The 273,262-nt window shown below is 55.5% G+C and overlaps 65 protein-coding genes across 65 annotated transcripts; 62 read left to right on the top strand and 3 right to left on the bottom strand.

The window, feature by feature from the left end:
- Positions 1 to 19,748: 19,748 nt before the first annotated feature.
- Positions 19,749 to 21,086, bottom strand: JKF63_04030 (uncharacterized protein; the record flags this gene model as incomplete). Its single annotated transcript, XM_067900025.1, has 1 exon — positions 19,749 to 21,086. One exon carries the CDS (start codon positions 21,084 to 21,086, stop codon positions 19,749 to 19,751), a length of 1,338 nt encoding a protein of 445 aa, XP_067755231.1.
- Positions 21,087 to 22,579: 1,493 nt separating this feature from the next.
- On the bottom strand, positions 22,580 to 24,295 carry JKF63_04029 (uncharacterized protein; the record flags this gene model as incomplete). Its single annotated transcript, XM_067900024.1, has 1 exon — positions 22,580 to 24,295. One exon carries the CDS (start codon positions 24,293 to 24,295, stop codon positions 22,580 to 22,582), a length of 1,716 nt encoding a protein of 571 aa, XP_067755230.1.
- A 6,943-nt stretch (positions 24,296 to 31,238) lies between these two features.
- On the bottom strand, positions 31,239 to 33,155 carry JKF63_04028 (uncharacterized protein; the record flags this gene model as incomplete). Its single annotated transcript, XM_067900023.1, has 1 exon — positions 31,239 to 33,155. The coding sequence occupies one exon, from the start codon at positions 33,153 to 33,155 to the stop codon at positions 31,239 to 31,241; it is 1,917 nt and encodes a 638-aa protein (XP_067755229.1).
- A 2,052-nt stretch (positions 33,156 to 35,207) lies between these two features.
- Positions 35,208 to 36,497, top strand: JKF63_04027 (uncharacterized protein; the record flags this gene model as incomplete). Its single annotated transcript, XM_067900022.1, has 1 exon — positions 35,208 to 36,497. The coding sequence occupies one exon, from the start codon at positions 35,208 to 35,210 to the stop codon at positions 36,495 to 36,497; it is 1,290 nt and encodes a 429-aa protein (XP_067755228.1).
- Positions 36,498 to 37,310: 813 nt separating this feature from the next.
- Positions 37,311 to 41,720, top strand: JKF63_04026 (uncharacterized protein; the record flags this gene model as incomplete). The annotated part of the gene is made up of 1 exon (XM_067900021.1): positions 37,311 to 41,720. The coding sequence occupies one exon, from the start codon at positions 37,311 to 37,313 to the stop codon at positions 41,718 to 41,720; it is 4,410 nt and encodes a 1,469-aa protein (XP_067755227.1).
- Positions 41,721 to 42,213: 493 nt separating this feature from the next.
- On the top strand, positions 42,214 to 42,573 carry JKF63_04025 (uncharacterized protein; the record flags this gene model as incomplete). The annotated part of the gene is made up of 1 exon (XM_067900020.1): positions 42,214 to 42,573. One exon carries the CDS (start codon positions 42,214 to 42,216, stop codon positions 42,571 to 42,573), a length of 360 nt encoding a protein of 119 aa, XP_067755226.1.
- Positions 42,574 to 42,946: 373 nt separating this feature from the next.
- Positions 42,947 to 44,104, top strand: JKF63_04024 (uncharacterized protein; the record flags this gene model as incomplete). The annotated part of the gene is made up of 1 exon (XM_067900019.1): positions 42,947 to 44,104. One exon carries the CDS (start codon positions 42,947 to 42,949, stop codon positions 44,102 to 44,104), a length of 1,158 nt encoding a protein of 385 aa, XP_067755225.1.
- Positions 44,105 to 44,704: 600 nt separating this feature from the next.
- JKF63_04023 (uncharacterized protein) lies at positions 44,705 to 46,768 on the top strand (the record flags this gene model as incomplete). Its single annotated transcript, XM_067900018.1, has 1 exon — positions 44,705 to 46,768. One exon carries the CDS (start codon positions 44,705 to 44,707, stop codon positions 46,766 to 46,768), a length of 2,064 nt encoding a protein of 687 aa, XP_067755224.1.
- Positions 46,769 to 47,530: 762 nt separating this feature from the next.
- JKF63_04022 (uncharacterized protein) lies at positions 47,531 to 49,279 on the top strand (the record flags this gene model as incomplete). The annotated part of the gene is made up of 1 exon (XM_067900017.1): positions 47,531 to 49,279. The coding sequence occupies one exon, from the start codon at positions 47,531 to 47,533 to the stop codon at positions 49,277 to 49,279; it is 1,749 nt and encodes a 582-aa protein (XP_067755223.1).
- Positions 49,280 to 50,253: 974 nt separating this feature from the next.
- Positions 50,254 to 52,779, top strand: JKF63_04021 (uncharacterized protein; the record flags this gene model as incomplete). The annotated part of the gene is made up of 1 exon (XM_067900016.1): positions 50,254 to 52,779. One exon carries the CDS (start codon positions 50,254 to 50,256, stop codon positions 52,777 to 52,779), a length of 2,526 nt encoding a protein of 841 aa, XP_067755222.1.
- Positions 52,780 to 53,643: 864 nt separating this feature from the next.
- Positions 53,644 to 54,204, top strand: JKF63_04020 (uncharacterized protein; the record flags this gene model as incomplete). The annotated part of the gene is made up of 1 exon (XM_067900015.1): positions 53,644 to 54,204. One exon carries the CDS (start codon positions 53,644 to 53,646, stop codon positions 54,202 to 54,204), a length of 561 nt encoding a protein of 186 aa, XP_067755221.1.
- A 471-nt stretch (positions 54,205 to 54,675) lies between these two features.
- On the top strand, positions 54,676 to 55,329 carry JKF63_04019 (uncharacterized protein; the record flags this gene model as incomplete). Its single annotated transcript, XM_067900014.1, has 1 exon — positions 54,676 to 55,329. The coding sequence occupies one exon, from the start codon at positions 54,676 to 54,678 to the stop codon at positions 55,327 to 55,329; it is 654 nt and encodes a 217-aa protein (XP_067755220.1).
- Positions 55,330 to 56,443: 1,114 nt separating this feature from the next.
- On the top strand, positions 56,444 to 59,674 carry JKF63_04018 (uncharacterized protein; the record flags this gene model as incomplete). Its single annotated transcript, XM_067900013.1, has 1 exon — positions 56,444 to 59,674. One exon carries the CDS (start codon positions 56,444 to 56,446, stop codon positions 59,672 to 59,674), a length of 3,231 nt encoding a protein of 1,076 aa, XP_067755219.1.
- A 753-nt stretch (positions 59,675 to 60,427) lies between these two features.
- On the top strand, positions 60,428 to 61,441 carry JKF63_04017 (uncharacterized protein; the record flags this gene model as incomplete). The annotated part of the gene is made up of 1 exon (XM_067900012.1): positions 60,428 to 61,441. One exon carries the CDS (start codon positions 60,428 to 60,430, stop codon positions 61,439 to 61,441), a length of 1,014 nt encoding a protein of 337 aa, XP_067755218.1.
- A 1,542-nt stretch (positions 61,442 to 62,983) lies between these two features.
- On the top strand, positions 62,984 to 64,246 carry JKF63_04016 (uncharacterized protein; the record flags this gene model as incomplete). Its single annotated transcript, XM_067900011.1, has 1 exon — positions 62,984 to 64,246. One exon carries the CDS (start codon positions 62,984 to 62,986, stop codon positions 64,244 to 64,246), a length of 1,263 nt encoding a protein of 420 aa, XP_067755217.1.
- A 1,782-nt stretch (positions 64,247 to 66,028) lies between these two features.
- JKF63_04015 (uncharacterized protein) lies at positions 66,029 to 67,363 on the top strand (the record flags this gene model as incomplete). Its single annotated transcript, XM_067900010.1, has 1 exon — positions 66,029 to 67,363. One exon carries the CDS (start codon positions 66,029 to 66,031, stop codon positions 67,361 to 67,363), a length of 1,335 nt encoding a protein of 444 aa, XP_067755216.1.
- Positions 67,364 to 70,587: 3,224 nt separating this feature from the next.
- JKF63_04014 (uncharacterized protein) lies at positions 70,588 to 71,922 on the top strand (the record flags this gene model as incomplete). Its single annotated transcript, XM_067900009.1, has 1 exon — positions 70,588 to 71,922. One exon carries the CDS (start codon positions 70,588 to 70,590, stop codon positions 71,920 to 71,922), a length of 1,335 nt encoding a protein of 444 aa, XP_067755215.1.
- Positions 71,923 to 74,866: 2,944 nt separating this feature from the next.
- On the top strand, positions 74,867 to 75,412 carry JKF63_04013 (uncharacterized protein; the record flags this gene model as incomplete). Its single annotated transcript, XM_067900008.1, has 1 exon — positions 74,867 to 75,412. The coding sequence occupies one exon, from the start codon at positions 74,867 to 74,869 to the stop codon at positions 75,410 to 75,412; it is 546 nt and encodes a 181-aa protein (XP_067755214.1).
- Positions 75,413 to 76,064: 652 nt separating this feature from the next.
- On the top strand, positions 76,065 to 76,814 carry JKF63_04012 (uncharacterized protein; the record flags this gene model as incomplete). Its single annotated transcript, XM_067900007.1, has 1 exon — positions 76,065 to 76,814. One exon carries the CDS (start codon positions 76,065 to 76,067, stop codon positions 76,812 to 76,814), a length of 750 nt encoding a protein of 249 aa, XP_067755213.1.
- A 3,709-nt stretch (positions 76,815 to 80,523) lies between these two features.
- On the top strand, positions 80,524 to 84,543 carry JKF63_04010 (uncharacterized protein; the record flags this gene model as incomplete). The annotated part of the gene is made up of 1 exon (XM_067900006.1): positions 80,524 to 84,543. The coding sequence occupies one exon, from the start codon at positions 80,524 to 80,526 to the stop codon at positions 84,541 to 84,543; it is 4,020 nt and encodes a 1,339-aa protein (XP_067755212.1).
- Positions 84,544 to 85,511: 968 nt separating this feature from the next.
- On the top strand, positions 85,512 to 86,825 carry JKF63_04009 (uncharacterized protein; the record flags this gene model as incomplete). The annotated part of the gene is made up of 1 exon (XM_067900005.1): positions 85,512 to 86,825. The coding sequence occupies one exon, from the start codon at positions 85,512 to 85,514 to the stop codon at positions 86,823 to 86,825; it is 1,314 nt and encodes a 437-aa protein (XP_067755211.1).
- A 560-nt stretch (positions 86,826 to 87,385) lies between these two features.
- Positions 87,386 to 88,747, top strand: JKF63_04008 (uncharacterized protein; the record flags this gene model as incomplete). The annotated part of the gene is made up of 1 exon (XM_067900004.1): positions 87,386 to 88,747. The coding sequence occupies one exon, from the start codon at positions 87,386 to 87,388 to the stop codon at positions 88,745 to 88,747; it is 1,362 nt and encodes a 453-aa protein (XP_067755210.1).
- Positions 88,748 to 89,974: 1,227 nt separating this feature from the next.
- Positions 89,975 to 93,046, top strand: JKF63_04007 (uncharacterized protein; the record flags this gene model as incomplete). The annotated part of the gene is made up of 1 exon (XM_067900003.1): positions 89,975 to 93,046. One exon carries the CDS (start codon positions 89,975 to 89,977, stop codon positions 93,044 to 93,046), a length of 3,072 nt encoding a protein of 1,023 aa, XP_067755209.1.
- Positions 93,047 to 94,092: 1,046 nt separating this feature from the next.
- Positions 94,093 to 99,873, top strand: JKF63_04006 (uncharacterized protein; the record flags this gene model as incomplete). The annotated part of the gene is made up of 1 exon (XM_067900002.1): positions 94,093 to 99,873. One exon carries the CDS (start codon positions 94,093 to 94,095, stop codon positions 99,871 to 99,873), a length of 5,781 nt encoding a protein of 1,926 aa, XP_067755208.1.
- Positions 99,874 to 101,552: 1,679 nt separating this feature from the next.
- On the top strand, positions 101,553 to 104,507 carry JKF63_04005 (uncharacterized protein; the record flags this gene model as incomplete). Its single annotated transcript, XM_067900001.1, has 1 exon — positions 101,553 to 104,507. The coding sequence occupies one exon, from the start codon at positions 101,553 to 101,555 to the stop codon at positions 104,505 to 104,507; it is 2,955 nt and encodes a 984-aa protein (XP_067755207.1).
- A 920-nt stretch (positions 104,508 to 105,427) lies between these two features.
- JKF63_04004 (uncharacterized protein) lies at positions 105,428 to 111,970 on the top strand (the record flags this gene model as incomplete). The annotated part of the gene is made up of 1 exon (XM_067900000.1): positions 105,428 to 111,970. The coding sequence occupies one exon, from the start codon at positions 105,428 to 105,430 to the stop codon at positions 111,968 to 111,970; it is 6,543 nt and encodes a 2,180-aa protein (XP_067755206.1).
- A 3,364-nt stretch (positions 111,971 to 115,334) lies between these two features.
- JKF63_04003 (uncharacterized protein) lies at positions 115,335 to 116,657 on the top strand (the record flags this gene model as incomplete). The annotated part of the gene is made up of 1 exon (XM_067899999.1): positions 115,335 to 116,657. The coding sequence occupies one exon, from the start codon at positions 115,335 to 115,337 to the stop codon at positions 116,655 to 116,657; it is 1,323 nt and encodes a 440-aa protein (XP_067755205.1).
- Positions 116,658 to 120,148: 3,491 nt separating this feature from the next.
- JKF63_04002 (uncharacterized protein) lies at positions 120,149 to 121,126 on the top strand (the record flags this gene model as incomplete). The annotated part of the gene is made up of 1 exon (XM_067899998.1): positions 120,149 to 121,126. The coding sequence occupies one exon, from the start codon at positions 120,149 to 120,151 to the stop codon at positions 121,124 to 121,126; it is 978 nt and encodes a 325-aa protein (XP_067755204.1).
- Positions 121,127 to 121,963: 837 nt separating this feature from the next.
- On the top strand, positions 121,964 to 123,193 carry JKF63_04001 (uncharacterized protein; the record flags this gene model as incomplete). The annotated part of the gene is made up of 1 exon (XM_067899997.1): positions 121,964 to 123,193. The coding sequence occupies one exon, from the start codon at positions 121,964 to 121,966 to the stop codon at positions 123,191 to 123,193; it is 1,230 nt and encodes a 409-aa protein (XP_067755203.1).
- A 2,812-nt stretch (positions 123,194 to 126,005) lies between these two features.
- Positions 126,006 to 126,758, top strand: JKF63_04000 (uncharacterized protein; the record flags this gene model as incomplete). Its single annotated transcript, XM_067899996.1, has 1 exon — positions 126,006 to 126,758. One exon carries the CDS (start codon positions 126,006 to 126,008, stop codon positions 126,756 to 126,758), a length of 753 nt encoding a protein of 250 aa, XP_067755202.1.
- A 732-nt stretch (positions 126,759 to 127,490) lies between these two features.
- On the top strand, positions 127,491 to 128,789 carry JKF63_03999 (uncharacterized protein; the record flags this gene model as incomplete). The annotated part of the gene is made up of 1 exon (XM_067899995.1): positions 127,491 to 128,789. One exon carries the CDS (start codon positions 127,491 to 127,493, stop codon positions 128,787 to 128,789), a length of 1,299 nt encoding a protein of 432 aa, XP_067755201.1.
- Positions 128,790 to 130,894: 2,105 nt separating this feature from the next.
- JKF63_03998 (uncharacterized protein) lies at positions 130,895 to 131,635 on the top strand (the record flags this gene model as incomplete). Its single annotated transcript, XM_067899994.1, has 1 exon — positions 130,895 to 131,635. One exon carries the CDS (start codon positions 130,895 to 130,897, stop codon positions 131,633 to 131,635), a length of 741 nt encoding a protein of 246 aa, XP_067755200.1.
- Positions 131,636 to 133,258: 1,623 nt separating this feature from the next.
- On the top strand, positions 133,259 to 135,475 carry JKF63_03997 (uncharacterized protein; the record flags this gene model as incomplete). Its single annotated transcript, XM_067899993.1, has 2 exons — positions 133,259 to 133,486; positions 134,096 to 135,475. 2 exons carry the CDS (start codon positions 133,259 to 133,261, stop codon positions 135,473 to 135,475), a joined length of 1,608 nt encoding a protein of 535 aa, XP_067755199.1.
- Positions 135,476 to 136,009: 534 nt separating this feature from the next.
- JKF63_03996 (uncharacterized protein) lies at positions 136,010 to 139,783 on the top strand (the record flags this gene model as incomplete). Its single annotated transcript, XM_067899992.1, has 1 exon — positions 136,010 to 139,783. One exon carries the CDS (start codon positions 136,010 to 136,012, stop codon positions 139,781 to 139,783), a length of 3,774 nt encoding a protein of 1,257 aa, XP_067755198.1.
- Positions 139,784 to 140,543: 760 nt separating this feature from the next.
- JKF63_03995 (uncharacterized protein) lies at positions 140,544 to 141,404 on the top strand (the record flags this gene model as incomplete). The annotated part of the gene is made up of 1 exon (XM_067899991.1): positions 140,544 to 141,404. One exon carries the CDS (start codon positions 140,544 to 140,546, stop codon positions 141,402 to 141,404), a length of 861 nt encoding a protein of 286 aa, XP_067755197.1.
- Positions 141,405 to 142,376: 972 nt separating this feature from the next.
- JKF63_03994 (uncharacterized protein) lies at positions 142,377 to 142,826 on the top strand (the record flags this gene model as incomplete). Its single annotated transcript, XM_067899990.1, has 1 exon — positions 142,377 to 142,826. The coding sequence occupies one exon, from the start codon at positions 142,377 to 142,379 to the stop codon at positions 142,824 to 142,826; it is 450 nt and encodes a 149-aa protein (XP_067755196.1).
- A 711-nt stretch (positions 142,827 to 143,537) lies between these two features.
- Positions 143,538 to 145,565, top strand: JKF63_03993 (uncharacterized protein; the record flags this gene model as incomplete). The annotated part of the gene is made up of 1 exon (XM_067899989.1): positions 143,538 to 145,565. The coding sequence occupies one exon, from the start codon at positions 143,538 to 143,540 to the stop codon at positions 145,563 to 145,565; it is 2,028 nt and encodes a 675-aa protein (XP_067755195.1).
- Positions 145,566 to 146,503: 938 nt separating this feature from the next.
- Positions 146,504 to 147,139, top strand: JKF63_03992 (uncharacterized protein; the record flags this gene model as incomplete). Its single annotated transcript, XM_067899988.1, has 1 exon — positions 146,504 to 147,139. The coding sequence occupies one exon, from the start codon at positions 146,504 to 146,506 to the stop codon at positions 147,137 to 147,139; it is 636 nt and encodes a 211-aa protein (XP_067755194.1).
- An 802-nt stretch (positions 147,140 to 147,941) lies between these two features.
- JKF63_03991 (uncharacterized protein) lies at positions 147,942 to 148,754 on the top strand (the record flags this gene model as incomplete). Its single annotated transcript, XM_067899987.1, has 1 exon — positions 147,942 to 148,754. The coding sequence occupies one exon, from the start codon at positions 147,942 to 147,944 to the stop codon at positions 148,752 to 148,754; it is 813 nt and encodes a 270-aa protein (XP_067755193.1).
- A 1,053-nt stretch (positions 148,755 to 149,807) lies between these two features.
- On the top strand, positions 149,808 to 151,694 carry JKF63_03990 (uncharacterized protein; the record flags this gene model as incomplete). Its single annotated transcript, XM_067899986.1, has 1 exon — positions 149,808 to 151,694. One exon carries the CDS (start codon positions 149,808 to 149,810, stop codon positions 151,692 to 151,694), a length of 1,887 nt encoding a protein of 628 aa, XP_067755192.1.
- A 2,099-nt stretch (positions 151,695 to 153,793) lies between these two features.
- Positions 153,794 to 154,609, top strand: JKF63_03989 (uncharacterized protein; the record flags this gene model as incomplete). Its single annotated transcript, XM_067899985.1, has 1 exon — positions 153,794 to 154,609. The coding sequence occupies one exon, from the start codon at positions 153,794 to 153,796 to the stop codon at positions 154,607 to 154,609; it is 816 nt and encodes a 271-aa protein (XP_067755191.1).
- A 1,128-nt stretch (positions 154,610 to 155,737) lies between these two features.
- Positions 155,738 to 156,550, top strand: JKF63_03988 (uncharacterized protein; the record flags this gene model as incomplete). Its single annotated transcript, XM_067899984.1, has 1 exon — positions 155,738 to 156,550. The coding sequence occupies one exon, from the start codon at positions 155,738 to 155,740 to the stop codon at positions 156,548 to 156,550; it is 813 nt and encodes a 270-aa protein (XP_067755190.1).
- A 19,611-nt stretch (positions 156,551 to 176,161) lies between these two features.
- JKF63_03987 (uncharacterized protein) lies at positions 176,162 to 176,608 on the top strand (the record flags this gene model as incomplete). Its single annotated transcript, XM_067899983.1, has 1 exon — positions 176,162 to 176,608. One exon carries the CDS (start codon positions 176,162 to 176,164, stop codon positions 176,606 to 176,608), a length of 447 nt encoding a protein of 148 aa, XP_067755189.1.
- A 2,635-nt stretch (positions 176,609 to 179,243) lies between these two features.
- Positions 179,244 to 180,185, top strand: JKF63_03986 (uncharacterized protein; the record flags this gene model as incomplete). The annotated part of the gene is made up of 1 exon (XM_067899982.1): positions 179,244 to 180,185. The coding sequence occupies one exon, from the start codon at positions 179,244 to 179,246 to the stop codon at positions 180,183 to 180,185; it is 942 nt and encodes a 313-aa protein (XP_067755188.1).
- Positions 180,186 to 182,646: 2,461 nt separating this feature from the next.
- JKF63_03985 (uncharacterized protein) lies at positions 182,647 to 186,519 on the top strand (the record flags this gene model as incomplete). Its single annotated transcript, XM_067899981.1, has 1 exon — positions 182,647 to 186,519. One exon carries the CDS (start codon positions 182,647 to 182,649, stop codon positions 186,517 to 186,519), a length of 3,873 nt encoding a protein of 1,290 aa, XP_067755187.1.
- A 1,504-nt stretch (positions 186,520 to 188,023) lies between these two features.
- On the top strand, positions 188,024 to 189,322 carry JKF63_03984 (uncharacterized protein; the record flags this gene model as incomplete). Its single annotated transcript, XM_067899980.1, has 1 exon — positions 188,024 to 189,322. The coding sequence occupies one exon, from the start codon at positions 188,024 to 188,026 to the stop codon at positions 189,320 to 189,322; it is 1,299 nt and encodes a 432-aa protein (XP_067755186.1).
- A 927-nt stretch (positions 189,323 to 190,249) lies between these two features.
- JKF63_03983 (uncharacterized protein) lies at positions 190,250 to 191,482 on the top strand (the record flags this gene model as incomplete). The annotated part of the gene is made up of 1 exon (XM_067899979.1): positions 190,250 to 191,482. One exon carries the CDS (start codon positions 190,250 to 190,252, stop codon positions 191,480 to 191,482), a length of 1,233 nt encoding a protein of 410 aa, XP_067755185.1.
- A 630-nt stretch (positions 191,483 to 192,112) lies between these two features.
- On the top strand, positions 192,113 to 192,904 carry JKF63_03982 (uncharacterized protein; the record flags this gene model as incomplete). Its single annotated transcript, XM_067899978.1, has 1 exon — positions 192,113 to 192,904. One exon carries the CDS (start codon positions 192,113 to 192,115, stop codon positions 192,902 to 192,904), a length of 792 nt encoding a protein of 263 aa, XP_067755184.1.
- Positions 192,905 to 193,535: 631 nt separating this feature from the next.
- JKF63_03981 (uncharacterized protein) lies at positions 193,536 to 195,173 on the top strand (the record flags this gene model as incomplete). The annotated part of the gene is made up of 1 exon (XM_067899977.1): positions 193,536 to 195,173. The coding sequence occupies one exon, from the start codon at positions 193,536 to 193,538 to the stop codon at positions 195,171 to 195,173; it is 1,638 nt and encodes a 545-aa protein (XP_067755183.1).
- Positions 195,174 to 196,231: 1,058 nt separating this feature from the next.
- JKF63_03980 (uncharacterized protein) lies at positions 196,232 to 196,672 on the top strand (the record flags this gene model as incomplete). The annotated part of the gene is made up of 1 exon (XM_067899976.1): positions 196,232 to 196,672. One exon carries the CDS (start codon positions 196,232 to 196,234, stop codon positions 196,670 to 196,672), a length of 441 nt encoding a protein of 146 aa, XP_067755182.1.
- A 373-nt stretch (positions 196,673 to 197,045) lies between these two features.
- Positions 197,046 to 200,303, top strand: JKF63_03979 (uncharacterized protein; the record flags this gene model as incomplete). Its single annotated transcript, XM_067899975.1, has 1 exon — positions 197,046 to 200,303. The coding sequence occupies one exon, from the start codon at positions 197,046 to 197,048 to the stop codon at positions 200,301 to 200,303; it is 3,258 nt and encodes a 1,085-aa protein (XP_067755181.1).
- A 1,206-nt stretch (positions 200,304 to 201,509) lies between these two features.
- On the top strand, positions 201,510 to 204,254 carry JKF63_03978 (uncharacterized protein; the record flags this gene model as incomplete). The annotated part of the gene is made up of 1 exon (XM_067899974.1): positions 201,510 to 204,254. One exon carries the CDS (start codon positions 201,510 to 201,512, stop codon positions 204,252 to 204,254), a length of 2,745 nt encoding a protein of 914 aa, XP_067755180.1.
- A 620-nt stretch (positions 204,255 to 204,874) lies between these two features.
- JKF63_03977 (uncharacterized protein) lies at positions 204,875 to 208,852 on the top strand (the record flags this gene model as incomplete). Its single annotated transcript, XM_067899973.1, has 1 exon — positions 204,875 to 208,852. The coding sequence occupies one exon, from the start codon at positions 204,875 to 204,877 to the stop codon at positions 208,850 to 208,852; it is 3,978 nt and encodes a 1,325-aa protein (XP_067755179.1).
- Positions 208,853 to 220,642: 11,790 nt separating this feature from the next.
- JKF63_03976 (uncharacterized protein) lies at positions 220,643 to 222,403 on the top strand (the record flags this gene model as incomplete). The annotated part of the gene is made up of 1 exon (XM_067899972.1): positions 220,643 to 222,403. One exon carries the CDS (start codon positions 220,643 to 220,645, stop codon positions 222,401 to 222,403), a length of 1,761 nt encoding a protein of 586 aa, XP_067755178.1.
- Positions 222,404 to 225,828: 3,425 nt separating this feature from the next.
- JKF63_03975 (uncharacterized protein) lies at positions 225,829 to 227,592 on the top strand (the record flags this gene model as incomplete). The annotated part of the gene is made up of 1 exon (XM_067899971.1): positions 225,829 to 227,592. The coding sequence occupies one exon, from the start codon at positions 225,829 to 225,831 to the stop codon at positions 227,590 to 227,592; it is 1,764 nt and encodes a 587-aa protein (XP_067755177.1).
- A 1,279-nt stretch (positions 227,593 to 228,871) lies between these two features.
- Positions 228,872 to 230,431, top strand: JKF63_03974 (uncharacterized protein; the record flags this gene model as incomplete). The annotated part of the gene is made up of 1 exon (XM_067899970.1): positions 228,872 to 230,431. One exon carries the CDS (start codon positions 228,872 to 228,874, stop codon positions 230,429 to 230,431), a length of 1,560 nt encoding a protein of 519 aa, XP_067755176.1.
- Positions 230,432 to 231,422: 991 nt separating this feature from the next.
- JKF63_03973 (uncharacterized protein) lies at positions 231,423 to 232,511 on the top strand (the record flags this gene model as incomplete). The annotated part of the gene is made up of 1 exon (XM_067899969.1): positions 231,423 to 232,511. The coding sequence occupies one exon, from the start codon at positions 231,423 to 231,425 to the stop codon at positions 232,509 to 232,511; it is 1,089 nt and encodes a 362-aa protein (XP_067755175.1).
- Positions 232,512 to 234,839: 2,328 nt separating this feature from the next.
- On the top strand, positions 234,840 to 235,979 carry JKF63_03972 (uncharacterized protein; the record flags this gene model as incomplete). The annotated part of the gene is made up of 1 exon (XM_067899968.1): positions 234,840 to 235,979. One exon carries the CDS (start codon positions 234,840 to 234,842, stop codon positions 235,977 to 235,979), a length of 1,140 nt encoding a protein of 379 aa, XP_067755174.1.
- Positions 235,980 to 236,938: 959 nt separating this feature from the next.
- JKF63_03971 (uncharacterized protein) lies at positions 236,939 to 241,930 on the top strand (the record flags this gene model as incomplete). The annotated part of the gene is made up of 1 exon (XM_067899967.1): positions 236,939 to 241,930. One exon carries the CDS (start codon positions 236,939 to 236,941, stop codon positions 241,928 to 241,930), a length of 4,992 nt encoding a protein of 1,663 aa, XP_067755173.1.
- Positions 241,931 to 243,049: 1,119 nt separating this feature from the next.
- JKF63_03970 (uncharacterized protein) lies at positions 243,050 to 244,237 on the top strand (the record flags this gene model as incomplete). Its single annotated transcript, XM_067899966.1, has 1 exon — positions 243,050 to 244,237. The coding sequence occupies one exon, from the start codon at positions 243,050 to 243,052 to the stop codon at positions 244,235 to 244,237; it is 1,188 nt and encodes a 395-aa protein (XP_067755172.1).
- A 2,169-nt stretch (positions 244,238 to 246,406) lies between these two features.
- Positions 246,407 to 249,178, top strand: JKF63_03969 (uncharacterized protein; the record flags this gene model as incomplete). The annotated part of the gene is made up of 1 exon (XM_067899965.1): positions 246,407 to 249,178. The coding sequence occupies one exon, from the start codon at positions 246,407 to 246,409 to the stop codon at positions 249,176 to 249,178; it is 2,772 nt and encodes a 923-aa protein (XP_067755171.1).
- Positions 249,179 to 250,697: 1,519 nt separating this feature from the next.
- JKF63_03968 (uncharacterized protein) lies at positions 250,698 to 250,910 on the top strand (the record flags this gene model as incomplete). The annotated part of the gene is made up of 1 exon (XM_067899964.1): positions 250,698 to 250,910. One exon carries the CDS (start codon positions 250,698 to 250,700, stop codon positions 250,908 to 250,910), a length of 213 nt encoding a protein of 70 aa, XP_067755170.1.
- A 2,624-nt stretch (positions 250,911 to 253,534) lies between these two features.
- JKF63_03967 (uncharacterized protein) lies at positions 253,535 to 256,765 on the top strand (the record flags this gene model as incomplete). Its single annotated transcript, XM_067899963.1, has 1 exon — positions 253,535 to 256,765. The coding sequence occupies one exon, from the start codon at positions 253,535 to 253,537 to the stop codon at positions 256,763 to 256,765; it is 3,231 nt and encodes a 1,076-aa protein (XP_067755169.1).
- A 3,920-nt stretch (positions 256,766 to 260,685) lies between these two features.
- JKF63_03966 (uncharacterized protein) lies at positions 260,686 to 263,364 on the top strand (the record flags this gene model as incomplete). The annotated part of the gene is made up of 1 exon (XM_067899962.1): positions 260,686 to 263,364. The coding sequence occupies one exon, from the start codon at positions 260,686 to 260,688 to the stop codon at positions 263,362 to 263,364; it is 2,679 nt and encodes an 892-aa protein (XP_067755168.1).
- Positions 263,365 to 270,676: 7,312 nt separating this feature from the next.
- On the top strand, positions 270,677 to 273,115 carry JKF63_03965 (uncharacterized protein; the record flags this gene model as incomplete). The annotated part of the gene is made up of 1 exon (XM_067899961.1): positions 270,677 to 273,115. The coding sequence occupies one exon, from the start codon at positions 270,677 to 270,679 to the stop codon at positions 273,113 to 273,115; it is 2,439 nt and encodes an 812-aa protein (XP_067755167.1).
- Positions 273,116 to 273,262: the final 147 nt, after the last annotated feature.

Raw genomic sequence — 273,262 nt, 5'->3', positions numbered from 1 at the left:
GGTCACGGCCTGACCCACTGCAACGCTCCACCGCGCACCGGTCGGAAGCGTCCGCAGACGGTAGTATCGTCCGTCATGTGGTGCTCGAAACACGAACTTGTTGCGGAGTGTCGCCGCGATCGGGATAGCGTCGTAATAAGCTTCGAAATCGATCTGCAGCATGCGGCGGGCGTATCGCAACCGCTGCCGCCTTCCGAGGCGGGTGTCGTGGTGGACGCGTGGCACGTGATGTGTCGGGATCACCCGGTTCAGCAGCGGCTCCGTGATGAGGCGCCGTCTGCCCTTCAACTCGGGCACCGTGAACACGTTCACGCCATGCACTCCCTCAGGCAGTTGCGCCTGGGTACCCAATTCGTTGGCAGGACACGGCTCGAATTTTCCCATGTCGACTGCCTGGCGGATCTCGTCCGCTGTCAGGGCGCATTTTTGATGGTCCGCGAGGTCCGCAATCCGTCATAGAAGCAGGGATCCAGGAAGCACTGGATCCGGCGAAGAAAACGCTTTGTGGAGGCGCGTTTTGTCGGCATCGTCAGCACCGCCTCCATGTCCAGCGGCGTGTTTTGTTTCAAGTGCAGCGGCCAGTGCTTTACCAGCGCCGGCCTTTCCGCCATCACTCGGACGAACCCGGACATGCGATCCACCATGTCCGACACCTCTTGCGGTGCAATCGCGAGGTTCGCACATGACGATTCCTGGGAGCGGAAACGAAACACCGAAGTCGCCGCTGCAGCGGGTCTGGAATAACGCTCTTCCTGCGTTTTCCCTTGCGGTCTCGGCCTCCACCGTAGGCTGCTGGCCATACCCAAGGTAGCGCAGCAGCGTGGCTTGTTTGGCGTGGCCTGATATCGTCATCAAGTCCTTCAGCGGGACACCCGCTTCCGCCATGCAGCGGAGTGCGCCTTTTCGAATCGAGGGCAGCCGTGCGCCTCGCATCTCTGTCCGCACCTCGTGTGCGATCCGCGACCTCAGCTCCTCCGAGTGAGGCGCGAACAACTCCTTTGATGGTTTCCGTTTTGCCATCATCTCTTGCAGCGTGGCTGCAAGGTCTCTGGTCAGCATCGACGGCACAGGGTATGGACCCCTCGTCTTGGCACCTTTTCCTTTGCGTATCGTCAGGGTGATTCGCACGCACGGCTCCTCCTCTGCGATGGTGGTCGCTCTTCTCCTGCTGTGGTGGTCCGGCTCCGCCGCGGGTGTCGGAAACACCGTCACGTCCTTCACACGCAGCGTGGATATGTCGCACGCTCGCGCGGCGAATCCCACATCATCGCCAAGAAAAGTGCAGCCCGAGGATGGCCTAGGCGAAGTCGGTCGAGGATTTTCTCGACCTGCATACGCGATACGAAAGGAGGCGCGTCTGGCACCGACTCCTTCATGAAGCGCTGCGCCGTGCCAAAAGCGCTTCGCCATTCCGGGTCGTCCTGGAGGCGAATGCCTCGCGATTGGGTGGAATAGAGCGGCAGGTCGCGCAGCGCACCGCTACTCCCGCAAACGCCTTCGCTGTCGTTGCCCACTTCCATTTGCGTGCCCGAGCGGTCGACAGGATCAGGTCGATGCACGCCGACGGAAGACGCATGAGCATCTGCTCTGAATTCATGCATTTTATGCGCGTCAGCCATCGTAGATGGTGTGCGCGCGTGTCAGCCTCACAAGACTCCATGCCAGCTGTGAGACGTGTGGCGGTTTCGCGCTGAAGAGGAACCAGTTTCTCGGGCAGGCCTCTGCTTCCTCTGCTTGCGAAAGAGGCCTGCCCTGCATGTTTAAAGGGTTTGAACGGATATCCTCGAGTGCTCGTTTCGCCTCCTCCGATATGTTCGCGTCGACATCGGCGTATCCATCACCTTTCCTGTTGCCAGGAATCCTGGATGTCTCGCCTTCATCGCCTTCATCGTTGATGTCCGGATCGACGTTCACTCCATCACCTGGCCATCTTTTCCGTCTGGTCAGGCGTGGCGCTGGATCATCCGAGCGACCTTGATGTGTCTCCGGCGTCGCACCTCTTGGACGAGGCACGTATCGGGACGCGTGGCGTGACGCACGCTGTGGCTTTGAGGTCGGGTAATGCGTCATCCCGGCGGGAATGTACACACCCACCGTCGCTTCCGACGCCACTTTTGTGAGGACGTAATAGCTCGGGTATCGCACCCCGTTCATGTCTTCCGGTGCCTCACGGAGTCTCGCTCCGAGGAGAAACTTATAGTTTCGTAACTGGTCAGATAACGCCGACATCGAGGGCCCTCGAACGAGATACAATTCGTCGATCGGAGGGTCCATCGACACCTCATCGGCTCCGTTCTCCTCACGGAAAATCACCTCATTCGGATCGGTCGGTGATGGATCCACGATGTGGATCTTCTTGTGGAGAAGTTTCAGCATCTCTTGAACACTATAGGGTTGCAGCGGTGTCAGTTTGTGTCGCACACGCTGCTGTCCAACGGCTGTGTCGCTCATACCGCGCGCGACACCATCGCCGGCTCTCGCCAGAGCCGTCGCAGCCCATAGGTGATCCAAAACAAATTCGTATACCCTCCTGGCGTGTTTGTTTGCCTCTGCGAATGTTTCTTCTATCCACTCGGAGATGCATTTCCCTTGTGGAGGTGGTGGTGATGGATTCGCCGGCACGTTTTCAGCTACACTCACGGTCGCGTTCGCTGGCATACTCCCTGGGATGTTCTCTGGGACAATCCTCTGCTCATTTTCTGATGCTTTTTCGGGAGTTTTCGCCGATGCGCTCTCAGGCTCGTGAGTACGATCGTGCGATGCGCCATCAGGCTCGTGAGCCACGTCTCGTGCTGATGCGCTGGTTGTTTCATTGACGGGCACGTTGTCCCGTAGTGCTGCAGCGCGTGCGTCGGCACGCGCGATCGCATCAATCAGCAGCATGTCCTCATCATCGGATGAGGGTCGCTTACCAGTGGGGAATGTGATGTGTTTTCTGTCACCTGAACTGGATCCACGGACATTTGTCTACCACGTTTCTTTGCAGCCTTACGCCTTGGAAGCGGAGCATCCATCGAGGACCTGTCCGGACGTTTTCGGGACGACGCCTGCGATGTCGATTTTCTCTCCTGTGGTGTGCGCCTCGTTCGCGCAGCTCGGTCCACGTTCCTCTGCATCCTGGTTTCCCTTTTCTTCTGTCTCGAAGATGGTTTTGGAATGCTCTGGACCGCTCGTGTGGTGCGTGTCGTTGGTCGTTTCCGATTCGGCGGAGACTTTTTCGACTGCTTTACACCACCACCTCCGTGGAGAGCGTCGCGTGATCCGGATGATTGGACTGCGTCATCCATTTTTGCACGCTTCCATGGCATCTTTGCGATTTCATCGTAAAAGAAATCTTTCCTAGACACCGGGTGGTTCGTGAGCACCTTTCTCATTTTCGTGAGGAAATAATCACGAGGCGGGTGATACTGCGACGCCGCATAAAATAGTCGTCGCAAACACCGTGGCAAATCACGACGGTGATCAACCATTAATTGTAAATAATGACTGAAAAATGCCGCGGACATGAACAACCCACAATCATTGCTATAGCGTTCCTGACGTGGCGAAAATTGTTTCACCAAACGCAAAGCTGGCCAAACCTTTTGAGGTTCTCATTGAGTTGTTGCTCCAAAATTGGGGATGGTGCGGAATCATAAAGGGATAACTGAATGCCTGTTGCATCCTCGTCGTCTTGCTCCAAAATGCCCGCTATCCAATGCTTCATAATAAAGATTGGAAAATAAACAAAGCCGTGCTCGCGCACCATCTTCGTAAGTTGTTGGGTTTTATCGCGGTCCAAGTACACCATTGTATCCGACGGAACGATGCGTTTTGGTGGGAGGTACTGCTCGTAAATGGCGTCGAGTTCTATGTTTGATGTTTTGCCTTCGAGCATGTCGCCGCCCCACACTTCCTTGCCGAATTCGCGGGCAATATTCGACATATTTTTTGGTGTGTGTGTGGATTCCTCCTTCAAAACGACGGCTGCCGTTCCGTCGCGCATCAGTTTTTGGATTTTCCTGCGGTTCGCCTCCGCGGTATGTGTGGCCTCTGCCTCCTGCGTTTCCGTTGCCGTAGCCGCCTCGCCTGCTACCATTTGAATAATTTCGTCCTTGGTAACTCTTGTAATTTGCGGGGGCGTCCGAGCGGTATTGAGTGCTTTGGCGCGTTTGCGCGCGCATGCGTTCTTTCATCATCCGAGAAACAAGCTCACGATCATTGGCATTGAGGGTGTCCAACTTTGCGTAAGAGTGGTGGCGAATTCATCCCAGCTGCTCAAGTCCAACGCTCCAATTGGTGACCCGTCCGTGCCCACAATTTGCGCATACGCAGCTCCACCTTCAAGCGGGTCACATTTATCGTCCTTTGAGTTCCGGAACGTGCTTTTGGGTTTTTTGGTGTAACCAGCGCCGCCTTCAAATTCCGCCTTTTTAGTCATTACTGCAGCCTGCGCTGTTTCCATAATGTCTCGCGTGAATCTCGCCAGGCGTGGCGTTTGTGGAAGCAATGGCTCGCTGACTTCTTGGATAATTTGTCGCCATGTACGCATCTGGGCTCCCATCGCCCTTGCAACATGCACGTTGTACCGGAAAAGGCGCGTCGGCTTGGGTTCGTCGAGAAACATATCGAGCCATAACGCGATCCGCTCCCTATCGCTCAATTCTTTCAGCTCCGGCCCGGATAGGCCGAGCAGGATTACCGCCGACGCCGCCACGACTGGTGTCACCTGTGATGCTTCGATTGCCGTTTCCAGTTTTCCAGGGCCCCTTCTAACGGGTCTCCCGTTGTTTGGCGTAGGCTCCGGAGCGCCTCGATAGCCTGTTTGTCTGCATTTTCCGTGTTCATGCATTCGCGGGCCGGTGTGTCCGCGTAGATGGTTTGCGCTTCCATCATGTTGTGTTGAATCCTCGCGTCACCGTCCAACGGCACCGTTCGGTCCCTTTCCTTGTCCTTTTCAAGACCATCAGCCAGGCGCACAAGCTCTTCGTGATACTTCTCCGCTGAAATGATCCCTTGTTTGCGGAGACCTCTCCACGTCTTCGCTCTAGTCGACGTTGGCTTGGGTTGTTCAAAAGAAACTGATGTCCACATCGCCCTCCTCGGTGGAAAGCGAAGCGATATCCGTCTTGTTGCTCATTGTTAAGCGCGAATGTTGTGAAGTACAATCGTCTTTTTGTGACGTGGCGGAACTTCTTGAACGGCTAGATGACGAGAAGCTGCGGATCTGCGCTGGGCGCGTGCGTACGGTATTTTTGTGCAAAATGTGTTTTTGTTTTCGTTTTTGCGTCAGAGACCGCATTAAACCCACTTAGATTACTTACTGGATTTGTATCCAATTCCAGAAGAGACAGAAGTAGAAGGAGAGAGAACGAATAATCATTCGGTAAAGAGATAACAAACATACACACATGTGACATCACATTTGTAGAAAACCACTTCAGGAGCATATCGGCACACAAGGTGCACTGGACCAAACCGTCCCGGGTACACCCGGGTCCGGGGTACCAAAAATACACCCGGACCAGACATCTCGGACGAAACCCGGACATGTATTCGTCAGAAACCCCCGCACCACACACTGCATAGCAGTGAATGTGCGTCACTCACTCGGAAAGCCGGCCGACCACATGGTACCCGACCCCCTCGCTCGGACCCCCCTCCCGTGCAGAACTTTCATCCATCCAGAAAATCATGTACCATTCGATTGCCTCCGTCGAAAAGACTTCGCCAATGGAACCCTAACCCTAACCCTAACCCTAACCCTAACCCTAACCCTAATGCTACCGACCTGTGTGAGATGTGTCGCGAAAGAAAGAGGCCGAGGGGAAGTGAGGGAGGCGTGGCCTGAGGTGGGGCAAGTCATGGCATGATTCTTCGCGACCCCGATGGGAAGCGGCAAGGCAGGCACGCGACTACAGCCGCGTGGCCGCGTAACTGGGGTTCCGTTCGTCCACCCTTCGCGTCCAGTCGCGTGTGGGACACGTCACGTCGTCTACATCTCTGTTGTGTGTTTTTTCTTGTGGCTTGGCACCGGTACCGGGGAAGCCCCCAGCACCGAGTGCCCCTTCATTTGTGCCAAAGGTGTGCATGCCAAACGGACATGCAAGAACAACGGATCACGGAAGAGAATCTAAAAACATATGAAACTACAAAGACAAATCAGCTCCGACTGAACAAACGGTGGTGCCCGAGGGAAAAAAGGAAGAAGCCGAGGCGAAACGAGCACTCGTGTTGTCAGTGGGCAAAAAGAGGAAGACAAGAGAATCTACTAAACTAGAGAAATCGAACAAATCAAAGAGTGACAGAAAACAAAGAAAAGATGCTGGGTGGATGACAAACGCCCCGCCGGCGTTCGTCAGAGGGTTATGGCGAACACAGCGTGAATCCATGCTGTGTTAAGAGAAAACTGGAAACAAGAGAATCTTTAGAGAAATCAATCATAAACGTTAGATATAGTTTTTCCATTTTTCAGGTCATCCTGGCTACCATTTCTTCACCCAGCGATGCCCAGCCATCAACTATTGAAGGCAAGATGGTTGCTTGGAAAACTAAAGAACTTTTAAAGAAGAATGGCCTTAATGGGATCAACGATTCCCCTTGTTAAAGCCCACGGGGTGTTGAAACGCCATCGGCATATGAGGGTGGATAGCTTTCCGCCACGATCCTACCATCTCGGAAGCGCACCCTTTCAACTCAGACCCGCGCCCTCTTTCTTGGAAAGACCCGGGCGCGGGGAAAGAGAGCTGGTCGAAACCCCCTCGGGCACATGTAAAAACACGGAATAAAATCACACTCGCGTGGCATTCTTGACCACCTTGAAAACAAACTGGTTTGCTGATCTGCCATCGTGTGGCATAGAACAGCTTAAACTGAATCAACATTTCTTTAAGAAAAACCACTTCACCGTGGACCAGACACCGTCAGGAGTTCCAGTTCTCAGGGTTGGGTGGGTGGGCGTTTTGCGTCAGAGACCGCATTAAACCCACTTAGATTACTTACTGGATTTGTATCCAATTCCATAAGAGACAGAAGTAGAAGGAGAGAGAACGAATAATCATTCGGTAAAGAGATAACAAACATACACACATGTGACATCACATTTGTAGAAAACCACTTCAAGAGCATATCGGCACACAAGGTGCACTGGACCAAACCGTCCCGGGTACACCCGGGTCCGGGGTACCAAAATACATTCGGACCAGACATCTCGGACGAAACCCGGACATGCATTCATCAGAAATCCCCCGCACCACACACTGCATAGCAGTGAATGTGCGTCACTCACTCGGAAAGCCGGCCGACCACATGGTACCCGACCCCCTCGCTCGGACCCCCCTCCCGTGCAGAACTTTCATCCATCCAGAAAATCATGTACCATTCGATTGCCTCCGTCGAAAAGACTTCGCCAATGAAATGCTACCGACCTGTGTGAGATGTGTCGCGAAAGAAAGAGGCCGAGGGGAAGTGAGGGAGGCGTGGCCTGAGGTGGGGCAGGTCATGGCATGATTCTTCGCGACCCCGATGGGAAGCGGCAAGGCAGGCACGCGACTACAGCCGCGTGGCCGCGTAACTGGGGTTCCGTTCGTCCACCCTTCGCGTCCAGTCGCGTGTGGGACACGTCACGTCGTCTACATCTCTGTTGTGTGTTTTTCTTGTGGCTTGGCACCGGTACCGGGGAAGCCCCCATAGCGCGCGGTTAGCCAGAAACCACTCTTGCATCTTTTCTTCCTTCGAAGTTCTTCATCTCATGGTGTGCGTGTGTGTGTGTGCGGGGTTGGTCGTCACACTTCTCCGCCCTCCTCGCGGGGCTGCTCTTCGCATAGCGGGCACCACGTTTGGCGGAGAAACGGCACACCGATGGGAGCTACACGCTCCACCTCCAGCGACCCCGTCGCGTCAACCCCAAAGTGGCGCGAGTAGGCGTCAGCCGGATTCTGCGCACCCTCGACGTAGAAAAACACTACGTCGATGCCTCTGTCATACCAGAGGTCATATGTGTACTCGAAAAGTTTGTTCAGTGCATAGCCTCTGCCGATGCCACCGAAACCGTTCAGGTGCTTTTGCGCAATCACAATCGCCCGGTGATCCGTTGCCAGCGCGATGCGTGCACCATCTGGAACGCGATGGTGTTCCACAATGTATCGCAGCATCAGTTGCGCTGCGCGAGGTTCCGCATGTGCCGAGTACCTCGCCTGGAACCGGTCCGTCTCGAGGTCCGGATCTCCTAGTTTGCCGTCCGGATTCCTATGGCATTGTTGCTGGTATTTTCGCAGTTTTTCCAGCACGCGGGTCGCCTCGCCGTCCTCACCGCAGAGCTGCTGCTCCAGGTCCTCGGTCCAACGTTGTCGATACGTCCACATTTCCGTGGCGCCGGCCTCGCGCAGGTGAAGGACCGCACCCCAGCCTTCCAGCGACGCGTCGGTGAAACACACCGCGTCGTAGGCCGCCTCGTCATAGGACGGGTGACGCTCATTCGATATTTTCCACCACTGGTTGTGCACAAGTGCTCCGCCAATCTCCTGGAGTGTGCGCGAAACCGCCGAGTCAATGTATGGCACTGGGTCGTCCCAGTCGAAGCCCCGGAACGTCAGACGGAATATGCCGCGGTAGGTTCTCAACAGCTTGAAGGCGCGAGCCGGGTTCACCTGGGTGGTGTGGAGTGCGAAAAATATCAGCGAGATCAGTGACGCCAAACTGCGAATCGTGTGGGAAGTTTTCCGCAGCGCAATCTGCATCTTCGCCACCGTCTTGACCGAGTTCCGAATCAGACGCTCATGTCCGTTCCACATGTATTCCTCACCGAGAAACACCGTATTGGCACCTGCCATCTGCAAGATCGCCTCGTCGGACATCACCTCCAACTCGTCACGGTTTGGTGATGTCATGAGGTTTGCCGCCTTGATGCGCGCCACGACCGCGCGCACCGCCATCAGGAACTCACGTTCCTGACCCTCTTTCGCTGCGATCAGAATGTTGTCGATGAGGGTGGTGATGGTGACTGGCGTGTCGATGTCGACGATCGTCCAGGTCACGGCCTGACCCACTGCAACGCTCCACCGCGCACCGGTCGGAAGCGTCCGCAGACGGTAGTATCGCCCGTCATGTCGTGCTCGAAAAACGAACTTGTTGCGGAGTGTCGCCGCGATCGGGATAGCGTCGTAATAAGCTTCGAAATCGATCTGCAGCATGTAGCGGGCGTATCGCAACCGCTGCCGCCTTCCGAGGCGGGTGTCGTAGTGGACGCGTGGCACGTGATGTGTCGGGATCACCCGATTCAGCAGCGGCTCCGTGATGAGGCGCCGTCTGCCCTTCAACTCGGGCACCGTGAACACGTTCACGCCATGCACTCCCTCAGGCAGTTGCGCCTGGGTACCCAATTCGTTGGCAGGACACGGCTCGAATTTTCCCATGTCGACTGCCTGGCGGATCTCGTCCGCTGTCAGGGCGCATTTTTGATGGTCCGCGAGGTCCGCAATCCGTCATAGAAGCAGGGATCCAGGAAGCACTGGATCCGGCGAAGAAAACGCTTTGTGGAGGCGCGTTTTGTCGGCATCGTCAGCACCGCCTCCATGTCCAGCGGCGTGTTTTGTTTCAAGTGCAGCGGCCAGTGCTTTACCAGCGCCGGCCTTTCCGCCATCACTCGGACGAACCCGGACATGCGATCCACCATGTCCGACACCTCTTGCGGTGCAATCGCGAGGTTCGCACATGACGATTCCTGGGAGCGGAAACGAAACACCGAAGTCGCCGCTGCAGCGGGTCTGGAATAACGCTCTTCCTGCGTTTTCCCTTGCGGTCATCGGCCTCCACCGTAGGCTGCTGGCCGTGCCCAAGGTAGCGCAGCAGCGTGGCTTGTTTGGCGTGGCCTGATATCGTCATCAAGTCCTTCAGCGGGACACCCGCTTCCGCCATGCAGCGGAGTGCGCCTTTTCGAATCGAGGGCAGCTGTGCGCCTCGCATCTCTGTCCGCACCTCGTGTGCGATCCGCGACCTCAGCTCCTCCGAGTGAGGCGCGAACAACTCCTCTGATGGTTTCCGTTTTGCCATCATCTCTTGCAGCGTGGCTGCAAGGTCTCTGGTCAGCATCGACGGCACAGGGTATGGGCCCCTCGTCTTGGCACCTTTTCCTTTGCGTATCGTCAGGGTGATTCGCACGCACGGCTCCTCCTCTGCGATGGTGGTCGCTCTTCTCCTGCTGTGGTGGTCCGGCTCCGCCGCGGGTGTCGGAAACACCGTCACGTCCTTCACACGCAGCGTGGATATGTCGCACGCTCGCGCCGCGAATCCCCACATCATCGCCAAGAAAAGTGCAGCCCGAGGATGGCCTAGGCGAAGTCGGTCGAGGATTTTCTCGACCTGCATACGCGATACGAAAGGAGGCGCGTCTGGCACCGACTCCTTCATGAAGCGCTGCGCCGTGCCAAAAGCGCTTCGCCATTCCGGGTCGTCCTGGAGGCGAATGCCTCGCGATTGGGTGGAATAGAGCGGCAGGTCGCGCAGCGCACCCGCTACTCCCGCAAACGCCTTCGCTGTCGTTGCCCACTTCCATTTGCGTGCCCGAGCGGTCGACAGGATCAGGTCGATGCACGCCGACGGAAGACGCATGAGCATCTGCTCTGAATTCATGCATTTTATGCGCGTCAGCCATCGTAGATGGTGTGCGCGCGTGTCCAGCCTCACAAGACTCCATGCCAGCTGTGAGACGTGTGGCGGTTTCGCGCTGAAGAGGAACCAGTTTCTCGGGCAGGCCTCTGCTTCCTCTGCTTGCGAAAGAGGCCTGCCCTGCATGTTTAAAGGGTTTGAACGGATATCCTCGAGTGCTCGTTTCGCCTCCTCCGATATGTTCGCGTCGACATCGGCGTATCCATCACCTTTCCTGTTGCCAGGAATCCTGGATGTCTCGCCTTCATCGCCTTCATCGTTGATGTCCGGATCGACGTTCACTCCATCACCTGGCCATCTTTTCCGTCTGGTCAGGCGTGGCGCTGGATCATCCGAGCGACCTTGATGTGTCTCCGGCGTCGCACCTCTTGGACGAGGCACGTATCGGGACGCGTGGCGTGACGCACGCTGTGGCTTTGAGGTCGGGTAATGCGTCATCCCGGCGGGAATGTACACACCCACCGTCGCTTCCGACGCCACTTGTGTGAGGACGTAATAGCTCGGGTATCGCACCCCGTTCATGTCTTCCGGTGCCTCACGGAGTCTCGCTCCGAGGAGAAACTTATAGTTTCTAAACTGGTCAGATAACGCCGACATCGAGGGCCCTCGAACGAGATACAATTCGTCGATCGGAGGGTCCATCGACACCTCATCGGCTCCGTTCTCCTCACGGAAAATCACCTCATTCGGATCGGTCGGTGATGGATCCACGATGTGGATCTTCTTGTGGAGAAGTTTCAGCATCTCTTGAACACTATAGGGTTGCAGCGGTGTCAGTTTGTGTCGCACACGCTGCTGTCCAACGGCTGTGTCGCTCATACCGCGCGCGACACCATCGCCGGCTCTCGCCAGAGCCGTCGCAGCCCATAGGTGATCCAAAACAAATTCGTATACCCTCCTGGCGTGTTTGTTTGCCTCTGCGAATGTTTCTTCTATCCACTCGGAGATGCATTTCCCTTGTGGAGGTGGTGGTGATGGATTCGCCGGCACGTTTTCAGCTACACTCACGGTCGCGTTCGCTGGCATACTCCCTGGGATGTTCTCTGGGACAATCCTCTGCTCATTTTCTGATGCTTTTTCGGGAGTTTTCGCCGATGCGCTCTCAGGCTCGTGAGTCACGACTCGTGGCTGATGCGCCATCAGGCTCGTGAGCCACGTCTCGTGCTGATGCGCTGGTTGTTTCATTGACGGGCACGTTGTCCCGTAGTGCTGCAGCGCGTGCGTCGGCACGCGCGATCGCATCAATCAGCAGCATGTCCTCATCATCGGATGAGGGTCGCTTACCAGTGGGGAATGTGATGTGTTTTCTGTCACCTGAACTGGATCCACGGACATTTGTCTACCACGTTTCTTTGCAGCCTTACGCCTTGGAAGCGGAGCATCCATCGAGGACCTGTCCGGACGTTTTCGGGACGACGCCTGCGATGTCGATTTTCTCTCCTGTGGTGTGCGCCTCGTTCGCGCAGCTCGGTCCACGTTCCTCTGCATCCTGGTTTCCCTTTTCTTCTGTCTCGAAGATGGTTTTGGAATGCTCTGGACCGCTCGTGTGGTGCGTGTCGTTGGTCGTTTCCGATTCGGCGGAGACTTTTTCGACTGCTTTACACCACCACCTCCGTGGAGAGCGTCGCGTGATCCGGATGATTGGACTGCGTCATCCATTTTTGCACGCTTCCATGGCATCTTCGCGATTTCATCGTAAAAGAAATCTTTCCTAGACACCGGGTGGTTCGTGAGCACCTTTCTCATTTTCGTGAGGAAATAATCACGAGGCGGGTGATACTGCGACGCCGCATAAAATAGTCGTCGCAAACACCGTGGCAAATCACGACGGTGATCAACCATTAATTGTAAATAATGACTGAAAAATGCCGCGGACATGAACAACCCACAATCATTGCTATAGCGTTCCTGACGTGGCGAAAATTGTTTCACCAAACGCAAAGCTGGCCAAACCTTTTGAGGTTCTCATTGAGTTGTTGCTCCAAAATTGGGGATGGTGCGGAATCATAAAGGGATAACTGAATGCCTGTTGCATCCTCGTCGTCTTGCTCCAAAATGCCCGCTATCCAATGCTTCATAATAAAGATTGGAAAATAAACAAAGCCGTGCTCGCGCACCATCTTCGTAAGTTGTTGGGTTTTATCGCGGTCCAAGTACACCATTGTATCCGACGGAACGATGCGTTTTGGTGGGAGGTACTGCTCGTAAATGGCGTCGAGTTCTATGTTTGATGTTTTGCCTTCGAGCATGTCGCCGCCCCACACTTCCTTGCCGAATTCGCGGGCAATATTCGACATATTTTTTGGTGTGTGTGTGGATTCCTCCTTCAAAACGACGGCTGCCGTTCCGTCGCGCATCAGTTTTTGGATTTTCCTGCGGTTCGCCTCCGCGGTATGTGTGGCCTCTGCCTCCTGCGTTTCCGTTGCCGTAGCCGCCTCGCCTGCTACCATTTGAATAATTTCGTCCTTGGTAACTCTTGTAATTTGCGGGGGCGTCCGAGCGGTATTGAGTGCTTTGGCGCGTTTGCGCGCGCATGCGTTCTTTCATCATCCGAGAAACAAGCTCACGATCATTGGCATTGAGGGTGTCCAACTTTGCGTAAAGAGTGGTGGCGAATTCATCCCAGCTGCTCAAGTCCAACGCTCCAATTGGTGACCCGTCCGTGCCCACAATTTGCGCATACGCAGCTCCACCTTCAAGCGGGTCACATTTATCGTCCTTTGAGTTCCGGAACGTGCTTTGGGTTTTTGGTGTAACCAGCGCCGCCTTCAAATTCCGCCTTTTTAGTCATTACTGCAGCCTGCGCTGTTTCCATAATGTCTCGCGTGAATCTCGCCAGGCGTGGCGTTTGTGGAAGCAATGGCTCGCTGACTTCTTGGATAATTTGTCGCCATGTACGCATCTGGGCTCCCATCGCCCTTGCAACATGCACGTTGTACCGGAAAAGGCGCGTCGGCTTGGGTTCTTCGAGAAACATATCGAGCCATAACGCGATCCGCTCCCTATCGCTCAATTCTTTCAGCTCCGGCCCGGATAGGCCGAGCAGGATTACCGCCGACGCCGCCACGACTGGTGTCACCTGTGATGCTTCGATTGCCGTTTCCAGTTTTCCAGGGCCCCTTCTAACGGGTCTCCCGTTGTTTGGCGTAGGCTCCGGAGCGCCTCGATAGCCTGTTTGTCTGCATTTTCCGTGTTCATGCATTCGCGGAGCCGTGTGTCCGCGTAGATGGTTTGCGCTTCCATCATGTTGTGTTGAATCCTCGCGTCGCCGTCCAACGGCACCGTTCGGTCCCTTTCCTTGTCCTTTTCAAGACCCTCAGCCAGGCGCACAAGCTCTTCGTGATAGCTTCTCCGCTGAAATGATCCCTTGTTTGCGGAGACCTCTCCACGTCTTCGCTCTAGTCGACGTGCTTGGGTTGTTCAAAAAGAAACTGATGTCCACATCGCCCTCCTCGGTGGAAAGCGAAGCGATATCCGTCTTGTTGCTCATTGTTAAGCGCGAATGTTGTGAAGTACAATCGTCTTTTTGTGACGTGGCGGAACTTCTTGAACGGCTAGATGACGAGAAGCTGCGGATCTGCCTGGGCGCGTGCGTACGGTATTTTTGTGCAAAATGTGTTTTTGTTTTCGTTTTTGCGTCAGAGACCGCATTAAACCCACTTAGATTACTTACTGGATTTGTATCCAATTCCATAAGAGACAGAAGTAGAAGGAGAGAGAACGAATAATCATTCGGTAAAGAGATAACAAACATACACACATGTGACATCACATTTGTAGAAAACCACTTCAAGAGCATATCGGCACACAAGGTGCACTGGACCAAACCGTCCCGGGTACACCCGGGTCCGGGGTACCAAAATACATTCGGACCAGACATCTCGGACGAAACCCGGACATGCATTCATCAGAAATCCCCCGCACCACACACCGCATAGCAGTGAATGTGCGTCACTCACTCGGAAAGCCGGCCGACCACATGGTACCCGACCCCCTCGCTCGGACCCCCTCCCGTGCAGAACATTTCAATCCATCCAGAAAATCATGTACCATTCGATTGCCTCCGTCGAAAAGACTTCGCCAATGAAACCCTAACCCTAACCCTAACCCTAACCCTAACCCTAACCCTAACCCTAACCCTAACCCTAACCCTCACCCTATGGACCCTAACCCTCACCCTATGGACCCTAACCCTCACCCTATGGACCCTAACCCTCACCCTATGGACCCTAACCCTCACCCTATGGACCCTAACCCTCACCCTATGGACCCTAACCCTCACCCTATGGACCCTAACCCTCACCCATGCGGACCCTAACCCTCACCCTATGGACCCTAACCCTCACCCCATGCACCACTCACCCTATGCACCCTCACCCCTATGCACCCTCACCCCTATGCACCCTCACCCCTATGCACCCTCACCCCTATGCACCCTCACCCCTATGCACCCTCACCCCTATGCACCCTCACCCCTATGCCCCTATCCCTATGCCCCTAGTAAAACAACTGTCATCATATACCGAAGCCCCCGCCAATGCGGCAGAAAACAAGTCCACCTGCCAAACCCCTCTCCCCTCCCATGCAACCATTCAAATGAATCGTCAGGGATCAAGGTGGCGCCCAAAGCGGCCCCGAAAATCTTCACCGCTCTTCGCAGTGAGGTTCCCCGTGGCCTTCGCAAGTGCGGAAAACCCTGTGCAACTAGAGCCCATAGCCTTCCAAGCACCGAAGCTGGGGTGAGCAGAGGTATTCTTTGCGAGACATACATGATGGGGTGACACACAAATCCGCTGTAGGAACGCAGCCCGTTTCGGTTCTCAGCGCCAGGGTCTTTAGCGACATCTCACCTGTCTTATATCCACGAAGAGCACCATTGGAGGATCAGTCGCCGCCACACAGACCGCGCACGAATTGGGTTGTCGGCGTAGTATCACGGCTCTCCTCTGGCGCACGATGTGCGGCCCGCAGCGCTGCCAGCATGCCCGGGTACACACTAGGAAGGCCAGCCCGCAGTGACACAACCACCTAGCACAGGGGTCACGCAAGCACCATACCAGGCGGCACAGCCGTTGACAATCCAGGGAGCACTGCAGCAGGAGCTCTGCAGACACGCCTGCGAACAAACAGGGGAACTTCCAGCACACGTGTGGCATACCAAGGGCCACCGATGTAGACCTGGCATCGCAACAGCGGAGCACTACTATTCCTTCGTTGTTGTGGGATGGTGGCCCTGTCGAAAATGGTCCCCAGACACTGCTGTTCAACGGTGACCCCGCCCGGATGTCGACTCAGAGGTAATACAGTGGCGGCTGCACCAATGGAGGGCGACATAAGAACAAACATGCCTACACTTTTGTCTTGTCTGGGGAGGGGTCGCGCCAAAACGAGAAAACGAGCGACAAAACAATAACCAATGCCACGCGTGGTATGGCGTATTGTGGATGGTACAGAACGGCGGCGGGTATAGCAGGTACAGCCCTGATTACCCCATGCCGCTTCCGTGTGCAGTTGCGCTGCAGATCCGAGGGAGCATGAGGGTGAAGAGATCATTTGTGCCAGCAGAGAAGATCAGCACCATGGACACACAGATAACATTATCGTCACCACAGTTGGGAAAGACATGTGGGTGTGTAGAGCATGCGGACGCATCTGTGCGTCACGCACCTCTGATGCACAGGGGGTCACCGAAGGAGGAAGAGGAGGGGGGAGAGAGAGATGCATAATGCAATACCGCTGTTGGGATGTGGCGTACGTATATTTATCTCGGGGACTCTTTGTCCTAATTTGCTAGAGAAAAGTTCCTTGTAATCGAAAATATGTCCTTTTGTTTCCATTTTATTTTCTTTTCTGCCCGCAACGTCTGGGAGATACGCACTGCCATCTCGGGTGAATACCTTTCCCCTTGCACTTGATATGGATGGCAACCGTTTCGCTCCACCACGCACGCACAGACAGACGGACACCTCCCCCCTCAAAAAAAAAAAACAAAAAAATAGAGGGCAAAGGGAGGCGGTGCATCGAGGAAGAGAAGCTTGAACAGAGAGCATCACTGGCCCAGTGAAATGATTCCACACGTACGCAATAGAGAGGGAGACAAGAAGGAGAGGTCAAGTCGGCACAGGTACCCTATAAGAAGAGAGAATATAAGGCACATGATAAAACAAGTGCTCTAAAATGGGGGGGAGATACAAAGAGAACTCAAGCAGGGAGAATTGCCGTTCATTGAAAACTGAGAGATTAAAAAAAAAGGGCACCTGCTCAACGACTTCATCTTGAAAACGCTCACCCATGCGCACAAGAGAGGGCAAATCCGCTAACAAGGAGGGGAACTCGTAGAATACAGAGAGGTGTTTGTGCGACGTCAAGAGAACCACACCAGAGAAGGGGAACAGCGACGGCGCCACACCCAGTTTAAACGGGAAGAAACATATACTGAAAGAAAAAAGAAGAAAGAGAGGAATTTTTTCAAGTAAAAAACAAAATGCACACAAAGCGGTTCCACGCGATGTGCGTCGCACCAACAGTTACAGTCGCTCCATTTGTGTGTACGCACCGTCCTCGGTTGATTGTTGTTGTTGTTTTTGGGGGGATCCTGCGAGCTTCCCCGTGAACTTTCGCTGAATTGCTCGGATGCCTTCTCAAAGCACGACGACTTTTCTACCGCTTAGAGAACATAGACTACGGCAGTCGCCGCCAGTCCAACCACAGCGGCAACGGTGCACTTCACCAAGACGGCACCGTTTCCGGGCAACACACGATTGCCCGCCTTGTTCGCGTGGAAGTCCGCTTGGCACTCTGTGCAGGCACCTTTCGTATAGCACTTGGTACATTTGTCGCGTTTGCACGAGCTCCTTACGCACACACTGCCCTCCATGTGGTAGCCTTCAGCGCAGTAATCGCACGCCCCGTTGTCTCCGCAGCTGTCACAACCTTCTTTGAAGCAGGGGGCTACTTCACAATCTCCATAAGTCTCGATGAAGCCCATCTCACATTTTCGGCACTCTCAAAGGCCTACCTTTTAGCATTGCACACAGTCAGAAAAGTCGCATTCGTGCGGTTTGCACTCCGATAAACGTTGGATATCGTATATACTTGGATACTTATTGCAATCCGTGCTGTTGATTTCACCGCACAGCTCACAGTTCTCGATTCAGCAGGCATTCATCGCCTCAGCGGAGGTGACGAGCACCGCGAGGGTCATCGAGACCATGAAATACTTCGCAAGGCTGGCGGGCATGGTGGTGAGAACCAGGTAGCGGGAGAGGACAGGAAGTAGTCTTGAGCGGTGAAGCTTTGCTTGATGGTGTAGGTGGTGGTGGTGGTGGAGGTGGAGGTGGTAGTGTGTGTGTGTGTGTGTGTGTGTGTGTGTGAGTGTGAGTGTGAGTGTGAGTGTGAGTGTGAGTGTGAGTGTGAGTGTGAGTGTGAGTGTGTGTGTGTGTGTGTGTGGTTTTTGTGTGCGCGATGGGGATGGGCGCGCAAGAAGGCCCTGCAAGCAAAAATCAAAACGGGCATGTGGGGTGAGAGAAATAGTGGAGTGCCAGCAGCGGGGAAATGCGATCAACGTCTTCAAGGCGGATGTGGTTCAGCTTTACCGTGCCCGTTTTCTTGTCCATGAGGGTGTGGGTGTGTACGCTGATTGGGTGAGAGCGACCCAGGCAGCATCGACGCGCAGCGCTTCATTGTAAACAGGTGAGTGCGTTCACCCGGCAGCAGGGGATGAGGCACACGCGTGCAGATAATGTACGCGGGGTTTGGGGCCCTCTCTCCCCAATCACAACACACGCACTACAGACTGTTCCTATCTTCTCTGGTTTCTCTCTTTCCCCCCAGTGAGGAGGGGAGGGGAAGGTCAGTCACAGGGGTAGTCGTAAACTACAAAAAAAAAGCCATCAGCAACCCAGGGGGATTCCAAAGGCGGTTCGAAAGAACACAAGAAAATAAAAGAGTTTCTCTATGAATGGGCACACACGCACACACACATACACGTGTCCCTGGCCGCCCCTGTCGCTCACGCAGGTGTGTCTAAGCGAGAGAGAGAGAGGCGGAAACGAGACTAAGGCATGCATGCTTACGCGTAGCCGTACAGGATGTGGCCGCGCTTGCGAAGCGCGTTCACGACGTCAGAGGCCGTCACGGTCTTCTTGCGCGCGTACTCGGTGTAGGCCGTGCTGGAGCGAACAATGTCCTCCACGTACGCCTTCAGCAGACGGCGCACCTCCTCGTAGATCTCACTCGAGATGCGCTTCACGCCACCGCGGCGCGCCATGCGGCGGATGCAGCCGTGCGTGATGCCGCGGATGTTGTCGCGCAGCACCTTCTTCTGGCGCTTCTGGCTGCCCTTGGCATCAGCGGAGCGCTTTCCCTTGGCCATGGTGGATGAGATGATGAGAAAAAAAACGATGGTGATGTGAGGCTACGAGTGATGAATTGTCTCTCCCATATGTGTACACGTGCGCTCACAAGAAGAAGAGAGTCAAAAGTGCGAAGAAATATACATGTGGAAATAGCCAAGGAAACTGCAGCGCCGACAGAGAAGGAATCATTATATTTGGGGGGCCTCTACATCTTCCTTGGATACGAGAAGGATGGCAGTCGAGGCCCTGGGGTGTTTGCAGAGCGTCCTGGAGGCGTGAAAATCTGACTTTTGGTGTGGGCACATACACCCGTAGCGCATGTAACGCACATAAACGGAGCAAAGAGTATTAAGCTCTAGTGTGTCACAACAACAGGCGCGAGGTAGCCATTCCCAGCGACCCTGAGGGAAGAAATACGGAATGGGTTTCCGATACGAGCTAATAAAGACGCTACACACAAGTGAGAATAGTCCCTACATGGCCAGTGCGCATGAGTCGCGTGAACAGATGGTGGAAAAAAAAAGGAAAACAGTTCTAGCAAAGCCCACCAAAACCAAATTTGCGCACTGGGCTATTAAATTCCTTTTCATGGAGACACATCGGAGAAACAAATTCAAGCGTGATCACAACCTCGAGCTCTCTGAGTTCACATATTTTGAAAACAGTATCGGTAGCAGCATATGCTGCAATAATAGGATTAGAAACTAATGCGCCCTTTCTCAGCACCAAGAAAGATGGTGCTTGTTATCATTTCTGCTGATGATCGGTAATTGCCGACACGTTAAAGTCAAGAAGGCTGAGGTTGTAGAGCCTGTGGACAGAGCGGCAGCGTCGAGCCTCACCCATATCGATGATCGTTTCCCGTCGTTGAGTATCCACAACCCACATATCGACTGGGAGGTTTCCACGGAAAGGTAAAGGCATGCGTCCCATATCCGTTTCAACAATTCGCTGATTGGGAAACCACTTGGTCCGACGGTACTCGAGACGAATCGGTTGGTAGTTCATCCGCGCGAACTTGAGGCTCTGCTGGACATAGGCGGTATACTTGTATAAACCATATTCCTTGCTCAATCTGTCAGCGTCCAGGTTTGCGTTTTCAATGTGAACATATCGGCCTCTTTTGGAACAGTAAACTTTAAATCCAAGCGCGTGCATGCGCCAAGCATAGTCGTGATCCTCGCCGTAGGCTGGGTAGTGGTTTTCGTCAAAGAACCCCACAGTCGCGATGGTGAGGCGAGGTAGGGCAAAAGTGGACATGTACGGTACGTGTGAAGTGTAAAAGACGCCGTATGTGTCTTCGAACTCCCTCACCATCTCCTCCGGGGGCATTGCCCGAATGCGATAGGGTAAAGAGGGTGCGGTAACGACAGGGGGTTTGTCGCTGCGGTAAGTAAACCGCGCATCAGCCACATTCTTTAGTGCCGTTGGTTCAGCCGCAACCTCTGCCTCGAGCTCCTTCATACGCGTCGTCTGGTTCTCCGTCTCCTTGTTCACCTTCGCGATAAAATCCTCGATGAGGCCTTGCCCGAAGCGCACATCGGCATTGGTGATGAATACCCACGGCACCCTCTCTACTGAGAAAGTGAGAGCGTGGCGTAGCCCTTCATTGACAGCTGCGGCGTAGCCAACATTTTCTGGGTGGTGAATTATAAAGAGCCTTTTATCCAGGTAGTCGCTCATCTTGTCGGAAAGACGGTCTAAGAGCTTGCGCAGAGGATCAAACTCGCCGTTGTTTATGAACATAATATACGTAATCGGAGCGGTGATGTTGCAAAAGAGAACTTTAATGTCCTGGTAGTCCAGTGTCACAGGTAAGATCACGTAAGGTATTCGATTAGAGTGCTCCTCGCTTTGCGAGAGGCGATCCGCCATGCACTGAAAAAAACGCTCATCGCTTATGAATGTCTCGCCGGGACGATGAGTATCTTCGAAAGTGACCAATACATCCCGTTCAAAGTACACGCATAGCGGTGCTAAATAAGCTATGATGAAAAGAAGTAGGTAAAGGGCTATCCGCACAGCTGGCCGCTGTACCACTCGATGCAGTGGTGAGTTAGAAAGGTGTGATTTCCGAGAACGCATCCTTTCTGATTCCCGTAGGGAATAGACCGTTGAACGGAACGATACGTCTCTGTGTCCCAATCGCTGATCCGGGGTCTGCCGCGTTGCATTGCAGCAGGAAAACATGAACAGATATTTTTTTGGAGGGCGGAGTGAGGGGGGTTGTGAGGAAGGTGGAGAGAAGATGAATGGATGGGAGCTGAAAAACACGTCTATTGATATTTCTCCGTGTTCTCTTCAGTCATCTGGCACACAGCACCCCGTGCAGCCTTCAAGATCGATATAGCAGTTACCGCTCCCATACACTCATGCAAATCTGTACATGTATTCACATACAGCGCACGCAGAACCATGGGTGTGAGATGGCACGAATTGCCTAGGCCCTTCGATCCCACAGACGAGTAGCGAGAGAGGGTACCCCACACACACACACACACACACTCGGGAACCGTTATAAAAACCGCCACGCACGTGGCGAAACGCATGAGAGTTGGCCTGCGATTCGGACGGCCCGTGATTTCTTTGAGTCTTTTCTTTGGGTTTTCCAACCGCTCTGCTCGCATCATTTCATTTACAACTTGGCCATACGCCCCGGGGACCCATGTCCACTCCAGCTCATGTGGTTTGATTGGCTTCTCTAGCGGAATGACGCTACTTGTGCGCCGCTCCCTGTCGCGCGACAGAGCGATGCGCATGTCCAGCGCGTTCTCGTCATTCTTGAAGGGACCCTTTGGGCCGTCGCCACGGTAATAGCCGAGTACCGTGCGGTACACAATGTAGCTCAGTCGATGGTACATATCGTGTGCGACCTGGTTACTCTTGCGGACAAAGAGGTCGACAAAGTAAGCGTTGTGCACAAACTCACTGACTTGTGCCAAGTCTCACATGAGTGTCTCACCTAGGGCCAAGCGCCGAAACGTTGGTGCCACGGACACGGCGGACACGTGCCCGTGATAATCCTCTCCTTTTCCCTCAACCTTGCCGAGGGTGTAGGCCATTGGGAATCCCAGTAGTTGGGTGCGTGCACATCCGTTGGCACTCGAGCCAGTGCGTCACATTACTCGCCATAGAAGGATGTGTCGTAGGTCTCCGTCAACTGGTCCAAATCCACAAAGTTGAAGCGTAGAGTGTCGTACAGCGTCACGAATTGAAAAGAGGTCATTGTGGCCCGGCTGTACAAGAGCAGCGTTGCCGTTCTCCTTTGTTCACTTATTTTGTTTTCAAACCCGCGCGTTGTGCACACGCATTCGAGATCCACAAGGAAGGGGATGAAGGGAGGGAGAGAGGGAGAGGAACGCCATGTTCCTTGCACACCATGAGGCGGAACAGGAAGATGAGAAACAATGGAAGAGTTGGAAAAAGGACGAGCCCCTGCCCGGTGTCGAATCCCCCTGACTTACTGGCAGTGAAGCCATTGTACCTTTACGTGGATCACCAAGAAGCCGTTACTTGTCGATTCCCTTAGTCAGCGCAATGCGGTCGAACATTACTCGGACTGTACTCTCATCTATAACTCAGTCTGCTGACTCGTGTTTTGTGGCTCGATGCTGTTCAAGAGCACGGCGGTCGGTAAAGGACTTGGGTGGCTGGCACAGGTTGCACACTAGGTCGGCTGCGGCGTCACCTGGAAGAGGAGATAAGTAGCGGAGGTGCTCCTCGTAAGCGTCGCAACTTTTGAACTGCAGCCCGCAAATGTCGCAGTAATCAGTAGCGCCTCTGTCTTCCAAGCGCATCTCGTCCAGGGCCATCGCCAGTGGGTCGCGTGGGGCCTCAATCTGCTTATGCACGCGCGCATACAGCGTCGGGGCCAAATGAGGGGCACTAGTGTGCTTCGCAAGCCGATGCTGACGCATATCCTCTTCTGTCTGAAACACTCGAGGAGGCTGGCAGGTCTCGCACCTCCACGTACAAGACGCTGCCGACGCAGCTTGGCGACGTTGCTCAGCCCCTGCCTTCATCGCGGCACCGTAACCAGACAGGTAGCGCTCGAGTTTCTTGGCTTCTCTCGCTGTCAAGGGGCGACCCAGAATCGAGGTATCCAGCTGAGGCGGTAGCATAGGTGCCATGGCTGGCGCCGCAGGATCAGAGGTACGACGATGCTCCTCTGCCAAGCGCTGTGCACGATAAAGACTGGCCCACGTGGAGCTCGGCAAGTACGGCATGAACGCCTCTCCACGATGCCCTGACGAGTGGGCAAAGCAAGAGCCCAGAACTACTTGCGCCACAACGCGGGCAACGAGCGTTGGGTGTAGGAGCGGTAAAGGTTGGTGCAAAAAAGTTGCAGAGCTGTTCACAGAGAAGTCCTCGTCGGTCGACACAAACGTGTCTATCGGCACGGATTCCCTGAACTCAGCCTCCCGTTTGACTGATTGAGCACAAGACCCCAGACTCGAATGTGCCACTGCCAACCACTCGGAAAAACTCTCCCTGCGCGGCGGATTCTCATCGAGGGATGAAGACCGCTCCGGCGTCCACAACGACACCTCTGCGGAGAGGTGGAGTAACACCTCATGCAGCTCCGCCTGGAACAAAACAAAGTAGTACTGGACCATGATGCCAAACGGAAATGCAGCGTCGCTCTGGTGACGGCGATTTGTATATTCGGGGAAGTCAGCGGCGCGAAGCAGCACAGCCGCAACGCAAATGTAACCGCTACGAGCCGCACAACCCAGCAAGTCCCACCGCCGCGCCTGGTCGTCGCAAAGGGTGACAACGATCTCTTGTGGAGAGTCCAGTGTCGCCGAAGCGCGGTAGAGTTCGCGTGCGCTGTGGAAGAAGTGCGAAAGGAGGGAGCGCTGTCTGTAGAGATCCTCGAACCCGATGTGAGGATTATTAAACATGAGGAGATGGCACGGATGGTTTCGTAGCGAAACTGGTGCAGACAAAAGCGAGGTCGCGTTCACATCGCCATAGTAGCGCACAGATACGCGCTGCTTTGCCGAAAAGTAGGCGAGAAATCCTACCGTCTCTGGGTACTTGCGCTGAAGCTCTGTTACATTGTCGAAAGTGGTGGCAATCACCCTCACCACAGACCCGTGCCGGCGCTCGTCCGGAGAAACATCACTTTGCGTCGCACGGCGGACAGCCGCGCTGCGGGACAGCCGTCTGATAAGCGCATAGGTGAAGCTCAGATTTCCTTCCCCAACGAGCAGAATGGTGAGAGGGTTGGGAAGCACAGGAGTCGCCGGACCGATCCTGTGGTTCGCCTCATCACCGATGTCCTCTTGCATACGATGCTCAGACAATACAGGAGCACCCCACAGGGGAGTTGTTGCCTTTTTCAGCTTCTTGAGGGTCCCCCCACCCACCCATCCACCCATCGCGGACGAATACAATATCGAAGATCAGCGCGCGCGAGCGCACGTGTGTGTTTGTGTGTTCGTATAACCAACGAGAAAACGAGAGCCAGGGTGCAAACCAGTCAGGTTCAGCTTTTCGTGAGCGGGTCTCGCCATTGCAGCAGAATGATCCAAAAGAACCGCACTCATGTCCTTCAAGATGAAGGAAAAAGCGGGGAAAGACCATACACGAAGAAAGAAAGGAGGGTTTATGGATCGCCACACACGACCCTTCTGCGGGAAGGGTCCCTACCTGAGGGTGTCGAACCCTTTCAAGAGTCACCCACCTTGAGGCATAGCACCTCTGTAAGACCCACCGTATCGTTTCCGCCTGTTGGCTAGTTTTTGTTTGGAAATACGCCTCAAGAGTTATCAGTGTCGTGCACATCAACACCCTTCGCCACCTCCGACACGCCAATCTATATTCTGCCTCGCCCCTATCTGCGCAATCCTCATCAGAAGCCATGAAAGGCAAACGTCATGGCGTGCAGGTGTGCAGAGTCGTAAAAAAAAAAAAAACAAAAAAACATCCCTGCGCGCATGCGACAAAGGGGAAATAGTATAGAGATTCAAGAGAAACCGAAAAGAAAAAAAAAGAGAAGTAGTGGACCAAGTACGACACGTGTGCGGTCATGCCGTTTCTGGTGAATATATGGGATACATCCTACTTGTTTGAAAATTGCGCTCTGTCGAAGTGATAGCTGGATGCCTGAAGTGGGTGATGTGGATGGAAACGATCGTCCCCGCTCTATGGCGCCTGAACCATGCGCTTGACTCGTGGCGACGTATTCGAAAATGTGGCACTGGGGGGTGCCTTGAAACGCATGAGGGACATGAGAGCCGCGTGTCTAGAGTGTTGCTTGGTGCGCATTTCGTGCCGCTCGTCCTCTCGTCGGGTGCGCCACTTGTTGTACAGCACACCTATATACGAAACGAAGCCATTGCCTTGGAAAACGAGATGACGGAGCAACCTCCAGGTGCGAATATTATTCGCAATGCGATCAAAGAGAAGATGAGCGCCGCGCCTGCTCCGCTGACGCGCCTTTTCAGGCAACTGGCGAATAGCAGTGCGGAGGGACAAGTCTATGCCAGACCCCCGCTGGAGACCTCGGCGGCCCCCGAGACAATGGGTAAGATCAACTGGCGCACAAAGTCGTTGAACTCACTGCCGAAGATGTACGCCGTTGTCTGCTTCACTTTGTCATGGACACACTGCTCTCCACGCGGTATCCACCAGCGCCCTCTGTGCACGCGCCCTTGGGCACCGCACATTTTGTGCGTCATTTGTCTGTGCACGTGAGCCCACATACACCCTGGAGATCCGGGTGGTAGCCCGGCTTGCATTCGATGCAATGGTGGATGTCAGTGTCACTGCAATCCACACAGCGTTCGTCAGGGCAGGCATCCAACGCAGCAGCGTAGGTGATAAACACCGCAAGTGTCATGAACACTAGCAGAAACGTCCTCAGACTGGAGGGCATGGCGGCGAGAAGTGGATAAGGGGGAGGGGGGAGAAAAGAAAATATGTTTGGGTGTGGTGTAGGCAATCGAGAGGAATTGGGCAGAAACGCGGTTGCGCGGAGATCGGAGACGAGCGTGGTTTGGATGTTGAGTCTTTGGCAGTCTGTGTAGCCGCACAACGAATGGAAACAGGAAAGAGAGGGGAGCCCATTTGGAGAGGCGAAGTGTGGAAAGACCGTCTCATGGCACCGTCCCTGGTGAGGTTGGCACTATCCGAGACCACACAATGCTTAAGTATAAACATCGGTGTGCATAACATAGGCAAGGGCTCGCTCTTTGTATAGAAAAAAGAATATACAGGCCAGGGATGTCAAGTACACCCATGACACTGGCTAAAAGCTGAGTGCGCCCCGCACTCCCTGTCAGGATACTTGCTTTTGCCTTTACAGTATCCCTACACATTTGTTTCTCTCTTTCCAAGTGCCCAAGCGCGCGGGAGGAAGGGAAACGCACGCGTACATGTGGACAGGTGTGCCCCACAGTGGAGAAGCAACGAACGCGCCCCTGCAGTTGACCTGCCAAGCATGTCTAATTCAGATTCCCTTTGGTTCTGGGCGTCTTTGACTGCCGCACAGGGAGAGGGGAGGGGAGGGAGTCTGCGTCAGTCACATCAAGTGAGGGACAACAGTGGGAGTGGGACGTGACACTCCGCTGCACTGCTGAAGCCGCACTTGGCGTCAATGTGGTTGCTTGACATTCGCTGCCTCTCACATTGGGGGCCTTTTGCCTCCTTGAGTAAAAGACAAATAAAAAACGACGACAGCGAGAAAAAAAACTCACGCGAAATGATGAGAGGGGGGAAGAGTAAACCGCGAAAGGGAGGGGCCTAGTGAGAAGTGGAGCATGCCTACCAGCAAGACTCAGGGCGGGGAGGGGAGGGGACATCGGTGTAGGAACCACGCGCACAGCCACCTAAACTCCTGACCGAAGCCTGGTGCCACGCGGTGCGGAGCGGGGGGTCGCCTCCTTTCCACTCTCCGCACCCGCAGTCACACACACGCACACACACACACACACACGCACCACCGCACTCCAGCGTCCACCGGGGACACTATTTTCCCTCAAGGGTGATGCGGTTCTCTCATGGTGGCGATAGACTCCCGTGCTTGAATAGACGGTGTGTGAGCGATACATCAACGGCCGGTATGCCTAGTGCGCGTCTTTTCTCAGACGACACGCGGCAGTAAAAGGGACCGTGCTGGATCACAGCAAGAAGAAAAAACAAGAGAGATGTGCAACCGGAGATCGCCGCCCCTCCTCTCCACGCACAAATGGCAAACACCAAAACATACACAGCCCTTTGCTGGAATCACCCCCCCCTCTCCAAGGATACCGACGTGCAGTAAAGGTGTCTCCTTGTAGCTTACCCTGGTGGCGTGCATGGGGGGGGGAGGGAGAGAAGCGGGAAGCAGTCAAAGAGAACAAAAAAGGCGCGTGCAGGACCGCGTGTGCCTCCACCTTTGCGGTTCTTGATCCCGTTCATCGCTTTCCCTTGCACCTGATATGCAAGCACACGCCACAGTCGTAATGGCATACGCTCCTGCAACACGGGAGGCGCCATGGCGGCCGCGCAGCAAGGTGATGCTTAGATGAGAGTACGCTGCACTCCGCCTGAGAACTCTCAGGTTGAACGTGACACTGACATGAGAACAGTGGAGACACAGTGAACGCATTATCGGCGACAATCTGAAGGAGGGGGAAAAAGAAGCGCGACGGCACAACGAAAGTGTACTGCAAAGGGTCCCACGACTCGAGGAAACGTGGCACGCCCCCGAACACATAGTGGTGTCTTGTGGCGAAGGACAACATATAGAGCGAATGCCCTTCTTCCACATGACCCCGTGTGTGCTTACAACCCAGAAAGTGAGGGGGGCGCAGCAGACATGTCAGGAGGCGCCACGTGAGACAGTGCGCTTCTTGGAGGTCTAGTCCGGACGGCAGACGGGCACTGTGTGACGTGCAGACGAAAAGAGAAAATGCAGAAGTGGGAAGGAGGAAAACCGGAAAAGAACACGACGACGCTGTAGCACGTGGACAGATGCACAACTACACACAGAAATGATCTTTAGTGCAAACGGAGTGGAGAGAGCAATGAGTAGGTGTGCAGGTCGCTGTGCTAGCGAGCAACGGCGGGCGCTTCTACACCCCACAGGACCAAGCGGGATGAGTGGAGGGAGATCAAAGGAACAAAAAAAAACGATTAATAAACCAATGGTGCACATACAAGCAGAATGAAAATTAAGTGGGAACACGGAGAGCTGCTCAACAACTTCTTGACAAACGCCAACGACACGGGCAATTCACATGTGTCACACATTCGTGGAAAGCGAATCTCCCTCAAGAAAACGCAGTCTTCGAGAGAGAGAAAGAAAGAGGGGGGGAGAAGGCGGGAATGGGGTGTCCGAAAAATGCGTCGTGAGGTTAATGAGAAGAAAAGAGCAGCGTTCAGGGGCGGTACGGCTCCGCATTGCTTTGATGGCGTGGCATTTGGCCCTCCCTCTCCCTCACACACACACACACACACACACAGAGAGAAATTAAGTGCCAGTCATATGGCACACCCCATGCGCCCCACATTGTGATGAAACACCTTTGCAAGGCAAACCAAGACACACACAAGATGGGATAAAAAAAAAGGGAACGTGACGAGTCACGTCCGGTGCGGCCCAAACACGCATCATTGGCGTGTCACCGTCACGTGCATCAAAATTGTGTCCAAACAAAGCACTGCGGCTGATCAAAGGAGCAGGGCTTGAGCTGGCAGCATACCAAACGAGCGGTGCGAGGTACCCCAGCTCTTTGAAGCCCTCAAAGTCCACTTACTAGATGGCAGAGCATGTTCAGAGATCCTTGATGCTGTGCAGGCTACTCCGTCGCGCAAGACTTCCTCCCAGGCACGAAACTCCTGCGAGCGAGACAAGACCTCTCCCCCCCCCCCCGCAGGTGTGGACCTCAAGCAAAAGCCTACAGCAGCCAAACAGCTCGAATGCCCAAGCCCGGAGAGTTCCTGGGCCACAAAAATGTGCGGCAGGAGGTTTCACCAAGTGGTGGGTCACACCCTCGGCGCGGTCTTCGATGTTCGACAACATCCCCTGTGTAGACCTCAAACCGAGAGTGGTTTGCCAACTCTGTAAAGTTGACATGTCGAGTTGAGATCCGGGGCGTCGCTGCAGTGATCCGTGTGAGAAGATGCGCAGCTTCCTCACGTGTAACAGCTTCGCGATGCGGAAGGGGATCGCGCCGCTAGTTGGCCAGTCTCCCCCCACCAGCTCCTAGAGCGCGCTGGGGTTCACCGGCCAGTGCAGCATAGACCACGTCCTCAATCGGCCGCATCACAACTACTTTTGTCGGCACAGAAGACATGGCTCTCAAGAAAGCGCGCACACAAGCAACGCCGTGCGCCTTCCCGCGGCAGGGCGCACCCCCCTCATCCGCTAGCCTGTGAACCCCGATACTCTCTCTCACCTGCCTCGGGTGAGCCAAGAGCGAAATACATGTGGGTGGCACTTGCTTTCTTTCTCTGTCTCCGCAGATCGATCGTGGGTAAGGGGGGTCACCGTGACGGCTTAACCCATCGCCCACCATCCCTGATTAGAGTCGCGCTTTCGAGAGGAAGAGAACGCAGCATTTGTGGAGGACGCCTGGCTGCGTCCAAAAGGGAGGCGATGGAAACGGAAAAAAGAAACGCACCGCGGCTGCAATCTCAGCGCCGTTAACCCGATGAAACAGTGCATCCACACTGCATCTCTCTCGTTGGTGCCTGGATTTCCTTGGAAGACTCCCTTGTGTGCCCTTGCCAGTAGCTCAATGACCGGCCCCATCTGTGTCCGTGGGTTCGCGTGTGTGTGTGTGTGTGTGTGTGTGTGTGTGTGTGTGGTTTTTGTGTGCGCGATGGGGATGGGCGCGCAAGAAGGCCCTGCAAGCAAAAATCAAAACGGGCATGTGGGGTGAGAGGAATAGTGGAGTGCCAGCAGCGGGGAAATGCGATCAACGTCTTCAAGGCGGATGTGGTTCAGCTTTACCGTGCCCGTTTTCTTATCCATGAGGGTGTGGGTGTGTACGCTGATTGGGTGAGAGCGACCCAGGCAGCATCGACGCGCAGCGCTTCATTGTAAACAGGTGAGTGCGTTCACCCGGCAGCAGGGGATGAGGCACACGCATGCAGATAATGTACGCGGGGTTTTGGGGCCCTCTCTCCCCAATCACAACACACGCACTACAGACTGTTCCTATCTTCTCTGGTTTCTCTCTTTCCCCCCAGTGAGGAGGGGAGGGGAAGGTCAGTCACAGGGGTAGTCGTAAACTACAAAAAAAAAGCCATCAGCAACCCAGGGGGGGGATTCCAAAGGCGGTTCGAAAGAACACAAGAAAATAAAAGAGTTTCTCTATGAATGGGCACACACGCACACACACATACACGTGTCCCTGGCCGCCCCTGTCGCTCACGCAGGTGTGTCTAAGCGAGAGAGAGAGAGAGGCGGAAACGAGACTAAGGCATGCATGCTTACGCGTAGCCGTACAGGATGTGGCCGCGCTTGCGAAGCGCGTTCACGACGTCAGAGGCCGTCACGGTCTTCTTGCGCGCGTACTCGGTGTAGGCCGTGCTGGAGCGAACAATGTCCTCCACGTACGCCTTCAGCAGACGGCGCACCTCCTCGTAGATCTCACTCGAGATGCGCTTCACGCCACCGCGCCGCGCCATGCGGCGGATGCAGCCGTGCGTGATGCCGCGGATGTTGTCACGCAGCACCTTCTTCTGGCGCTTCTGGCTGCCTTTGGCATCAGCGGAGCGCTTTCCCTTGGCCATGGCTGATCAGTTGAGGAAGTGTGAGGAAAAGTTGTGTGAGCTCGAGAGCGTGACGAGTCTTTTTTGAGTCAAAGAAGTCGAAATGTGTAAAGAAGATATATATTGACGTGAGCGAGGCAGAAGGACACGGGTAGGAGACTCTGAGAAACTACGGAAGACATCGAGAACTGGACATACGGATGGAAGAGAGGTGCGAAGATGATCAAGCCGCGCCAGCCATTTTGGTGCGGGTGAGTGGAACCGTGCAAGTTGGAAGATATCATATTGTTGGCCTTCTTGTCTTTGAAATACCATGTATGGACATCACATCTCGTCGTAAAGCGTAGATAGTACAAAGCAACACGACAGAACAAACTGAAAGGACAATAACCAAACCCAGACGCACCAGCAGCTGATGAGTAGGACAAGAAGTACAGCCCGAGCTGCGCGAAGGTGTGCAGCGCAGTGGCATTATAAAAAAAAAACGATGCACAGTGAAAGGAAAAAAAAGCAGAAAGAATGACGAACTCAGTCTGTCGAGTTGAGCAGTGGTTCGTGCTCATCAGGGACGTGATCATCGTCGGCGTGTGCACTCGGAGCGGTGTGCGCACGCAAGCCTAGGAGTTGCGCTCGCTCCGCAAGTGCCTGGTCGCAGAAGGACTTGTATTGAATGTGAACATACATATTTGAGAGAAGACTGGTGAGAAGAAGTCCACTCATGATAATAAAGGGGACAAATATACATTGCCGCCCAATGCAAATGTTGCTGTTCTGCCTTTTCGCCTCCCTCGTGTACCACCCGCCGTAGAGCACTTGGTTAAAGAGCACAGAGCTAAAAAGCGAGGAGAGGGACATGCAGTTGTAGTGGTTCGCGACATCCTTCGCGTACAGAGTGCGCATCACGAGCACCACAGAGGCCGCAGAAAAGCCGTTCCCCAGAGCAGTTAAGCCAAATGGGACCAGAAGCCACTCCTTGCGCATGAAGAGAAGCATGAGGAACGCCACCAGCAGAACCAGTGATGGAATAAAGAGCGCGATAGTCAGCGGAATGCGCTCCTCGGGTTTGCGCTTTTGCGTCCACACCTCCAAGATGCTCATGATGATTCGCCCCACCGCACTGCCGACACCGTTCATAACGGTGAGGAGAGAAGCAACCTCCTGCGTCATGGTAGTCTCGGAAGCGGCAGCGTACACAAATCGGGCATTGATGATGATGACCATCTGAGTACCAAAGATACAGAAGAGAGAGTACGCGAGAGCCCACAGCTTGAGCGTGCGGACGCTGTCGTAGAACGACGTCTGGTACTGCGGCGCAATGTGTGCAGACTCGTCAATGCTAGCTGCACTGAAAATGGCTTGCTCTGCAATGCTCGTGCGCGCCGTGTTGATGCGCATACTAAGTCGCTGCGCAGCTGTCATGTGGCGCCCGGGTGCGGCGGCAATGGCCACCGCCCGCGAGTCATTCTCTTCGGGCAGCTGCTCGACAATGTTGGCGCTACCCACGTCGAGCCACCGGTATGGAAGCGCAATGATCGAGTACAGTGCCACGACACCGATGGTGACCCATGCAAAGGTGAGCTTGTAGGGGTGACCCAGCTGCATGTAGGCCACAAGGGTACTCTGCATGGGGAGAAAAACAATGAGCAAAGCAACAAGTACGAATCCGTACACAAAGCGTCGCGGGGAAGGCACTTTCTCCAAGTACGCTCGCTTCGTGGAGAGCTTTTTGGCTTTCTCCGCATCGGTGAGATACTTCTCCTCGTAGCCCGTCAATTGATACGGAGGCAGCTCCACAAAAATAGTACAAAACAGCCCGACAAGGGCAGAAAATGCGGAGAGAAAAAAGAAAAACCCGGTGATGTCATTCTCGAAGAACCCTAGCTGAATGGCACCAAAAATAGCAGAGCCCAGTCCGATGAACGTTTTCATGACGCCAATCACAGCGCCGCGACTACTGGGAAACACACTCAGAATAGTCATGAGACCAGCAATGTCAAACATGGCGGTTCCCACACCGAGAAGTGAGCTAAATATTGTGAAGCGCATGACACTACCGTCTACAGCATCGGCAAAGGCCAGCCCAAACAAAATTCCACCAATGGGTAAAAACACCATTCCTATCAAAAAGAGCGGCCGCGGGCCATAATAGTCGTATACTCCTGCAAGGGGAAAGACAACGATACCGATTATGTTCGACATGGTGTTGATAACAGACATTTGCTCTTGAGTAAAATTGTACTTTTCTTGAAGCTGCCCAGAGAAGAGATTGTAGACGTAGGTAGTCGAGGTGCAGATGCACGCGTAGACACCGATGAGCAGCATAAAGAAACGCTTTGGTTCATTGATGGTTATGCTCTTGCTGGGGCGAAACCACTGTTTCTGCGAAGACCGCGTCTCCTGAAGGCTGTGGCGACCCTCTGCATAGACCTCTTCTGCTACCGACATGGCTACGTATGAACTAACGTGCAGAGGAGCTACAAGTGGACTGTGGGTCGCACGAACCAGAGATGATAATGCAGTGTCACAGACAGCTAGGCCAAAGATAGTCCTTCTCCCTTTTTGTGATGTATTGGTGAGAAACAGAAAGAGACGTGCTGAATCGTGTAACTATAAAACGTTTCCGGTTAACTGGCACAAAAACAAAAGTGAAGGCAGGGACGGGTGAAGAGTGCATAGGGAGAAGGGTCATTTGGTTCAAGGATAGTATCACCATGCGGGTAACATGCACAAAGCGAAAGCCTCGTATCGTTTGATCTGCGTAGGAAGAAGAAAAACAAGTAGTTCAGCTTGACGTCAATTCGGATCTGAACCGGTTCGCATTATCATATTTTTCACATTACTACCAAGGCCAGTGTACATGGTGAGGAGATGGAAGCGCGGAGACGTAAGTGTTTATAAGAGAACAACGCACACGGAAAACGCAAAAGGGATGCCGTCGTGTTTGTTCCCCCTCAAACCTGTTCCTCCTGCCGTAGAAGATCAGTTGAAAATCGTAATCCATGCCCTGAACTCTCCTACACGAGCATGGCGGTGGTGCCCAGCAGCGGCAGGACACCCAGTACAGCGGTGCTGAGTCCGTCATCGAGCTGGGGTATATCTGCCCCAAACCCCAGCCGCCACACGGCGCATCCCTCGCGGTGGCTCAGCCACCCTGCCGCCATGCCGTGAGAACTGGATGAGAGGTGCTCGCGTCACCAGCCGTGACACACAGCACGGAATACATTGCATCGCAGGTGCTTGACTCCGTCGCGACGAGAGGGTTGCACCGCGACTTTGGGAGGGGGGGGGGTAGTGGAGTAGAAAGGGAAGGGGGGAGGGCTGCTTGGTTTCTTTACAGAGCCGGCACGGGAGCCCGCCACTCCATTGCTACGGGGTTATCCAGTAGGGGCACGGAGCTGCAACACTAGTAGAAATACAGCAGATAAGCGTCTGATATTCCTCTGGTAAACACGTGGGTGCGACTTCCTGTAGAGGGGCGTGAAGCAATGCGTAGAGTAGGTACCTCTCACCAGACGTTTGGGTCCTGTGGCTGTGGTACCGTTCGCTTTACTGCTTGCCTGGAGGAGAGGGGGGGGGAGGGGGGACTGGAGGATCGCCTTGAATTTCCCTTTGGCACCGAGTACCGACTCATTTTTCACTCCAATGAAAAGAGATAAAGGTGGTGCTTTTGAGGTAAATATGAAGTCATGTCCTGTTCGGCATTCTGTATCGGTGCGCCAAAAGATGCCACGAGATATGTGAAAAAGATCCAGTTGCAGGGAGACGATTGCTGCCATGTGCACACTTGGTTGATTTGACTAGCCGGACCAAGTGTCGTGTACTACGTTTACCCAAAGGGGATGGCCACAGAAATCAAGCTCCCCCCTCGAGGTGAAGAGGGTTCTCTGAGATGAATGAGGTTCCATGTCTGAGGTGGATGCTCTACTGTTATGTGAAAGTGGCGTGCATCCGTTTCTTTGCTCCAGAAATGAAGCCCTATTCACAAGGACACGCTGAACGGTAGGCGTTGATCTCTCTGAGTCTTTGGGTGAACAGCAAGCCTGTTTGTTGCGTCTTTTTGCTGGCCTGCACACTGCTGTGGGTCGAGGGGTCTGTGCAGGCATCTTTGCCTTTGCGAGCGTGGACCTTACACCAACGAGTTCGGGGCTTTCAAGCTTCCGTGCGCTTTTGCCTTGAATACGCTTATCTACTGTATTTTACATGAGCACGCGTGCTAGCAGACGTAACTTTCACTCGCAGCTGTCAGGACCCTAGTTTGCTGGTGCGACTGTTTGAGTATACGGAGGAAGAAAAAGATCTGTCAGCGCCCCTTCATTAGAAGTCTATTTTCGCTTCCATTTGCCCACTCGCCTTTTAGTAGTTGGTGCCATATCCTGTTCCACTCGCCGCCCTCTCCCACTGACTCCTACCTTTTGCTCTTCCACACGGACACGATTCCAGCTTATCACCGTCACCTGTACCTTTTTCAATAGCTACCTGTATTCCGTGGCGAGAAAAATGAGCGTCTTCTCATCTATTCTTGGTGCTCCGGGCGCTGTTGGGGATTTCAAGTACATGAAGAAGAAACTTATTGGCACCGGCTCGTATGGCGAGGCCTGGTTGGTGGAGCGCCTCGGTGACAAGGCGATCTTTGTCGCAAAGACAATGGATCTTGGCAAGATGTCCTCGCGCGACCGCACGTACGCATACAGCGAGATCAGGTGTCTCGCGAGCTGTCACCATCCAAACATCATCAAGTACGTGGAGGACAAAGAGGAGAGTGAGCAGTTGCTCATTGTAATGGAGTTTGCGGACTCTGGCGACTTGGATCGTCAGATCAAGGCGCGCGCGACAGACTCCAAGCACTTTCAGGAACACGAGGCACTCTTTCTTTTCCTACAGTTGTGTCTTGCCCTAGACCACATCCATGCCCACAAGATGCTTCATCGAGACATCAAGGGGGCCAATGTGCTTCTTACCTCCACTGGTCTAATCAAGATTGGAGACTTTGGCTTCAGTCACCAGTACGACGACACAGTTTCTGGTGTTGTTGCAAATACCTTCTGTGGCACGCCGTACTACCTTGCACCCGAGCTATGGAACAACCAACGCTACAGCAAAAAGGCAGATGTATGGTCGCTGGGTGTCCTCCTTTACGAAATCATGGCACTGAAACGACCATTTACTTCCACCAACATGAAGGGCCTCATGGCGAAAGTTCTCAGTGGACACTACGATGCGCTGCCTGAAGTGTACTCGGGTGACTTTAGGGACGTGGTCAGCAAGATTCTTGTTTGTGATGCAGAGCAGCGGCCTAGCGTTCGGGATATCTTCCGCTTTCCTTACGTGCGAGAGGGTCTCAAGGTGTTTATACACACTATGAAGAAGAATTCACGGATCGACAACACGGTGAAGGATGCACTGATGGGCCATGCGACAGAGATTCTGTCTAGTGAGCTAGTCGAGGAGCCAAAGCGAACCTCTGTTGGTCAGATCAACAAGGATGTCTTTTTCGCCGGGTATCTGAACAAGCTGAAAGGCGGCGATAACCACTCATGGAAAAGACGGTACCTCCAAGTTCAGAAGGGTCATTTCATCATGTCCGACAAGGAGTCGGACACCGAGGGGAAGGCGCTGAGCCTGGAGCACATTCAGAGTGTGTGCCCGGTTCCGGTGGTTGTGGCGAAGCGCGAGCATGTCTTCGCGCTACACACCACGACTGGCAAGTCGATGTGGTTTGAGGCCGCGTCATTGGAGAATATGGAGGAGTGGATTCACGCCATTCAGCGCGGCCTCGGTGTTGCGTGACGGTTCGTAATGACAACGGGCGCTGTGCTTGAGAAAAAAAAATTTTTTTTTGGCGCGGTGTACTGGATGTACTCACAAGGCTAAGGTCAGGAGTCATAAAGCGAGCCGTACAGCCACCATGATTTCACTGCTGATGAAGTGCAACGTGCTTTTTTTCTGTTTCCCCGCTTTCTTCGGACTTACTTTCATCACCCTTTGCTTCTCCAAGGAATTTATGTACCCACGGCTTCCGCATCATCTTTATCGAGCTTCGTTGGTGCTAATGAGGTTTGACATGTAAAACTTGACTGATGGGTCGCAAATGGGCACGCTCAAGAACAAAGAAATGCCGAGAGGTAGTGAGGCATCCAGGTGCTATATATGTCACGCGTCATTTTCCCCGCTTACGTTATGACTTTTTCCTTCTTGTTTGCACAGGTGCTTACAAACACGTGAATCGAGTGCTTTCGCTGAGGTGCGATAGTAACGCATGGTATGAAGGCTACTGCACTGCGGTGGCGCTCTGCCCGCAGCAACACGGTTGTCTAGAGGGGTGTGGCGGTGCCTCTCGTGCTGGTGTCCGGCCGCACCTCCCCCTCTCCCGCCCCCCCTTGCTTAGTCGAGCATTTCGCTTTGTGATTGTGTCGTAGGCGCTTACCTGCCACTGCCATGGGTTTCGTAATCAATAAAAAAAGCGTTTCATTCCATGTTCTCTAGTGTTATATTGCACTCTCACATCCCGTTTCTCCCCCTCTCGATTATGTTCACTCTCTTGGCAGCGCTTGATGAAAAGTCCCTAGTTTCCATGCGTATGTAAAGCGAACGCGCATATCCATGATACAAACTACTGCACGAGTGATCGGGTGCAACGCACCAGCCACGTTCGCAGTGCATGGGAATCGCGTATTTGTACCAGCTGACAACGGCGTAGTGATTGTGGAAAAAGGAGACGAGCATCTCTGGCTTCCGTTTCCCAGTGGGAAGTACTCTATTGATAAAATCGCGGCCAGCCCGGCGGGTGTGTTGTGTGTGACGGAGAAACGCCTGCGTGTCGCGCTGAATTTCTTCGATGGCTCCTCTTTGCAGAGCCTCGGGGTTGTTGAAACAGATATCTCCGTAGGCGTCAATGATATCGTCTTCTCTACGCATGACACCGAGCTGTTTGTCGTTTCAACTGTTCCTGACACATCTGTGACAGTTTTCGTCCGAAGCACACGAAATGGCGTCTACAGTTTTGCATATCGCGTGCCTCTTGAGCACAACGAGGTGCCGAAGTCTCTAATCGCTGGCGGTGTGGATTCTTTGGTCCGCTTTACCATATGCCTAAACGACTGTATTGTAGGCTACACACAGGGAGACGACACCAATAGTTATCGGAAGTGCTTCTCTCTGAATGCGCACATAGAGATGGTGTGCGCATCAGGATCGAACTCGGCTTGCTACACGACAAAAGAGGGCTCCGTGCATGTGTTCTCGCATGAAAGCCAGTCGTGCCGAGAGGTCTGCGAGGCCCCTCTGGCAAAAGACGCAGCGTCAATGCTTGTGCGAGACGACACGGCGTTCATCTTCACACGCTCGGGTAACCTCCTCTCCATCGACCTGACTAACGGCACCCATCAGAGTTGCTTTCTTGGTTGTCTGCCCTCGTGCACATCTCGTATCGCTGATATGGACACAGGGGAGCTCTTGCTGAGTACGCAGACGGGCTTGCTCGCGGTGGTAGTTCCATCCGGAGCCGACCGTCGAGTTGTGAAGCCGCGACTCGTGAGGGGCTGGACAGAGTCCTCGACGCTCAAGTGCTTTTCTGTGAAGGGTGGGGCGACGGTTGCGTGGGTCTTACGAGATGGCAGTGTGTCCCTTTACGAGCATAACAATATCACAGTTTTCACCTCTTGCGGTGGGGGGAGGGCGGCAGCGGTGCATGCGTGTTTGCTCAACTCTTCCCAGATAGCGATCTTGCTCGGGGATGCGACCGTGTGCTGCTTCGATTGCGCTGCTGGGAAAGAAGTCTGGAGCCACAGGTTCTTGGACTGGACTCCTACCTTTCTGGAGGCGGATGGGTCTGGCACTCTAGCATGCTTTGGAAAGGGTGCTGTTGGGTTTTTGAAATACGTCGGTGACGGCGTGGAGAACCTTGGAATGGTTCGTGAGACTCTCCTTGCCTCAATTTCCTTGGGAAGGTGGGTCCCAGGGGAAGCAAGTCTACTGGTTGTGTGCGAAAATGGGGACGCCTTTCTTATGGAGGCGCCGAGCTATGGCGCGCCCGAGATAACGCACCCTGCAGAGACGTTGGTGCACAACTCTTGGCGGTTGGACTTCCCAATCACGGACGCACTCGTGTGCTACGTTTCCCCTGATACCCTTAACCTCTTTGTTCACTCAGCAGACCACGACTCCAAGGTGTACATGCTCGACCGCCAACAAGAGGGTGATATAAAGGTCTCGCGGCCTTTGTTTCTGATTCATGACCATAGCAGCGGTGGCAGCTGCCTTTTGCGTCTCAACGATACGACAGTGATTTCATGTGGCCGAGATGGGAGTATCGCCGCGCGTGATGTGACACCGTACCAGGTGAAAATGACCCCGATACCACCCTCCCGAGAGAAGCGGAAGTCGCTATGGACGCACACCGCGCGCTCGGCGTTCCGCGGCGGTATCACGACCGCGGCCACAGCCGATGCCGGCGAGGTGGTGGTCTGTGGTGGCGAAGACGGAGTTATCCAGTGCGTGGCATTGAAGGCGCAAGGTGCCCGGGCTACATGGCGGGAGCCTAGGTGGACGCACGCAGAGGCAGCGCGACCGGGGGTCGATGGCGACGTGGTGTCCGCTGTGCAAGTAAGCGACATGGAACCAGAGCGGGAGGCGCTTCTGCGCGAGATGGCCCAGGTGCGTGAGCTATGGACGAAGGCGATGAGTGACAAAGACGCTAAGGTCCCTCTTGAGGCTTTCTTGACGTCAGACCAGCGCGACCAGTTTGTGGCTGAATGCGAAAACGCCATCTTAGATGTGCGTGAACAACACTACTACCGTGGTATCCTGAACGAGTATCTCCAGGAGACCATCAGGAAACGCTGCTGCGAGGCGATGGAGGTAGAGCGCATAAAGGTGGTCAGCATGAATACACCCGAGCTGGAGGTCCACAACTTCCACATCCATTTCAGGACACGGGCCGAGGCGTCGCTTTCCCGCAAAGCACTATTTCTCCGTCAGCTGCAACAGAAGATGTCTGCTGGTCGACATACGCCACTTGGCCTGCAACTTGTGTCAAAGACGGCGACGCTCGAGGCTGGCGGTCCTCGCGGAGTAGAGGACTACGACGCCGCCATGTTGAGCGACGCAGATGCGTACACCCAGAGTCGCATGGTACTCCAGTCTTTCCTCGTCAAGGGGCGGTCGCTGGCGCTCAAGGACGCTTTCAACAGCCGCTTCGCTGACCTCCAGGACTTAAAGAGGCAGTCAGTTGCTGAGGTGGAGGAGCGAACGCTGCGCTGCGTCAACATTGGAAAGCAGTTGGGTGGTTATCCCGCACCGCTCTTTATGCCCGTCGTAAACCCCGAGGAGGACCCCAACTCACTATTTGTCGTTGAGGACAGGGAGCTGAGCGCCGAGGCGCAGGCACTCATCCCCCCTGCCAAGGGGGCAGTTGTTGTCTCTCTGGTGGATGAGGCGGCGTTGCACCTCTGGATGGATGGCCTGGAAAAGGAGGTTGAGCGACTGGAGGTGCACGTTCCGTTGCCAGACTTCGCAGATGACACGCGCGATACCTTCATTCCCCCGGAGGAGCGCACCGAGGAGCAGGTGCGCGTCATTGAAGCCTATGCCAAGAGACTCAAGGAAGAAAACGAGCGTGTCGAAGCGAAGAAGGAGGCGCTGCGGAGCGAGTTCAAGTCGCTCCAGGAAAAGAGCCGAGAGACGGCAGCGAGGCTAGATGAGCGGCTTCGCCAGATCCGCCAGTCCCGACTGAGCACGGTCGAGGAGATTGAAGAGGCGGATTTGCAGCTCAGCGTACTTTTTCAACACCGGTTGTGCGTCAGCGCAGCTCATGGACAGTACCGATCTTTGGCTCACAAGCGTGGGTCTCTCTGTGACAGACTGTCAGCCGCAGAATCGGCGGTGGCGCAGCAGAAGCGCTTGCTCATTGCAGCGCAGGCTAGGCTGGCCGCAGCGGTGAACAAGACGAGCGGCTACGCGGCAAGCGCCAGCTCTTTGGCACCCTTTGGCGATGGCGCCGCGGGTGAGAAGCTGCACCGGCGCTTTCTGCGATGGCAGCGGCGCTTCGAGGGCGGCAAGGCATCCCTGCCAGATGCTGACACGCCAGCGGCAGATTGCACGGCGGATCAGTGGGCAGCTTTCTGCGGGCATTGCCAGACGGTAGCTGAGCTACAGCAGCTGGTCGACGATGCCGACGCAGAGGTGCAGCGAGCTGTTGAGGACATAGAGGAGGCGCAGCAGGATCGAGATCGCATTGCGCATGAGGTAGATGTTTCGGGAAAGGAGATGGACGCCGTCCGCAGCAGCTCTGTGACACGTCTTCTCGATGTCTACGCTCTCTGGCGGCTGCACCAGGGCCAAGTGCAGGACGAAGGCGCCACGACGGCGACGGCGTTTTTGACCTCCAACCTGCGATGGCGCGATGACGTGGCGCAGTACAATGAACTTATCCGCCAAAGCGACGCAGAGAGTCGCGTGCTCCTCACCAAGATGTTTGCGCGCCGAAAGCTGATCAGGTTGCTGGAATGGGAGGGGGAGCGGCTGAAGTATAGTGCGGGGACTTTGCAGCTTGAGCTTCGTCAGCTGCACACCATCTGTGTTACTCGCCAGATGCAGGAGTGGCTTAGCGGCGACGCGGAGCTGTCGGAGGAGAAGGTGCTCGCAAAAATCCAGAAGCACATAGAGACTGTAGAGACGAACATGAGGCGAAAAGTAGAGGAGCTGAGACGCGTTGGACGCCGACTGAAGGGCCAGATCGTGGAGCGTGTGACAGAAAACACATTAGTCGGCGCCCAGCGCGACAGCCTCCACGAAACAGTGCACGCGAACGCGGCCGTTTTCCGGTTAATGGACACGCGCGCGGATGGTTCGCGCACTACTGCTGTGCGGGCAAAAGAAATATTTGCCACCAGCGAGCTCGAGGAGCTCGCGCGGTCGCAGCAGGAGGAGTTAGTTCGACTGAAACTCGAGGTAGATCGATTGCGGGAGCGGACGTTTCCGTCTTTTGCTGTTGTGTCAAAACAGACGCGCTAGCGATACCTTTTGCTCAAGTGCGTCCATGTATCATAATTGTGAGCGTGTCTCCCAAGATGATGTACATTAAACGTGGGTGCTGTTGTGTGCGTTTTTTTTTTTTTGCGGGCTGACTTCTTGTCTCGCGATTGCTATGTGTGCCTCGTGCGTTGAATGTACAATACAGAACGACACTAAATTCACCTCTGACTTTCTCCGAAATGGTTGACCAGCATTCGTCGAGCTGCAGGGGATCCTCCGCCATGGTGGTCGTGCGCGCCTGCTCTGCCAGCTGCTATGCATGGCGATGTGCGTCCTTTTTGTGTGTGTGTGTGTGGGGGGGGGGGGGGAGGGGCGAGGGAGGAGGAGGATGAGGGAGCACCTCCTTACACGTCTCTCTCTGCAGATGACAACAACCTATGTTCTCAGAGACTGTTTCTCGATGTTTTATCCAACTCCTCGCACATTTGTTTTTTTTTCTTTACCTTTTCAGCGCCTTGTGCTACAGAAATCGATGAGCAGGGCTAACCCAGCAGCGGCGGAGCGTGAGGTGCATCTTCAGAATGTGGAGGATACACTGAACCGCATTGCTCAACACAAAGGGGTGTTGGGTTACTTCTTCCTCGATCCACAGAAGGGGAAGATTCTTAATTTTGCGGGCTTTCATGGAAGCTTCAGGGAAGCGCATCGCTACGCTGACACTCTGAAGGGGTTTATTGACCTCACTACTACCACTGTTCGAACTATCGACTGGAAAGACGAGATGAGGTTTCTCCGCATAAGCTGCGGTACTGTCGATATACTTGTCGCACCAGATGCAAACAAGGAGTTCACGATGGTGGTCGTTCAGGAGGTCAAGGGGCGGTGCGCCTGAGGTGGGGTGTGATGATCTTGGGGCGCTCACAGCCAAGTTGATGTACATAGACCTCAGAGTGCAGCGGTGAAAGAAAGAATCTGAACAATAAACAGAGAGGCACCTGACCATCCTCGAGCTTCTTTCACGGGGGTTGATGTGAGGAGGAGGGGGGGGGTGGTGGTGCTCAAGACGCCCCACTTTTCCTGTTCCAGGGGACTTCGCCTTGCTGTTTCTCTTATTTATCCTATTTTTACCATCATCTTGATGGACAAGTCGCTTTATCCGTACTACTCTCAGTACTTGCCGGCTCCTCTGCGTGAGAGCAGCAGGCTGCACAACAACACTTTCCATCTTTGCTCTTTTCCTCCTCTTTGGTCACTCAGCGACGGCCATGTACGCTGTCAAGCCGTGGGGCCATGTCATCCTTGTGGGCAGCTGCGTCGGGACGTACGCCATGGGCATCGGCATGCGGTGGCGAGAGTCGAATGTGACGATTGTTGAACGGCGGCAAAGCCCATCGTACGAGCGCGCAGAGATGCGGCGCTGCGTGGTGACGGGTCAAACTGTGAAGCTGCTGATAGACTTGGGATGTACCGAAAGAAAAATCCTCTCGGTTCTGCGCCCCGCTCGTGGGTGGCGCTTCCTCTCCCCTGACCTCACACCTCTTCGTGAGGGGTCGACTTTTCCTGGTTGTGCGATCGGTGAATCGGCGTACCAGTGCACGGAGGGTGTGTTGCTGCGCACCCTCCGCTCAGAGTTTTTGCGCTTTGGTGGTGCCATTGACTGGGCTACCGAGGCGCACAGCGCCTACGAAAACAACGATGGCAGCGACACTTGGTGCTTGCGCAAGGACTACGGTCTCGGCACTAACGCGGAAGCCATTATCACCATGGCAAAGGCCACCCCCTTCACCGAAATGTTAGTTGCGCGCGACCCAAACCGAACGGCAGTCGTCTTTGACGTGGAGCAGGGTGTGTGTGAGCTCGATAGGCTCCACACGACCTATTTGTTTGACAAGAGGTGTGATGTGTCAATTGTGGTGGGAGGTGGCATTGCTCTGCATTGTTGGCGCACCAGCGCCAACGAGTGTGCTTGGCGACTCGTCCGAGACGTCAAAAAGCACTCGTCACTGGAGGCAACTCTCGGCGGCATGCACGACGCATTGAAAGCTATGGTTCGAAACTCGGAGCAGCGTAGAAGCTCTGTATGTGTTCTACCGGGGACCACACCTGGTATAAAAGACGAAGCCGCCCACTTTCGTGTTGGGCTCTTGGGTGATGGTCTCCTTCCCGTCGACCCCTTTGAGTGGAGGGGCGACAACGCCCGCTGCATGATTGAGGAGGCGTCGATAGTGTGTCGCCTTTTTTATGGCAAGAAGTATCACCGCGGAAACGTAGCTTCTTTACTACGCGGGGCCGAGCAGGACTCCATCTCGAAGCGGGCCAATCTACTTCAGCGCGATTTGCAGGACGCAGAGCACTTCCTCGCTGTCGATCCCTTGCTGGAGAACGAGCCGACGGTGCTGGAGATGCGCAGCGTCAGTTCATGAATACCACGTGCGAACACATATTATCGAATCTTTTTTTTTTTGCCGCCCCCCCCTTTCTCCCCGCAGGGATGAGCTTTGTTGCCACTGGCGCTTCGCATGACTTCTGGTTGCGGGTGATCCTGAGTTGATGACACGAAAAAAGCTGGTGTGTGTACAAAGTAGAGTTAAACCGATCTTTCTCCCCAGAGAGATCGTATTGGCACCGCAAAAAGGGGGGCATGCCGATCTTATTAGCTCCAGCTAGGTCACCGAAATACCATATATTTCACTTCCCGGTTGCATACTGGTTCCGTGTATTGATTTGTTCATATAGATGTTCCTTCCCTCAAGCTGAAAGAGGTGCGGTATTCCGCTCCACGCCAGAGCTATGCTCATCACTTGTGGTTCCTCTGGCTGTTCTTGTACAGCGCCTTACACCATCTCGCCTTCTCATCCTATCCGCTGTGTTTTGCAGTATCGCTGAGCTGACACGTACGTGCGCACGCACACACGTGCCCCCACAGCTTCCGCTTCATATCTGTTCTGTCATTTTTCACCATCGTCTGGTGAGCGCTCATTCTGTTTTTTTCCCCCCTTTATTTGCACTAGTATCTCGTGGCAATGATGCGCCGGACAGTTCTCTGCTGCCAGCGCAAGGTCGAGAAGCTGCTAGTGGCAAACCGGGGTGAGATTGCGTGCCGCGTTTTCCGCACATGCCGGGAGATGCACATCCGCACCGTGGCGCTCTTCTGCGAGGCAGAGAGGAACGCGAAGCATGTCCTAGAGGCGGATGAAGCTGTCTGCATTGGTCCCCCACCCGCTGTGAATTCGTATCTGCGTGGTGGGCACATCATCAGCGTGGCGAAACAGCTGGGCGTAGACGCGATTCATCCCGGGTACGGCTTTCTATCCGAGAACGCAGAGTTCGCTGACGCTGTCACACGCTCTGGCATCGAGTTCATTGGCCCGCCCGCATCCGCTATCTCGTCGATGGGGTCGAAGAGTGAGAGCAAGCGGATCATGGAGGCCGCAGGTGTGCCTTGTGTTCCAGGGTACCACGGTGAAAACCAGAATGCCCGTTTCCTGTCAGAGGAGGCGAAGAGGGTGGGATTTCCCGTTTTAATCAAAGCGGTTGCGGGTGGCGGTGGGAAGGGTATGAAAATTGTGGAGCGGCCCGAGGACTTTTCGTTCATGCTGGAGAGCGCGAAGCGCGAGGCAAAAAACTTCTTCAAGGACGACCGTGTCATTTTGGAGCGCTACGTGAAGCGTCCGCGGCACATCGAGTGCCAAATTTTTTGCGACAAACACGGCAGAGGAGTCTTCTTTTTCGAGCGTGATTGCAGCGTCCAGCGCCGATATCAGAAGGTTCTTGAGGAGGCTCCGGCGCCCCACCTCTCGACGGAGACGCGGCAACGCATTGGCGAGGTAGCGTTGCAGGCGGCAAAGGCAGTTGGCTACGTGGGCGCGGGAACGGTAGAGTTCATCTTCGACACCAGCACTGGCGATTTTTACTTCATGGAGATGAATACACGACTGCAGGTGGAGCACCCGGTGACGGAAGAGGTGTGCCGCATCAAGGGTGCGCCGCTGGACTTGGTCAAGTTGCAGATCAAAACGGCCATGGGAAAGCCGCTCACTTTTTCACAGGAGGACATCTCGTTGGTCGGGTCCTGTATTGAGGCGCGCGTGTATGCGGAGTCACCGGAAAAAGGGTTTCTGCCCGAGAGCGGCCCGCTAACGTTCATCCGGGAGCCGATTCAGGGGGTGCGTGGGTCGACACGCACGCGGCTAGACACCGGGTTTCGCCAGGGTGACAATGTTCTCATTCATTATGATCCCATGCTGGCCAAGGTAATCTGCTGGGGTCGTGATCGCAAGGAGGCTTTAACAAGGCTAAGGCAGGCTTTAGGTGAGTACAAGGTGGCCGGCATCAACACGAATATAGAGTTTCTTAAGCGATGCTGTGAGGCACCGGAGTTCGCGCATGGCGGCGTGACCACCAACTTCATCAGCGAGCATGAAAAGCAGCTGCTCACCGCACCGGCGGTGACTCCGGAGGTGGCGTCCATGGCGGCCACTGCTTGCCTTCTCCACCGCTGCGATAACTGGCGCGGCGCGTTTCGCCTCAATGGTGATACCAAGGCCACTGTACACTTCTTCATCGACAATGAGCTGGTGGAGGTGCGTCTACACACGGAGGGGGCAAACTACCACAAGATCTTTTTCACTGTGGGGAGTCATGTGGGGTCGTTTTCGGTCGGCTCTGGCCCTGTGTCCGCGAAGAACCGTGACCTCAAGAGCAGCGTGAACGATTTCACTTTCCTCTTTGAGAATGGCATGCGCCACACAGTGGAGGCGGTGGTGACGGAGGGCGACGTGACAATCATTGGGAGCTTTGGGCTGCATCAGATTCGCCTTCTGCCGCTGACAGAGGGCTTTGGCAACGATTTGGCTCTGGGGCGTAGTTCGGCAAAGATTTTGAGCCCAATGCCGGGCAAGGTATCGAAGTTTTTGGTGAAGAGCGGCGACTTCGTCGAGAAGGGCCAGGTTATCATGATCTTGGAGGCGATGAAGATGGAACATTCTATAAAGGCGCTGCAGAATGGCCAGGTGTCATTCTTTGTGAAAGAGGCGGATGTTGTCGGCAGCGACCAAGTGCTTGCCACTGTTGCGGCAAAGGAGTGATGGACCCAGGCCCCCGCTCTTGTTTCGCCCCTGGCATTCTGGAAGGAGTTTCCTCGATAGTGTTTTCTGTTTCGCTGTGGTTTTCACCACCCATTCTTACGTGTCCTATTGGTTAGGGTGAAATCGCTGTATGCGTCGTGTATTACTGGGGTGGTGGTGGTGGTGGTGGAGTGCGTTCACAGGAGTCGCTCCGACCTCGGTGCGCACAGCCTGGAGAATTGGGTGGATTCTCCATTACCTAAGCTGAACATCTTTACAAGAATCGCACGTCTGAAGCGAGTGTTTGACCTGTTGCTTCTGGGTATCCTTTCCGAGATCACAGTGAGGAGCGGTGGGAGTCGCCCATTCTGGTGGAGGTTCTTACACTTGTCGAGGATCAGCGCGGCACTTCACAAATGACATGCCGAACGGTGTGCTCCTCATGTACTGTTACTGAATGTACCCCCCCCCTTTTTTTGTTTTCTTTTCTCTTTGTTCATCACCACATGCTGACCTCGCTTCCTTTTGGTGGTGGTGTCTCGGGCAGGAACTCTAGCCGTGGCGCAGTAGTGTGAGGAGTACATTCCTCCTTTTTTTGCTTCACGGCGACGCCGCTTCCGTCTTCAGTGGCTTTTTCAGGTGTTTGGAATTCCACCCTCACCCCCCCGGTGGCTTTATTGCAACACTCTTCGAGTGAATGGATCTGCATCGGTGTCCGTTTCCATCGAATAGCCACCTCAGCGGAAATTCCAGGGGTCCTTCTCCCCTCCTCACCACCGAAAGATGTCTGCCGAGAGCGCGTCTGGGAACACTAAGATGCCCCCCACCGCTCCCCCGAATGGGGGGAGCTATGGTCTCCTATACGACGGCACCCGGTTTCACGTCCCAGATACCATGTCCGTAATTGACGCACTTCTGAAACCCAAGTCGTGGCGGAGTCCGTCGACGCTTATCTGGATCGCGGCCTGGCTCGCTGTCGGGATGACAGGGGTTCTCTACTATATTAACTGGCTGTCTGTGTGGTTCTTTTGCGCTCAGTTTGCTTTCTGGAGACTCGCGTACAATATCGGCATTGGATCCATCCTGCACTACCAATCACAGTACGGCTCTTTTCTAAAGGTTTACCGTCACATTGTAAGCCATTATCCAGTGTCGCGACGCCTTTTGGAGGCGTCTATCGTCTTCGCAGACAACACCGAGTACAAATTGGCCAGTTTCCCGGATGAGTTCAACGCTTGGATGCTGTTTCGACAGGTCGAGAATGTTATTCTCGCCAACGACCTTGTATCGTACTGCGTGCTTTCAGTGGTCTGCTGGGAGCAGATGAGGCTTAGCTCACTCCTGGACGTTTCCTGCGTTTTCTTCGGGTGCGCTTCTATCGCGTTCGCACTGTGGAGCAAGTACGACGCGCACCGCGTCGTCGGTGACTTCGCTTGGTACTGGGGCGACTTTTTCTTTCTCCTCGACAAAAGTCTTACCTTTGACGGCATCTTCCAAATGTTTCCGCACCCGATGTATACGGTTGGCTACGCCTTCATGTACGGCGTCCCACTCATGGCAAAGTCTTACACGCTCTTCTACATGAGCGTCTTGGGGCACCTGTCCCAGCTGGCATTTCTGGTGTTCGTAGAGAACCCCCACATTGACCGCACTTATAACGTGGTGTCGTCCCCAACACCGGAGGAGCAGCGGCGCGCTGCCGTACTCTATGGGGACGGCAGCAACGCCTACCTGGAGCGTAACGAGCTGGTGGTGCTGATGCACTTCAACATCTTCCGTGCTAGTGATCTGCTTCTGGCCTTGACGATCATCTACCTGCTGGCGACCCTGGTGTTACCCCTCCCAGCGTGGATCTACGCGGTTCACGTGATTTTCTGGCGGCTTTTTCACAACGGCTTCCTCGGTTACCTCCTTAAGCGGGAGTCGAGCGAGAAGTGGTTTTCTCGTCATTACACCTCGCCACGGTCCGCTTTCGATAACTGGAAGCGCATCTACAACGCGAGTGTCACCATCACTAACCTGTCCTACTGCCTCTGCGCTTACAAGTACTCCACTTGGACAATGCCCCTCTTCGGCGGGGGCGAGGCACGCATCTTTGTGGGGATGGTGGGTACACTGCTTGTCGGAATCAACGCGTATGTGAGTTGGAGTGTCTACCAAGCCATTGGCGACTACGGCTACTTCTACGGTGACTTTTTCATTGAGGACGTCCCGTCGAAGCTGAACTACAGCGGTATTTACCGTTATCTAAACAACCCTGACTCGTCACTCGGGATGTCGGCCTACTACGGGATCGCGCTGTTGTCCGGGAGCCCGGTCGTCCTGGTGGTGGCTGTGGTGTCCCACGCAGCTGCGAAGGTTTTTGAAGCAGTCGTTGAAGAGCCGCACATGCGCAAGCGCTACGGCGATCAAGTTCGAGAGGCTGGTGGGATGCAGATGGAGTTTATCCGCCGCATGAAAGCATCGAGAGCCGAGTATGAAAAAAAGATGCGTGCTATCAAGGGAAAGCTGGACGGTCGCAGGAAGGGGTGAGTAGACTATTTCTCCAGCCTCGGAGATGATGGCCGCTCTTTCAGAAGTGCGTGCTCTTGTTTTGTAATGACTTTGCGTGGTAGGCAATAAGAGCGAGTCCCCTCGAAAGCGTGAGCTGAGCAGCGGTGGAGGCTGTTTGACCCGGCCGTCATGGTCTCGGTCCTCTCAGAAGCACCTGTTTATCAAAGGACATACGAGAACTCGTGTGCTGGTGTTTATGTTCACTGTTTATCAGTTTTTTTTTGTTCAATCTGGAGCGTGCGCGATATGACAGCGGCCGCGCCCAAGGCATATCGTGTTTATTCTTTTTTTTTTTCGGGATGTCCTGACTGTTGCTGTCCACCCTTTGTTTTTTCCTGCTGTGAGGCCCCGATAGGAGAGGTGGATGTGGTGGTGGTGGCGCGGGATGGCGCATGGGAACGAAACGCATAATTTGATGAGAAAAGCACAAGAGAATGCCAGTGGTGTGTTGGTGGTTTTTGTAGTGTTGACGCTGTTCCGCGCTCCATCTCCGGGTGGTCTTGTCGTTCCTTTTTCTCTATGGGCCTCCACCGACTCCTGTCATTTGGAGAAAGTAGGGGAGTTCGGGAGAGCCGAAAACGACGACATATGCTCCGCACCGTCTCGCGCTGGGCACTTCAGCTTTTTTTTTCCACCACGTGATGACGCTGGGCGTCCATGTCGGATTCCGAGAGGAGGCGTGGTGATTAGGTCCATCGCTATGGAGTGTGTCTAACGGGGGACGCCTCTGTTGCTCTCTGCCTCTTCCCGCTTTCCTCTTTGGCCCATATTTTCTTCACGTATATCTGCCACAAACACTATCTGACGAACGACAAACGCAACTTACTCTTTTTAAAAATATTTTTTCTCAGTATAGTAACGCGTCAAACACGAAGACGTTGCACATCTTGCGCTGAGGGAAGAAGTGTCTTCTTCTCGTTGGTCCTCTCTATTGCAGCTGTGCTCTGTTTCTCATGACCTCTGCTCGCGAGGAGGCCACAGTAGAGGATGGGACCGAGATATCGGATCACTCTCACACCGACTACCCCCTAGGCATCAGTCGCCACAGTAGCCTGGCAAGCTCGCGCTTCAGCAGTCGTATCAGCTGGTGTTCTGGCACGCGTGATGTGGCGCAGTCGCTCGACGAGTTCCTTCGCAAGCAGCGTGTCATTCGGTACATGCAGGAGGAGCGGGAGCGCTCTATGCGGTCGAAGCTGCTGCGTGAGGAACACGATGCCTGGGTCCATTTCCGAAACTGCGAGCGGGGGGAACGTCTGACGTACATGTCCGAGCAGGAGGTAGCGGAGTTGCTGCAGCGAGAGGCGGAGGAGGCGACGCGTGAAAGCAACGGCGCGGACCAGCGGCACCAACAGGCCACGCAAGACGCGTTGCAGCGCCGACAGAGCATGGCGCGCGTGGGGCGCAGGGACGAGGATACCGTGCTGGTTCCTCCCAAAACTGAGGCTCCTGTAGACGAAGCTCGACGGGTTGAGCCGCGGGAGGCGTCGGAGAAGTCCGGGATCATGTCAGTGGCTGAACACGAGCGATGCCTCATCATGCAGCTCCAGCAGGGAGACGAGGGCCTGAAAGTGAAGTGCACACAGCTGACGGGGGAACTGGAGGAGTCTAGGGGTGCTGTTGCGCTAGCTCAGCGCTCTCAGAAGTGCGCCGAAGATAATCTGGCACGAGAGAAAGAGAAGACGCAGAGGGAGAAGATCACCGCCCAATCCAGAAAAGAGACCAACGGCAAACTTGTGAATGAACTCGCGGAGCTGCAGCAGAAACTCACAGCCATGGAGAGAGAGAAGAAAAAGCTGGAAGCTGCTAAGCTTCAGGCTGTGCGGGATGTAGCGCAGAGGGAGGAGGAGCTCGCAACTCTGAAAAGGCACAATGCCGAACTGGTCGCGCAACACTCAGCGCAGAAGGCTGCCGCCGAGGATGAGAAACGGAGGGTAGATCTCTGTCGTGAAGAACTGAAGGTCTGCCAAGACGCCCTGAAGAGGGAGCAGGCAGCTCGAGGAAACGCCGAGAGTCAATTGGAGGCGCTGCGAGAGCAGGCAAAGGCGCTCGAAGCGAAGGTGGCTGCCGCGAGAGTGCCAGATCCTCAGCAGGAAGCCAAGAACATGCGAAGGCTGAAGGCTGTTGCTGACGACGCTCGCATGGCGCTTGCCGATCTCCTAAAAGAACGCGAGGCGCGCGAGAGAGCTGAAGTTGTTGTGGCGGAAACAAAAGCCGCTCTAGCCCAAGAGCAGGCGGCTCGCGAGAAGGCAGAGAAGGACTTGCAGGTGGCTCTGGCGACGCCAACTGTCACATTGCCGCAACCGCAGAGGACTGAGTCAAATCTCAAGAGGCTAGCTGAGGCGGAGAGGAAGGTGGAGGAAATGCGTAAGGCACGCAACAGGGACGAAGTTGAGAAGGCCGCTCTCAGGCGTGCAATGCAGAAGCTGCAGAAAGACCGCGATAATGAGGCCGCTGCGCGGGCTCAGTTTGAGCAGCTGGCATTGCAAGCCGTTGGCGCAGAGGATCGCGTTCCACGGGAGGAGGTGGTGCGGTTGCGAAGGGAGCTACAGGCTTCGCAGAAAAAATGCGACACAGCGCGCCGGGAGACTCTGGCGTGCCAGCAGAACGCCGCGTGTGAGATCGAATCTCTTAAGGCGTGGTGCAAGCGTCTACAGGGGCAGCTGTTGCTCCAAAGTGATGATGAGTTCACCCCGCGGACGGTTATGCCAACGCCGCACTCTCGCACACCGCGCACGGGGCGAGGGCAGATGCCAAAGGTTCCCGCTGTTGCTCAGCGCCAGGCCGATGAGAAGGCGGCCAGCGACCAGCGCATTGACGAATTGGAGGCTGATGTGACACAGCTCCGGGAGGGACTCGAAAAGACCAGGCCTCGAGAGCTGTGGTCGTTCACAGAACCAGCGAAGGTGTCGAAGCCATCATCGGCGTGCACAACCGAGCCGATTTTTCCTTCACCAAAGACGTCCGCGAACGGAACCCGGCCTAAGTTGGTGAAGGAGCCGGAGGCTGAAGAGAAGATGTTAGTAGAGCGACTGGAGTGCCTGGGGGGAGAGAGCGCGGAAACGCGAAGCAAGTACAAGGATCTTATAGCATCTCTCGAGCAAGCAGAGGCCGCTCGCTGTGAGGCGGAGCGGCAGGTTGCGGCGCAGCGGGTACTGATTGAGGAACTGCAAAATAAGGAGTCTTCCCTCCACCTCCCCGCGATGGGAAACCGTGTAACCACGCTCTCCGAGCCGATTGCAGCCTCCTCCAATGGGAACATGACTGCACTCGGAGATCGAATCAAAGAGCTAGAGCGGCTGCTGATAGAGGAGCGAGCAGCGCGTGAGACAGCTGAGAAATGTGCTGAGGAGCTTCGGAAAGATGGCTCCACGTTAGCAACCGAAGCCAGGCCTTTAGCGACGCCCACAGAAGCAAGGTTTGCCACCAGTGGTGGGGGTGCCAAACACAAGCCACAGAAGGTGAAAGGGGGTTGCTTCTAGGGCAGTATCCTCCCCCCCCTTTTTTTTTGCGGGGGGGTTGTTCTCCATTGTACGACATCCCCTCCTCTCGTTTTCTCGGGCATTCCCTCTTTTTCTTCTCTGCAGCGGTGGTGTTTTTTTTTTTGTGTGTTCGAGGGTTTCACTGCTGTTCCAGTTTATCGTTTTGTTTGTTTTGTGGAATTGCAGAGCCTTGCGGGTTCCAGCTGTACCTTTTTTTTTCGGTAGGGGTGGGGTGGGGTGGGAGGGAAGAGAAGGGGGAAGAGCCCCAGCTGCTTCGTATTCACTACTTCCGACCTCCTTGCGTTTCGCTTCATACGGGTTTTGTCTGGTGTGTTTTGATGGAAGCTCCCGCGTAGTGCGCACTAATTGGACACCGGCCCTGCTTGGGACGGTGCTTTATTAGTATTAATTTTTGGTGCGCCTGAGGGTTCTCTCTCTCTCTCTCTCTCTGTGTGTGGCCTTTTCTGTTTTTGTCATGTGCAGTGGTAATGACAGTAGTACAAAGCACATATGAATAACCGTTTTATTTTCCACGTATTTCTATGGAGAGCACACTGCTCTGAATCCACGTTGTCTCCCCACCTCCCAACTCGTGCTTCTGCCAAGTAGACGCGATTCCAGTTTCTTTTCAACTTCCTGCAGAATCGACTTCACGGGGGTAGGCTTTGTGTCTTCCTGTCGTGTGGTGAAACAAGGAGTGCACGCATTGCGTTCCCCCTTTCCCACTCTCGCTCACTTCTCTCACTCTTTCAAGCCCTCAGGCCCCGAGGCAGCATATTGTTGCGACTCACTCGGATCGACCCGTACTGTCGTTGATGGCGTGCGACGGGGTTTCACATCTTTGTATTTGATTTGCCGATCAAAATGGAACCCGTTATGGTGCACTGCACACGGGAAAGCTTCGCCCGGTGTGCGCGCCAGAGATGCGCTGATTCACCATGGGAGCTCAGGTCAAAGTTTGACGCCCTTGGGACATCTGTGGAGTGGCTGGAGGCGACCTACAATGTCTGTAGCTCAGTTGAGGGGAACACAAGCCAAGTCCTGACCACAGTGTGCGTCTTCTTCAACCCCGATTTTTCCGTACCGCAGTTGGGGTTCTACACTTCTACTCTCACCAGCCTCGAGGATCTGCAGATGATGGTGCCAAACCTCACATTCGTGAATGCACCCGCGACTATGCCGGCCGTCGATGGGACACGAACGTCGCATAGGCCGCTCGCGAGCTTCTCTTGGTGTCAGGAGCTCGGCCAGCATATGTGGCTTGTGCACCCCTGCGACACGGAAAATGTGTTGCGCTGCAGAAGATACGACGGTGAGCAGGGAGACGTGCTTAGCGTCTTTTTGCGAGCCATGTCCGATTATTTCCCTCTGTTGCCGCTGTTGTTGCCGCACACTGAAGGAAATGAGGATATTGGTCGTGTATGACGAGGCACTAGGAAAAGCATGAGGTGTTCACGGAACCACTCCTCTTCCCCCCTCCCGCGCAGATCTGCGCGCTGCCTTTTTCACGCTTCGAGTTCATGCCCAGCGCTGCCTGTCAGCGTTGGCTTTCGTTTGCGCTGCCTACACGACGTGCAGCGGATCTGATCGCATCCCAGTACTTTTTGAGACTCTGAGTTTCACACAGCGCTTTCTACTTTCACTGAGGTGTCTCAGATGTGTTGCGTCTGGTGTCGCTCTTCTCTGGTTCTCCTCTTTCCTAAGTGTGTTTTTCATTGTTCCTCTTCCCTCTTCTCCCTTCTCTGTCTCCCCCCTTCTCTCTCCATGGCTTCTGGTGTCTTTTGGAAAGGTAAAAGTCTGGCGAAGCCAAAACATATCACCAGCACTGGCCAGCGTGGGCTTCGCGGTGCCCAGCCGATCGTTCACGGAGAGCTGAGCACAGAACTCTGAGAAATCATGCTCCGGTTCTCACGTCGCTTCCTCGGTGCGGCAGGTATTGGCCCGTTCGACCCGTATAAGATCCTGGGCGTCAATCCAGACGCCAGCAAGGAGGAGATCAAAAAAGCATACCACCGTCTGGCACTCCGGTTTCACCCAGACAGTGGTGCGGAGGGAAACTCAGCGCGTTTCGCAGCGGTAAACGAAGCCTACGAAGCCGTCAAAGACGGCAAGTGGAGGCAGAGTGTTCAAGAGCAGCAGAAGTCAGCAGAGAAAAGCGGTGGGGGTGGGTGGGATCCAAAGATGCGCATGTACGTCTACGAACAGCCGGGCTCGACGACAGATGGATATGTCTCCGGGGACACCGAGAAGTACCTTCGCTTCTTTATGATTGGCTGCTTTCTGTTTATATTCATTCGTGTCGCGCTCCTCTGGTTTTGGCCGGCCAAGAAATACCCCAGACTACAACAAAGCGGGCCTGATCGAAGCGGATCCGACGGCTCGGTGTTTCTGAGTTCAGTCGGCAATGAGGATATGCCGTCTGCGAGGCCTCACGGTGGTGATGCGGGCGATTACAGAAGCGGCTCAGTTCATGCAGATAGGGAGGTGGAGTACAGGTGGAGCGACAATGGTGCGAGCACCCCTCTAAAAGACCCATTGTCTCACAGATGATTCTGCTGCTAACAATTGTTTTTTCTCGAATGCCCTGATATTCCAGTTCGGGGGAGGTCAACACTTGTTTCGCCACTGGTACTCACAGTAGCGCACAGTTGGTGCCGGTACGTCCCTGACGCGATAAAATCTGGGTCGCGTTCAGCCGCCTCTGCAGACATGTGCATATGGCATCGTTGGAGATTTTGTTCTTCAGAACATGCCCATTCCGCCGTAGATGATCAGTTGAAAATCGTAATCCATGCCCTGAACTCTCCTACACGAGCATGGCGGTGGTGCCCAGCAGCGGCAGGACACCCAGTACAGCGGTGCTGAGTCCGTCATCGAGCTGGGGTATATCTGCCCCAAACCCCAGCCGCCACACGGCGCATCCCTCGCGGTGGCTCAGCCACCCTGCCGCCATGCCGTGAGAACTGGATGAGAGGTGCTCGCGTCACCAGCCGTGACACACAGCACGGAATACATTGCATCGCAGGTGCTTGACTCCGTCGCGACGAGAGGGTTGCACCGCGACTTGGGGGGGGGGGTAGTGGAGTAGAAAGGGGAGGGGGGGGGACTGCTTGGTTTCTTTACAGAGCCGGCACAGGATTCTGCTACCCCGCGCCGAGGCATCCTTCATCAGGCGCGACTTCATTGCAGATGCAGATACCGAACATAGTTGAGAAAGCAACAGCGCCTTTTCGCGTCAACTGAGGCGAGAGAAAGGAAAAGATGTGGTGACTTGTGCTTTCTTTGACTTCCCACAGCTTTTTTTTGAACCACGACGTGGCTGGTGTCAACCCACCTTTCATCCTCCTCGCGACGGACTCACAGTCAAGAGGCTTGTGGGCTATGAAACAAGGCGGTCGTGTGCTTCATGAAAACCGTTGGGCTCGTGACTGATTATTTCAGTCTGTGTCTTGACAGGTGCTCTTTCTGGACCACTGCCGCGCAGTCAGCGGACATCGAGGGCGGTGGCCAGCGCGCGTGCCAAGTGTGTGTGTGTATGTGTGTGTTTGCAGTATGATTTGCACTTCTTCTTTCACCCCCGCTTCTCCTCACAGTTTTCGTTTCATATCAACACAGATTGCGCTCTTTACTCCCCACCTGCACCCAATCAGTTGGACTCGCAACAATGGCACACATCGCTCATCATATCATCACACCAGCGGTAGCCCGCGCGCGTTACTCTGGGCATGTCCTCAGAAACGGCGTCAAATGTGTCATCGTGCAGGATGAGAACGCGACAATGCCGGCGGCGGCAATGTGCATTCATGCAGGGCAGCTGAATGACCCTGTGGAGCTCCCGGGCCTGGCACACTTCTGCGAGCACATGCTTTTCATGGGGACAGAAAAATTCCCCAAAGAGGACGAGTTCGACAGCTTTGTGACGAAGGCGAGTGGTTTCAGCAACGCTTTCACCGCTGACCAGGACACGGTGTATTACTTTAGCGTCAGCGACGGGAGTCTTGAGGGGGCGCTGGAGCGGTTTGTCGAGTTTTTCGCGGCTCCCAGCTTCAGTCCCGGCGCAGTTTCTCGCGAAGTGAACGCTGTTCACAGCGAAGACGAGAAGAACCACAACAACGACTACTGGCGTCTCGATGAGCTGATTCGCAACTTTTACAACCCGAAGCACCCACGCAGTCGCTACGGCAATGGTAACATAACCACCCTGCGGGACGAGCCACAGCAGCGGGGTATCGACGTGCGCGAGTCGCTCAAGACGTTCTACTCGCGATGGTATGTAGCAGGTGGGGCGACGATTGTGGTGGTGAGCTCGCGAACGGCGGACGAAGTCCTGAGACTGATCGAGGAGCCTCTTGCGCGGATGAAGCAGGGGGTCGTTCCGCGGCTCTCTGTTCTGGAGGCCGACGAGCATCTTTTCACCAGTGCTGCGCTCGGCTCTTGGACCAACCTGCGCACCGTGCGGAAGATGCGTGAATTGCGGCTGATGTGGGCAGTGCGATCGCCGTCGTCGTCGTGGCGCACGACTCCGTCGGCGTACATTTCTCACCTCCTCGGGCACGAGTGTGATACCTCCGTCCTCGGGTTACTGAAGAAGCGTAATTGGGCGACGGGCATGGTGGCTGGCGCGCATCGCGTGGATGACGACTTTCAAGTCATGGATGCCTCTATCACGCTAACCGTGGAGGGATTTCGGAACGCAGTGAAGGTGGTGGACCTGCTTTATCAAGGTATAGGCCAGTCGATCGCGCAGGGTGTGAACACCGAAGTGTACGAGCAGATGAAGGCGGAGGAGCGCCTCTTTTTTGAGAGCACTGATGTTTGCACGCCAGCGGATCACTGCATCAGACTTGCGCAGAACGCCAACGCGACCGATCTTGAGCACTGCTGGATTGGTGGCGACATGGTGCTTGAGGACGATCTGGAGGCGACTCTGGACTACGTGCGTCAATTGACACCGCAGAACTGTGTGGTGGTCATGCAATGGGGAGACATGCCAAGAGATGCAGATGCCGACACCTTGGCAGCAGCAGAAGAGGCTGAGGAGCAGGAGGAGGGGGAGGGGGAGGAGGAGGAGGGCGAAGAGGAGGAGGAGGGCGAAGAGGAAATCGAAAAGGAAGCGGAGCAGGCGGGAGATGATGGCGTGTCGGGGGAGGCTCTTTTCCTTTCCTTGCCGGACTTCGCACAGGTGCGTGTGAACCAGGTATCGCGGTTCCACAAAGTGCTGTACCAGACGGTGAAGATACCGGAGGAGCAGCAGGCACGTTGGAAGAGTCTCATCGAGGGGCCGTATCCGCCGGAACTGGCACTGCCGTCGAAGAATCCATTCATTGCCACGGACTTCAAAGTTCACCCGTCCGCGGCTGCGGAGGCGGTCGAGGAAATCGTCTCCCCGCACGCTTTGACTTATGTGAGGAGGGACCCAGGGCACCACAGAACGTTCAAAACGGCACTGCGGTGCAACGTCCTTTCACCGGCCGCATATGCGAGTCCGCTAAATCGCTTGTACACACGTGTCATGCGCGGTATTTTGTGCAACGCGATCACCGAGATGGCCTACTACGCGACGTTAGCGTCGCTCTCGAACGAGGTGATCTTGTCGGCTACCGGACTGGGCTTTGCAGTGGAGGGTCCCTCGCAGAGGCTATACGAGTTTTTCTTCGCAGTGGTGCGCAAGGCGCTGTCCTCTGAGGTGCTCCAGGGCACTGCGGAGGAGTACGCGACCTACCTGGAGGCAGGCATGCGAGGGCTCAAGAATGTGAGGATGGACCAGCCGTACAAGGTGCTGCTTCATATGCAGAAGAAGGCAACGCATCACACGCACTACTTTTTCGACGAGATGATCGCGTGCGAGCCTGTCGCCACGTACGAGGGTTACCGCTCCTTTGTCAAACAGTATGTGGAGGGTGGCTTGCTCTTCGAGTGCTTCGTTGCGGGGAATGTGCTTTCTACGGAGGAGGTGCGCGCAGTTTTCGTTAATCCACTGGAGGATCTCCTGTCACAGTTAGCGATCCCCGTTCCCTTGAAGGAGAGCATTCCTCGTGTGCGCGATACGTACGGCTCGCGTGCAGGATCCGATAAGACAGACGAAAGCGTTGTGTCCTCCTTCGATGTCCTCTCAATGCCGCCATCGAACCCAGCTGACCCAAACGCCTCTGTTGTAGTTGACATCACCATCGGCGAGGCTACTCCGCGTGTGGTGGCGCTCACACAGACTGCCATGAAGCTCCTGTCTTCCTCGTTTTTTAACGTTCTGCGCACGCGGGAAGCTCTGGGCTACATTGTTTTTGCCCAAGCCTGTGTCGAGTACCACACTGCGCACGCAATGTTCGTGGCGCAGAGTGCACTGCCAGATGTGGATTGCGTGTACCTACTCTCCCGTATCGTCGCCTTTTTGTCTGCTGCGGAAGCGCAGCTGGACACACTGTGCACTGCAGAGGAGGTCGAGACGGTGAAGAATGGTCTCATTGCGGCGTTGGAGAAGGTGCCCGATACCGTCGAGAGTGATGCCCGGCGTCTTGAGGGCGAGTATTTGGACTTGTCGAAGTTCGAGAGCCGCCAGCTGACGATCGAAGCTCTCTCGATTATCACAGAGGAGGATGTGAAGTCACACTTTCGGGAGTTCTTCTTCAATAAGCGTCGTGGTTGCCGTGCGTTGGTGCTGTGCATGAATAGCGCCCGCACCGCTGCAGTCGATGCTCTCGCCGAGCCAGGCAACCGCCACGTTCTTCTGCCGGGCGTGAGGTCCACTCAAGATGATGGTGGAGAGGCCTCAGAGGACATTGCGGCGCTGATCCTTCCCACCTTTGCGGATGGTGGCAGCTCTATCGAGATTACTTCATTCGCATCAACTGCGGAATATCAAAGAGGGCTGCCCGTCATTAAGTCTAACACTTATTAATGCCACGAAGACTATGACTTATTGGCTGGGGCAGGCACGAGGGGATAATTCTCCACCGTAGCGCTACCTCCCCCCCCCCCCTCCCACTAACCACCCACTGCACATGAAGTGTGTGTGGTGTGGCTGTTTTGTGGGGGAAAAAAAGGTACAAAGTTTTTTTTTTTATAAATATCTGCTGCCGCATTTTTGCCTGGCGTTCGAGGCAGCGTGCGCATCATGCAGAATCAAAGCAGAAGATACGGCTCAACTCCGCGGAGTGCCACCTGTACGTTTTGCACTGCACACACGAACGGTTCAATCTAGGCACTGTGTGCCTCACCGTTTCTAAATCACAGGGAAGCTGCCATATATATGCTGCGTTTGGCATCAGCGAGCTGAACGCGGCTCTCCCTTTGTGTGCGAGTGTGTGTGTGTGTTTTAATTCCTCGTCTTTGCTGTTTTTGCCAGATTTTTTTTTCTGGACCATCATTTGTTCTCCGCCTTTCTGTACTCGGCCACAGCGTCTGTCTTTTCTGTACTATTCAATCCGTGCGAGTAGCGAATTCCTGCTGCACCGCACGAGCCCGATCTCCTTTGAGCTCGTCTTGCTCTTCTCATTCCACTATTCGCGGCTATATTTGTCTTCCTCCCCTTCCTAGTCATCAGAGGTGGTGGCGTGCTCGTCAGAGGTGCGGACAAAGAAGGGAGCGGCTCTTCCCTTCTGTTTTCAGCTGGCCGTTAGCGTGGCTGTTGTTCTCTACGCTCGGTGACCTCATGGATTCGGATGAGGAGCCTCCGGCGGCTGCGGCGAACACGTTCTCCACGACGGCGGTGCGTGCCGTGTCTTCGTCGGTAATCCCCCCCGCATTGCTGGCATCGACAGTGGCTTACAATTGCGAGTTGGACTCGTTGACAGAGCTATCCGCGCACTTGAAGCAAAAATGCGAAGATCTGTCGACTCTGCCACCGCAAGTGCCGCCGGTAGTCTCTTTCTGCGTGGGCGGCAGCCACTTTGCCGTCTCTCGACCGCTTCTCGAGAAGGATCCCGGGTCGCTGCTGTTTTTCTTAGCAACACTCCACTACTGCGGTGCGGTCTCAGCTGAAAACGCTGCAGATCCGAGCGTCTGCGCGCGCACGCGCATCAGCGGTGAAGCGGAGCCAATGGCCGAGTCCGTCATTGAAATCCCCTGTAGAGATGCGCGGCTTTTCAGCATGCTCCTTAATTTGCTACGCGGTTATAAGAACGCCATACCAGAAGATTGGATGGACTCCTGCCGGGAGGAGGCCGAGTATTACGGCTTGACAGGTTCATGGAACACCCGATTTCACATCACACCATCGAAGTACTACTTTCGTATTCCACTGCACAGCTCTAAGCTCGTCTCCGACAGCGTTTTTGCTGTTGCAAGCGACTTCTTCACCACCGGTCAGCACCACATCGACTTCAGCGTTTCCCAGTGTGAACGCGTAGCTGTAGGGATGATAGGCTCAAACGTCGGCTTCGGGGAGGAGCTAGACCCGCCACCGCTCGATGGCAGCAACGGTGCTTTCTACTGGAATGACGGGAAGCTCACCTTCCAGCTTGGAGAATCGCGTATCGTGGAAACAGGGCTGCCGTTCTCTGCTGGTGCGATCTTGCGCATTATATTCGACGCCGATGAGCGGATTGTGCGGTGGATTGTGAATGGAGAGTACTGTGCAGCGATGGAGCGACTGCCGGCAGGGCGCCAGTACGCCTTTAGCTCCATCGCCGCCCGTAGCTCTCAGGTGACGATTGTTGCAACGTAGTTGTTGTGTTCGGTGTAGGTGGGTTGCTTGCTTCCATTTGTGTGGCGGGTGCTGGAAAAAAAAAAGTGAAGCGGGTGAGCGCACGCATGCTTTCCGAAGGCCAGGAGGCGTCACAGCCGGTGCGATGCTTCTCATTGGCGACTGGCTCATGAGCGCCGGTCGCTATCGCTTTAGTGTACCCTGACGATGGGATCGCTGGGGGAAGGCTGGGGGAGAGGTGATGCTGTGACGGGGCTGCGCTACGTCGCTGCTTTCTCTCGCTGCTGAGGTTGTGTGTTCACCACTTCTTTTTTCTTCGGGGCTCTATTGCACTGTGTCATTTGTTCCTGGCTTCTATGTGCGCCTCACGTATCTCTGGCTCTGACGAGCACCAAGGACTGAGTACCTGAGACGGCAGGACTGGCGGCGACGCCGGGCGGTGCGCCGCTTGGTGGTTTTCATTGCCAACTCCTCTACACCCCTGACAAGGGGAGGGGGTGACTCACTGTGCCTCTCGCGTCGCGGGCGCTTGTTCCCGTCGAAGGGAGACTATGCGCATACCAAACGATGCCGTCTTCGAAACGACATCTCTCGTGGACTCCTTCGAGGGCACCTGCGCTCCATTCGATTCGAAGCACACGCGGCTCAATGTGGCGATCGCGGCGCGACTGCGGACATTGACGCAATGGGATGACGAGGAGGACACCTGCTGCGGTCCCAGCATCAGGGCGTATGCCGCGACCATGGCTGTTCTCACCAGGTGGCGGGGGTTTTCAGAGAAGCGGCTATGTGCTTGGAGATTGATGAATGCTCAGCACAAGTGGAGGGGTTGGAGGGATCTTCCGGTGTGGCGACTGATACAGAGATCGACGTGAAGCATACGCGACTGCCCAGAGATGTACATAAATGACTTCAATGTCGTACTCAAAGCATATGGAAGCGGTCCGTGTCATTGAATCCGCGATATGGCTGCGTCAGCGTGCATTCTAGTGCACCGGAGATCAGTGCTACCTATCCACAGGAGTTTGCTGCACCTGCCATGCTGCAGCGGACATATCATCTGTGCGCCGAGACCCCCTTCCCCTAATCGTTGTCATCAGGGGACATGTCTCCGAGCGCGCCATGTAATGACCTCCTGGCGCACTCTCACTTACTTTGGGGTGGCCCGCTTGTCACTGCCCTTTGGGTTTTCTCCTCTTCTTTCTCATTTGTCCGCCGCATAGTCCCTCTCTTACCCTCCCCCCTCTCTCTCCCCTTCCCCCCCCTCCCAAACGGCTCCTTCGATGATCTCTGGGAGTCACCCATGAAACCATGACAAATTGTACGGAGCCGAGTGTTGACGCGCGCAACATCGCGCCGCGTAGCGCACATTTTCGTCTCCGTCTTTCTCATCTGTCCCACCGCTAATATTTTGTTCCTGCCACGTCTCACCGCTTCGTTTCACTTCGTCACGTGTGGCAGATTTTCCGCGCGTGTGTGGTGTGTGCGCTTTCTGTGCCAGGTCGGCGTTGCACCAGTTTCTGTGCAGTTTTTTTTTTCCCACACCCACATTGAGTGTCGACTATGCCGGCATGGCTCTTGATGGAGCCTCCGGCTGCAGGAGAGGAGGGGGAGAGGCGTTCCCTGTGCAGCGGCCTGAGCGGCGTTTACTCTGTTGGACTGCATGTGTGTGCGATATTTTTGATTCTGTTTGTGTCGCTGCTGGGAGTGGCGATGCCGATCATGACAAAGTACATTGCGCTGTTTCTCGACAACCCGTTCGCATTCACAGTTGGCAAGACGGCCGCGACCGGCGTACTGCTGTCGGTGTCCACAATCCATCTGATCCACGAGGGCGCCGAGGGGTTCCGAGAAGAGTGCGTGTACGACTTTTTCAAGGGATACAAGCCGTTTTACTTCCTGTTTGCGCTGGCTGCCGTGCTCATGATGCAGGCGATCGACCTTCAGCTCGCCGCCATTGCTGAGCGGTGGCTGAGGGCGAGCCAGCAGCGCGATGTGCACGGGATGGACGTGGTAGTTGTGGACGAAGACAATGACGCTGGCGCGGTAGATGGGAGCTCTGCGGCTGTAGCGCCTGAGGGCGAGGGACTTGTGGCCAACGCCGGGCCTACGCACCTTAATTTGCCGAATATAGAGTGGCAGGCGGCCTCGTGGAGCCCTGCCCACCCCGGCGCGGATGACTACAGGGTGGCCTTGATGAAGGCGAAAGCGTCCTCTGGTGACGTGTTGTCCTCTGGCCATTACTCCCAGGGCCATTCCCATGCGGATCACGACGCTCACGGCCACCAGCACCTGACGGTTGCGCCACCAATGAATATGGGCTCCATTCGCCGCGTGATCTCCGCTGTGTGCATGGAGTTCGGTGTAACGCTGCACAGCATCTTTGTTGGTCTTACGGTTGGGCTAACGACGGACAACCAGCTGAAACCGTTGCTTGTGGCGCTTGTGTTCCACCAGCTGTTCGAGGGCATGGCGATGGGGTCGCGTCTCGTGGACGCCGACTTTGCTGGCAACCTCGAGACCTATCTTGCCCTTGTGTTCTCCTTCAGTGCACCTGCTGGCATGGCAATCGGAACCATCGCCGTGTCGGTATCTCCAAACGCGATGTCCGGCAGCGGCTTCGCGACGATGATCGCCATCCTTGACTCCATGTGCGGCGGCATCCTACTGTACCTCGCCTTCACGCTGCTGCTGGGCGACTTTGTGGCGGACGTGAAGCACTACTGCGCGGATGGGCTGCCAGGCCGCCGCAGGAGAAAGATAGCGCTTTATGTCTCTCTGTGGGCGGGGATGGGTCTGATGGCCTATGTGGGCATGTGGCTGTAGGGCCACTCCCGGCATCATGTGTATTTAGTACTTTGTGTGCATGCGCGCGTGCGCGTGTGCTTCGCCTGCGCGCTGCTTGCAGGAAACAAGCTAGCGACCGAGCTGCCATTGCTTTTAGTGGTGGTGGTGGTGCTGGTGCTGGGGAGGACGCCCAGGCTTTCTTGTCTCCGTTGCGGCACTTGCGCTGCATGCCTGGAGCAAACATCTTATTTGTTTTTCTGTGTCTGCCGCCAATGTACGCAGATGTGGAATACGGCCGCCTGCAATTCGTGGTGAGCCGTTATCCGCGCTATTAGTGAGTCGTTTGATTAGCTTGGTCTGCTAAGGCTGCGTTGTGTGTGCGACCGCGGAGAGGCGACTCCTGGATTAACCAAGTGTGAGCTGTTGAGTTGCACACATTGGCTCTTCGATGTATTCACCGGCGTACAATCACGTACTGCTGTCCTTTGCGTCCTTTCCGGCGTCTGAGTGCAGCGTTGTGGTGGAGCTTAGTGATTGCTTTGAGGGCCCATGGTGTTGTCGGTGCTCACAGGCGTACGGCTCTGTGTATGCCGGTATTTGCTTCGTTTTCGATCTGCCCTCCTGTTTCTTCATTTGATGTGTCTGCACGGCTTCTTTGGTGGCGCATATCTTTACGCATTTTCCATGCTAGTTTTCTCCACAGCCTCCTCCCCCATGTGTGTATGTTTCTGTGTGTCTTCTCATGTCGGCAGCTCACACCACTTTCACTCCTCGTTCGTTCTCTGTCTCCCCATTTCCCCTCCCCTCCCCTCCCCTCTTCATTCACCGAACTGCCTCGAAATTACGTCCTGCTGGCGCCTTCTTCTGATTGTTCACGTTTGTTGAGACTGCAGATGCGTGTCCGTGTGTGTATGTGTGTGTGCGTGTGTGTGTGGTGGTGGGGACAAGTGCTGCACTTTTGCTGGTGCGTGCATGTGTACACGTGTTCGAGTTCGGGTGGGGACTGGCAGTATGTCTGTTTTGTCCACCTAGGGGCGGCGCAGATGGTGGTTCCTGCTCTGCCCTTCCCTACCCCGAGCCTCGCACGCTTCTTGACTACCTCAAGAATGCGTTTACTCAAGGTTGCTCTTGCGACTCTACCAATGGGGGGTCTTTTTTTTCTTTCCAAAAAGTCCGGATGTGCACATCGAATGATGTATGGATGCATGACGCCTATCCTCCACAGAGCACCACCATGAGGGTTCTGTGGACAGCGCGGATATCTAAGAGGCTCACCTGATCTTGATTTTGAAAGCGACACTGGGGAGTGGGATTGCACTAACGTGTCGCGCTTTTTTCCTTATGCTCCGCTTCCTTTGTTGACGGGTGCCCCGACTGTGGGCCCACCTGAAGAGTGCGCACTCTCTTGACGACCCAGCGGGGGGGGGCCTTGTGCGCAAGATGTATTCTCATGCGGTTTCCTGTTCCCCTACACCGCTGTGTACATAAATGACTGTTCTGTGCACTCGGGGGAGGGGGGGCGGACCGTTCCGTGAACATTTTCTGGACTAACGCCACCCTTGTTCCTGTGAGGCTCTTACACTCTCATCCTTCTCTTCCTGGCCTCTTCGTCTGGCTCGCCGCTCCTTCGCATCAGCCCAGCTCTCACACTCTCTGTTTGCCATCTCCTTGCGCCACGTTGCCGCACTCGTTTACTAGCCCACGCCGCAGTCTTCATACCAGGGAGTGCGCTCTGCTCTCGGATACGCAGTCATTTTCTTATACTTCTCTGCACCCAGCTGCACTACCCCCCAGCCAAGTTCTCTGACCCCAGCAATCACCATGGAGCCGGCGAATATCAGTGTGGAGGCCAGCATGAGGTACCTCACAGAGCTCGGGTATAGTGTTTCCGCTCCTCTCCACGCGGCGGATGCTCTCGCGGCCAATACCGAAACACAAGAGCGTTCGCTATGCGACGGCTTCGTCGGGTCCTATTCGATGGGCTTGCACGTGGGCTCACTGTTCCTGATTCTGTTCGTGTCGTTCCTGGGCACTGCGATTCCAATTCTCGGCAAGTGCATCCCGGGGCTCATGAAGTACCCATTTGTGTTCTCCGTGATGAAGTCCGCGGCGACTGGCGTTCTGCTGTCTGTGTCGACGATCCACCTAATCTTCGAAGGCGCGGAGGCTTTTGCGGAGAAATGCATCCCCTCGTCGCTGACATCGTACGGGCCGCTGTACTTTCTGTTCGCGTTGATTGCTGCGCTACTAATGCAGGCGCTGGACATGCAGCTGGCGGACATTGCTGAGCGTTGGATGAGGTCCAAACGGAAGGCAGAGGCAGCGATGACCGAGGCCAATACCAAGAACTGTGAGCAGTGCTGCGAGCTCTCAGCTAAGCTGGGGATCGAAGCCGCCTCGGGCTCAGCGCAAGCGGAGAGTCCCATGAACGTGCGTGCGGAACGAAGCTGCAGTGTTTTTTCTGAACGCGAGCGTGAAGGCAGAGAGTGCGAGGGCGATGTGAAGCGAGCGGCGCCCAACACTGCGTTCAACGAAGGTGAGGAGCCGGTGACGACGCTAATACATGATTACCCAGAGCGTCACCATCAATCCAGCGATTCTGGTGCTCACGGCCACCAGCACCTGACGGTTGCGCCACCAACGGACATGGGCTCCATTCGCCGCGTGGTCTCCGCTGTGTGCATGGAGTTCGGTGTAACGCTGCACAGCGTGTTTGTCGGCCTGGCTGTTGGGCTGACGACGGACAATGAGCTGAAGCCGCTGATTGTGGCGCTTGTGTTCCACCAGCTGTTCGAGGGCATGGCGATGGGGTCGCGTCTCGTCGACGCGGAGTTCAAGGGCAGCTTGGATATTATTCTTGCCCTTGTGTTCTCCTTCAGTGCACCTGCTGGCATGGCAGCGTCAGCGATCGCCGTGTCTGCGTCGCCGTCTGCGATGTCTGGCGGTAACTTTGTGGCGATGATCGCCATCCTTGACTCCATGTGCGGCGGCATCCTGCTGTACCTCGCCTTCACGCTGCTGCTGGGCGACTTTGTGGCGGACGTGAAGCACTACTGCGCGGAAGGGCAGAAGTACCGCACGCTGAAGAAGATTGTCCTGTTCGCAGCTGTGTGGCTGGGGATGGGCTTGATGGCGTTGGTGGGCAACTGGCTGTAAGGCCTATCTTCACCCCTCCCCTCTCCCCTGTCTGCGTAAAGTGTGATTTACACATATATTTCGTGGACGTGCGCTCCTTGGCGGGTGCGCTACACTCAGGCATCGGTGCGGCCCCCTTTTGTTTCTCGCCCGGTTGTTGTTTTCTTTCTGCTCTCTGTGTGCTTCTTCTGACGGGATGCCGGCTTGCAAAATCGTCTGTGCTGTCGTCGAGACGCCCCAGAGGAGAGAGGAGTCGACTCGTCGATGGCGTCTGCCGCCCTGCCCATGACAGAACAGCACCTACAGAGACGGTAGATTCGCATAGCCGATTGGCTTTAATTTTTTTCTTTCTCTGTGTGTTGTCTTCAGCACACCAGCGGTCTCTTCGCCTTGTGTCTTTCCATTGGCCACCTTTCCTCCACCCACGCCTTCTCCCACCCCTTCTTTTACCTGCCCCCTTAGTGGACCCTCTCTACCCACGCACGTGGCCGTGCGTTTTCTGAGGGAGCCGTGGGTGTGACTTTCATGCTGTGCAGGGGGCGATTGCGGATGTCAAAGGCAGTGCAAGCGGGTTGTGGTGGCGAGGGAGGGGGAAATGAAGCGTTTTCTCTTTTACACCTCTTCATAATATTTTCACACGGTGGGCGTGTGTTCTCTTTTCGACTCTCTGGTGGCTGCTGTCCCCCTCATCCCCTCGCGTTTTTCCCTCTCTGGTGTGCGTGTGCGTGAGACGGCGCACACCACTGTAAAACTACGCTACGCCGTGTGTCACTTGAGTTGCGCATGTTCCCTCTGCATGACTGCGCATAGTTTTGCGTGTGCGACGGAAAACCCATGTAATTATCCCCCCTTTGTTTGGCGCCCTCCCAGCTTTTCTATTTTTGTGCTTTTGCTCCCCCACAAATGCTTTCTTCTTCGTCTCATGGCGTGAGTGCACTCGTGCGTTGATGGGTAGAGACGGGGCCGGTGCCGCTGCTCGGTTCTTCGGCGCTGCTGCCCGCCTCTCCCCTCCATCTCCTTCCTCACCCTGGGCTTTCCCGCCCATTTTTCCCCCTGTCCTTTTCATATTTCAACCTGTATTTCTCTATTTTGATGACTTACTCCAACTCTTGTTTTTTTTCATAAAGTTGAACAACTTCTGCGGCTGCACTTCTGCGCCGCTTTGCGTGAGGGAGTATTTATAAATTTGTGCGTGTGCGTGTGTGTGTGTCTTTATCTGGGATGCGGTAGCCGTAACTCATTGTCGAATTTGAGTTGGATAAGTGGGAAAAACCGAACATAGAGGTGAGTCCTTTGTGGCCAAAAAAAGAATAAGGGGCTCCGTAACAGGCACTTGTGCCGTGTGTGTGGTATTCCTGTATAACACTCTGTACGCCTTGGCTTTTGTTTTTGTTTTTGTGCGTCCTCGCGACCCCTCTACCCCGCTGGCTTTGAAGATGAGCCAGGTCGCGCAGCAGGCGCGCCAGACTAACCTCAGGTGCAGGCGATCAAAAAGAGGGGTCCCGACGGAGAAGAGGAAAAATAAATTCAACCGAATTCTGCGAAGGTGCGGGTAGCCCACGCAGCACCTGTGATGGGTGTTGCCACCGTCTGGAGCCGGTGAGCCTGAGTGTTCTACAGCGTGCTGTGATGCACCGGGTGCGCGTATGCGCATCTCTGCCGAAATGGTATTGCTCCGCGCAGTCATTGCGTGTTTCATGCTCTTGGAAGTGTGGACCATGTCCCCATCTCCGTGTTCCTCTTGCCACTTTCGAACCCTCCCTCCCTCCCTCCCCTCTTCCCTTTGCGCCTCTCTGTTTCTACCTCCCCTGTGATGGGGTAATTTCTGCCGTCTACTCCCTTGTGTATGAAGTGGCCAGCTGCTGTGAGGGGGTGGTTTGCTACGGTGTCGCTGACGCCCCACTCTGGAAATGCGTGTGTGTATCGGTTAACGAGGAGGGGCGATATGATGAGGCATAAATGGATCGCTGACACTAAGAAAGGGCACCCGCCCAAATGCAAGACAAGACCCGTTACGCTTTTGATTCTCTGATTGGCTCTCTGTGAATGGTTCTGCGACTGTGCGTGACTGTGTGCGGATTTGTGTGTGCGCCAATGGCGACGGAGGGCCTCCAGGCTGTGGCGTTTTCCCTGTATCCCTTTGCGGAGGAAGAGGCCATCCGAGGTGGTGGTGAGGGCTCCCTCGGCGCCGTGGGGGCCTACGCTTGCCGGGCAAGCGAGGAGGCCGATGGAGAAAACGCGGCGTTGTGGTTGACGCCGTGGATTCCTCATCGGTGTAGGAATCGTTCAGCCGAAAGGCTACGTGAGTCGGATGGGTGTTTCCCGACAGGCTGATAGAAGTTGGGGGTGGTGGTGGTGGTGGTGGGGACAAGTGCTGCACTTTTGCTGATGCGTGCATGTGTACACGTGTTCGAGTTCGGGTGGGGACTGGCAGTATGTCTGTTTTGTCCACCTAGGGGCGGCGCAGATGGTGGTTCCTGCTCTGCCCTTCCCTACCCCGAGCCTCGCACGCTTCTTGACTACCTCAAGAATGCGTTTACTCAAGGTTGCTCTTGCGACTCTACCAATGGGGGGTCTTTTTTTTCTTTCCAAAAAGTCCGGATGTGCACATCGAATGATGTATGGATGCATGACGCCTATCCTCCACAGAGCACCACCATGAGGGTTCTGTGGACAGCGCGGATATCTAAGAGGCTCACCTGATCTTGATTTTGAAAGCGACACTGGGGAGTGGGATTGCACTAACGTGTCGCGCTTTTTTCCTTATGCTCCGCTTCCTTTGTTGACGGGTGCCCCGACTGTGGGCCCACCTGAAGAGTGCGCACTCTCTTGACGACCCAGCGGGGGGGGGCCTTGTGCGCAAGATGTATTCTCATGCGGTTTCCTGTTCCCCTACACCGCTGTGTACATAAATGACTGTTCTGTGCACTCGGGGGAGGGGGGCGGACCGTTCCGTGAACATTTTCTGGACTAACGCCACCCTTGTTCCTGTGAGGCTCTTACACTCTCATCCTTCTCTTCCTGGCCTCTTCGTCTGGCTCGCCGCTCCTTCGCATCAGCCCAGCTCTCACACTCTCTGTTTGCCATCTCCTTGCGCCACGTTGCCGCACTCGTTTACTAGCCCACGCCGCAGTCTTCATACCAGGGAGTGCGCTCTGCTCTCGGATACGCAGTCATTTTCTTATACTTCTCTGCACCCAGCTGCACTACCCCCCCAGCCAAGTTCTCTGACCCCAGCAATCACCATGGAGCCGGCGAATATCAGTGTGGAGGCCAGCATGAGGTACCTCACAGAGCTCGGGTATAGTGTTTCCGCTCCTCTCCACGCGGCGGATGCTCTCGCGGCCAATACCGAAACACAAGAGCGTTCGCTATGCGACGGCTTCGTCGGGTCCTATTCGATGGGCTTGCACGTGGGCTCACTGTTCCTGATTCTGTTCGTGTCGTTCCTGGGCACTGCGATTCCAATTCTCGGCAAGTGCATCCCGGGGCTCATGAAGTACCCATTTGTGTTCTCTGTGATGAAGTCCGCGGCGACTGGCGTTCTGCTGTCTGTGTCGACGATCCACCTAATCTTCGAAGGCGCGGAGGCTTTTGCGGAGAAATGCATCCCCTCGTCGCTGACATCGTACGGGCCGCTGTACTTTCTGTTCGCGTTGATTGCTGCGCTACTAATGCAGGCGCTGGACATGCAGCTGGCGGACATTGCTGAGCGTTGGATGAGGTCCAAACGGAAGGCAGAGGCAGCGATGACCGAGGCCAATACCAAGAACTGTGAGCAGTGCTGCGAGCTCTCAGCTAAGCTGGGGATCGAAGCCGCCTCGGGCTCAGCGCAAGCGGAGAGTCCCATGAACGTGCGTGCGGAACGAAGCTGCAGTGTTTTTTCTGAACGCGAGCGTGAAGGCAGAGAGTGCGAGGGCGATGTGAAGCGAGCGGCGCCCAACACTGCGTTCAACGAAGGTGAGGAGCCGGTGACGACGCTAATACATGATTACCCAGAGCGTCACCATCAATCCAGCGATTCTGGTGCTCACGGCCACCAGCACCTGACGGTTGCGCCACCAACGGACATGGGCTCCATTCGCCGCGTGGTCTCCGCTGTGTGCATGGAGTTCGGTGTAACGCTGCACAGCGTGTTTGTCGGCCTGGCTGTTGGGCTGACGACGGACAATGAGCTGAAGCCGCTGATTGTGGCGCTTGTGTTCCACCAGCTGTTCGAGGGCATGGCGATGGGGTCGCGTCTCGTCGACGCGGAGTTCAAGGGCAGCTTGGATATTATTCTTGCCCTTGTGTTCTCCTTCAGTGCACCTGCTGGCATGGCAGCGTCAGCGATCGCCGTGTCTGCGTCGCCGTCTGCGATGTCTGGCGGTAACTTTGTGGCGATGATCGCCATCCTTGACTCCATGTGCGGCGGCATCCTGCTGTACCTCGCCTTCACGCTGCTGCTGGGCGACTTTGTGGCGGACGTGAAGCACTACTGCGCGGAAGGGCAGAAGTACCGCACGCTGAAGAAGATTGTCCTGTTCGCAGCTGTGTGGCTGGGGATGGGCTTGATGGCGTTGGTGGGCAACTGGCTGTAAGGCCTATCTTCACCCCTCCCCTCTCCCCTGTCTGCGTAAAGTGTGATTTACACATATATTTCGTGGACGTGCGCTCCTTGGCGGGTGCGCTACACTCAGGCATCGGTGCGGCCCCCTTTTGTTTCTCGCCCGGTTGTTGTTTTCTTTCTGCTCTCTGTGTGCTTCTTCTGACGGGATGCCGGCTTGCAAAATCGTCTGTGCTGTCGTCGAGACGCCCCAGAGGAGAGAGGAGTCGACTCGTCGATGGCGTCTGCCGCCCTGCCCATGACAGAACAGCACCTACAGAGACGGTAGATTCGCATAGCCGATTGGCTTTAATTTTTTTCTTTCTCTGTGTGTTGTCTTCAGCACACCAGCGGTCTCTTCGCCTTGTGTCTTTCCATTGGCCACCTTTCCTCCACCCACGCCTTCTCCCACCCCTTCTTTTACCTGCCCCCTTAGTGGATCCTCTCTACACACGCACGTGGCCGTGCGTTTTCTGAGGGAGCCGTGGGTGTGACTTTCATGCTGTGCAGGGGGCGATTGCGGATGTCAAAGGCAGTGCAAGCGGGTTGTGGTGGCGAGGGAGGGGGAAATGAAGCGTTTTCTCTTTTACACCTCTTCATAATATTTTCACACGGTGGGCGTGTGTTCTCTTTTCGACTCTCTGGTGGCTGCTGTCCCCCTCATCCCCTCGCGTTTTTCCCTCTCTGGTGTGCGTGTGCGTGAGACGGCGCACACCACTGTAAAACTACGCTACGCCGTGTGTCACTTGAGTTGCGCATGTTCCCTCTGCATGACTGCGCATAGTTTTGCGTGTGCGACGGAAAACCCATGTAATTATCCCCCCTTTGTTTGGCGCCCTCCCAGCTTTTCTATTTTTGTGCTTTTGCTCCCCCACAAATGCTTTCTTCTTCGTCTCATGGCGTGAGTGCACTCGTGCGTTGATGGGTAGAGACGGGGCCGGTGCCGCTGCTCGGTTCTTCGGCGCTGCTGCCCGCCTCTCCCCTCCATCTCCTTCCTCACCCTGGGCTTTCCCGCCCATTTTTCCCCCTGTCCTTTTCATATTTCAACCTGTATTTCTCTATTTTGATGACTTACTCCAACTCTTGTTTTTTTTCATAAAGTTGAACAACTTCTGCGGCTGCACTTCTGCGCCGCTTTGCGTGAGGGAGTATTTATAAATTTGTGCGTGTGCGTGTGTGTGTGTCTTTATCTGGGATGCGGTAGCCGTAACTCATTGTCGAATTTGAGTTGGATAAGTGGGAAAAACCGAACATAGAGGTGAGTCCTTTGTGGCCAAAAAAAGAATAAGGGGCTCCGTAACAGGCACTTGTGCCGTGTGTGTGGTATTCCTGTATAACACTCTGTACGCCTTGGCTTTTGTTTTTGTTTTTGTGCGTCCTCGCGACCCCTCTACCCCGCTGGCTTTGAAGATGAGCCAGGTCGCGCAGCAGGCGCGCCAGACTAACCTCAGGTGCAGGCGATCAAAAAGAGGGGTCCCGACGGAGAAGAGGAAAAAATAAATTCAACCGAATTCTGCGAAGGTGCGGGTAGCCCACGCAGCACCTGTGATGGGTGTTGCCACCGTCTGGAGCCGGTGAGCCTGAGTGTTCTACAGCGTGCTGTGATGCACCGGGTGCGCGTATGCGCATCTCTGCCGAAATGGTATTGCTCCGCGCAGTCATTGCGTGTTTCATGCTCTTGGAAGTGTGGACCATGTCCCCATCTCCGTGTTCCTCTTGCCACTTTCGAACCCTCCCTCCCTCCCTCCCCTCTTCCCTTTGCGCCTCTCTGTTTCTACCTCCCCTGTGATGGGGTAATTTCTGCCGTCTACTCCCTTGTGTATGAAGTGGCCAGCTGCTGTGAGGGGGTGGTTTGCTACGGTGTCGCTGACGCCCCACTCTGGAAATGCGTGTGTGTATCGGTTAACGAGGAGGGGCGATATGATGAGGCATAAATGGATCGCTGACACTAAGAAAGGGCACCCGCCCCAATGCAAGACAAGACCCGTTACGCTTTTGATTCTCTGATTGGCTCTCTGTGAATGGTTCTGCGACTGTGCGTGACTGTGTGCGGATTTGTGTGTGCGCCAATGGCGACGGAGGGCCTCCAGGCTGTGGCGTTTTCCCTGTATCCCTTTGCGGAGGAAGAGGCCATCCGAGGTGGTGGTGAGGGCTCCCTCGGCGCCGTGGGGGCCTACGCTTGCCGGACAAGCGAGGAGGCCGATGGAGAAAACGCGGCGTTGTGGTTGACGCCGTGGATTCCTCATCGGTGTAGGAATCGTTCAGCCGAAAGGCTACGTGAGTCGGATGGGTGTTTCCCGACAGGCTGATAGAAGTTGGGGTGGTGGTGGTGGTGGTGGCGGGGAAGAGAGTGTCTTTGCGGCTACCGAGTTGCGCATGGAGGTGGAAGAGGGCTTTACCGCACTTTGCACTAAAGAAGGGCGGGGGCAGGGGCACTGAGACTCTCTTCTTCTGGTACCATTGGGGTGTTGCGCGGGGCCGGAGGTGAGTGCCACACGTGTCGGTAAGGCAGGCGGCGGTAGTGTCCAGGGTTGCGATGCAGGTTTTTAGAATGAGACGTGGCGGATGCGGCGAATGAGGAAGTACGAGGGGATGGAGGAAAACCCTCAATCCAGTTTTTTTTTCTGCTCAGCCTCTTTGACCTTCCCCCCCCTCTCCCCCCTTACGGTTTAAACTGTGGAGAGACGGAGCAACTTGACTGTGTATCGAACTTCAATTTCCGTTCCCCTCGCGGCAAGTTGGGTAGTACACTTTATTCTCCTCCTCCTCCACCTGCGCCCACTCTTCCTCTGCCTCATCGTCTTTTGTTTCGCCCTTCCTCGTCCTCATCCAATTTTGTACTCCTCTTGGCATTTTGGTCGGTATTTTTCTTCTCTGGTGTGTGGTCGGGCCGGTATCGTGCGGCGTATAGAAAAAGGAACAACATCCTTTGGTTTTCCATGCACCTCATTGATCTCTCCGTTCCACTATATGATGGGATGCCAGTTTACGAGGGGGACCCACCGGTGCGAGTCACGAAAGTGTGCACCCGCGAGAAAGACGGGTGGGAGGTGCGGCAACTTCACATGGGCACTCACACCGGCACACACGTTGACGTGCCTGTTCACATGCACGAGGGCGGAAGCAACCTTGACGGCGTCCCCCTGACACAATACTGTGGGCCGGCAGTGGTGGTGACAGTCGGAGCTGTATCGTATCCGGTGAAGATGGGACTGCTATTCTACGAATCCGTGCCAGCTGACTGTGTTTCGCGCATTGTGGCCGCTGAGGCGCCGTTTGTTGGTGGTCCACTGGAGGAGGAGACAGAGAGGCTGCTGCTGGGGCACGGTATCATTACCTACACAGACCTCACGAATGTCGAGGAGTTGATTGAGAAGCGCTTCATGTTCTATGGATTCCCGCTGCGTATTCAAGGCGGTGATGGCTCGCCGGTGCGCGCAGTGGCCATCGTTGACGACAGGTCAGGGTGCCGCGGAGGCGATTAGAGGACAAGCTCGGGAGATGCTCCCGGTCTTTTGGTGCCCGCGCATCAGGGTATGCACAGTTGCGTATGTCGTTGTGTGCGCAGCGATTTTTTATAGGCATTTTCCTCCTCCTCTAGCGGTATTCTCCAGGATTGTTACAGAATTAGGGCGCTCACATCGTTATATGCTATCTCTTATTTGTGATGCACGCATTTCCCATGTGTTGCCTGCGAGTGCGGAAGGTCCGCGCCTGTCGAATCTTTGTAGGGGGTCTGTGCTGTGGAAGGTTCGTGTGTCCACTGATTGGAATCCCGAGAGCGCATCTTCTGTGCGATGTCTTGACACATGCGCGTCTGCTGGCGCAGTTGCCTTCATCACCTTTCTTCCCTATCTGCACTGCTATTTCGTTTCTTTCCTTTTGAGATAACATTTTGCCGTTTCATCCTGGAAGTACACCGGCACAGAGGAGACGCCTCTCCCCCCCCCTCCTCTTCCCCCTAATCGCAAAGTCACACTCACACAGGTAGAGAAAGAGAGAGAGAGGCCATCGGGGAGACGCCGACAGAGTTTGGTCTTCATCCTTGCAAGAAAAAAAAGGGGGAAAAACATATCGTTGGCTCCATACCCGAGGAATCTTACCGTTCTGTCTGAATAAGTTAAACACAACAGCATAATGTGGCGCGCTTTGCAACGTACTTGGTCCCCATTGCCACGAATGGTGGTGACGCGCTGGCAGTCAACCGGGGGCGATGCTGGTGCAGCAGCAGCAGCAGCTGTGCCTCCTACGAACCAAAGTGAGGAAGCCAATAAAGTGAACTCTATGGCCTCAGGCACGACGCCAGGTGCGGCGGGCGGCCGCAGCATTCCCCAGTGCTCCGCAGACTCGGCGCCGTACCGCTTTGCCGCGGACGAGGTCCTCGACGCGATGAAGAAGCGCGACTTTAATGCGGTTCAGACACACGCCACGAAGCTCGTTCAGAGTCGGTGGAGGGAGGAGTACAACGTCCCCGCTGCGTGCGTCGTTATTTTTGCGGTGATGTGGTATTGGATCGCATGGACGCGCCGCTCTGTTCGCCGGAAGTGCGAGGCGATAAAGGCCTCCACGAAGCAGCAGACGGAGGAGATGGTGAAGATTGTGCGTGACATGACAGAGAGGTGGAAGAGCGACATGGCCAAGGCGAACAAGCAGATGCAGGGTATAATCGACAAGAACAGCGAGTTGACGCGTGACATCGATCGCATGACCACTGCGCTGCGCTCGTGCTCCATTCGCCCGACGGCTGCCTCCGCTTCAGCGATGCTACCCACGGCTTCGGTGGTGAAGCGCGTTGCGCTCTTGGACGAGGAGACCCCGGCTGAGGCAGCGCCAACTGCTGCGGGCGAGAGGGGCGAGGCGACGGCTGTGGCGAGGGAAGATGAGTAGTAGTGAGCAGGTGTATGCTCTCCACTTTTGCTGTCAAGGCGGTTTAGTGTATTTGACAGATGCCTACGTGCGGCATATATTCTCGGTCTTTGCGCACTCTCTCTCTCTTCCGGCGGTTTGTTTCCCCCTTTTTTCACATACACACACACACACACACAGAGAAAGCTGCAGTCTAGCACGGGCTAATGTGTTTGTCTGTCTGTCTGTGAGAGAGTGGTTGTGGGGAAGGGGGGGGCGTTAGCGGCGATCAGGCCCGAGTGTGATGGGAGGAGGAGTAGGCGGGACTGCATGCAGAGCGGGCTGGGCCATCACCGGAGAATGCGTAGAAACAAGACCACTCGGATCATATCCTACGAGGAGGGGACTTTGGTGTTTGTCCGTTTTGTGGTGTTTCCCTTGCGTGATGGAGAGAAGGGGGGATGGGGTGGCCCTATTGAGCGCTATGGGGGTGGGGGGGGTGGGGGCACGCATGAGCACATGTAGTCAACGACAAAATTGGTGATTTCTCGGGGAGGCGTGTGTGTATGTATGTGTGTGTATATTAAGTTCCACACTGATTAGGAGGGGGGGGGCTGCACCGCCTTGAAACAAGAGCAGGGGTGACTATATCGGCTTGGTCGCCGCTTTTTTTTTCTGTATTTCCTCATCCGCCTGCGGGGATAATGGCCTGACACACATCATTCCCTTGCGTCCCCCCCCTCGCTCAGTGTGATACCAGAGATATATACATATATATACATATATATATATACTTCTCTGGTTTCTGGAAGTAGGGAGTGTTGTGGTTATCCCGTTAAAGACGCTGTTGAATTCGATAAAGGACTCACAGGTTTTCTTTTGCGTCTTTGGGGAACGCCCTCTACATCGGTGATTTTGAAATACACACTTTGTCCCCCCCAAAAAAAACAGGCACACACCCTAAGCAAAAAAATCAACGGCGTGCATTTCGTAGCTTCTTATTCTCTCGTCACGCGGGGAACAACTCATCTCGAAGGTCTACGGCGAAGACATCCCTAGTCACACTAACGAGGTCTCCTGTCGACAGTGAAACATCGAGGGCTTTTTGAGCCAGGCTTCACGCGGGAAAAGTTCGCCTCTCCCTTCACCTTCTCCAAAAAAAAAGAAAGACATGCAGTACGTGTTTGACAAGCGTCATCATCTCTTCATTCCTCGTGCCACTCTTGCTAGTACACGCTGTGTATCGGGACAGAGCTCCTCATTGTGAGGCTGCTGACTAATCACATCGGTCTTGTTTCGGAGAGAAGCGTGCGCAAGAGTTTCACCCACTGTCTACGAGTTCTTGCACGGGGTGATGGCTTCGGCTTCGTTGAGAATATGGAGGCGAACTGCCTGCAACTGTCCATAGACGACGTGACTCCTATCCCGGGGCCTGGGACGCTGCTGAGCGGCATCCGCAGGACCAACTTGAGCCGGGGGGGTGCGAAGCAGTGTGAAGGGCGGGGGGTTTTGGTGATGAAGTGAGACACTCCGGAGGGGAACAAAATATTTGTGGAGCTGCTGTTCTGCGCCACCGTAGTGTTTTATGTGCGCAGGACGGTGATAGGGATGGCGGTGGAAAGGGGTTCTTGCAGTGAAGAACTCTCTCGCTGGTACGCCTAACATTACTGTCGGGCTTACTGCCAGCCAGCTCTCGCCGTCAGCGTGTATCCTTGTTTTTTTTTTCTTTGGTATGTGTGTAATGTTTCCTACAGGAATGACGTGGCTACTTCTTAGTTCACCCACACGCGGCGTTTCGGTCTGCACCACCACCGGCACATCCACTGAACTGCGCTGACAGCGCCCCACCGTTCTCAACTTCGCTCAGACACTGGAAGGGCAGTCGCTGTGCTCAGCAGTGCTGGGAATTCGCACACGTGCTGACCTGCCGGCTGAGGTGGCGGCACTGATCGCACGAATTTGTTTCCACTGCTCTCGACAACGGTGAGCATGGTCAAAAATTTGTCCGTATGAGTGGAGAATAGCCAAGCGACTGTGGTACTGCCCTGGTGCCCGAGCTGTCCGCCAATGTCGAGTAACGGGTGTACTCCCACTTGCCGACATGTGAGGAAATTATGGCGGTAGTGCTGGGGAGGGATGCCGGGCTGGTTGATGCGCCCCCGCCCCCTCCGAGGTGCCGCAGCTCAGCGGCATCGGCGCGCACATGCTGCCGCGGAAGATCGACAGGTGTTGCACTACAGAAAACCCCAGAAGACAGCTTCGACTCATCCTACGGGTGAGCGCCCACACATCCCGCTTTCACTGTGAGTGGCTGCTTCTCTGAAGAGGCGGCCTGAACGGAATACAAAACAGGATCCAGCGATCTTTCTTCACTGCACTCTTATGTCTCTCTCCAATCGCCTTCCACGCCCCTCCCCTCCCCCCTCCACATTTCACTCCACTATCTCATTTATTTACAGCGCGTGTGATTTGAAAAAGGGCCAACACTCTCTCGACAAATGCCTCTGGGCTCATCCTCCCCATCCTCCCCATCCTCCTCATCCTCCCCATCCTCCCCCTCAAAAAAAGGGGTAGTGGTACGGTGACATTAGAACACGAGATAGCGACAGGGGGCTGTGAAACACTGAGGCTTTTTCTCTGTGTTTTATCATCGCCTCCCCTCCACTCATCGAAGTGCGGCTGCACAGCACTCTAAAGGAGTTTCACTGCTCGCATTTCTCTTTATGGGTCACTTGTTGACTGGCTCCCTCTGTTGGGCCTCTGTTCTCCCGTCGCGAGCTCATCTCTTTTTTTTCTCTTGGAGGCGGTGTTTCGTGACAAGATGACTGACAAGGTCAAACTTCCCGTGCCTCACCTGCGACTCCCAGCCGACTATCTCTACAACCCTCTCTACTTTGTGCCCCGGCCGAACGCTGTCCCTGGGCAGGGCGTCGGTGAGAATGCTGTTTCGACGTCACTCCATCTTCCGTCGCATGTCGTGGTACCCGCTTGCACGTACCTGCACCGTTCACTTCATTTTGAACCCCCGCCGCCGTTGAGCTCCACGCCAGCTCGTTCTCACAACCACCGACCTTCTAGCAGGGAGAGCAGACGCAGCGGCAAATCAGGAGATTCTCCCGCCCCGGCAGTCCCCGCCCAGAGAAAGACGCGCTCGTCTTCGACTGCAGCAGCAAACGTTTCGCTGCTGAGGCGCGGCCATGCACTGGCGCAAGAGGTGGCAGAATGGCAGCATCGCTCAGCCGACGAATACACAGAAGAGCTCTCAGTGGTGGCACCATTGCGGGAAACTACGTTGGATGACACCAATACGGGGCTTGACACCTCTATCCCACAGTTCACCCGTTACACTCTGCAGCGCGTCAAACACGTTAGCGACACCCCCCCAAAATTAGATGAGGCGACTCAGCATATTTTTTTCCGTCTGAAAGGGCTGCGACAGCAAGCGGTCGCACTGAGCAGTCCGCATAGACAGTCTCGCCTTTCTTCGGCCTCTGAGTCGCCTAGGCGTTGCTGTACACCCACGCGTCAGCCCAACCGCAGCTCGTCATCTTTAAGAACGCCGCGGCTCACAAAAGCGGCGCAGCTTCGGCAACGAGCCACGGCTCAGCGATTGGAGGCATATGAGCGATCGAAATTGGAAGCGGCCGCAGAGGAGGGCTTGGTCGGATCACCGCTTGTGCCAACGTCGCCTCCGGTCACGATGCCCCGGAGGTCTGGCACGGAATCAAACTCATTTCACGGTTCTACCGCCATGGAGCACAGCGGCAGTGTTCGCGATGTGACTACGGCAGCACCTTTGAAGGGTACACTGCCATCGAATCATAAGGCCCGCGAATGCACACCGCGCACTGAAGCATCCACCGACGCAATCACCGGTGATAACCAGAGGATGGGGGCGGTAACAAGGAGCGCCTCCACACTCTGTGATCCCAAAGAAATGTTGCAGACTGCCGCGTCCACGCCCCGCAAGGACCAAAAGAAAAGACCCGACCGGCACGAACACGTAGGTGAAGCGACGCATGTGCTATCCGACGATCTGGCGTTCGAGATTCCTGTGTCGTCGCCGAGCTTGAAGCGCCCTCGCAGCAAGCAACTCATTGAGACCCTCGAGGGTCTCAGCGATGAGTCAGGTGATGCCAAGTTAAGTGAGATCGTGGCCGTCGCAGACAGACTCGCCGCACACGACAAGAGCGATCGTGCGTCGTCTCATCGCCATTATCACCCTCCCTCAAGCGCCTCCCAGCGATGTGCCAAGCCCCTTTCACCTTCGGCCATCTGCGACGTGCACAGCACCCTCGACAGCACCTCGACAAGACTCGTGTCGTCTTTGTTTCCACCCGCTGTGTCTGAGGGGTGTGATGAGCGATTCGATGGTTTGGCCGCACGTGCACTATCGCCTGCCAACGAGGGTGACACCTACACCACCCCTGTCAACGATCTTACAACGGTAAAGGCGACCCCCAACAATAGTCTCTCACCAATAGAGCGCGCGGCCTCGTCCTCCTCTGAGTCGTCCATAATCTTTACAGTGTCGACTGCTCCTCATGAGGTCACCACAGGCGTGCACCCGCTGAAAAAGCCGCACAACTGGGCGGGGGTACCCACGCAGACTACTCCACTAGACGAAAGCCGTGACGATACACATCACAGCGCACACCAGCTGGAGGGCTCTAGTCGGCACACTAGCGAGTGTTCGCCGAGTTTCTCGGTAATCCAAACAGTCGTGGATTCTGCGTCGACCTTTGGTAGGCGCTCCGAGGAGTTGTCTTCAGCTGCGCCGCCAGTGATCCCTCTCTTGCCTTCGCCAACGCACGTTCTCAATGTCCCTGAGCCTTCGGGGATGCCGCAACCTCTTGAGCGAGCGCTACAGGGAACACTTGAATCGACACCGGACTCGAGTGCAAGAGGACTGGTACCAAGCGCAACTTGCCTGTCATCAGTGAATGCTAGCCCGGTCCCTGCTCAAGCACGTGATACACTTTCTGTAGAGCATGTGCATAACGCGAGCCTGGCGCTTGGGTCGCTCTCCCATGACTCCGGCTATGCGGTTCCCCTCCAGCAACCCTTGGAGTGCGACGTGGTAGAGAGTCACGGTTCATCGGGCCAGTCATCGTTTCTGACGATTGCCTCGTACAATGCAAAGAAAGTTGTGCGCCTTTCTTCAGCAGAGAATGCAGACGAACAAGAGTCGTGCGACGGCTCCACATGGGAGGCGGATCCCGTGCGCTATAGCAGCTCCACGGAGTCCGTCTCTGCAGCGGTCGAGGCGCGCCTTGGAGACTGTGCCGACCAAACTTCGATATTTCAAGTGAACGCGCAAGCCTCATGTGACGAAGGAGTTGCCGGAGCTGTGGATGCCAAACAAGAGCTGCTCCGACATGACGGGGCGTCGCAGCCATGGTCTCGAGTGAACCAGGACTCTTTGGTTGAGAGCGCCTCTTCGGTGTATGGGAATGCTGTCGTAGTGGAAAGTAGTGGAGGTGATCCCAACAAGAGTGCTGCGACGGATGCATCCCGGATGATCGCTTGTGGCAGCGCTGCAGTGATCCATACGCGGGGCTTTCCTGTGCCGCCGACAAACCTTACGCATGCGGCTGCTGCATGGGAAGCGCTTCAGCGGGCAGCCATCATGACTGGCTCCGACAACGCGCCCATCCACTTCGAACGCTCTCGTGGGCTTCTCGGCGGTCGTGTGTCAGGTAGCGGAATGGAGCCCCTCCAGACAACTGTCGCAGACTCGCTACCGCCGTATCAGCCGCGGATGGAGGGGCCCGTGTGGAAGGAGCCGCTGGACTCCCTTTGCCTGCCTAACTTGCAAGAAAGCAGCTCGTGCTGTTTTCCAGCGCCCCGGGGAGCAGAGACACTGGCCGTGGCGGTGGCTGCAGCGGTGAAGAATAGAGTGAGTTGTGCTGCTCCGGGTGAGGGAATGGTAGACAATGCGGCCTCACTCGCAGATGAGAAAATCCTCAATGCTGCAGCCGATGCCGCTGTGCCATTGGACACAGGCGCGGCCCTCGGTGCTGGCCGAGGACGAGATACGAACTCTCGCTTAGTCGAGAAGGAGGGTGCAGGTTGTGAGGGCACTGATGAGCCGTCCGAGACGACGGCAGCGGCACGTTCAAAAACGTCTTCGGTTTTTGAAGGTGCACCACAGTCGGAGGAAGCGATGGGTGCTACGACGGAGTCGTCTCCGGGGCACGATGCACTTCTACCACACCTGTTGAGGCCTTGCCGAAGCGGTTTCGCTATGGACAAGGAGGACAGGACGGGTGCGACACCAAAGGGGTGCCTGTCACTGATGTTAGACAGTGCGCTTTCACAACTCAGCGTGGATTGGACCCAAGGGGGACAGGAGGCTGATGATTCCGCTACAGATGACATCAAAGACCCACCGAGCCCTGCCCCCTCTCCTCCCTCTCACTCAACGGTCGAAGCACACGCAGAGGCGGTGGTGGCTAAGGTAGAAAGCCTACAGAGCGCCGCCATACTGCGTGTCGCAGGGGAGTCTGCGTCAGGGGTGTACGTTGTAAAGGACCCAGCAACCGCACATCTCATGCAGAAGAATGTGCAGCCGGAGGGGGCGGGCATCATTTCTCTCAGCGGGGCGTCGGTGCAGCGGGAGGATGGGGCTTCGAATCAATGTCGCTCTTCTTCACCAGAGGTTAGTCGTACAGATTCGGCCCACCACGTTACAGCCATGCGGCTGGGCCTCTTTCTCTCGTTCTCGACACGGTCGCGCACGCCTGAGTTGGCGTCTGTCACTGCCCCCGTTGTGTTTACCGGGAGCGGCTTCTCTTCTTCCCACGCCGCGGAATTAGACCAATCGCCTCTAGAGCTGTCAGCGCGTGCCTGGCGCGCCCCATCGTTCAGCGACGGCGGAGGCGAAGAAGATGTAGGTGATGGCGTGCCGCAGAGCCACGCCCCAACACCTCCCTCTTCTCACCTCTCTCAGCGGAAGGCGAGGGGGACACCACTGTTGGAGGCGGCACAGTCGCTTGTTGTCGCCTTCACAGAGGGGCTCACAAACGACTCCCCGCCCATTGAGGCGTTTTCTCGCACGGTGGCGTCGGCGCGGAGTTTGTCGGCTGAGGCGACTGAGTCCAACGCCACCTTGAGTTTACTGGAGAACTCGGTTGAAAGGTTCGGGGACACTCATCCGGTGCCTTTTTCCAGCAGCGTGACATATTCTCCTTCAGCAGACGAGGGAGGCCGGAGCGGGGTAGTGGGGGACATCGCTCTTGACCATACAGTCATTCCCGCTGCGGACGTGACTGGGGAGCAGGAAGCTTTGTCTGCTCAGGATTGTCACGACTCCCCTGCGCGCTCGCCATCTTCTCCGAAATCGTGCTCTAGCCGCTTACAGGCTCACACCCCTTCCTCCCCTTTGTCTCACGCCGGCGCTTCGCCGTCGACGCCGGAGGGGGAGAACGGAGCTGCTGATAGGAGCGACTTGTCGCACCTCTTCTCTTCGACCTCCAGCAGCCTCATGACGACGCCGCCGCCGACGCCGCCAGCGAAGAGTGCACCGTTTCTCAACTCGCCTGGGCAGCTCGACGTACTGCACCAGGGTGGCGATGCGACGTTCGCTGAGCGGAAAACCTCGTCACTCAGTCCCCCACGCGATTCACTGGAGCACGACGTGCCGCTGCACCACCCCAAGGTGATCTCTACCGATACCGCGGTGTTTTTGTCGCTGTGTCAACCACCGTCATCTGATTTAAGCAGCGATCTTCAAACGACGCGTTCAGAGATATCAGGGACCATTGCATAGAGCGTCGGCACGTGGGTAGACCAAGGGCGTACTAGCACTTGGCTTGAGTATGCCGGGGGCCAGTGATCCAGAGAGTACCCCAGGAGTGTTCCACGGGCTGACGCGTGTGAAGTACGTCAACCACGATTTCTAAGCCCTTTGTTTCCCGCACCGGCCGAGTCACGCTAAGCTCTGCGTGTGCGTGTGTAGGTGCCAGCGTACGCTTTTTTTTTCCTGGTCGTCTCCCCGCCCCTCCCCAACATGGCGTACACGCCCTGAAAAAAAAAAAATTATCCCGAGAGACATATTCAACTTTAGTTGTTGACTGCACCTTTTTAGTATTCATTGCTGTGTACGTCAGTGTGCGGGCGGTGAAACCTCAGCCACCCCCTTTCCCTAAACTGCATCCACACCGCGGCTTCTCTTTGCTCCCATGTATTTCCCCTTAGCGGAGCTGCACGCTCGCTGCAGCTCCTATCCACGTTCTCTTATTCGCCTCGCTGCAGCTGCTGCTGCCGGCCACCCCTATTCCCCCTTTTCTTGATCCCTCGCCCCACCATTCCCCCCTTTCCAATTGTGGCTCTCCCGTCTGACATCAACATGCCTCGGTGAGTGGGCATGTCGCAGACAAGTGGTGTTACTCGATTTTCGTGTTCTCGATCGGCTCACGCTCTTTCCTCTTCTCTTTCTCCCCCTCCCCCCTCTACTCAAAGGCACGGGCTTCCGCGCTCTCCGTGTCCTCTACACACACACATACACATACACATACACATACACACACACACACACACACGCGTAGAGCTCGTACCAACTTAGGTGTCTTCTGTTCACTTGAACGCGCGTGTCTGTGCACCCCCGCGTCCACACTTTTTTTTCTCACAGCGGGGTGAGCGGTTGTTGCTGCAACTGTTGTTTTGGTGCACTCGTGTGAATCTGCCTGTGAATTCTTTTAGCGTCTCCCCGGTGACCACCAACACACCGCGACCGTTATGTCTGACTGCGATGGATCCCCAGAGGCGATTTTACAGTGTTCAAGTTCCAGCAGCTTTAACAGCGAGTTGGCTGTCACAGACGGAGAAGGGCGCACCGATGTGCGGGCCTTTGCAGTAGTCAGGGTCTCGTCTCAGAGTAGCCAAGTCGGAGAGGGCAGCGCTACACATTCGCGTAACCTGCAGCAGGTGGACACATCCCCTTTGCTGCTTCGTGATGAGGCGGACCCGATTGATGTCATGAGTCCGCTTCCCGCTCTATCGTCACTGATGCAATCGTCTTCGTGGCAGGGGAGCGACAGTCGTGCGCGCGACTCCACAACGGCCATTTTAGATTCGGGATGTTATTCCTTCTCCGCCATGCGGGATAGTGCATCCCCGCCAACTACGAGCACCTACTTTGGCGATGCAGCAGCAGCGGGATCGCGAGTAACACACCCAGAAATGTCCCGTATGTTGGAGGTTAACTCGCTCGAGGACATTCGAACCCCTCGAAGCGGTGCGGCCAACTCAGCCGTAGCCGAGAAAATATCACGCAGCATCTCACGGTCGCCCTCGGTCGATCCCTCCTACACGTGGGAGGCAGAGGCCGCTGGAATTTCAATTCCCGATGAGTTCGTTGCTGTGAACGCCGGCAAGGCACGGGCTGCTCACGAGCTGCTCACCTCCTTCTCCGCTGCCACAATGGCCCAGTATCGCTTGGTGAAGCTCAAGGTGGTCCAGCGCATCTACCGCATCTACTACAACAAGTGGATCTTGAGGATTTTCCAGCGCACTGCAGTCGTGCCACCGCTCCGGTTTTCTAGAGATGTACAAGCGCAAGCGCCGTCTTCTCTGTCCTTCCATGCCGAGACGGACTTTGCCGACATAGAATCCTTTCACGCAAGCCGCTCCAGGAGTCGTGCGGAGGATAGCCGCCGTACCCCTGTGGCGGCAACGGTAGAGAGACAGCACCCGCAGCTTTTTTTCTCGTCTGCAGCGGCCCTTTCTCCCTCTCCGTGGCGTGGTGAGGGGAACAGCGATAGGGAAACGTCCTCCAATCGGTCACCGTCACCGGTGTCTGGAGCGCAGACCTTCGCCCCTGCGTCTTGGTCTACATCTTCGCCGCCCTCAACGTACCGCGTGCGCACCACCTTCTCCCCTCCAAGTATTCCACCAACGGATGGCATCGCAGTGCGCACGAGGCCTGCCAAACTCCTTGACTTTGGGCGTCGCTCCGACGCTCCACACCGGAAGAAGCAACCATCCGTCTCATGTCCGGTGGTGAAGCTGCCGGCGGTGGTTCTTTTCCCGCTGCGTATATTCCAAGTGTGAGCGTGCGACCCCCAACACACTTGCTCTCCGTCTTTGGCTGCGCACGCGTATGCGTTTGGAACACGGTACTCTCACGAGGGGTCGGTGACACATAGAGAGCTTCACTGCAGGCAGAGAGCGACGTGTTTATTTTCACTCGAGAGTTTGCCGCCGCTCTCCTTTTCAACCTACATCTTGTTTTGTCGTTCCTCGTCCCAGTCGCCAAGAAACGTGTCGGCGCACAGGGTCACCGTGTGCAGACTAAAGCTGCCGCGGAGGGAGTGGTACATGACCAGTGCGATTGTGGTGCGCATACCACAGACGATGTAGACTCTCGTATGGACGTTGGGCCTCAATGCATGCCACTGTTATCTGTTCAAGCACGGGAAGTCGGTGTCTCGGTCTCTGTCCAATATCTTTCCAGCTGCTCTATCGCTCTCTCGACAGCTTCTTCTCGCCTTCCCTCCCCCCTCTCTCTCCCCGCCCCCCCTCCCCACTTACTGGACTCCCGTACACGTGAAAATCGCACTCCGCTCGATTCCACCTCACTTGCATCTGCACAGGTCAAGGATGGGCTACCAATGGCGTCGAACGGAGTAGGCTCACTGCTTCCAGCACCGAGCGGCCAGCAGGCTGCCCGGAGGCCGGCATCGAACCTGACCTCGCCGCCTCTTGAGAGTGTTAACAGCTTTGCTGAGTACGCAGATCGACGCCATGAGCTCTTGACAGACATCTGCAACGGATTGGAGGATCATGTTCGGCAAATGGAGGAGCGGGCGAGAGAAGCTGTGGCCCACGCATCGGTAGTTGCCGAAGCCAGCAGGGCTCAGGAGACAGAGTGCCTGGAATACATTGAGAGGCTGGAAGATAAAATCTGCACCCTGCGGCGGACGAAGCGGCTGTGTGTCGCGGAGTGCGATGCCTTCTGCGAATCAGCAAAATTGACGCGCCAGGACATGGAGAGGGAGCTTGAGGATCTGCGGCGGGCTGTCGAGGAGGCGCGAAGGCAGAAGCTGCTTGCCCAAGAGGAGCAGCACCACTACAAAATGTTGTGCGATGCGGAGAGGCACCGCTACGAGCTGATAACGTCACACCTAAAGGACTTCACAGCGAAGGTTGAGTTTCGCTTCCAAGAGACTGTTGCATCTCTCCAAGCAGCGGTGCAAGAGAGGAAGCGATGGGCGGATGAGCAGTGCTTTCTCTGTGAGCGGCGCGTTCGCGAGGCCACAGTGCAAGCAGAGCAAAGCGACTTCAGCGCCTTCCTTCACCCACCCACTGAGATGGCCGAGGGTCGTGGCAGTGTAAAGACCGCAGCGCCAGGAACAGCGGAGGGTGTTCCGAAACTCGTGTGTGTCAGAGAGCAGGGTGTGACACCGCTCGCTGCCGATGCGGCGGCTCGGTCGCAGTTTATGGTGGATCAGCGGAGTGCAGTCGCTGCTTTAACAGAGGCACCGAGGCTGAATAGCAATGGAGATGCCTACGACTTATCTCGCATGTTAGGCTGCACTGTTGCCCAGTCTGTGTTGGAGGGAGGCGCTAGGACCTCGAAGAGAGAGCAACCTGACACCCTCGAAACCTTATCTGCGCCCCCTGTATTGCATGCCTCCAGCGCTACAGAGGAGAAGCACACGTTCCTCGACGCGTTCGAAAGGATCGACACCGAGTCCACAAATTCAAACCCAAGGGATACCGCGCGCCCGCACGAACACCAGAGAAAAGTGGTGGAGCCTCTTCATATCATTCCTGTTGGCTCCTCTCTCAACTCGGATGCACCATTGCCCAGTCTTCAAAAGGACGTGCCTTTTACCCCAGTGCAGGTTTCTTCGTTTCTAGTGTCACCTCGCGGGGAGGGTAAAAGTGCGAGATTCCCAGATTGCAGGCTGGTTAACGAGTTCTCTTGCACCGCAGACGCGTTTTCGGCTGTCTCCAGTGCTCGAAGATGATGACAGTCGCACTGCGGACTCGCGAGGAAGCTTGTGCGTGAGCTTTCATGTATGCTTTCCCTCTCTGCCACCGTCTCCCCCCTCCCCCGTTGCTCATTTTATTCGTGGTCCCCCTGATGTGATTGACACGAAGGTTTTCCGGCTGCGTTTTTTCCCACTCCCTGCGGTGTGTCACGGAAAGGAAGAGTTGCATATATAAATCTATATATATATATATATATAAATATTTGCTGTTTTGTGGAATAGACCCCCTCAAGCGATGCACATTTATTGACAAGACGGGTGCACGGGGACACCGCAGGATTTGGGCTTGACGCGCTCATTTCCAAGGGCTTAGCGAGGCTCAGCGAAATCTGTTGGATGGCCTCTACCTGCGTTGGACCATCTCTCCGTCGTAATGACATGTGGCCCCGTATGCGTCCCTGCGCAGCCCACTTTATGTTTCGCGCCCTTCACCCACTCACCATGCGCCTGTCAGTCTCTCTATTCTTCTTGGGCCCTCTGTCGTTGTTCCTCGGGTTGCCGCACACATGTCTCATCCCCACACTCACAGGCGCGTATTGGGGCTGTTCTGATCCTTTTTGTTGTTGTCTTTGTTTCTCTTGCCACAGGGTGTACGCACCACACGTCGTAGGTGCACGAAACCCCCTCCCTCTTTCTTTTTTTTTTGCTCTACTGCATGAGGTGTGGGGTGTCTCGATTCATCTTTTTGTTTGGTCTCAAGCCAAACTTTTTTTTTTTCACAACTCCACCCGTTCACGCCGTGAACACATCCGCCTTACCGTAGTTTCTCCTATACTGCACCCTTCTTTACCGCCCAAGCCCACGAAGCACATTTGTGGGCCATTCCCTGTCTTTGTTGTTGTTCTCCCCCCCCCCTCTTCAGTTGAACGTGTCGGCGCTTGTCACACATAGGTATTCTCTCACTGGCCGTGCTCACAGTCTCGCCCACGCGCAAACAAAAGAAGCAAACTATGAGGTGGGGTGCCGTTCTGCCACCAGTTTAATTGCCGGGCTCACACACTCTTTCTCTGCATCGCCTTCCTACTTGTCTCCTGTCTTTCACTGCCCCAAACTATTCGTGCCCTCGTGGTGTGTGGGCCCCCACTTCCCCTCCCATTTCATGCGGCATCTGAAGTGCCGCCCTCACTTGGTGTTTTTTTTTTTTTTTTTTGCGGGGGAGGGGGAGGGAGGGAGGGGGCTTAGTTCTCTCATACGCTTGAAGAGATGCTCCCGTATCGAGTGCAGGAGGTCAAGACGGGGCTGTACATTTATGTCTACAGCGGGGGGGCCACGCCGTCGGTGTCAGGGGATCATCATGTGACGCTGCACTGCGCCCGGGGCTCACCATCTTACCGCTTTTACTTTGATCATATTTCCTTTTCCCCCTTCTTCAGCGCTTTCTTTGCCCGCTGTGTGGCTGATGGCGTGAGGCTGCAGTTCGGCTCAGCGGTGCAGCGGCCTCTACGCAGTCCTGACGATGTGCCGCGCCGCACTACTGTCGTTCATGGCGACTCTTTGCCACACGTGGGAGATGCGTTCTATGAAGTGGTTCTTCAGGCCGCCGAGGAGGTTGAGCGTATCGCTGGAGGTCACTACGTACCGAATCTGTACGAGTGCGTGTTCAACATGGTGTGCGTGTATCCGTGGGGAGAGGAGGACCTGCTGCAAGAGGTGGCCGAGGCACAGTGTGAGGGCTCTCGCTCGCCTTCTGGGACGCCCGGCGCGCCGATGAAATCATTTTGGGAGAGATGCGCATTTCTGCCGCTTCAAACGGTATCGCAGCACCGGTTCTTCAAAAAAGCATTGGAGAGTCTCCGCACGGGCACCTGCGGTGAGAAGCGGGACAGCATAGCAGCGTGCGTGCGGCAGGTACGGCTAGCGGTCTACACACAAGCGAGCCGCTCGCCGTCGCGCGAACGCATTCTTTGCGGTGAACACCTCTTCTCTTTGGTGCCGTCCATATCTGAGGTTGTCGCAGGCTTCGGGACGTCGCTGGGGACGCTACGCGAAATGTTGATGTGCGCGAGCCAAGGAAATCTCCTGGACAACCGACTACTTTCTGTTTTGCTTCCTGATGTATCAGTAGACTGTCTGACCATCCTCACATGCATTTCTTCACAGGGTGAGTATGCTAGCCGCGCCTGCATCGACGCGTGCTGCTTCGGGTGCAGCAGCGAACGGTGGCGCTGTCTCGACATGCCCTCAAAGTCATCAAGGATGCGTTCCGGTGCTGCATCGAGGGACGGGGCCGCCACGAGCACGGGGGCCCGGAACGCGGTGCTACCGTTGCGTCAGGCAGTCTCCACCTCTGCCCTTAGCCAGCACAGGACGGATGAGCAGCTCATCTCCGAAGCTCACGACGCACGTGGCGCGTCTTGGACGACTTCGCAACCACAGAAACCGATCGCAACAAAGTCGCACACACCCTTCCCCGATTCGCTACTTTGGTCAAACAGTGGTGCCTCCTCACAGTTGGACAGATCTGTGGACCGCCTCGGGGCGGTGCGGCAACTCAGCAAGTCTCCTGGGGGTGGGCCAAGTCTCTTGAAGGACGGTATCGCCTCCTCACCGCCGACTGCGGAGATGAGGTGTACTGCGCCAGCACCGCCGGTAGCCTTGGGCACTGATGCAGTGAAGGCGACCGTCGAGACGCCAGTGACTCCATCAGACAAGGGAACGCCAAATGAGAGCTGCTCACATGGCTGGTCCACAGTGAAGGGCGAGTGCGGCTCTCTCAAGGCAGTAGGCGGTCTCGCAGAGGGCGCCAAAACGGCTCCCTTAGAACAAAATGCCGCGGGCCAGGAGAGGGAGGCGCAGATCCGTCAGTCCTACCAGAGCGGCCCTGATACAGCGGCTATGCCCCCTGCGTACAACAACACGCTGCAGACGTCGCGCGCAGGGCTGGAGGGCAGGGAGCAGCCGCTCCACGCGCTGGAGAGCCAGAGAATGCACCGTGCCGCTGAGCTGCCGCACACGGCACCGGCTTTCGATGGCGCTGAGGTGTGTGTGGAGAACATGTGCAAGTCGGAGAGGGGGGTGCCATCGACCAATATTGAGACGCTTGACTCGTACGTGGCCTACTTCGACGCGGCGTTCCTGCTGTACACGAACACCGTGAATGCAAAGATCTTGATGAACGATGTGAATCGCTTCTCAAATGAGAATATCAACCTTGTGCCTCTACCAGAGGCCGCCGCCCAGCGGTGGGAGCGAGGTGACCAGCAAGTCGATGCCATTCGGCGTCAGGAGACAGCGCCCATCAGGCAACAGCGCTTGATGGGGCTAAAACCCACTGCACTGCAAAGCGAGACGCGGCAGCAGCTGGGGGAGCGGCGTGACGCGATGAATAGTACTGTTGCGAAGATCCAGCAAGCCCCGGCCGAGGCTGGGGTGAAAGCGCTGGAGGGGTACGAGGAGAGTCTTGAGGTTGTTCGGCGGGTCCCAGATGACTGCAACAGCGTTGTGCGCCAGCTGGAGGATGTGTTACTGCGGGCAGTGGAAACTGCCAACAACGTCGGCCCCAAAGAGCCGCATCGCGAAACAGTACGCGCAGAGCTGAGCATCCCAGAGATGGCCTTCGCGGAGCTGCACGCTGCGGTGGATGCTGCACGTGAAGCAGGTGAGGCGGAAGCTGCTGCGCGCGTCGGTGCGCCTGCCGCTTCGGTGCTCAAGCAGCGAACGATCAAGGCTGCACTGGACTCTCTGCGCACAGATTTGGCTGCTGCGACTGCTGAATATGCGTCTGTGTGTACCGCTCTGGAGAAAAGTCGCACGGAGCTACATTCCATGGAGGGGGCCATTGCAGGGAAGCAAGAGGAGCTCGCTCTTCTGTGTGCAGAGGTGGACGCTGCTGCAGGTGATTTGGATGCTATACGTGCTGCAAAGAATACAACACGGGAGATGCTGCGCTGCACTACGGAGGAACTAGAGACTCAGCGTGTGGCTGCTGTACATGGTCGTCAAGGGTCTTCCTGCGGCTGTTGTGGCTCCCTGAACGACACGAGTATTGCCACTGCCAAGGTGGTTGCTGAGGAGATGCGGAAGGTTGTTGAGGAACTGATTGAGGCGGTGGAGTGGATCGAAGAAGTGGAGGACACGATGGTGAATGAATCAGACAGGGCTGTGATGACCTTACGGCGCTGCGATGGGGAGATGACGCTGCGGATTGATCGGCTGATGGATCGGTGCGCCTGCTTCATGGAGGTGGAGAGTCGGCTGGCAATGCGCTCTGCTTTGATTCCATCAGAGGGCTCTTCACGAAATTTCTCGAGACCATACCCAAATCACAAAAAGTAGTGCAATGTGTTCCCCCCCCCCCCCCCTCCCCCCGAGAATCGGAGAGGGGAAGGAGGGAGGCCAGAAATCAGAGTCAGTCGTTTTTCTTGCCTGTCGGTACGCCTGTCAGACCGTCTCTCTTGGCAGTCTCATGAGATCACAGAGAATTTTCTTCGCAGTCGTCCGGGGCCGCATTGGCGGCAGCGCCTGCCGATCGCTGCTTTTCTCTGATGAATTTCTCTCGTGTGTTTTGTATTCACTGTGCTCTAAATGTTTTGTTAGAGTCTCCGTCCAGCAGCCTCATGAGGGAGGGAGGGAGGGGGGGAGGGAACGGCAACTAATTAGAGAGAGCGATTCCACCGCCGCTGATCTCGATGGCGGATGGCCCCATGTGTTACAGTTTTCTATGGTTTGTGCATTGGCTGCCGGGGGCTGTTGGAGTTGCTTTTAGTTGAGGTCTTTGTGAGAGGTTGACCGAGGAGAGTACAGAATGTGGACGGTGTCAGACACGTCTTGTTGTGCAGCTTCAGCCCCCCCCCCCCTCCCACACACAACGCACAGCGCTCCCAAAAGCGTCGTCGCAATCGCTGCAGGTGTGTGTGTGCGTTGCGTGTATGCGCACTCTCTCTCTTGTTTGTTGGGTTTTGTGATCCTCATTAACTCTTGGCGAGTTTTCCTCGAACCTCCGTTTTATCATCTCATATGCATCTTTGTTCGCCTAGAAGACTCGACTTCGTATGCAGGTGTTTTGCGTGTATGTCTGCTGGCTTATGGGGCATCCCTGTCGTTGTTGAAGCCCCACGGTGAGTGGCACGGCCCTCCCCTCTTTTCTCCCTCTGTGAAGCTCACATTAACAATCACTCGTTGCTTCCCTCCTCCTCCTCCTCCTCCTCCTTCTCCTCTTTTATGTGTGTGTGCTTCTCTCACCACTGCACGTGGACACGTACAGGCCCTCGAGTCAAAAAACCACGTTTCCCTTGCGACATCAAGGGCACCACTGCAGTCATCAAGGGGAGGGTCCAAAACAAGGCAGGCACCAACTCGCCAGGATTACTACTTGGCACCACATGGAAGAGTTGGCCAAGTCGGTGCAGCGGGCGCAGGCAGCAGTGTTAGGCGTGCAAAATGACCTCGTGCTCCTCCGTGCTCACGTGGAGAAGGGGGCAGAAGAGCAGGATGCTGGCAGCATTGCGAAGGCTGCTGCTGCTGGTCTCGACACAGGGGTTTCCCCGCGTAACCCGTACTACGTAGAGTTGCATACGACCATTCATCAGAGACAGGAGGCTGCTTCGCTGCTGTTGCAGCGCTGCGCACATCTCTTTTACGAACAGTTTGGGGTCTTGGAGGAGAGGGCAGCGCGTCTAGAGAATGTCCGAGTGAAGGAAAAGGAGCTGCAGTCTGCCAAGAAGAGCATGCAGCGGTACTTCGATGCACACGCGAAGGAGCTTGAGGAGGAACGTGAGACGCACGATGGCGCACTTCAGATTGAGTGGGCGCGGCGGGAGCACCTTGAAGACGGGATTGTACGCATCGAGGTGGAACGGCGCCAGCAGCGCCTCGCGCACGGCGTGCTGTTTTCGTGGCTAAAGAAGGCAATGATGCGCAACCTCGCTCGTGAGTACACGCGGCGGCGGGACGCGGCTCGTGAGATGTACCAAGCGGCCACCTGCGACGCACTCGTTCAGCAGCAGCGGGTGACCACAGCGCAGCGGGCACTTTTTACGTGGCGCCGGCGAATTCAGCAGCGCCGCTACGGGCGTCTCGAGGTCACGGCGACCGAGGCAGAGAAGCGCGCGCAGTTTTTCCGCAATGAGCTTACCGCCATCCAGCAGACCTTCCATGAGCGCCTCGGCCGTGACCTCGGCGAGCGCGGGCAGATGACCACTGCAGTTTCTACTCAAGAAAAGGAGTGTGCCCAGTGCGAGGATGAAGTGCAGCGGCTGCGCGCGTCGCTGCACGACATGACGATAGAGTTTAGCGAGCGCACCCGCACCTACGTCCGGCAGCAGGAGGGCCTCGAGCAGCTCTTTGCACAGAAGGAGGAAGCTTTGCGTGACACCATCTGCCGTGTGCAGGCGATGCTGACAACAGAGCGGCAGGCGCACGCCGCGTTCGTGGAGTCGTCTGGATATTTCGTTAGCCATGTGAACGCCTACTGGCAGGCGCGGCTGCAGGCGCTGGATGAGGCGGCACGGCGCACGGAGGAGTTTGCCCATCACACCACCCTTGGTCTATTCGGTCGTCTGCAGCACCGCTATGCCAGTTTACTGCAGGAGGCAGCTAAGCTGAGACGTGACGTCGACACGCTCTCCCCACTGAGCGAGCGCTGCGTCCGTTTAGAGAATGAGCTTGCCGAATCAGAGCAGCTTTTGAAGCGAAGAACGGCATCTAGCCAGGTGTGGGAGAGGCGGTGCAGAGCTGCACATGTAGTGGGGTCTCTCCTCACGGATCGCGTCGCCTTCGCGAACAGTGCGGTGCTGCGATCCCGGTTCTTCGTTCGGTGGCTGGAGCGCAGTCAGACTACTTCAAACGAGAGGCTCCAGCGTAGTATCGACATACTCTCTGATAAACTGCAGGCTCAACAACGAGAGATGCTTGCCCAGCAGCAAGAGCAGTCCTCGCGTCACCAGGTGGAGGTGGCCCAACTCCAGGATGAGCTTGAGCAGCTACGCCGCACAAACATTCGACTGCAGGCGAAACTGGAGACCGCCGCTCGCACGCAACGCGAGCGGGACAGCGCCTACTGCGACAGTGAGGCGCGGAATGGGGAGCTCTCAGCGGCGATGCTACGGGAGAAGATCGAGCGCCGGGGTGTGGAGGACAAATGGTGGAGCAGCCGTGCCTCTGGCTTGATGTTGCAGGAGGCACAGCAGCGGTTGCGTGTTGAGGCGCAAGAGGGGTTGTGGTGGACGGCGCTGCTCATACGTGAGAGCAAAACACTCAAGGTTTGGACCGCTTCCCTGCACTGCGAGACCACACAGCTCACGACTGTGTGCGAGGGTTGGCAGCAGCATTGCCACCAGCTGGACGCGGCGCACGAAACGGTCCGAAAAAGCGCTGCAACGCGGACGGCGTGTGCTCTGGAGAGAGGCTTACTTCACGCGCAGACACTCGCCGTGTGGACATCGTGGCAAAAGTGGGCACGACAGAGACGTGCTGTGTCCGCTGTGGAGACACGATCGGCCCAGTCCCGAATGGAGATGATAAGGCGGCACGGAGAAGAACTAACGCGCCTGCATATTAGCCATGACACAGCCCTACAGTGTATTCAGCGTGAGCACGCTGTGGAGAAGACCCAGCTGCAGTCCATCCACCAGGAACGATGCGCGACCCTGCGGCGTGTGCAAGCGGAGGAGATGGAGCGGCTTTCCGAAAAACATGCACAGCAGCTGACCACCACGCAAGCCGCTTACGCGGCGGAAGTCGCCCAACGGGACGAACAGGCTGATGCGATGCAGGAGCAGCTGCGTCACATGGGCTCTCTTGTGGTCGAGTACTGCGCTCAGGCAACCTACACTCGGTGGCGTGCATGGGCGGCCGTGCGGCAAGCGCAACGCGCGGCTCTTCAGCACCGCGAGTTGGTTAGGCAGATGTCAGAATGGCACACTGCAAGCGCGATGATGGCTGACGCAAGCGTAGCGGCGAAGCTCGTTTTGTGTATGTCTGCTCTCACCGAGGCTGTACAGAAGAGCGCGGTGGATGTTCGACGATGGGGGCAGCATTTAGAACAAGAGCAGGAGCTGTGCCACTCCCAGATACACAAGCTGCAGGCCGTCAAGGAGAGCGTGGAGGAGGAGGCAACCCACTTGCGAGGAGAGCTCCATCACGTGCGCATGCTCTATGATGCGGAGGCCCATTACACAGACCAACTGCTTCGCACTGCCAAGGCAGAGCACCGTGCCCGCCGCAGCGCTTTGACCTTCACAGCTCGAATGGCCGAGTGGCAAGAATGGGTGTTTTGTAGTTCTGCAGACTATCTGGCAGCTGCAATGCGAGTTTTCACGGATGCGGCGAGACAGTTGATATCAGAGGTGTTGGCGACTCACAGAGTTGAGTCCTCCTCCCACGTGGCTCAGGTAGTGGGGGAGGAGGCGGGGCTCACCACACGCCCTCATGAAGCAGTTGCATTGTTGTCAGCAGATGTGAACACGAAAGACGTGCCCATCTCCGACGGCGACGGCGTGGCTGACGTAAGCGGCTGTGCACTTGACTTGTATCAAGGTGGCCCTAACCATGTAGAGGTTTCCACTGGCTGCAGTGGCGGACCCTCTTCTACGACCCGCCCAATCACTGTAGCGCAGTCACCTGTAAAGGTCATACCCAAAAGGCTACTCCTGCGCCTGCGATCGGTGGAGAGCTGTCTGAGGGACCCAGGCGACACATGCGGGGCTGAACACGAAGCCAACGATACCGCGTCCGAGAAGTGCCGACGCTTCCTCTCTGAGTCATTTCTTGAGGAGCTGACACCAACGTCGTCTTGGCCATCCGCTATTGCATGCCAACAAGTGGAGCAGGCCGACGCGCCCTTGGTGGTGTGCCATCTTCTTGAGATAGTGCGTCTAGCGGCGTTGCGTGGGGCCTCGACGCGCAACCGCGAGCATGCAGCTGAGCTTGCCGCTATCGAGGCAAAGCGGGAGCGCTCGGAGGAGGCGTTGGGGGGCTTGCAAGAGAGCATGGAGGGTCTTCTGGCGGAGCAGCGCACTTTCGCAGAAGAGATGCACGCACACGCTCAGCAACAAAGCCAGTATCCCGTCACCGGAGAGAGCACCTCGGCGCAGACATTGTTGATGTGGGCGGAGACATGGAAGGAGCGACTGGGGGCGCTCACGGATCGGTATGCCCAAGTGCTTGAGGTCTTTCACGCTGACATCACGCGCCGCCAAGAAAGGTCCTGCAGCGTGAACAGCCTTCTGATGGAGGTGGATGCGTTTTCCAAAGTTTTACTGCAGCGTTTTGCGGAGAATGTGAGTGCGATGGCGCAGCTGCAGCAGCACCTCCTCGCCAAGGCGTCAGGGGAGGCGGCCCTTCGTGACGGCTGTGGTAGTTCCGATACCAACCTACCTACAAACGCGGCAGCTGCAGTGGAGACGATCCGAGACTCTTCACCGAAGCCAAAGCCTGCGCCACCCCTCACCACCGCGACCTTGTCGCCTCTGCATCCCGACAGCGCTCATCACGCTGCCTCTGTGCAGGTCAGCGACTCCGGTGTCACCGCCAGCGCTCAGGGCTCCGTCTTGTCTGCTGACTCTTTACCCGAGATGCGCAGTCTGCGCGATCGCGTACAACTCCTTGAGAGGCTCCTTGTTGAAACAAAAGTGCAGCTGGCGGAGGCCAAGTCGCTGGCTGGAGTGCCCTGTGGTGCGTCTTACATCCCGAAGGCATCTGCCCAGGCGCAGCTGTGGGCGGCACAGGATGCTGAGGACTTTGAACAACTCGGACTGACGAAGGAGCAGCTCCTCGTCCTGTACGGCGCCTCGGAGTCAATGACCCGAACGCTGATGATGGCGATGCGCGAGTACGAGGTGAAGCTGCACGTCACGCAATCGGCGACGGCACAGCAGCTAAGAACAGCGTGCGCCGCGGTGGAGGAGACGCTCCAGGCCCGCCACCGCGCTGATGTGGAGCACTACGAGGCGAAGCTGCGCACCCTGTCCGAGTCCCTCGCAGAGGCGACCCAGGAGAAGTTTATAGCCGCGGCTCGTCATGGAGAGTTGGTGCAGCAGCTGAAGACAGAGGCGGCAAACTGGGCGGAAAAGTACACGCGTGACACCGAACTCACACGCCAGAGCCGCCTGCACGAAGTCAACGAGCTGGCTGATCACCAGCGGCTGCTGAAGGACGAACTTGAGCGATGCCGCCGCGCCACCGAGTCATGTGTTCAGCAGGCTGTGGACCGCCAAACTGAACTCCTGAGGTCCGAGCACGCGGAGAAACTCCGCCGTGCTGAAGGGGACGTGGCGCGGCTCACAACTGAGAGAGAGTTGTTGAGTGGCCGCCTTCGGGGACTCGAAGCGGACTGCGAGCAGCGTGTTCAACAGGAGCGAGCGGCAGTGGTGCGTCTTCCGCACCAGCTGGCAGGTGTCGTGGGTGTTGATGCGGTGCTGTCCTCTGTGAGTACTTGTGCTAGCTGGGGGGTGACCTTTTTGGACACTATGGAGCTATTTGCAAGTTACGCTGCGGACAAGGCGGCCTGGTTCGCCGTGTGCGCCACTCTCCTGATGGACTGTGAGCGTGATCAGTGGGAGACAGAGGTACTGCAGCTGCGCGAGCATGTGACCCAGCTCCTGGACGTGTCTCATGTCTCCCCAGAAGTGCCTGTACCCGTTCGCGGCTCCCATCAAGGGTCAAGGAACGTACAAATAGATGGCAGGATCACTAGCCCTTACGATAAGGTGGAGGAGGACTCCCTGCAAGCACTGACACTCTCACCTTCTCCCCGCCGGAACAACCAAGGCATGTCGGCAGGTGATAAGGGGGGTCGCATCACTGCATGCGACGCCACCGCGCAGCACACTTCCGCCCGTCCCGCCTCGAGCCTCGAAGCAGCTCAGACGCCCCGCGAGGCCAAAGGCGTTCAAGTAGTAGACGGCCCTACTACAACACCTACACGGTGCCGAAGTCTCTCTCTTGGCTCGCTCGAGTTATCTCAGTCTGTTCTCCGCTTCTCCAAGATGCTGAGCGACCAGCGGACTCGGAACGCAACCCGGTTAGAGCGGGCGAGCGTACTGATCGCCGACATTGACGATCTTCTTTTGCATGGGGCGCAGCTCACTGAATCCGCAGCCTTGAAAAGCGCTCGCTGGAATATCAAAGCCGTAAAAGGAGAGGGAGGGGGGGAGAGAGAGTAGTGAGGGATGCCGTACAGTGCAGTACGTATGGCGTCTCGATGCGTCACGACGGTGCGCAGCTTAGGGTCCCCCCCTCCCCAACAAAAAAAAACGCATCGGGTCTCCCTTCTCCCCTTTTCCTTCCCCAGATTTGTCAACTCGGTCGTGCCGCCCGTGTATATCTCTACAATAGGAACCCCCAGCAGGAGGTTGTCCATCATAGCGCCCGACCTCGTCCGTTTCCGAAACCGCCGCCCCCTTTTTGCCCCACCGTTGGTGGGATGTCGGAGACACGCGTCAAAGTTGCATGCACACGTACGATTCACATTTTATACCCGCGTTTTCTTTTTCTTTTTTTTCACCTCCCGCTTTTTCTTTGGGTCCCTGACGTCTTCCCCCCCCCTCCAAACACTTCGCACACGCACACCCCCCCCAACCGCCGACCTAGGCTACCTTCCTGTGTTTCACCTCTGCGCCAGAGTACATATTCTCTACTCTGCTTCATCAGGAGTGGTTGTACCGTGTATTGTTTGACTAGACCAATTAGACCGTGGCGAACTCCACTTCCAAACGTAGGCAAGGCACAGCGTCCCTTGGAGACGTGACGGGTTTCCTGTCAGGGCTTAGCGTGGTTGCTCTCCACGTCCTTTAACAGCCCTTTCCCCCCTTCCCCGAGCGACACCTCCACTATGCCTCTCTGTGGGCCCGACCAGAGTTTCGCCCCTCTTCTCCCCCACACCCACCATTTTTGTGCATTCTCACGATGTTTTGCTACTGCGATCCTGTTTTCGCTTGGTTTCTTTTATTCACATTCCCCGCCCCTCTTTCTGCTGAAAATCCAACGCTGTTCTTCCGTGAACAACAGCTCCTCTACCCGACCTCTCTTCGTTTCCAGACCTCCAGCACCCCCACCCCCCACCCTCCCCCACGCATCATCATAGGAAGGGCGTGCGTGTGTGTGTGTCACTGCGTAGAGGAGACATTGTTTAGAGAGCCTACGGAGATTTTTTCCTTCCCACAACTTGGTGGAGGGCACAGCAGTGTTCTCGTCGCATAATTATACAGCTCTTACATTGCACAGCCAACAGCCCCTGGTGTCTGTGTGTGTGTGTGTGTGTGTGTGTGTGCGTGAACTGCGCCGCTTCGCTCATCTCTTGGCGCGGCACGCGGTGTTGCGGTGCATTTTCTATATATTATTCTCCGCGCGTTTTCTTCAGTTTTTTGTTTACTGGTGTGATGTGACTGTGCCTTAATCAATACAGTCAAAGCTGCGTCCTCTGCGGGCTCCTCTTTCTTTCTCCTCTGTCTGTCTGTGTATGTGTGTGTGTGTGTGTCAGGAGCCCTCCCCCCCCCGTTCTGTCGCACTGATTCACGTGAGAGGTCATCACCAGATTGCCTGCACTCTTAAGTTACTACACAAGCACACATAAGCCCATAAAAGCCTCACAGAGGGGGGGGTGGATAGAGCGACAGTTCGAGAGCACCAACGCGAAGGTGAGCCTAGACGCTCACTGGTTCACTTTTCTTCTTAAACGCTTGTACCCCATTCCCATAGAAGACATCAACGTTGAGCTCATATCGGCACGGTTGCGCCGTTTGCGGCTCCCCCCCACCCTCCCACCGCCCGCCTTTAGCCACACGGGCAGACATAAACCCCGGCCCCCTCCCCCCTGGAGTGTCTGATATAAAGTACGGCAGTGATGGAGAGTGCAGAGCCGCTCACGAAGGCAAAGCTGTTCGCCTCACATGAGACAGGGCAGTGGACAGAGATCGGGCTCGGGGTCGTCTCCATCGTCAAAGAGTCGCTACCGACACGAGGCGTGGATGGCTCCATCAGCGGTGCCACTATCACGGGGTCTTCCCCCGGAGGGGGTGGTAAGCGAGGAAAGGCGGTGGACGAGGAGGTGGACGTGAGGCTGGCGGCACGGCTGCAGATGTTCTCCATCGACAACCCTAACGACCTACTCTTGTCCAGTTACGTCAGTCTGGATGACATCTACACGATTCAAGGTGAGACCATTTTACTTTGGTATGATGAGGCGGTGAGCAACGAGATCGCGTGTAGCTTTGATAACAAAGACGGCTGTGGTTTTATTTATCGCCAGATAAAGTCATATCAGCAGTCAGAGCGGATGCGCCGCCTGCAGGATGAGCGGGTGCCAGCGATCGTGGACAAGTTCCTCGTTCACCCACACAACCTCGCCGTCGTCCTCGACGCAGCGCAGTCGCAAAACAAGCGCTTCGGCCTCTACGTCCGCGACGACCCACAGTACTTCACTAAGCTGGTGCAGCTGTTCCACGCCAGTAGGGAGAAGCAGGACACCTCCTCTATGGAGCTCATTGCAAGGATTGTCCTTGCCCTTTTCCAGTCCCCTTACAACACAGAGGGCAAAATTGTTGCGCAGCTCGTGGAGAATGAGCGCATCGACGACTGCATCGACATTGTGCAGTATGGCCTTGGTAGGCGTGACAAGGAGAGCGGTTTTGTCAGCTTCGAGGAGCGGCGGGCCACCTTTCACAACCCGTGCCAGCTCCCAGAGTCAATGTTGCCGCGCATCCACGTCTTGTATTCGTGTGGATACTTGAAGGACTTGATTCCGCTGAACCTGGAGCCGGCCGACGCGTCTTCCTACCCACTCCTCAGCAATTTCACTCTGCGCTTCACTATGAACTTGCTGAGTGACATCGTGACGTCGCCCAGCATCCTCCCTGATGCCTTCCGAACGTCCGTGGACGCGGTGCATCTTGACACCTCCGCTGCAGACTCTGCCATGGTTGATCTCAGCAAAGTGGCACACCTGTTCGAGTTGGCGGCCTTTGTTGGAGATATCGCCAAAACGGTCAAGGGCGCGTTGGTCGGCATTGACACGCGTGTGGAGATTATCTCCTCACTCGTGCGAGTCGGTGTCCTGCCGTTTTTGACGGCGGTGTTGCACTGCGCACTGCGGTACTACGACAGCGCGCTGGCGCATCCACCAGCGCAGCAGTGGGCGGTGACTCCAGCGCGCGCTGTGCAGCTCGTTTGCGACACCCTCTACAGCTGCACTTCGTACTTTCCCGAGTGCGTAGAGGATCTAATCGCCGAGGCGAACGCAGTCCCTGCTCGATGCCTGCTGCAGCTCCTGCTGCGCGCTATTACAGTGGTTTGCTCAGCTGCTGAAGCTCAGTCCGTCGTCGACGCCGTGCACTGCTGTGGTGTTGGCGTTCCCCTGACGGTCGCTATGTTTGGTGACAATTCGCAATTTGAAGCTCGCAGGCACGAGGTGTTGCGCTTCTGGATCGAGGGCAACGTTGTCGACCGGCCGCCGCTCTTTTACATCGCTGCGCACGTTGCACAGCTGCTGGACCAGGCAGCGCGAGCGGCAGTGCCGGCCGTGACTATGCTCAGAGGTAGTGCCAACGGTGCCTGCTCCTCGTTTATGGGTGGTGATCTTCAGCTGTCGTCGGTGCAGGAGCGTCAGATCGTGTACGGCCTCCGTGTTGTAGCGGCTGTCGTCTCCAAAGTCGATTCGTTGCGGTGCAACATTCTGCTCGACGTGCTCAAGCTGTCTCAGCTGATACCGGCACTGATCCCTGTGCTCGCGTCACCGCAGCGGCGGATGGCAAACTTGCAATCTTCTGTTATTTCTTTTTTGGCTACAATTCTAGCCCGCCCCGATGGGCACCTCGTGGCTCTCGCTGCCGGTGATCCGACGCCGAGTCTACTGCACGCGGCGCTGTTGCTCTATCTTCAGTGTAGCCATCGCGACAACGTCTTGAGCTCCTCTCTGGCGCACTTGGTCACCGCCGTTTGCGAGGGGGTTCATCGTGAGAAGCTTCAAGACATCTTTCCGAAGGGCAGCGGTAACTCCGTAGGTCCGAGCCCCTTTGTCACCATCCTCCGCGGCGATGATTCAATCAGTAAGACGGAGCAGACATCACCAACATCAGCGCCGCCGACACGGCCGTTTGAGGCGCTCGCCTCTGTCATACTCTCGCAGTTTGGCAAGCAGCTGGCGCTGAAGGCGCCGGTGCTGTACGAGCGGCTGCACAAGGCACTAGAGGAGACCCCAGAGCAGGCACAACTCGTCGAGGCGGAGACCTCCAGCTTAGCGAGCTCCGTAGATCGCACTACCATCGCAGGCTTCGCCGACTTTGACGCCGCCGCAATCGACTTTGGCCTCGATCCCCCCCTTGTCACGCCTATTGTGGACGGAGGCTCCTCTGAAGCACGTCTGCATGCCCTTGCACATTCCGCCGCCACAACTCGAGACGAGGACGAGGACGACGACGATGACCCGCTCGCGTGTCTCAGCAGTATCGAGGACGAATCGGAGAACGAGGAGGAGTCGACTGGCCCACCACCAGCCGTAGTCTCAGCGTCATTGTCGACCGCGGTCGATTCCCTGCCTGGCGAGGCTTCAACGTCCAGTTCAGCTGCCCAACGTAGCGGCAGCAGCGCAGATGTCCCACCCCCTACTCCCTCGACATCTTCAGTGTCGTCGGTGCTGACCTCCTTTGAGTGCGTTGATCCACCCAGTGGCCGGTGCTCGCTGTTGGAGGACGAGGAGAACCGGCTGCCGCAGCGGTTGAGCGTCAAGCGCAGCCGATCCGACTCTGACACCCTGAACGACGACGAGGAAGAGGAGGCGGAGGCAAAGCGGAGGCGGGCCTGAAGAGCCATCACCTTAAGCTGAGCTAAGCGCCTTTTAACATGGACACATACATGTTGGTAATTGTCCAGCAGCCGTAGCTGCCCCAGCGTACCCTCCTTCCCCCTCCCCTCCCCTCCCGCCCCGACCTTCATCCTCTTTTCCCCCCCTCTCTCCCACCCCCTTGCGTTCCTCCTCTTGCCATTTCACTAAATGGTTTCTGTGACGATGCGGTGGGCTTATGTGTTTTTCGGCTTCGAGAATACCGCAGAGACACTCCCACACGTACAGGTGAGTTCGTGTGTGTGTGTGTGTGTGTGTGTATGTGTGTGCCCGTGTGCATCTGTACGTCTTGAGGCGGTGAGAGGACAATAAAGCAAACGTGGGTGCGTGAGATCAGCAGAGACTAGGGGGAGGAGGCAGGGTGGACGGTACCACCACAGCCAGTTCCCTCGTCAGCGGTGTCTCACCCTCTCCCTCCCTGTTTTTTCACCGTTGTGATTGTGTGCGTGTGAGTTTGTATGCTGGAACGACAACAACAACAAAAAAAAATGATCCTGGAATGCAACCTCATGTCTTGAAGGAGAGGGAGTTCCTCCTCCCTGATTCCTTTTTCCCCTTCGCCTCCTCCCTCCAAGCTCTCCCCCCCCCACACACACACACGTACGCAAATATCATACGCTGCCGTTGTGATGTCTCGGAGAGGGAGCGTGCGTTATTGCGTCTTTTCTTGCCTTTTCTTCCCTACCCCCCTCCCCCCCCCCCTTGCCTCTCCACCCACTCTTTCCTTCGATTATAAGAGCTCTTGAGTAGCCAAGCCAGTGCACCACTCCTCCCTTTCTTCCCCCCCATCCCCATCCCTACTACCATTCTTCACGTGTGCGACAGGACCAACATAACGTACACATTAAACCCACTGAGAAAAGGTAACGGGGCGTTGCGCCATGCCCATATGTTGTATCAACTCTTCTAACGAGGAAACAATGGAGAAACAAGAGAAGTCGTCGGTGGGGTTCGAGTATGACTCCCTGCAGCAGCTATGCAGCTCGCTCGGTGCCACTAAGCCGATCAAACGCCTTCTGATCGCCAACAACGGACTTGCTGCAGTGAAGGGAATCGACTCGATCCGCTCGTGGATGTACGAGCACACGGGCGACTCCGAGGCGGTGCAGTTCGTCGTGATGGCCACCCCAGAGGACCTCAAGGCAAACGCGGAGTTCATCTCGCTTGCAGACCAGCATGTCCCCGTTCCAGGCGGCCCCAATAGTAACAATTATGCAAATGTAGACGTGATTATGCAGACCGCGCTGCAGAACACATGCGACGCCATTTATCCCGGTTGGGGTCACGCCTCGGAGAACCCCGCACTGCCGCGCGAGTGCATCAGGTCGAAACGCGTTACGTTTCTCGGCCCATCCGAGGACGCCATGTTCGCGTTGGGGGACAAGATCGCCTCGACGATCGTGGCTCAGTCTAATGGGGTACCGACGGTGCCGTGGAGCGGCGAAGCTATCCGCCTTGCTCCGTGCACCTTCAACGTGGACGCCGTGACCTACGATAAGGCGTATGTGACCTCGCCGGAGGAGTGCGAGGAGGTGTGCAGCAGCATCGGCTTCCCCGTGATGATCAAGGCATCTGAGGGGGGTGGCGGCAAGGGCATCCGCTGCTGCACATCTCTGAAGGATGTCAAGAGCCTGTTTTTCGCGGTCTCCGAGGAGGTGAAGGGCTGCCACATATTTGTGATGCGCATGTTGGAGAATGTGCGTCACCTGGAGGTGCAGCTGTTGGCGGATTGCTACGGCAATTGCATCGCCGTGCGCACGCGCGACTGCAGTGTCCAGCGGCGCCACCAAAAGATCATCGAAGAGGGTCCTGCATTCGGAGTCGATCCGACCATCATTACAGCGATGGAGAACGCGGCCATTGCGCTGGCCCGCGCGGTGAAGTACTGCGGTCTTGGCACGGTGGAATACATGTACGACAAGCGGACGCACCGTTTTTACTTCCTGGAGCTGAACCCGCGTATCCAGGTGGAACACCCGGTGTCAGAGATGATCTCGGGTGTGAACCTACCGGCTGCGCTGCTGTGCGTTGGCATGGGCATACCGCTCGACCGCATACCAGAGGTTCGTGTCTTCTACGGTGAGGAGCCGTACGGCACGACCCCGATTGATTTTTCGACTCGCCAGAGCCTGCCGCCCAAGTGTCACACGATTGCCGTGCGGGTGACAGCGGAGGACACGGACGAGGGTTTCCGGCCGACCTCCGGCCGGGTAGATGAGATCGCCTTCAAGAACAGCAAGGAGTGCTGGGGCTACTTCTCCGTCGGCTCCGGTGGTGAAATACACCAGTTTGCTGACTCGCAATTTGGTCACATCTTTTCCTCCAGCGAGACCCGCGAGGAGGCGCGCCGCGGGATGGTGCTAGCGCTTCGAAACCTTGTCGTCCGTGGCGAGATACGCACGTCAACGCCGTACGTGATGGAGCTGCTGGAGATGCCGGCCTTCCGCGACTGTGACATGAGCACGTCCTGGTTAGACCGGCTGATAGCGAAGAAAGCGGATGAGGCGCCGTCGCACCAGCGCAGTATCCACTTCGCACTGATTGCAGCCAACATCTATCGTACTATGCGCTCAATGCAGGAGCAAAGAGAGAGATACATCGCCTATCTTGCAGCTGGCCACGTGCCGTCCATCGAGCTCCTCTCCAACACCCATACCGAGTCCTACGTGAGTCGATCAGAAAAGTATACGCTGAGTGCCGGCTTGGTGAGCGCGAACGAGTACGCCATTTCCTTGAACGGCAGCATCGTTCTGGTGACCTACCGCATCCTCAAATCTGGTGCCTTACAGCTGACCATCGGCGATAAAACCCTCGTTGCCTACGTCGCGCAGGAGCCAAACAACCTGCGCATCACCATCGGAGGCAAAGTGACTAACTTCTCTGGTGACGTTGACCCCACCAAAATAATGGCCACCGTCCCTGGTCGCCTCGTGCGCTACGTCATCGAAAATGGCGGACATTTGAACGAGGGCGACACCTTTGCGGAGGTGGAGGTGATGAAGATGATTCTGCCGCTGCGGGCCCGCACAACTGGCACATTCCACCACCGCGCTGTTGCCGGCAGCACCATCGCGATGGGCTCGCTGCTGGGAGAGATCACTCCGGACGACCCGAGCAAGGTCTCACGGCCTAATGAGATAAAAGAGCCGTGGCCAACTGAGCTGCTGCTCGCCCGCCAATACGAACGCCCAGACGGCGTCACGCGCGCGCGCCGCGCCGCGGAGTCGCTGTGGGAGCTCGTGAACGGCTTCCATTTCAAGGAGGTGTCTATCGAGGACCGGGTGCGCAAGGCGTTTGCCGATCTCGCCTCACTCGGGCTCTCGGCTGTGACGCTCAAGGCGATTCACCTGCCGTTTATTCCGCCGGAGCTCTGCGAGGAGACGGAGGGCCACCCGCACACGCCAAGCGACAAGTATCGCGTCATAATCGATGCCATCGTGGACCGGTACGTCACGGTGGAGCAGTCTTTCGACGGGCATAGCCGGCAGGAGGCGATCGAGGGGCTGCGCAGCGTCCTTGATGACAGCGAGGCTGTCTACCAGGTGGACTTTGCCCATAATCAGGACTGCCACCACTATGTGATGCGCAGCGTGCTGAGCTACCTCGAGGGCAACACGATACTCCTCAAGTCACTGGAGAAGACTCTGTCTAAACTGGTCACTCTCAAGTCCTTCGCCTACGGCTCACTGCTCCTGCAGGCACGCTACTTGCTCCGCTTGTGCTCTCTGCCGTCGTTCACCCAGCGCAAAGCACAGCTCGCCGAGGCGCTGGAGAAGGGAAGCCTGCGCAGCCTCATCGCCAGCAGCTTCGGCTATGATTTGCTGTGCTCTATCATGTTCGACCGCCAGATGGAGCACCTGGTGCACATATGCCTCGAGTTGTTCATTCGCCGCGAGTACTTTGGCGAGAGCGAAGTCAAGGACCTGGACATTTTGAGGCAGGGCTCCAGCTGGTATGCCAGCTACTGCTTCGACCCCATCGAGGACACGGACGCGTTATGCATGAGCGATGATTCGGCGGGGGAGTCGCCGCTGGTGAGTGGTGGGCGAGGCGTTTGCATCATGCTGCCTGATGAGCAGCTGCTCAAGTCGACACTGGCGTCGTCGTTCCGCGATGTTGTGTCGCACTACAGCGACGACATCGTTATTGCGACAGTGTTTTTCTCCGTCTCGCGGGATTCGACGCAGTCTGAGGTGGGGCGTATGTGCCGTTTGCTGATCGAGGAGAACGTAGCGGTATTTCAATGCTTCAAGAAGCTCGAGACGATGCACTTTCTAGCGCACGGGATGCCGGAGGGGCCGCACTTCTTTACGTACCGTGCGGAGACCGACTTTCACGAGGATACGCTGCTGCGCAATGTGCTGCCACAGTCGGCACGTCGGCTTGAGCTGGACCGGCTATCAAACTACGAAGTAACCATGCAGCCGACACCGTACAAGGACGTGCACGTCTTCAAGGCTGCTCCGAAGAAGGCTGGTGCGTCTCCGTTGGAGCACCGCATGTTCGCGCGCGTGGCGGTGACGCCACACGACATGGGCATGACTCCCTGGACGGAGGCGAACGATGTGGATGCGGGCCATATGCTGGCCAAGTGCTTGGCAGCGCTGCAGGTGACCCGAGACGACTCGACAGTGAAGTTCCCAGACAGCAATCACGTGTTCGTGAAGATGATTCAGCTGACCTTCGATGTCCGCACGCTGCAGCGCCTACTGACGGCGGCAGCCAGATCATACGAGGAGAAGCTGATGGAGCTGGGCGTGCATGAGGTGGAGCTGTCCTTTCAGGCGAAGGTGCCGTCGGGTCTCATTCCAATGCGCGTCATCGCCAGCAGTCCGTCTGGCTATGGTGTCTCCGTGCATGTGTACTACGAGTCCCTGGAAAGCGGTCAGGTGTTACTGCATCGTGCCGAGACATCTGAGGACGTCAACTACTCGTCTATGGGCCGCTCCGCTGAGTTCCTGGCGGAGATGAACCCCACCACCCCAATCCTCAGCGTGTCGTATGGGTCCCCGAAGATGAAGCGTACTGTGTCAAAACTGGAGGCCCTACGTGAGATGCTGCCCTCTGAGAAGGAGGAGCCGAGTTCGTTCAGCATGATTACAGAACCGATTGAGGGGCGCCACCGTGCCGTCGCTCTCGGGCCGTACCCGCACCTGAACACGTGTCAAGTGAAGCGCCTCCAGGCCCGCCGCGCTGACACGACCTACGTGCATGACTGGCCGGCCATGCTCAGCCTCATCGTACGCAAGGATTGGGCGAAGCTGCGCCGTGCACGCGATCTTCCGAACGCCTCGATACCCAAGGCTCCGCTCCGTGCCACTGAGCTTTTTCTCGGCGAAGACGGCGAGTCGCTGTCGACGAACAAGTCCTCGGCGCAGCCGTGTGGCATGGTGGTGTGGATGATCGAGTACGCGCCACCGCGCTACTTCGACGTGCAAACGGATATGGCCGAGACGCGTCGTATTGTGGTGGTGGCGAATGACATCACTTTTTTGTCTGGGTCCTTCGCCGTCCCGGAGGACCGCGTCTTCAAGGCAGCCTCGGTGCTGGCCCGCGCGCAGCACTTGCCGTTTGTGTACATCAGCGCGAACAGCGGCGCACGTCTCGGCATCAGCACGGAGGTAAAGAAGAGGTTTCTCGTTGAATTCACAGAGAAGAACGAAATCGCCTATCTTTACCTCATGAAGAGGGACTACGAGGAGCTGACGGCACAGAAGCAAATTCGAATGGAGGTGGAGCCCTTGGAAGTGGATGGCGAGACTCGGTTTGTGATCAAGGGCGTGGTGGGTGGTCCGACGGAGTACATCGGTGTCGAGAATCTTAGCGGGTCAGGTCTCGTGGCAGGTGAGATGTCGAAGAGCTACAAGGAGATCCCGACCATCAGCCTTGTTTCGGGCCGCAGTGTCGGCATCGGAGCCTATTTGAACCGCCTCGGACGCCGCGTCATCCAGACGAACGACTCACCCCTCATCCTGACCGGCGCCAGCGCTCTCAACCGGCTTCTGGGCAAGGACGTGTATATGGGCAACAGCCAGCTCGGCGGGAAGCAGATTATGGTGCCGAACGGCGTCACGCACTGGTGCACAAACCACGACTACAGCTCTGCCCGTGTGCTTCTGCGGTGGCTCGACTACGTGCCGGCTGTTGTACATCCTCAGCGCTGCACGCCGCACCGGCTACTCTGGACTGCTACCGATCCGATTGATCGCGACGTTACTTTCTGTCCGACGGCGAATACACCATACGATCCCCGCTTCCTCGTGACTGGACAACTCAGTCAAACTGGTCTGTTCGATCGCGGCTCGTGGATGGAGACACTGGAGAAGTGGGCACGCACGGTGGTGACCGGCCGCGCCACCCTCGGTGGCATTCCTTGCGGTGTCATTCTCGTTGAGACGCGCCTTACGAAGAAGTTCGACCCCGCTGACCCCGCCGACCCGACCTCGGCGTCGTCCTTCATCACGCAGGCGGGACAGGTCTGGTTCCCAGACTCGGCGCGCAAGACGGCTGATGCTCTCGACGACTTTCACCACGAGCGGCTGCCGTGCTTCATCTTGGCGAATTGGCGCGGCTTCTCCGGAGGCATGCGGGACATGTTCGACGAGGTGCTCAAGTTTGGCGCGGCCATTGTCGACAACCTTCGCGTGTACACGGCGCCTGTCTTCATCTACATCCCGCCGGCGGGCGAGCTGCGTGGTGGCGCGTGGGTTGTCGTCGACCCCGTCATCAACCACAACGGCGTGGTTGAGATGTACTGCGACCCGTCCTCGCGCGGTGGAGTCCTCGAGCCGTCGGGTGTGGTGGAGATCAAGTTTCGCGACAATGACGTGCGGGACTTGATTCGCCGCAATCGGTCCGAGCTCGCGACGATGGAGCCGAAGGCGGCTCGCGAGATCGAGAACAGTCTCTTGCCGCAGTACCGCGACGTTGCGGTGCGCTTTGCCGACCTGCATGACACCTACGTGCGGATGAAGGCAACCGGGGTGGTGCGCGACGCCGTCCCGTGGAAGGATAGCCGCCGCCACTTTTATCACAAGCTGCAGCGCAAGCTGAAGGAGCTGGAGGTGGCGAACGACATGCTGGAGTGCAACGTCGTCGACTCCCTCGCCGAGGGCGTGCGGAGAGTAGAAGAGCGCTACAGGGCAGCGCAACCCGACGGACCAGCGTGGGGCACGGCCGACCAGCAACACTTGATGTGGCTAGAGGAGGTCGATGGCACCTGGGTCGAGAAGACGAACGGCCACGTGGCACTGAGCAGCGGCGAGTGCGCGAAGGAGCTGGAGAGCCTGCTCACTCAACACGTTAGTACGGTGAGTTCGATGGAGCGCGTGCTGGCGAAGCTTTTCGAGAACCCAGCCATCGCCAATGCCGCACAGGGCGCCTTGCAGTCCACTCTGGCGTTTGGGTCCAGCTTGGCCGAATAGGTATCCCATAAGTTCTTTTATCTCGGCGTAGTTGATGGTGTCTCAGAGGGCGGCATTCACGGTGCAGCGTGTGGTTCTCTTCTCATCTTTATTTGTGTGACCGACAACCTTTTCTTTCTTGCCGGTCAGTGATTTGAATCCCCCCCTTTTTTTGTGTGTGTGCGTGTGTGGAGGGGAAGGGGGGGGGCAGGGAAGGGAGAGCGGGCGGGGCTCACGGCTTCGATACACTGACAAATGTGTGCGATGGCATCTTTCTCGTTGACAACCTGCTCTTCGATAATAGCTGTGCGGCAGCGGATACAATAGCCGCTCTGTCTGCCCTCTCAATCTCTGTTCGCGAGCCCACGGGTGTGTGCCTCTGTTCTACCAGTAAAAAAAACGCTATAGTTTCTGTGGATTCCCGTCGCTGTGTTTGGCTCGGGATCCCTCCGCCCCCCTTTTTTTGTTTGTTCACACACGCGCACCAGCTTTACACCCGTCTGTTTTTTTTTTCATCTCTTTGGAAGCCCGTCTCTTGTAGGAATCTTTTTTGTCGTTCTTTTATGAAATCGTGGCGTTCATTTGGGGGAGGGAGGGAGAGGGGGGGGCACGACTTTTGGCTGTACAAATCCGTTTTTTCCTCAATTCCCCATCCGTGTAGCGCTTCTCACACCACACAAAAATAAGTTTAACCCACCCACGCTCTTCTCTCCTCCACTCAGTCCCTGTGGCTTCCAGCCCCCCTTTTGTTTCACTCGCTCCTCTCTCCTGTTATCGTTCTGGACCCACTCTCTGTCTCTGTTTGTGTGAGGTGTGGTGGTGCGTTCGTTCCCCGCCTTTCATTTCTATTCGTTTTTCTTTTAATTGTTTCGTCTCTCTCTGTGTGTGTGTGTGTGTGCTGTAGCCCCCCCCCCTTAATCCCCGTCTCCTTCCTCCCCCCCTTCCCCTTCCCCACCTCTCTGAATTTTTGCTTTGTGTGCATTTTTGAACCATATATGTATATATATATGTATATATGTATATGGTCTGCCTGGAGGACACCGCGCGTCGTGATGTGGTCACTCTTATGCGTTCATTTGGTTTTATAGGGATGCTGTACGACGGCACGGATGCACCTGCCCTGCCCCCTCCCTCTATTTCGCTTTTCTCTATATGGACCTGTTTTTTTTTTTTTTACTTGCACCAGTACTGGGTGCCGGCACGAACTTGCGCACGTTGCACAGTTGCGCTGCTCGTCACCTGTAGTCTTCTCTAATGTTGTTATTTTGGAGCTCGGGCGGAAAGGAAGGGAGGGGGATCCTAGGTTCAATTGGTGTGAAGAAGCTGATCTACACCTGAGGCTCACAGCCACTTACACACACACACACACACACACATGGAGGGAGGAAAACATGAGGGAGTCGCCGGTCACGGCTTCTTCTTTTAAATGGTAATACACCAGGAGAAAACAAGAGACCCCCCCTGGTCATCGCACGTGGGCTGTTTGAAGGGTGCTCGGATCGGCTAACACGGAGAACGATTGATGATATCATGTGGGCCTGCGTAGTGTGTGCGCACACGTGACACAGATGGGCTGGCCTTGGTGTTCTTTGTCTTCACTCTCTTTTCCTTACATGTCTCTCTCTATTCTCTTTCCTCTCTCTGTTACACAAACACCTACATCGCCACGCTGCTCCCTGCACTGACAGAAACCTCCGACGAGGTCCAGCACGTTGTGTCTGTTGTTGTTTTGTGCCTGTGTTTCCACCGTCTTTTTTCCGTGCTCCCCCCTCCCCAGTGCATCCACCTGCGTGAGAGAGAGAACACTTACACAGCACTGCAGACATCAGCCACATCCCCCCTTTTTGCCACGCTCTCATCCCTGCTTCCCTTAGAGAGAGAGGCCCCCTCGTTTACACATCCAGCCGCCTTACAGCACATCAGTTCTCACTCCCTGTGTCTTTTTTTTGTTTCTTGTCTGATTTTTGCCGCAACCGCTACTTCCCGCCACCTTTGGGCACAAAACTCTGTCACATTTAGAGCATCATCATCTTGCACACTCCCGGTTCTCTCCCCCCCACCCTCCACACACACACACACACACACACGTGGGCCAAAGCCCCTGTGTGTATGTTATAAAGGTGCTGATTTGTATTTCCCTCTTCCTGGACACCTGCCGCCTTCTTTCTCACTCCGTCCGCTCGGACACATCCCCCCTACCACCACCACCACCACCTCCCTCCCACCTCCTTCCCACACAAGTGTGTGTGTGTGTGTGTGGTACGGTATTCTTCTTGTTGGCACTTCAGTGTACGTTTGGGTCACTTTGACGGGTAACTTTTTACACGTGTTTTGGTGTACTCTACACGAAACAGAAGGGGAGAGAGCGAAACGAAGGGGGGAGGGGAGGAGGAGGAGAGGAGAGAGGAGGGGGGAGGCGAAGAATATCCACCGTCACGGCACGCGCCGTCTATTTCTACCCACGTCTGAGGTCCGGTGCTTTTGCCGTTGTTTTCATTGCGATCGTCACAAAATAACCACTACTCGTACCCCTCCCCTTTTCGCTCTTTCTCCACTTTTTGATTTTTTTTTTGTTTCCCGCCCCGTAGTGTCACCTGCATAGCTCCCCCCTCCCCGTCGTCACAGGCGCCGGTGATCCTACAAGAGCACACCACCGCGGCCCTCGAGCACCTGCGCGCCAGTCACGGTGAACTCCCAATATTCCTACAGCTACACAGTATCACACGCCTACGCTTCTATACATAGCCCCCCCCCTTTGCGTATTACATCTCTGAAGAGACCGTGTGGATCAGTTCGCTTCCTTTATTCTGTTTCACTTCTTTTCGTATTTTCCTTCAAGAATATATATATATTTTTTGCTCGTCGCGCTGTCGCTCCACCCACGTTCTGGGCTCCTGTTTTCGCTCGGCCGTCTTGGTTTCCTGTATTTTGATTCTCTCTGTCGACCACCCTCTTTCCTCCTTTTTCCTCTCCCGCGTCGTCCCTTACGACGTTCATTTGTCTCTAGTCCTCATCCAGACCACGTGACCCCCTCCCCCCCCCTCCGTCCGTCCCTCCGTCCGTCCGTCCGTCCGTACGCTCCCTGACTTTTCTGTATTTATCGTATGCGCATTCGCGTCTTCCACACTTTTCATTTTCCTCCTGCTCGAGACCCACGTCTTCACCGTGTGCATGCTCTCGTCGTGAGAGCTCCACGCTCGCTGATATCGTCCTGTGTTGTGTTGTTTTTTTTTTGATCGTCGCTGTGCTTGCGTGTGCGCGCCTTGCGTGCGTTCAAAGAAGGCCCCCCTTTTTTCACACTCTCCCCTGTTGCTCAACTCTCTTTTCCCTCTTCGTTACGCCATTCTGTCCGGCTGAGTCTCGTGTGACGCTCCTACACATCGCAATGGAGGACCAGGATCAGCGAAAACCGAACGGCGGCAACAACGGCCTGCCAGTGCCACCAAGCACGACGGAGACTGCCCAAGGACCTCTCCAGGGCATCCTTGGCCGGACGCCGGACTGTCAGTATATAAAGAAGCGACTGCTGGGTCAAGGGAGCTTCGGTAGCGCGTGGCGCGTGGAGGAGAGCGCGACTGGGAAAGTCTTCGCTGCTAAGGTGATGGACCTGAACAGCATGAGTGAGAAGGATCGTGGTTTTGTGACAAACGAGGTGAAGTGCCTTTCGCGCTGCAAAAACCCGCACATTGTGTGCTGCGAGAACGCGATCGAGCGAGAGGGGCAACTGCTGATTGTGATGGAGTACGCCGACGGGGGCGATCTGTACAAGCAGATCAAAGCCCGCGTGCGTGAGATGAAGTTCTTTCGCGAGCACGAGGTGATCTTCATCTTCCTACAACTTTGCCTCGCCCTGGACCACATCCACTCCAACAAAATGATGCACCGAGATCTAAAGACCGCAAATATTCTCCTCACTACCACTGGTCTCGTCAAGCTGGGCGATTTTGGGTTCTCGCGCCAGTACGAGGACTCCCTCTCCAACGCCGTCGGATCAACTTTCTGTGGTACGCCGTACTACCTAAGTCCAGAGTTGTGGCATCGCCAGCCGTACAGCAAAAAAAGTGAGATGTGGGCTCTCGGTGTCGTTCTCTACGAAGTCATGGCGCTTCGACGCCCCTTCGTAGGTAAAAATATGGATGAGCTCATCACGAACATTTGTTGTGGTCGGCGAGATGAACTGTCATCATCGTACTCAGCGAGTCTGCGTGATGTCTGCGACCGACTTCTCAGCGTGGACCCCAACAAGCGCCCAACTATTCAAGTGTTGTTTCACGAGCCCTTCATTCGCTCTAACCTCGAGACGCTCAAGCGCAGCGTGGAGAAACACCACCGCATCCCTGCCGACGTGCGAGAGCTTATTGAGCGCTGCATTACGCAGGCGTTGACCACGGAGTTGCCCGCGCAGTCGGAAGAGCCGGCCCCGCTGACAGGCGTGGTAAAGCGCCATACTGCACTGCGCGGCTGGCAAAAGTGCCTCTTGAGCATCGACAAGAGGGAGATCACAATCCGTGACCCCAGCGGAGAGGATCCAGATGAGGTAGTGCCGGTGGGAACACTCACCTCCGTCTGCCCTGTTGATATTATGATGGCGGGTGAGGAGTTTGTCTTCGCCATGAAGAACCAGGCAGGCAAGGCTTTTTGGTTCATGGCCCCAGACCAGAAGGCTTACCTGGAGTGGCTCAGTACATTACAGGAGGCCGCCCCGTAAAGACTGTTGACATTGATGGACTGCACACCCCTGATCGTGTCGGACTTTCTTTTTGTGTGTGTGTGTGTGTGAGGGTTCGTCATTGGCGACTTTGTAATGACGAATTTCAATTGATGGCTGCTGCGTAGAGAGTTGGGCACACACACATGCACACACGCACCTTACACTTGCTCTGAACGCCATCACCCCCCCCTCCCTTTCCCTCTCCCTTTCCGTTTCACATTCCTCTTGATCACTGCTGCTGGTGGTGGTGAGGCGACTTTAGTCTTTTCATTTTCATTGTAGAATGTGCGCTTCATGTGTAGAATGTGTGCGTCTACTGGAACCACTTTGGCCTTCCTCACTACGCGGTTGGTGCTCTCAAATGATTGTGTCTTTATTTTTCGTTTGAAATTCGCACACCTCTCTCTCTCTCTCTCGCATCTCTCACCTGTGTCAGCTCCCCCCCTTTTTTTTTCAATTTTCATTTCGTTGTTGCCTTTTTGTTTTGCTTTCGTTTGTGTCCGTGTGTGTGTGTGTGTGTGTGTGTGTGTGTGTGTGTGTGTGTGGTGTTTCGAAATGGCGTACGTTCCCCTTCCTTTCTCATTTCTTTTTTTTTCACCTTTTCTAGTTTTTATGTATGCCTGTGTCTCTTTGCCTCACTCTCTTCGCGTTTCTCGTGGTTCCAGCTCACCTCATCTCTTCTTCGTACCCCTCCGCTGCGCTCGCCAATTGCAAGTTCTCTGGCAGGGGAAGAGTATATAGACACACAAACGCGCACACATATATGTACCTTTATCTTTTTTTTTTCTCTCTCTCTCTCCCCTCCGTCTCCGTCTCTGTATCTGTGCGGACCTGTCCTTGCTTTGCGCCTATTTCTTCCTCGCCCGCACCCTACTGACTCGTTTCTACACCCCCCCCCCTTTGATCCACTCACGTTCTCCATGGCTGAGCGAGCATGTGTGGTCCACCTTACTTCGCCCCCTCCCCTCCTCGTTTCTCTTCTCCATCCTCCACTCCTTCTCTGTTATGTTGTTTTTTTTTTGCCTCTTCTCCCCCTCCGTTTACTTCACGAGCGATACGTAAGGGGGAGAGGCAGAGGGGGAGAGGTGCAACACGGGGCAGGACAAAAAGGACATGCACAACGAGTACGAGGTCGTCGTCTCCTCCTCCTCCTCCTCCTCTTACCCCCCCCCCCGAAAACGAAAAGTCACCAGGGGTGATGCTCTACAAAAAACGTGTCTGTGGTGGAAAAACTAAAAAGTGCACTGTGGGTGTCATACACGAGGGTGTGCGTGTCAAGAAGCAAACCACCACGAAGGTGAGTGCGCGATGTACTGTCACGTAGCACAAGGCACAATGGCGGGATGTTCCTGTGTCTGTGTCTGTGTCTGCGTGTGCGTTTTCTTTTGTTTTTCTATCCCCCCCCCTCATTCCCTTTGCGCGCGAATACTTCGATGTGCTCATGTTTCGCTCACGTCGCTGCCCGTTTCTTTTATTCCTTTTTTCGCCCCAACCGCGGAGTCCCACCGTGCGTTGCGTCACCTAGTCTATATACACGGCACAACTCCAAGCCCCTCCCCCTTATCCCTTAAAGCGCGCAGTGTCTCTTCTCGCCCGCACGTAGAGAGAAGGAGAGGAGAAACACGTATTCACCTCACAGACTTGCACGGAACAACCGCATCAAAAGGTCGACGCTGCTTCTTTTTTTTGCGATTATCGTCTCGTTTTCGCTTCACAGTTGCCCGTCTCTCACCTCATAGCAGCTCTTGCACTCCCTTTTTAGTGCGATTCTGTTTGGACTTCATCATCTTTTTCTTGCTTTATCATCTCAGTTTCTCATATTTTTCCGTGACCGCGTCTCTCTCTCCCCCTCCTCTACGCGTGTTCCCCCGTCTTCGACTTGCTATGATATGCCGGACTTTCTTTCGTGGCTTTTTATTGTTTTATATTCGTTTCCTCTTCGTGCTTGCCTTGCTTGTTGCCGTTTTTCTCTTTCTCCCTTGGTCTGCTGTTTGCGCGCGTGTTTGTGTGTGTGTGTACCTTCCCCCCCCCTGCCGGTGTTTGTTTTCTCTCCACTCACGTGCACCGTGATCGATTTCCTGGTTCTTTCCCCTCTTTTGTTTTTTGGGGGTTTCTGTACTGTTTGCGATGGGTGTCGGGCCCTCATTCGAACAAAAGTTTCCTCTTTTTTTTCACCTCTGGGTGTATTTGCGTGCACCTGAACGTCGCGGCTGCACATCAGTTGCTGGGGTTTCTTATTGGCGGTGTATGTGTGTGCGTGTGTGTGTGTGCGTGTGTGTATGACCATCTGTCTGTCTGTTTTCCTTCTTACACTCTCTTAGGGCGGTCTGCGGGTGGATGCGCTTTGTTCTCCCCCCCTCCTCCCAGTGATGCACAGTAGTCTTTCGCTGCATTCCCGTCCCGCCTTTCGCCACCCACTCGTGTGCGTGCGCGCGTTGGCGTTTGGGGAGTCTCTGCGCCTCCGTATGTAATTTGAACATCTTCAGATGAAGCGTCGTGAAGTGAAACGACAAGCGGTACGCAAAAGAAAAAAAAACAGAGCCGACAAGCTGTCAATTTCGGTTTTGGGAGAGCGACGATGGCGACAATGATGGTGTTCGAGTTGCCACGAAGACTCGCTGTGTGAGCCGGGTGCACATGGATGGGTTCGCGCCCAGCCTGTCCGAGTGACGCTCTCAGCCCGAGTCCCCTTGCTGTCCCCGAAGGTGTTTTTGTGGCGGTGGGTTCGAGGATGGCGAGTCCTGGATTTTTGGTGGGTCTCATTTACTCGAGGGAGGAAGACTTGCTGTCTGCGGCCCTGTAGTGACGCCGCCCTCTTCTGCGGTGCATCCCATTTTGCCGGCTCTCTTTCACGTGTCAACCACGTCACCTTGGGCCTCAGTGCGTGATAGTGCCCAGGTCTACACTTCACTCTACTCCCGTTCTGCTTCCCCTCTTCTTTCTACCCTCTCTACCTTCACTTGGGGTGCCTGCGCACACGCACTCGCGAGCCCAACTCTCTTGTGACCATACCGCCGACTCGTGTCCCTCTCCTCCTCCTCCTCTTCTATGCTCTCCTCTTTCTTTATCCTCCGTCTTCCACACGTCTGTATGCGTTCCACGAGTGCGCCTCTCACCCACTTCTCAGAATGTCAATAACTCGATCAAACTAGGCTCTCCGGAATAATCGCTGAAGGACACACACACACACACACACACAAGTTCAACTATATACTTGTGATCAAAGAAGGATTGCTCATTAGCCGCTAATAATAGTAGTAGTAGCACAGCAGGAGCACGACTTTCACCTGATGCGCAGTTTCTTCGCCTAGACATCTGTCTGTCTCTCTGCGCGTGTGTGTGTGGCGCTATTGAACATTATATAAATTCTCTTTTTTTTTTTGGTTGTTTCGGAGGTCGCCGAACGCCGGCCTCAGCTTTTTACTTTGCCATTGCCCTTTGTTGTTGTTGGTGTTCACCCGCTATTCTTAATGGAGCTCAGCGCTCACATGAGCTGGCTCCTTGATTTCACTTTCTCCGGTGGTCAGCTGCGACGCCTGGAGCAGGAGCGCACGGTTCCGGGCTTCCAGGCTCAGCGCCTGCAGCCCCAGCACAAGCCGCGCGTGGTTGTTATCAAGAGGGCGAATGTAGGCATTTTGCCACACACACAGCGTCAGCCGAATGCGGCGTGGTGGCACCACTCTCTTTCGGATGGATACCTCAAAGTAAAAGACCTCGAGGAGCTCATATACGTTGGTGAGGATCCGAGGACCGGCGAGAATATATTTGCCTCCATGGCAGAAAATCTCACTGGACCTCGACTGTCGCAGTTGGTCTGGGCGCCGTCCAAAGACGGTTGCGTGGCCGATATGTCGCGCACGGACCAGGCTGCTTTCGGCCTCGCCCTGTCGCTTCTCCGCTGGCACGCCTCCAGCCGCTTCTGCGCGAACTGCGGCACCGCAGCGCATGCGACGCACGACGCGGGCTTTAGCCGGCTGTGCCCCAAGTGCAAGAAGCAGCACTTTCCACAGCTTGTGCCCGCGATGCTTGTGGCGGTGATGGACGGGAAGGGCAACGTCATCTTGTCGCAGCGGCGCAAGAACACGAAGCTCCTGACGTTGCTATCCGGATTTGTTATGCATGGGGAGTCTATCGAAGAAACGGTTCGGCGTGAGGTTGAAGAAGAGACCGGCGCCAAGGTGAGCGAGCTACGCTACATTGGCTCTTTGCCGTGGCCGTACCCGTACCTGATCATGTTGTGCTACTACGCGGTTGCCGACGCGTCACCAAATCTTGTTGTGGAGGCATCCGAGCTAGAAAAAGTGATGTGGGTGAGCAAGCAGCACGTCCAGCGTGCGCTGGAGGGGAAGCACTCTGACTTCGAGTTACAAGGCCCTGGCAGCGCGCCGTATGCGATGCTGAAACCGTGGGTCGACGGGGAGGTCGATGACCACGGGCGACCCACGAAGCCGCAGAACAAACTCTGATATCGTCTGGTCTCGCGTATTCCACCTTGGCCGGGCGCGAGGCAGTTCTCACACATATACATCTGTGTGTGTGTGTGTGTGTGTGCCTTTTGCTCAGACCTTCCTTGATTTCTGATATACGACGTCACGAAAAAGAACGACGTTGCCCGCTGTGCGTACAACCGACTGACGGGCTCCACCCTTCTCTCAAGTGTAATTTGCATCCCCTGCAACGAATGGAAAAATGAGAGGACGTGGTTCGAGGTGCACATCCACACACCGTTGTTGATCAACAACACACCCGCGGCGGCGAGTAGGAACGCCTTCACTTACGTAAGGGCATACATGTGGTGGCTGGGCTTGGCGTCTCCGTGACGGCTGGGATGACTTCTTCCAACGACGCCCCATAGCGCACGGTAGCAGTCCCTCTCCCTGCGCATTTTCCTCGACACAAGCACATTCGACTCACTCTCTCTCTCTCTCTCTCTGCTGCTAGCTCGCGTTATACCTCTTCTTTGCGCCCTCGCCTCCTGTGCACGTCCCCCTCCCCTCCTCCGCTAACTCTGCGCTCACACACACGCTACCACCACCAAAACACACTTCCATGTGAAGAGAAACGTGTGCTTCATTAGGTTGTCCTATCCCACCCCAACTTGATATACAAAATCCAGCTCCATTCGAAGGTGATTACAGCGTATCACACATACAGCAACAAGTCACAGCACACCTCCCTCGCTCTCTCTCTTTCCATCATCAGTCCTCCTCTCCCCGTCCCTTGTGTGCTTCTTTGTTATTCGCGATTCCCCTTCCCTCACGCCATATCAGAGCCAGAAAAGACACACACGCCAGCGAGTAGCGATGGGGTTCCTGTCCGATGCGGTGGTGATGATGCGTGTGAAGTGGCAGATGCGATCTGTGAAGATGCAGATGCCGGAGGAGACGGACCTCCGTTTCTGCTACGAGGTCATGGACGATGTATCCCGCTCCTTCGCGGTCGTTGTGTCGGGCGTGGCAGACTCGCAGCTCCGTGATGCCATCTGCATTTTTTATCTTGTCTTGCGCGCGCTTGACACCTTGGAAGACGACATGAGCGTTCCGCTAGAGATGAAGCTGAAGGAGATGCCCAAATTTCATACGCACCTGAGCGACACGACGTGGTGCATGAGTGGCCCCGGTGAGGGCCGTGAGCGCGAGCTACTGGAAAAATTTCACTGCGTCTCGCGGTCATTTAACCAACTGAAGAAGGAGTATCAGGCTGTCATTGCGGACATCTGCGAGCGCATGGCAAACGGCATGTGTGAGTTCCTGAAGCGCCCAGTCGTGACAAAGAAGGACTATGACCTCTACTGCCACTACGTCGCCGGCCTTGTCGGCCACGGTCTCACTACTCTCTTTGCCCGCTGCGGCTTTGAGGATTCGAGCCTCGATGTCGATTTGACGAACGCCAATCACATGGGGCTTTTTCTGCAGAAGACGAACATCATTCGCGACTATTACGAGGACATTCGTGAGGAGCCGCCGCGCATGTTTTGGCCAAAGGAGATCTGGGGCATGTATGCGACGGAGCTGCACGAGCTGAAGGAAGAGTCGAACACCGCGGCTGCGCTACAGTGCCTAAACGCGATGGTGGCGGACGTTCTTGTCCACATTCCATATGTTGTAGACTATCTCTCTGCTCTCCACGAGCCGTCCGTGTTTCGCTTCTGTGCCATCCCTCAAGTAATGGCGATAGCCACACTGAATGAGGTGTACAATAACCCTGATACATTCCAAGTCAAAGTGAAGGTGTCGCGGCCGGACTCCTGCCGCATTATGCTCAATGCCACGACCCTCTACAGCGCACTCAATATGCTCTCCCACTACTGTGTGCAACTTCAGGGGAAGCTCGACATGCAAGACGCCAGCTCCACAGCGATCGCCAAATCTCTTGCGGCGGCGATTGACCGCATCAACATGCACCTGAAGAAGTGCCAAGAAGTTTCCTACACTCGCCGCCTCCTCAGCCGGTACCCGGGCCTGGGCGGTAGACTCATGCTCACCATCGCGGACTTTTTTGGTGGCCGCAGGGAAAACGCCCTCCAGGCTTGAGGGTGAAGGAGACGGCTACGATCGATACGGAGGAGCAAGTGAATGAAGGTGTGAGGCTGGGGAGAGTGCACACAAAGAGTGTCGGCGGATTTTGCGCATCCCTGAATCTCTTGTCCATTACGCGCTGTGCACGGGCAAATTTCTCTTCATTTTTTTTTTTTTAGCCTACTGTAATTGGCGCATCGAAACATCACTCGATAACGTGAACTCCGTGAATGGGAATCGGTGTATGTGCGCGCCCATGTTTCCCTTTCTGTGTGGCTGCCAGCCCCTCCCCCCCTTCCCCCGTACACCCTGCAGTCATTTTATAGAAAAGTAGTCCTCGTCTTACATTGCTCCGTTTTCTTCCCTCCTTTTTTTTTTCTCCGTCAGCATCTCTCTTTGTCAGTATCCGCCAACCTGTCTCTCTGTGTGTTTGTGTCGCTCGGCGGTCCCCGGGTGACCAGAACGTGCATTGGAGTGTAGCGGGAGCTCTACTGGAGATTCTTCCGTGTACCCCTGCCACGTTTTTCTTCCTCGCTTTTTTTTTCTTTTCTGCCTTTTTGTACTGTTTTGCTCCTTTACTGACGATGTGCCCCCCACCCCCTTACTCCCCCCCCTCCCCCACCCCACCCACACCGCACCACCAACGCATGTGCGGGTGTAGTGTGGGGGTTGGGGAGTGCATTAGGATACACTTCGATGGGATGTGCACCCCCCCCCATGTGTATGTGTGTGTCTCTTTGTTTTTGCGCTGTTTTTGTACTTTTTTTCTGCTGTTTGTGGGGGAAGGAGGTGGGAGATGCAAATCTCTTGGTGCCTCGTGTTGGTGGTGCACATCCGGTGGTAGACCACCGGCGCCTCTTATCGAAGGTGTGAAGGGGGAGGGGGGGGGCCGAATGCCCCGCTCTCCCCCTCCCTCCCCTTCCCCCCTTCCCCCCCTCCCGCCCTCCTCCTCTCCTCCGCTCCCTCTTCTGTTGAGTCCTGTCGTTTTTCAGCCGGAGTGGTGCGGGTAGTCGACAAGTTTGCTCTCTGTCATGGCTATCGTCTCTGGCGGGGAGAGGGTGGATATGCTGTTTCTTTTGGCCTCCCTCTTTCTTTTGTTGTGTGTGTCTTTTTTGGGGTGGGGGGGGGGGATAACCTCGGACATGGAGCGATGGAGAGAGATCAGTGTCGATCGCATAGGAGAGGGTGTTTGGACAAGTGCACACAAACTCCCAACAGCTTCGTCGCGTGAGGCAGGCATGCTTCCATATATGAGCGCCTGTGTCAGCAAAAAAAAGTGTCGGTGTTGGCATCATGGGGTGTGCTGCACACCTATCCCGGCCCCCTTCCATGTACTTTGTTTTGTGTATGAGCTTCGACCACTAAGGTAGAGAGACTCGAAGTGAAGAAAACAAAAGAAAAAAAAACATAAACGAGCACAAATGCTGCACCCTCGCTTAGGTGCTCATCTGTCCCTGCCCCTGCCCGCTCGCAGTGTGCTCAAATCAGCTGTTTCCTTTTCTGTTTTGATCTCACTTTGCCTTTTTCTTTCCTTTTTCTTCTGTTGTCTTCCGCTACTGCGCTGCTTCTCTGATGACGGAAGGGGAGGGGGGAGTCATCTCAGGTTGGTTTATCAGGGGAGCTGGTGCACATTCTGTGGGAAAAGCCAAACAGCTCCGCCCCCACTCACCCACCGCCAGCAGCACCACCGCCTCCCCCACTCCTCCAGCTCTCCCATTCTGCTGCCAATGCCGACCCGCTTCTGGCAGGGAGAGCGTCGAGTCACTACGGCGTCGGTGAGTCGGACGGGCGAATCGCTCAGTTTGCTCACTGTCACGGCCTCGATGGCGTGGCGTCGAATCGACCTGTAACAGTGAAGACGTCGTCAGTGCGCCATCCATGCGACAGGAAAAGTCTCAGCGTGACTCGAGGTTATCGTGCCTGGCTCTTAGTGCCTGCTGGTGTGTGGCAGTCTGAAGACCCCTCCCCTCTCCCCAAGGGAGGCCGCTGCCCGGCGACTGGCATGCTGGGAGCTGCGGAGAGGACAACCTATGAAGCGGGAGTGTGTACGTGGTGCTTGACGGCGGAGGGATGTGTGTGGTGGGGGGAGGGGTGTCTTGCCCAGACGAATGTCGCCCGCACTGGTTTATCGCATGCCTGCCTGCTGCGTCTCTCACCACGCGTGCGTCGGTCTGTGGAATGGAGGTGTCAAGGCCGGCTTATCGAATGTTGTTGTATCGCCGTGTCGAACTCCGTTGGAGGAAACAAATGGAGTATCGCTTCCTCGAAGGGGAGAAAAGGAATGGCCTCTGTATTTTTCGTGATGAGAGATTTTTGTAGGTGTGTGTGTGTGTGTGTGTGTTGGCCGTGGATGTTCAATCGTTTTTTTTTTCGATAAATAAAACCGCAAAAACTTCTCTTGACTAGTTGAACATGACAAATGTGGCTGCAAGTGTTGGGGAATTGGGCTTGCAGGTGGCCAGCTCTGGGCCCAGTGACTAGTTTTTTAAAATTATTATTTGGGGGAGGGGGTCTCCCCCACAAGCGTGTTGATGTTATGCAGAGGAGACCCGCCCGCTGTAGTATGGGCCGTTCCTCCCCATCCCTACCTTTCAACTGATCGTAGATGTATATGCGCTTCTCCGTGTGTACCTCTTCACACGGCCAGAGGCTGCGCACTCTTTCTTTTTTTCGCTACTTCCCTCACGCTGTTCTGTGTACTACTCTGCATCCCTGCCACATCTTCTCAGAGCCTTTTTCTCGCGCAAACAAACTCACTCATGCGACTCCCTCGAATCTTAGTGTGGATTGAGCACGCTGACCATAATCGCCGCATGTACACCACGGAATGAACGCATTGGGTGACCGCTGCCGCTCCGTGCTTGTGCTCGTGAACAAGTCTCTCTACACGAGCCCACTTCTGCACGAGAGATGTGGACATCATGTCGGCTGCGTGGTCGTCTCCGCCGACTTTGGGGGATCGGATAATGGGATTGTAGATTGTGTGGATATCTTCTGCAAAAAGAATACGATTCGCCACCAAATCGTAACGGTGTCGGAAACGGCGACAGAGATTGGCGACATGCTGAACACCACCGCCACCGCGGAAGAGTGGCTCACTTCCCCGCTCACACTCATCGACTGTACTCGAGTCGTGGAGGGGGAGTCACGCGTTGGCTCCCTGCTGACGTGGTTGTATGGGGATTCTCCGCCTGCGTTATCCAGAGAGGGCAACAGGACAGAGGTGCCATACACACTAGTTGCTGTTCTGGACGTAGGGCGTGAGACACTGTGCTCGCCGCCTATGATTGCGAGCACCTCCCTGAGCAGTGATACCCTTGCTTGGCTGCGTCCGACGCCGAGCTACTACTCGGAGTTGATGGAGACCACCGGCTCTTCAACGCACCGCTATGTGGTGTACCCGGTGCAGATGTACTCCCGCTACCCTGTGTTGCGCGACCGTGGTCTGCAAGAAAAGCGCGCTGAGAAGGGTACGGCAGCACCCGTGCCGCTAGCTGAGTGGGCCAACAAGGCCACTATAGATGCGTTGCTTCGAGAGTTGGCTTTCAAGGCGGGGCAGCTAGCCAAGTACGGCGCCTAAGTGTGCGTTCACACACGTGCGCGCCAGTGACGACCCCCTTTTTTTTGTGGTGGCCTCGCCCGCCATTGGTTCAGCGATTGTGTTACGCGCTATCCATGTACGCGCGACATCCCCTAAGACAGTCCGTTGACGAACAGTTGGTAACCTATCTTACTCCCTCGTACTGGTCACGTGGGCGGCTGAGTGCCATCATTACAGATTGTATGGGGCGGGGGAAAGTCCGCGTAGCGGAGAACACTGTGGCTCGCCCCCTCCCTCATCCTCCTAAAAAAACTCACATGCATGCTTGATGGTCGTCACGGTGCTCTCACGGGGCCTCTTCTAAAATGGTGGAGGCCTTTTTTTTTGGGGGGGGTGGGGGATGACTGCCGTATTACTCCCCCGTCTTGCCTTTCTGCGCTTGGCGTTCTCTCCTTCGACTTCAAAGGACCGCTGCCACCAGCGGCACTTGATCATCTTCGCGACAAACCTGCGCCTGCGGTCGCACGCTCTCTGGCCCCGTCGCTCTGACCGTATTAAAGTGCATCGGCGCAGCTGCACCAGTACTCACGTACTTCAATGCGTCCCCTTCCTTCTCTCACACACTTCACCCCTTCCCTGTCGCTCCTAACGCATTGCGTGCGCGCACGTGTGTGTGTGTGTGTGTGTGTGTGTGCACGCGCATATCTGTCGGTCTCTCTCTCTTCGGTCATGCGGGTTACGTTGGAGAAAAAGGAATCCGGTGAGACGGCAATGTCGTCAATAAATGTGGCGCAGCTTCTCGCCGTGTGCGTCCGCGCCTCGTTAGCGGCACAGCACTATGTAATGCTGAACATTGTGAAGTTGCCAGACGTGGAGGAAAAATTGGCTCAGGCTCATGACGCCTCCCTGGAGACGTCTGCCAAGCATCCGCGCACGCTCCTTGACCTCTCGGCGGTGGAGAAAGCGATACTGATGGACTCACTGCACCAAGCCGTGAAGATCGATGTCAAGTCGCACCTTGACTACAAGGAGGACGAAGCAGCGGAGGATCTCGTCACGACGGCAGATGTCCTTGTTCAGGCTGTGCTGATACGTGCACTGAGCGAGTCTTTTCCTGCGCTTCCCTTCACTGTGATCGGGGAAGAAGATCAACCAAGCAGCGCTGTCGCGAAAGAGGCGGAGACGTGCATTACAAGTTATTACAGGGCAATTACAACCATGCCATATGAGGCTGAGCTGTACGCACACCTGCAGGCGGGCAACTACTTCAATCCGAGCGCTAGCGCCGGGGTCGTCCTGCACGCAGACTCCGAAGCGACAATGCGACGTCGCCTTGGCATCTTCATTGATCCCATTGACGGCACAAATTGTTTTGTGGGCGGCTTCTGGCAGGCACCGATGACGCTTGTCAGCATCACGCTAGACGGGGTCCCCATCGCTGGCATCATGAACCGCTTCTTCTCCTACCCGTTAACATCCAACACCACCAGAGCAGCCACAACGCAGCCGCGGGAGAAGGCGTGTGTGCCCGGCTTATCCGTTCTGCTGAACATGCCGGACTTCGCGTCGCCTTTCATCGTGTTTGATGGAGAGCTAATGCCGTCGCCAGAGACATCGGGTATGCAGCCGCAGTGCACCTTCGATACGGCGCTCGCCGTGTGTTGCTCAAGCACCACGAAAGAGGTGTTTCTGCAGCGTCTGATGACACAGCTGGATCCATGCAATTCGGTGCGTCTCCGCGGTGCTGGCTACAAGCAGTATCAGCTAATCAGGAAGATGCTGAAGGGACGTCATGCGCCCCACGAGATCATCACTCCAGCTGACGTGTTTGTGAGCCCGCCGTCGACTATAAAGAAATGGGATTGCTGTGCCCCGCACGCTTTTCTCTATGCATTCGGTGGTGATGTGTTCAACCAGGACGGTGCGCCGCTGCGCTACCCACTCGTCGACGCAGATGGCGCCTCGGCTGCCTCTTCCTTCGAGATTGCCGCATTGCCAAAGGGGCTCGTTGCAGTGACTCCATACGCTCGGCAGGAGGTGGCCAGGCGTCTGGGGTGGGTGGATGAATAGGAACATCCACCGCATACCCGACGGGCACTGGGCAGGGGGGGGGAGGAGGGGGATTGAGCGAACTCCTCCTCCCCCCCCTTTCCCTCTCGACAGGACAGCCTCTACTATGGACGGCTTTGCGACGCATAGAACAGCAAATGCTTCACGTGTGCTTTTCGTGAACACTAATGCACTGGCGTTGTGTGTACGAGTGTTACTGCTGCTGCTTTGTTTTTTTTTTCCTCTCCCCCTTCCCTGCCCCTGTATCGCAAATTTTGTGGGCGTTTGCATCTCATACAACAAAATGATTGACAGCACCACCTTTATACGACGGGCGTGGTCCACAACGAAAGAACGAGAGGGAGAGAGTGAAGAAGAGGTCCCCTGAACGCACACGCGCGAATGTGTACGTACTCGTGGTGGTGGATCCCGCCATCGCCTTCTCGATTACACCTCACTTCTCCGCTCCTCGAACTCGACTGTAGGCCGCCGCCTTTTTTTTCCTTTTTTCACCCCCCCCGATATTTTCATACATTGACGTTCATCGTTGTCGCCTTTGTGTGCATCCTCCTCCCTTCACCCCCCCCCTCCTCCCGTCACCCCTTACTTCACTCTGTATTTTCTTTTTTTCTCTCCACGTCTCCTTTTTTGATATATAGAGCCGTTGATCTTTTTTTTTGTTTCTCTCTCTCTCAGCGTGCAGACGAACGTGAGAGTGGCGTATAAGACGCCACGACACACATCGACACCTCAACTGGCCTATCCGATATGCAATCTCCCTGTTTGCTTGTGTGACCCTGAGCGGATGAATGTGTGTGTGTTGGGGGGGGGGGGGCACACACATACACGCACAGAACGGTGATCGGGGTGGCGCAGAGAGTGGTACGGTGTGCTATCCAATGGATACAGTGCGTGTCCCCATGTGAGGAGTCGTCAGTCTAGGGCTAATATGGCATGTCAGGGGTATGTGGCGATGCTCTACCGTTGTCAAGCCTGTCGCGTTTCCTAGGGCACTTCCCCTCCTCTTCTCTCTGCGGGTTGTGGAGTCCGACAACTGCTTGATCGTTGGCGAGTTGGAAAAGAAAATGCACGCGTCTCTGGTACTCTGCCCCCTCCTCACCTCTTCCCCTCCCCGAGATTAGTGAAGTCGTCCCAAAGCAACCCCACCCAAGATGGGCAAATTCGGGCACTGTACGCACTTGCTGCCATGATGTATTGCATCCAAACAAAACATCAATAGCTCAGGAGAGTACTCTTGAGTGACAAAGAAAGCGTGAGGAACCCCCCCCCCCCCCCCACACACACACACATTCAAGCCTCAAGGCGCACATGTCAGCTGGGTACGCGGCCTCTTGTGCATCCTTCTGGGTGGGCTCATGAGGCAAATATGTTGTATGCGCGAAGAGAACACCAGAGCTACGCCATCTCTTGGACTGCACAAGTTCGGTGTAACATGAGTGGGCGAAGGGCTTTCGTGCGACACAAGTAAACTAAGAGACCCAATAGAGCCCTGGCCCGGGGGTTGGCCAGACTCTTCTCCATGTCTGTTCGGCATCCACCCTCGAACACTACCCCCCCCCAAGGGCAGCCGTTTTGCATCAACGGATTTATCCCATATCAAGCCCCCATCGGGCGGGGGCCTCGCAGCGCGTATCGCAGAAATGGAGGAGAAAAGGAAAACAAAATGTCTGTCACGTCGTTTAAGCTTGGTGGCAGGACGGCTCGTCCTGAATTATCAAAGTGTAGCCGCCGTGTAAATAGCGGGTTCGGCGAACTGTCACCATGTGCGTACGCATGCGTGGACCTCTTCGAGGTATAATGGCGTACTCAAGGGGAAACAACACGATCAGAGATCACTTTCTTATTCTCACAACACACACACGCATATGTATACATGTGTATACATATTTCACTGTCTCTTTTTCCATCCGGGGCTGCGTCTTGATCCACATCCGTTTAGTTTATGTGCATGAACGGCATCATATTCGTGAACGGCCGCACACACACACACACATATACACGACATATTATAGGAGTTGAACCCAGCACTACCACCCTTCACATTCCCAAGCGCACCCTGCTTCATCGTTCCTTGAATCCCCCTCCCTCCCCCCCCAAAAAAAAAAATGCCACCGGCGTCCAATTTGCCTGGGGGTGAAAAGGAGCAGTTGCATCGTAGGTTTTCTGCCGCCGCCACTGCACTCGCCGATCTGTACCGCGAGTCATCCAACTCCTACGAAGCAGGCTACCGCGATGCGCTCCTCTTTGTGCAGCGCTACCTGCAGGGTAGCTCTACTATCACCGAGCGCGGGTCTTACTCCTCCCCGACCTTCTCCACCTACGAGACCGTCAGCACACAGCACATGACACAGTTTTTGCAGAATACAATTGCGGCTCGTCGTGAGCGCATGGCGGCAGTTCGCGGCACTCACTCGTTGCGTCGACGCAGGCGCGAGAATGAGCAGGGGAACAGTGGATTCGGGTACACTGGAGTCTCGGGGGAGAACGAGGATGCTACGGATAACGAAGACGAATATGAGGAGGGGCTGAGCCTCACACCGCAGTCGTCTCCGGCAGTGGCCACAGAGCCTCCAGCTTGCTTGACATCGCTTGTAGAAACAGCAGTAGCGGGCACCACCCCTCGTAATATCTCGTCAACCACTCTCTCACTAACGACTAGAACGACGCCTGTTTTGAATCATGAGATGGAGCACGTAATACACGTTGGGGATCCTGTGCCTGCTCGGTTGTTCCACCAGCCGTGCCGTCAGAGGCCTCGCCTGGAGCGGGTGCATGGTCATCTCACTCTGAGTTCAGTCAATGACTATACCCCATCCACCCAACTCCGCATTGGTAGACAAAGTTGAGGGAGGCGATTGGGATATTTTCTACAGGGGAACCGGCCTACCATACACACACACACACACACACACACACGTTGACGGCGGACTCTCGCGTCTGCTCCAAAATTCAGATGGGCTTATCTTGTTGTTTTCTCATACATCCCCCCCCTCCCCCTCCCCCATGTCCTCCCTGTTTTTCACCCTGAACAGTGTCACCTCGCTTGCTCTACCGTCGCTCTGTTTTTTTGGTAGTTTACAGGTGTGGGGGTTTTTGGGTGTTGATCGTGTACCCTCTGTATCCGCACAGCAATGGTAGCAGCGCCTTCTGCTCCGCTACTACCGTTGCTGCTGCTGCTGCTGCTACTCTGTGTGTGTGTGTGTGTCTCCACGTCTGGTGTGTGTTGCATCAGGTATTCCTCTGGGAGATTTTTGCTTCGTGTCCGTTCCAGTGACAACGCGTGGGCACATTTTTTTCTTAGTTGTGTGGATGTGCGTATGCCAGGAGAGTTGTAGGCTCCCCCTTTAAAAAAAAAATATTAGTTTTGTATTCGCGTGTGCGTGGTGCCACCCGACGTATGCGTTTGAGTTCCGTACGTCTCTTTTCCCCGGCTTGTCCAGCAGACCGACACACGCGTGGTGAGAGACGCAGCAGGCAGGCATGCGATAAACCAGTGCGGGCGACATTCGTCTGGGCAAGACACCCCTCCCCCCCTCACCCCCCACCACACACATCCCTCCGCCGTCAAGCACCACGTACACACTCCCGCTTCATAGGTTGTCCTCTCCGCAGCTCCCAGCATGCCAGTCGCCGGGCAGCGGCCTCCCTTGGGGAGAGGGGAGGGGTCTTCAGACTGCCACACACCAGCAGGCACTAAGAGCCAGGCACGATAACCTCGAGTCACGCTGAGACTTTTACTGTCGCATGGATGGCGCACTGACGACGTCTTCACTGTTACAGGTCGATTCGACGCCACGCCATCGAGGCCGTGACAGTGAGCAAACTGAGCGATTCGCCCGTCCGACTCACCGACGCCGTAGTGACTCGATGCTCTCCCTGCCAGAAGCGGGTCGGCATTGGCAGCGGAATGGGAGAGCTGGAGGAGTGGGGGAGGCGGTGGTGCTGCTGGCGGTGGGTGAGAGGGGGCGGAGCTGTTTGGCTTTTCCCACCTAGCAAGTGGTGAGCCGCTATTATTCTACGCGGAACCGCCCATTCAAGGGTTCAGGGACAGGAGCAAACGTAGACGGCATATACGCGTGTGTGTGTGTGTGTGTGTGTGTGCATGCGAGAAACGGGTGATGCGCCTCCCCTCCGCCTCCCCCCCTCTCCCCTCTCACTGCTGCTCGTTGGATTTATGCGCCATTTATTCTCAGCAGTGAAACGTGCTCGATTTTTGCTTTCCGGCAGGAGAGAACGCCATGGCACGCACTGTGTGCGTTCTTAGAGTCTTCTGACTCATAAAATGTACAAACACCTGCGATGTTGTCGCCCTCTTTCTTTCGTTCTTCTCAGGTGCCACAACAGCCACCAGCGCCTCTCAACCCTTCCCCCCTCTCCTCCCCAAAGCTGTCGAGCATCACCTGCACAGCTCAACACCCCTCCAAAAGAAAAGAACGAAAGAACTTTGAAGGTCCTCACCTCGCGCGGTGATGTCTGATCAATCACCCGCACCTCTTCAGGCAGGACGGTTGAAAAAGGAGGATCTCAACTACGAGGGTCGTGTGCGGGCCGAGAAGCACAAGGATGAACTTCTCGGGGACTACACTGACTACCTGGCAGCACATCCAGAGATCACACCACTTCTCCATGACATCATGCAGCATGTTTTAGTCATGAAACCAGATCGCCCACTGGAGGCCATGCGTGAGTTTGTGCGGATGCGCTTCTCGAGTTAGAGCGTAGAAGGCATGACGCTTTGTGATGGGCCAGTGGAGGTGAGAGCGACCTCCACACGTTTCTGTTTGCCGCTTCAGGTAACGCGCTTCAGCTCATCACCGACTCCCACTCCCACACTTTGCCTTCGCCTCATGGATCCTGCACCATTGTCCCCTTGCTGTGTTCGCCCACATGTATAGACCGCACGGGCGTTCACATCGTGTACTCTATGCCACGCCCGGGGCCGTCAGCGCCAACCGAGGAGCGACGATCCACAAAAAATAATATATACCTTTAATGGGGTCTCCCCCCCTCCTCACTCTCTCTCTCTCGCCTTGAACCCTTTCCTTGGGGGTGGGTTGAATGAGCCCACTTACCTGACACGGAATACGCAACGCCCTCTCCCCACCGTCCTCCATCTCTCCCTCCCTTTTTTCTTTGCATTCTTTGTGCCTCTGTCGCTCACATTCCACACGGGACATAGTTTTATCCGTTACCCAGACGGTCTCGACCGGTTTCGCATTTTGTCTTTACATATATATATATATTTATATATATATATATACATATATTTGCTGCTGCTGTTGTTGCTCGGTTTTTTGTTTAGCTCGATCACGTTGTCTTCTACGGGTCCGATGTTTGGTGCCACTGCGCCTTCTCCGGGATTTGGCGCCCAGGGCGCCGGCTTCGGTAAGACGCCCACGCCTTTTGCCTCTACTACCTTAACTAGCACTAACACCATCGCACCCCCTGGCGGTGGCTTCAAACCCACCACAGGCACTTCTGTAGCGACCGGTGCTCCGGGCTTCGGAGCGGCAGCCGGCGTCGGCACTGGTGGCTTCGGCGCAAAGACAAGTGCTGGTTTTGGCGCTAGTGCGACCACCGGCTTCGGGGCACCGGCGACGGCAACTACTGGCTTCGGGGCACCGGCGACGGGAACTACCGGCTTCGGGGCACCGGCGACGGCAACTACTGGCTTCGGGGCACCGGCGACGGGAACTACTGGCTTCGGGGCACCGGCGACGGGAACTACCGGCTTCGGGGCACCGGCAATGGGGGCCGCCGGCGGCTGGGCCATGCCGCAAGCTCCTGTGCTGCCACAGCAACCGACTGTGACGCTGCAGGACTTCACGCGACAGAGTGCTCTTGCCAACTATCTCGTGAAGCTGGACGAGTCCTACAACGCGCTTCATCCCAACTGTCACTTCAGGGCATTCGTGTACAACATCTGCGCCGCAGGCCAGGTGATGGACGCGATTCAGAAAGAGCGCTACACGGCCTACCTGAATGGTGGTGGGTGCGGTGATGAGGCCTACATGCAAGCCCTCCAGAAGAACCCGGACCCAGATCGTCTCTACCCTTCCCCGGTTCACTTCTCCCAGGAGCTCTTGCGGCGCACTGAGAAGCAGAGGGCCGCTGTGACTGTCTTGCAGACAAAGGTGGCAGAGCTGCTGCAGGATGTCGACGCGGTGGCAGCCATGGACGCCGCGAACGCTCGGCGCCAGCGCGAGGTGGAGCAAGAGGAGGTGATGTTGCGGCACCGATGGTACTTGCTTCTGTGCAAGATGGAGCTGCTTCGTCGCCACGGCAGCTCGTACGGCGAGGAGAGCCTGCTGAACAGCCGCGTCGAGCAGCTTCGCCAACTTTTGCGAGCACCTGGTCGCTTCGGTCAGTTGCTTGGAGAGCTTCGGCCTTTTGTAACGGAGCAGGCCTCGCGTGTAGCAATCGCCACGCAAAAAACGGCAAACAGGTCGGAAGCACGCCAGCAGCAGAAGCAGCAACAGCAGAGCCACCTCGCCGGTGGCGCACAGTCAGCGTGTCGAAACGCTGATGATCAGCCGCTTCTTCGCTCTGAGGTGGATCCGTACCTCATGAGGGATTGGATCCAGTTTGCCAAGCAGATGCAGGACGGGATCGAAACACTGGATGAACTCCTCAGGACAGATCTGAAGGAGATGCGGGCGATCCGCAGCCGTGTGGAGGCCGCATAGGTGTGTGGGGAAGGCACGGAGAGTGAAGGAGGATACAAGGCTTTAAATGTGTGCAGCTACGGTACATCTCTTGTGTCATATTGCTGTACCGAAAAAGTCGTTTAAGAGAGTGCAGAGTCAGTGTGGCACATGTAAAACTATAAAGGAGCGGATGCGCCTTCCTCCCACACGCGAACTGACGTCGCTGGCCACTCCACCCCCCCCCCCCCCGCCGCCTCGGCCCCTGTTTGATCGTGGGCTTTTTTGATGAACAAAGGGGGTGAGTTATCGCTTGTCGCTTTTTCGTAGATGTCATGTTCTGCAGTCTCTCCATACACCCCCAAAGCGCTCATGTGCCTTTTCCCTCCCCCATTCCACAAAACTAAAATCCCATCGTTTTTTTGTGTGTCTTCTTGTGTTTTTGGTCGGCGCCTTCGTTGTTATCCTCACACATCGTACGACTGTTAGCTTATATACCTCTGCTTATCGTTACAGGCGGCCCTCTCTTTGCGTCTCCCCAGTTGACACGGTGCTCTGCGGGGGTCGCAGTGGACAATGGCGGACGGGGTTTGGCGCAACTTTCGTTTTTTTGACAACGAGCCCCTTGCGGCCGACTCCGCCTTGGCAGAGATCAGCGTAGTGTGCACGTGCTTGACCCCGACTTCGCTTGTTGTAGGCGACTGCGAAGGTCAGGTATTCTTTCTCGACCGTCATTCCGCATCAACGACCGCCTCGCCGGGAGGCACGTGGTTCTTTCAGGCTTACGCAGGCCCGGTCACCCATATTCGCTACTGCGCCCTGCGTAACACCCTCATCACTATCGGCAACGACGATGCGATCAGCAACACGATTCTGAGAGTTTGGGATCTTGACCACCTCGCGGCGCTATACCGTGGCCTTGTGGACCCTCGCCCAACTACGGTGACTACGCCGGTTCCAGGGGCTGCAGCAACCGATGCCTCTCTCCGATGGCGGCCGCCATGCCAGGAACACCGCCTTCTACCCACTGGAAAAGGGGTGAGCGGCGGCGCTGCGAGTGCACTCTCATCTGGTGAAGAGGCCCCACTCGTGACAATTCTACTCGATGAGTCAAAGCAGCTGCGGCACCACTTCAAACTGTCCTCCGCCGCAGTAAGTACTTCAGCTTCTTCTCCCTCAGACAGCCTCACCGCCGCCGGGGCCTCGTCGCGTGCAGGGGGAGATGGGAGCGGTAGAGGTGGCGGCACCCTCTCCTGCGGATCCATTCGCTCTGCCGTCGTGAGCTTTGACGTAGCGCTTGATCTGTCGTGCGCCGCCGTCGGTCTCGTCACATGCGATTGTGTTGTTCTGAAGGGCGATCTAGCAAAGGGGCGGTCGGTGCGAGTGCTGACAATCCGAAGCGGTCTGGCCAAAGGTCCTCTCACATTTGTCGGACTACCCGGCACGCAGTTCGTGACGCTGTTGGAGAATCAAAGTGCTGGCGACGAAAACTACGCCGCCGGCGTCGGCGGTATCCGTGCCTTTTCTTTCCTGACGGGCGGCGTCCGTACACCGACAAGCTCAGCGGGCGTAGTTAAGGTCGACGAGAGCGCTGTAGAGGCAACGGTGGGGGAGGTACAGGTGCTCTACACAGTCTATCAAGACGTAGTCACGTGTTGGGCCTTGCGAGCAAACGGCAACTGGTCCGAATACCCTTGCCCCACACCAAGTGGTGGTGCCCCGCGCTTTGGAGCGGCGTTAACGCCACAGGGCGAGTTGCTCGTGCTGTGGAGACAGCCTGCGACACATACCGCGACTGGCAGTCGAATTGTGCGGATCGGCCCCGCTACTCCGGCTTCCGGTGCTCCCGTACTGTATGACCCAAGAGCGAAGTCATCGGTGCACACCATCGACGTCGACCATGTGCCGGGCCGCTGTTTCCTCTACACGTACCGACAGTACCTCGCTCTTCTGGTGCAGCACGATGGAAAACCGGAGCTGTTCCAGCTTCAGTGTTTTGACCTCACCTACCACATCCGTGGTCTGATTCGCCCTCAGGAGATGTACACCAATTGTGCCACGCTGCTGGCGGATGGAACAGACATTCTGGTGCTGTTTCTCGACCCGACGGTGCGCTCGGAGCACCTCCGGTTGCGCGGTGTGCGGTTGCGTGAGGTCGACACGCACAAGAAGCTTGAGCTTCTCTTCAGCAAGGAGTGTTACGGGATTGCACAGCAGCTGGCACACACAATGGAAGGGGCCGACCCGACGCTGCAGCTGCGCATTCGCAAGCGCTACGGCGACTATCTCTACGCCAAGGGCAAGTTCGACGACGCCATGACTCAATACATGGACACCATCGGACACCTGGAGTCGTCCTACGTCATTCGGCGGTACATGGGCAGCGCACACATGAGCCAACTCATTCGTTACTTGGAGGAGCTGCACAATCAACGGCACAGCACGCACACCAACGTGGCACATACAACGCTGTTGCTCATGTGCTACATCAAGAACAGGGATGAAAAACGGCTCAACGCATTCATTCACCGCCAAGATGTGCGCTTTGAACCGAAAAACGCCATCGAGGTGTGTCGGACAGGCGGGTACGCCGAGGCGGCGCTGTACATTGCGGACCGCTACGCCGCCGTGTACGACTGCGCATACATTCGCCTGTACGACATGCACGATCCCCTCGAGACGCTGTCGTATGTGCGCACCCTGGGGATCGATGAGGCAGAGTCGATTTGCGCGCAGCTCGGCAGGGAGCTTCTCCACGCGGCACCGCGAGCCACAACAGAGCTGCTGATGGAGTTGTGTGTGCACTGGAGGGGGCCTGGACGGCGTCTAGTGGACGCGTCTGCTCTCCCCGCGGTTATACCTGCTGCCGCTCCTTTCTCAGCTGGCGTGGGATGCGCGATTGGTGATGGGCCGCGGCATCCCCACCGCGCGAACGCGTCTGCATTCCTGCATATCTTCGTAGACGCGCCAGTGTGCCTGATGCACTTTCTTCGAGCGGTGGTGGAAAGCGGTGTTCTGGATGAGGATAACGTGGGACCGGTGCCAATCCCGGCGGCTGTGGAGAGTAAGGCAGCCACGCCGTCCTCCTCACCGGCACCAACCTCTCAGACAACAGTGTCGAGCACACACGCGGTGCTCTATAACACACTCTTAGAGCTTTACATGACTAGTGATCTGAAGAACGATCTTCGGCTTGTTCCCCAAACAGTAGCCGCCTATGACAGTGTTGGCGACACGCCTCCTCGCATCACAACACGTGCAGGCGGTCTCGCCAGCTCCACCTCGACTGCCGAGTTTCCATCGGAGCCGTACAAGCGTCGGCTGGAACAGGCGCTGACGTTTCTGGAGGCGTACAAGGGTCTCTACGACCCTTACCTAGCGCTGAGCCACGCACACCAGCACAACTTCCAGGACGGCATCTTGTACCTCCTTCGCTTCCTGGGACTTCCAGGTGAGATCCAAGTCTACTACAGCGCCAAACTAGACGACTCCAACGCCACCCCTGCCGAGAGGCATGAGGCCACCATGAAACTCTTCCAGGCCTGTAAGGAAAGCTCACCATCCAAGAGCAGCACATCCGCCATGTGGATGACGCTGCTCTCGCAGCTGGTGCGCAGTACCAAGACGGAGTGGCTTGACATTGTAAATGTGTTGGACTACATTGAAGCTCATGACGCTCTTCCGCCAGTGGTGGTGCTGGAGATATTGAGAAACAGCCCTCAGTGCACCCTCGACCTGCGCACTGTCCGGAGTTACTGTCAGCGGTGCCTCTTGAAGCAGGCGCGTCAGGTACAGGAGGTGTCGATGCAGACGTCTAAGAGACTCAGCGAGATTGAGCGAATCAAGAGGGAGGTCGTCGCCCTGCAGTCCTCAGCTGTCATCTTTCAATCCACAGCCTGCGCACACTGCCACCAAACGCTTGAAACCCCGACGGTGTATTTTATGTGCAAGCACGCTTTCCATCACCGCTGTCTCTATACACCGACGGAGTGCAACATATGCGGCGTGGCCCATCGCCGGCAGATTGCGGCCATCAGGGAGGCGAGTCAGCGGGACATGCAATGGCAAAACCCTCGAAGCTTCACGGCGCAGTTCTTCCAGGACGTGGAGGGCGGTCAGTGCGCGCAGGAAAAGGGGGCTGGGGCAAACGTAGACTCCAACCTGAGTCCCCCACAGGATGGCTTCTGTGCGCTCACTGATTACGTTGCCCGCGGTGTCCTTGGCACATCGCCGCCGTACAAGGACGTGGATCCCTTCAGCTATCAACCACCCGCGCCGCCACTCACTGCTGAGGGTCTTCAGCGTGGGGCGGTGAAGGCAGCTGCCACGGTGGTGTTTGACATTTGGTAGACGGAGACAGTGACGTGTACACGTGTGTTGTGCGCCTTGATACGATGGCTGACTCTCCGGCAAGTCTAACGGATCTGACGAGAGAAGATGTCAGCGCAGTAATGACCCAGGGAGCGATGAGCGATGGATAGTGAAGAGAGAGGTGGTCCAAAAAAATGCAAGCACACTCACTCACACAAAACAAAAAGAAACATGACTTCACGGCAGAACGGTGCCGTGCACCAGCTGCTGTTCTGCACGGGTGTGGGGGTGGTCGTATTAATATATATATATATATTGCCGTGGTGGTGGTGGTGTTCCTTGGGTATTCTCGGCGTGGCTTACCTCCCCGTTTTTTTCGGGGGGAGGGGGCTGGTGGGACATTTCCCCTACCCACCTCCTCTCCACTGCTCCTTGGCGATGTCCCGCATCTTTCCTTGTTGTGTTCTTGGCGGCAGGACCCCCAACACGGGCCCCCTTTACGTACGAAACTCCTATGGCCTCCTCTGCTGCTGCTGCTGCCACCGCCATGGCTGATATCTGAGGTCTTGTCGCTCATACCATCACAGCAGCTGTGTCGCCTATTCCCCTGCCCCCTGCCCCCCCCCCCCTTTGTCTCTCTCTTTCGCATAGTGGCCGTGACATGCCTCCGGTCCGCAAAACACACACACACACACACACACACCGCACACACACTCTGTTGCCTGGGACAGTGCAACTCTGCTCTCGCCGTATTCGCTCAAATTTCTAATTCTTGCCGTCCCCCTACACTCGATCTCGAATGTCCCTTCGACATGTGACGCGCCTGCCCGATGGCACAGCGGTTCCAGCGCTCGGTCAGGGTACGTGGAGGATGGGTGACAATCCCGAGAGACGTGCCAGCGAAGTGGCGGCGCTGCGGGCCGGTATTGCAGCTGGCATGACGCTGATCGATACCGCCGAGATGTACGGCAATGGCCGCTCCGAGCGACTCGTGGCGGAAGCCATCAAAGAAACGCCACGCGATAAACTCTTCATTGTCTCGAAGGTGCTGCCCAGCAATGCATCGCGGTCAAGGATATTTCGCAGCTGCTATGCTTCCCTCCGCAACATCGGTACTGACTACCTGGACCTGTACCTCCTGCACTGGCGTGGCGACGTTCCACTGTCCGAAGCCGTGTCCTGCATGGAGGAGTTGGTCCAAAGCGGGAAAATCCGCCGATGGGGCGTCTCGAACTTCGATGTGAGTGACATGAAGGAACTGTGGCGTGTCCCCAGTGGCAAGAAGTGTGCTGTGAATCAGGTGCTGTACCACCTCGGCTCCCGCGGGATCGAGTATGACCTCATTCCCTGGCACGCGCAACACAATGTGCCAGTGATGGCCTACTGCCCTATAGCCCAGGCTGGGGAACTCAAGCCGGCGCTCTACACCAGCAACGCTGTCCAGAATGTCGCGGCTCGCCACAGCGCGACCGTCACGCAAGTGTTACTCGCCTTTGTCCTGCACAGCGGCCAAGTCATGGCGATTCCCCGCTCTGGCAGCCCTGCGCATACAATGGAGAACGCGGCGGCAGATGACATTGAGCTTACAGACGTGGACATGGCGGAGTTGAACGCTGCGTTTCCCGCCCCCACGCACAAGACATGCCTGGATGTTGTATAACGAAAATGTGGCATCCAGTGCCGTCCTGCTCCATACGCGGTATTGCTTGCCTCTACATCCATGCACACTGTGCCTCGATGTCGTTGCCTCCCCCCCCCCTCAAAAAAAAAAGAAAGAGCATGAAGATCTGCCCCCGATGCGTGGCCGTGAATGATTCCATTCGACCCGATTCGGGCTCTCGTCTGTCTGCTTCAAAGTTGTCTGCTGTTGCTTTTCCGAGAGGAGGAGTGGTGTTTTCTTCCGCCTTTGTAGAGAGTACTCGTACCACGTGAAGAATCTGTACAGCGTTCTGCTGTGGCTGCCTAGCAGCTAATAACCGCAACAACAACAAAAAAAGAGCTGACGGAGTGTCTTCAACACGGCGAGCCCGGGCGGCTTGCGGATGTCCTGCAGCACTGCGGGTATTTTCTTTATTCTGCCTGACTTCGACTCCATTAAGGCGCTGAGACGTGATGCTTCTGTACGGCCTGCCAACACTCAATCTGGGGGGGGGTGTCGACAAGGGTGAGGTGAGCGATCTCCTCCATTCGTAACACTTTGACTCTTTCGTGGTCATTTCCCGTCTCCTCGATCTCCCCTCCCCCGTGTTCTCCCCTTTCCTTCCTCCCTCCCCCTGCCTCCCTCCACAACTTGCCGTGTCTGTGTTTCGCACTACTCATCGTGGCCCCCCATGGGCTCTTGACGCCCCCCTCCCCCCCCACTACTACTACTACCGCCAATGCGTTTACTGCGCGGACGCACGTATGCCCTCGCCCAGTGCGCATAGTGCACAAAAATCGTGGCAGCGCATCTCGCGTTGTCTTACATCGAAACTTAGAAGTGACACCCAAATCGACGGGGGTGTTGTGTGACTCTCAGAGACGATTTGTGTGGGGTCTTTCCTGAAGTCTACGTTTGGCCGCTCCTCTTTTTTTCCCCCTTCGATCCCCCCTCTCTATTAGAAAGCCTCCATCGCGTTTGACGCACGTTTCGATGGGTAAGAAGAAGCATGCAAGTGGTCTGGAGACGATTCCAGAGTTGAGATTTGTGCAGGGCGGTCTCCTCAACATGATCCTCTTCAATGGGGCAAATGAGATTCAGAAGATTGCGGTGGACAGCCCTGCCTTTCTCGAGGATAAGCGGGTGGTGCGTAGCACCAACATGGACCAAGTGACCTTCTCCAAGAACATCATCTTCAAAGTCACCCTCGACTTTGCCGAAGCAATGCCGTGCATACCCGATATAGCAGTGCGCGAGACGACCGATTGGATGCTGCTCAGCTGCGCTGGCACACATGCGTACTATTCGACAGTGGACCAGCGCCTCGTTTTGCAGCAGTGCAAGGCATCTCTGCAGAGCAACATCCCCGAGTTGGAGTTTCCTGTCTCTTTGACACTCCGGTTTGATGATGACGAATGGTTGGTAGAGCGCGTCACGCGCTAAGCTGGGAGCACTTGTGCATCCATGCGGTAGTTGACCTTAGCGCCGCGCCCATGTGCTTCCTCTGTGGACGTGGTTTCTGTATTGCACTTCACACGCTGTCTTTCGATTCTTTTTTTCTCTCGCGAGTTGGCATTGACCTCTGCTCTGCTCTGAGCGCACCACAAGCACGAAGGTATATATTTCACTAATGTACACAAGAGTCATCCGTGTATAACGCGTACACGCTGCGCTGCTCCTCTAAACTCGCCGCCCCCCCTTCTCCCCCCTCTCCCCCTATCCACACTCCCTCTGCCTCTCTCCCTTGTCCTCCTCTTTCCCCTGTGTTGCCCCGCCCCCTGCAAATGGCATATAATGTGTTGGTGGTTGGAACACTTTTCCTCATGTATGCAGCTGTGCTGGTGCGTTCTGACTTACACCACAAGACGGATCGCAACGTGCGCATCTCTCCATGTGATCTAGCTTCTCTTCTGCTTTCTGTTACTCACCGTTTTTGGCGTTCAACGGGGCCTCACCTTCCCTTCCTCCCTTCCCCCAGCCCCCTCTCGACCAGCTGACCGCGTGACGGCAGTAGTTTCCACCAGCGAGCTCACTCAAGTCCCCACGGACGTTTTAAAGGTGCGGGGCCGTCGCGTGTCTGTGTCAACATTTACTTTTAGGCTCCGTACGCTTACATATCTTCCCTGTAACTCCTCTCATCATTCATCCATAACCATGGATGCCGCCCCTGCCATGCCGGTACAGCGATCACCGCAGGTGCGAAAGCGCTCCCGCGAAGAAAGAAACGCATTGCCGCAGGAGGGCAGCAACGACAGCGTCCCTGCAATCTTCTCAAATGAGCAGTCTGCGAACAGGTCGATTGCCATGGAGCCTGTTGACGTGGATCAGCCGGAGACAAACACCCTGAACTCGGCCGTAGGCGCTCCAGAGACGCGATCACGCGGGCTCTCTGCCGTGGGACCAGGCTCCACCTCACCCTCTGCCGCCTCTCGCAGCTGCCCTGAAATCATCCATAACTGCCAGCCAAGTACAGCCACACCGACCCTGTCATCGTCCTCAGCTTCTGCAGAGGCACGCCGCTTCAAGCAGCCCACCCTCGCCGCCTACGGCATGGTCAGCGATGCAATCGCGCTCAAGAAAGAGATTAGCGACCGCGACAGTCATATTGAGGACCTCAATCGCGAGGTGGAGGGGCTGCGTGCGGAGGTGGGGCGGCGCGATGATCAAATAAACTTTATGGATGACCAATGCTCTCACTACCAAAAGAAGCTGGCGCACTTTCAGTCAGTCATGCGTCAGGAAATGCTGAGCGCAGCCCAGAAAGATCGCTCGGAAGCGCGGCGCGTCCTTTATCAGAAGCATTTTGAACTCGGTCAAACCGCGACGTGGCACAGCAACGGCCAGACGGTGTGGATGGAAGGCGACCGGGTGCGCGCGCTCTTCCTGAAGTTGGCAGACCTAACGCAAAAGCGTGAGGAGGTGGAGGCACTCAAGAAGGCCGCCCAGAGCAGCGTGAAGCACCTCGCCCGCCAGGAGCGCGAGCGGGAGGACTCTGGCGCCGGCCCGGAGATGCAGGAGGCACTGATGGCTGCCCAGCTCGAGTATCAGCTGCGTGCCTCCGAGCACACCGCGCTTACCAACGCAATCGCTGACATCAAATCAAAGCAGTCAGAGATAGAGTACGAGAAGAAGGCCTTCGTAAAAGAGATGCGACGGGTGAATGATGAGGACACATCCGAGTTCTTGGCCACGCCCACCATTGGCGAGGAGGACCGCTACGTTCTCATGCATCTTCTAGGCAAGGGTGGGTTTTCCGAGGTGTGGAAGGCGTTCGACCTCGTCGAAGGCCGCTATGTGGCGTGTAAAATACACCACATTCAGCGAGAATGGCCGGCGCATACACGTACACACTACCTTCGGCATGCGCAGCGGGAGCTCGACATTATGCGTGCCCTCGATCATCCGCACCTGACGCATCTTTACGACGTCTTCCCACGCGGTGATCACACGTTCATCTCCGTGATGGAGTATAGCAACGGTATGGACCTTGACACCTATCTAAAACGCTACCGTACCTTCAAGGAGGCAGACGCACGACTTGTGTTACTCCAGATCGTGGATGTGCTGCGCTACCTCGCCTCCCTAGAGAGTCCTATCATCCACTACGATCTGAAGCCGGCCAACATTCTCCTCCACCGAGACGATCCGACTATTCTCGATATCAAGATTACGGACTTTGGTCTTTCCAAGATCATTGGCACCACTCGCGAAGGCCCTAGCGACAACCCATCCATTGAGCTCACCTCACAGGGCACCGGCACGTATTGGTATCTGCCACCCGAGTGCTTCGAGACCACCTCTACACCACGCATCAGCAATAAAGTCGATATTTGGTCTGTTGGGGTTATTTTTTACCAGATGCTGTTCGGCAAGCGACCATTCGCAGAAGGAGAGTCCCAGCGCCGTATATGGCAGGAAAAGCTCATCGTTCAATCCGCGCGCACGCTGCACTTCCCAGATACACCCAAGGTGAGTGAAGAGGCAAAAGACGTCATACGCAGTTGCCTGGCGTTCAACGAACGCGAGCGATGTGACGTGTTTCAACTGAGTCAAGACCCGTACCTGTTTCGCACGAGCCGCCGCTCCGCTAATAAGACGAAGAGCGTCGTTCCTTCTAGTGGTGGGAATTCGATTATACCGCCGATGCCACTCCCCACCGACGCAGCAGCACCGATATCATAGATGCTCTCTTTGCGGCTGTAATTCACCGCCCTGGTACGACCTGCCATCACCCCTCGCTGGTTCACGTACGTCTTTGTTTTCTGAGAGAAGAAAAACCAGGGCAACATAGAACAAGGGGGTAAAAAAAAAACGAGAAGGGGGGTTGACGTGTACACACGTCGGTGCAGTGGCTGAGTCCCATCCAGATTAGGGGGAGAGGGAGGGGGGGATACGTCCAAGGGTCCACCCCCACCTCCACGCACATGTGACCCTCCCCTTTTTCGTCTTTGATCCCCCCTTCACCTGTCTACTCGTGCTCTTCCGCTCAGCGCCATCATCTGCCAGGCCCCTTAGCGGGGTCACCTCACACTCTCTTTTCCCCTTCCCGTCTCTAGTTGACACCCCGAAGGGAGTGGGGAGGATGGGGGGGGGGAAGCGGTCATTTTTTTTCTTTTTGTGGCCTTTTCGCATTGAAAGAAAAAAGACGGAAAGACAAAATCCCCCTCTTTCTCCTCCCTCCCTCCCCCCTTCCCACACAACGCATCACTCATCTTCTTTGGGTATCGGTGTCCCTGGGCGCTAATCGGTCGTGTAAGCAAGGAGGCGATGGAGTACTTCATGTTTGTTGCTCGTGTGTGTGTGTGTGTGTGTGTGTGTGTTTTCTCCGCGACAGCTGTGTGGCGCACAACTCAACAAATTGCCTGTTGGGTCACCCTAAAGGTCTACCCACTCTCCAACTTCCCCCCTCCCCCTCTACAAACATGCGCGCGTGTCCCTGACGCGGCATGTGTGGCGATATGCATGGATTACTCACGTCCACGGCTGAACTCATCTGCTCATCCCCTGCACTTCTAATCTCACCCGCACTTCATTAGCCCTCTGTCCCTCTCTCTCTATATTTATGTATATCGCGTGCGCCACATACACGCCGTGCCTATCGTAGTCGTGCCCGTGTACTCATGCAGCAGATGGCCCTCGCCTGTAACGTAGCTCGGCGGTCTGTGGCCATCGCTGCCCTCTTCACCCCACGCCGGGCGATCATTAGCGGAGTTGCGAGTAACCTCATTCCACGTGGCATGGCCCAACTGGGTGTGAGAGAGAGCGCAGAGGTGGTGGAGAGACTGGCTGAGGAATATGTGAACATGGATATGGCCACTATGACGGCTTTTCATAAGAAGGCCATGTCAAAGATGCTGCTCCCCAGTGGCGGTGGTACCGAACCAGCCGCACTGAACTACGAGGATCGGCTCCTGCAGGCTATGGGCGGGGGTGGTTCTCTTTGCACATCTGCCCGAGGGGCTGCCGCAGCTCCTCCTGCTGGGGACAGTGACGCCGGGGGCGCAGACCGTGCGGCTCCATCAGGCAAGAAGGCTCCTGAAAAGACAGCGTTCGACGTCGCCCTTAAAAAGTTCCCGGCAGAGAACAAAATCAAGCTGATCAAGGAGCTGCGCTCTGTCTGTGGGCTCTCCATTCAGGAGGCAAAGATGGCGATCGAAAAGTGCCCAGGTGTAATCGCCCGCCAGTTGTCCAAACCCGATGCGGAGAAGCTCGAAGGCTGTATGGTGAAACTCGGGGCCGAGGTGGAGCTGGTGTGAGGGAAGACGTGGGGAGTAGCCGAACTCCCAATGCGCAAAGCGTGCGTCACATCACAGAGGCGCTCCTTTTTTCTCCTCCTCCGAGATGTATTCATCTGCTCATGGAACGGCAGGAAAAGGTTGCATTGTGTTCTACGTCTGTTTTTTTTTGATGGATTCTCCGTTCTCTGGAGTATGTTGACCTTTGGTTCTTACGTCCTATACGGTGCTTCATCCCTTCCCCTCCAGTGAAGCACAAACGCTACGTTCACGGACCGGGTACGCCTACGCACTTGAGTCCCTGGGGCGTAGCCGAGGACTTGACCATGCGCGGCTGCAGATGTGAGTTGCGTATGTGCGTCACTTCCCCCCCCCCTCCCTCTCGTCCTCTCCTTTTTGTTTTTTTTTGCCACTTGTTCACGTATACCTACGCGTTTCCTCTCTCTGTATCCCTTTTTCTTCCCCCTCCCTCCCCGCTGACTGGACCATGCCCACGTGTGCTTTCGTGGGTCGTGGTGGTTGTGCCGTTGCTACTGCTGCTGCTGTTCTTGCGGCGGTCGCGGCCTTTCATCCTTTTTTCTCTACCCACCAACCACACATCGACGCGTGTCATGCACATCCGCAGTGGATGCATCTAAAACGCTCTTTTTTTTAAAAAAAATCCTGCTGCTCGTTAAATCATCTCTCAAACACAAAGCAGGGGAGGTGCACATGTGCCAGCGCTTCACTATCTCCGTCATCTAACAGAATCTCCACACACACACACACACACACACATACAGAGAGAGAGGCAAACGCGCGTCCGTCGCCCTTCGCAGCCATCATGTCCGACAGCCTCCCCGGCGCCTTGTGTATTTTGAGCCTCATCGCTTTTTTTGTCGCTGATTTTTTTTACGCGAAGAAGTTGAATGAACAAAAGAATGCGCACCCGGAACTCGAAGACTGCGCCCCAGCCGCGTCGCCAGACCTCGACACGATTGCTGTGCTCGATTCCCTTACCGCCACCGCGGTCGACCTTTACCACCACGAGCGAGAGCGCCTCACCGGTGTGGCGGCGCCCGCCACCATGCGCGAGTACGCCGAGGTTGACGAGAATGGTACATGCAAGTATCCAGCCGCCAGCACTAGCCCTGGCGACAACACTCGCAGCACAGTGATGCACACAATGGTTGTCGTGTGCAGCGTTGCCGCTCCGATTCTGACGGGTTCTCTAATACTTATGCCCTCTTTCTTCGGGTGGACGCGCTTCAGTGTGCATTCATGGATTGCATACCTCGTTGCTGTCCCAGGCATGGCTGCTGCTGGTTTCTATGCAGTGCGCTCCTATGAACTGACGCAGGTGTTCGACGTCACCAAGACGGAGTGGATCAGCATGATGTGGCTTCGCCTGGATGCCTTTTTTGTTATGTCCGCCGTCGCGTTTCTCGGTGTTGGGGCGTGGGTGGTGGCTGGATGCATGTTGACCACGGCCATGTACCTCGCCCACCGAGTTTTGAAGATGGAGAAGCAGCTGAACCGCGTGCAGCGGAAGACACAGCTGGTTCGCGGTGAGGTGGACGTCACGCGGGTGCTCGTCCCTGGCACGGAGGAGTCGAAGAAGGCGTCTGGGGTTAACGACGGGTACAACGCGCTTTAGTAGTGAAGGACCTTGTCGTGGCGGCGACATCTATAGGTCTATCTATGTTGCGTGCGTCTATGATGTTTCCAGACGTACTTGCTTCTACACTCGTTGCTTTCCGGGCTCCGGTTATGTGAGTTCTGGTGGGTGGGTTGGTGAGGGTGGTGATGGGGAGCACTCTCTGACCTCTCCCCCTCCCCCTCTTTTGCTGTTGTAGGTTTTTTTTTGTCTCCCTTCACTCCTCCTCTCGCCCCCTCTCCTCGCCGGTGCGCAGTGAATACAGTCTCTACAGTGGTTTTAGATGAAAAGACGTACACAGGCAGGCACGCATGTTCTTGTGCACGGCCTGCTCACCATGCGAAAGATGTGCGTGCGTTAGGACACCTGCACAGCTTCGCATTCGAAGCCAATGAGGGGGAAAGGGGGTACTCCTGTCTTTTTTTCTCACGGTGGCAAGCGAGAGCGCCCACCCGCGCATCACCTTCTTCCTTTTCCTCCTTCTCCTTCACCGCACCCTTCGATGTTCTTTGCATTACTGCCTCCATCTACCCCATCTTCTGCCCGACACACAAGGGACATTGTACGCGTGACGTCTGAGGACGTGGGCGTAGGCGCAGGTCAAGAAGAGTCGGCAGCACACACAGGGGGGGGAGGGAGCGCACACAAACGTACCTCCTGAGAAAAAGTTCACGCATACACACGCTCATACCCAACACATACACATTCATTCATAGAAAAGGGGAGAAGAGGGGGAAAGAGGGGGCAAGGTAGCGTAGATCCTTGTCTACAACGCATCTGCCCATACCTGCCGCTCCACACTGCGTTTTCTCCTTCTCCTTCCCCCTCTCCCAGCATACATCTACGGTTTACAGCCTCGGCACACACACACACACATACATACACACACTATTCTCCTCTAAACCCTGGCGATTGAACTACTTTCTGCTGCCACGCCACGTGTATTGTAGCCAGAAGAAAAAAAAAACGGTGCTTGAACGAACGGGACGACGGTTGGCACGGAGTCCCCACCCACCCCACCCCACCCCACCCCCCAAACTTTATTAGAGAGAAATGATGCTTCGGCCAACCCTTGTTAGATGGATAGAAAGCAAAAGATTACGTCCCATCACGAGGAAGGTGGCCCACAGGACGGTGCGCGGCTCATCAGTGAATCACGGCACCTCTCACACTGCTACCGGGGCAGCCTCATCGCCCCTGTACCACACGGGTGACATGGATGACGTCGATGAGCCGAATTCTCATGACATGCTGGACGACGTGACCGACGATCCTTATAGTCTTTCTGTTTCAACCGCACCGCGACACAATCTCCATCCACCGGCGCCGCGATCACGCGCTGCCAACACGTATAGTTGGCCATCCACCGCTGAACTAGAGGCTTCTGACAACGGCACTGTAGAGCACCGCACTAGGCAAAAGACGGAGGGAAAATCAGGGAGTCCCACACGGCGTGTCATTACGACTGCACGACGGCCCCACGGCGCATCCTCTGAGCCTCCCTCTACTGCCCACCACGCACATGCACACCCCGCACATGAGCCTCTCTCTAGCTCCCCGCGCGAGGCTCAGTTCCTGAATCGCGCCAAGGTCGCACCGCACTACAAGGACTCTGGATACGCCGCTGCTGCCGAGGGCCCTGCAGGTGCCAGTATCGATGCCAGCAGCGCCATGGATGAAGCTGCAGTATCTGTTGGCGCCACGGCCACAGCGGCCAAGTCCTCCGATGCCTACCGCTTTCTCCTGCATCACATTGATGCTGAGATCGCTGCGCTGCAGCGCCGTCACGCCTCCGTCACGACACGGCGCCAGTCGATCCAGACGCACCAGACACAGCGCGTCAGAGAGCTGTTTGAGGTGATAGAGAATCCTTGGACACTGCTGCCGACAGAGGTGCAGCCAGCGCTCCCCGCCACAGGGCTAGATGTCTACATCAAGGAGCAGCAAATAGCACGCCGGCAACCGAACCCGTCTCACACACCCTCGGAGGGGCAGGACAAGATGTACGTACTGGCGCTACACAAAAACTACCGGGCGATGCCGGCGGGCCGCAAGCGGTTTTACGAAGAGGCTGCGCGCTACAATGCTGCATTGCGAGAAGAGCTCAAGTATCAGCTCACTCGCGGCTGCTCTCGTTTCGAGGAATTCCTTGACACCGTCAAAGAATGTACGATGGAGATGGCACAGGAGGGGCAGGTGCCGGCGCTGCCCACTACGCGCGCACAAAATCGCTTTCACGCGACACGCAGCGTCGCGCCTAACCACCGTCATACCAACGCGGCAAGGGCCTCGCCCGGTGGCGGTGAAGTCAAGACCACGCGAGGTCGCAGGTCGCACCAGCAGGTGCGATCTCAACTAAGCTCCGCGGCGCAAGAGACATTTGCCGGAGCAGAAGCAGAAGCGGAGGAAGAGGACGCTGACGCTGCCGCCGAGGACGAGGACGAGGCCACCGATGAGGAGGCGGTAGGGGGCGCCGCCAAGGAAGCAGGGCGGGCAGTAAGGCACGGTTCGGCGGGGCTTGGTGGGGGTCGGAGAGCATCCAAGCGCATCAAGAGCGCCGCGAAGAAGGCGCGCGCTAAGGCCGCCGCAGCCCCCACTGGGGCGCGTTCGTTTGTGAGGGAATCGAAGAAACGTCAGGGGGCTCAGACCTCCGCGAAGAATCAACTCATCGCAAAACCGCCGCGGAAAGGGAAGAAGAGTAACTCACCTAACGCTGGCGGCAATGGCGGGGGCGGTAGTAAGAAGACCGCGTCCAGGGTGGTCAGTGGCGTTGGTGTGTCACGATCCATCCCACTTCCCAACCTCGATCACCTCGCTGTCAAGAAGATCAAACAAATGATCACTGCACCGTCTAGCGGTGGGGGTGCAGCGAAAAAGTCCAAGAAGACGTCGACATCCCTAAAGACTGCCGCTGGTTCCAAGAAGAAAAAGGGGAAGTAGACAAATCGCCTCCGCATCGAGGAGGGGGGGGGGAGGGAGGGAGGTAGAGAGAGAGAATAGTCGTTGTGTTGTTTTTTATTGTTGTCGTGTCCCCGTCTCAGGACGGTTCGACGTATAGATATGTCACCACTATTGCGGGGTGGGCGTTCTCCGTCACTATCGTTTGCGTGTGTTTGTCTTTCTCTCTGTGGACACGTGTGTGAGTATATGCGGCGGCGGCGGCGGTGGCCGGGGGGAGGGGAGGGGAAGGAGCGGACCCCGTACCTCTGCCGTGATGTGCGCGGAGCCGATGCAGTAGTGGGGTTCCCGGGGCTGATGGAGGCGCTCACACCCAACATCTCCGCTTTCCCACCAGAGGCGAGGAGTTGATATGCTTCATGAGCTCGCATTCTTCCTCCCCCGATGACTGCCTGTATATATAACTATATGCATGAGAAATACTTTCTCGTCTCGTCTTTTTCTCGAGAGCATCGTGCCCCATCAAGCTGTCCTTAGCGCACCTGCATTTGGGTTTATTGTTGTACATAGCCAATACTTGACTTGTGCGTATTTAGCAGCGACCCCCCCTGACTTCTCGTGTTAATTATTTTGTTCTCGCTCGCTCAACGTCAGAGTATTGCAGAGGGCGGCTTTCGCATTTCTTTTTTGTTGTTGTTTGGATGCGCTGCATCGTGAGGGAGCAGAAACCCCCACGGCAATCATACATGGCGTTCCGGGCCCACCTCGTCTCCCCTGCCCTTCTCACCGCTTCCCCCCCCCCCCTCCGACCTCCGACCTCCCGCTCACCTGTACCCCACTTCCTCCCCTCCCTCCAGGTTTGTATGCTTTTCGGACTGCCATCATGATTGAATTGAAGGTATGCTTCTTAGCAACGATGGGTGTAGACGACATTTACAGCGAAGGAAGGCCAGAAGAAAAAAAAAGGGGGGGACGTTACTCGTGTAAGTGCGCGTGCCGCTTTTGTGTCTGTCTGTGTGTGTGTGTGTGCGTGTGCGTTCCCGTTTCTTTCGTTTTTGACTCGTTGTGATTCAACCAAATGATGGTCTTCTCATAACCGTTCTCGCATGGCACGCACGCGTATTTCCTTCAAGGTGGAACGCCAGGCATACATGGGAGAAACAAACAAACAAACAAAAAAGAGAGTAACCAACAGGGCAGAGCCTACGCAGCGTATCGTACAAAACACATATCTTTGCTGTTCAAGGCATCACACGCATCAGTGAATCCAATGGAAAAAAAAACACTATCAACCAATAAATGTATGTATCACCACGGGTTAGTTGATGAGCTACAAATGAAGGGGGGGAACGCGAGTGACCCAACAGCAGCGTCTGCATGAAAATCATCACTACTGACAGCGGCCTTCCCATCCCCCCACAGAAACAGTCACAGCGTGCACATTTGACAATGATGCGCCTTTACTCGCTTCCCCTGTCACCAATATTTTACGCATTGTGTATGGTCACATTGATGAAGCAAGTATCCGCTTTTCATCCCGTCAGACACGTTTCTCGCCCTTTTAGGCCCGCATCGCCGCGACTGCTCTCCACCGCTCGCCATTCCCTTCCGCCCTCACGTTTACAGAAAGGGTCAACTGTCGATCATCGTCTTTTTTTTTGCTTCTCCCGTTTCGTGCTTCTGCTTCTTCGCTCGTAGTGGTTTATGTATACATATATGTTTTTTTTTCACTCTCTTATCTAATTACCACCACAAAATCAGCTGTGAGGTGCTCACTTCGTTGCTCAGAGTTTGTCGGCAGTTGGCTTGTGCGGCTCTCATTTTGTACTACTCTGTTTTTCTGTGTCACTCTGATACGTTGCCCCGTAACACCGCTCTCTCTCTCTGTGTGTGTCTCTCTCTCTCGTCCAGATACTGTTTTGGTGCGGTTGATGCGCCTCTGCTACTTGCTGCTTACCCGTTGACCCTAAAGTCGGTCGTTCGCCGCCGCTCCTTTTTTTTGGTAGGAAAGTTGAATTCCACTGCTCTGTGTGCTGTTCAGGCTGCTTTTTTTTTCTTGTTGTTCGAGTGACGCCACTCGGATCTGCGATCCCCCCCCCTCTCTCTCTCCCCCTCTGTGCCTCTCATTGTCATAGATTAGCATGAAGTTTATCCCACTGGACAGCTTCAGTGCGCTCAACTCCCTCTTGCAGGGTGTGGAGGCGCAGGGGTGCTGCATCACCATGCGTTTAGAGGCCTACACATGCCGGCACACGAAAGAAGAGCGGCAGATCGCGAACAACATTGCTTTTTATCAGAACAATGTGCCGCGTGCCCCGCCTTTGAGTCCTTTGCCCGGCATGGGCGCGTACGCCAGCATCCCCCCTCAGGAGGCACTGCCGCCGCTCGTGATGGGTGGCAGCGCTGAGTACCAAACCCCCAATTACAACCCCGTGAGCGCTGACGAGATCGATGACAGGCTGGTGTACTTTGTCGCTGTCCTCAACACACTCTACGAATGCGACGGCTACGACTTTTCGGTACTGGGGGAAAACGACTTTGTGTGTTACACGGAGCCGCAGTTCCGCACAGAGGTGTCCAACACGCTGCAGTCTTTGCCAGAGCAGTGCAGCCCAGCGGTGCAGCGCTTCTGGTCCACGCTGGAAGAGGTGGTGGAGAGGGCGAGCAGTGGATGCGAGTACTACGAGTTTCGCTGTCCTTCCTGCGACCCGCTCGCAGACACCACCGTCTACGCCCGCCACTACTTTGTGTACAACCGAAGAAAAAAGGTGCTGGTGCTGCTTGTGGAGTACGGCGAGAGTAATCCTTACCGCGGGGACGACGGACTGCCGCACTCTGGGGTCCAGGGCTCAGCGTGTGACCCAGAGAGCCCCACATACGCCAGTACCCCTGATGTGGGCGAGGAGGGGAGTGCGTACGAAGGCGGCAAGAACAGGGATTTTTACGGTTACTACTAGTGACTCCGTATTTTCTGGTGATGGGTGACAATGCCCATCCCCTGGGGGGGAAGGGAGGGTGCAGACACCACACCATTAAAAGAACAAGAAACTTAGAAGGCGGGCGACTACTCAAGGTCGGCCCTTAGATATGTAGAAGTCACTTGTGCGGACTGCTGTGCCCTCGCAGACGGCCTGCGTTTTTCTTCTTTTTTTCACCGTTCGCCCCCCCCCCCCCCCCCTCTCTTTTTCTCACGCGCTGCGCCTCTTCATTCCTTTGGGGGGTGGGGCTGTGCGCCGGTTGGCGGGTAGGGCTTAGTTCCCCTCCCCCCCCTTTTTCACCACCGCCATCACCACCTCCCAAGTCGCTGCACGCACAGCTACAGGCTAGCAAAACAAAAAGAAAAATACTGACATGGCTGCACACCCGCGGTGCTCGGACGACTTGCGGGGCCGCTCAATCCTCTGCGCATCCGCAGAAATCGGTGGTGTGTCCTTCGCCGCAGACGACGACGAGGAGGGCAGCGTCATCTACCGTATACCCCATGCGGTCCATCCTGAGGCTCCGTTGTGAAAGATGTGCGCCCGTCGGGCAAAGCCTCTCCTTACGAGGTGGATCGGCTCCTGCAAACAGATGATGATTGACCGATAGCCCGTGTTCGCTTCCATTTCGCGCCACACTACCCATCCTTTGAGTCCGTTCTACTCCTCCTTACTCATGTGTAACCCTCCATCATCATCATCTCCATCGTCATTGATCTCCCTTCCCCTCCCCCCTGCCCCCCGTGCCCGTCTCGCTACAGCCGCAACTCGTAATCGCGCTGAGTTACTCGCACACACACAAAAAAAAAACTCCTCTTTTTTTATTTTGGAGGGGTTGGGGCTTATGTGAGTGGGCGCTCAAATCACCGTCATATTGCACAACTGCGCACCCTCTTCTCTAGCCGGACTTCCTCTACAGTAGCGAAGGGCAAAAGAAAAAAAAAGAGAAAGAGAGCGCATGCACCCCACTATCCTGCCACCCCATCTGCTAGCATCGTTTCCTTGATTTTCTTTCCCTATAGCCCCCCCCCCCTTCACTCTTGAGGACCTGATCCCTCTTTCTGCTCTTCCCTCCCTCCCCTCCCCTCCTTTCTCCAAACGACGAAGATGCCTGAGAAGTGCATCACCATCACCGAGGTACAGATTGGCCATGTGCTCGGCAAGGGTGGGTCAACACTCAAAGGCATCCAGGAACGTACCGGAACGAAGCTGGAGATACTGAAAAATGGCCCGCAGGTGAAGATCACCGCTGAAGACGATTCTGGTTTGGCTGCCGCAGAGGCGGAGGTGCGAAGTATCGTGTTTAACCAGGAGAACCCCGACTACGAAGGGCCAGAGGGTGCGCGTCTGCGTAAAAAAGCGAACGAGCTCGGCGACAAACGTTCAAGGCTTTTCGGGGAAGCGACCAAGATGCGAGAGGCTGGTGATCACGAGGGCGCCAAAAAGCTCGTCGCTGAGGGCAAAGAAGCTGGTGAGGCGATGCACGCCCTCCACCAGCAGGCAGCTGCAGCGATTGCCCAGTACAACAACGAGGCTAAAGGAAAAGGGGAGGACTACTTTGACATGCACGGGCTGCGCGAAGAGGAGGCCATGGAGATGCTGAAGGTGCGCATGGCCAGGCTGGAGGCCAAGGAAAAGAATGTGACGACAAATTTTGAGGTAATACCCGGTGCCGGCCACCACTCTGCCCCGGGAGCTCAGAAGCTAAAGGACGCCACCATAAAGCTCTTGAAGTCTAAGGGCTACTCGTACGAAGAGGTCGACGCCGGCACATTGCTGGTGAAGGTCCCCGGTTCCGGCAAGGACCTCTCTTCGGAGCCGAACCACGGCGACATGACGCCGACAAAACTCAACAGCCCTCCGAAGGAGGCGGCAACGACGACGAAGCAAAGGTACATACCCTGCTGCGCGTGCATGTAACTGTACGGAGACACGGCGGCAAGAAGCAGTATCTGTGCCACGCTGCCTCCATTGCGTACAACAGCGTACTGAAGTATACGTCGGTGCTTCCGCTGGGTATTCGCACCCCTGTAATGTGTGCTGGTCTTCCTTGGGGAGGCAGGCAGGCAGGAGGGAGGGAGGGGGCGGAGGTCCATCTGTGTCAACGGACTCTTTAGTTGTGCCTAAAGACGACAGACCGCTAAGAGATTCAGCAAGCGTAGATGTTAACCTCGGGTTTTTTCTCTCGCGCTCAGGTGAGTGCGGCAGCATGTCTTGCGTTTTATTCCCCTCAAGTGTGTGTGTGTGTGTGTGTGTATTACTCAGATTTCTCGACTTTTTACTTTGTGCTTCAGCCCCCTTCTCTTTTTTCATTCCCCTTCGCCTCGTCCACGCCTGTGCGTGTGTAAACCAGCATCACAAAATTTCCTTTATTTTTCTTCTCGATCGTTCTCCGACTCATCTCCATTGTCAGAGGATTCGACGCTCAACGCAGCGTTTTTCTTCTTTTTTTCACCGTTCGCCCCCCCCCTCCTTCTCTCTTTTTCTCACGCGCTGCGCCTCTTCATTCCTTTGGGGGGTGGGGCTGTGCGCCGGTTGGCGGGTAGGGCTTAGTTCCCTCCCCCTTTTCCACCACCGCCACCACCACCTCCCAAGTCGCTGCACGCACAGCTACAGGCTAGCAAAACAAAAAGAAAAATACTGACATGGCTGCACACCCGCGGTGCTCGGACGACTTGCGGGGCCGCTCAATCCTCTGTGAATCCGCAGAAATCGATGGTGTGTCCTTCGCCGCAGACGACGACGAGGAGGGCAGCGTCATCTACCGTATACCCCATGCGGTCCATCCTGAGGCTTTGTTGTGAAAGATGTGCGCGGTCGTGCGCCCGTCGGGCAAAGCCTCTCCTTACGAGGTGGATCGGCTCCTGCAAACAGATGATGATTGACCGGTAGCCCGTGTTCGCTTCCATTTCGCGCCACACTACCCATCCTTTGAGTCCGTTCTACCCCTCCTTACTCATGTGTAACCCTCCATCATCATCATCTCCATCGTCATTTATCTCCCTTCTCCCCCCCCCCCCCCCCCCCCCAGGGACCACCTCTGCGCGATGTGACATGCAACAACAAAGTTTGTTGGGCAGAAACCACCGTTCCACACCACCGAACAGGGGAATACTGAGCTGTCGACGATGACAAGAGACTACCCTCACCCAACCCTGTACGCGTTTCTACTTCTACGTTGGACTGCCGCAGATGGGCGGATGGTGCTCACTACTACGGTAACAATGTGATTTGGTCTCACTTGCGACCCACACATGGCATACATGTGCCCCACGCTGCACGGGCTCTTCACCCGACGGGTGTCTATCGCCGCCTCGCTCTGTACGCCCTTCCTCCCCTTCCCCCGTTTCATTCTTGGCCGTGATACCTTCTTCTCCCTCGCTGCTCTCAATTGTGGGTGTGTTGGTTCTAATAGGCGCACGTGTTCGCCCTCCGCGTCCGCCTCCCTCGCCACGAAATTCTTCACGCTGTAGTCTGCGCAGATGTTGTAGTTTATTTACATGTTTGCATGTTGCGAGGGGTTTTCGGGGCAAGCGTGCCTATACAAGCCCCGTGTAGTTTTTTTTCTGACTCTCCCACAATTGGCAGGTGCTCAGGCATTGATGTTTCTCTCTACACCCACCCTCTCCGTGCACAGCCACCTCACCGTCACACGCACCTTTTCTCTGTCTTGTGCATGTCGTCGGCTCTCTTGTCTTTTGCACCGATCATTCTTTTTCGGCACCCATTCCGTTTTAGTCTTTTATTCTTTTTTTTTGTGGGATATTTACTTATATTCGTGTCTCCCATCCTCTCTCCCCCCACCCGTCCATAAATTGGCTGGGCACACCTTCCTCCTTTGGCCGATATACAATCCTTATCACTTTTCCTCCCCATTGTCCCCCCCCCCCCCCCCCCGCCAAACACCCTTGCTCCCTGCACCTGTGTCGCATGTTTTCATTCATGTTCTGGTACCTTTGCTGCCTCCCCACCCCCCCCTCTGCCGATATATTTTTGACGGTCTTTCGTCATCTTCATTACTCCGCGTGTTTTTTTTATCAACCGGGATGTGTGTTTTGTGGTGCGGACGGTGAAGTCAACTCTTTCTCAGGGTTCGGTCCTCCTCACCGTCACTACCGCCCTCTACCTTTCTCCTCAATCTCCGCTCACCCCCCCCACCCCTTCTCCCTCTCATTTGCGTGTATGATGGCGTATGTGCTTGAGACTTTAGTAGAGGCAAGAAAAACGCAGCAGAAGATGACGATAAGAGTTGTATGTACGTGCAGTGTGTGTGTGTGTGTGTGTGTTGGTGTGATGTTGCGTACCTCTTTTCCATCCCTTCCAAAGAGGCTGCTGCTGGTGGTGGTGGTGGAGAGAGGTGTCTCACACATAAGTTGGCCTTTTGGCTTTCGGGATAAAGTGGTCTTCGTGACGGAGAATATCCTCAGTGTCGGTCTTACGACTTCTGCAGGGCTCAGGCGAGCATGACACCATTGCGGTGGCCCCCGAAGGCGGTGCTGCCAAGTCCGTGTAGGCTGCGGGGCTTTGCTCCGTTGTGTGATGGTCGGCCTCGATGCTAAAAACGGTACCAATGAAGTGCGGTGCGGAGTGGCCGTCATTCAACGTGGATGCTGATCCCATCGACCTCTCCTGAGCCCGACTAGGACTTGCTCGTGTCGGTAAATCAGGGGGTCGCCTTCCATCCCCTTTGGGGGGGAGCGGGGGGGGGGCGCTGGCCTATGACGGAGTGGCATCGGTACAGGGCCATGCGAATCGGGTCCATGGAATGCGAGTTGTGCCTCGACGATCCACTGGATGTGGTCTTCGGGGGTGCGCGGGGAAGTGGCTGACCAAAGGGGGTCATGTGCGGGGAAGTGGCGTACTAAATCCTCCATGCAAACGCCATCAAGTAAGGATGCATGGACACAATGCAGGCCCTTGGGCTGACGGCCGACCCCCAGCACGTGATGACGCAAGCGCACCCCTGGGGCACTACAGCATAAAGTGGAGAAGCGAGCTGGGGCCGCTGTATGTTTGGCCTCTGTGGGATATCAGTCTCCCTGAACGAGCACATCCCGCACGTGAATGGCGGCGGTTTGGATGGGGAGGGCCGGGAAGAAGACGTCATTACAGGTGATCACCCACGGTACGTTTTACTGTGTCTTGCGACTTTGTGGCGAGTCTTTCCCCTGGTGGAAGCTGTGCATCGCCATGTCACACTTTGAGTTTCTACCAATCGCCACAGGCGGAGTTCCCACACTGCTTTCATACGGACTCATTCTCCACATAACCTCCCCCCCTCCTTGGTGTAGCACACGACGAACTCACCGTCGTGCTCGCCATGCATCGCTCCTCTGCAGGTCGTTCGGGGGTTATGGAATACTCGTGATGTCAGGGACAAGAGGCCGGCGGCAACAATGTATGGTGATGCCCTCGTCCTCAAGAAAAGACATTCCGCGCTGGACTGCATAGAATTCGCCCCCACCCCCCCCACCCCCTCACACGCGCTCCCATCAAAAATATATTTGAACCCTTTCTCCGCCTTTTCTCACTCTTCGTGTCTCCCCCCTCCTTCCCCTCCCCCTATGGCCACTGCTCAACACACTCCCCTTCACCACCACTCACACCCCAACACCCCTACACACACGCCCGCATCGCAGAAATTCGTCGATTCCCCGCTACGCACGCCGCCCACCCCCCCATCCCCCTCCCTCCCCCTTCTCCACTGTCAATGAAGAGGTCTATTTTTCTATTGACTCCCCCTTTTTTTGTACCCCCTAGAGCATTCATCTCCCTCTATATCGCGGCCACCACTTCCTCGCCCCTTTACTCCAACCACCACGACTAGGACGACCCCCTCCCCTCCAGGTTATCTTACTCCTTCCCACGCACACCTACGTGCTTGTGACTCTGTGTACCCCCCCCCCCCTCCCCCTCCCCCAAGGCCCCCCTTTTTTTTCCCTGTTGCTCAAACATATCGAGGCGCTGCTCGGCTCTCTGTCCCCCTCTGTACACAGCCGAGCACCGATCTACGGTTTGCCCCTCCGCTAAAGTGTATCCTCATTTCTTTTTTTAAAGGGGGTGAGGGTGAGAGGGAAGAGAAGGAATCACTTCAATGTATGTGCAAGCCTGTGTTCCCCTCCTTTCCTCTCCTTCTCCCTCTCGCCCTTTCCTTTTAATTTTATTTTTTGTGAGGTGCAGACATTGTGCGCCCGCGCACTCACACGCACACAGTCCACAATTCTTTGCCCCCGTTTTTTTTTTGCCCCCTGAGAGAGAGACGCTCGGATCGTTTGCTGCTGCGCTACCCCGCGTTTTGAACTGCCTCATTACTATTCCTAACCTTTTTCTGCGTGGATAACGCAAGTCACACACAGTTTTTCTGTGGCGCCACCGTACTGTGTACACCGCAACAAGAACGATATTTTTATTTGGGTTTGCAAAGCATTGCTTACTCGGACTTTGTTAGCTCGCTTTCTTGGAACACCCCTACTATCGAAACAAAATACAGACTGTGAGTCATCCCTCGCTTCCCTTTCTGGATCTCTTAGGAACCCCCCTCTCTCCCCTCCGTTTGTCTTGGGTTTCTGGGTCTGTCGGTGTATGTGTGTGTGTGTGTGTACATATATTCTTTCTATTTAATTGTTTGATTTTGCCCCCCCCCCCCCCCTCCTCTCGATTTTTCCCTGTCTTTTTTTCACACAACACGCGTACAGCAGGAGGGAAAACGAGGAGATCAAAAAGAGAGATCATCACAGCCCAGTATCTTGCATTCCCATACAAGCTCGCATATCTATTTTTGTGAGAGTATTTTTCATCTGACCGCTGCACCCTCCTCCTCCTACTCCCCCCCTCCCACACACACACACACACATACCTCCCCTGTCTCTGCCCTTTACTTTTGAGAGCCCATCTTGTCTAATCGATCACACGTCACGAACTCTCTCCACCCAGTTCGTATAAAGGGCTAATACCTCTACTCCCTCTTTTTCTGTATATCAAGGGGGGGGGTGCAAGACTCACATTGCGTGAGATCCAAATGCCAAGTAAGGTCGTCTCGGATATGCGGCCACTCAAACCAGAAGAATTGTCGTATGATGGCGGCGGCAGCACCGGCGCGGTGGAGATGAGCGAGTCCTCACACTCACTCTGCACCAGCCCCCTCCCCAGTTGTACCAAGTCGAGGCTAGAAAACCCGAAGATGGATGGAACCGTTTCCCCCACTTGCCGGTCTGCATTGCCTTCTCTCCAGGTACTGCATCTATCACCTCCGCATGCCGCTCAAGCACTGAGACCGCGGGCCACCAATAATGCTGAGAAGGCAGAGTGCCCAGAAAGTGACTGCCACTGCGGAAGGGGGAACGCCTCCAGAGAGGGGTCACGCGACAAGGGGTCTCCGTTACTGCATCCCCACCTGCCTACCAGTGTGGTCAAGCATTACACAGCAAATCTTTTCCCCGCTCCTCGCTTTTCTTCGCTGCTGCACCCATCGACCCTGCCAAAAAAGAAAACACTGAGTCCGATGCCGGACACGGCGCTTCCCTTGAGCACGTGCTACATGGCGCCCCACGAAGAGACTCCACCCGGTTGTCTGAGCCTGGCGATCAGCGCAGAAAAGAGTTTCGGGAGCTCTGTGGGTGATACACTCGGGAAGGGCACACAGTCAAACCACGGGCTAGCTGATAGCTACTCTCCCCGCCGCCACTCGCTTACACCGACGTCCAGCGAGGGCGAGTTTGAATCAGCGCTTATTTCGCACATCCCGGCATCCGAACCGGTGCAGCACCTTCCCAGTCTTCTCATCAAGGCGGATCACGGCATCAGGAGCGCTGACACCTCATGTCTCGAGCGCGAATTCGCGGCGTCGGACACACCGAGAAGCAGAACAGTGCAGGCAACATGCTGCAGGGTAGCAGCCTCCACACTTCTCTCTACCCCAAGTCCGCCCAGGCCGGCAGGTCACCATAAAGGCCTGCGGCACTATTTTTTTCCCGTACCCCTATGCTCCTCCCCCGCATGCTCGACCCCCGCTGCGGCAACTTCGCCCACAGTGCCTGTAAGCCAGCATGGAGCGAGTGGTGCTCCACAGTTGACCGGCTGCTTTGACTCGTGGCAGTCGAGTCTAAGGGGCTCTCCCGGGACAGACCCGGTGGTTCCTCACACGCACCCGGCACGCGCATCCACCTCCATCCTGGCTCCGCGTACACAAGGCTTGCGGGCCTCGCGCAGCAACCACGATTTTTCGCTCTTATCGAACAGCAGTTTCGGGTCTGAACGGCTACGCCTCGGCGCTCGCGACGTCGACGACGACGAGGATGGTGTGCAGCAGGTCGCTGACTTGGTGGCGCGCATGGAAGGGTCGAAGAGGCCGAAGGGGGTTTCTGTTGAGAACGGCGCTGGCGGTGAAGACGCACATGTCTACACGCCCGTCTCTCCAGAGGTGCCCGCCGCGGGCGCCAGGCCAAGAAGCGGCTGGGCCAGAACAACGAACGAGCCCCATAGCGCTGGTGACTCGACTACGCCGCTGCGGGCCTCAATCGCCTTCAATGGCTTGACGCCGGGTGTGAACGAGTCACCCCATCGTGCGCCCACACCCGCGCATCAGGAAACAGACAACGCTGTTGCGTTGCGGGGCCCTTCCCGAAAGAGACTAGAGGACCCCGGTGGGGCGGTAGAGAGAGAGCCTCCTCGATGCACATCCCCTGTCAAATCGTCAACGCTCGACGACGTTGAAGTACAACAAACAGGCTGGACTGGCGGTAACGATTCTTGTGCTCCGTCAAGCAAGGGCACCGGTCAACGCCTAGCTGGGCGCCCGCCACGCGACGTTGCAGCGAGTGTGGAGGCAGTTCTAGCCACCCTAGAGAATAAATCACCATCTAATTCGATGAGAATGCGCAGAGGCCGCAGTAACATGGTCAATTTTTGTCTCTAGCCACAGAGCTGGACGCTGAGGCCACTCATTTGAATTTGAGTGCGAGAGCTTTCTCTCTCTCTCTCCCCCCCTCCCCCTTCCTGATTCCACTCTCTTGTTCTGCGTGTGGCCGATTCACGGAAAAAAAGAAATCGGAAGAGGAGGAGAAGAGATGACGAGTTGAAGAAGAAGCACAAGGTTTTTTTCTTCCCATTTTTTTGTTGTTGTCTCCGTATCCCCTCCCCACAAGTAAGCGATGCGCGAAGCGCCACGTTAGCCTCACGGCGTGCGTGCGAATGGGGGGAGGGGGGAGGGAGAACTGGATCATTCTTTCGAACACAACAGGAGGTGATTGTGTGTTGTATTTGCTTTCACGGGTGTTTCACATACCTCTATTCCCCCTCACTAGCTTCCCCCTCTTGGTCCTCGTCTTCACCTCCCTCTGCGATCGTTGCGTATGTTTTCTCGTGTACAAGTCTGTGGGGCTTCCTCGTTTGTGTGGGCGTTCGCGCACGTTGCCTCGCGACCTCCGTCTCTTGTTGAACACTCTCCCGCTTCGCATTCCTTTTATTTCCAACTGTATAGATGAACTCTCGAATGCCTTGCAGCACACACACATACACACACACACACACACACACACACCTCTGTTAACATCAAAATAACGAGCCAAATCATTGGAAAGTAGAATGAATTCTACGAAAGTGCCCATGCATGTCTCGATTTGTGTGTGCGTGTGCGCGCCCGTGTATTGACGAGCGCTTGGAGTCTACATTCTTTCCTAGAGGAACTCCTTCCAGTTTTTTTTTTATTCCCTCTCCAAATGTTTCCATTTGTGCGAATGTGCTCACATGCGTGTGCGTGTTGGTGTGTGTTGGTGATCCGTAGGCATGACATTCTGTCATGCCGGATGTCACGACTTGTAATGTATGGACTCCTCTCCCTCCCCCTCACTTTTGTCTCCTCCGCGACTTGCTGGTGAGAAACAGGCGCTATCGATGTTTCTCTCATCTCCCTCCCTCCCACCCCTCTTTTTCTTCCTTTGTCTCTCGTGTGTACACCGCCACACCCCCTGAAGCCACGATGGTGGTTGAGAATAAAAGTCCGTGTGAGGGAGGCGGCGGTGGTGCGGCGGTCATTTCAAAAGTTGTGGCTGATGCTACTTCTTTCCTCTTCCCCCCCCCTCACAGTTTTGTGCCTGCGTGTGGTCGCAAGGGTTCCCCTCTTCATTCACTACGGCAGCATCGGATGTCCTCTTCTCGCGTGTGCTCCCCTCCGCTTCACTTTGTCTTGCCAATTGCACCTATGTGACTCTCCCCCGTTAGAATTATCGGCTTCTTCGCCGCCGCCCACACCCATCTCTCACTTTTTTTTTACTTTTTTCGTGTTTTGCTTTGCTGCATCTGTGCATGTAGAGCAGCCTATCCCCCTGCTCTTTTACACGAGTACGGTGTTCTCCCACGAGCTATTCATTTCTTGATGCTCATGTTTTCTTGTTAGTGTCGGTTGCCTCTCTCTTCTTTTTTTTTTCAGGCATCATCTGCATTATGCGGGTTCCATCACACATCTCTCTCCTTTTTTAAATATTTTTTATCCTCTGGCCGCCAGAGATATTTGTGGGCAAGTCGTGAGCTCCCCCCTTTTTTTCCTATGTTTGCCCACTTGCACAACTGACTTCACAGGCAGAGCGCCATCGAGAAGTAAAAACAAAAATAAAGGCATTATGATTGAACCATACGAGTTTTCGCCTGCCGATGTTCTCCTTCCCTCCCTCTTTTCTTCTTCTGTGCGCTTTTCTTTCTCAAAAAATCTCCATCCCTCTTCTTTGCCTTTCCTCTCTCCCCCCCTCCCCACGCACACACACATGCACGCACACATACATACACACACCATCGTCTGTGCTCCCGAGGATATAACCTTAGGCGGACTCCCCCCCCTCCCCCCCTCCCCCTACCCGCCTGGATGAAGGCACACAACGCACGTCGGTCTGTTTGGTGTGGATCGTACAGCATACATCCAAAGGAAGGATACGGAAAGACTAGAAGACCTCCGCTGGTCGCGCGGCACTACCCAACACTGGGCAGCTTGTGTACAACTACCCGGGGTGATGCAGTCGTGTTCTAAGGAGGGGTCTGTGCGTTGTGATTGTGTATCCGTATATCTGTGGACTTCTTTCTGATACAGAATGACACACTGGCGAGAGAGGGAAAAGCGGCCATGCCCCTCGCTACCCTGACTTCAATGGTCTCACCTCGCTTTTTTGTTGTTGTCCCCCCCCGCTGCGGTCACTTGCAGTACTCTCCCCGCCTTTGTGGGCTGTCGCCAAACAGAAGGCATAGGTTGGCGTGCAGAGCTCAACATCCCTGTGGGGCCCATTATTTCGAGCCTCCACCCGCATGTCATGACAAGCAGCGGGGCCCCAGGAAGTGACAGCTTGCATTCACGCACATCCTGTGAAGTCGCTCCCGTCAAAAAAAGCAGGAAAGGAACAGCTGTGCCGTTGCTGACTTTGCTGGGCGAGGCTCACAGTGGCCACCGGTTTGCCCCCCTCCCCCCCCGCCTCTCTGTGTGTGTCACTATTTCATGGTGTGTATATCCGCCCACCCCATCCCATCCCCTCACCCCCGCCTCTCTCTCCCTCCTTCCCTCCCTCCCCTTTCCTTTCGTCTCTTGCCCGGTGTAGCTCTACTGCGCGTCTACTTACTTACACACACGTACACACGTACACATATATATATATATACAAATATACACACACGCGTGAAAGAGAAAGAGAGGGACCATCTTTGCTTCTTTTTATTTGCTGCAGTGCGATTGCATCCTCTTTTTTTTTTCTTCGGACACGAGATCATCCGTCACGGAACATCTCTCCACCTTGTTTTTTATACATCCCTACCGACGAGAGCGCACCCCACGCATCGCACGCCAAAAAATGGGAGGCTGGCTGTCATCGTTGTTGGGCAAGAAGGAGGTTCGGATCCTCATGGTCGGCCTCGATGCGGCTGGTAAGACAACCATTCTTTACAAACTGAAGCTCGGTGAGGTTGTGACCACTATTCCTACTATCGGTTTCAATGTCGAGACGCTGGAGTACAAAAATTTGAAATTCACTATGTGGGATGTCGGTGGTCAGGACAAGCTCCGCCCGCTGTGGCGCCACTACTATCAGAACACGAACGCTATCATCTTCGTGGTCGATAGCAACGATCGCGATCGTATACGTGATGCCAAGGCAGAGCTGGAGAGGATGATTGTTGAGGATGAGCTGCGCAACGCCACACTGCTCGTGTTCGCCAACAAGCAAGACCTGCCGAATGCTATGAGCACTACTGAAGTAACAGAGAAGCTCGGCCTCCACAATCTGCGCAACCGCCAGTGGTACATTCAGGGATGCTGCGGCACCACCTCTCATGGTCTCTACGAGGGCCTCGACTGGCTTTCTGCCAATGTCAAGAAGAGCATGAACTAGGACGATGCAGTCTGTTCTTCAATCGTCTGCGCTGCACACAGACACACACAAACATCCGCGCGCGCGCGCGCTCCAACCCACTTGAATGTGCTCTCTGGTGGGAATAGCAGTGACGTTGCTCATGTTGATGTGTATGCGTGTGTGTGTGTGTATGGCCTGCTGACCACGTGCGTCTTCCCCCCCCTCCCCCAGCCCCATATCCAAGGTCTGAGTATTTTGCGTATCGCACCACACCCGTGTCTTGGTTGCTCAATCTGTTTCTTCGGCTCGTCGTTATGCCCCCCCCCCCCTTTTTTTTTCTTCCACGCCGTGAAGATGCCCCCGACTTTAACACGGTCGCGTGGCGATTTATTTGAGTAGCGCACGCCTACGCCGCCGCATGAACACATTCACCTTCGGAACGGTGAAGGTTAACATGTTTTTGCACCAGCTATTTTCTTTGTGACGGTTCACTGTGTTCTGTCGGCCCCTCTGTCAGTGTCGATGTAGCAAACCTTATCGGATGAGTGATGGGGCTATAGGAACGACCACCTCGTCTCTTTGTGATGATTCAGATTGAAGGGAGGGATGGGGAGGGAGGGAGGGAGGGAGGGAGGGGGGGGTTGGATGACAAGGGTCACTCCCAAGAACAGGGGAGGGAAAAGAAAGTCGACCATCCGCTGCAGAGGTCCCTTTCCGACACACACACACACGCACGCACGCACTCTGAACGTGGGTCTAGGCGGGTGTGCCGGTGGGGTGTGAGGGTGTGTAGATGTGTGTGTGTGTGTTTTCGTGCTCCCGCTTTAAAGCTTCTCTTCGCGTTTTAGTTGCTGGCTCCCCCCCCCCCCTCCACGCCCCTCCGCCCTCAAAGTTTGTACTCTTCGTTGTATGCGTGTGTGTATGTGTGTGTGTGTCAGGGGTGGGGGGAGGTAGGCAGGCAGGAAAGAGGTATTCCGATGTTGATTTTTGTTTTTATGATGATGCTGGCGAGGACGGGTGGACCAGGGAAACACACACACACACGGCGAACAAATCGAGAGAGTGGAAGAAAGGGCAGGGGAGGGAGGGAAGGGAGGAGGAGGGTAACCCGATATATTTATTTTTTATGTAACTTGCCGGAAAGAATGGACTGAATTACGGACACACATACACACACATACACATGCATACACACATATATGTGTATATGTATTACAGAAAAGGAGAAAAACTGTGAAACAAAGGCAATTGCGCTACACACACACACACGGAGCCGTACATGCACCTCGAGAAGAAAGGGAAGCGCAAGAACACGAAGCTTGAGCAGTGAATTGCAACGAAAGAAAAAAGGAGATTGAGATGACATATAAAGAGATGTGAGCTGAGAGTCGGACGCACGATCTCGCCAAGGCACGAAGATAGGGGAAACACATCGTTGTGTGCTGCAGCGTCTTTGATGATGTCTCGCATGCGATAGACGCGATGGCGCTGAGTCAATCACACTTTTGAGTTATGTGGACGTGCAACCATATATATATATATATACACACACGCACACGCTCATTCTCTCTACATTTTTTTCCTTTGCTTCACGCGTCTTTAGCACGAGATACTACGAACATGTAGAGATTTTTGCGTGAACCCGTGTGCATAATCGGTGCGTCTCTCTCCCCCTTCCCCATTTGTCTTTTTCTCAGCGCTTCGACCTTTTTAGTGTAGGGTGGGAGGAGGGGGGAAGGCGAAACCCCAGGACCCAAAAGAGTCGCTCTGGCTCCCCTCTGGTTGGTGTGTGTATTTTCTCTCCCACTTTACTCGTAATAGCTCAAGTGTACCCCTGTGTATATCCCGAAAAAAAAAAAAACGACACCCGTGCCAAAAGGCAGCAGAACTGCTGAAACAGGCTCTGAAGCGTTTCTACTGCACAGGATGTGATGCTGTGCAATTATGCTGACATGCTCGCATGTGTGTCTGTGTTGTCTGCATCGAATCGACACACGCCTCACTTTCACGCTTGGCGACTTTCAGAATGTTTTTTTTTTAACCCTCATCCCTCCCCCCCCTCCCTCTCTCCCTCACGACAAGACCATTTTTATCCCTGGCGTTGTTCTACAACTGCCACTTAAGCGGGATCTGCACAACTGCGCATTCGTGGTGTTCTTCTGTAGCGATTCGGGCATGTGTCAAACCTTCGATACTCAAAACTCCGTGTGACATGGGTCACGTTGCCTGCTCAATCGTAGCATCCAAGTCTGTTTCCTCTCACGTATTCTTTCCTCCCTCTTCTCCCTCCCCCCCCTCCCATCGGAATGGAAGGACTTTCCCTTTACTTGATTATTTATTACGGTTTTGCCTCACGGCCGTAATCATCCCGGCATTGCCCTCATTTATCGGGGAGTTGGGGGGGAGAGGAATGCTGGGGCCTACTCAATCGACTACACCGCGTGATGTCGCACGAAAATGTGATCTGGCTCATTGACAGCGCTGTTACGAGCCGCAAAGCGACTGAGCTGATCGCACGAACCACCAGTATATGCCTCAAGACGGGGCTGAAGGCTGTCCCAAGAAGGGGGCTTGAGTAGCGCCACCCCCCCCCCCCACTTCCTCTCCCTTCTACACCCTCTTCTCACCGTGTTGCATGCCACCGAGCTACATCGAGGGCGGCAAATGCGGCGAAAAACGGTGGTGGATAGATCGGCTTTGGTGACGCGTCAACAGCACAACACGAAGAACGTGCGAGGAGTAACCCGGGGTATCTGTAGAGTGAATCCAGCTGAGATTTGTACGGCCCCCCTCCCCCCTCCCTCCCCCACAAGACACAGAGCTCATCAGGACAGTGCGCCAGGCCCTCGATTGCCTACTCTGTTCTGTGAACTTGGGAGTGGTACAGAGAGAATCCTTGCTGTTTGTTTTTTTGTTTCTTCCAAAGCGAGGCCTGGTGTATGCCCTCACTATCCATCGTTCAACGAGGGTGCCCAGTAGTGGCGACCCCATTGATGAACACACACACATACGGGATTGTGAATGTCAGTGAATGTCAAGAAGTTCACGGCGGCGCAAGTGCGGCACATCACAACATATGGGGGGGGAGGCGGACGACTGCCGCGGCAAATCTTTGTGATCCGCTCTCATTTCATTTCTTCCCTGTTTCCGCTTTAGCATACCGCTGAAAAATGCAAAGGAAACGTGTTTGGACGGTTTCGCTGCTTGTGTGCATCTCCAGCGTTTGCCGTTCGTGGAAAACACAGCATAGGTAGGACTACTTTGTGCTCCTCCTCTCTGCCGCTGTCGTTCAGTGTACGAATGACAGCAGATGCCCACTACTCTATTTGTGTTTTCCCTTTCAATTCGCGTGCGTCAACACCCCCGTAATCAGTGAGAGACTCACCCATGCCCCCCTCCCCCTTCCTCCTCCTCCTGATTATCATGAATTTATCAGTACAACGGGTGCGTGTGTCTTAGTCCCCAGCGAGTAGTGCAAGGCGGTGTGTCGGGCACGGTTCAGCGACTGCGCTTCTGCTGTCGGTTTCTATTTTGGTCCTCGCATCGTTCTTTTGACCCACTCACGTTTTCACTTTTCCCTCCCCTTCGGAGTGTCCGAGCGCAACTCGACTCCTTGTCTTATCGTTTTCTCGCCGTGGCACCAACTCTCCACTCTCGGTCTCTCCCCTACCCTCCCGCCTCCACCGCAAAAAAAAAAAATGAGGCCCTCCTGTTGGACAAAAAAAAAGACCGACACACACACACGCGTATGTGTGTTTTGCCCGTATGTACAGTCCGGTAGTGTTGTCCTGCTTTCCATATGCGCTACAACACACACCCACGTCTGTGTGTGTGTGTGTGTGATCGTTTTTTACTATTTTGTTAATCCACCCCCGTCAGTGAGGACGACCCTCCCCTCCCCCCCCTCCCCCCACACATCTGCTTGTCGCTATTGCCTCGCCTCAACGCCAATGATATCTTCACTGTCTCGCTACACTGCTTCTCTCTCTTCTTCTTCATCACTCTGTTTACCCACGGCTTCACGTGTTCAGACACGCACAAGCAGAGCCCCCCCCCCGAGCAGTGAGGCACACACTCCATAGTCACAACGGGTAAAAAAAAGGGGGTGTATATCAAAGGCGCGTAGTCGACTAGTGACCCTACTTTTCATCGCTCGCTCTGTTTTCTGTGAGTGTGTGGACGTTGCGGTTATACCCGCCCACCCCATCTTTTATAGGTGTGCACCGCTTCTCTATCACTGCACCCCCTCCCCTCCCCCCCTCCTCACACACACACACACACGAGCCTATCCCACACACCACCCGATTCTCGAGTTGGTCTGAGTCTTTATTTAGGCTCCGCTTCCCCTTTAAAACCATCTCGTGCTGTTCGCATCGCTGTCAGGGCACTCGTATCTGGTGTACGCACGCGACAAAACCAAAGCACCTAAATATCTTCCCATCTCTCGCCGGTACCTCTACCTCCGCACACCACTCGCTTCGGCACGCGCTTCGTCCCCTACGAGTGCATCGGCCTCACAAAATGCCCGTGCAGGCCACGGAGGCACAGCAGCCGGGGCTGACTAAGAAGAACCTAAACACCGTTTCCCATACAGGCAAGCAGGACGCAGAGTCGACGGTCGGCGATGAAGCGAAACCGATCATCGTAAAGCTGAGAAACACCACGCACGAGCAGGAGTCCCCTGCATCGAAGCACCCCGCTCTGAACTGCAAGCCTGCTGAGGAGCTGACGAATGGTGCGAGGGAGGCAGACGCCAGGGTTGCACCACTGTGCCCGGCATCCAAGACAGCTGCCGTGGATATGGGTGAGCGTCACAGGTCCTTTGCCGTAAGAAACGGCAGTGCCCGACAACAGAGACAGCCGCTGTCTCGCCAGCCGTCTGAGGAGGCTGAGGCGCAGCCGCTGTCTCGGCAGCCATCTCAGGAGGCTCAGGCGCAGCCGCTGTCTCGCCATCCGTCTGAGGAGGCTGAGGCGCAGCCGTTGTCTCGCCATCCGTCTCAGGAGGCTGAGGCGCAGCCGCTGTCTCGCCATCCGTCTCAGGAGGCTGAGGCGCAGCCGCTGTCTCGCCATCCGTCTGAGGAGGCTGAGGCGCAGCTACTTTCTCGCCAGCCGTCTGAGGAGGCTGAGGCGCAGCCGCTGTCTCGCCATCCGTCTCAGGAGGCTGAGGCGCAGCCGCTGTCTCGCCATCCGTCTGAGGAGGCTGAGGCGCAGCCGCTGTCTCGCCAGCCATCTCAGGAGGCTGAGGCGCAGCCGCTGTCTCGCCAGCCGTCTCACGAGGCTGAGGCGCAGCCGCTGTCTCGCCATCCGTCTGAGGAGGCTGAGGCGCAGCCGTTGTCTCGCCATCCATCTCAGGAGGCTGAGGCGCAGCCCTTGTCTCGCCATCCGTCTGAGGAGGCTGAGGCGCAGCCGCTGTCTCGCCATTCATCTCAGGAGGCTGAGGCGCAGCCGTTGTCTCGCCATCCGTCTGAGGAGGCTGAGGCGCAGCCGCTGTCTCGGCAGCCGTCTCAGGAGGCTGAGGCGCAGCCGTTGTCTCGCCATTCATCTCAGGAGGCTGAGGCGCAGCCGCTGTCTCGCCATTCATCTCAGGAGGCTGAGGCGCAGCCGCTGTCTCGCCATCCGTCTCAGGAGGCTGAGGCGCAGCCGCTGTCTCGCCATCCGTCTGAGGAGGCTGAGGCGCAGCCGTTGTCTCGCCATCCGTCTCAGGAGGCTGAGGCGCAGCCGCTGTCTCGGCAGCCGTCTCAGGAGGCTGAGGCGCAGCCGTTGTCTCGCCATCCGTCTCAGGAGGCTGAGGCGCAGCCGCTGTCTCGCCAGCCGTCTCAGGAGGCTGAGGCGCAGCTACTTTCTCGTCAGCCGTCTCAGGAGGCTGAGGCGCAGCCGCTGTCTCGGCAGCCATCTCAGGAGGCTGAGGCGCAGCCGTTGTCTCGCCATCCGTCTGAGGAGGCTGCGGCGCAGCCGTTGTCTCGCCATCCGTCTGAGGAGGCTGAGGCGCAGCCGCTGTCTCGCCAGCCGTCTCAGGAGGCTGAGGCGCAGCCGTTGTCTCGCCATCCGTCTGAGGAGGCTGAGGAAGAGGTGAGGAGAAAAGACGGCCTTGTGGCTAACGCGGCACTCGCTCGTACAAAGGCAACGAAGGCCAAAGCTAAAAGAAAGTGCTGTACAGTGATGTAGTGCGCGTGAGCTGTAGAAGGCAGGGCTTTACACCCGGTGTTGAGCCCCCAGGAGTCACGCCAACTCCCGAGTGAATGTGTCGCACCACGAACAAGCGTGGACATCTAACATGTAAGCGAAGTGTCTTTTCATATATTTTTCATTTGAACTCTCATCTGTGTTTACTCTTCTGTTTTCGCTTCTTCCACTCAGCTCTGTCTGTGTGTGTGTGTGTGTGGACGTGGTGCATACATCACACAGCGCTGTATTGTCCCTTCCATCCCCTTGCGCTATGTTCCCCTCTCTCTACACACCCGCAGCCTTCACTACACTTTCTGTCACAGTGGTGTATCGACACAACTAAAGCTAAAACTGAGAAATAAAAAAGATCAGAGGCACACACTGTGTGCGCAGCCGGGAATGGGGAATAGAGTACGCATAGAATGTTGCCAGTCGACTAACAACCTTCATCGGATTCGTTTCTCCTCCCATTCTCTCTTTTCATTTCGGGTTTGCTGTGGCGAACTACTTTTTTTTTCTTTGTTCTCATGTCTCCTTCCGGTTGTGTGTGTGTGTGTGTGTGTGTGGACGTTTCGGTTATACCCGCCCACCCCATCTTTTATAGGTGTGCACCGCTTCTGTATCACTGCACCCCCTCCCCTCCCCCCCTCCTCACACACACACACACGAGCCTATCCCACACACCACCCGATTCTCGAGTTGGTCTGAGTCTTAATTTAGGCTCCGCTTCCCCTTTAAAACCATCTCGTGCTGTTCGCATCGCTGTCAGGGCACTCGTATCTGGTGTACGCACGCGACAAAACCAAAGCACCTAAATACCTTCCCATCTCTCGCCGGTACCTCTACCTCCGCACACCACTCGCTTCGGCACGCGCTTCGTCCCCTACGAGTGCATCGGCCTCACAAAATGCCCGTGCAGGCCACGGAGGCACAGCAGCCGGCGCTGACTGAGAAGAACCTAAACACCGTTTCCCATACAGGCAAGCAGAACGCAGAGTCGACGGTCGGCGATGAAGCGAAACCGATCATCGTAAAGCTGAGAAACACCACGCACGAGCAGGAGTCCCCTGCATCGAAGCACTCCGCTCTGAACTGCAAGCCTGCTGAGGAGCTGACGAATGGTGCGAGGGAGGCAGACGCCAGGGTTGCACCACTGTGCCCGGCATCCAAGACAGCTGCCGTGGATATGGGTGAGCGTCACAGGTCCCAGGGAACTTTACAGACCCGTAGACGACCTGAGGAGGGCGAAAGCGCTGGTTTATCGAAAAATGTCCCGGAAAAGCCCATCTCATACGTGTTTGTGAAGATGCCGGAGGCGATCCGCGAACGCATTCGTACTCACAAGTTGGGCAGCAGCGGTACCCTAGGACATCCGCCGGAGCAGCAGCATGTGGACTACTCGGCCGTACACCCTGTGAGGGAGGAGGTGGGGGGCAATGAGGCCGGCATGGATAATGCGGTACGGTCAGGAAAGGAGGTACGGAAGGATGGAATGAAAGGCAAGTGTTGCGTTGTGATGTAGCGTTTTTGCGGGGCTATGTGGAGCACCTCTTCCTTCTACTCCCCTCCCGTAATGGGGCTATGTGGAGCCACACACAAACCACGTCTGACATGTGTATGCGCGTAAGCATATCAACTTTATATCGTTTATTCTGCTGTTTATTTCTTCGTTTTTTTTGTGTGTCGGTTTGTGTGTTTGTGTGTGTGTGTGTGTGTGTGGAGGGGGAGAGAGGGGCAGGGGAAAAGAGAGCGACTATTTCAAGTTTTTGTCTCTCTGTATTTGTGTGTGTGTAGTGCTTGGCGCACGCGTACGTGTTGGACTCCCTCTAGGGGTTTAGGGTTAACGTGAGTGATCTATCGGATTCGCACACCACCTTTCTTCCCTCTCCCCCACACCCCGAGCGTACATCAACCGAGAACAAAGTGGGCCCGCTCCTTGTCTACTCTGAAAAAAAAAGGAGGGGGGACAACGTACAGCCATTGTACAAACGGAAACATGGACATCTCGCCTGTGGTGTGTTCTGCTCGTTTTTGAATGCCCAACGTGGGGCGCAACGGGTCGGCGTTTCTATGGCCCCATTTTTTTTTGGCACTTTCTCACCTACGCCCTTTCGCGCTGTTGCTTTTTTTTTTCAAAGTCTCCTATTTTTTTCGCGGGTTTCTGAGTTTGGATCTTCACCTGCGCAACGATCCTTCTCTCTCTCTCTCTCTGTACCCCCTTCCCTTTCCCCCTCCCCCCTCACCACCATCGCATGCAGGCGTACTCTGCGAGTGCTACGCAGTGAATTGGATTTGACGGGTGTGAGTGAGTGAGTTTGAGTATGCACTGTGTAAAACGAGTTGTTTGCAACGGTGGGATCCGGGGCTCTTTGAATACCTTCGAAGAAGGAGAGGCACACCTGCATGAAAAAAAAAAAACACAAACAAAAAAACAGTAAAGAGAGGTTCGCCTGAACGAAAGAAATCCCAAGTACCCTCTCTCTCTCTGTCACGCTCTCGCGGCCAGCAGCCGGCCCACCCCTTTCTAATGTGCAGGCCCGCGCTCTAAACAGCAGAGGGTTTACCATTGCACGGGGCATGTCATGACTACCCGTGCGCAGGTCTCATCACCAGCCGCCAAAGACTTCGAGGATTTAACTTCCTCCGGCGTGGGTGGTCAGTGCAAATTAAGTTGGCCGGTCAGGAGAGGGGACAAAAGCGGTCGTATCGCCTAATATGTACGAGGACTGGGGGATGACACCCCCCCTTTTTTTTTTCATTGGCACGCAACAGTGCATATCCACTGCAGCTTTTCTTGAATGTCAGCTACTAATAATTTGGGGAGCACTTCTCTGCTGGAAAGCCCTCCCTCATTCTGCGCCCCTCTTTTCCAGATGACATTTTTTCATGCCGGCCGCACAGCACCCCCTCTCGCCATCCGCTTTTTAGTGTGTGTCGGCAAGTAGCCCTCGCATTTGAAGCGGTACAAATATATATATATATACATATTTATATATCGCCTATTCGCTGTAGTGTGAATGCGACTCACCTGAGGGAGTTCTATATGCGCAAGCGCGTCGTCTGGCATGGGGCCCCAGTGTCCCTACACATATCTGACGGCGTCTCACATTTAACACGTTCCATCAATGGTGGGCACAACACCATCAGCGACCCGGCGGTGCCGAATCCTCAGGACTTGGCTGCATCATTGCCGCTGGCAGCCAAAGAAGCCGAGCATATTCTTTTTTTTGCTGATGGGGGCACACTTGCGCACGTGGCGCCGCTCCGCATCAGTGTCGCCTCGGCGGTCGTGGAGACTAGTGCAGAGCACCCCACTACACCAAAAACAAAGATGAATGCAGACACTATCCCTGCGCCTCCTCCAACGATATCCTTTGATACGACAAGGGCTGTCGCTGCGGAAGCGGCTGTGGCGAACGCAGCAGAGGAACACGAGGAATGGACAGACACAATTGACGAGGAGGTTATAGCCTTCTTTAGTGATGAATGATTTGTATGAATGGACGGGGGCGGGGTGATGAACAGGGAAGGTCAGTGCCGGGAAAAAACCAGCGCGTGTACATAGGTGGAGGGGAAGAGGGCTGGGTGGGACCGACTATCTGTGACTCCTCCTGCTTTCCCACCTTCTGAGATACCGTCGTGGAAAGAAAAAAGAACTCAACACGATAAAGAGAAACTCTTTTCCGTGTCAAAAAAAATCCCCAACTCTTTTTTTGCGTGTGTGGGGGAAGGTTGAGGCTGTATACGTAAGCAGAAGATCCAATCTTCGCATCATGTAAGCCCGTCACGCACACGTACACACAACCATTTGGATCGCCCTCTCGACTGCTCTTGTCTTTCATTCTTCTCTCCTCCCTTTTTTTCTTCGCTCTACATTTTCACACACAACCTTACGTTGATGTCTCCTGAACACAACATGACGCCCACCCATTCACATCCAAAGAACTCATCTTTGCTTATTTGTTTGTTTTCACTTCATTCAAAACCCCCTGTCGTCTTCGTCGTCTTTGTTGTGCGTCCTTTTCGGGTTTTCTTTACTAAGTTTTTCCTTTTGTGTCTTTACCCTCTTTGTTTTTTTTTTGTAGTAGTAGTCGTGATTGTTGCGCCCCTGTAACGTTTTTTTTGTGTGTTGTTGTCGCCTTTCGCCTGCTTCCACACGCCCGCCCGCTCGCTCGCTGTGTTGTCCTCTTGCGTGTTCGTGTGTGCGCGTGTTTCTTGTTTTTCACTCTTTCCACCCCCCCCCCTGCACACACTGTGGAGACGCATAATTAGTTTCTTTTTTTCTTTTCGCCCCGACGCACTCTCTCTCTCTCCTCTTCCTAACCTCAGCCTGGGGCGTATCGCCACCCTCCTTCTCCCTTTTTTTTTGTATGTCTGTGCGCTGGCAGTGCAGAAGAGGGAAACTCGCTGGGGCGATTTGTTTCAAAAGAAAGGAAACGCACTAACCAAAAGAAATTTAAGGAAAAAAGGAGAAGCCCTCTTCGTTTGGTGTGGGTGTTGTGATTTTATTGTCGTCGCCGCTGTTAGGACACGTGCGTACTCGAGAGAGAGAGCGGAAGGAAAGACTATTCGAGGTCATACTCACCGACTTGAGTAGGCACGCTTTCGCTTGGACCCTCCCCCTCCATACCATCCCGTCGCATTCTCCTCTTGCTTTTTTTCCATCTTTGACCTTTCTCGCCCCCCCCCCCCCTTCCCCCTCCCCCTCCTCCTCTGCTTTAGCCTTGTCGCTGCTGTTTCGTCCGCTGCTGTTGCCTTCTTGCTGTGGTGATTGTAGTGCTGTCTATTGAGTAAGGGAGGATCATTTTACTCGTGCCGGGCTATTGTTGCTTCTCTCGGGCGTGTCGCGCGTGCTGGTTTTTCTCCCCTCTAGTTGGTGTGCTTCCTCTCTCCCCCCCTCTCTCTCTCCTTCATTCCGCTGCTGCTGCTGCTGTTTCGCCCTTTCTTTTCGATCTCCCTCCCGTGTTATCCTCCGCTCCCCTTTCCTCTTCCCTCGGTTTTCTCACTCGTCGGTTGACGCTCACTGCCTTTGTGCGTTTGTCTGTGTGCATATATGTTCAACTGTCTGCCCTCCTGACATTCTTTTTTCTTGGTGCTCCCCTCCCTCCCTCTCCCCCCCCTCCTCCTCTGGCTTGTTCCTCTATTTTGCTGTCTGTTTTTTTTTAGTATTGTCTCTAACATAACTCCTCTGCGTTTCCTCCCAAGTGCTTACCCTCGCCTACCTCCCTCTCCTTCCTCCCTTCGCGTGGTGTTTGTAACCATCGACAGCGGCGTGTGACTCTCGCTACTCCCGCACCGTACCGCTCCTCTCTCACACTCGGTTTTCCCCTCCCCCTCCCCCCCCCTCCTCACACCCGCTCGCCCTCTTTTTTTTTTTGCGCTCGAATTCGCCGCCGCAGTTCAAAGGGGGAGAACATTAAGAGGGGAAGATAAGCAAGCATATAGAACGCACGCACTCCCCCACCCCACACAAAAACAACAAAAAAGAGGGAAGGGAAGGGAAGGAAAGGAAAACAAACGTTGGCTCTTCCAATCGGCGCTTTTTTTCTCTGAACGCGCACCGTCTATAACAGATTGCATGAACACTGTAATACGTGGACTTAATTTTTTGCCTTTGACGTTTTTTTTTTTTGGTTGTGAGAGGGAAGAGTAAAAAGTGAGTGGAGAGTTGTGTGTTTACTTTTAGACTTGTTCAACACATCTACACCCACGCCCCTTCTCTCTCTCTCTCTCTCTCTGTCGCTTGCTTTTCCCTTTCGCACCATCCGTAAAGCCTGCAGTACGATCGGGATAAGCCAGCTATACGTGGAGTGATCTGTATCGTCTGCTTATAACTAAGCCGCCCTTACTGCTGCTGCTGCTACTGTGTGCGTGTGTGTGTGCGTGCGTGTGTGTGTGTGTGTGTGTGTTGACGCTGCTGTTTGTGGTGGATAGTCCGATCTCTTGCACCCCCTCTCTTTACTTTGGTGACTAACTTCGCTTCTGGAGTTTTTTTTTTAATCTCCTTTCGTGCCAATACGCATTCGTGTGTTGAAGAAAAAAAAAAAGGTAAACGCAGTGCAGCGAGTGAGTCGTCTTTCTGTCGTCTTCCCCCCCCTCCCCCCCCCCACACACACTACACACCCATGTCCCACAACGTTCGCCCGTCACGGTACGCCGTGTCTCAGTCCAAAGCGCGTATCTTTGTCGGCCAGCTGGAGCCCTACGTCACGGAGCAGGACCTCTACCCCGTGTTCAGCTGCTATGGCAAAATTCTGCACCTCAACATTGTCCGTCATTCCACGACCGTAACTCCTAACGAGGAGCGCCGCATCCCAACCGCGTTTGTTTGGTACGAGACCACCACGGAGGCTGACGCAGCCATCGCCGCGTTGCACAACGTGTTCACCTTCTCCTCACCTGACGAAGAGGAAAACAAAGTGCGATACATTCAAGTGAGTTATGCGGACAAAAGCCCAGAGTGCACTTCGTGGGGCCGCTGGCAGAAAACGCAGGCTGAGATCATGCGCCGGACCAACCCCTCCGGCACCGGCACCGGGAGCAACGGCATGCCAGGGCAGTACTCTCACGTCTGCAGCGGCGTTACAAGTGCCTTCTCGTCACCCGGCCTCAACAACGGTGGGGGCTTCACTGTCTCTGCGAGTGGGCAGACCATGCGCTCCTCCCAGTCAAGTGGTGCGCTTTCCTCAATGCACTACCCACGCAACCCGTCTCGCGGCTCTCGCGTCGTCGCCCCGCGTCTCAACCACGCTGATGCCCAGTGTTACAGCAGCTACGACAATCTCTACAGCCTCGGCCGCCGTAGCCATCCCCATAGCACAGGTGGTGCCACGAACAACATGATGAACTACACGAAGCACAGCAGCATGCCACCCCACGAGAACACAAACAACGGTGAAGTTGGCTGTGGCTCAACGTCACCCTTCTGGAATGCGGGTGCGGATACAAAGAAGAGCTCCTTTGCGGATCCGAATCGGTTCCGCCACACCGCCCGCTACACTGTTGCGGAGCCAGACGAGGACCTCATCATGGCCGCCCCCACCTTCACTGTAACGAGTGGGCCGTAAAGTAACAGAAGGCAATAACGGCAGTATAAAAGGCGGTGTAGTATAAAAAAACAACGGCAATGGTGAGGGACCCCTCGCCAGTGACGCGATGACACCCTGCGTTCGCTCATTTCTGATTCATCTTTGTCCCACCCACCTCTTCCCCCCCCCCCCTTATCGAGTGTGTCTGTGTCTGTCTGTGTGTGTTGCGGGGAGGGGAGGTGGGGGGGGGGTGATGGCGTAGGAGTGGCGAGCGGCAATGACGGACGCATTTATTCCCGTACGCCATCCAAGTAGATGTTTGTCTACTCACTTTTTTTATCATTCTTATGTTTCACCGAACTGGGGCATGGCTACACATGCCCCTCTTCACTTTTCCCCCTCTTTTTTTTTTAAACTTGTCGATATGTTGTTTTACTGGCGTTGTGCAATATCAATACCCATGGACTCTCTCAAAGGGCGACCACACTCAATCTACCTGCACGTACGCACGCGTAGCGAGACCATACGCTCAAGTGAAACAGGGTGTGTGTATGTGCATGTATCCAGGGTTTCTCTCTCTTTATATATATATATCCTTTTCATTGTCTTTGTCCCTCTCTTCTCCTCCTCTCCGCCTTTTTTTGTGTGTGTGCGTGTGTGTGGTTTGTCGAGAGCAAAAAGAAGGCATCATTATAGAAGAGGGGCTTACCTTTCTCAATGATCCTCAGCTTCTCCTCCTCCTCCCCGATTTTACTCCGCTCGTGTTGTCCGTATGTCTGCTACCCCCCCCCCCCCAATTCTCCTCCTGTCAATTTTTTTTTCTTTTCTCCGCTGTCTTCCTCGTATTGATTGCCTCTCTCGAAAATGCCCCCCTCCTCAGAGCGCGTACATATGTGAAGAAACATAAACATAAACATAAACACACACAGACAATATATATATATAGTTTAGTGATCACACCTGCAGATAGTGACACGACTTTTTGTGCTTCTCGAACAACTGCTGTATTTGTTGTCTTTTCTCCCCTGCGAGGGGTGGGTGGGTAAGCGGGTGGGTGGGTGGGGAGGAGGGGGAGGAGAGGAGAGAGAGAGAGTGGCATTCAACCACAGGAAACCACCACAGGAACAATAAACGAATCCCCCCCAAAAAAAATTCAAATCAAATCAAGCAAAGAATTTTATTCGGTTTCGTTGTTTGTTTGTTTCTGTATGGGCTTTTCTTTGCTTGTCGTTGTGTGTGTGTGTGTGTGTGTGTGTGTGGTGTGTAAACCGCATCGTCGCTTTTGTTGCCGCTTTTTTTTTTTTGGGGGGGGTGGGGGTGGGGGTCGTTGATGCTTTGATCTGATTTGGTTGCTCATAGGTGTGTGCGCACGTGTGTCGGTGTGTGGGTGTGTGTGTGTATGTGTGCATTTGTACGTCTCTGTCTGTGCGCTTGTGGTGATGGGGGGGGGGGGGGGGCGTTTAGACGTGCCTAAATCCTCTCCCCAGGGGGCTCCCCACCCCCACCCATAAAAATGGGAGTAGAGTAACAATGAAAACAAAAACATGAAAAAAAAAAGGAGCATTTTCAGGAAAAAGAAACGGAGGAGAGGAGGCACAACACCGATAAAAGTCATCAACGGATCTCTCTTTTCTTCTGCAAGAACAGGGGGGGGAGGGGGTTGCGTAGGGAATATCTGCATTCTCCCTTGTGCATCTGTGTATCTCAATGTGTTCTTTTTTAAAAAGTCAACGTCGTTTATTAGATCACGTTGGATGAGAGTGGTGGGCCTTTGTGTCCACCACCTTCATTGTGGCCATCGTCACGAAGAAGCCCACAACAAATGTTGCGACAGGCGCTCGATTCACCAGCCATCCACTACACACGCACATGCACACAGGCTTGTGTATCTCCCCCCCCCCCCCACCCACCCACCCTCACACCCTTCTTTTTCCTCTCTCTCCACGCTTTTATTTTTCTGTGGTTCAGCACTATCGCGCGCGTGAGAATACAAGCTCCTTTTTGAAGGAACATAAGAAGAAGAGCGGAGGCGGTCCAAAAAAAAAGAGCGACACAAAAGGAATCGCCAGAGATATACAGAGTTGCACATCCGCTCCTTGCAGTATCATTCCCTGGACAGCCACTGCTCTTATTCGTTCACCCAAACAACCGTCGAATCTGTTGCCTGTGCTGTGCTGTGGATACGTGTGTGTGTGTGTGTGTGTGTTTGCCTCTGTCCTTCACCATCTAACATAGAACCCCCTCTTCTTTTTCATAGAAAAACTCCCCCCCCCTTTGTTATAGACACATCGATCTAATCTATCCGTGGACTGCACACACACACACACACACACACGTTGTGTGAGCACGCATAGACCCTGTCATAACCAGCAGTGTGTGTCTTCACAGTTGCTGGTACAAAGTACATTCACGCATTTGATTCCGCCCCGCCACGCCACGCACCCCCCTCCCTTCATCATTTACTCGCACCTCGCCATTTTGTTTTTCCCCCCACGAAGTGATGGCACCACGAGGATCTCGCGCCAAGCGCCTTCACTTCCCCGGTGCGGCTAGGCGCCTTGCTGGGCAGCCTTCTGTGGAGCCTCGAGCGACTTTGACCCCGCCTGTGACACCCCAACCCATACCGACCGCCCCTGCTGCAGCGAAACCGCCAACATCGGTGGAGCCTCCGGTAGCCGCGCCTGAGCAACCGGTCGTCACCGCCGAGAAGCCGGCAACATCCGTTGCGCGAGCCCCGGGTGTGGAAGAGGCACCAGAAAGGATAACCACCTACTCTACACCTGCTCCGGCTGCGCACACCAAAGAAAGCACAGCAGCAGACCAGGTCGCTCCGGACTTGGCCCCGGCACCTGTCACCAAAGCTCTCTCAGCAGTGCCGGCTGGTGAGACAAATGCACAAGCTGCCCCAGCGCCAACAGCACCCTCGGTGCCATCAGCCCGAGCCGCCATCAGAGCACGGCGTGGAAAACTCCGTGCCAAGCGACGTGCAGCTGCTGCCCTTGCGCTCAAAGCCAAGCACCAAGACAACACCATAACTGCACAGCAGCCAGATATCAGACCAACCGAGGCACCGCAACCTTCATTCCCTGCACCGCCACCGGAGACAGCGCCTCCTCCAGAGGTGGAAAAGCCAACTGCTGTAGCCGCAGCTCAGCCAGCCTCGATTGCCTCAGAGCCAACCCTTGCGCAAGCAGGCCCTAGTGCATCCGTGCTAGTAGAGTCAACACCCGCTGCACAGGCGCCGTCTCCTCCTGCACGAGTGGTGGCATCATCGCCTCCTCTGCGCGTCACGATTAGCCGTATCCCAAAGAAGCGTAAATTCTTTGCAGAGCTTGACGACAGTGTGTCGAGGCCTACGGTGGTGCCAATTAGCCCTGTGGACGCTGCGGCGGAAGCACCGCCGATGGCTGAGGTGCCGCCCATTGCATCTACTGATACGCCCCCCGCCCCGGCGGCTGTGCGTCGCATGGCAACCCACCGCATTTCAAAGAAGCGGGCAAACGGAGAAACGGGAGGGCTCACGAAGAGCACCAGCAGCGTCGTCTCTGCCGAGGCTACCCCGGAAGCAGCACCTACACCACCAGCAGCAATTCCACGAAACGTGTTCGAGTCGAATGCAGCTACGCCAACCGCGCCCGAGAAGCCCGTGGTCTCAGCTACACCGGTCGTGGAGGCACCCCCTTTGGCGCCTCCACAGGGGACAGACTCCTCAGCGCCTCAACCCACGGCCCCAGAGGCGACCTCTGCCGCCGCCACGGCGCCATCGGGTCGGTCCACGATGAGTCGCATCTCAAAGAGAAGGAAGCGCTTCGTTGCAGAGCTGCAAGAGTGCAAAGCGAGCGACACGCCTCCGTCAATTGAGGAAAAATCTACTGCGCCCGTAGTGGCAATTGCCGCAGAGGCTCTGAGCAGCCGTGATTCCGTCCTTACAACAGCGATCGCGGAGCCCACAGCGCCAATTGTGGAGGCTGCGGCAGCTCCTCCAGCTGCACCAGTAGCTGTGACAAGGGCAGTGTCCACGCGGGCGACGGCGAGGCGTTCCAGCATGAAGCGGGCAAGGCTTCCTCCGCAGGCTACTCTGGCAGAGGCACCGCTGACAGAAAAGGCGCCTCACTCTGATGCCACTGTATCTGCGCGTGCAGCAACCACTCCTGAGCCAATGTCAACTCCAGCAACGGAGGCTGTCCAGACTGTAGAAGCTGCCGCCTCTGCGCAGGCAGTTAGCGAAGCGACTACAGCGACAGAAGCAGCTCCACTAGCGGAAGCCTCCATTCCCCCTGCAGCGCAGTGCCAGCGAGGTGCCCCAAAGGTGCAGACCCCAAAGAAGAAGGTGAAGCACCTAACTGCAGCAGCGATTCGGCGACGCGAGCTGGCTGCGTACAATCGCATCCCAAAGCGCTTCCGCCCCCCAGAACCGTCACTATCCGTGTTGCCCACGCCCTCATCACAGCTGGAGTCCACGCCTTCCTCGGCAGATGCCCGTCCCGCTACCGCTGTTGTGGAGGCGGAAGAAGTTGCAGAGACACCACAGCAGGCGGCAGTGAACGCGTCACCGATGGAATCAAAGGGAGCGGGGCCCCAGATGTGCACTGAGGAGAAGATACAGGCTGCTGTAGAGACACTCGCAGAGGAACCCGTCGTCGAGGCGGCTCAGGCGTCGTCAGACGAGACGACCGCGTGGGCAGCTGCAGCTGTGAAATCCGGAGCGCCCCTAGCAGGAACAGAGGATAGTACAGGTCGCTTCACAGCTCCGGCAGAGCAGCAGCTCGGGATGAGCCCGGCGAGTACGGCAACAACGAGCGAGAAGGGGCGCATGACAAAGTGGCTCAAGAAGCGTTTTTTCACCGCCCTCGAGGAGACGCCGGCTGCCACCTCAACCGAGGCGACGATAGGAGATCCGGCTCGCGTAGAGTTGTCCCACGCAACTGAAGCGATGGAAGCGAAGTCCGCCGTCCCCCAGTCGTGTTCCGCTGTGAAGACGATCGAGCCCTTCCCCGAAAAGGCAGTCCATGACACGGAGGCGGATGCCGAGCCGACGGCAGTCGCAGAGGAAGTGGCAGCGCTACATAGCACCCTGAGGGAAGACGGTAAGGCTCTCTCTTTCAGACCAGTCGAGGCGAACACATCCACGGAAGCTTCCCAGCCGCTCACAGACTATCACGCCACCACAACCAACTCGGCCGAGGTGAACTCGTTTGGAGTAGTCGACGAGCTACGTGAGGTGGAAGCACCGCTTCCATCGGAGTCGGCCGAGGCGCATCCGCAATCCCCTGCAGTCGCTCAGAGAAAAGTGGTGCGCATCACGAATGTGCGGGCGATACTAAAGGAGATTCGCAAGGCGAAGCGCGCCAGCAAGCGAAGGAGATCAATAAAGCACCGCCACGGCAATTCACTGTCGCAGCACCCCGCCACTGCCGTCACGGCTACCGTAGATGAAGCTGTGTTTGCGGAAGCACCATGCTTGGCCTCAGAGGCCAATCCGCCCTCGGAGGCACCCGCCGAAGGGATCGATGCACCACGCCATGAAGAAGTGGAGACTGTGAAGGAAATGACGAACTTGTCGGTGACTGAGCTGCAGCCAGTTGTCGAGGCACACGAGGTGGAGGAAACCTCAGCCGCGGAGCTCGACGCGGAGACGAGCGTCGAGGCGACGATTGTGGAACCCACAGTCAACGAGGTGCCCCTCACAGCGCCTGCGGATGAAGAAGCGGTCCAACCGCCTGAAGTGCTGCCGTGCACGGAGGTGTTCATCTCACAGGCACACAAAGCAGTCATGCCCTCCGAAGAAGACCCCCTGTCATACACAGTCTCCTCCCCGTCTCCTGCGCGGCGCCAGGCGGCCAAGAAGAGGATCAAGAAGCACGCGAAACTGGCGGCAGCACGGCTGAAGAATCGCCAGACGTACACTGCGTCGGCTGCAGTTCCCCGATCCACCTCCTACGCACCAGTCGAAATCCTAGACACCCCGCTGGTGGAGGCGGTGCATGCCGCTGCGGACCCGCCCGTGCCGCCTGCAGAAGAAGCTTCTTCTGAAACACTCGTGCGCAATGCCGCGCTGATGCTGCCGAGTGGGAATGTGGTGATTGAGTCGTTCACCGATGATGAAATGTGTCTTCGTCGCACGACCCTCGACGACCACTGGGATGTCGGGCTGCGGTTTGACTGGCAGGAGCGCACCCTCGTCATCTCGTCATTCCCCACCTTTGAGGAGACGGACGAGCGCGCACGCCACCCGTTTGTGCAGCGGTTCAAGTCAAAACCACGGTGGATGCTGAAGGAGGTGAATGAGACGAGCGCTGCGCACATGAAGGGGGCATTGGACTCCATGAAGCAGAGCCTAACAGCGCGATTTGTCTTTCGTCATTGGAAGTAACAAACTAAAGAGAATGAGGGCATAAACATGTGTGTGTGTGTGTGTCTGTGTGTGTGTGTGTGTCTGTGTGTTTCGAAGATACTCTTTGGCGGGGATGCACATCATTTTTATTTTTTTTCATAGAAGATCGGCAGCGGCCACACCACCCACAGAGCCCCTCCCCCTCCATTAAAACAAAAGAAACGAGTGTGTGGAGAGAAACAAGTAGAGGAAGAGGGGGAAAGGGGGGGGGCACATAACCTTCAAGGGTGGCCCATGCTGGGAGATGATAAAATGTGATGTCTGTGAGTATCGTAGCTCCATGGCTACTGTGCGCACAAAGTGGAGTCATGCCGGGTTTTCCACATCGCCGCCCCTCATTCCCCTTTTCTTGCTCTCCCTCTACTCCTCTCCCTCTCTATAGATTGCCGATAAATGGATCGGACAGGGGGTAACAATACGTTTGTGCGTACGCATGAGTATGTGCGCGCCCCCTCCCTCCCCCTCCTTCCCCTCCCTTTATTGAATCTGCCAGGGCTTTTTCCTCCTCCTTTGCTGTTGTTCTCTGGTGAGTAGGACTGTTGTGTAGGTGTGAAGCGCTGGACCGGACTGTTGCAGGCTGTCTCGCAGAGAATGTACTGCTTTGGTTCTCCTTGAATAGAAAAAGAGAACGAGTAAATGAATAAAAAGTTGTGCTCACTATCGTCTCATCCCACTGACCAACCCCCTCCATTGCTTTTCCCCCCACCCCACCCCACCCTCTCACCTCCGCCTCCCCGCTGTTCTGGTGATGGTGATAATCGTTGCGTGTTTTGAGGGTGTGGAGCAATGCCGCCGCTGCTGCTTCAGGAGGTGCAGTGATGGCCGTATGTTTTTGTGGTGTCCGGACTACCCTCTCGTGTGCCGATATTTGTCTCCGTAGTGAATCCACAAAGCCGACTCGCACCAAACTATGTGTATGTGTGAATGTCGAATAAGACGGCAATAGTCAAGGTCCGGGTGACATGGCTCTCCAGCGCACCTGTCGCTCCGCACCTCTACGTCCTATAGGTTTCCCCAACCCAGCCCATACCACTCCACCCCGCTCCCCCGACTAATCGATAGTCATAGCGCCCTGCGAGTGTGGGCGGTGACAGCGTGGTCTGTCCATTCCCGTCGCACATTCGATGCCAGGATTTTTTTATCAGATGTCTCTCTCCCCCTCCCATTTTTGCCCAATATTCACTACTGCAATCCACCCATCCCCCCCCACTCGCTCTCCTCTGTGCACCCACAGCTCCATCGCATCTGGGGGATTCTCTCATGACTTATCCTCCACACGAGGACTTACACACGTACACCCCACACGGACAATCAGGCAAGCTGACCCATATAGACCACGACTGATAGACAACACGCGCACTCACTCACCTACCTGCCCCCGTCCCGCATTCACACGAGACACATGCACAGCACCTCTATTTGATATCTGTTTTTTTTTTTGTTTTAGATCCCCCTGTCTCGCCCTACTCCAGTTCTCTGCCTCATGTCTGCACATCCATCTCATGCGCTTCGGTCTACTACGCCGCCGCTGTACTACCGCCGGCCTGAGGGCATGGCGCCGTCCTACTACACAGTTCCAACAAGGGAAGTTCAAGGACTTCACATCCCCTCCTCCTCCTACCCCGCGGCCGCCATGAGCACCGGCGCACCAGCCATCGTTGCCAGTGAGTACCCGCGGCCCAGTGCGAGTTCGCACCCTTCAGGGGACCGCAACTCTGTCAATCGTGCTCCTATGACGGCGACAGCGCCGCCACCGCCGCCGTCCCCGCGCCTCTCTGGCTACGCTATGCCATCTGTGGTGAACCCCTACTCTCAAGGCTCCTCGCAGCTGCCAGCGACGCCACACATGTTAGAGCCTGTCAACCCCGCCTCATACCTGCAACAGGCCAACGTGATGGGCAGGTGGAGCTACCAGCAGCCACAGTACCCTACCCTCGACCCCGTTGCCGCACGCATAGCTGCCATCGACGCCGAAGAGACTGCCTTGGCTACGGAAGAGATGACACTGCGAGCCAAGTTAGCGGAGCTACAGGCAGCCCGGAAGAGGCAAGAGGAGGAGCAGCTCTACCTCAGTCACGGGTGGGCGCAGATGCTCGAGAAAGAAGAGCGCTACTACACGGAGCCTGTGATAGACTTGATACCGGAGATAATGGCGAAGGAGCAGCAGTGTGCCATGCTGCGTGACCACCTCCGGCTAGAGGAAGCGCAGGCCCAGCACGCGCAGGCACAGCTGCAGGGCACAGAGTACATTCTGCGCGATGCGGAGAATTTTGAGCAAGAGCGAAAACGCGTGCAAGACGCCTTTCAGGATGTGGAACGACGCCGGCAGGAGTGCGTGTCCCGGGCGGAGCGCTATTTCGATGTAGAGACGAAGCGGATCGTGGAAGGCAACAAAGCAATTCGCAAGCTCGACAGTCAACTGCGCGAGATGACGCAACACGGCCCGCTCGCTCAACTCCAGAAGGAAAACCGCCATCCCCCTTCTTCTCGTAGATCCGCGTCGCGTGCGGTCACCTTTGCGGCTGACAAGAGCATCGTGCTGGATTTGGGGCGCGACGAATCCGCCTCGTCAGCAGAGCCCCTCACTGTCGACAACGAAAGTGGAGGCATGACAAACAGCTACACCAGCACACACGGCACCACTCCCCGAGATGATGGGAATTCGATGTACGCGCCGTGGGAAGTGGCCGGGGACATTGCCGGGACCAGTGTTTCCTTCTCCCTCAACGATTCCAAGGATTCGCTGATGAAGCGGCGCAAGGTTGAGCTTGTCTCAATGTAGCGTCGTTTGCATTGTGCGCTGTGGCTGCTGCTTTTATGTGCCTGTATGTTTGTTCTCTTTTGTGTCAATGTCTGCACTGACTCTGTCATAGATCGCCACCGCATTTCCCTTCGCGGCTCTCTTTGTTTTTGGTTTTTTCTTTTAGATCCTTGTATTTTGAGGCACTCGGTCTCTCCTCTCGTGTTGGTGTCATTCTCTAGTCTCCTTCCTCCCCCTCTTTTTCTTAGATGCCCACGCTGTGGTCACATCCCCCTCCCCTCCAAAAGAAAAAAAAAATCCCCACTCCGCCGACATCGCATCTTTGTGCTTGTACGGATGTGTGACGCAGTTGGGCAATTGAATAGCCAACGGATGAGAGCACCACTTTGAAAATGCCCACGCTGGAGTCGCTGAAAAAAAAAGGAGGGCACACCTTGTTAGCCACTATAACCCACACTTACCTTTCTTCAATGAAAACCCCTTCGCAGTCCCATAATACCGTGCTGTGCAGGGACTCCGCATAGGCGCACGATGCGATGCAATTGTGGAATGTACACGGATCCTGCCTCATCTTGCCTGTCGACACTAAGCCCCTCTGGGCTATGGACCTTGTCTTCCAAGTCAGCCTTGGTGTTCCCCTTTTCTTGATCAACTCACAGACTATTATTCCCCACCACCACCCAATTAATACACACACGCCTTGCTGTCTTTGATCTTTTTTTTTTGCTTCGCACAAACGCCATCGTTACCCACACGCACAGACACATACCCCCTTGTGGATGGCTGCCCGTGTTGTAGGCCCCATAAAGATCACTCAACGGTGAAAGCAAATCCTTTTTTGTTCGTGTCTGTGTGACAGAGGTGAACTGTCATCCCTCCTCACTTCATCTCTTTGCTTTTCTGTTCCCCCCTCTCCCCCTCCCTATACCCACCAGACACGTAACCACAATGCAAAGCCTAAAGCGCCTGGACGTTTTCCCGAAGTTTGATCGCAAGTTCGAGCAGGATGCGCGGCACCGCACCGTGTTGGGCGGCATCCTCTCTCTCGCCGCTGCTCTCATCGTGATTTGGCTCCTCGTTGGCGAAGTCCGCTACTTCGCCTCTGTCGAGGAGCACCACGAAATGTTTGTCGACTCCCAACTCGGGGGTGACATGCGCGTCTCGGTCAACATCACTTTCCACCACGTGCCGTGTGACCTCATCACACTCGATGCCGTGGACGTCTTTGGCGTCTTCGCAAACGACGTCGAGGGCAACACAGTGAAGCGGCGCATCGACACTGCCACTGGGCAGGTAATCAGCGCTGCACGTCCTGTGGTGAACGAGAAAAAGGTGATGACCAAGGCGGTTGACCCGGATGGTGCGGAAAAGGAAAACTGCCCCAGCTGCTACGGCGCCGAGCTCTACCCGGGTGATTGCTGTCACACCTGCGATGATGTCCGGCGAGCATACGTTCGGAGGGGGTGGACGCTGAACGTCGACGACATCAGCATAGAGCAGTGCGCCGAGGAGCGCGTCCAGATGGCTGATGCTGCTTCTGGGAAGGAAGGTTGCAACTTGTACGCGAGTTTCGAGGCCTCGCGCGCCACTGGCAGCGTGCAGTTTATACCTGGCCGCGTTTATCAGATGCTTGGTAGGCGCATGCACGATCTCATGGGGAGCACCACCAAGAAACTCGACCTCAGCCATACCTTGCATACCCTTGAGTTTGGCGAGTACTTTCCCGGTCAGCAGAATCCGCTGGACGAAACTGCGCAAGGCTCCGCCCTCAGCGGGAACGCCGAGGATGCGATGAACGGGCGTTTTAGCTATTTTGTGAAGCTCGTCCCGACCACCTACCAGCGGCACTCCCTCATCACCGGTCTACAGTACACGGTGGAGTCAAATCAGTATTCAGCCACGCACCACTTCACCCCGAGTACGGCACCGCAGGCGCCGACACCCGCAACGACGTCGGCGCCAACGAAACAGGAGATCATACCTGGTGTGTTCATTACCTATGACCTTTCCGCTGTGCGAATTCTGGTCGAGGAAAAGCACCCGTACCCCTCCGTAGCACACTTTGTGCTGCAGCTGTGCGCGGTCTGTGGTGGGGTGCTGACCGTGGCGGGACTGGTGGACTCCATGTGCTTCCACACCGCTCAAAAAATCCGAAAGGTGCGCGAGGGAAAACAAATGTAGGTGATGGGGCGAGGCAAATGAAATGAATCGAAGATGGAATGAGCAGAGAGCGAATATTTTCTATATGATCTGGAAGGACGAAAGGGAGGGGGGTGAAGAGAAATAAATGATGTAGAACCGCATCGCTCATATGCATGCTGGACTGCTCTCCCCAGCTACCACAACCGCTTCGTCACCCCACACGTGTATCTTCAACGAGGCCGCACAGCGGGGGTGTTTATTCGGGTGTTGGGGGGGAGGGGGGAAGGAGGAGGAGATGGGCAACTGTTTGGTGCTCCACATACGCACAACCCCCTCCGTCCTCCCTCTGCCTCTACGCCGAGAGAAGAACAACGAACGTCCTCATTTATGTGCGATTCATCTCTGTCACTGTCTTCTTACGCCTCCGCGGTCTTGCCTTGGTGCCGTCACCGTTAGGCCTCTCGTACTGTTTGGATATACTCGCAAACGGGATTTTACCGACGCGCACGTCCACACACGAAGTCAGGCATCACAAGAGTATGCACGGGCCTCTATCCAAATTATATCCAGGAGAATTTCAAAGTCGTGGCACCCACTCAGCATTTCTCTAGGAAGCTTCCCTCCCTCTCTCCCACCCCTTAGACCCACCCACACATGCACCCCCTCAATATGCCCTCCTTTCGCCGATTGGGGTATTGTGACAGATGGAGGCCGACGTTCAGCGTCGTTGTCGCACTTGTGCTGGTGTTTGTGCTCTGCAGCACCGTCCCTGTCACGGCCGCCATGTACGGGTCGAAGATAGAGGCAGGGGAGATGGAGTGCTACTCCGAAATCGTGGAGGCGGGCGGCACGCTGGGCTTCAACTTTCGGGTCACAGACGGCGGCTTCTTTGATGTGAACGCCGTGATGAAGGTGCGATTCACTCCACCAGTGGAAAAGACAATAGACCTGAGCCGCTTCCACTACAACGCCCATTTTGCCGGACTTCGAGACCGGCAGCGCGAGACGGTGCTGAACTCGTGGGAACGCGCCACGGAGGGCAGCTACACTTACACGGCGTCATCGGTCTTGAAGACTCGCCACGGTTTGCCGGAAGAGGTCTCCATATGCTTCGACAATAGCTTCTCTACCATCTCCCCCAAGTGGGTGCGGTTCAATTTCATGAAGCGCGATGTGCTTGAGGTGGATCCAGATGCGGTGGGCAAGGTGGAGAACGCGATGGAGGAGGAGCTGCACCGCTACGGCACGATTCTCTTCGGTCTCGCGCAGGATGCAAACGCGCTTCAGCTCGTCGGGGAATCGGACCGTGTGAAGATGAGCTCACTGGCAAAGATCATGGCTGCAGGGCTGACACTCAACGTCATGGTGCTCCTGACCATGGCTACTTACCAGTATATGTCGCTGTCGCGCTTTCTCAGTCGCCAGGGCCGTCGTGGTAATTTCACGATTTCCACAAGGTAACGTCCGCAGAGGCTCTATGGGATCTCGACGAGTATTTGTCTGCAGGTGTGTGCGCAAAAGCGTATCACCGCTGTGTGAGGGAGGGGGGGGGGGAGGGGGCGCTGGTGACGTCCCTCTTCCTCTCATTTCCCTTTCATGTCGTCTCTTGCTCCTCATGCGTACTACTGTTCCGGTAGTGTAGGGCGCTGCTGGACCTCATCAGTAGGCCACGCTTTTGTGTGCCCTTCATTCTTGGCGAATGCCACATGTGCAGAAATTATGATGCCACCACAAAATCAGAAGCACGTCGGGGGCTCCCCCCCCCCCTCCCAAATCCTTTGGGGACATTGCCCTTTTTTTTCGGGGGGGTAATTGTTACTGCTGAGGGACGGTGGCCACACGGCACGTTGCACACTGGCACGAATGTAAAACACATCGTACGGCGAGCAACTCACCCTTTCCGCCGGCGTCAGGTGAGAGGGGTGGGTGGGGTGGAGGGGGGCTTGGCAGACGTAAACATGAGCTGTGCGCTTTTTCCTCCCTTCGCTTTTACACCCAACACCATGTAAACAAAAAAACTCTCTGGCTTCTCTCTCTCCCCCTTCCGCGCCCCCTTTATGCTGACCACACCGTACACGAGAAGAGAGCAAAGATGGAGATAAAGCGCGCAAGTCGAGCGCTGCTGCGACGCCTGCACACACGAATCATAGGCATGGGCTCTGTGTGCGGCCTCGCGCCGTCCCCGCCAGCGGAGCTGTTCCTCAAAACTCTTCCCTCGCCCCGCGACGTTGACCCGGCCAAATACCACCGTTTTCAGCGAGAAGAGGCCCAAGAGCGCGCTGGGCGGACGCACCTCACCGCCGCTGGTGCCTCACTGCTAAAGTCCCCAGAACCGTTTTACGACGTTGTCGATGCGGCAGCGGGACACAAACACGTGGCCATGCTGACGCGCGAGGGCAACCTCATCACCGTCGGCGACAACCGTTACGGACAGACCGGGGCACTGAACTCCGAAGGAGAGGATGGCGGTGGTGGTGCGGGGGCATCCCCGTCTCGCGCGCGCAGCGGCGCTCAGCACGGCGCCGAAGGAAGCAGTGTCGTGCTCACCTCATCCGTCTTGGCCGACCTTGACCCGCTCTACATTGACCTTGATGGGGCGTTCTCGCAAACTGCCCCCTCCATAACCACCCGCGTGGCTTGTGGCTCGAACTTCAGCTTAGTCTACCAGTGCGGCGGTCGCCGCGCCATTGCGTTTGGTAACAACCATATGGGGCAGCTGGGGGTGGGGCACAAGCAACGCATAGACGGCGTGCGCGGGTTCACGGAGTGGGATCCGGCCGCGTCGTGGTGGCCGGTGGGGCGGGAGAAGGTGCTAGAAACTGTGCGCTGCGGATTCAACCACGCGGTGGCCACGCTAAGCGACGGCGAGCTCTATGCCTTTGGGAGCAACAACTGGGGGGAACTAGGTATTGGCAGCAGCGACGCACCAATGTCGCCGACGCGGATCGCGTTCTTCGAGGAGCGCGGCATGCGTGTCGCAAAGGTGGCTCTCGGCAATTCGTTTACCCTCTTTCTCACAAAACAGGGACGTGTCTTTGGGTGCGGCGCGACAAACAGCGGTCAGCTTCCGTCGAACGCGTTTGAACCGGTGCCCATCCCTCTCGCACGCTGCTTCCAGCAGTACAGCAGCGACGAAGCGCCGCGTGCGTTGGGCAGCGCGCCAAAGCTGATACGCGTGAAGGACATTGCCTGCGTCGGCAGCCTGGCGGTCTTTGTGAGCGCCAAGAACGAGCTCCTTATTCAGGGATCACTGCCCGAGTACGGTGTCATGATTCCATCGCCGCGCTTCGTGGCAGTGGATCAGGTGCCAGCGCTCAAGTACTTCGCTGCGCGCATGGGTAAACCAGCTTCAGAGACGGATTACGACATTGTTGAGGTGGTGGGAGGTCCCTCCACGCTTCTGGTGCGATATCGCAATGGGTGCGTCGCCGCCCTTGGGGCCAACACGGAGGGACAGCTACACAACGTCACCAAGGTGCTGAACGGCAAGCGCGTCAACCTCGCACCAGCCTTCAAAGCGACGGAATTGTTCCCGATGTTTGCGCCGACAACGCCGCTATGGAGCACGGCGTGGTTTGCGTCCGGCAAGGGATTCAATCTTCTCTTCGACAACAACGAGGCGTACGACGTGCCCGAGACCGCCGCGCCGATTGAGCTGCCACCCGGAAGTGGCGATACGCGGCGGGTCGCCCTCACCCGCCAGCGCCGGCTTCGTTCGTCACTCAAGTGATCTACGACGTGCGTTCAATTGCGGTGGTGGCGGTGTACCCACAACGGCTTTTTCCTTGCAACCGAAACAACAAACAGAAGAAAAAAAAACACCTGCGACATTTGCGGCTCGCCCCCCCTCCCCGGGGCCCCAGCACCGCCCCAGCCCCCCATGGATATCACCCCCGCCCCAAACGGAACGCCTAAGGACCCCCACACCCACCCCTATCTAACGCCGGGCAGCCCAGGCCGGCAGCAAGACCCCCACCCCCCAGAGGTGGGCCTTCGCCAGGCGCCCAGCCGCCGTCCCTTCTACGCTCCTATACGCAGCACCACGCAGACATCGCGAGTCACCATACCCAAGTGGTTACGGGGACTGACTAGAAATCAGTTGCGATCTCGCGCGTAGGTTCGAATCCTGCTGGTGACGCTTTTTCGGCACGCACGAATAAAAGTCGAAGCAAGCCGTGTCGGTGTAAAAAGGATGCCGCGACCCGGGATCGAACCAGGGACCTTCAGATCTTCAGTCTGACGCTCTCCCAACTGAGCTATCGCGGCTCTGTTGCAACAGTTTCAGAGTTCGGTCACTTGTGTGTCGCTGGGCCCCTTGCCCGTCGGCGCCCCCCCCCCTCCCCCCCGCCGGCCGGGGGGGTCCCGGTCCGGTGTGGGGGCGAGGTCGGCGCCGATCAGCCCTTGCCAAGGCGTGTTCCTCCGCAGGTGCGCTGAACGAACTAAAACTCTCAAGCGTTTTTTTTCTTCTCACCGTGTCCAGGCTGTCAGAACTTCGCGTTTCCTCAATACAAACCTCTCCATCCCCTCCACATGCACAGCTGCTCCCGTCAAGGCGCGTGATCATCAACACGCACGCCACAGCCCACCGCATGGTTAACACACCCGCCCTCTGCAAGAAAACCTCGCTATCCCCACCTGGCTTCTGAGATCCGCAGACTCTTCCTCCCATCACGCACCTCTCTTCTCTTCTTTGGCACCTGTAACCCCCGCGCGCGTACACCAATTTCAGTTTCCCTGTCCTCACACACTCCACCCTCAGCCATTCCCGTTATCCTTCCCCGCACAAAGATGGTCAGCTTCCTCACGCTCGAAGTAAACCTGGTGATGATACCAGTGCTGACTCTTTTCCTTCTCTACTGTGTTCCTGTGCGGCTCATCTCTAAGACAGCAGAGCGCATCACCTGTTTTGTCGAGGGATACAACTTCAACGGTGTGACCATCATGCTAATGGTAGCTATCATCTCGTCCTTCTCTTTTCTATTCCACTTCTTGGAGTGGCACTCCAAGTTTGATGCGAAGCAACGCTTTGCGGACATCAGCCTACAGCTGCAACACGACAACAAGCGGTTGCGATTGGAGCGCAACATGTACATCCACCTTGTCACGTGCGTCTTGTGCCTCGCTGTCAAGAAGTTTGCGGCGTTGCTGCCTCGTCGAGCGCCTCCTCAGGCAACAACCACTGGACCTTCTCGTGGAACGGCGGCATCCCTACATGCGAAAAGTGCATAACAGCTTGCTTCGCAGGTGGCTCGGAGGGTATCGTTGAAAGGCCTCCCTCTCTCTCATGCGAAGCGTCGATCCTGAAGTCGATTATCCCCCTTTCCCCCCAAGGCAGACATTCTCATACTACAACACTAACTTCACCCAAGCAAGTTCATTTCCTCTTCGAGTCACATTTTCCTCGACTACTGCACTGCGCGGTACTGTGTCCTCAGCAGACTCGTGCTACGTATGATCGTGTACCTCAGGTATGACGAAAAACATCTTCTCTTGGCACACACCTCTCTCCTCTACACTTCATGCATGCTCATCTTCTCTACACCCACCATTCTCCGCTTTTCTATTTGATTCCTTCCATGGGAATAGCCACATTTCCTGCTTAATGAGCGTCCACTCGGCAGAACAAGCGCCGGTGCCAGCACCACCGAGGCTGACAGAGCCCATGTCCGAAACGGACGCTGTACCTGTTTCTGCAGGCGAAACCCCAACACTCAAGAAGAAAAAGAAGCTTTTGAACGGCGCGAACATCAAGTTCACTTTCCCTAGCGGAGCCACGTATGAGGGTAGTTTTAAGGATGGAAGAATTGAGGGCTACGGTGTTTACACTTACGCCAAAACAGGCGACGTCTACGAAGGTGAGTGGAAGGCGGATCACAAGCACGGCCATGGCTCTTACATCTTCGCGAATGGTGACAGGTATCTCGGGCAATGGTACATGGGCCAGAAACACGGCAGGGGACAGTTCGTTTTCGCCAACGGTGACGAGTATGTCGGCTCGTGGAGAGAGAATCAAATGTGTGGGTACGGCGTCTTTACACTCGCCGCGAACGACAATTGCTACAAAGGCTATTGGAATGATGGCCTCCGAGAAGGGCAGGGCATCCTCTATTACAGCAATGGTGACTTGTACGACGGTGAGTGGAATTGTGGCCACGAGGAGGGCCTCGGCATTTTTTGCCAGTCCAACGACGACTTGTACTGCGGATACTGGAAAGAAGGAGTGAAGGATGGCAAAGGTGTTTTGGGAGAGAAGGGTATCCTGTTTCTTGTAGAGTACACAGGGGATTACCTTATTTCCAAGCAGAAGCAGTGCGACGCACTCGCGGAAACAGAAAAAGAGTGGGCGTCCGTCTATCGTCACTATCTTGCATGGGTTGGGCACCAGGAAGCGCAGCATGTGCCAAGAAGATCCAAGGAAGAGGAGGACAAGCTGAGAAACGAACTGCAAGCAGTCGTTGCTGAGAACAGTATTCTTCGCAAACGACTCGAGGACATCTTCGCCCTGCATTGGCCGAAAGGTCGCTCAGGCAACGCAGACGGCGAGTCACCATCCTCCAGTCGTTGTGCGTCCCTGCAGGAAGCGGGTGAAGCACACTGGAGGGAATCGGTGCAGAAGCTCGAAAGCAAGATAAAGCTACTTGAGTGCACACTTGCCGAGCGCATTGTAGAGGTGCGCAAGCTTGCCGACCAGCTGAAAAGTAGCGGTGCCAAGGTTCACGAATTGGAGCTCAAAAGCGCGGCACACAAGCTTACACTCCACAATGCGAAACGTGATAGTGCTAAGAAGACACCAGAACATGAAGCACCAGCACCAGCTGTGCAGATGTCACCCACGGAGATCGACTTCATTGATGCCGAGGAAGTGGAGAAGCTGCAGGAGAAGAGCGCCCTGCTATCCAAACTGAACGAGGAGCTGCAGCAGAAGGTAGCGTTTCTCACAGCCGAAAACGTGAAGCTGGCCTTGAAGGAGGAAGCCATCGAAGACCAATACGACAAGCTCTCGGAGGAGATGACAGAGTTGCGGAATGCTCTGGAACATGAGCACCGTGCTAAGGCGAATAGCCAGCCTCTAGAATCCAGAGACACCGCTGCAGCTTCAGCGGCTTCAAACACCACGACAGTGAACGTCTCCGCGTTGGTCTCACCTGCGCCTGCGTCCGAGATGGAAGAGAACTACCAAGAGCTTCAGCAAAAACTCATCCAGGCAAATCAGCTGAATATCGAGCTGCGGCTCAAAGTTGGGGACCTGGAGCGAGTAGCCCAGGCAACTGAAAAAGAAACAGGGCAGTTTTCCTCCACGCGTGAGGCTGCCAGATTGGCACACGAGAATGAGGTACTGCGCTCTTTAGTAACGAGTCTCAAAGAACAGTTGGTGGCGCTGCAGAGCGCCTCTAGCGACACAGAGCAGCAAGTCACTCTTGCCTATCAGCGACAGGTGGAATTGCAGAAAGCGATGGAGATCATCACACACCGAAAAGCGGCCAACCCGCAGTTGCAGGAGACACTAGAGCAGAAGTTCGACCAAATTGAGAAGCTAGAGCTGGAGAACGCGGAGCTCGCCCGGCTGTTGGATGAGACTCGCGCGGATCTCGAGGAAAAACCTGCAGTGGCTCTGAAGGCGAAGCGGCAGCCAGCTGATGAATCGCTGACGGTCGGAGGCGCACCCGGTGAGCTTGTGTCTCTGCAGAAGGATCTGAAAAAGCTCCAAAAGCGGATTAGGAGGCTCGCAGACGAGCGGAACAGTCTGGCAGAGCAGTTTTACCAGTCGCAAGTGCGGTTGGCTCGCACGGATCGAGCTATGGGATCACTGAAGGGCCAGGTGGTCGTGTTCGCTTCCATTAGCGATACTAGTAATGTGGACACACCAATGGTTGATCCAGCGACGAGGGTCGATGTTGCTGATCCAACGACGCTGGTGCTCAGGGACTGCGGCGTAGAGACGGTCCATCACTACGACTACTGCTTCGATAAGAATTCTTCTGCGGAACAAATCTGTGCTGAGCTTTGCGACCCTTTGGCCTTTGTTTGGTCAGGCTACCAGTTCGCCCTCCTGACAGTTGGGGAGCTTCGCTCAGGAAAGAGTACACTCGTGAGGGAGATTCTTCCCCTCCTCACGAAGCATCTTTCAAAGGCAGCCGCGGAAAGTCCCAACCGTTCCTCTTTCCACTTCACTTACCGTGTCGCCGTTGTTGAGATATCGACCCGCGGAGGTTTCGACTGTGCATCGGAGGACGACGTGACGGAGGTTTCTTGCGATGCGAATGGCTTTGTACAACCAAAGAACGTGCGTTTTATCGACTGTACAAGTTGCAGCATCCTTAACGTGGTCGATAACCTTCTTGTGAAGCGCCGGCAGCACTACAATGGTCGCTCACATACATGGATCCAGCTCCAGTGTGTACGGACGAGCGCTGTGCGCCAATGTCAGACCGTGGGCAGGCTCACCATATTTGACTGGTGCGGTGGCGGCTCAGTCGCATCCCAAAAGACAGACATAGAGAGCGCCCGCTTTGCAAACACATCGAATCAGATGTTGCGGGACCTGGTCACGGCTCTTGCTAGCAAACTTCCTGTGATCCCGTACACAAGGTCTGTCGAGGCGTCCCTGTTGTTCGACCTGCTCGGTGGCAACTCAATGACTGCCGTCGTCGGCCGCGTGCGATCTTCTATCGAGCACGTCGAGGAGACTGTTCGCACCCTTCATGTTCTGACTTCTCTCTATGGCATGCGCAACGGGCCTCTCCTCCCCGATAACCAAGGCAGCGATGAGATCCGTTGGCGGGGTATTATCGCTGCGCTGTGCTCCGAATACCAAGCGGAGAGAGAGTTGAAACCTGTGGAAAGCATTCGTGAGGCCTAGGGGCTGATGCAGATCTCGCGTGTCCTACAGAATGTAATGCCCTCCACGGGGTGCTTTTTCCCCCGTCCTTTGCTCTGTTGTATTCAGAGCCTTTGTCTCAACTAGCTTGTGCACAGCGTATTTCTTTGGTCGACGGCAGGGAAAGTCTTTTCTTCAGCTGAAAGTTAGTCACCGGAGTGAAGGAGGGGCGGATTGCCGAGAAAAAAAACAGAGACACAATGGCGGGCGGTGGAGGGGAGGGGGAGAGACCATGTCGAAGTCCTCTCCGTTCCTTTCAATTGCATCATACTCCAACCATTCGTCTGCTTCTTACTTTATGTCGTTCTTTTGCTCATTTCAGTTTTCTTTCTGAGGGGTGTTATTCGTCTAAACGTTTCTCTTTTATCTCCTCCTCCTCCTCCCTCCTCCCTCCTCTTCCTCCTCTTCCCTCCCTCCCTCCCTTTCAACCTCTTTTTGACTACCCACCACGACACAGGGATCCTGTAGGTAACGGAATCGAGGAGGGAGAGGGCGGGGAGAGAGGAGGAGGGAGGGATCCTCAAGGTGTATCTACTCGTGGGAGAGTGACGGAGAGTGTAAGTGGAAGGTCATCATGTTGATGTGCTCTTCCACGAGAAGAGGACCTCGCTTCCTTCCTGGGATGGAGTGGGGAACATGTGTTGGACTGCATTGGCTCTTCAGGTATCCCCCCTCTCACGCTTTTCTTATTTTTTTTTAACCTCCCCCTGGTGGCCAGTTCATGGCCGTGGCCACCCCATTGCCAATGGCTGCAAGCCGTGTTGGCAGTGTCATCATGTGCATGTGTAACTTGTGTTCTCGGTTTCTTCTGTGCTTCTCTTGAGGTGCACCTCACCTTGCTATACGGGGCCCTGCGGGGCCATGCAGTTCTCCTTTGGTGACAAAACTCCAAACAGACGCAGGCTTTGGTTCCCCCCCTCCTGACAGCGTCGCTCTCTACGGTTTTGAAACCAAAGACGCAGGCCGTAACGCTTCCTGCGACGGTCATCTTCGGCTGGCTCATGGAGATGCCGGTTTTTTCGGTTTATCCATCCCTTTTTTCAGTTCTTCCCTGAAATGACGCACGCCGGGTACACCAAATACCCCCACTTCACTATTTTTCTTTCCTCCCTCTATCCCCCCCTCCCCCGTTGTCATTTCGCCATTGGAGGTGTTGCTCTTCTTTTCTCTGTTGTCCTTTGAGTTCAGATGGCTGCGACGCAGGGGTCATTTTTCGGCGGTGTTCATGGTGCGGTGGCACCAGAAGTGCGACGGCGCCTTGTGGTTGACCCGATTTGGAGAGTGATCGATGCAGAGCAGTATCGCTCTCTATGGGAAGTCCTTTCCACCGAAGCGGCGTCCTACGGCTTTGTCGGGTTTGACATGGAGTGGACGACAAGACTTCATCTAGCCGACACCGACAGCGACCACATCGGACCTGTAAAGGCATCGAGGGCGTCTGGGCGCTCCAAGGTGAGCCGACTGACGGGACCCGTCGCGATAATTCAGCTAAGCACGTACTCCTGCACAATCGTGGTCAAGTGGATTCACTTGCTCGCCTTGGTCACGGGCGGCTTTGCCGATGTTCTTCACGACCCCTATGCGCCTGCGTCCGCTCATTGGCCAGGCTACCGCGAAGGGCAGAGAAGAAACTCAGTGGCCGTTTTGCAGGAAGTATATACTAACATGTTGCGTCTCATCCACGATCAAAACATCTTCAAGGTGGGTGTCGGGATCCATGGAGATGAGGTGAAACTCCATCGCGACTACCCGGCGGTTGTGCTTCGGTCAGCGGTGGATCTGGTCGAGCTGGCAGATGCCTGTTTGCCTGAAACGCTGTCCCATCACAGCTGCGGGAGCGACGACCAGAAGAAGATTGTGGTACAAACAAACTCTTTGCGAAGCCTCAAGAAATTATGCTGCGCCCTCACAGGACGAGAGCTGGGAAAGGATATGGCTGTCGTGATGAGCGACTGGGGAGGCTGCCATGGCGCTCTTACGCCGCTGCAGATTGAGTACGCAGCAGAGGACGCCGAGGCTTCGTACGACGTCTGCATAGCTATTTTGAAGGGCGGTGGATTTATGGTTGACAACCTGGTCTCCGCAACGCACTCTAGCAACGGAGCGACTCATTTGCCGTGGAGTACGGTGAAGGAGCTTGACTGTCGAGAAGTGCTGGCTTGCTGCACCACCGGCCGCACTAACATCTTCAACGGCACCACGACTGCACTCAAAGACGCAGCAAACTCTGCGGGAGAGAACGTATGGGAGGCTGGTCAAACTGTTTCGAGTACGTCTGTGCGGGAAGGGTCTTGCCCCGCCGCAGCGGACGTAGCGGACAAAGCCAGAGATCAGTTCTGCAAGGGCCGTGATCGGCCGTACTATGACAACATCAACGTCTTCAACCCTGACATGCAGCTGGTTTTCACTGTGGACAAAGCGAAAGCAGATTGGTACGTCAACAAGAAGGGACTAGCCAGGGTAGTGCAGTGGCACACACCCGCCGGCGCAGTGGTGAGAGAGGAGGACAAGGCAACGTTCGGTGGAATGATGAATGAGTTGGAGGTGTCCGCCATTCAGCTCAGCTTTGCGCCTGACTTTGCGCGCTACAATGACGTGCACATCCGTCGCAACATGGACTACTTCAAGCAACCAAAGGAGAATATTTGTGTCGTGTGCGGCAGCGGTGGGTCGCTCGTGCGGTTTGCCGTTGTGCCGCTCATGTACCGCCGCTTTTTTCCAAGCGTGTACATGAGCCACAATAGCTACGACCTGCTTTTGCTGTGCCCTCACTGCTTTGCCAAGTCACGTCTGCTCTACGATCGCTTGCGCCAGTGCGTTGCCGAAGACTTTGGCATTCCGCTCATTCATCTGCGCGCCAAGCAGCGCGACGCGTACGCCGATGCGGTGCGCGAGATGGCGCAGTCCATCGATAGACTATCTGCCGACTACGAGGAGGCAAAGAGACAAGTGGCATCTACGCCGGGGAAAGGCTGTGTGCCCGAGAAAGACTGCGATCTGCACCCGCGGCTCTGTCTTCGAGGGAAGCAGGATTTTCTTTCGTTGATGGAGCACCGTGCGATATTGGATCAAGTCTTCAGTTTCGCCAAAGCCCTTCACTACCACTATCAGTACCTGCAAGGGCCAAAGGAGACGGGCGACCGGGGCGACGCTGACATCGCCGAGGAGAAGGTGGCGGCCTCGTTTGGCAGTGCTTGTAGCCATGTGGAAATGTCAACGAGGCGCAAGCGGGGCAACAGGCGGCACAGACCGAAGGCCGGCACCGCACCTGCAGCGGCTGTCACCATTCTCCCAGAGGAGCGGCGCAACATGATGGCTGACTACCTGCGGAGACACGCTTCCGCTTATCCATTTTTTTTACGCCAACATGAGGAAGGCAGTTGCCAGGACGGTTGGGCGCTTCAAAACACTGTGTTTCACGCCGAAAGCGATGGCGTCGCCTCGGCGCAAGGCGTGCACTTCATTTTAACAGGCGTTGCCGAGGTGCCTGGCACTGCGAGATACGTCTGCGAAGACAACGCTGGTGTGAAGCAAAGTAACTCGAGTCGGAGTGTTCTGACTCGGTACTGGCTTGGCGAGCATCCGGAGCTTCTTGCGCTGCTCCCCACTCTGACTCGAGCGGAGGAGCGACTGCGTCAGCCGGTCGACGGCAGTGATGTGATAGAATCGGATGGCGGCGTTGCGCAGCGAAGCTCGACACCCGTTCTCAAGGAGGCTGACCCTGGGGCGTTGGAGGCTCCGTACGTGGACAGTCACGCGTTTCAGGTAGTACGTCTCCTTTTGGAGAAGTACACCTATGCGTCGTCATCTGCCAAGACGGGTGAACACGCGGTTGGCCAGTTTATCTTGCGCTGGCGATCGAGTTTTGTGAGGGGCATGCAACCGAGGCACTTGCCGCATGGGTGGGTTCCAGAGGACGGCATTTTACAGTGATCTCCCGCAGCCGGCATTCCTCGTGAGTGTGATGGGTTAATGTCTGTGTATGTACAAGCGTGGGCGTGTGCGCCTCGCACTAAGGTGTTTATCCTCTCATCTTATGAGAGACGAGCAAGTACGTATGATAGGATTATGTCGAAGAGGCAGTTTATGAGCATCATCGCTCTCCTGTCCAGACGGCAAGGGCAACACTGCTCGAAATGGGGACTCTTTGAGGGATGCGAAGGCTTTACCTGGTTGTGCTTTTCCTTTTTTTGTGTCCCCCCTTTCCGCTTTGGCAGGGAGTGGGGGGGGAGTGGGGGGAAAGAGGGGAAAAACGATCGAAGCATAGTGGTCGCTTCGCGCTTCATGCCACATCAGCACCCTCTCTTCTGTTGGATGGCGCTCGCCAGAGTCCAGTGCCACGGCGCATGTTGAGTGACTTGCGTCAGCGTAGACACTTCTCATCCCTTCTCGGTACGGTCATTAGACGAAAAATTCCTTCCCCCCTTCCCCCCATCTTGTCCTGAGCGTTTTGCACGCTGCGGATTCGCGGTAATCCGCCGCTCGCACTTTTTTCGTCCCTCTCCCCCCTCCCTTACTGCCGTATCCTCTTCCCGGCACCGTTGCCAGGATGCATGTCGTCGCCTCCGTCATCGGCCCGCCTGTCCAGTGCGTCGCTTGCGCGTCTACTGAGTGCGGCGCGTCGGGAACGGCATCCGCAGCATGCTTACTCAGCTCAGCTACAGCAGTACCTCATTCAGTGGTTTCCATGCGGCCTTTGGTCCTTCATCTACCGGACGCCGTCACGTGGGGCGCAAGGCACGGCGACCAGGACAAGTGCGTACCACCGGTTTTCCAGGAACCCGCCGCGAGTGTCACACGGATGGGCCGCTGCACTGCAGTTGATGGAGCTAGCCCGCCTGGTGGACAAGATGGCGGGCACCTTTTGCTCGAAGGCGCAGCTGGAAGGGGGTGTGCCAAGCCGTATATCTGCACCCAAACCTGGTGCAGTGGTGCAGGCGACAGAGTATATTTTGCGGTATGGCGTTTTCCCTCCATCCGGCTGGGCGCTGACCCTGCAGATTCTCCACAACTGGCGAGAGAAACAGCTTCCCGCGCAGTTGCCGATGTTCCCGAGCTCTCTTGGCCCTCCTGCGGCAGCGCAGCTGCTGCACCACATCAGCCTCGCTCCGCCCTCGCAACACGCGTGGCAGGAGGCGCTGTGTCTTTACCACTTCTGTGTATCAGAAGTTCACGCGCCATCTATCAACCACAAGCCGTTACCCTCCAAAGCAGGCACGTCTTCGTCACCACCGCAGTCCACGACAAATACAGCCGCACACTCCGCCTTCCTGAAGGCGCTGCGCCACATGACTCTGACAACGCTTCTACAGGCCGAAGAGTGGGAGAGAGGTCTCCACTTCTATTATCATACGCTTTACCAGCGAGACTTGCCAGGCCCTATAACGACATCCTACTTGGTGCAGCAGTTGGGCAGCGCCGGCAAGTGGGCAGAAGTGCTGCAGGTGTATGAACTCTGTGTGAAACTGCTACACGCACGGAAAACCCACCGCGCGCAGCAGCAGCGCATATCCTCGCATAGAGAGGAATGGGAGTCTCGCATGTGGGGTACCACGCTTTCCATTGCGATGGCCGCAGTACAACATTCTCCTGGCGCCCCAGCGGGCACTCTCGCTGCAATGGTGCGGCAGCTGCAACCGGGCCTCGGCGCCACACGCACGCATTCCAGCGATGTGACCGGCACCGATTCTTTTTCCTCTACTACTCCTCTTGTTCGACTGAACGGCCACTTCCTCTCCGCTGTCCAGGCGCTTCCGTCGGAGAAAGATCGTTTGGCGGTGCTCGGCCTCGCCCGATGCGGATCTCTGCTGGACACCTTCAAACTCATTCGGGGTCTTCTCTCTAAACACAAGTGGGAGGAGGCGTTGTTGCTGTTCGAGGAAGCCATGCACACCGCACCGGCCCACCCATCAAGGGCCGATGCTCGAGACGGAGCCATTCGAACCCACCACGTGTTCACAGAACCCATTATCAAGCAACCGTTTGGTCTTTCTCGGAAGGAAATCGGAGAGGCACGGATCAGCTTTCTTCATGAGGCCACCATCGACTCGGTGACTGCGGTCGTGGCTGCGCTAAATCGGCACCGCAACACCACTGGGAAGCGTGGCACCGGAGCCCCACGCAAGGGTGGGACCACTTTTTGTTCTCTGACCGAAACTACAGTGTTCTCGACGCGTCTGGTGCTGAATGACCGGGAAGTAGAGTGTGTGTTCTCGAAGACGTTGGCGCTGAGGGAGGAGAAACATGGCACTCCCTCTCCTGCGGTGCTGGCGGCGCGCAAGGACTTCTGGCGCTACTGTCTCGAGCTTCTCGCCTTCAACTACCACACACTTTCCTGTGGCGACTCGAGTTCACCAGTTTGTCAGCCGCCTGAGGGCGCGAACAAAAAGAATGGCTCCTCCTCCCATTCACTACACCGTACGCCCACCCTCGCGGCACTTTCGTTCTTGCTGCGCCACCCTCAACTCCCCTGGCACGTGGCGCTCGGACTTCTTCAGGAGTACGGTGTTTTGGAGACGCGCCAGGGTGAGAAGGCTCCAGAAGTTACTGGTGCCGCAGGCCGCCGCACAGTATCAGCTTCTGTGGTGACTCACCGGGCTAAGACATCCTCGTCGCCGACACCACGCTCACTGGCCTTGGCTGCCGCCGTGGAGCTCCTCCACACGCAGGGGAAAATTCAAGTGGCGGAGAAGCTTGCACTCAAGGCACTTGACTTGGAGATGGCTGAGAGGGGTCTCGGCCCGGAGGCGGTTGTCTCCCTCCCTGCGGCGCTGCTGGAGGTGGCACAGTACCCAACACTGCGTAGTCTATTGCTCGAGAGAGGAGAAGAAAGGCTGAGGGTTGAGGCCACCACACTCTTCCACTTATTGAAAGAGAGCACACGTACGGGGAGTCGACAGGGGGAGCGGCGTGACGGTGTTGATGCCCATGGGACTCCCTGTGGAACCGGCAGCTTTCCTTCGCTCACGTGGTGGGCCGACAGCGCCGCTTTTTTCCACCACCCGAGCGGACGAGCCCTTACAGTGGTGTGGCTTTTGATGCAGCGACACCTATACTCTCCGATGATGACCACTGTTGCAGCCGGGCAGGAGTTCACCACTGGTTTTCTGGATTCGCTGTTCCTCTGCGCATTTCCACCGCCAAAAGTCTCTGACGCGTCTGAAAGCCCGGCGGCTCCTCTCCGCTCGTGGCTCGTGGCGTACCCTGCTGCCGTGCACTGCGAGGTGCTGCGTGTTATCAAGTATTTGACCTCGCCGTCGACATCGTCGGTGTCGTCCAATTCTTCTGCGGAGGCAGGTTTGTGCTACACCGGGCGCTGGATATTGACGCGGCGCTACTTGGCGTCTCTTGCAGCGCACTTCTCTGCGGCCTGCACTGACACAGGGGAGCGGGAAGGGGATGAGTCCTTTGTCGAGAACGGGTCCCTCCAGGCAACAACTGATGCTATGGCGAGGGAGGCGTACTATGGGGCTACCTTCGAGGCTGTCCTTTCTCTTTTGGATGCCTCGATGCCTCCTAGTTCAGCCTCATCTGATCCGGTCAGTCAAGGCATGCAAATGGACGCACTCCCTGGTGCAACTATTCTCGATCAAGACGGCGGTGCGCCGCGCACCTCTGCGAAGCGAGTCCGGCATCTTAAGCAGCTTCTGGAGCGCGCCATTGTGCGCTACAGGTGCCTGCCGCCGACGCATATGCTTTTACCAAACCAGCTTAACCGTCTTCTGCCGCCACTGCCACTGTCAAGTCTATCTTCGACTACCGCGCGCGTGAGAGAGGGAGGGGAACGGGGACAGCTTGACTTCGTCAAGAGTGATGTCACCAGCTCGGAGAGATGCGAGGTGGCGCTTCACCTCGTTCGACTCGTTCTGCGTACCCTCCTAGCCGCGAGGGAATCGTATTCCGTGGAGCCGGTCTTGCTGCACAACCTCCTCAAACTCTGTTGCCGCATTGCCGAGTACGACCAGGCGCTGTTGGCACTTACTCCAGGGGAAAGGTCCACTGACGTTGACAACAGTGCTGAAGTCAGCAGAACCGGTGCGACGCTGGTGCGGCTGCAATGTGAGCTCTGCGGCCTACAGACAGTGCGCCCAGGAACCCTATCGCTCCTTTACCACCTGTGCGCCGCTGCGCAGTCGCGCGCCAGTTCTCACGGGCACACTGTCCCACGGCAGGTTGCCCTTGAGGCTACTTGTTACCTGCTAGAGAAGCAGACTGCTGCTGCTGCGGGAGGGGATCATCGACATCCGATGCAAGGGGGTCCACTCTCGGCCTCCCTGCCGGTCTCCCCCTCGTCGTCGTCTCGGCCCCTACACAAGCAGCAACGTTTCGATTTGCCAGGCAGCTCTTCTGCAGTGCAGAGGCACCATTGTGAGCTCTTTTTTTCGCTGCTAGGGTGGGAGGGGGCATTAGAGGTGTGGTATCATGCATTTCCACACGTGGTTCTCACTCAGCTTTCGGGCAACCCGCAGGCGGTGGAGGCATGCCTCGGCCTGGGTGAGAGCAGTCAACTCTCAGCGCAGCGGCCAAGCTAAGCAAGCCACCGAAGAGCCACCTGCAGGGATGCCTACTTCGTCTGTGTGTGCGTGTGCCTCTCCGATATTCTCTCTCAGCGCACAGCAAGGTGCTGTTGTTGTGCTCCCTCCTCTGCGTGCACTACTTGTCTTTCACACGTCCGGCCCCATGACTTTCGCTCTGTGCCCATTTTCACGTCAACCATGGCCATGACTGAGACACATCTCTCTGTGAGAGGCAAATACACATGGTCGAACAGGAAAAGATAATGCCTCCACTTCATCGTGAAAAAAAAAAGGGCCTTATCGGTGAAGGACTACCAGCACTCGTCACTCCCTTCTCTTCCTTGTGTTTCAAAACCTCTGTGGGTGAGGGGGAGATGTCAGAGATGCTTGTCGCTTTGCTGGTCCTGCAGACGGGCAAGCTGCGATTCTCAATGAGAGGATCATCGTTTTCAAGGTTCAGAACAGGGACAAGACATGCAGCCTCATTATCGGGAGGGGAAGGAAGGCTTTTGTGCCTGGGCGATCCCCTTCCCCCTTTTTGTCCAGTGTATCCTTTCTTATTATTTTACGTGCACAGCACTTGCGCTTCAAAGCACACATCCTTGTGCATGGTATGCCCCTCCTCCCCCTCCCCTCCCCTCTCCCCCAATACTCCTTCTGTACATGGCGCACAAGCGAAACCACACAGGGGGTTGGCTCATCTCTTTTGCAGTCATCGTTCCGACAACGCCGATCATAGTCGAACATATTGGGTTGAAAAGTGGGTGCCGAATAAAGGTAAACATGGTCTAGCATTCTTTGAGAGTTGAACACCGGGTTACACAGCAGGAGGTCCTCAGACGGCGGAGAGGATCTTGTCTAGCACTCGAAGTGCTAAGAGGCGATCCGAAGAAAGCGGGGGTACAACTCATGGCGGGGCTTTACTCCTGGCCCAGCATTGATGACAACTTTACCGGTGGGTGCAGACAAGAAAATGGTGGGTGAAGGAATCAGAACGCAGCGAGGCAGGCCCCCAGCTGGTGAAGAGGTAGTGGTGGGGTTGATTCATCTTCGCTGACAAGTCCATAAGACTCGATGGCAGTGTGCGATACTGAGCTAGCTCCTACTCTCTTCTCAAACAACCTAAAGGATCGCGGCTGACTCGCCTTTTTTTCAACTCATTTTCTTCTTCCAAGCCCGTTAAATCTGCTTACCGCTTCGGCATTTCGTGTTGCATTTCCATGAGTTGCTTCTATTTGTTCAGTTGATTGATTGAGTGGACGTGAGCCCGCTGGCACACGTATTTGTCCCCCACCCCCCTCCCCCATTTTTCCCTTCGTTTCCTTTTTGTGTCTCAGTGCGCCTTTCATCCATTCATCTACTCCCTTATTCCTGCAAGATCCCCCGTGCTGTAGCGCATTACTGTCGCTTTTCAGCCAGCCGAACATTCCCTTGTGCGTGGGGCCGCTGTGCGGGGGATCTGCGGAAGCGCAGACGGAGAGCGCAGAGAAATTGGGAACGGTTGCAGACGTTTTGCGTCTTGCGCACACCTTCCCACCACACCGAGCAAATCACTGGTACGTTTTTCTTGCGGGGGCTTAGCTCAGTGGTAGAGCATTGGATTCCAAATCCAAGGGTCGCAGGTTCAATCCCTGCAGCTCTCACTTTTTTTTTCAGGACCCGTTCGGGACTCCACGTCCCGGAGGCACGTCTCCGTCCACACAGGGCCCCTTTTGTCTGACACACCCCACGTTCCCATCGAAGCTGTGCGAGTTCAGGAGAAGGTGGCATACCCCCCTGCTGCCACGGGCTCACATCACCGTCCTACCCCGTTACGGCACGCGTAGACAAGCAGCCCTGGACTTGGCTCGTCGTGTCGACGCGAGTGGAGGTGCAGGCAGTGGGCACTGAGAAAGCAGCGTTGTCGTGAACCAGTCCCCCAAGATCCACGAGCGCGGGCGTTGTGCACAAACGATGTCAAGCAGGGAATGGGGGGGGTCGGAGGAGCGGCCGTGATGGGTGACAACACGCGCGGGGAAATCGATGCTCGTCGGCCCTTTTCGTGTACGCACGAGTGTGTTCGGTATGCGGCATCCGCTGTATGCGACTGGTTGGGTGTGTGTGGTGCACATATGCCAGACTGATGATAACAACCCGGCTACATCATTGAGTCCTCGAGTCTCCAATCGAGGAGGGGAGGGGGACCGCCCCATCACCGTCTGACGGAATTCGAGGGGGGGTTCTGGCCTGCGTTCAGTTATTTTCTTTGAAGCTCATCCAGCATACGCGTTGGCCACTCCCAGTGGTCCACACACACACACGGCGAACACCATCGTGTGTGCCCGCAGTGCTGCAACGCTCGGTTAGGTATGTTTCTATGCACACACTTGCTGACTAGCTCGTTGCAGAATGATGTTGAGGTGGTGTAGACCGCATGCGTCACCGAGGGCCAAGGCCGTGTGTAGAGTGTGTACTTGCCGGTGCACAATGTGATGCAGCTGGTAGTGTGGACTTGGTGTGTATTCTCAGGTGTGTAGGACTCGAGTGGATTTGTGGTCCGCTCCATGTCACCCTGGGAAGCGAGTATATATATATATATGTGTATACCTTGCTGCTGCGAGCTTGACGTTCCCCATCTTTCCGCTCTTACCAATTGGTGGCTTGCTGTTTCGGGCGCTCTTGTCGTGGAGGCACTCCTCTCTGACTTATCGTGAAGGTGGATAAGGACCATCGTGGTGCATTACGGTTTCTCCTCTAGCTTATCGCTATACCCACCGGCTTCACCCCTCCCAGGCGTTTGCTTGACCTCTGCTCTCTCTTTTTCTCTCTCTTTTCTTCTCCTCCTCCCTCGAAAAAATGTTGGGCAACTTCTCTTCCCCTGCCGTCGTTTCGTGCGAGCAGCTGGACTATGAGGGATGTGGCACCCAGAAAAACAGATCTGCCAGCACGCACTTACACCCCCCTCCTCCCCCCCCACACACACACACACACACCCACACACACGTCGCGGTGCATCTGGGTGTGCACCCTACATTATTCTCCCGTCTCATCAATCGCACAAGTTCTCTGTTTTATAGTTTGATTGCTTTTTGTCCCAAGATACAGAGTTCAATGGGTGTCGGGAGTAGCGCCGGGGCGGATGATCGCCGCAGATGCTCCAAGAGCAGCACAACCCCCGAGTTATGTGACATGCGGTCCATCTCTCTCTCTGCATTTTATCCTCTGTTGGAGGTACCACCGTCGAACTCAAAGGCAGGCGGGCCCCACACGGTGGGGGATTGCACTGAAACGGTGGTGTCACCGGGAAACACGACTTCTCATCTATTCAACAGCCAGGCTCCACAGGGAGGGGGCCCTCCAACGGAAGCGGCTGCTTCATATTGCAAAGGGAAGACTATCGTGTCTCTGGGGGGTCGTGAAGACTTCATGGACTCGTTAACGGAAGAGGAGTCGCAGGTGAGAGGGGAGCAGTCAAAGACAGAAAATTCGTGCCAATCGCCAGAGTGTCCTTCGTATGTACCGACGCCAGAGCCTCCAAGCAGCGACGACAAGCAGCACAACTCAAACCACGCCCAACTGCGGCCTGGTGGGAGCGGCCGCTCTGCGCATTCTTCTCGCGCTGCCTTGATGCTCGACGCGCAGGAAGAGCGAAAGGAGACGACGTCACCACATCACTTCCAGCAGCCAGCGATGGGTGCTGCGGCTTTATTTCCCGCACTGGGGAGGGAGCAGGAGGAGAGGGTGCTCGTTCCAGACAACAGAGACACAATTGCTCGAGAGCTGAAGCAAACGTCACCGCCACCGGTCCTCGAGCCGCAAAGAGGAATAACATCTCCTTCCACAGCGCTGGCGGTATTGGGCCACACAAGCCCTACGGTGCGGCGACTGAGAAATGTGACTTCCCCTGTCAGCAGTGCAGGCTCGCATGATCTCTGCCTGCCTATATTGTCTGACAACGGTGCCCCATCGGCCACAGTACGAGAGGACTCTCTCATTTTTACCAAAGACGAGGGCTACGGGATCTTCTTCATTGACGACACCAAGCATGAGTGTCCAACGAGTCCATCGACAGAAGCGGTCGCCGCGCCCCAGGCAGGGCTGGCTAAAGGAGCGGCTCATTACTCTGACTCAGAGAGCAGAATCTTGCCGTTTGTACCGTTTAGAGTGAAGAAAAAGAAATTGTTGACCTCAATGCGCTCCCGACGAGGGTCTTTTGTGTCGTTTGGAGGCGAGGTGCGCATGATGTGAGAAAATCATTGACGCTGTGAGATCAAAGGGAAGGGAGCGGAGGAGAGGAGGGGAGGGCAAGACGAAAACAAATTCTGGAGCTGGAGGGTGGGGGGAAAGAGGGCGGTATTACCCATATACAAGCTAGCCTCACATCCACTATCACCACTTCCCAACCCCCTGCACCTTCCTTCTTCTGGCATACTCCCTCCCGCATCATATAGTCGTCACCGATCTTCGTTTATTCCGTCTCGAGAGAGTCTTCTATGTTGGAAACAAAAGAGCAAAACGGTGGTGCAGAGGGGAAAAAAATGCCCTATTTTTCTGTTCAATGTCTCCGTATTCGCTGTGTTTCAAATGTTTTCCTGTAGGGTGAGGTCGCCACACCTGCACAACTGACAGCCTTCAAAGGGTTGCGGGAAAGGGGGCAGTGGATGCCCATGGAATGCAACGGGAAAAAAAAAGATGAAAGAGTCGTAGTTAAACACAAGAATCACGGAGCACCAACAGACAATCATCTGGCAGTTTTTTTTTCTTTCGGCTTCCCGTGTGCTCTCCATTTGAGAATCAGAAGCTGATTTTCGTGTAGGTTTACATTGGTTACGCTGTCCTTCGCGCCGTCTTCTGAGACTCCTGACATCTGAGCCCCCCCCCCTTGTTTATCTTTGTTTCTGAAATGGGGAAGATTTTGTTGGTGCTGCCATTTGACGTCGTTTACATTAGGTTTTGGTGGTTCTGGTGGTGGTGGTGATTCGTTATCCCCCCAAAGACATGTTTTAAATGTGTAAAGCAAAAATTCTGTAATGTCCTCTATTTTTTTCTGTTTGTTAAATATGTGTGTGTGCGCGTGTGTGTGTGGATTTTGCTCGATCTTTTCCGTCGCTGCTCGGTGTTGAACTTCCCCTTCTTTCTTTATTCTTCGCGATCGTCTGGCTGACCTCCAACCCCCCCCCCTCTGTCTTCTTATCTGGAGTTCGTGATCTCTTCTTCGCTCCCTCTTTTTTTTTTGCTCATTGTTTATCGCTATTTGAGGCGCTGTCCACTGTGCTTGTTTGTGTCGGTGTATCTTAGCCTTCCTTCTTGATGTGAATGGAGCCTTCTTTGTGCCTTTTCGATATTCCTTCCCCCCCTCCCCCCTTTCCCCCTCTCCCAATGCCATACGCTCTCGTTGTTTTGCGCATATGTTGGCGGCTGTGTGTATTCATCTTTTATTTATTAAATTGGAATCTTTTATCCCCCCCTTTTTTTATGTCTGTGTGTGTGTCTGTGTGTGTTGGTTTTCTGCTTGACCCAAAGTCCAACATTTGTGCATACATCTCTTTCAAGTATTTCTCTCTCTTTGCCCCCCCCCCCTCTCCCCGTTAGCGTCGTTGAATGTCCCTTTTCTTCCCGTATTGGTTTTGTTTTCATTTTATCCGCTTCATTCTCTCGTTTTTGTTTTCTAATGCGTTTGTTTGAATGGCTCTCTTTCTCTCTCTCTGTATGTGTGTACGTGTGTGTCCATGTATCGCCCCCCCTCCCTCCCCCCGATGGATGAGGACAGGGACGACGCTGCATCATCTCAACAAGAGGAGGGGGAATGGAAGGGGGTGGGGTTAAGTACGGTCTCCGCATCACGCATTTCAACGCTGCAGATTCTATACAGAAGAAATACATGCATACATGTATATATATATATATCATTGGATCGTTGTACTCCACGTTGCGGTGTTTTTTTCCCTCAGCAACGAATAGACAGCTGCAGAGTACGTCATGAATTCCAGCCAGCCCATCTCCACAGTCTGCGGGCGTCACACACTTGGTCTCGTGCGTGCCTTCTCCGGCGCTTTGTGCGTGTCGGCGCTCATTATTGTCTCCCTTCCCTTTGCTGGTGGCTTCTCTCCCCCTCCCCCCTTCAATACTCCCTCTCCATTCCTTGACCCTCGCTTTCACATCACTCCTGGCTACTATCCGACACGCTCACAACTGTATTAGCTCGTCCCCACATGTCTGTGTCTGTTGTCACGTCTTTGTATTTCTCTATGCACTCTATGTTGATGTGCTTGTCACACATGCATACCACGTCTCATCTTTCTGTGACACGGATGGAATTTCATCGTACTTCTCTCTCTCCGTCCATCCCGCCTCCCGCCCCTCTCCCCCCCCCCCCCAAAAAAAAAAAAAAAGAGTTGAGGAAGACGTCATATGAGAGCGATGAAAAGTGTGTGCCCGATGCCCGCCTTGGGATATACTGGCCGATCTGTGTATCGGGACTGGGCTCACACGTTTATCGATACAGTTCATGCGCCGTGTTTGGATCGCGGTGGTTTTCCTGCTATTTTTCTCATGTAGCACAGCCAAGCAGGCTCAAAGGAAGTCTATCGTCTTCCCCCCGACGGTGGAGTAGGGCCCCAGGGCGTTGCCCTGCAGGCTTCGTCTACACCGCGGGCGTGGGGTTGATGCGGCGGCTCTACTTGTGCTCCCCTTTGAGCAGGTGCGGGCGGATTCTGAGGTGTTCGAACGCGCAGCGCCTTTGTCTCGATCTGAAGCTGCGTTGGAAAAGCTTAGAGACACCCACCATCGCGCCCATGACGACAAACGAGGCGCAACAGCATCCACCGCTTTCACTGCTAAGGCCACGATGGTCGTTGAGAAGACCGAGGCGCCAGCAGGGGTTCCGAAGGCCCCGACGACGACGACTACAACAACAACTACGGCCGCCCTCGCTCACTCATCACCCATGTTATCCTTTGCTGGTGTGTTGGCGGTTATCATAACCGGGAGCATCGTCAGTGGATTCCTTCTTGGTGGTGGTGCTGTGCTGCTGGTTTCGTGTTACCCCTGCTTCCCGCTGTGCTGCAAGCGAAGTGTAACTCATTTTCGGGAAGGGTGCGGTGCCGCGGAAACCCATGGGATGGGGAACGTCGAGAGCTCCGAGAGCCCAGACTCGTATCGAGAGCGCGAGAGCAATCCATTCCATATGAGGAGCCCTCTAAAGAAACTCAACGAAATCTGTGTGCTCGCTCCCATTCATACCGGCATTGAAAACCCGCTGGCGCCTCCCCCTCTTCACAGTCCGAAGCCTGCGTTGCCCCACCCTCGCCGCTGCCGCCGCCGTCAAAGACGCGTATCAGCGCAGTCTCACGTAAAGAAGTTCTGCCGATCGACCGTGCGTCATCTTTTTCTGCGGAGCGCCCAAGCGGTTGAAGCAGAACAGGCGGCTGCGGAGGCGATGAAGGCCCAGCCCGTCATTCAGTCGTTTCACCAAGGTGTGTACTTCACACCACTCGATCATTCTCCGGATATATCGGGCCTCAATGAATCCGACGGCGACGGGGGTGTCAACGAAGCCACCATCGAGCATGGCGTCGCCTCACCCGTCGCTTCTTCTGGTTCCACTGATATTGGTGACGTGCCCGAAAAACATTCACCTCCTGAAACCACTGGCGCTCCCCCGCTCCTGCCGTTCACTGCCTTCACCGCTCCAGATGGCCACACGTCGTTCCGAGGATCGAAAATTTCCAGTACCACGTCTCGCGAGGAACAGCTGGTGCCCAGTACTGGCCACCTGCACCCCCACAGATGCAAGAGGACGCATCGGCATTCGCAATGCATGGCTCTCCACACAATACCCCACGTCACATAGCTCCAACTTATTGCACGAGCAGCGGGCGTGCGGCGCGACACTCGGTGCCACATTAGTAGACACACCATTTTCATTTCAAGGGCCCCAAGCAACGGCGGTGGCATCACTAGTTCACCTGAGGAGAGGCCATCGTCCCCACTGCTGCGACGGCATCTCCAGCTGTGGTCGCCATTGACACAGCAGAAGATCTTCTCGAAGGCTTTGCAGCGCTCCGATTCATGAATCGGGTTTGATTGAGAAGTTGCGGCGGCGGGCTATCCAACCTCCCACGATGAAATCTGTGAAGCTGAAGATGTATGCGCAGGGGGTGATGAAGCGGGCACTGAGTGGTTTCGACGCCTTGGTCTCTTTTCCTCCCTCCCTTCCTCTCCCCTCCCCCTCCCCTTTAGATGCAACTGTATATATAAAAAAATATAAACAAATCTATATTTGTTCTATCCCTGCTACCCTTCCTTCCCCCTCAAATTTTCCTCCTAATCCCCCCTCCTCCCCTTTTTTGTGCATATCCTCCCTTCTTGTTGTTTCCACAATCCTTGAACAGCATGTGTATTCTACCGTCTTGCACGCGGCTCCCCTTTTCCATTGAACCGACCTCAGCTACGCCGGAGGCTCATTTTATGGATATCTCCTCATTCCTCTTTTCGCTACACATTGGCTGGCTCACTGCGTGCACGTATGAGTGCAGACATGTTGACATGCGTGTGGATGTGTCGCTGCTTGTCCCTGCATCGCTGTGAGCCGGTCTTGCCTCTTTTCCTCCCTCCCTCTCTCCCTCCGACCACCACTCGTGGCTGCCGTCCTTGAACAGTTTTATATTATTTTTACGAATTCTCTATTGTTCCTTTTTTACTTTTCGCGTTCTTCATCTTGAAGAAAAACGCCGCACCCACTGTAGGATATATTTTGTCTTGTACTCTCTCTCTTTTTTTTCTCTCCATCCCCCTCTTTTAGTGTTTGGATGTCTCTCTCTCTCTCGACGTCCTATGGAGTGTTTTTGTTTTTCTTTCATTGGATCTTCGGTATGTGGCCTCTCTGCTGACCCCGCTGTCGTGCGTGCAGCGCACACTTGGCATCACATGCTGGCGTCGGTGGGTGCACATTTTGGAAACTCTGATTACTACCATAATGTTGTTTGGCTAGTGCGGCATCTTCGAATTGCGTTTTTGTTTTCTTTTGGCCCTGTGTGTTGTGTGTCACAGATAAGTTTTCTTGGTGATGCTTGCGTGACAGTGTGTTACGTTCTACAGTGCTTTGGGGGTGTGCGTCTTAGTGTGCAGATCTGTGCGGTCCGTAGTCACTGTTGATGCTGCCTCTTTTTAAAGCCTTTTTTTTGTTTTCGCTCGTTTACTGGTGTCCCGAAGGGCGCAGCGAACAACGACTCGATAAAACAGAATGTCACCTGCCTCAGTCAAGGTGGGTCACTTCCCTCCAAGGAGAAAGTCGCATAGGGTGTATCACCCCACCACTGTGTCATAATTAGGGTTTACACGCCATTGGTATCTCTCTCCATCTCTGTGTTTATGGAACGCTGTGCGATGACTGGAAGCACATCCATTGGCTCATCCTTTCGCTCTCTCCCTCCCTCAGGAGGGAGGGGGGGGGGGGCGCACCTCTATCTAGAAAGGACAGCGCCGCCCACAACAGCATTATTGACACCGGCATGGCACACATGTTGTGTCGATGAAAAACTAAAATGGGAATGGGCTGCTCCGGCTCGCTGGTTATATGAGAGGCGGACAATACAACGTACGGCTGCAGGCTCTTGCCATGCAGAGGGGCTGCGTTGCGGTCTATGTGGCACACAGACGCGGAAGCGTAGATCGATGGGCTGAACGAAGTAAACTCGCTTTGATTTTTTTTCTCTCATGCTGACAGAGACGTGCGTTGTGCGGGTGTCTCTTACTTTTCCACCTAATTCAAAAGAGAAGACCACTCGCGTGACTTGCCAGCTCGTTGCGGTTGACTGCTTCGAGGTGGTGATGGGTACATGAGCCTTCGGCTTCGTGGAGGTGTACGGTGCACGCGGAGGCCATTCACTCTCCGATGCCACTGATGAACATCAGCTGCCAACGTTATTGAGTCGTTTTTTACAAAGAGGATCAAGGCCAAAGCGGTGATCAAAGTAATAATAAAAAAATGTGGTCAGAGTTTGTTCTTCGAGCGTACTTCTTTTTTTTTTTTCCCCTCTTCAACATGTGTCCGAACGTTCGGAGGGGGCAGCGCTCGGCGCATTGTGCTCGCGGGTGGTGAAGGCTCATGTCAACCCTGCGTGTGAGGGGACGCCTTTCTGATGACCGAGCTAGTGGTACTCTGAGGTGAAGGACAAATACATCATCATTGCAACTGTGTCCTTCGATGTACGCGGCAAGTACGGAGATACATCGAAGCCATTGACTCCCCCTTACTCGGATGTGATGGCGTACAGCTTCAAGAAGAAGATGACACCCCCTCCACGACGTGTGTATGTTCGTGTGTGTGCGCGTCGCGGTGCTGTCTGCTCCTCGTCGACTCTCGCTCGTGCTCACTTTATTTGATCGAGCTCCGGTGCTTTTTTTTTGTTTGGTGATTTTTCTTTGTTCCATAACCCCCCCCTGTTGTTGCGTGTCTCCTCCTAATGTATGTGCGTACGTATTTTGGTACCTCTTCGTGGATTCCCCCAAAGGGGGTGAGGGCTGGGCTGGGGGCTTGGCCGCCAATCGCACCAAGTAAATATCAGTGGTGCGTCTCTAATACTATTACTATTATGATTGTACGCACGCACGCACACACAGACCTCCAGTATATCGCTGAGTGCCCCATTGCCTCTGTTTTACTCATTACGCACATTCTGCCACGTGTATAGTACACTGTCGACGCTTCAGTGACCATACCGTCCTTTGCGTATGGGTGCCCCCATTGAATGCCTCTTCACCCCCCCTCCTCCCCTTTCCCACCCATCCATCCATCTTCACCCGCACCTCTAACCGCATGCAATGGCACGCGTTTTCAATGACGAGCACACACACACACACACACACACACACAAATCTATACGCAATGGCCCAGGTACCGTCGTTTCGAAGCTATTTGTAGAGAAAGGGAGGATTGCGCACTCTTTTTTTTTTGTGTGTGTGTGCGCTCTCAGCGTCTCCTCCTCCCCTTTTACGCTCCCCCACTCCCTGTGAGCCTGACGCACTATAGAACCACTAGCATAGCCCCCCCTAACTGATTCCAGAGTAATTCTCCTCGACTAGGTGCCCTCTTCTGCTTTTTCGAAAGGTTCGCCCCCCCCCCCTCCTCCTCGTTCTGCTCTGTGTTTTGGTGCGTGTAGTGCAGTGCAGTGCTAGCCAGCACTGCTTGCGGGCTATTTCTTTCTGTAAGGGACACTTGAGGGGGGCGGTGGGGGAACAGGCTAGGCGGGGGCTGGCGCTACCACCCCGAGGGGTTCTCTTAGGGCCTAATAAAACCTCACAGTTTTGTATGTGGGTCTCTTTGGGAGCCTTACTGTTTCCTCTGCTGATGTACGTGAGAGGAACTGCCTCCCCCTCCCTCCTCTACTCCCGAGCTTTCGCAGGTAGCCTCCAGGTGGGCCCAACTTTTGCGGACGGGTACTCCCAGGCAGGGAAGAGGAGCACACACGGCACAGCCCGCCTCGAACACTGATAAAGGGGCGAAGGACAATCCAGCAAACGAGAAAAAGTATCCGAAAGAAGTAAACAAAGTCAATCGGTTACACGATTGTCTTTGTTTTTGCCCTCGAACATTTCCGCAGCTTCGATTCACCTGCAAAACTGCACGCCATCTCCAGCCACCAACGCCCCACGTCAAACAGTGCTCACTTTTTTTTTTCGCGCGTGTGTGTGTGTGTGTGTGTGTCTGTTGCGCGGCTGTGTGTTGAGTCCCGTTAGACCTTTTCCTTTTTTTTTTTCATTGTATCGTCGTTTTGATTCGAATCTTTTTACTTTTTTTTTTTCGTCTCCGTTCCCGCCTTCGTGATGGGGCTCTTCCTCTGTCAGCCAAAGCCGACTTCAGTTGTCAATTCAAAGACGACACGGCAGCCAGAGAGGTCAGAGGCGCGGCTGGCTCCACTGCAGAGAAGTGGCACCGTCACCTGCTTTGCGTCAGGGACACCACCTCTGGTGGAAATGCACCAGGGGGTGGGGGGTACCTCCCCACCGTCACCCACCACGGCTTCTGGCCTAAACGAGAGAGATGTATGTGTGTCCCCTTCTAGTTCCTCGAGCGACTCGGTGTGTGTAGATGACGACTGCCCGGAATGCTTCCCCGGTACGCTTGTGTCAGCTGGCGGGAGGGAACTGGCGCACCGCGGTGCCTCACATGAGAGGAGTGCTACGGTGCCAGAATCTGTTTTGACTTCCAGCTTACGAGGTGAGTCTGATCTCGTGAGCTTCAGGCGCAGCGGCTCATTAGCGGCGAGTAGCACCAACGCTAACTTCTCTCCGAACGGTATTTGTGCAGGCTTCCTGAGCTCTGTTGGCGACACAGATGCCTCCATCCCCGCTAATGGAGGTATACGCCAGATTGGCAGTATCGGCGGCACCGTCGACGCGGGTCAGCTGAGCAGCATCTTGCGGTGGAGCAGCGTCAAGACCGACACAAATTCACCGCTGGTACCAAATATCCCGCTGAGCAGGGGGCAACCGATCCCGTTGCAGAGCTTTTCGACAGCGGTGGCGCTCATGCCTCGCCGCGGCAGCGTCCGTTTCTTGGGCAGCGATGCGAATAGCGCTGAGCCGCCAGAGGTAAGATCACCTCAATCGAGCAGCTACGGGAACCAGAATAGACCGGGGAAGACCCTGCCCAACGGCAAGACGTTGGCGAGCACCCCCGTCGCTCAGTCTGACCACCAACGCGCCCAAGGCTCGCTGATCTCTGTCCATGTCGGTGCAGACATCAAATCTCCAAACGCCAAACACAGCCCCAAATTCTGCGGTCCGCTGCCGACGGTGTTGTTGAGTGTGTCTCGTGGAACACCTTCTCCGTTTCCGTCCGTCGAGGACCCGCCTTTGGGCTCGTCGAATCACAGCGGTGTCTTCAAGGGTCTCACATTTTTCAACGGCAACGACAATATCGACAAGTCTGGTGTCTTCTATGATCACGGAGACAGTCTCTCGCAGTTGCCGGCAAGTGCCGCGACTGCTGCCGCTTCTAATGCCTCCCAATCACCGAAGAGCATTCTGCTAAGGCCGAGTATGAACACCAGCGGCGCTGGTGGCTTGTCGGTTCCCCAGAACGTTCTGTGCCCCCCGTTGCCGCCGGACTTCCTATCACCGGGCTCTCGTCGCCTCAGCCGCCGCCGACAAAGTGAGCAAGGAGGAGTTTTCTCAGAGAAACGACCAAGCTTTACTTCAGATCTTACAATGAATACAAGTGACTCCAGACAGCATCGACTCAGCCGCGGTGAGGAGAGCAGTGGTGATGATGAACACCTTGTCGCCAGTGTGCGGGCGGCCATGGTGCGCTTACACCGCACCGATGAGGCCAGTAGCGTATGCGGTAACACCTCGGTACGACCAGAAAACGGACTGAGCTCCTCTGACCGTCACACACGCGCACTTGACGCTGCAAAACGGATGAGCGCTACCTTGCTCTCTTTACCCAATGAGATGAGTACGAGGGCAGAGAGCAGACAGTCTATATCGAAGCCTGCAAACTCTGAATGCGACGCTGTGGTAGCTCCGAGTGGCGCAGAGCAGCCTGCTGTATACACCAAAAGTCTTACTACAGGCCCGTAGGTGATGCGAAATAGAAACGATATGCTCACGCGGATGAACTATCGGAATGGGAGGGGGGGGTGTCGTTTTCTTTTCCACTCCGTTCAGCTTTTATATGGGGTGCCCTTATCAATTCTCTTTTTTCCTGCTTTCTCACCCCTTTCCTCCTCCCCCCAGGGGGAAGGGGTGGCACACACACACACACATACACCGGAGAGGGTTTTGTGTACTACAGTGGAGATTTCTCATGTGCGGGAGAGTTCAGACATCCCCGCGCGAGCTTCGGTGTGCAATTTTTTGGATGACCTCCGTTCAGCGCACTCTTTGATACCAAGGAAAAAAAAGGGGCCGATATATTTATTATTTTCATCTATACACAGAGGTCGACCTCCTCACATCAGCTCACTTTTGAGATACGCGTACATATACACCTATACATGTATATATATATATTTATAACGTTCACTACGGCTGCCGCATCCACTGCACTGTAGCGCTTCGTGTGTCTGTGCTCATGCAAGTGGTGCATCTGTGGTCAGCATCGGCAGACGCGGTCCTTTCTTTGCTCACGCCCACCCTTGTTTCTTTTTGTTTTTCTGCCGCTTTGATCATCATTCCCTACTTAAAAAAAATGTTTTTTAGCTCGTCGCACTTCATTATTTCTGTGATATCCTTAAAAAAAGCGAATCGCTTCTTTTTGGTGGTGTGTTTATGTTTTTTGTTGTTGGACGTTGGTTACGCTCTCGACGACCCGCGGCGGGCGGATGAGTAGCGGCACATCCCCCCCAGTGTGTGGCAGGCGATCGTGTGGGAGGGAGCGGAGTGCTGAGCGCCCCGACCGTGTGCGGGGGAGGCCATCCAGTCTCATATCCACCGACCCGATGCCGAACCACTTCCGTGTGTGACCAGGGTGGATGATCTACTGCGTAGTGAAATCAGAGCCGTGAACTCCTATTGGTGTCTGCAGCGGGGCTCTGGACAGCGCTGCGTCGGGGCGATCTGCGAGGGCGAGCGTGTCTGTACCAGCCACGTGGTGCGCAGAGTGGCTAGGTTGCCCGAGCGCACCTCACCCGGCTCTCACTGCCTAGTGTGGTGTGAGGGTCCTTGGCCACCCTGAGAGATGCACCATGTGGCTACGGCCAGAATAGCGGGAGCGACTGTTGGCGGGCGATCCGCGAAGGAGCGTAGCGTCGAGTTGGAGGCCGATGCTGTGCTCAGACTATCGAGTGCACATCGCCCTGCGAGGCGTGTATGTACGGCGGCCCTCGCTGCGCGCCGTGGGCTTGTGACAGTCCAGCTGTGCAGTGGCAAGCTTGGCACATATGCATTTGCACGACAGAAGGGATGGATCTGAAGCGGTCATAAAAAACAGCGGCAAGAGAGATCCTCTCGCTTTCTCTCTGTACCTCGCTTATTTTTACACCGCCTCTGTCCACTGCGCAGTGCGTCCCCCCCTTTTTTTGCTTGTTCTTTACGTTATTGTTATGGGTTTCGTTTGTCCTTTTTTTTTTCAAAGGGGGGGGGAGGTTCGGCCTCCTCATTTTTTTTACTGCTTCGTGAGGGTGTGCGGCGTTGCTTCAGTTTGTGCCCCCCCTCCTCCCCTCCCTCCCCCATCTTGGTGGTTCCTTTTCCCCTTGTTTTTTATACTCTACTCCAAGTTTGCGCACTGGGAGGGTTGTTTATTTGCCTTTACTCCTCCCCCTCCCCGCCCGCATACACACAGGCGCACATGAGGTATCGGAGCCTCCTGACGACGGTGGAGCTCGCGTAGTGTACTCACCGACTTTGTGTTGCCGATCCCATTTTTCTTTTTTATTTTTGCTTCGCTTATCTCAGAAGTTTTCCCTTTCTCGCGCGTGTGTCTGAGACTTTTGTGTTGGAAAGGGCGAAAAATAAACATTTCTTTTTTTCTGAATAAGTCTTCTCATGTCTCTCTCCCAAGGGCCCCAACGTCTCCGGAATCGACCTCCGAGAAGGTGGAAGGGCGGGAGCTGCGTGAGTGTGTGTGTGTGTGTGTGTGTGTTGCTCTGTTTCTCTGTTTGTTACACAGAGGCGTTTTTTCGCCTTTATCGTTTCCCCTCGTGAAAACGTGCGACCACCATTTTTCTTTTTTTTTGGCGGAGGGGGGAGTAGTTCACACAAGTAGTTCATTAGGAGAGATATTTTACTCGCCTACTGCATTGTCGTCTCCCCCCTTTTTTACATGTGAACATACATCGACATATATATATATATATATATACTCATCTATACATCTATATATGTGTCGTGTTTTGTTTTGTTGTGTTGTGTTGTGTTCCTTCCAGCTCACCTTTTTGTGCGAACGTATGTTTTTTTTGTTTGTTTACCCGCTGTGCTGTATTTTGGCTTGTATAGTGGCTGTGCTCGTAGACTTGCTTGGGTACGTGTGCGACAATGCTCCATTGTGGGAGTGCTCTTGCTTGGCAGGCATGCTTGCTGCTTTCTCCTCCCACCTTTTTTTCCTTCCACGGCGATGCACGTTGCTGGTATCGCCTTGCGTGAAATGAAACCAACCAATGAGGCTGATCGGCGCACCCCCCCCCCCCCCGCAGGCTTTGCCGCCGGAGGCGCATTATGGGGAACCATCCTTGTAGGTTCTCTCTCCCCGCAGAATTCCAACGCATGTGGTCCCTCGCTTTTCCCTCGACAGCGACGGAATCAGCTTGGGTGCGGCAGTGTTCACATGGACTCCTCGCGTGTGATCTCCCCGCTTGCCAGCCGCCTTTCCACAATGCCCGAGGTCACACGTGCGCTTTTTGTTTCTCTTCCCTCCCTTTCAATTTTCTATTCCATCTCTCACGACCTCCCGGTGTTTTTCTTTCATTCGAACGGCGCGCGAAGAGCTCCTCACGCTCTTCACTTTTTTTTTTCTTCGGCTGTAATCGCGGAGCGCCGCGGGTACAACTCTTCGCGCACAGACATCTTCACTTCTTCTGCCTTTATCCCCATATCCATTCCGCGCACCGCATCCAACCTCACTTATATATATTTTTTGTAGACGGTGAGAGCGAAGTACCTCTCTTCTGAGTAAGAGTCGCCCCTCCCCTCCTCCCCTGTTTCTATCTTTACCCTCTAAGAAAAAAAGCGTTTTAAAGAAAATCAAGCTCGTCAAGCTTTTCCGTGGTGCTGGTCGAGGCCGCCCCCTGTCAGACGACACAAGAGAACCGCCTTAATCACAGCGCACGTCGTCACCCTTGTATAGTCTCATCCCATTGAAACGTTGAGGTTTCTTTCATCTCGTTTATCCCCCCTTTTATCCCCCCCTCTCTCCCCCCTCTGCCCCCCTCCCCCGTCATGGTGAAGCCGTTTGAGTCTCCTGTCAATTGGCGTCTTTTTGTTTGCTTTTGGTTGATGTGACGGTGCAGCCCTCTTCTCTCCCCCTCCCTATAGTTTGCTCTGCTCTGCTCTCTCTCTCTCTCTTTGCCATGCTGCGTCTTACATTCTGCACATTCACCCGTCCTCGTGGGTGGACAGCTGCCTCGCGGGACAAGACGCACTTCGATGTTTGTATTATTGGCAGCGGTCCTGCCGGCGTTGCGGCGGCACTGCGGGCGGTTGACTACAACAAGCGCGTCTGCATAGTGGAGAAGACACGACTGGGCGGCTGTGACTTATGGAACGGGGCATTGCAGTCAAAGACAATGTGGGAGTACTCCAACGCCATGTCTAAGCTGAGCGGCAAAGCGGCTGTACGCCTCTACGGCGACAGTCTCGACAACTACTTTGAGATGGACGAGGTGAAGATGCGGCGGTCCATGCAAAGAGTTAGCCACATCCGTGAGGAGCAGATTCGGGCCGCGCTCAAGGCTTCACCGAATGTGGAACTCGTGTTTGGTAAGGCGACCTTTAGCAGCAACAACGAGATCCAGTGCCACAACCAGCTGACCAAGGTCTACCGAAGCATCACGGCAGACTACTTCATCATCGCTACCGGGTCGAAGCCACGGGCGCACCCTTTCGTGGAAGCGGACGGAAAGTTGGTCATGACCTCCGACCACATCATGCAAGCACCACTGCCGAGGAGCCTGGTGATAGTGGGTGCCGGCATCATTGGCTGCGAGTTCGCCAACATCATCGCTGGTCTTGGCAAGACGAAGGTATCTATCATTGACAAGGCGTCGCACATCCTGCCGTCGGAGGACCCTGACATTGTGCACATAATTGAGGAGGGCATGACTCGCGCCGGCGTGGTTGTCCACCACAACTCCGACCTGTATGACATGCAGCCGTGGGAGGAGACGGACGAGGAAGCGCAGGCGCGGCACCCGGCGAACCCCGCGTCGCAGTCCGGCGTTCAGTACACTGTGATGGATCGCTCCACGCGGAAGCTGACAACGTTTCAAGTTGATCGTGCGCTCATCTCTGTCGGCCGTGTTCCAGACTACTCCAACCTCGGGATCGAGAACACCACTCTCAAGACACGCGGCAATCATCTCCACGTGAATGAGTTTGGACAGTGTGTTGGCACACCACACATCTTTGCCGTTGGTGATGCTGCTACGCGCATGCAGCTTGTCAGTATGGCCGAGACTCAGGCAAAGCTTGCCGTGGACTACATCTACGGTACCGTGCCACGGGTGATACCGAACTTAACAGAGACCATGTCTAGCATAGCTTTCCTGAGTCGCGCTGTCGCATCCGTTGGGTACAACGAGTCGCAATGTCGGAAGAAGGGCATTGCCTACGTTGCCGCACGTTACAGTTACGAGGTGGTGAGCCGTGCTGTGGCTGCTGCCAACACGCAAGGTTTCGTGAAGATTATCGTCACCGACGACCCCGAGCAGCGCATCCTTGGCGTGCGGGCAGTGGGCATGAACGCAAGCACGCTCGTAGATATTGCCTCATTAGCCATTCAAAATCGCCAGACCGTCTTCGACCTCGCCGGACGTCTGACCGCATATCCAGCCGTCTCGCAGGCTTTTCAGGAGTGCCTGCGCTGCATCCTAGACCGTCCAGCACACCCGCATGCGAAGCCGGCGTGCGGTGTCAAGCTGACAAAGTGGGCCCCGGCTGACATGGGTAGGGGGATAGTCTACAAAGGTAAAGGCGCCGCCGGTGAACCGAAGCAGTTGTGTGTGAAGCACATTGGTGAGCGACCGGCGCAGCGGTGTGGCGCAGCACCCGCTACAACGGAGGCTACGGGTAACGCGACAAGCCGCTCCAATGCGAATGTCTCTGCCGAAGACTAATTCTCCGGCACTTCTTCAGCCGTCCCCCCCCTCTCCCTTCCCCTCTCCCTTGGAGCTTGTGTTTAGTTGTTTTCCTTTTCTACCTCCGATTAAGCATCTCTATAAGGTAGCCCTGTGAGGTTATGTGTGTTTGTGTGTGTGAACGTGTGTTTGAAGAGGGCCCCCTCCCCCCGCGCGCATCTATCTAGCTATCTATATATACATGTATATATATGTATATGTATTGCTTCGCAACGATGGGCATTTTCTGCCTATTACTCAGGGGCGCCTCGTAGCGTGTTTGGAGGCACTCCGAGGTTCGCGGTCTACTCTTTGAATTACTTGGAAGGAAACACCAACTCGAGACATGCATGCGGGGGTGAGCAGCACTAGTTCTCCTCCCCCTCTATATATCTTCGGTTTACACGATAGGGGTGGCGATTTTTTTTTGAGTGGTGTTTTGTTTTTTCTTGCTGGACGTTGGTTACGCTCTCGACGACCCGCGGCGGGCGGATGAGTAGCGGCACATCCCCCCCCCCCCCCAGTGTGTGGCAGGCGATCGTGTGGGAGGGAGCGGAGTGTTCAGCGCCTCGACCGTGTGCGGGGGAGGCCATCCAGTCTCATATCCACCGCCCGATGCCGAACCACTTCCGTGTGTGACCAGGGTGGATGATCTACTGCGTAGTGAAATCAGAGCCGTGAGCTCCTATTGGTGTCTGCAGCGGGACTCTGGACAGCGCTGCGTCGGGGCGATCTGCGAGGGCGAGCGTGTCTGTACCAGCCACGTGGTGCGCAGAGTGGCTAGGTTGCCCGAGCGCACCTCACCCGGCTCTCACTGCCTAGTGTGGTGTGAGGGGCCTTGGCCACCCCGAGAGATGCACCACGTGGCTACGGCCAGAATAGCGGGAGCGACTGTTGGCGGGCGATCCGCGAAGGAGCGTAGCGTCGAGTTGGGGGCCGATGTTGTGCTCAGACTATCGAGTGCACATCGCCCTGCGAGGCGTGTGTGTACGGCGGCCCTCGCTGCGCGCCGTGGGCTTGTGACAGTCCAGCTGTGCAGTGGCAAGCTTGGCACATATGCATTTGCGCGGCAGAATAGAGGAGTCTGGGGTACTAGTAAGAAATCAGTTTCAGAGGTCTCCAAGGTTTCGCGAATGCCCTCTCCACCCCTCCACACCAAGCTCGTGGTCGTTGCGGTTTCCCTGCCGGGCTTGGTTCGCAATGCTGCGACCATCTCACTCCTCCCTCCCTCCCAACTCCCACCGACTCACACACTCACCCACCACAGCAACAAAGCACGATGCTTCTTCGGACCTCTGTCCTTTTCAATGTACCTTTTCCGGTGCTGCGAAGTGCCGGTGCTTTCCCACGAGTCGATGTCTGCATAATTGGAGGCGGCCCCGCCGGCATTGCGGCGGCGATGCGCGCCGTCGACTACGGGAAATCCGTCTGTATCATCGAGGCTCGACATGTCGGTGGCGCGGACCTGTGGAGTGGCACCGTGCCATCCAAAATGTTCTGGGAAATAGCCGACTTTGCGGCTTCCCTGACTGGCCCGGAATTCGCACGAGAACTGCTCGACCCACAACAGACCCGCAGCATTGTTAGCGGCATCCCCAGTGAGCGCATCACGCAGTTTCTCCAGAAGACGTGCGCGGAAAAGGAGCGTGAGTATCGCGCCCTGTTGAAGGCAACCGGCGTGCAGCTCATTGAGGGGAAGGCGGCGTTCGCTACGCCCAACGAAGTCGACATTCACACGGAGGGCACCGGTGAGTATCGCTCTATTCAAGCCGATAACATTGTCATTGCCACCGGCTCCAGTCCGCGCAGCCATGCCTTAGCCAAGTGCGATCGCACCAGAACCGTAAACTCCACCGATCTCTTCCATCTACCGATACCGGCAAGTATGGTGGTGGTCGGTGCAGGGGCAACAGGGTGCGAGGTGGCGTCGATGTTCGCTAAGCTGGGCCGCACAAAGGTCTACCTAGTCGACAAGGCCGCTCGTATTTTGCCAAATGAGGATGAGGACGTTGCGATGTATGTGCAGCGTCACCTGATCCGTCGCGGTGTCGTCATCCACCACGATTGCCGACTCTTTGACCTGGAGGCGTGCGAGGCGGACTGCCAGTACTCAGTACGGAATATTTGGACCGGCGACATTGAGACGTACAACGTCGAGCGGGCCATGGTGGCGGTCGGACGCCGGCCCAACCTTGAGACCCTGGGCTTAGAGAATACGAAGATGCAGGTCGAAAATGGGATCCTGCACTGCGATTTCTACAACCGCTGCAAGCCGTACAAGCACATATACTGTATTGGGGACGCGACGGGGTCCCAGAGGACAGTTGGCACTGCTCTCACGGCTGGGCGGGCGGTGGTTGACACGATGTTTGGCTCCACTCCCAAGCTGGCTGTCAGCCCGACTGTGCTGACGAACATTGCGACCAACATGTTTCTGGAGAACGAGGTTGCGGCCATCGGCCTCAACGAGCAACAGTGTCGTGAGGAGGGCATTGGCTACATGGTGGCTAAGATCGAATACAAGCACCTCCTCCGCTCCGTCGTAATGGGGGTGAAGGACGGGTTTGTGAAGATGATTGTAACGAATAATCGTGAGAAGCGAGTCCTGGGTGTACGCGCGGTGGGGCCGCATGCGGGCTCCGTCGTGGAGGTGGCCTCGTTGCCGATCCGCAACAAGGAGTCCGTATACACGATGCTGAAGCACAATCCTGCCTACCCCTCCCTTGTGTCAGGGCTGACAGACTGCGCTGCGATGCTGGTCGGTCGAAGCGCTTTGCGCTCAGACGTGGTGGATGGCGTTTCTATTAAGACTTGGGCCCCTGATGACAAAATGAAGTGAGGCGTGGCGAGGAGGGGTGGTGGTGGGGTGGGGGTTAGGAAGTGGGGGGAGCGCACGAGGGACAGCGAATGTCTCTATGCGGAAGAAAGACCAGTGGTGTGCTGCAGAGAAGCGAGCCCCTGCTTCACTCCAGGCCTAATTTGTGCTCTGCTTTGCGTGTCGTGATTCGCCCGCAACGGCAACAAAGGATCGGGATCAATGTCCGCATTTAAATTTTGTTTCCCATTCTCGAGCTGTGTGTCTGGGAGGGAGAAGACTGTTGTGTCCTTCGTAGATGTTCTATAATACTGTGGGTTTGCGAGGAGGACGGCCGGGGGTGGGTGTGTGTGTGTGGGGAGTTGAGCTGTTGCCTGGCCCACTTTTTGCACAAAGCACCCCCTCCCTCCCAAATATAAAAAATTCCCCTTCCCTTCACACTGCTCATGTTTTTCTATTTCATTTTTGAAATGTACGGGCAAAGACACGACTCTTACTGTCGTGGCGCATTTCTGCGCAAGTCGCTGTCAAGAGGATGGCGGGCAGGGAGGGGGGGGGGAGGAGAGAGGGACGGGGTGACGCTACAGCTCAATGAGGCTTTGCAGGGCCCACGATCTATGTGGGCATTTGCTTTCCAGATTTACCGGCACTACTCCCTCTCCTTCCCCAACTCCACTGCATTTTGATTTCTATTCCCGTTCTTCCTTTCACTCTACCTGTAACCTGCAACACACACACTTGCACAGTACATGCACACCGGCTCTTGCAGGTTTTATAGTGTGTCATACACGCCTTGACGCGTTTTTCTTCCTCCACCCCCCTTCATCCCCTCCCTTCCCCCCCTCCACTCCCTTCCCTCCCTCCCTCCTCCCTCCCCTCTTCTGTGTCTGTACAGGTGACTGTATTCATTGGAAAGTTGCCCCACCCGCTGACGTGCGAATAAAAAAACTTAGCAAGTAAAAAAAGAAAAAAAACACGTTTTCGACGTCATAATTCAAACTCTAGCTGCGCGACAATGTTTGAACGTTCGAAAGTGGAGGTCATCATTGACAAATTACTGCTGAACCCAGTCCACAACAAGGCCGCACCAAATCAGGAGACGGGTGGGGCTTCCTCTTCCTTTGTAAGACAGTCACGCCTGCAGGCCTTTCAGGCAGAGGCGGCGACTGCGGCCCTCAAGACCGGTGTGCCCACCCGGGCCGGTTATTCTCAATGCAGCAACGGTGGCGACTTCTCTGCCCCTCTGGGGGTTGCAGATGGGGGAATGACGGAGGAGGAGGTTGTTTACCTCGTGCTGGAATCGCGCAAGTTGTTCATGTCGCAACCAATGCTGATCGAGATCCGGGCTCCAGTGAACCTGTGCGGTGACGTGCACGGGCAGTATAGTGATTTGCTGCGCCTCTTCGAGATGGGCGGCTACCCCCCGGATAGTAACTACATTTTCCTAGGCGACTACGTTGATCGAGGTGAGCAGTCCTTAGAGACTGTCTGTCTGCTACTCGCGTACAAACTGTATTTTCCCGACAATTTTTTCCTCCTCCGTGGTAACCATGAGAGCAGCAGCATCAATCGCATCTACGGTTTCTTTGACGAGTGCAAGCGCCGTTACAGCGTTAGGCTATGGAAGCTCTTCACTGACACCTTCAATTGCATGCCAGTGGCAGGTCTCGTTGACGGACGCATTCTGTGCATGCACGGAGGCCTCAGTCCTGAACTGTACAGCTTAGATCAAATCCGTCGCATCCTTCGGCCATCCGATGTGCCGGATAGCGGTCTCATCTGCGACCTGCTTTGGTCGGACCCCGCCGATGAACCCATCAGTGGCTTTGGCGAGAACGACCGTGGCGTGTCGTGGACCTTTGGTGAGGACGTTGTAGTGAATTTTACTAATGCGCTCGACCTCGACTTGATCTGCCGCGCACATCAGGTGGCGGAGGAGGGTTACAAGTTTTTCGCGAAGCGTCGGCTGCTCACCGTTTTTTCAGCCCCCAACTACTGTGGTGAGTTCAACAACTACGGGGCATTCGTTTGCGTGGATGAGAACCTCATGTGCAGCGTGAAGCAACTGGTGCCGCTGTTCGAGCTAGACGACTATATGAGCTAGAGGACTGGAGGGGAGATGACGCAGTGGCCAGCGAGTGATCTGTGGTTTTTGTGTTCTACTGAGTTTCTCGTGCTAAGGGCATATCTGTTTGTTTCCGCCTCTCTCTCTCCCTGTTGCTGAGGATGTCGCAGTGTTTTTTCTGTGTGTGCACTTGGGTTCTTTTTTTTCTCTCCCCTTGTAACTGTGCTCGGTTGTTCTGGTTGGTCTTCTGCCATCCACCGATACGGATGCGCACTTTATGTTTCTTATTCCATGTCCCCCAGCTTCGCAATCCCTTGGCTTCCACTCGCAGCCCACACCGTGACAGATGCACGCATGCTTCTCCGTCGGCTTTTTTTTCTGTGTGTGTCTGCCCAACAAAAAAATTCGATGCTTATGGCTTCCTTTTTTTTTTTTTCGTGCTTTGCTTCGAAAAAACAGCCGGCACCGCACCTTCCTCTAATGGCTCTGTATTTATATCGGCGCGGGCGGGTGAAGGTAGCGAAGTGAGAGTAGGAGCGGTGTCTGCACTCGCGCGGTGTGCGCCTTCCCTTTTTTTGTTTACCTCTCTCTAAATTACTGTTGGCATTCGATCGGCCTTGAAAGGAAAAAAATGGGCATCGTTGTGTTCCCCTCTTTTTTTTTTTTCCGAGTCCTGCACGCTTTAGAGCTTGTCCTTAGCCCACAATGTTTAGTATCAGTTTTGTTGCATAGAGTAAAGCAGAGCCCCCTCTCTCTCCTCCCCTCCCCTCCCCTCCCCTTCCTTCTCTTCGCTGCAACCCCGTCGTGCGGCGCTCGTTTTTTTTTTCAGTTCTTCTTATTTTTGGATCTGTCAAGGATGTTCCTGGCAGATGATAGTGTGTGTGTGTGTGTGCTGTCCGTGGTAGTTTTACTTGTGTGAGAAAAGCAACAAGAAGGTGATGCCTGTCACTCTGCGGCGCTGCGTTCTGAAAATGCCACTCTCTCCTCCCCTCCGTTCTGCCTTGCCCCGCCCTGTCGTGCGAAGCTGCATAAGCGGTGACCTCCGGATTTTGTCCCCCTTTCCCCCTCTAGCGCCAAAACACAAACGCAAAGTCAGCAGAAGCACGGAAAGGCAGAAGCGGGGATGTGCGTGTTGTTCCCCTCAAAGACCTCCAGTCCCCCCCCTCCCCTCCTCCCCCTCCCCCCCTTTCCACTCTTCCACTCTTCCACCTTTGCCCCGCCCTCCCTTTCCCCTTCTGACATTCCCCCCTCCAAAGAAAAAATAAAGAAATGATGTGAAGTGAGAGAGGACGGGGGATCGGATGTCTCTCTATGAGCCATATTTTTTTGTTGCCTTTTTCCTTTTTTTTTCAAGGAGGGAGGAGTAGGCGGGGGAGGGGGTGGCGATGTTCGTGGCCGCTCGCGACCTTCGCTTGTCTTGCGCTTCTTTCTTTTTACTTTTCGACCCCCTTTGCTTCTAGATGGTGAGTACCGTTGGCTCGAGTCTGTTCGCGGGGCTTATAAAGAAGCGGTGTTTAGTCTGTATCTTTAGATTTGTGTGTGTGTGTGTGTCCTCCGAGGCGGCGGGGGGGGGGGGTGGGAGGGATGACGTAGGAGGGCGTGTGTCAGGTGCTGATGTGCAAATAGGAGCTCCCCTCCTCCCTCATATATATATATATATACATACACACACATACATATATACATACATATACATGCGCATATGTGTGGATCATTTGTTTTTCTTTTTCTGCTGGCTGCAGTTTGTTTTACCTCTCATGGCACATTTTGCTTATTTGGGCCACGTGCATCTCCTCTCTTTTTCAGGTTCGGTGTTACTTCTCATTCTCTCACAAAGTCCTCTTCAAATGAAAGATACAAATAAAATAATAATGAATCGTGGTCCCCCCAGGAAACAGAGTAAAGAGAGCGCCCTCGATCCCCCCTTTTCCTCTCTCCGTCTGTCTGTCCGTCTGTCTGTCTGTCTGTGTGTCTGTGTGTGTGTGTGTGTGTACGTATGCATCACCACAAAGTAGGGCCACCACATTTCTGTGAACTCAGTTACGGGTTCCACACTACACTGTGTAGCATGCGCAAAGCAAGCCGCGGCCCTCTCTCCTCCCTCCCTCCACCCTCTCTCCCCCCTCTCCCCTCTCTCCCCCCGCACCCCGTCTGTGTGTGTTGCTCTATTACTCTTTTTCTCAGGCAACAAGTCGGCAATTCGATTCTCTTGTTTGCTTCATCTCCCGCTCGGTCTCATTGTGAGTCCTTTTTTTTCTTATAACCGCGAACTCTCGTGTCCCTCTCTTTACCTCGGTTACAGAAGCGGCGCGGTCAGCCACATGCTGCGCTCTCCCTGTGAGGCGAGAGGTCTACGGTCCCGATGCGATGGAGCGAGTAAAGCAGGCGCCTCCAGGTGATGTAATGCCAGATTCACCTTCACCTGCTCGTCTGCTCGATGGTCATTGTACTGTCTTTTCCCATGAAAACAGCGAGGTGCCGAATAGCAGGGTCATCGGAGACAGGCAGGCCTATAGTTGCACTTGGGAATCCCCACCACCACCGCCAGCTCCGTCAGAGATTACCTTGTACGCGGCCAGCTGGCCTCCGTATGTTCTGCTGCTCGTGTCTTGCTTGGCTGTTGCTGCATCCGGGCTTGGCGGGAACGCGGCACGTGTCATGTTGCAGAACAGTTTTGTGAAGAATCGCTTCTTCGCGAAGTACAACTACATCGTGCCCAACACTCTCGGCAGCTTCTTGATGGGGCTTTTTGTGAGGATAATCCCACCCGAGAACACACTGCCCCTGTCCTATCGCTCTTTTTGTGTCGGTTTTTGCGGCAGCTTCACGACGTTTAGCTCTTGGATCGTTACGCTGATGGTTCAGAGCACTGCTGCTGACGCTTTTGAGCACCTGTTCATTGGTGGTGCACTGCCCATCATGTTTTTCCTCTGGGGCCGCGACTGTGGGCGTGGCGTGCGATGGTGCTGCGAGCATGTCTTTGGCTGCCCCTGGGAGACGTGGCCCTCACATCCCTCACGACTGCGCAGCATTGACGCGGTTTGGTTTCTCTTTTTGGTTATTGCAGCAATTCTGGCGCCGGTTATCGTCCAAGTACAGATCAACAAGGGAAGGATTCGAGTGATTTCCACTGACGACGTTCGCACGGTGGTGATCGCCCCCGCAGGCGCGGTGACCCGCTTTCTGCTATCCGTGTACCTCAACAAGAAGACATCCCTGGCGGAGTTCCCACTGGGCACACTGGCAGCGAATCTCCTCGGTGTGCTGCTCGCCATCATCATGCTTAACATGGAGCTCACCCACATCTTCGATGAGTGGTATGTGGTGGTGCAACATGGCATCTGCGGCGCGCTCTCCACCGTCTCCTCACTCGTCAATGAGCTCGTTAGCTTCCACGGATGTGGCCGAGTTGTGTTTGCGTACGTCTACGCGTTGGTGTCCGTAGTCGTCGCCATCATCATTGCTGGCATTGGGCGGCCTCAAAATTATCACCGCTCTGTAAACTGAGTATCCTCTGCTAGTGTAGAACCAGAAGAGATGTGGGGTAGTGGTGGTAGGGATGCAGAATCACTGACGAGGTGTGTCGCATCTCACACGTTGAGCTCTTTGCTCAATATCGTTACCTTCCCTCCTCCGTCGAATCTAATATGATTAACATATACATATATAAATGTGTGCGTGTATCTGTCGGCTCGTGCACCTTCTTGGATGCTTGAATATATATTTTTGTGGAAGCACAACTCCTACAGGAGTGACTATGTGCGTGTGTGTGTGTGTGTGTCTGTGAGGCTTTTCTCTCCTTTGGAAGGGAAGTGATGAGGCGATGGTGGCAGCGAGCCACCTCGATCACCTCACCTGCTGCACTTGTCGGCAAAACAGCATTTATGCGCGTTGAGAAGTTGAGCGGGGCACCAACTCTCCACACTTCCGCCCTCCCTCTCTCCCACTCTTACAACTTCACTTCTGTGCTTCACATCCATCTTTACTCTGGCCGCACGGGCGTGTGGGTGCATGTGTGTCTTTTTTTTTTTTTGCGCTCCCGTATACTACATATCTCAGTAGTTTGTTTTTTGTTGGCAAGCGGACACTGCTGCCACCCGTTTTTTTCTGTTGGGTCACTGAGGCAGCCCCAAGCCCAAAGAGGCCGCGTTGCTCTCGACTTCTTTGCAAACATCTGATAAAACAGCAGTGTTGGGGAGTCGACAGCGGTTTTACAGAGGGGGACGGGGGGGGTCTACCAACATTCATTTGTGTTTATCCTCGTGTGTGTGTGTATGTGTGTGATGCTTTTGGCTCTTTGAGTCACACCGCAGATAATTCCCCTCCGACTCGTTTTTTCTTTTTTTCTTTTTTTCGTGGCGCGTTCAACCGTACGCATTGACAAAAAAAAATATATAACTCGCTTTCTTTTTAAACGTCTTGTCACTGTCACTGTCTCCTCGACGAACGAGACGGCGCTATAGAAAATGTCGGGTGGTGCGCCTCTTCCGCCTTCGCAGATGCCGCTGCACAAGGTTCACGACGTTCAGTTTGAGGTGTTCAAGGAGGCTCAGATCAAAGCTTACGCCAAATGCATCATCGAGCATGCCAAGTCCTACGAGCACGGCCAACCGGTGCGGGGCGGGATCAATGACCTGCGCATGGGCACGACCGACTTTGAGTACAGCTGCGAGACCTGCGGCCTAAAGCACCCGGAGTGCCCGGGGCACTTTGGCTACGTGGAGCTGGCCGAGCCAATCTTCAACATTAACGTGTTCGACATTGTGCTGATTGCGTTGAAGTGCGTGTGCAAGTACTGCGGTGCGCTATTGATGGACACCAACGACCCTTCGGAGCTCAAAAAGATCGCACACCTGCAGGGCCTCAACCGCTTGCGTATGGTCGCCAAGTTGTGCGGCAGCGTGTGCAAGCGCAGCAAAGACATCCAGGGCTGCGAGGGCAAAGGCCGGCAGCCTCGCATTGGCCGGTTTCTAGGCATCTACCCAGGTCTACAAATAAAGGTGACTCAAGAGGAACAGGATTACGTGTGGTGCGCAGATAACGCGCGACAGGTGCTGGACCGCGTCTCAGACAGCGACGCACTCGTCATGGGCTTCGATCCGCGATTTTGTCACCCACGCGACTTAATTCTCACCGTCCTGCCCATTCCCCCACCGCACGTGCGCCCCGCCGTCGCTTTCGGGTCCGCCAAGTCAGATGATGAGCTCACTCATCAAATCATGTCCATCGTGAAGCGCAACATACAGCTGCGCAAGGACAAGGAGTCCGGTGTCAAGGCCGCCGTAGACCGCTCACGTGCACTTTTGCAAGAGCACGTCGCTACCTTCTTTAACAACGCCTCCACTTTCTACAAACCCGCCAAGGTTGGTGACACCAAGAAGCTCAAATCGCTGACGGAGCGGCTAAAGGGCAAGTATGGCAGGCTGCGTGGCAATTTGATGGGCAAGCGCGTAGATTTTTCGGCACGGACAGTCATTACTGGTGACCCGAACATCGATGTCGATGAGGTGGGCGTACCGTTTTCTGTTGCCATGACGCTCACTTTTCCTGAGCGGGTGAACGTGATCAACAAGAAACGGCTGACGGAGTTCGTGCAGCGTACCACATACCCGTCCGCCAACTACATCATCCGACCGAATGGCAACGTCACGAAGTTGGCTCTTGTGAAGGACCGCAGTCTTGTCAATCTCGACGTTGGCGACGTGGTCGAGCGCCACGTCATCGACGGCGACGTTGTGCTGTTCAACCGACAGCCGACGCTGCACCGCATGAGTATGATGGGGCACCGCGTCCGCGTGCTCAACTACAACACCTTTCGCCTCAATTTGTCGTGTACGACGCCGTACAACGCGGACTTCGATGGCGACGAGATGAACCTGCACGTCCCCCAGTCACTGCTAACGAAGGCGGAGCTCATTGAGATGATGATGGTGCCCAAGAACTTCGTGTCGCCGAACAAGTCGGCACCGTGCATGGGCATTGTGCAAGACAGCTTGCTCGGTAGCTACCGTCTCACTGACAAGGATACCTTTGTTGACAAGTACTTCATTCAGAGTGTGGCGCTTTGGCTAGACCTGTGGGAGCTGCCCATTCCGGCCATCTTGAAGCCGCGTCCACTCTGGAGTGGAAAGCAAATCTTCTCGCTGATTCTACCAGAAGTGAACCACCCCGCCTCTTCGTACGACAAGCCGCCCTTCCCACACAACGACAAGAAGATTATGATACAGCGTGGCCAGCTGCTGGTCGGCGCCATCACGAAGGGCGTCGTCGGCGCCGCCCCAGGGTCGCTCATTCACGTAATTTTTAACGAGCGCGGGTCAGACGAGGTGGCGAAGTTCATTAATGGCGTGCAACGCATCACGACCTACTTCAACTATTGCTTCGCCTTCTCGGTCGGCGTCCAAGACACCGTGGCGGATGCGACGACGCTCAAGGAGATGAACAACGTGCTGCACAAGACGCGCCAGTCTGTTGAAAAGATTGGCGCTGCCGCCAACAACGGTAAGCTGACCCGCAAGGCTGGCATGTCGCTGTTGCAGTCTTTCGAGGCGGATGTGAACAGCGCCCTGAACAAGTGCCGCGAGGAGGCGGCAAAGAAGGCGCTGAGTAACGTGCGGCGCACGAACAGCTTCAAGGTCATGATCGAGGCAGGTAGCAAAGGGAGTGATCTGAATATTTGCCAGATTGCTGTGTTTGTCGGACAGCAGAACGTCGCTGGCAGTCGCATTCCCTTTGGCTTCCGCCGCCGCACGCTGCCTCACTTCATGTTAGACGACTACGGGGAAACATCGCGTGGCATGGCGACACGCGGCTACGTCGAAGGGCTGCAGCCGCACGAGTTCTACTTCCATACCATGGCAGGTCGTGAGGGGCTCATCGACACAGCCGTCAAGACCTCCGATACTGGATACCTGCAGCGCAAGCTCGTCAAAGCACTGGAGGATGTGCACGCCTCGTACGATGGCACGGTGCGGAATGCCAATCAGGAGCTCATTCAGCTGGCCTACGGCGAAGACGGTCTGGACGGTGCTCGCATTGAAGGCAATCAGGCCTTCCCTATTCCACACATGACGAACTGCGAGATGGCTGAGAAGTACCGCTACGAGTACAACGACGAGGGAAGCTTCTCCGAAGACATGGGCGGTCATTACATGGATCCGTTCGTGCGCGACTCACTGCTGCGCGACCCGCAAAGCGTGTTAAAGCTGCAGGAGGAGTTTGATCAACTGATGAAGGACCGCGCAACGTCGCGTTTGGTCATTGACATGGAGGACAAAAATAAACTCAAAATGAACTTGCCCGTGAACGTAGCCCGGCTCATCCAAAACGCGCGCACAACGATGGGTAAGCGCAGCCAGGTGTCTAATCTGAACCCGATCACTGTCATCAACCGTGTGCGGGAGCTGCAGGAGGATATCATTCAACTGTTTCCATCTTACCACAAGGATTACAACGGCCGATTTACTAACGTGCTCAGTCAGCAGCGCGTGGAGCGGGCCTTCACGCTCTTCGGCATCCACCTGCGCCAGATTCTCGGCTCGAAGCGGGTGCTGAAGGAGTACAAACTGAACGACAAGGCTTTCGAGTACTTGCTGAAGGAAATCCGCACCAAATATCAGCAGTCACTCATCACCCCGGGCGAGATCATCGGTGCGATCGCCGCGCAGTCCTGCGGAGAGCCAGCGACCCAGATGACCCTCAATACCTTCCACAACGCAGGTATCTCTTCCAAGAACGTGACCCTTGGCGTGCCGAGACTCCTCGAGCTGTTGAACGTGAGCAAGAACCAGCGCAACGCGAGTGTGGCCGTGTGCCTCATTCGCGAGTATCAGAAGCGCAACAAGGCACAGGAGGCGCAGCAGTTCATCGAATACTGCACCCTGGCGAACATCACGACGACCGTGCAGATCATCTACGACCCAAACCCCCGTAACACTGTCGTTGCCGAGGATGAGGAGATGATCCGGTGGGAGCAGGCAGTTATGAATGAGGAGGAGGAGGAGCAGGACGCGGGGCAGCCGCCGTCGCCTTTCATTGCACGACTCATCCTCGACAACGATCTCTTCAACGACAAGAGGCTCAACATGAAGGATGTGAAGAGCGCCATCCGCCAGGTGGATGACACCTACACGGTGCAGGCGAACATGGAGAACGACGGCCAGCGCATTGTGCGGCTGCGTCCGCGCAAGTGCACCGGGGCGGACTCCGTGCCAGCGCTCACGAAGGCGGTCGCCCAGCTCCTGCAGAACGTGCACCTGCGCGGTATTCCCGGCATCAAGAAGACGCTGCTGAAAGAAGGCAACACGTTCCGAGTCGACCCCGAAACGGGTGGCATCAAGAACGAGTCGAGCTGGATGGTTGATACGGAAGGCACAGCGCTGCAGCGCATCTTCGTCGGCGTCGTGAACAGTGAGGGTAAAAACATCATTGACTTCTCCCAGACCAGCAGTAACAAGATCCCAGAGGTGGTGACGGTGCTCGGCATCGAGGCAGCGCGGCGCAAGCTGCTCTTTGAGCTGCGCGAGGCCTACCTGGCTTACGGGCTCAACATCAACTACCGCCACTACACGATCCTTGTGGACACCATGTGTCAGCGTGGTTACCTGATGGCTGTCAGCCGTACTGGCATCAACCGCAGCGAGACATCTGGGCCGCTGATGCGGTGCTCCTTTGAGGAAACGGTGAAGGTGCTCATGACGGCGGCGGCGTTTGGCGAGAGGGATCCGGTGCGTGGCGTGTCTGCAAATCTTGTGCTCGGTAACCAGGCTCGCATTGGCACCGGTCTGTTTGACCTCATGCTCGACATGAGCAAACTCCAGCATGTTGTGCCGCTTGATAAGGCCACGGAGGCGCGCACTTCAAACGTGTACCACACAGAGGCGTCCGTCGCACTGGGCTCCTCAACTCTGCAGGGCTCACAAGGCGAGTGGCCGCCGTCGACTGTGCACCAGAACAGCTCCCTTCCCGCGGGCGCCTCTTCCTTATACCCGCGCCACGGAGGCGCTGGCATGTACGGCGGCATCCCGATCGAGGCTAGCGCGGTGCAGTTCAGCAGTGTCCTGCCGACGACGATAGGAACGGCCTTGGCCGCCTCGAACACAACCGATTACCTCAGCAGTCACCACCTCTCTCGTGCCTCGACATATTTGGCATCGTCGGCGTTGCCGAGCACAAGCGCACTCGATGCTGAGTTGTCTTCATATCATCTGCAGTCTGTGGCCCACTCTACGGCGTACGGTTACCCACCCATGGCAGCCTCCGGAATGCCGATGCCTCGTGGTGGTGGTCAGCTCCCCATGAGTGAGGGCGGTTCTATGCCATATCCGTACGATGCGTCGAACGTTGATCGCTTGGACTCCCTCGGCGGCGCAGGTAGCTCACTCGCGAGTGCGCCCTACGACCCCACTCGGCAGCCGTCCCAGGATTTCTCCCCTACTGAGGAGCAGGAGGAACAGTGAAGGTGAAGGTAAGTAAAAGCAGCTAGTGAGGCTCACAGTATGCGCCCCCCCCCCCTTCCCCAGCCGCTCCGCCACCGCTGCTGGTGGGTTTGTGCGGGGAGCCTCACCTTCGAGGTTCCCAGCCTTCATTGCGATTGACTGACGTGATGCCTTTGCGAAGGAGTCTGCTGTCGTCTGGTGTTAGACATTCGAGGTTACGCGTGTCCTTTTCTCCTTCTCCCTGTCTGTTTTGCGCTCACCCCTGTGCGTAGCGGATGGGCGAAAGGGGCCGCATCACATCTTGGGTCCGTACGCTCGTGTTCGCAGTGGGGGTTTTCATTCTTCAAATGGAGGTTGCATCGAAGAACGACGCAAAAAAAAAAATATTTAACCGAAAGGAGAGCCGTTTATGTCCCCCCAAAGAGTTGTTTGTACCGATATGATGTGTGATTCGTTATTTTTTTTTTTGGTTTGGTGCCTTTAGCGTGTTCGTGTGGATGTCTGTGTTCGTTTTTATTCGTGCGGTGAAATTTCGAAGGTGGTCGCCATTTGATGAACGCGGGGGGTGGGGGGGGTGCGGTGCTGTACTCTCCCCTCCTTCCCGCCTCCCGTCGTTTTGCCTCCGATTTGTTTTTTTCCTTGTTTCTTTTTGGTTGTTCCTTGGTTGGTTGGTGCTAAGCGAGTGGTCAACTCAAAAACGATTTAAAAACTCATATTAAGGAGAGGTGCTCAAGGCGGACCGCCACTTCCAGCATTCGTGGAAAAAAATAAAGGCGATGGCGGCGGGACTTGCAAGAAGGCGGGGGGGGGGGGGGGGGGGCAGAGTCACCCATTGGTTGTTGAGAGCCGCTTCTCTTTTAGAATGTTTCTTCTCTCGTCAACTCCCGAATGCTGGTGTTTCTACGAGAAGGTTTGCCCCTCCCCCCCCCTCCCCACTCCTCCTTCCCCTTCCACTGTAATGATGCGTAATGTGCCGTTCACGCTGGGGTCTAATGATTACCACAGGAGTATCGTCGCTTTCGCTATATATTTTTTTACAGCCACAACCGTCGTGTGTGTTCATTACAACGCGTTTTTCTTTTTTCTCTTTCCCACTGTGTGTCCGTGTATTTATACGCTTCGCCGTGAGATATTGTCACGATGCGACGGACAGTGCTGGCCGCTATTGCCGGCTTGCTGGCTCTCTGTGTGTGCTTCGCGCACGCAGAGATCTTCTTCCATGAAGAGTTCAACTCCTTGGATGGCTGGGTGCAGTCGGAGCATAAGAGCGATTACGGAAAGGTCGAGCTCTCTTCGGGTGCGATACACGTGGACGCCGCGAAGCAGCAGGGCCTAAAATTGACGCAGGACGAGAAGTTCTACGCGATTTCGAAGAAGCTTCCGACGCCAGTTTCAAACGATGGCAAGCCGCTTGTTGTCTCTTTCTCAGTGCGGAACGAGCAGGATCTGCAGTGCGGCGGGACTTACCTCAAGTTCTTCTCTGAGCTGAACCAGAAGGACTTCAACGGTGAGTCCCCGTACTGGCTGATGTTCGGCCCCGATAGGTGTGGCTCCAGCAGGCGTGTGCACATCATCCTGAACCACAATGGTGAGAACCACCTCTGGAAGAACATGCACATTCCAAAGGAGGGCCGCGCCACCCACGCCTACACGCTCGAGATCGCGCCCAACAACACGTATCAGCTGTACGTGGACGGCGAATACGCCACGTCCGGTTCATTGGAGGAGGAGTGGGACATGGTGCCGCCAAAGACCATCGCCGACCCAAATGAGAAGAAGCCCTCGGACTGGGTGGATGAGGCGATGATTCCGGACCCGTCCTTCACCAAGCCAGAGGACTGGGATAAGGAGCCGGCGACCATTCCCGACGCCGAGGCCGTCAAACCGGAGGACTGGGACGACGCGGAGGACGGCAAGTGGGAGCCCCCGCAAATACCGAACCCGAAGTACCCCGGCGAATGGAAGCCGCGCCTCATGAAGAACCCCGCCTACAAGGGCCCGTGGGCGGCGCAGCAGATCCCGAACCCGGCTTACAAGGAGGACCCGAACCTGTATAGGGCTTCGGCACCGTTGCAGTATGTGGGCATCGATGTCTTGCAAGTCCAGGCTGGCAGCATCTTCGACAATATCGTCATTGGCGACAACCTGCAGGAAGTCTTGAAGGTGGTGGAAAGCACGTACGGCGCCATAGCGAAGGAGGAGAGGGAGCTGCTCGACGCGAAGGCCAAGGAAAAGGATGAGGCGGAGGCCAAAGCCGAAGCAGAGGAGCACAAGGAGCAGGCGGGCGATTCAGATGACAAGGGCGCCAACGACGAGGAGGACTTGTAGTTCGTGGGGCGCAGAAGCACGAGGACAAACAAGTGAATGTCCGGTGAGAAGTCCCCACGTCTGAGGGAGCCCCTCGTGCTCACTCCCGCGCCTTCACGTTTTTCCCTTTCCAGTACTTTTTGCAGTGCAAAAAATGGAAAAAAGAACAGCTCAAATATACATGCACATCGATGTGTGTGTGTGTGTGTGTGCATGTGTGTACCTAACTGTACCTAAATGAAAACAGAGCCCGTAACTGAGGACCACTCCCGCATTCGCGTTATTTTTCTTTTTTTTTTCACTGGTGGTGGTGGATCATTCGAGCATACGTCGAGAGTATTTTCTCACATTCAGCCACTCGACGCCTGTTCCCCCCACCCCCCACCCCCCCTTTTTTTATACAAACAGACAGACAGAAAAAGAGTGATGCGTCACGAGGTGGACACCAGTGCCAGTGGATTCGTTCAGATGGCGTACATGCTTTTTTTTTTGTCGGGGGGAGGAGGGGTTCTCTGCAGAAGCAGACGTGTGTGTTCGTGTGTGTCTGTCTGTGTTTCGTGAAACAGATTTACACTTTGCTCGTCTTTATCTCCCTATTTTTAGTGAGTGTCTCCTCCCCCTTTTTCTTCTTTTTTTCTCCTCCTTCCCCCCTTTTCTTTACGATACTGTAGTAACTGGTGTGGATGTGCACGCTTTTCTATCACGTGCGCGTGCCTGGTGTTTGTTCAGCACATAAATGAGAATCGTTGGGCTTTTTTCTTTTCCTTTTATGTGCTGACGGACGAGACGCGGCTGCCACGTTCATGTGCAAGAACACGAGGGCAATGATAATGGGGAAGGGATCTCAAAGAAGAGAGGGAGAGCGAAGGCAAGGGGGTCTTTTCAGGGCTCGGATGCATCATTGTTGCTCTCCTCCCCTCCCCCCCTCCCCTCCTCTTTTCCTTCCCCCATCCCCCTGCTTCCCCCCTTGTTCGTCACCATTGAGCACATTCTTTACCAGTTTGTCTTGCATCGGATCTTTGAATGTGTTTCCTCGCGCAAGAAATATCGAGTCTGACGTGCATGGGGGAGGGGAAGGAGGGGAGGGAAGGAGGGGAAGGAGGGGATGGGGGGAGAGCGTATGACGCGTATATTATTGAATCGCCTGCCAAACCTGTCTACTCTCTTTTCTGTCCCTGTTAAGCGCCATATGCATCACGTACGAGAGAAGGACAGGAGATGTGATTCCGTCTGGGCTGCGAAAATCACGTTGGCTGAATAAGGAAGGCAATCCGAAGAAAAAAAAACAAATGATGGGGGGGAGGACAACAAAATACGTGCTGAGCGCATTGATGCATCAATTTGACCCCCTCCCCTCCCAAACAACAACAAAGGAGGAGGTCCCGCTACTGAGAAGGAAAAAAAAGACGTGGTCCAGCTGCACAGCTTTCGCACCCCGCTTTTCTTTTCCTCTGTGTGCGCTTCGCCTTGGCTGACGGCAATACGTTACCGCTGCACGGATCTCTGCAGTTTGCGAGGGGACGCATGGGCACATGACTGGCCTCATCCTCTATTTGTGTGCGACATGCCTTGTTGCGGATTCATCTGTGCTCTCGATGAATTCCATGACTTTCTTCTTTTACTTGTCCTCTGACAAGTTGCTTTGCACTTCTCTCCACCCCCACCCCTTTCTCTCCTTTTCTGAATATGTGTTTTTGGTCATCCATTCATTCCGTCCGCTCGCTCGCTCGCTCGCTCGAGACAGACAGACAGACTTCTCTTATACATTGTGAGCAGGCAGAAAGGTCTAGTGTATCACTAAACTGAGAATAGAGCGACATATATCTTTCGGGGGCTTATAGATACGTTTTCGTAGTGCTAAGACGACTGCTCGGCAAACATTCACAAAAAAAAGTATATATTTTTGTATATATTTAGATTAATTAGGTTGAGCCGACACGCTGGTCTCTGCGGCCGACGTGTTCTCTCACACCAGCCTCTGTGTGTGTGTGTACGTTTTGCACCATCTTCGTTTCTCTCCGCCCATGTCAAACTGGTGCCGCACTTGCAGGAACGGGCCTCACTACTCATAGTTCAATTTTTTTTTTGTTTCCAATTCCACTTTTTGTCTTTTTTTCTATTGTTTTCCCTTGTCTGCCCCCCCCCTCCCCCTCCACGCACACACGCACACACCTACGCTGTCTAGACCGCATGGCGTATTCAGACGTACGCCAGAAGGTGTTCCGCGTGCCGGGCACCATTGTGCTGTCGGTTGGGCTATCATGGGACTTTGTCGGTGTCGATCCAGTCGACTTGGACCTTAGCGCCGTCTGTTTTACAAAGGAGGGCCGCTTTCTCGATGTCGCTTTTTTCAATCACCTCTTCCCAGAGGGCACGGATGAGGGGGATCTGCGGAGGCACGACATCGTGGATACGGCACTTCTTCCTTTCATGTTTCTGAGCGGCGACAGTACGATTGGCGGCGAGGAGGAGAATCAGCTTCCTGGCCTCGCGCTCGCCGCACGGAGGCGTCACCATCAACTGCTTCGCCGAGAAGGTCATCACGTCGTGACAAAGGGTGGCATGCTAGGCACGCGCGACTTCACAAGCGCCGCAGTGAATGTGTTCCACCGTCTTTACGAGGAGGAGCAGCTCTCGGACGTGCAGCGTGCGGCGGATGAGGCAATGGGCTACGACGACGAGGATGTTGCAGATGATTTCGGTGGGGGTGGTCGGCCTTCACGGCGTGGCCAGCGCCGTCATCGCGTGATAGCCGACGAGGTGCTCACGTTTGTGATGAGCAGGATACCAGTTGAGGCGGATGTCATCTTCTTAGCGGTGTCGAGCTACACCGGCCAGGATTTCACAACACTGTCTCGGGCGAAGCTGCTCATCTACAACGAAACCACAAACGAGCGTGTCGGTGCAATCGATTTGAAGTTGACCACCGAAAACGGGACAGCGAGCCTGGCCGCCATGCTTGTTCGTGTGCCCCCATCCCAAGAGGACGGTTTTGTGAGCATAGATCAGGGCAGTCCTCTGGGCAGCGCTGCTGTACAGGAGTGGGATTTGCGAGAGCTCAACGTGCGGACGTTCGGCTATACTTTTGTGGATACGCTTCCGCTGATGTTGGGGGTACTTGGCGTACCGCATCAGTCGCTCGTGGATGTTCTGCAGAACGTACCGGATTACTCCCTGTCAAAGGAGAGGGCCGCGATAGCGTCACGGACACTGTCCGACGTGCGCTTCGGCGTGGGCTGGAGTGGCGAGCACGACATCGACGCTTTTCTGCTCTTTCTCGACGGAGATAACAACTACGTCGATCATGTATACCCAAAGAACGGGAAGCTGCGGACGATGGCGCGAGACGTGGCTCGCCACTCCGGCGACGCACTTTGTGGTTCCATCGCAGCCGGGGATGAGGAGTTTATTGATCTCCTGACGTATCGCGTACCGCCTAACGTGAGCAGCATCGTCGTTGGTGCTATCTGGATGGAGTCGTTCGGGCCCGAAAAACGGAGCTGCATGTCTATCTTTGACGTGCCGGACCTGTATCTCCGCCTGCAAAACCGCACCGTTATGAATCTCTCTTCCATGGAGGTCGATCGCTGGCCAGTGAACCGCGAAGCCCATGACCCAACGATCAAAAGGCCTCTGCCGACCTCGTACAAGGACGCTGAGGACCGGGTACAGCCGGTGCGTGCGGTGGTGCTGGGGGCGTTGATTAAGACTGGCACGCAGCCCTTTGGATCCCTCTTTCCTAACGGCCGTCGGATTGATCAGTACTTCCACAAGCACCGTCGAGCTGCCTCTGTGGACGGAGCCAATCGGAGCGCTGTCACCTCTCTCACTTCTCGCGTTGAAGGCCGTGGTGAGGCCGTGTCGGAGTTTGAGGCGGGCTACGAGGAGGAAGTGCCGCTCTTTCAGATGGTCCCGATCCACCAATATGTCCCGGTCGACCCGCGCCAGGGTTTCTCGCGTGTGATTCCTTACCTGCAGTGCATGATGGCCCGTGCTGCAACAATGGAGCGCAAAACGATCACGACGGGCCGCCGTGAAGTCGCTGAGGACGAGGCTCCTGGACTCAGTAATGCGGCACCGCATTGCTCTCAGAGGAGCGCTGGTCTCGCTTCACTGGACCAAACCACCGGTACCACAGACTCACGCGTAGTGCTAAATCACGAAGACAACATGGTTGGCTGGAATCCGGCCACGAGCGCCTCTATGCGCCGTGGTGAGCGTGGTGAGGCTGTTGTGGAGGCCGCGCGCGAGCGGGCTTCGAGGGATAGAGCGGCGGCAGCCGCTCTGCGTGATCGTTATGCGCGAATGTGGTCAGAGATGAAGCACTACGACAACCGCACCGATCTTTTCGCTATCGCCGTGCAGTTCTTGGAGGTCGTGGAGGTGCAGCCGCAAATGCCGGATCGTTTCAAGTGCCATGGCGAGGTGTGGGTGTTTGGTCAGAGTAGCTGCATCGTCCCGATGCACGGCAGCGTCTCTGTCTTCGACAACAAGCCGTACCGCTCCCCAATCCTTGTGGATCGTGAGAGGCTCGTGTGGGCCGATGCTAACAGCACCAGCACGAGCAGCTGCGGCTACTTCATTGTCCACAAATACGACCGGCTGCGCGTTCTTTTATTTGAGACTGCATCCGTCGGCGTAGCAGACGTGGACCTTCTTTCCATGGACGCCTTGTGGGTTGATGCGGGCAGTCAGCGAAGCGGTAAGCTCTCCGATCGGTTCAACTCCGTCGAATGTAACGTGCGCCTTGACAGCGGTGCAAGCCACGCGGATGCTGGTGAGCCCCTCTATAGCGGTGAGGTGCGACTTCGAGTGTCACAAGTGCCACTCAGCGCAGCCGTGGAAAGACTCCAACGGCAGACGGACAACATCAATGCGCAGTGTAGACACACGCGGAGATTGCAGCAGCGATACGACGAGCGGTACTACAACAATCGGTACCGGCCGTGCGCTATTATGTGAGGGAAGGGGGCGGGCGTGCACGCGGAGAGAGATACAAGCGCAGGTATCGGCTCACTATACACTATATTGTATTCAGAGGTTTAATACCGTAGTACAATACGTGAGGCCGGCCCCACGTGCCGCCCCCGTCGTGCGCGTCCAGGACCCGGCCGCAGCGTGCCAGGCAGGCGCAGAGCGGTACCGCACCCATTTCGACCCCCATCGTGTCGACAGGACTCCTGCCCGAGACTCTGTACATCCCTGCTTCACATGTCGCCTCACGGCAACTTCAACTGTGCCAGTCGTCAGCTAGCGCACCGCCCTCCCTCCCTCCGTGTCACTAGCGTAACGATACTGGGCAAACGAAGAGACTATAAGAGGGTACATCCCTGCGGTGGCGCTGACTTGGTGAGTTGAATGCACACCGATTGGCCCCCCCCCTCCCTCCCTCTTCCTCTTTGCCACTTTTTTTTTCCATGGATCTGTTCTACCCTTACGGCTCTGCTTTGCATCGACTGTACATTGTTGTTTCTTCCAGTCTTTTCTTCTTCGAAATGATCTCAGGATTGTCTATCGAAGAAGTTGCGCATGAGATGGGGAAGTCCTCTCTGCTCATCCATAGAATCCTGTTTTTCAGTTTTCTGCCTTTGTGTTATCGAGACTTTTTCATCTCGCGTCGTTGCTGGACCCTCCCCTTCCCCATCCACTCATACGCTTCCTCCCTTTGCTTTGTGTATGTGTCTCTATATAGATTAGGTGGCTCAGTTGCTCGTATTGTTTTTCTTTGCTTTCCTCCTCTTTTTCCCCCACTAGAGTTTTTTTTTTTGCTCCCTTCAGGTGGTTGTGCTTATAGAGCTCATTCCCTGTGATGGTGGTGCTCTTGGTGTGTGTGTGTGTGTGTGTGTGTGTGTGTTGGATGCGTCTGTTTGTGAGTGGCATACTCGTATTCTCTGATGGTGGCAGAAGAGGTGCTGGAGGTATGACGCCAGGAAACACCCCAAAACGATGAGGCTGACGAGACGCAGTGGCCGACGCACAGCTCTGTACTGTGGCGTTTCCCCTCTTATGAGCCTTACTCGAACGAGGGAACCAGTGACGTGCACCCGCGTGCGCTGTGTTTGAGAGACAGGTGTATATGTTGTGCGGTTCTTGCACCCCTCCCCCCCCTCCCTTCTTCACTCCTCCTCTGCACCTACTCACCCCTACACATTTGGCTCGAGTGTTTCTGTTACCCACAGCGTGAGTGTTTACTTCGACCACCCCTTCCATCCTATCAACCCCCCTCTCTGCCTCTTTCCCCTCTTGTCTCTTTTTTTTTTGCTCATTCTCCCCATTGGGTTGACCCTCTGTACCGGATCCACAAAAAATGGGATCTACATACACCGCTCTCACGAAGATTATCTCCCCTCGAAAAAAAACAAGTAACAAAGGAAAAAGGTGAATCTCTCAGTTCTTACACATAAGTTTTTTTTTATCTCCGCACTCGGCACACACACACATATATATATATATTTATACTCTCGGTTCGACTGGTCCCATCATGGCGTCCGATCCGGTAGACATCAAGCTGGACCTCGAGAAGGGGTGCCTAGCGAACGAGTGTGCTAAAAAGGTACAGGCCTATAATGCGTGCCTCGAGCGCATCAAGTCAGTGAACCCCGAGAAGGAGCCGCACTGCTACCACCAGTACTTCGACATTGTGCACTGCGTAGACGTGTGCGTTGACCCGAAGCTGTGGCCGACGCTCAAGTAATGGTGGGGTATAGCAGAGCAGGTGTAGATCTCGATGAAACAATGAATCTTGTCGTTCTGAGCATACACGATGGCATCCCTGCGCATTCCGTCATGGAATCCTGATTGTGAGGTTGAAGCACGACTCCGCTTATGGCAGAGTCGTCGAGGGGGTGTCCTCCCCTCCCTCCCTCCTACTCGCTTCCTCGCTCCCCCCAGCCCGCGCTGGCGGGTTCCGCCTGGTTAATAGGATCACAGGATTGGCGGCAGTAGGGGTGGTGCTGTTGTTGGTTATCGACTCGAAGTCGAGTGTGCACGGTTTTCTGTTTTCACATTTTTTTCTCCACCCCTTCCCGTTGTAGTGTCCACCTTAGTATATCTGAAGTAACCGAAAACTCTTTTTTTGATTTTTCGATGTAGTATGTTGTCTACGACCGTGACGATTACGTCAGGCGGAGGCAGCGCCTTCTACTTAATGCATGGCCATTCCCCCCCCAAAAAAAACAAACAAAAAAGCACAACAACATCAAAAAAGAAAGTAGATGCCATCAGAGAAGGATGCCACTGGTTTTCGCTTTCTCTTTGTGGCGCATGCGCATCCTGTGCAGAGGCGCTCGACTCGCGACGGTGTTGGATGTGTCTGTCTGTGTGCCTTCTCCAGTGTGCAGATTGTGCGCCCGCGTCTTTCTGATAAAATCTGGATGAGTTCTTTTGTTTCTGCAGCTGACGAGGGAAGTGTTAGTCTACACATCCATTACTTATACGTAAGGATTCTCTCAAATTTCTTCTCTGTGGGCCCTCGATGAACTATGGATTTTCTGCCCCCCCCCCCTTCCCCGTCTTACGGCGCCACGCATTTTTGTCACACTTTGTGTCTCTCACCTACCCACCCATCCTCCGTCTTCCTCTTTTCTCTTCTTCCCTTTCCAAATATGTTTGTTCAATGTGGCGCAGTTTTTTTTTTCACGATCCCTTTTCGCGACTGTCCAAGCTCGATCTCACACTTTCACACACACACACACACACAGAGTAAGGCGCGCCATCGCTGGCTGGATGTGGCAGTACAGTCTTCACCGTTTCCCGCGTTACGCTGCCGCTTCCGTTTATTTGGCTTTTTGAGCTACGCCCCCCCCCCCCCCCAGGAACCCTCTCATGCTGTGATACCAACACCTCCACACGCACACTCGCTTCACCGTACACACCTTCGTTGTTCCCCCTCCCCTCCTCTCTCCCCCCTGTTGTACTGCCTCACGTTTCATTTTTCATACCACACCGCTCAATTTTGCCCCGTCGTGCGCTCCTTTTTTTTTTTGCATTTCGAGGTGGCTGGAATCCAGCGACTACCCAAACCGCCATTCGTCTCATTTCTTTCTCATCTTCCATCGTAGGGGTCCAGTCGACAGAGACACGGGAAGGCAACGGGTTGCAGCAGTTCCATCTTTGCCATAGAAATATTTTTAAATTTGTTTAGCCCAAGCGCCTCAAACTTTTTTTTTTGGGGGAAGGGTGTGTGTGTACGACCGCATTTCTTCTGTTTCTACAGTGAGCTACGTTTATGTATCTTTTTATATATACATTTGCCAATTCACTGCTGCTTTGTGCTTTTTTGTGTGTGTGATACGTTGTTCTTCATTCTTGTTTTCTTATCTTTTTTTCCTGCTGTTGCTGCCGCCCCCCCCCCCTCTCTCTCTCCACCCTTCGCCCTCTCTCTCTCTCGCAGTTCGGCCTGTTTTCACGCTGATTTATGGGCTCCTCGTATTTGTGTCTTGGTCTGTTACTCGTTTCGCTGGACGCTCAGCAGTGTTGGGTCCCCCCTTCTCCCTTGCCCTGTTCATCTTTGGGCGCGAGACACACACACACACACAGAGTACAAAGTACACCGAAGTCTTTTTTTTTCCCCCCACCCCTTGATCTCGGTATTGTGTGGAGGCCAACACTGACCACATTTTTCATCTGCTGGCCTCTGGTGTGGTATTGGAGCGGATATATTTTTGTTTTACTCCCCCCCTGTCATTCATCAATTATCTGCGGCGCCTTCACTCCTCCCCCTTCACTCCTCCACCTTCACTCCTCCCCCTTACCCCCTTCACACTTTTTTTTTCGGGTCGTATTTTCATTTATTTGTTTTATTTTTTGGGGGGTTTCTTTTCTTTGGTTGCCCGACTCAGCGGAGTGGCACCGGGTAGGCGGCGGAGACGGCGGTGAGAGAGGCAGTCAAGTAGTTTAAAGAGATCTGCAGCGTACAGTCTCACGGTCTTGGGTGGAGGAGAGGGCGTTCGTGGACGGGGGATACAGGTGGAGGCGTCTGGGCAGGTGAACGGCAAACGAAGAGAAGAGGAGACAAAAGGCGTTCTCATCTCCATCTCCGAGCTACATTGCTCACACGCCTCGCCTGTGTTGCGACTCAGTTTCTGTCCCTTCCCCATGCGCACCCCTCCCTCCAGCAAAACACAGTGCACACACACACGCGCGCGCGTCCAACCAGTTTAGATCTTCCCTTGTGAGGCATATTTGTCGTTTTGTGGATCATCTTCGTTTCTCTCCCTTTTTTTTTCTCCAAACTCTGCTCGCTTGCTGCCCTCTTCCTTCATTGCCTCCTCTCTCTCTCTTTCTTTCCTCCCCTTTCCTAGAAGACAGTGCTCAAAGATGCATTACTTCTTTCTGGAGAAGCAGAGCCCGCTGTCGCAGCGCTGGCAAGTGCGACAGGTGGCCTTCGACAGCAAGTATCGGTACCTATACTACACAAAGTCATTGAGCAGGAGGGATATTGAGGAGGTCATGATGCGTAGCCACGAAGTCGACCACAGTTTCGGTGCATCTCTCAACTCCTCCGACGGCACGTGCGGTCGGAAGGTAAAGTGGAGTGGGAAAGTCAAGGTGACGCAGCTGCGATACGCAGCGGACGATTACATTGTGGCGCCCGGCAGCAGTGATTTTGACGAGCGTTTTTTGCTCACGCTCATCGTGGTCGGCTATGAGCGACCTTTGAAGGTACACCGTAGCCGTGGAAAGGTTGTGGGCTCCAGTAACCGCAGCATGAGCGGAACGTCCGAGAAGAGTTTCTCTTTGTGGAGCGTCGCCTCGCGGCACCGCAGCACGTCTCGTCTCAGCTCTGTTCGTCCCAGCGACAGTGATGGTGATGTGGACGTGGACGCTGCGGCTGACGTGACTGGTGTGACCCAGCCCCTCCTGGCGAACACCGAGCATGATGTGCGGGAGCCGGAGGCACCGTCAGGCTATTTGCATATGCCGAGCTACCCGGTGAATGAATCGCTCGACGACGACTTCGATGACGAGGAGGAGAACATGTTTCGCGATATCGACTTGGTGCCCGATGACGAGGAGGACGAGGAGGAGACATCCGTCGAGGCTTCGGAAAACGAGGAGGACAGCGACGACTGCGATGGGGATAACAGCCATGCGGCGGCGCTCAACTCACCCCCATCAACGCCCACAGGCAGCGCACGGAGTGGTTACAGTTTTTTCAGTCGTCAGAGGCGCGGTGCTAAAGGCTGTGGCATGGCGAGGGAGGAAAGGACAGTGCAGCTACACTTTCGTGCGGCCAACTATGACGTGTTTCGCATTGTCAGCCTCCGTGTTCGACAGGCGTTGGTACGTCACGGTCTGTGCGGCCCTTTGCACGCAGGGCTCCCGCCCTACGACCCCCGGAACGGTATCGCGCTTGCCACTGTCCCGCTACACCTGCGCAACGCCTTCCGCCGCCTCAACGATGTGGTCTTCTACTCACTCCAGATTGGTCACGTTGTCTATGTGCGGCAGCAGCGCGAGGTGCGCGGTATAGAGGGTTATCTTTGCATTACACACGACTCTATTTTACTGCTGCAGCTGGACGGGAAGTGCCCTCGATGGCTGGATCTGGAGGACATCATTGGTGTACAGTACGTGCTGCACAGCAATCACTCTTTTATTTCTATTCGGGCCGCGGAGCCGTACCCTGATTTTGTATTCATCCCTATTATCCCATGCTACCCGCCAAACTCGACTTTCGACTCGGAGGAATGCATAGAGGGGACTGTGAGCATGGTGCGGCGCCTGCTCATCCAGCGCTTGCGTGCAGGTGAGGAGGTGGCGCTGGCCCCCGTCTCTGACCAGCGGATTTCCGCTCAAACCGCCGAGGATATCGAAGAGTACGACGCGCTCTGCCACATTAGCGACTTGTCTGACACGTACGCGGACGTTTTTCAGTACATCGCGCAGGAGCAGACCACCGGTCACGTTCCGCTGCGCTGGCGCTGGGACAACTCCAAAACACCAAGTCACTTCACCTTCAAGAGGGATCTCTTCCACGCCTTGGAGCGCGAGGATGGCGACGACAGCGATGATGACGACGAGGCCAACGCCAGTCGTTCTCAGCGCCGTCCGCTTTTGAGCGCCGCTGCCGCCTCGCATGCGCACATGGTGGAGTCCGTGGTGCCGTCGCGGCAGCAGCAGCACCTCAGCACCGACAAAGGTCTTCTCGGTATCCCCGCCTCCGCGACGGTCAGTCGCAGTGCTGCCCACTACCCTGCAGCGCACCCATCTTCGTCCAACGCATCGCCCCCCGCTTCTCGAAAGCCGTCGCGCAACCCGTTCCCACAACAAGAGGGGTCATTGTACTGGAACACGAGTTTCATGCCCGCCACCATGACGCAGCTGATGGCGCCTCCGTCCCATCGCGCAGAGCTGCGGGCGAAAAAGAAGCTTCTCGTCACACGCACTGATCGGCGCAACCCGGGCAATGCCAAGGCTGCAGAGGATATCGTCGGTAACACCCCGCCGACTCTGTTGGCGCTCCCTTCTGCTGCACACACGGTCACCGGCGCGAATCCCGGGCAGAGACAAGAAGCCGCAGCGACACAGCCGATCGCACCCACAAAGGCGTCCGCTGCCGGGGCGCCGGCACCCGGTGGTACTACAGCGATGTTTCCGTCACCCCACAGTTCAAGCAGTCCCGGACCTGTCACGGGCGTAGCACCTGCGGCGGCACGTCCGACGCCACAAAAAGGTGGCCAGACTGCATCACCCGCTCTTGGATCCACGCGTCCCACAACCGCCAAACCCAATACCTACGGTCTTGTTCCCTCCCAGCAGCACACGGACCCTGCTGCCCTTGACTACTGGTTCTCGGCGGCGGCGGCGTCTTCTTCGGTTGCACCAGTGGCCACCGCGCAGAAGGGCGTCCAACTCAGCAAAATTCACTCATCTATCCAGCAAGAGAAGACGTCCATACCTCAACCGTTGTCGACTCAGCTGGCTGGGACGGCTGCTGGGGTTTCTGGAAGTAGTAGCAGCCGTCCCACGCCCGCGCCAGCACCGACTGGCAGTACTCTTACCTTCTTAGGGAATGCAAGCGGCAGCCGTCCAGGCCTCACGCAGTGCGCACCATCGTCGTCTAGTGTTCCTCTTGACAGCATCACGAACGCCAGCCGCTCCCCGAGGGAGGTGACACACACTGCTGAAAACATCTCCAAAAAAATGCCAAGTGGCGAAGATGAGGAGAGCGATGAGGATTTTGACAGCGAGGACATGGAGGATATGCTGCAGCGTCCGGAGGGTCTTGTGCCACCCCCTGCTACCGGTGCTACAGCACTTGCTCCTGCTGCTTCTACTGCGCCACGTGGGGCAGCTTCAGCAGCAGCCGGTGCCACGACTGGGGAGAGAAAGGATGCTGTCATCATGGGCACCGACGGTGCTGCGTTTGTGCCGATTGGCGATGGCGTGGTGACACAGGTAGTGCTGACGGCGGAGATGCTTCCCGGGTACAGAGGACATCGAGATAAGGACCGCCGTAGTGATGGTGCATCAGCGCCCTCTCCGAGTCTACAGGCGCGGCCTGAGCTGGTGGCCTTTATTCCACCAACGGCCTTGCCTCACTGATGGTGGCGAAAGCGAGGGAGGTGAGGGGGGGGGAGACAAAAAAAAACGAGAACAGTGCGATGGATGACACACATGTGTCGCTTCTGAAACGTCTCCAGAGGGCATCCGACTGGTTGCGTTTCGATACTCCTCTCCCCCCCCCCCCCCGCGGTGTTCCTGCTCCTATTTTTTTGTCCCTCTTTCCGCTGCTGATGCTGGGCCTTTTGTCCACACTGCGGCGTTCTTGTTGTCCTCCGCGAAGGCTTACAAAAAAAAAAGACGCAATATACTGCAGGGGTCAATGTTGTCTATGTGTGTGTATACGGGAATGCGCGAGTGCCGTTGGTGTATTTTCACAGCTTGTGTTCCAGCTAATTCAAACCATCGATCGTGCGCCGTGTTTCGACTTTCTCTATTTTTATTTGCTGTTATTATTATGTTGTTGTTCGGTGCTACATCTTTTAAAGACTGTCTAGGGGTGGAGGGGTCTTCGGTATTAGTTGTGGCTGGCGCATAGACTTTTTTCACTGTCGAATGCGTGTTTTACCTTGATGTACTCAAGAGGTGTCCTCCGCCCTCCGCCCACACACACATCCACACACACGCACACACACAATGTGACAAATCTGAGATAACTGCACGTGTGTGTGTGTGTGTGTGGATGTGTGTAAACTAATTTCGAATTATCGAGACTTTTTTTTTCGCTGTTGTTGTTTTAAGTCACCTCGTGATTTTTGTGTCACCGTCTGTTTTCGCATGGTGAGAGGAAGCGATAGGTGTGTGTCCGCGGACTGCTGTGGAGGGGGGGGGGGGCGTAGTCCCTCTACTGACACGTTCTGTTTCTCTCACTATGCATACGTCTGCGGTGATCGAGATGCCGGAGTTTCTGCGCTCTTTCGGAGATGCAAACTTCCCGTTGAATCCCCTCCTCCCCTTCCTGCCTCCCTTCTCCCCCCCTTCTCCCATTTCGTGAAGAATGACGAGAGGGTTCGCGGGGAAACAAACAATGACGACGATAAAGGCGACTGTCTTCATCCCCGCGCCTGCTTCACCGCGCAGGCGAGATCGCATGTTCGCATCTGCGCTTTGGGAGGGACTCGTACACGTACATGATCATTGCGAGACCTCAATACCTGGATGTTTTCTAAATTGTCGAACTCTTTTTTTTTTCTTCGGTCCCCCCCCTTCCACACACACGCGCGCCCTTTCTCTTCTTTGCCCTGCCTTGCGCTACGTCACCCTCCACGGCAGGGGTGCACTCACGTACTCGCCCTTGCGCATCGAGTCTTTTCTCGCCGGCCTCCTCCCGTAGGGCAGGCCTGCTGGTATCTACGCCTACACAGCGCAACCCCACCAATCTTTTCTTTTGTTGCACCGTTACTACACCACGATCCTGCTAAACAAGTCGCCCACACCTCCAGTCGAGTCATGCGTTGAGCGACAGGCAGGGGGGGGGGTGGGGAGGGGACGGTGTGGGGCATGTGAAGATGTGAGGATGTGCCTTTGCGCCAGTGATGCCCCAGCCCAGCGTCACGTCCCGAGGGTGCCACTATGGCTACCGCAGCGGTAGGCAGGAGACTGTCGGTGCACGGCGCCGTAACTGCCCGCCAGCCGCCGCTGCCGAACTCCAAAGCTGCGGCAGGATGCGTGTGCAGAACCGGAGGAGTATAGTCCCCCCTCACCCACCACCCATCGCCACTGTGGCCTCTCGTCCGAGGAATGTTCCTCTTCTTGGGAGTTGGGCAGTGGAGACTGCTACATCAACTTGCACAACCGAAAGTGAAGTGGTGCATGGAGTCTCCTCGTCAAACGTCTCCGGTGCAAACCGCCGCTCCTGCTTTGGCCCCCCCTCCCCTCTTACCCCGAAGCACCAGGAGCCTGCAACTGTAGCCAGGTGGGGCGACTTGCTCTTGGTTCCGGTCCGAATGGGGTGGGGGGGGGTGCGCAGCAGATTCTGAACCCATCGTGAAATGGGTAAGATAATCGGTTTTATTTGTACAGTTCAAAAATTATATTCTCCCCCCCTTTTCAAGGGGCTCCTTATGCCGACAAGCTCTACCATTTTCTATGAGCGTGCCATATACGACAGCTGATGGTGTTTTACATGTGCTTCTCACTACGCGCTCCCACCAGAGGGGGGGGGGTGTAGGAGGAGTGTGTGTGTGTGCGTGTGTGGGGTGTCTGCTGCAACATAATTGCAGTTTTGTTGTATTCTTACTTTTTCCTCTGTTCCCACATTGGGTCTACATTATCCGTCTTCTTCTCCCATACACACATGCGCACGCACACGCACATGTGTATTGCGGAGACCGAGTGGTGATGGGCTCTGTCACTTTTCTGTTTTCGTTCTCGCATCGAGTCTCGCTTAACATCTTCTCGTCGATGCCCCGTTTCTCTTTTCGAAGGACGCTGTGCATCGTTTTCTTTTGCGTGTGTTTGTGCACATCTGTTTCATTGGTTGTGTACGAATATCAAGACAGCACTGTCATCGGGTGGTGGTGCCAGTCCAAGTGTTTAGCAGAGGCGCCCATCCAGCACCTGCTCCGTGTAGGGGGGGGGAGGGAGGGCGGTGCTCTAGCTGACGACTGGCACAGTTGAAGTTGCCGTGAGGCGACATGTGAAGCAGGGATGTACAGAGTCTCGGGCAGGAGTCCTGTCGACACGATGGGGGTCGAAATGGGTGCGGTACCGCTCTGCGCCTGCCTGGCACGCTGCGGCCGGGTCCTGGACGCGCACGACGGGGGCGGCACGTGGGGCCGGCCTCACGTATTGTGTAGACACCAGCATGGTCATATATATATATATTACGTCCCATGACGAGACAATATTAAAGTGTCAGTAGCGCATTTAAAAACGAGTCGTTGTGTGTGAGCGTGGGTGTGGGGAGAGAGGGAGGTGTTGACGAGGGGTTCTGTGTGCGTGTGGACTCCTCTCCGCAATGCGTTCAACCGCCTTGCAAGTGTTCTACTTCCGAAGCTGTTGCGCCTTTAAGCTATTGCGAGCACACCGGGTAAGAAAGGGGGGAGGGCCCAACGGCCCAGGAGTCATCTGGAAGCGAAACGGCGTGTGTGTGTGTGTTGTTTCCATTTTCCCTTTCAAGTGCCTCCTCAACTGCCGCTCTTCTTGCGAACTCATTGGAGAGGCCCTCATTCGTCCCGCCTTCTGCGCGCGCACACACGGAGAGGCACCTCTCTACTCGTATCTCACTCTGGTTGACGCGAGAGAGTGTACAACCTTCCACTTCTCCCTGCTTCATCTTTCCTATCCCATTTTTCTCGTGTGTGTGTGTGTACGTATGGACATTATATATATATTTATCTACATATATATGTATTCACATTCACGTGTGCACAAATAAACACACACATATATATATATATACATATACATTATTTGTTTGTTTCGTGTGTCTCCCCTCCCCCCGCCCCCCCGTCCAGGCGTGAGAGGGGTGCTATTCTCGTGTACAATTTACTATAGGCCACTTCATTTTTTTTTGTGTGTATAGTTATATTATACATTATTAGTATTCAAATATTTTCTTTCTCGTATTCCCACCCGCCCACCCACTCACTTGCCCGCTCTCTCTGTTTTGCTTCACGCTTTTCCGCATCCCCAATCACGCATTTTATGCGTACACACACATACACACACGAGGCGCAGCTGTGTACAAGAAAAAAAGATCGCAACCAATATTTCCCTCTTTTTTTTTCCTTTCCCGCTGTTTGGGCACAAACGCCGTCGTCTTGTGCTGCCGGCGATCGCACTATTTTCTGTTGGACGCCAACCGCGACGCGCTGCTTTTGTCGTGCGCTTCGCCGCGCTGCCACCTCTCGCTTTGGGTTGCGAAGACGTCGTCGTCCTATATCATTACAGCCTCTCTCTTCTGTGCCCCCCCCTCCCTCCCTTTCCCCTCTTCCCAAGACAGAAAGGAAAGAAAAAAGATGTTCTACACATACGCAGAAAAACAGGGAAACATCTTTTTTGACGGATGGCAGATGCGGGAGATCGCTTTTGACACGCTGCGCCGATACCTGTACTACTCTGAATACGTGAGTCCAGAAAAGGTCGCCTACCCGAATGCTAACGATAACCCGCTTGTAATTGCGGATCCCTCAAGTGATTCCCTGGGGAATACGGAGGACGCCATCGCCAGTCTTGGTGTTGCTGGAGGGAATCCAAGTATTGCGCACCTGACGAAGCGACCACCGGTGTCTCCATTGCATCAGCAGCGTCGGTTTAACGAGGTTCCGCCGCCCCCAAGCAACCCAGAAGACGTGCGCTGGCGCAAGAAGATTAAGGTGGACTTGATCGTGCCAGTGGGCAAGGAGCATGAGTTTCTGCTCGGGGACACACATCTAAAGGAGACGGACCTGTTCCAGATTGAAATCCATGGTGAGACGCGGCCACTGGTATCTGGTGAGATGCCCCCTCCAGGACCGCTGCTCTGCCCATCCGCCGGCCTCTCCGGAATGCCAGGGCGGTGCACGGTGGAGAACGATGAGTTTATTTGTGACCCGTTCTTCCTACGTGAGCTCTACGAGTCTCTGCGGGACCAGTTCTCGAATTTGCGGATGGAGAGAGAGTTTTCTGAGATGGCCAGGGGCCAACCTGTGCTGCCAGCTAATGTCCGCAAGACGCAGACGCTTGAGTCGCCACGATTGAAGAATGGCTCGGTGTACCGCGGCAGCCGCACCAGCATGGTTTTCCGTATGCGCAACGACTATGAGTTTCGGCGATTCCTCTATGTGGTTCAGACGGTGCTGGGGTACGACAAGCTCAGCGTCCGACCCTACCGCGGCCTCCCCCCGTACGACCCACGCAACGGTGTGATCTTCGCCATGATCCCGATGTGCGTCTGGCACACCTTCAAATTGCTTGACAAGACCGTCTTTTACACTTTTCTACGCGGTGATGTGGTCGGCCGAAACTCGAGAAATGAACTCTATGTGGCCTTGCGCGGCGCCTACCTTTGCATCACCCACGATACTGTTCTCGTGATGCGCAACACCGGGAACATCCCGCGGTGGATTAAACTTCCACAAGTGCGTGAGTTCCACTACAGCGCGTTGAGCAGTCACCCGTTTGTTGCCTTCATCGCTGACCCGGGCGCCCCTGACATCATATTTTTACCACAGCCGCCCATCTTTGGTTCTGATGCAATACGCCGCTTCAGCCCATCACTGGAGGTGCTGCGGATGCGACACGTCATGCACGAGACGTGCTTTGCTTCGCTCGAGATTCGGCGCGTGATCAACATTCAGGAGATTCCCGAGTTGTCGGTGCGGGGGTTTGTCGCACGATATGAGCAGCAGACGCGGCGCCCCATCGAGTTCGAGCCCTCGCCGGGATACACTGGGGTTCTCAGTTGTCCACTGCCAAAGGAACAACTCGCTCAGGTCTGGCGGGAGGTGCAGGACATCTACGCCGCGCGAGACCCTACCGTCACTAGCCGCGCGGCCATCCCTCTTTATCTAAACAACGCAAACGACACAGAACTCACGCGTGATCAGCTTGAGACCTTGTCTAGGCGCCTCGCTCGCGAGAGATCGAGTAGGGACGATATAGTCGGGCTCCCCTACGAGGAGGCGTATCGTATCCAGGCGCCACCGCGAAGGGAGGGTGGTCTGCACCACCGTCGCCATACAGTGTCTTCGCACACGGAGGCGAGAGAACGTACGCAGGCCCACGGTGATGTGGCGGGTTTGCACGTAGAGTCTTCCCCAGCTCATACGCATGCGGGCGGACGCTCTGGCGAGTCTCTGCCAGCGACATCAGGCGACCACCGCCGCAGCAGTGCGGCGACTGCAGAGGAGATGGAACCCTCCAGTCGAAGGCGCAGTGCGGAACGCGGAGCGAGTCTGATTGGCGGAGCAGCTGGAGTGCCAGCACACGACATCACGGCAACCGCCAGGACTTTGCCCGGCTTTTCAACTGTGCCAGATGCACCATCTGCTGGCAACCCCTTTTCCGCGACGCTGGCGGAAAACTCGGCCGGTGGAAACATGCGCCGGCTCTCTGAGAGTGCGGTGTCGGACTCGCCATGCCCCCCGCCGCCCTCGGGTGTTGGCGGTGCTGCTTTTTCTCACATGCGGATGGAACGTGCACAACTCCCGAGCGACCGCTTGGAAACACCGCAACTAAGCTCGAGCCCTGGGGCAGGTGCTCAAGGGTTCAGTCAGTCGGTACTCATGGGTACGTCGCCGGGGTTGATCGATAATAGCTTCTGTAGCACCCAGTTCGGAGGCAACAGCGTTCAGTATCAATTGCCAGGAGCCCGTTACCTGAGCGCGGATGAACTAAAAGGTGCTGGCTCCTGTGTAGCAGTGGATCATCACACCATCTTGATGTGTGAGACTCCGGAGAGTGTTGGGGGCGCCAGCCATCCTTTGCTGGCCAATCCGGAGCCGAATGTATCGGAGATTGTGAGCAGAAGCATCACAGCAATGCAGGCGACAGCGGGGCTGTCGAAAAAGCTTTTTGACTCTGCTGAACGGCTGACTGAGACCCGCAGGGGGAGTGTAGACACCGCAACGCCCGCATCCGTTTCTTCACCCACCATGCGACTTGAGTTGCCGCATTCAAAAGGGATTAAGCAGAGTGGCTCCTCTGTGGAAACATAAACGACAAGAGAGGGAGGGGGGGGGGAAGGGAAGAACGTGCTCCATATATGGGGCACATACGTGTGCATTGGAGTGTGCCTGGTGCCAAACACTATATGAGAGCGTCTCGGTTTTACGGCAAATGAAATCCCCCCTGCGCATGCATATGAAACATCGATTGGCGTTTTTCTTTTCGCCTTTGCTTCTGCTTCTGCTTCTTCTGCGTGTGCGTGGGGAGGTGTTCTTCCACAATATGTCATCCTCACAGGGATGATATGTTGCGCCAAAGCCGAATATTTTGTGGTTGTTTGTTGCACCCCTTCCCCGCTCTTTCTCTCCCCCCGGCGCCTATTGATCACATGCAGGGCTCACTTCTGCCGTCTTGAATCGTGTGTTTGTGGTAGGAGAGCAACCAAAAACGAAATATGTAGGGCGGGTCCTCTCTCCTCCTGCCCCCCTCTCTCCATACCTGGTGTGTGTGTGTGTCTGTATGCGTACAACGCGTCTCGTTGTTCGCTTGCTGGCCTATCAATTCAATCGGCCTCAACGCCGCACAGCTGCGCTCCCCCCTCCCCTTTCCTATGGCTCTTTTCTTTTTTTCTTTCCATCGAATTTTCACCGTTTCTGCTCTCCCTTCGCGTGACTTTTTTTGTTTTCTCTTCTTTTCGCTCCCCCTCCCCTCCCCTTCCAGCCGAGCTGGCGGCAATCAACGTGTGTGGTTCTTTACGCAAAAGGTGTATCGGTGCGCATCCGCATGAGAGACCGCGTTGTTTTTTTTTTTTGTAATTCTCTCTATATTTTCTGGCTGTTTTTTTTTTCCTCCCCTGTTTTTTCTTTTTATATCGTAGCAAATGAAATCACTGGCCGTTGCGCTTGCCATCTGGCGTACGGCTTTGATGAATACAAACGTCTACTCTCCTTCTCCCCCCCTTTTTTGTCGAGCGTTGGTGCTTGTGTTTCTCCCCCTCCTTTTATTTTCTAGTGTGTGGATGCGCATGTGTGTATATATATATATATGTGTGTGTGATGCGAGAAAAATGGGGGGAGAGAATTACATGGCACTCCTGACGTGCTCTTTTTTTTTTTTGCCGGGTTTCTGTTGAGTCGGAGGCGATAATACACAGGGGAAGGGACAGGAGAGAGGAATGATTGAGGCAAACACCGCCTTCCATGCTGTGGACGTGTGCGCGTGTACCCCCTCCCTCTCCCTTTATAACACGGTGTCATTCCAACATCTTCTGGTCTTCTCATGTACCTCGGAGCCGCGATGCGGGTACCAGCTTTTGCACTCTTTTTTCTGTCATTTTATTTGCCACTGTGTGCATCTCAGGCACACCCCTCCCCCCCGGGGGGAGGGGGAGGGGGTGGAGGGGGTGGGGGATGGGGGCTCATTTCCTTGTGTCTGTGTGGTGTTGGGTCCCTTTTTAATGGAAAAGGGAGTCGATAGAGGTGGTGGTGGTGAGGCGTCGATTCGATCTTGATGCTTGGGGAAAAAAACAAGTGGACCCTATTCTGCCATGGCTTATTTTCTCTTGGGCCAGGCTGTGTGCGTATGCCATAACTTGGGTGTGCTTGTTTTTCTTCGCCTTGGTCACCATCTTCACCTCTCCCCATTCTGTATAATTTAATACTGTTGCTGATGGACACACTTTTTTTTTGTCGTCTACTCCCTGCTTGCCCCGGCCCCTTCCCCACATGGCTAGTCGACAGTGAAAGATCTCACTCGCTCGCCCTTTTTTTTTCTATTTTTGTTTGTGTGTGTGTGTGCGCCTGCACTCTGTTGTTTGTTTAGCAGTGAAGCTGTATTAATACACTTTTAAAACGTCTACACAAACATTTAACCTGAGCTCCGTTCACGCCAACTGTTATGAATGGGTGCCGGGGGAGGGGAGGGGGTCTGTCGGTGTCAGTCTTCGCCACTTCTGACGTGCCCGCGCCTTCCCGCAGACTTCATCGTGAATGAGAGTTTTTCGAGGCTCGCTCGCAACAACATCCGGCTTGGTCACGTCTCTTGTACCCGAGCTTGGGTTTTTTCTTTAGTGCACTCTCGTTTCACTGCCCTCACCTCTTGCCTATATATATTTATATCTATAGATATATAGATACATACATACATATATTCCCACTTCCAAGCGATTTTTTTTTGTGTTTCACGTACCCATTTCACGGAGCTGTTCTGCATAAAGTCTTCTTAGCCACACAGACTCGCCTGCGCATCTGGTGCTCCACTCCTTCGCTTTTTTTCCAGACTGTCACACAGGCGGGCGACGGACAGCTGCTTTCATCATCTAGGGGCAAGGCGGAGTCTTCTTCCCCCCCCCCCCCCGAGGACACCCGCACACGCACTCATCGTGTGTGTGGCTCTCACCTCTCACTTTGTACGTCTCAATTTGTTTTTCTTTCACCCCTTTCTTTCTCGCGAGCACTTCAGATTTGATTTATTTTTGCGTTTCCCAGTCCGCTTTTATACCTGTTGTATATTTTTACCTCGAACCTCGTTTCTCCTTGTGCTTATTCGGCGGCTCTTCCTCTTTCTCTCCTCCCCCTCTCCCACGTACTTCCTTTTTTTTGTTATTGCGAACGCGTACTTTTTGTTTCCCCAGACTCTTTGCCCTCTTTTCACCCAGCTAGTGCGCTCCCCCTCCCCATCCTCCTCATTCACCAAGGCTTCACGGCAGCACTCCACTGCTGCTCCCCCCTTCCCTTTTCTTTTCTTTGTCTTCGTTCTCTGTTTCACTACTGAGCTCTGTGTTTCTCTTTTCTTTTTTCTTTATACACCCACTTTCTCTCTCTCTCTCTTTTTATGCCTTCGTCATGTTTTACACCTACGCCGAGAAACAAAGGAGCGGTTTGTTCACCAGCTGGCAGACGCGCCAGGTGGCCTTCGACACCCTGCGTCGGTACCTCTACTACTCTGAACCCGTCAGCAATGAGTTCCCCATCGTGCACCACAGCGCACAAGTAGGGGTGACCGGCGCCACCACTAGCGGTGAGGGCAGTAGAGGTGGCGGTGTTGGACAGCCGGCCGATGGAGACCTTTTGGGCGCAGCAAACATCTACGCGGGGGGTTCAGTCAGTGAAGTCTCATTGCCTCCGTCGAGGGTCACGTGGCGAAAAAAGGTGAAGATCACAGCGGTGTTACCGTTGGGAACAACACCAACTTTCAACCCCCGCTCCTGCGCCAGCGAGCGTGACCTCTATCAGCTCGAGATTCAAGGCGAATCTCGTCCCATGGCGTGCGGCGAGACGCCGCCAGCAGGCCCGCTCCTGTGCCCTGGAGCGGACCTCTCCGTTTTCGAACGGGCTCGCTGCAACGTGAACAACGACGCCTACATCCGTGACCCTTTTTTTCTAAAGGAGCTGTTTGACAGCCTCCGTGACCAATTTGAGGAGCTTGAGAGGCAGCGGGCCCATGCAGCGGTAGTGGAGAGCGACGGCAACTCTGCTGGCTCCACTAGTAACGTCGCGGTCGGTGCAGGCACCAAGACGCTCCTCAGCCCTCGCGGCCCCGATGGCGCGCCTCTGCATGGCGGGGCGGTGGTCCCTGTTCGAGTCATTTTTCGATCCCGTGATGAGAGAGAGTTTCGTAGATTTTGGTACGTATTGCAGTGGGTGCTGGGGTACGACAAGTTGATTGTGCGGCCCTATCGCGGGCTGCCTCCGTACGACCCCCGTAACGGTGTCGCCTTCGCCCATATTCCCATGACTGTGTGGCAGACATTCCATTCGCTGGACAAGGCCGTCTTTTACACATTTATCCGGGGGAACGTGTATGCGCTCGAGGGAGCCTGCGGCGGTGGCGCGCTCGACGATGGCGCAACCGTTTCCACCTCGTCGAGGTCTGGCAGGTTCGCTGGTACGCCGCGGCTGAGGTGTACCTTGGAGGGGGCGTACCTCTGTATCACGAGCGATTCGGTGCTGTGCATGCGTCCTAATGGAAAAATACCTCGCTGGCTGCGCCTCGCGGAGGTGGAGGAGTTTCACTGGAGCCTCGTGGCGCGTGATCCGACCACCAATACTCCCTCCCCCTTTTGTGTGTTTCTCTCAGACGCGCCCATCCCCGATTTGTTCTTCAAGCCGACGCCCCCGGCCCACGATAGAGACGCCATTGCCACCTACTCCCCACTGGTCGATGTTCGTCGTATCACCAGTGTCATTCACGATTCTTGCTATTCCTCTCTCAGTACACGACGCGTGATCCGCATGAGGGAGGTGCAGGACGGATCGATGGAGTCCTACGTTGCTCGCGTCGTCCAGGTGGGCCAGCGGCGGCCCGTTTTGCAATGTGGGACGGGCTACAACAGCACACTAAGTTGCCCTCTGCCCAAGGAGCAGCTCGCCGCGGTCTGGCAGCAGGTCCAGGCGGAGCTGCTGGAGCGCGGCAACATGACGAACCGCGCCGCTATTCCCATTTACGCCAGCAACGCAAGAGATCTGGAGCTATCAGAGGACCAGCTCTCCACGGTGGAGCGAGAACTGGATGAAATACGGGAACAGCGCGACGACATCGTGGGCATGCCGCTTGAGCGTGCCAAACAGCTGGAGCGGCGGCACAGGGAGGCCGTCGCAGTGGCAGCACGCGCAAATGCGTCTCGGCATCGGCACCGAAATACCCCACACGGTACACAAAGCAGGCCGCCCTCGGCAGCCGCCTTTCAGTCTTCCGCGCATGAGGAGGTATCTGGAGCGACGCCATCTATGAGGACAATGGTAGCACGAATGCTGCATCTCACCACGGGGCTTCTGCAGACACCCCAAATTCAAGAAGGGCTTGCGGTCGGAGCTCCCAGTGGTCAGGGTGTGCTGGCGACGCGGCGCGGTGAAGATACGGTGGCTAGTCCGGAGAGCAGCAGCGGCAGCAGTCGTAGTGATTCTATGGCGGCAACGAGCGAGTACTCGAGTTACTCGGTACCGGGGGCGCGCTACATCTCTCAAGACGAGTGGCAGCGTGAGGAATACGCAACCGCCGCTTCCGCGCCCCACATTAACCCTCCAGCGGACGCACCACCTTCACCGACTGTGGTTGTAGCAGCGGAAGGGAACAGTGCGCGGTCAGACAATTCTGCCACTGCGCAAGTAATGCAGCCACACGATGGGGAACATACACTGAACGAGATTATCGGTCGCAGCATGGCAGCCTTGAATTTAGATCGTGTCAACCTTCATCAGGTGAAACCGTGAAACCCCTGCAGGGGAGAGGGAGGGGAGGGAGGTGGGAGAGCCACAGGCCCCCCCAGACTACCTCCGCAGATGCGGCAATGTTTCCTGACGAGTGACTCAGTAAATAGAGCGGGCCAAGCATCATAGATTCGCTCTCCTCTTTTTTTTTTTTCGATGCCCACACTTTTTCGAGGTACGTTACACTCCGTCGTCCCCGCTCACCTCTCCCCCCTCCCCCGACTCACAGCGAAGTGGTGAGTTATGCGGAGAACCCCCAGTGCGACAGCAGCTCACGAATTTTTGTTTTTGACCACCACCACTACCGAACAAAACACTAGGAGACGAGGAACGCTCAGTGATCACGAGAGCACTGCTGCCTGACGTTGATCACGACAACAACCGGAGTGGGAGGGCTACAGAGAGGGAAAGCGAGTCGCCTATGGAGTCACCGCACGTACGGAGCTCCACGGAATCACTCGCGGTTACCCCCCTCCCCTCCCCTCCTCTATCTCCCCCCAACAAAAAAATATAATAATTTAATAAAAACGCAAATACGAGCCCCCCTGGGGTATTCACTACCAAAGCGTCGCTCTATGCATACAAAGTTGATGTAGCAGTCTCCACTGCCCAACTCCCAAGAAGAGGAACGTTCCTCGGACGAGAGGCCACAGTGGCGATGGGTGGTGGGTGAGGGGGGGGGGTGAGGGGGGACTATACTCCTCCGGTTCTGCACACGCATCCGGCCGCAGCTTTGGAGTTCGGCGGCGGCGGCTGGCGGGCAGTTACGGCGCCGTGCACCGACAGTCTCCTGCCTACCGCTGCGGTAGCCATAGTGGCACCCTCGGGACGTGACGCTGGGCTGGGGCATCATTGGAGCAAAGGCACATCTTCACATGCCCACATGCCCCACATGCCCCACACCGTCCCCTCCCCACTCCCCTCCTGCCTGTCGCTCGACGCATGACTCGACTGGAGGTGTGGGCGACTTGTTTAGCAGGATCGTGGCGTAGTAGCGGTGCAACAAAAAAAAGATTGGTGGGGTTGCGCTGTGTAGGCGTAGATACCAGCAGGCCTGCCCTACGGGAGGAGGCCGGCGAGAAAAGATTCGATGCGCAAGGGTGAGTACGTGAGTGCACCCCTGCCGTGGAGGGTGACGTAGCGCAAGGCAGGGCAAAGAAGAAAAAGGGCGCGCGTGTGTGTGTGGCGAATGGGGGGTATTCCGCACTTTCCTCCGTTTGGACAGACAGAAAACGTGCCTAGCACCTGAGGGAAAGCGGTGCTGGGGCATGTCATGCTCATGTCCAACCACAGCCAATAGCGACGGCACTCATGCACCGATAACTGAGGGCGTTGGATGTATGAGAAGAATATGCTACTGATGGATGAGGTTTGGGTCTCTCCAGTGAAAGGTGTGTGAGAGTTCGTGTGTTGCAAGCGGTTGGTGACGTTGAACTCCTTTTGTGCCACTTGTATCGCTGATGTAGTGTCCGAGCGACTGGAATGCATTTGAGGCAGCCCTCACAGCCAAGAGGTTGGGGGTGTGCAGGCGGGGGGTGGGGGGTGGGGCGGGCCATCGAGCTATTCCGCAGAGATGCATGTCGTGGCGGCCTATATTATTATATAATGGGATTTTTTTTTGGGGGGGGACAACTGGCGAGAGGGGGCGGTGTAGAGTCTGTGTTCTTTTTTTTTGCATTTTTTTGTGACTTTAATCGTACGGACTAAGTCCACTACACATCGAGTTCTCTTCCTTCTTTGCGTAGTCCTCCGCTCTACGATTGGAGGCAGTGAAGGGGGGGGCAACCGCTCCGGCGGTGATGACCCAAGCACTCAGTGGAGGAATAGACACTCAACAGACAAGCTGATTTTACTAGGCTTCCCTTTAGTTAACCGTCCCATTTCCTGTCTTTGCCCCCTCCCCCCCCCCCCCTCTATCCTCTCCTCTTCCCCCTTCTATCTTCGTTCAGGGAAGCCGCATGCTTCGCCATCACTGCAACCCCGACTCCCAGGGTGAGGGTATCACTTTGCTTCCTCTTCTATTGAGGTAGTGCACACGCGTTGATTCACAGGCAATACATTCTGCGAGCGGTCACCATCAAGGTAGGCACACACACACACACACACACACACATACACACACACGCACAGAAACACATACTAAAACTCTGTTTTAATGAGAGCAAACAGCATGACCTGCAACGTTCGTGCTTCTCGGGTTTTCGAGAGTCTTTTTGCGGCTGTCTTCATCCTCTCCCTCGCAGCGACAGAAGCCGCAGGGGCTATTGTGGGGTATCAAGTCACAACGGTGCTTCAGTCCGAGTTGTCAGACCTCCCACAGGACCACTGGGCACAGTACAGCTCGCTGTGCGGGAAAGAAAACATCGCAAAAAAAATCCGATTTCAAAGTTCACTGAATCGAGCCTTTGAGACGATCACGGAGAGGAAAGCCCGCTTCCCTTTTTATGCCTGGGGCTCTTCCTCCTGGTACGTGAGCAGTATGGGCTTTCTCTCCCCCACCCCCTACGGTATGTGCGACGGGTACTGCCCGCCTCGTTTTTTTGCCAACATCAGCGGAACCTACGCGTTTTCATCCAACAGCTCCGCGTTGTTCGGGGGTGGCGGCGACTGGCCGATGATCGGCTTCTACGTGATGCCTTTCCAAACGACCGGCGCAAAGACATTGGAGAGTTTTATTATGGCGCTCGACTCCTCTACAGGCGGCACAGCGTACACCACAGTGGAGTACTGCAATGCGTCCGTGCGTGATCAGAGCGGCTTGTCGCAGGCTCACTTGACGGCACAGGTGGCGGTTCACGATGACGGCACCATCATTATGCGGTACGCCTCGCTGCCGGACACTGCCGAGCTGACAAAGAATATGCCAAGCACGGGACTGGTTTACTCCAAGACCCTGCGGGAGGTCGTACCAACACCGACAGCCGCCAACGGCATTGTGGCATACCGATTCGATCCCAAATTTGATGCGTGTGCGGAGCACGACAATGATTTGATGTGCAGAGCTGACGTGGGGAGCGACTGTGTGTGGTGCTCCTCGACGTCTGCGTGTTCTGTGAGGAGCTTTGTGTCGGAGGTGTGCCCGGGCGGACAGTGGGATCCACCTGCGACTAGTGCGCCCACCTACACACCGCAGAGATTCTACGCCGTCCAGGTAGACTATGAGACCCCATTCCTGAAATTGCCGGGTGATTCCCAGCCCCTTTCCTCACTGGACGAGGGAAACTTTTCCTTCCGTGTTGAGGGATCTGTTGCAACCATTCCGTTGTTCAGATCGATGTCATTTCCAAGAATCACCTGCATCCCCGGTGTTTCCTGTTTCACGCATGAATACAAGGCACAATGTGCGGTGTTCGGGAACATGTGCGTAAACGGCAACTACACGATGTCTATTTTGGCTCTCGAATCCCACTTTTTCTTCTCGAAGTCAGCGTCTTGGGTTACCCAGCAGTTACCTGAACGTCTCCAGGGGGAGTCGCTCTGCGATGAGATGAATGGCTGCAGAATGGGCGTTGTCGGTCAGCTGTCAGGGGCGGCGTTCAACAACAACTATTCGTCGAATCCACTCTTTTCTGTCCAATTGTATGCCGACCTGTCCGGTGTGATTGACATCACAATCCGTTGCGAAGACTGTGCGGAGGGTGACTCACTCCTTGCATACCCCCCAATCCGCGTTGGGCTGGTCCGCTACGGAGTGGATGACCCGTCATCGGTCATGATCCCTCAGGGACTTCTTCGCAGTGGACTTCACGTTCGCTATGTTCCCCAGTCGAGATGTGTGGATTGCGGATTGAACGGGTGGTGTAGCGAGTCGCGGGGAACTTGCCAGTGCCAGCCGGGATACTACGGCTACAGTTGCAAGGCGTGCCCTGTGTGCTGGACCGGTAGCACGTGCGATGATGGGAAATTTGGTACTGGGATGTGCCTGTGCGATGGAGGTCCATGCGAAGCAGCGTGCACGCCTAGTCTTCAATGGGTCCTCCCTGCACGTAGCTGCGCCAACTGTAACGCGGTTGGTGGCCGGTGCAACTGCGGTGTGTGTGAATGCCAGGGCGGGTGGAGCGGCGTTAGCTGCGCCATAGCTCCTGTAGACGCGTGCCGTGCGTATTCGTTTGACGGGTGCGAGGTGTGCGGGCAGCACGAGGGCTGCGTCTTCTGCCACGACTCGACGTGCTTCAATCCCGCACTTAGTGGAACACATGGCGGATATACATGCTCTTACAGCACACCCGCTGCGGACACAGAGGCCTGCGTCACTTACGGCAGCCGAGGCCTCATACCCACTTCGCGCAATAGCGCCGATCGCGTCGCGCTGTTCGGCCTCATTCTAGCAGTTTTTGTTTCCCTTGCGGTGCTCGTGCTTTTTTTCTTCTGTATCTGCCGCAACCGCCGAGTCCCGAACCGGATGGCGGCTTTGGCGGTGCCAGCTACCGCAGAATTTCGTGATCTACACCGAGATCGGCAGGTTGTCCCGGTTGCCTTCACACGTGAACGGGTGCGCAACAAGGAGTTCATGGGCATTCCATTGAAGCAGGTTTCACTCCTGCGACTGTTCAAGCGCCGCAAAGAAACTCTAGCTGGCGCTGCTCCGCTGTAAATTGAAACACTGGTCCGTCAGGTTGCTTCAAAGCGGCGCAGCGCGAAGAGGAGGGGAGAGTAGAGCGAAAAACTGAAGCGCTCCCCCCCCTCCCCCTTCCCCCCTCGTGACGCTCTCTGAGGTAGAGGATACATCGCTCTACTGAGT

Source organism: Porcisia hertigi, chromosome 31, assembly GCF_017918235.1.
Source record: "Porcisia hertigi strain C119 chromosome 31, whole genome shotgun sequence".
NCBI lineage: Eukaryota > Euglenozoa > Kinetoplastea > Trypanosomatida > Trypanosomatidae > Porcisia > Porcisia hertigi.
The sequence above is the reverse complement of the archived record's forward strand: the minus strand, read 5'-3'. Positions and strand labels throughout refer to the sequence as shown.